Below are 288,358 nucleotides of genomic sequence, written 5' to 3'. Positions count from 1 at the left end.
ATGGCGAAACTGGTCTGGGGAGGCTGGGGTGCAATAGGCCCCCAAGCCAGGCGTCGGGTGCAGCCAGGGAGGGGTGCTGTCCGCCTTGCTCCTGAAGGAGCTCCGGCACTGGCGAGGAGACGACCCTCTGCCCTCGTCCAGCCGTGCAGCCGCCCTCTCGCGCTCCTGGTCAGAACCAGTGAGAAGCCATTGGCACAGGGTGGGTGTGCCTGAAGCACCAGAGCTTCGTGAGGGGCACAACGGCCAGACGGCGAGTATTTGGAGCTTTGCGAATCGTAAGGTCATAAGGTCACCGGAACGTGGAAAGGGAAAGCAGTGTGGACGACATGTAAATAAATGAGCGTGGCTCAGTTTCAGTAAAACTGTATTTACAAAACAGCAGGAAGGTGGGCTTGGCCTGAGCGCCGTCCTCTGCCAGCCCTTTGTCTAGCTCGTGCACGTAATAAAACCCTGGAGCTTCCGACGTGCTCACCAGAGTCATGGAGGTAAAGGTAAGTAATAAAGTCCTACTTCTCTTTCCAGTCACACAGATGGGCCCTGGGCTCAGAGACCGCAAGTGACACGCGACACCGCAGTGCCCCACGGAAATGGCCTGAAGTACAGGGACCTCCGAGTAGGCTGCTACAGACGCTGGATGGCCAGAAGCAGGTTTTTGCTCCCAAAGTTGGGTAAGAGCAGAAGCAGGGCTCCTCTTACCAGAAGTAACGTCCCTTTTCCTCAGCCTCAGCACCTTAGCAGTTGTGACAGCAGATCCAGCGTATTCCCAGGTCAGCTGTAAGCAGCAGGTCCCCCGTCCAATGCGCCCGGGTGACGGCCCACGGCCTCTCAGGAGCATAACACCCACCGGGGGAGGGAATCGGGGGCCACTGCTTTAGCGTTTGCTTTGTAGGGAGTTCGTACACAGCAAAACTACAATGAGAACAGCCCTTCGCCGATGCAGGGGACGCGGGTTCGTGCCCCGGTCCGGGAAGATCCCACATGCCACGGAGCGGCTGGACCCGTGAGACGTGGCTGCTGAGCCTGCGCGTCTGGAGCCTGTGCTCCGCAACGGGAGAGGCCACAGCAGTGAGAGGCCCGCGTACCGAAAAAAAAAAAAAGCCATGCAGTCCACAGGCGGAGGTCCCCAGAGGTCTGATGAGCAGACAGGCTGCGGGCAGGGGAGGTGTCACCGTGTGCAAGCAACCAGCTCACTCGGGGCGGTAAAAATGGTGCCGCTCTGTCATCAAGGAAACAGCTACTCGCAGAACTGATTGATGGTAGAAGTAACACCCTTCATAGGAAATTTAGCTTGTTCCCAACAACCATTCCCAGCCCAAGGGCGTTTCCTCCTCTGACACAGAAAACTTATTTCCTCATGAGTGGCCATGGAGCAACTCACTGGCCTTCAGAGTCTAGTTCAAGTTCCTTCTAACCTAGGAAGTGTCCTGTGGGCTGAATTGGCAGGAACTTCCACCAAAACCCCTCGCCCGTGAATTCTACCTTTAAAAATACACGTTTCTAGAAAACTTTCCTTAAGGCAGTCAGCACTGAAATTTCTTCTGGGGGTTCTTTCAGAGGCATAAGAGGGGCCTACCTGGGCTTAGGAATGCCTGTCATTAACGTTTCTCAGATGGGCACCCTGTGACAGGCATGAGTACAGGGCAATGCCAGGGAGGGTCCCCCATCACACAGGAAGTCCTGTGCACGGCAAGGACAAACAGCCACATCCCCTCACCTTACAGCCCGCTTCGCTCTGGGTCCAGGTCTGGGAGCATCGCTGACAGGGGCATGGGGGTTGCAGGTGTAGAGCAAGGACGACCATGACCATGATCGAACGTGCTGGGGGGAAGGAGACACCGCCCACTCCGGCCCTCTGCTCCGGTCACCATCTAGGCTTCCTGCTCGGCTGTGTAGCCGACCACACACTCTCATGTGGCTCCGAAACAGCAGTGGGGACAAACGAGGGTCTGGGGGGCTTGCAAAGAACTCTTCAAGCCACTACAAGCAGACAGCTGCTGCCTGTACCCCAACCTGGAGGTCACCCACCCCCTGGGAAGGGGGCAGACACAGGTCACAGGTAAAGAACGGCCACTTGGCTGAGCCGGGCAGTGTGGACGGCAGTGCTGGCGGGGCCAGTTCTGACTGTCTGAGGCCTCAGAACATTGGCTTCTTTGCCAGCCCAGACAATTTCTTATTCTAGAGTATTCTCTGTAACTGGGATTCATGTTTCTTTTTCTTTAAAAAGCCAGAGAGTAAACATTTTTGGCTTTGTGTCCATAAAGTTCTCCCACAACTTTTCAACTCTGCTGGCCACAGACAATGTGTGAACCAATGGGCATGACTGTTTTCCAAAAGGAACTTCCTTTACAAAAACAGGCAGTGGACGGATGAACAGATGAACAAGATGTGGCCACACCTGCAGTGGATTATTACTCAGCCTTGAAAAGGAAGGAAACTCTGACACGTGCGGCAACATGGGCAAACCTTGAGGGCACGATGCTCAGTGACATAAACCAGACACAAGAGGAGAAACACTGTGTGGTTCCACGTATGTGAGGTGCCTGGAGGAATCGGATTCACAGAGACAGAGAGCAGGAGGGTGGGTGCCAGGGGCTGGGGGAGGGGTTGGGGAGTCCGTGTTTAACGGGGACGGAGGTTCGGTTTGGGAGGATGGAGAGGTTCTGGGGATGACGGTGGGGGTGGTCACACACTGGGAATGTGCCTAATGCCACTGAGCCACGCACTTAGAAAGTGTTCCGGTGGTGAGTTTTATGTTCTGCGCATTTTATCACAAGTACACATGTAGACGGACATCCTCTCTGCTTCTGAAGAATAACGCGTTGCTGTGCAGAGAAGTGTCCACTCAGCACAAGCCCTGGTGCTTCCCCAGGACCGACCCCGTGGGGAGTGGTGGGGCCTGCGGGCATGGCCCACGTGTTCCCGGCTTCACTGGCAACCCGGGAGATGCGGTCGTGAAATCACTTAAATTTTCAAGAAGTTCAGAAGAGAAAATAAGAGAGAAAGAGGCCCTATTTGGGGGGAGCGGGGGTGGTTATTATTTTATTCTCGAGAATAACCCCGTGCACGTGAAGCCTGTTTGAACACATAAAGTTAATTGTTCTCATGGCCTAAAAGTATTCCCGAGGAGCTGTTGTAGCAGAAAACCAAATGTGGTCCCAGCGCTGCATCACGTTCGTCTACGAGCTGGCATGGGCAGCCGTGTGTGTGTGTGTGTGTGTGTGTGTGTGTGTGTGTGTGTGTGTATGTGAGAGAGAGAGAGAGAAATGCGTCCACACAGTCACGGCACGTGCACACACGTACGTGTCACCAAGTGGTACTGAACCCGTCAGTGTAGACATGCAGGGTGCAGAGAGGGAGGGAGGTCAAGGCCAGCCTCCTCCTTGGGGGTGAAACTAATTCAAGTAATCCTACCAACCCACACCCACCCACCCCACCCCACCCCCGCACGCCCGGAGTGAGAGGCTCTAACTCCGAGCAGGACTCTGTGGGTTCCGGAGAGAATGGAACAGGGCTTGACCCTGCAATCGTACCTTTTCTTGCCCTTCCAGGGTGTGGGCTGAAGTTTGCCTGGGGCATTAGCACCACCTGAAAGGGCAGGCGTTGGCTAAGTCAACACGCCCCACTTCCTTTCCTTCCACAAATGCGTTGCCGAAGCTCTGATTAGATTTGCTCACGATCTGGGCTTTTGTCCCTGCAGTTTCTGCTCCCCAGCAGGGCCTGCGTCCGCACAGCTCCCTTGTTTCTGCTCCCCAGCAGGGCTGCGTCCACACAGCTCCCTGGGGACGGTGGCGGGAGGTATCCTCGCTTTCCTCACTTAGGACTTTCTGAAAATTCTCCCCCACCAGCCCTTGGGTGGCTTTAAACCCAAGACCTCGAAGCAAAAGGCCTGGGAGCCTGCTGGCAGCTCCGCTTCACCACTCCGCCCCAAGCCCCTGGCCAGGCCACCTCCGTCCACTGTCCCCAACTCTTATTTCCTACCCTTTAGAAAGGCTTACGCGACATCCAGCCCCTAAGGTGAGTCTTTGAGCCATATTCCTACGACTGCAGTTCTTTTCCTCCCTAACACCTCTGCAGCGCTTACTCGACCTTGTTTGATGCTGCCATTGACTTTGAACTTGTCATTACTGCTACTGATTGAGAGAGCTTCATGCTGGATCGAGGCACAGTGACCATCCCCTGTGTGGGGAGGGCACAGTGGAGCCCTCAGAGCGAAATGGCACAGAACGGTTTTAATTAGACAAGACTCACGGCAGCTGCTCAGTCCTCAGGGTGATGTAGGCCCGGAGTTCAGAAATACCAAGGTCACATCACCTTGAAGGAAAAGATGACTGGTCCCCAGCAGAGCCTCCGAGCTGAGGCAGGCCCTCCTCGTCCAGTGCCCACTGCCCGCGATGCCCACTGCCCACGATGCCCTGGCAGAGGCCGAGCTCCCCACCCAGCTGCCCGCCTGCTGGCTTGACAGTCCTGCTCGTCTTGTCTGTCCTGAGTCCCCGCTCTGTCCCTGGCAGCCCAGGACCCGGCCCGCTAACTGAAGGGCCTGGTCCCCTGGAGGAAGCGTGCGGGGCTGGCAGAGGGCCGAGGCCACAGCCCCAGGGTGCCCACCAGTCCTGGGCCCAGCTTTTGGTCTAAGTAAGAGTAAGAGGGGAAAATCCTCTCCCACCGGTTGTGTTTGGTGACAAGGTGATTTTAGTTTTATATTTCTGTAATTTCTAAAATAAGCATTCCGAAATTCTCATTATAAGAAAAAGTAATCTTTAACAAAATCGTACCTATTCTTTAACATCTAGTTTGTATTCCAGCCTCTCCGTGAAATCTTAACAGCCGTGCACGTGCAAGAATTCGAAAACCACTTCTGTGCTCACAGATGTCGTTTCTCCAAAAACCACAGTCTGTCCAGGAGGAGAAAGAGGACACGATCGCTTCCCCCACTTTATTGATAGGACAGCGGGTCAGAGATGTGACAGCACAGGAGGAGATAGAACCACGTCTCTGACCTTTGATCTCTTGTCTGGCCAGGACAGATGACGCCTACCTTGACTTTATTTGGCAAAATAAATCCCTCTCCTCTGCCTACAGACAGTTCAAAAAGCAAACAAACAAGTAACAACAAGTAGGTAAAGGTATGTCTGCTAAGGCCACTTATTTAAGAAAGTCGTGTGTGTGACAAAAACAGCAAGACTCGCGAAGACAACCCTTCCCTGGGGGCCGAGGTCGGGGCCCGACTGCTCTGCTTGCCAGGTGACTTACCGGCCATCGGGCGAACCATGCAGGACTGGAATGAGAGACTGAGTGATGGAGGGGGACCTAAAAGTAAGTATGTTGGCCTAAAATAGGCGGACACGCCTGTGTTCTGGCCCTGGGTGTCTCACAGGCGCTCTCACCTTCTACAGGTTCTCTATGAGGATTTTTAACCCAGCACTTACCTTTTATAACCTGAAAGTTTACAGTAAGCAGAATGAGTGATCTCTTAGGGTGACCAAATTGTCCTGGCTCACCTGGGACTGTCCCTGTTTCAGCACCGGAAGCCCCTCACCCTTGCAAACCCCTCAGCCCCAGGCAAAGCAGCCACTCGTCCGTCACCTTGTCTAGTGAGGTCCTTGGGACAAGATAATGCTTTATGAACCCAGGCCAGGGTGTGTCGTGTTGAAGACCCTGTGATCACCTAAAGGGTGATCCTTTAGAGGCAGAATCCTTCCCAGCCCACGTCACCAGTTCATCGAAACAGGTCCCATTTTGACAATGTGTTGCACATGTGCTGGGGTGTGAGGTGGGCGGCTGGGGACCCCTCACCTCTGTCCTGGGCTCATCCAGGTGAGATGCGCCCCTGTCATCTCCACCCAGTCACCCCACCCCTGATATCACCCCCAGGATAGGACTGGGACAGCAAAGCCCTCTGCTCTGGGAGTAGAAGGGTTCCACCAGGAAAAGGGAGAAGTCCTTTCTTCAGACCCTTGTTAGTTTGGGTGAAAATATTTAAATCAGTGTCTCTTGTCCTACAAGCTTCTTAACTTGCATTTCTCTTTTCCTGGTGGAAAGTAAAACATTTTTGCTTTTGCAAAATTGTACCCTTGGTAGTTGAGACATTGCCTTCCTTTTCTGTCTCTCTCTTCTGGAGCCTGGAGTAGGGAGAGGCACAAAGGAAACAGAGAAAGAGAGACAGGATTTGCTTTATTTTTTTTATGTAGGTGTTTCTTTTTTTAAATTTTATTGGAGTATAGTTGATTTACAATGCTGTGTTAGTGTCAGGTGTACAGCAAAGGAATTTAGTTGTACATATACATATATTCATTCTTTTCCAGACTCTTTTCCCTTTTAGGTTATTACAGAGTATTGAGTAGAGGTCCCTGTGCTATACAGCAGGTCTTTGCTGATTATCTATTTTATATATAGTCGTGAGTGTGTGTTAATCCCAAGCTCCTAATTTATGTCCCCTTCAACGTTTCCCCTTTGGTAACCGTAAGTTTATTTTCGAAATCTGTGAGTCTGTGTCCGTTCTGTAGGGGTTTGCTGTGCAGAACATTCTTTCAGCAGGAGTTTCTGCCAAGCTTATCTCTTGCTTGTGGCTGCAGCTTACCGGCTCTGGCTCTGCACCTGTAGCGCCATCGATAGTGGTTTACAGGAGATAAAGCCGTACATAACCATTAGTGATTTTTCTACAGCAATAAGCTCGGAGCTGTAAATTCAGTTATAAACCTAAAACAAATTAGCAAGATCAGGCATCCTGCCCTGCGGCCGACCAGTTTATCTAGTTGAGTAAACTTTGCCTTGAACGTTTAGTTCAGCAGCGACGTGACCATCGCGGGCACATTCCTGCAGGTGAGAAGGGGTGGCAGGTGGCGCTGAGGCCTGCACTGCGGGTCAGACGGCTCTTTTCCAGTCCTCCAGCGGCCGTGGAGCCTTCGAGCAGAAGAATCTTGCTCTGCTGTAGGGAAGTTCACCGCATTTCTTTCTTTCTTTTTTTTTTTACATCTTTATTGGAGTATAATTGCTTTACAGTGGTGTGTTAGTTTCTGCTGTATAACAAAGTGAATCAGTTATACATATACATATGTTCCCATATCTCTTCCCTCTTGCGTCTCCCTCCCACCCTCCCTATCCCACCCCTCCAGGCGGTCACAAAGCACCGAGCTGATCTCCCTGTGCTATGCGGCTGCTTCCCACTAGCATTTGGTCGTGTATATATGTCCATGCCACTCTCTCACCCCGTCCCAGCTTACCCTTCCCCCTCCCCATGTCCTCAAGTCCGTCCTCTACGTCTGCATCTTTATTCCCGTCCTGCCCCACATTTCTTACTTTCCCGTCGTGTAACGATGACAATGAGGTCCTTCAGGAAAGAGGGCTTTCTCTGGAAACTGGGTAGCGACCTCAACAAGTCACATAAGGATGTGGGTGTCCTCATGGGGCGGGTTAGGACCATCAGTACACAAGCTCAGAGTGCCCAGCTGTGGGCCCAGGACCACCTGCAGCTGGCAAGTGCCCCCCACGGGTGTGTGGGATTAAATGATAGGAAGGGAGGGGCCGGGGAGGAGATGCAGGACGGACCAGCCTGTAGCTCGTGTCCAAGCCCACGTCACGTGGTGTGTGGAATGTGCTCTGAGCACTTTCCATTTTCCTTCAATTTTCAGACACTGACTACAGAGCAGCCTCTGAGGGGAGAAAGCTGCTCCCATTTCAGGAATTGTGCTCGACGGTAAGGAGAAGGGAGATGGATTTCCCCCTGAACTGCTATGTGTGAACCAATTAGAATTAAGCCGGAAGAAGCTTTGTGTTTAGAGCCCTGTTCTAGGGTCCTGGAATGGAGTCTCACTCACCCACTGTGACTTAGGACATCTGCCAGAGAAAAGGCCACCCTGAGTAGGGGACAGGGGCTGAGGGCCTGTGTAATTCTTCAAGGCTGGGCTGAGATGACATTGCAAAGAAGGTCTGGAAAGGAACGGGGTGGCAGAAAATGGGGTTTCTCCAAAGGGGAACTGTTTAGTCTAGAGAAGCGTCAGCCATGGTGAGAAAGGCCAGGCCCCAGGGCTTGGGACACGGCTGCATCCTCATCGGGAAGCTGGCCGAGTCCACCTGACCAGCTGGTCCCCACGAAGGGCAGCCCGTCCCTCTGTGGGCCGCGTGGGCTGGGAGGACAGGGGCAGAGGAGGGACTCAGGAAGCCCAGGACCCACTCGCCATCCGCACGGGGACAACCGCCACGTCCCGAAGTCCCTGCCCAGCCAGCTGGAGAGGACAACTCCCACCACGCCCTGAGCCCCAGGGCCAAGCCCCCTGCAGTCCCCAGACCATAGCTCGTGCCCCAAGCGCCCCCTTCCGCTCAGAGAGTTGGCGTCCTTGCCAACTTTGAAAAGACGACTGATACTTCGGTAGGTGTTTTCATCTTCTATGCTGTGATATTTTTAAGCAAATAGGGCTTTATCAGTTACAGGGGTTCTTTTTCCTCTCCTTGGGATGGCACATGGGCAGGAAAGCCTCAGCCCCAGGATTCCCCGCAGGACGGGCCCAGCACCCAAGGAGCTGGGGAGCTGGGGGGTGGTGGAGGGACTTCATCTGGAGAAGGAGAAAGGCTCCTCTGGAACAAAGACTTTGTGCAAATATCCTGCTTCCCACCCCGCGGAGAGGGTGGGGCCGAAGGGTCAGGAGAAAGAAAGAGCATCAAAGAAAGCCAACTGAAAGGCTAAGAAAGGGAGTCCCATCCCATTGTCTGCCCCAGCCCGTGTCATGAGAACCGGCTCCTCCGATGTCCCACTTCCTGCCCCTTTGCTCTTTTCTCATGAGAATCCAGCGTCAGACTGTGGGTCTGTGATGGCTTCCGACGGCCAGGGGCACCGGCTGTCCGCTGAGGACGAGGTGCAGGCACCAAATACTAACCAGTAAGACCAAGCTCCAGCCTTGCGTAAACTACCAGGCTGGCAAATACTCCGGAAGCATCCGGACCAGAGGAAGACTGTAAAACGTGAACCTCAGAAGTCAGTCCCATGAGGTCCTCGTCCCAGCCCCAGCTCGTCGCCACGAAAAATCTAACAGACAAAGCGTGCTGAATCTGACCCCCAGGAAACAGAAAGCTAGAGCCCCGGGGGAGACCCCTCCTCCAGGAAATCCTGAGGGCAGAACAAACTCATCTATCAGGGTAGTTGGTCTCATTTTCCTCAGAGAAGCTGGAGTCCGGGTGAACAGCCTCCCAGGACCCGTCATTCTTTCTCCCGTTTCAGATCCATCGAGGCTTGAGGAATAGGAGACCCTGGGCCACACGTCTCAGGCCCAGAGGCCTGTCAAAGGTCAAGGCAGGGGAATTTCACAGGACGTTTTCTCACTGAAATTGTGGGGTTGAGAGGGAGACATCTGTGCTTCTCTGGCTTCCTCTCAAATTTAGATAGATGATAGATAGATAGATAGATGATAGACGATAGATGATAGATAGATAGATAGATATAGAGAGATAGATGATGATAGATAGATAGACGATAGATGATAGATGACAGATAGATGATACATGATAGATAGATGATTGATAGATAGTTGATAGATATAGATAGGATAGATGGATAGAAAGAAAAATAGACTAGTGCAGCATATAAGAGAGGCAGGCAGGAGGAAATTTAGAAAAATGACCAAGTAGCCCATTTTGTTTTTTGGAGCTTTTCGTTTGCTGGTTGCTTTTTGTTTGCTTATATTTAAAATGGAGTAGAAGAGAGAGAGAAGCCTGTGGTTGACTGAAAAGCCCTCAATTTCTCTTCTAACTTGGCTGCTGTGAGATTCTTGTCAAGACACAGAAAGGGCGACATGACCAACCACGTCTCCATCTGATCACGTCTTCTCAATGGCGCGGGCTCACCTTCCCCATTCGAGGGCCCAGAGGAGTTGCTGGGCCTCCTGACGACGTCACTGACAGTGATGGGGACCACCTGCAGAGCCCAGGCCGGGCCGCCGTCCACACCCACCCGCGCCCTCAGCTGCTCCCAGAAATCCCCAGGTGGCCTTCCCTCCAGCTGCAGGCTCAGGACAGGGACTTAAGAAGACAAAAAACCTCTTCCTGCTTCACTGGTGCTGGACGCAGGTGGCCAAAGACACCCCAGCGGACGCTCTCAGTTCACGTCCAGTGTGACAGGGTGTCCCTGCTGGAGACGGGGAGCCTTCGGCAGGGCTGTGAGGAAGCGGCCCCCATGAGCCTATCCCTGTCCTCTCGGCAAAGGGGATCTGGTCTGGGGTGACCGCTTTGTCCCCCCCCAAGGGGCCCTGCTGCGCACGGCTCCGTCCAGGTATCAGGAGCTGCCCAGGGGCAGGCGCTGTCTGTCTCCCCAGGGGGTGGCTCCCGGTCTGGGGTGACCGCTTTGTCCCCCCCAAGGGGCCCTGCTGCGCACGGCTCCGTCCAGGTATCAGGAGCTGCCCGGGGCAGGCGCTGGCTGTCTCCCCAGGGGGTGGCTCCCGACTCCAAAGGAGCAGCTGCTGCTGACCCCTCGGCTGCCCTGGAAACGAAGGACACCTGCGGCTTCCCTGCACCAGCCCAGCTTCAGCCAGAGACCCCCATGCCCCAGCTCTGCCCAGGGCCCCAGGCAGCACGCCTGCCTCTCAACGGCCCTGGGAGAACAGAGTCCGGGGCCAGACGTCAGATGATCCACCGCCCCCAGCCTCTCCCAAGGATGGCTCCAGCCCTCAGCCTCAGGCAAAGCCTCTGGAAACCAGGGCACCTCCAGCTGTTCGCACAAAACCTCCAGCCCGCCGTCCCATTCTGCGCAGACCCTCTCTTGGGGATTATATTAAAAATGAAGTGAAGTTTTATTAGAGCAGGTACTCTAGGCCCATTTTCACAGCACGCCGTACAGGACCTAACTCAGCCCTGACCACATATGGTATGTTTGTTTTTTGAGTAATAATTTGAGAATCCAGCACTTGGTCCATATTCTAACCTCCATTATGACATAAATAATGTAAAATATTTATACATATAATATAAATTAGACTGGACTGACATCATTTCAACTTGCAGTGCCTTTCCCAGAAGCAAACCAGCCTGGTCCCAGGAACGTGGTCTTGACCTGCGGGCGAGGGGCAAGGGGTCCCAGAACGGGGGCTGCCCTTTCTCTGCTACTTTCTGGCCGAATTTCTTAGGAAAGGGTGTCCACTTCCTCTGTGCGAACTGTAGCTAATAATAATAATAGCCACCTCACCTGCTTTGTTTTATTGATCATCAGTGAAGATAAAAAGAGAAGCGATTTGTAATTGCTTTCCAAAAGTCAGCTGGGAAGACACACATCTGCTTGAAGCAACCAGTAACGGCCACATCCACACAAGATAATTTGCATTCTCTTAACTGTTACATTTTCCCCATTTCTAAGGGGAAAAAAATAGACCTTTCAGAGAAGTTAGTGAAAATAGATGGTACATAGTTTGCTCCGGCAGCTGTAGCAAGTACCACAGACAGGGGCGCGGCTCAGACACAGAAGTTCATCTTCTCACATCCTGGAGGCTGGAAGTCTGAGATCAAGGTGTCGGCAGGGTGGTCCCTCCCGAGGCCCCTCACCTGGGCGTGTAGCTGCTACCTGCTCCCTGTGTCCTCACGTGGCCATCCCTCCCTGTGTCCTCACGTGCCTGTGTCCTAATTTCCTCTTCTTATAAGGACCCAGGCAGGTTAAGTTAGGGCCCACCCCAGTGACCTCGTTTAACCTAATTGCCTCTTTAAAGACCCTCTCTCCAAATACATCACCTCACCTTATGCAGTCCTGGGGGGGTCAGGCTTCAACACGCGAGCTTCGAGGGGACACAATTGAGCCCATAACAGGTGGATAAGACAGAAGCTTCCCTTGTGAATTTGAACTTGCTCATTTCTCGTTTCACTGTTAATAACCAGATCCATCAAGAAAGACGATGATGTAGTGAATGTGGGAACTTTGGGCTGTGGCCTACTTCACTCTGCAGTTTGATCAATGTCCGCAGGTACCAATAAGCCTCGAAACCTTTGGTCTTGCCAAGGAGGAAAGAAGCATCACCCCAGCCAGTCCAGGCACTGCTGAGTCCCAGCGCCGGGGGCGGGCCTGTTTCTCCAGCTCTGCCAGGGAGCACTTGGCTGTCCAGAGCTGACGGGCTTTATGGTTTTCTTCTCCCTGAAAGGTTTTCAAAGTTTGCTTTACCTTATTCTTTGGTCAGTTCAGAAAAGGAAAGCTGACCTCCTGAGAGCTCCTTGCAAATAGTCTCCAAACAGCCCAGGGAGATTTCCTATGTGTTCACAGGGCCCTGGGCCCTCTCCAGGGTCAGACACAAAACAAAGATAACAGAGAAAAACTGTAACTTTACCAATAAAGGATACCGAAGCCACCGTTTCCTGTGTGATAACATGACAGAAATATTCTAACACACATGCTCATACGTTGCCATAAAGGATTTTTATGAAAGATCCTGCCAGTGAAGGTAGGTCTAATATTTAGTAGAAAGAGAGCTATCATTTTGTGTCTGTAATGCGATAAACATTTTGTTTTCAAATAACCATAATCTTTCACCTATAAGCTAAAAACTTAAAAAGTGCTTTCATGTTCAACATTACATTAAAGAAAATCTTACTATCGTCTCTCTAGAGAGAACTGGTATTCAAAAATGTTTATTTGTTCAAGATCAAGAAGTTGTGTCCTGAAGCACCAAAAGAGAAAATATGTAAATTAGACTTGATTAAAATTTAAAACTTTTATGGTTCAAAAGACACCCACAGAATAAAAGAAAATATTTGCAAAGCATTTATCTGATGAAGGGCTTGTATCTAGAATATATAAAGAACACTTGCAACTCAGCAATAAAAAGGTAAATAATCCGATTTATAAACGGGCAAAGCATGTGAACGGACACTTCTCCAAAGATTTACAGATGGCCAATAAACACACGAAAAGTTCCACATCATCAGTCATCAGGGAGATGCAAACCCAAAGCACCACGAGGTCCCCGCACACGCTGCCAGATGGCTGTGATCGCAGTGACGGGCAACAGCAGGTGCTGGTGAGGTGAGGATGCGGTGAAGCTAGAACGTTGTGCTTTGCTGGTGGGAATGTAAAATGGTGCATCTGCTTTGAAACATAGTCTAGAAGTTCCTCAAAAGGTTAAACATAGAATTACCATATGACCCAGCCATTCCCTTCCTAGGTATATACCCAAGAGAAATGAAAACCTGTGTCCACAAAACCTTGTAGACGAACATTCACAGCAGCATTATTCACAATAGACAGAGTGGAAGCAACCCAAATGTCCGTCAGCTGCTGAATGGATAAGTGTAATGTGGTCTGTCCAATAGAGTGAAATACTATTTGGCCGTAAAAAGGAATAAAGTACTGATAAATCTTGAAGATAGGATGCTCGGTGAAAGAAGCCAGTCCCACAAGATCTATTCATATGATTCCACTTACATGAAGTGTCCAGATCAGGCAAATCTATGGAGACAGAAAGCAGACCTGTGGTTGCCAAGGGCAGGAGTTGGGTGAGAGAAAATGAGAGTGGATGCCAGCGGCTTTGGGGTGATGAACACGTTCTAAAACCCACTGTGTTGACAGCTGCACGACTGTGAAAGTACTAAACGCATTGAATTGTACGCTTTAAATAGGTGAAGTGTAGGGCTTGTGAATTATGTCTCAACAAAGCTGTTATTCAAGAAAAGCTGTTCAAGAAAAAAGCTGTTCAACAAAGCTGTTCAAGAAAAGCTCAGCCCCGCCACACCTAGCATAAAGGCAATTTAACATGTCACTGTACCTATTCCCACAGGCTTTAAAAAACAATGACAATATATATTTTAGGCCTGCCCCTGAGAAAACATGACTGTTAATGCTTTTGTAAACTCAGTTGGAAATACGACACACCTGCAGGAAATCCACGGCAGGAGCCATGCAAGGAAAACGCTTAGAATATCAGGCGTAATCCGCGATCCACCCCATTCCTTAGGACTGATGGGTGTGGACACACCCAGTGAAAGGTCCGCGGTAAACACAGACAGAAACACTTAGGCCTGTTCCCTCGGCACCGCTGACCGTGGGGTCGGGTAGACTTTCCTCCCGGGGATGTGGTTACACTCTAAAAGGACGAGGTGTCCGTGCCCTGCCAGGGAGCGACCTCATCTGCGTTGCGCATGACTGTGTCTCCCGGCACCGCGGATGCTGGTAAGTGTCTGTTGAATGAATGAATGAGTGAACGTTACGTATCCTTCTCAGTCTCTCATCACCTGTCACTCACCCTGACATACGGGGCTCAGCCCTGTGGGAACGGTTCGCAGCCTGCCGCTTGGCCGGGTGATGGTGTTTCCCACTTGACTCCTCTGCACAACAGACATTTGAACTCAGAATAAGAGGCTGTTTATTACCAAGTACATGGTGGGCGTTAATCTCCGTTCAAAAACTGGTGTGTGTAAGAAGCCACTTTCTTGTTTTGAAAGTGAGCTGCCGTCATCGGCGGGCCCCCTTCCAGGGCGATGGGAACCCGCTGGACCAACTGAAGCGTCCCCAGAGCTGCACAGGAGGGGAGGGAGGTAGCCAAGGGCTGCCTGGCCTCGGGTCCGTCCGCGCTCAGTCCTGCCTTTCCGGTCCTCTCCTTTCCGGCCACTGGTCTAGGAAGGTCACTGCTGTCCCCAGATTATGACCTCCCGGCATCTGTCCTCTGGGCCACACCCACGCCATGTCCAGGTGCCCAGCAAACGTCTGCTCGCTCCAGACCAGAGCACCCCGTAGGGTTCTTCCTGTTCCCACTCGGTTCTGGGACCCCTGAGGTCCTTTACCAAGACTTTCTCTGTAACCGTCCATGCCACCACCAGCGGCCCCGCGAGCGAGGGCCAGAGCAGAGGCCCCTGAGAAGGGGCCCCCCGGTGCGGGGCCCACCTATCCTCACCATCGTGTCCCCAGGCTCGACAGCCAGCCAAGGCTCGTCCTTAGTCTTACGTCAGAGTCCAGGCCTTTGAAATTCAAGAGCCCGAGAATTCCCTTCGTTCGTCGTCTGTGTGTGACTTGTCTTCCCTTGTCTGCGGGAAGAAGGCGGAGTGGGTCAGGGGCCTCAAGAGGGCAACGTAGATGGAAAACCCTCTCCTGGCTCAGGTTCTGAGGATTCTACCGTCGAACTTTACAGAAGTGAGGCTGCCGGAAGCCGCGGGGCAGGTGCAGGGCCGGGGAGGCTGCAGCCTCAACCCCCAGCTGTGGGGCAGCCTGGGCTGAGCCACAGGTGAGATGGAGCGGGGCTGGGAAACAGCCGGGCTTCCTCAAAGCTGGAAGGCGAAATGATTTCAAGCCTCAGGTGCACTCACCATCCCGACTCTTCCTCAATGTCAGAGCTGTTGCCCAGATGGCAGAATTCGGTCCCGGGAAGTAAGGCAGGGGCCTCTGCTTTGCTCTTCGTGGGTCAGACTAGCTCCAGAGGCCTCCCCCGGGGCCCGCGGGGAAGAGGGTCTGAGAACCAGCTGAGGCACAAACAGCTGAGCACACCGGGCACGGCCAAGCTGGCGAGGGGGTGGTGTGGAAAGGCTGGGCCCACAGGCGAAGGATCCCAACATCAAAGGCTCGGAGAGTGGGGGGGCGGGGGGAGAAGCGGGGAGGCGGGGATTTATTCAAATAAGAAAGATCTGCAGAAAAACGGGGTCGACCCAGCACCTTCCTTCATGAGGGTGCAGAAGGAGGCTGGCTGGCGAGGCAGGAATAGCCTGGCACGTTTCTGCTTGAGGTGGAGTCGGGCCCAACGGCCCTGAGGTCACAGACGACTACGAAGAGTCAATGGCTTCAGTGTCAAGGTCAAGGTCGTCTGATGTCATTGATTTGGGAGCAAACGTAAAACAAGAGACCCAACCCAGCCATCTTCAAGAATAGACCCACAACCCTAAAGATTGGTTCTCTTTAGCAAAAAGTCATTTCATTTAATAGTCATAAGAGCAAATTTCAGTTCAAAGTCCATGAAACATGTTAATTAGCACATCACACATCAGCTCAGCCTCTGAATTTCTGGGTTCACTGCCCCGATGACAGCCGCTCAGATGTTATAGGCTGGTCTTAGCTCAGCCGGAGTGGTGGCCGACACAAGCAGTGTTTGCTGTTAGGGGTAGTTGTCTCAGCAAACATAAATTTGCCTAACACAGACAGATCTGCAAACTATCCATCTTCTGCGCGTATCACAGATTTTGAGATTATATTTAATTACCAAAAAACCTTCCTTAAGAGTCCTGTTGGCACTCTGCAGAGGCCAGTTTTCAAATCTATCAAAGGGAAGTGGAGAGAGAACACAGATCATCTCTAAGGAAACATTCAGTTCTGGAAGCTACGATTCTAACCCTGCTCCCTAGGACAGGGCTGGCTTTAAGGGTTATCAGCATCTCTGCCTGTTTTTCTTAAATTTAAATAAACAGTAACAGTCCACTGGCTAATTTGCTGGTGCAAGCTGGCCTATTTATCTGTAGTCTCCTAAGATAAGTAATCTAAAGTCTGAATTTAGACTTCACCTTTTCCCCTCCGTCCCTCCCTCATTACACTTCCTTCGGGCAACTTGCTTTTATTTCAGGCACCAGAGGAGAAAAAAAAAAAAAAATCACACATGCGCAGCTAAACCTGCCCTTTATTCCTTTTTAGGGAGGAGATCTGCCATATTTGATATTTCCAACATAGATGATTCTTTGGGAGAAAAACCATAGTAATTTCAGGAAGTAGCTGTCCCAACACAGACGACCTCCAGCTGAAAGGCCTCCAGCCTCCCTCACTTGCCCGGGGGTCTGCAGGATGCTGGCTGGGGTCGGGGAGGGGGCGGATCGGAGGGACCGAGGCCAGTCATTGCCTCTGGACAAGCCAAGAAAACCTCGGTCCCCTTCGGCTGCTGAAAGAAGCTAAAATGGAAGAATTCTTTTAAAAGGTAACTATAGCTTTCTTTCCTTTGGGTTTCACTTGATTCCGCTTAGGTTTTTTTCCTCCCTGGTCTTCTTTCTTGTCCTGGTAGATCTGGTCAGCCTCGTCCTGGCCCTCGGGGCTAGTGAACCCTTCTCTTAAGTAACTGTTTATATCACTGTTTATCCTTCCAAATGCTGGTATGGAAACAGGAGCTGATAAACGGGTCCATTCAATATTATCACCATTTTTCTGTCAAGAAAGGTGTGAATTTGTGAGGGAGTCACTATCTATTGTCTTTATTTGGGTAAGATAAAGGAATTATGGAATAGGGTGTACTGACTTAGAGTCAACACAAGAAACCCCACCAAGATTAGCCCTTGGAAACTGTGAATTAACTACAAAAACATCTCTGGAACTGTCGACCACACTTCCAGGAGACCTGCTGGCTCATGGGGCAGGGCAGGGGGAGGAGACGCCTCTGGGGAATGACCTGCTGTTCCTTCCTGGCCGCCCTCCGGCCCTTTCCCGACAACCTCGCAGGGGCCAAGGGTCACCGTGCAGGGGTGCTGGGTACTGGTCCAGGCATAGCCCCCACCAAGCCCCCAGGGACCCCCATCTAAGGGTCTCCACCTCACGTCCACTTACCCTCTGGGCCTCGGCTGGACACGGCACCTCCTCCAGGAAGTCCTGCTGGATGCAAAGGCCTCCGGGGGCCGGACACCTTGTCCTACTGAACGAAGACCCCTCAAGAGGCAGTAAGCATCTGGAGGAGTGGGACCCCTGCGCTTTCTGAGGCACCCGTGTCTCAGGGCCTGGCACAGGGCCTGGCTCACCGGAGAGGCCAGATGAGCAAGGCACAGGCCACTCCCTTCACGTCCCCAACGCTGTCATTGACCCGAAAGTTAGAGCAAAACACTGCTGTGCAGGGCGGGCCGACACGCCTTCCTAAGCATGTGGTTTAGATCTTTCCAAGGTTTCCTGGGGAAAACGTACAATGACCGCCCCAGACTCGCGCTGGTGCCAGGCCTGGATGCTGTACACCTTCCTGAAAACAGCAGCAAGAGAAGGCGAGTCAGGAAAGACAGTGAGGACACTCCCCACAAAGAAACTCAGAAACACGCAGGCCCTTCCTGCCTTTCCCCATACACGTGCTTTCCCTCAGAGAGCAAAAAATAAATACCTGTAGACCCTGGAATGACTTGGAAAATAAACTAAAAGGTAAGTTGTGGCACGTGGAATATAAACCCCTGCCGAAAGCTCAGACAGCCCAACGTGCCCTTGACAAGAACTTATCTTGACTTTCTAGGAAATAAAAGAAAGGCCAGGAAAACGTAGTAGTTAAGTAAACCACGTCTTAGAACTGCCAACGCTGACTCTGAATGAGGTCCTGGGCTGTTTCTAACACACCTGCACATCCTCTGAACTAACATTTTATGGACTTGTGCACAGTGACTGCTTTATCGATATGATTTCTAGAATTAAGTACGTTGATTCTAAAGATTCATAAGAGAAGGCAAGGAAAGGCAAGACGGAGCTGGAGAGGAGGAGATCCAACTTTGTGCGTAAAAGTAAACGCCTCCATTTTACCTGGAATAAGTTTTAATGCTCCACCAAAGAAAACCCCAAAAAACTGGAATTTGCGTCTTCCTAAAAATGGCATGAGATTATCACTTTTAACCAATCCCCTGCCATCTGGAAACCTCCACTGTAATAACCAATCATTGTAAAAATTAATAACTTCCTCATTTTTACTCTGTAAGTCATTCTATAACTTCATGCTCCCGAGCTTTGAATTTGAAAGCTCCCAGATTGTGAACTGTTTTTATACGTACAAGAAACTCTTACTAAATATTAGAAAAAACAAGACAAACAAACAAACAAAAAAACTGGCCTTTGGCTAATTCGGGTTATTTCCTTAAATAATCCCTCAACATGATTCACTCCTGCTGTTTTATTTCACTTCTCTCCAGTAACTAGAAATATCTGTGTATGTCTCGAAATACATACACAGATCACCTTTTTAAATTAGAAAGATAAAAGGTCAATTTTATAGTATTTAAATAAAATCTATTCCTATTTTATATTCTTTATATTTGAAATTTTAAATGAGATATACTTTGAAACCAATAATACAAATCACTGACCACTGGGTGTGGAAATGATGTGGAGGAATGATCCTAAAGTGGAAAAAGAAGCTGCTCAGGGCTTCCCTGGTGGCGCAGTGGTTGAGAGTCCACCTGCCGATGCGGGGGACATGGGTTTGTGCCCCGGTCCAGGAAGATCCCACATGCCGCGGAGCGGCTGGGCCCGTGAGCCATGGCCGCTGAGCCTGCGTGTCCAGAGCCTGTGCTCCGCAACGGGAGAGGCCACAACAGTGAGAGGCCCGCGTACAGCAAAAAAAAAAAAAGAAGCTGGTCAGGATGATTATTTCTCTCTTCAGACATGGCTCCACTAACTGAGGTCGGAAGAGACCAGGTGTACCCCACTTTTCTCCTGTGCTCTCATTGAAACAAACTACCCCAAAAGGCTCTTCCCCAAATTCCTCGCAGTTTTTAATATGACTTCACAACCACTGTCTTCTGACCCTCTGGCAAAATCCCATTTTAACATATCCCAGGGGACTGTCCAAATTATTTCACGGTTCTGGAATATTCCAACTCACATAAATGTTGTTTTGAAGAGGTGCACAGTCACCTGAAGAAAAGGCTCCTGCTAGTGCAAGAGTGTGACACCACGTTAGCTGTTCACGTAACAGGATGTGATCTGCAATCAGACCAGTTGATGGGGGCCACGGTGCCGCTTATCCCAGAAGCGGGCGGGTCAGTCCTCAGCCACAGCCACGTGCTGGACGGTCAGAGGCTCTGTGTCCAGGTCAGAACCAGTGCGCCACAGGGACGTGCTGCTCCCACATCGCTTCTTCCGGGTCCAGGAGGTGGTGTCCAGGATGCTGAGACTCTTGGTCACTGGTCAAGGCAGCCTCGGTCTCAGGAAGACAAGGCCGGCCCCGGCCGCTCAGAGATCCCGTCCTGGACCGCCGGCCAGAGGACGTGATGTGGCCGTGACGGTCCTGGGGGAGGTGCACGTGATGGAGAACCTGGGGAGTGGGACCAGATTCATGCAAGAGCAACCCCAGAGACACAGGCCACGTGGAGGCCAGGAGCTGGGCCGCGGGCAGGGGCTGAAGGAAAGCCTGCCAGTCCCAGAGGCCCACCAGGAGGAGGCGTGCCAGGGCTTCTGCTGGGTGCTCCCAGCCTAAGCCGCTCGTTACCCGTGCTGTGTCGTCCACGCCCCGTGGCATCCTTCTCAGGAACGTGGGGACACTGGGATCCCACAGGCTGCGTTAGGATGTGCTTGGCTCTGGTGACAGGACAGCTCATCCCCCTGGGCCCGTCCCTCCGGTCCTGCTGCCCCGTATCCCCAGATGGTGTTCCAGAGCACAGGCCACGAATGTGAATGTGCGATACACACACACACACACTCACACACACACACACCCCAGACCCTGTGGTTAAGTGTCTGGAAAACACCGTGTCTCCTGAGAGTTCAAGGCACGTCACTACCGAACCCCATCATGAGAAAGGGTTTCCTCCGAGCTCCCCTCCAGCGCAGCGCCCATGGAATCCCAGTGCCAGCATGGAGGCGGCCACTCTCCCATCTCCTCCCCAGAACTGCTTCTCCCTCCTCACAGGCAGAGCTCAATCACGTGGCTGTTTCCACAGCATCGGGGGTTTGAGTGTGTAGCCTTGTAGGTAGGCAGCCTCGTGTCCAATCCAAAATTCTGGCACAGACACGGAGAAAACAAGTGGACCTCTGACAGGACGGTTACGGAGGGGACCCAGAGGTAACGTGCCTGGAGAGACTGGAAACCCAGGCCGCCGCCTGCCCCCTCCCCCCACCGATCACGTGCTCTGGGAAGAGGAGGGTCCTGGCAGCTGGGTGTTCCTCATTTCCATGCCAGCGACGGCTCTTTTTGCAGTTTGGGGGATGCCATGACTTTTGTTGTTTAATTTCTTTAATAGTCCCACTTCCAAGAAAGAATAATTTCAAAAGATCAATCGGGCCTGTGATGAAAACTACTCTCCTGATGTGTGCTCCTAGAGGTGTCCTAACAGGTGGCCTGCTGGACACTGACCCCTTGGAGGAGGGCAGAGACCAAGCAACGCCTCCCCACACGGGAGAACGTTCCCATGTGCATCAGCCTCAACTACAAGAGGCTCTGAACAGAGGCCTATTTTATTCAGTTCTGCTACCTGAGTTCCTAAAACAGGGCCGGACACATAGCAGGTGTTGAGTAACTATTAGTCCATGGATGGACAGATGAATGGTTGGATGGATGGATGGATGGATAGATAGATGGATGGGTAGATGGATGGGTAGATGGATGGATCAATGGATGGATGGATAGATGGATGGGTGGATGGATTGATAGATGGATGGGTGGATGGATTGATAGATGGATGGGTGGATGGATTGATAGATGGATGGGTGGATGAATCAATGGATGGGCGGATTGGTGGATAGATGGATGGGTGGATGGATGGATGGATGGATGAATCAATGGATGGGCGGATTGGTGGATAGATGGATGGGTGGATGGATGGATGGATGGATGAATCAATGGATGGGCGGATTGGTGGATGGATGGATGGATGGATGGGTGGATGGATGGATGGCAGGGATGTGGATTTCCCACTGAGCTGGAGCTCTCATCAGCACACGTCACAATCTACATCGTCAGACCCCTCAGCTTATTGAATGTTGAGGTTTGAGCTTTGCTCGCAAACTAGAATATTTTAATTCCTCATTCTCATCTGAAGAAACCAACCTACAGAAAATTACAGGAATATTCCAGTAAGCCTGAATATCTGGCCACATTTTAATATGACTGAGGTAAGAAGGCTAGAACGCCCTCAGCAGGATGTGTGCACTCTGTTGCAATAGTATCATCTTTTCTATACGGCTCCAGTCGGCATTTTCACTCGTGTAAATACACAATCTTTTTCTAAATATGAGAGAAAAAAGGCTACAACTGGCTTTGTTTTTCCAGAAGACTAGGAAACTTCCAGTTTTCAACCCCGTGCTTTTCTGCAGCTGAAAGGTTTTTGGAGTATCTGACTCCAGGGGCCAGCTACATCTTCGGATTTCTGTCTTTAGTACTAATGTTTACTACAGCACTTACAGTTTTCCAAAGAGATTGGAAAAACAGACATCTGCTACTCGACAAGTGAGGCTGTGACCGAGCCTACCACACGTTGTCCACAGACACCCAGATGCCCGCGGGCCGTGTCATAAGTGAGCAGTACGCACCAAGGAAGGAGGCTCTCCTGCCAACTTCCACCACCAGCTGTCAGACTCCAGTGGCCTTGGGACTCGACTGAAAATGCTTGACTGTTGAGTCAGACTACTCGTGGAAAGAAAATAATATTTTTTCTGTTCTGGGAAGTATACTTAACTTGAACTCCATCCTGCAGAATTCTTTGGATTCAGGAACTGAAAGCCCCTGCCTTGGTTCCTCTTTGTAAAGAGCACAGGGTCTGGATTCCGAAGTCCCCACTTGTACCCACACCGGGGGTTCGTCTGCTGGGCGGTTTTCTCTATATCACTTATCTTCTCTGCGCCTCGCTTTCCTCATCCAGAAATGATGGTCAGCTGGCTTAGGGACGTGGTGTGTGTACCTCGCATGCAGACTCTTTGCAACTATAAACTCTGGACGGCAGAGGGGGCCATTTCGGAGAGAGGGACTGTTCTCAGATTGGGGGTCACACCTGCCGCTGTTGCTGGTGGGTCAGCAGACAATCTCATGGCCCTATTGAGAGATAATTTCAGTGGATGTGAGATACAAAATGTAAAATGTCGTGCAAATATTGTCACACTATGAAGTGAAAGCAACTTGACAGATGGTTTCACTTCAGATGCCTCTGTCGTGGTCAGGAGGGTTTTAACCTGCCCAAGAACACGACGTTTTCTGTTTTCCTCCTGGATGGTTTTAAGATGAAACACACTTTAAAACAGAGTAGGAAAGTTTGAGTTTACTTGACATTTTTAGATTAAATTGTCTCTACTCAAAAGAAAAAAGAAAAAGCCTCAAAAAAAATCAAGCATATTATTAAGGCTTTAATTCAAAGGAGCAAAATCTTTCTGTTCTGCATTACGGGATTATGCTCTTAGAAGGAAAATTGGCGTCAGCCTCTGGGTATCACTGCCGGCTCACGACAGCGGACAGCGCTCACGGGCATCTGCTCATCTTACAACCAAACCTCTCCACATACAATAGCGCCAACAACTGCTCGCAGGAAATAAGGAATCAGATCCAAAACGTTTGAAATGTGTTTATTTGGGTGGCGGTGAGGGGAGTGGTTGGATGGTGAGTGTGTGTGTACACACTAATGTGTTCTTTTGTAGATAGAGTTTAGTTTTAGTTTTAAAAAAATATATATCATCAGGAACCGTTTACACTTGGAAACCCCCACAACCCCATGCCTCGGGCTTTTCCAGGGGCTTGGGGTCTGGAGCGGCCGTGTGAAACATGCGGCAGCTCTCCCTCACACAGACCTCCCACACGCGGGGCTCTGATGACCTGGGGCGGATCCCTTTGCTGCCCCGTCCCGGAAAACGCACAAGACGCCTTTCAGATGATGGATCTACAGCAGTTGAAGCAGCGATTGTGCCTGGCAAGGAGCCCGTTAGCCACACATGATCTCCACGCGCCTCACCGTTCTCATCCTTCAAAGAGCAGCCCCTCGGGGATGCCTGCCCTGCTCGAGAGGAGCAGAGCAGGGCCCTGGTGTCCAGGAGGCTGCCAAGGGCGGGGCGAAGGCCGGCCTCGCTTCCACACGTCCCTCTGTCAGAACTGGGCTCTCCTGGTGGATACGGACCTTGTGCCCCCTGACTGCCCTGGTCTATAGCCTCCTTCCCGGCAGCGAACAACTTGCAAAGTCAGAGAGCAGCCTTGCTGAAGCATAAGCTGAGAGCCAAGCTGTGTCACTCAAACAGCCCACCTTCTTCCCTCTCCTCGCCGGACAGAAGGCAGCAATAGGGTTCTGAGGGAGGAAGGGCCACAGGCGAATCTCGGAAGTAACTTAAAGGGAAGAACGATGCGTGTCCTCTTGCAGCACCTTCACTGCAGGCCCAGGCAGGCCGTGGTGGGGGGGGGGTGCCCTGGCCTCAGGACAGAATGTTCTCGACTGGCAGTCACAGGACCTGCGTGGGGCCTCTCAGGTGGAGAGGCAGAGGGCAAGGCCTCTTTTATGCATTTTGGTCAAATTATGAGAAAAAATTCAAACTGAAGCAGTCGAAGCAGCGATCGTGCTGTTTTTTGAGCTTTACTGGTTCTCTTCTCACCTTCTGTGCCTTTCTGACCTGGGCTGTAAGGTTGGTGGGCAGTTACACACAATCACATTTAACAAAAACACAAATGGTGTAAACTGGTGAGCCTCAGCCTGGCTTTTGCCTGTTCCTCTGAATGAAATCAGACTCAGAAAGTACCAGCTAGTCTTCGTGCACAGCAATCCTCCAAAATCTGGTGGTTTTCATCCTGGGCGGGCTAAGGTGACCAGCCCAATGGCCTCATTTTAAATTAATCACCTCTTAAAGGTCTCATCTCCAAACACAGTCACATTCTGAGGTGCTGGAGGTTAGAACTTCAACATATGAATCTGGGGAGAACGCAATTCAGCTCACAGCACCACCGAAATCGAAAACAACCCAAGACAGTACAGTGGTGACGGGAGATAAGAAAGGAAGCAGTCCAGCACTACCCCGCCCACCTGCAGCTTGAACGCGGCGCTGTTCACCATCTGCCCGTGCCCCGCACCCTGCAGCCTCTTTGCCTGCCCGCCGCTGCAGCGTGCATCCTTTGAATTCATCCTGCTGGTCGTAATACGGTCTGCCTCTTCTGAAGACTGCCACTCGTTTAAGTAGAGTTCAAATCAGAGGACACTGGGGAATCTCCGACTGCTTTAACCCTGCTGTACCCTTAGGGAAACAGTAGAGCCCAGGTATAGCGTGAGTGTCCGCGATGCTCCAGGCAAACGCGAGGATGAAGTGGGGACCCAGGGAGCAAGGAGGTAGACCTTCCCAGCCTCCAGAGCACATCCGGACAGACGGAGATAAAACCACAACCTGATGGCTGAAATCAAAATGAACCAGCCCTGAGAATTCTTTCATTTTTCTGTTCAGAAGATATTTATCTCCGAGTGCCTTCCCTGAAGGCCTTGGGGTGCGTCCCCTGTCCTGGGTGCTCTGTTCAGATGCCCCTTCTCGGCAAGCGGCTCATGACAGGCACGGGCATGGAATCTGATACCTTCTTTCCCTTTATGTCTTTAAAGAACATCGGCTGCTCTAACAACTAAGCCTCCCAGTTGCCAAAGCAAAACACAGTCAGAGCAGGAGAGCGCGGTGTCTGTCTCAGATCTGCTCCTGCCCTGTTTCCAGCCCGTGATCAGCTGGGAGCTGCTGCTGGCTACCCTCACCTGTGCCTCCAGTAAGGCGGCCAAACGCCTAGAGGAGGGCCCTTGCTCATATGGACGAGAGAACCGTCCACACGTCACATAATAAAACATGTTGGATAAAACCAATGCTTCTTTTGTCTTAGCAGAACTATGTTTATATTTCAGCCTCTGACAATGAATGGCCAGAGACGTGAAGAAGCACAGATGCGTTTTCTTCCCCGTCTTGTCTTCCAGGGAGGCACAAGGGCATCAGGATGATAACAGGGGTCTGTCTGTGAGCAGTGAGCTCAGGGCCAAGGAACCTAACACAGATCCGTGCTGTGCTCCAGTGCTGAGAGAATTCAGAAATCCGGAGCGCACACTTCCAATGGCTGGATTCTGTCTGTGCTTAACTTTTCAAAGATGTTTTCCTTATTTATGAATTTTATATGCAAGGCCACCTTTTAACTATGAAAAAGGCATGTCCATCTAAAAGAGCTCAGTGTCAGACACTTTGTATCCATCGTTGGGGACCAAGTGTTAGGTTCATCGCTGCCTGAGGATGGGAATCTAATCTTCCACGCACAGGAGGAATCCCATATTTGCATGAAAATGGGTTTCAACATACTTGAGACTAATGTGACCTGTACATTCATATTTTCCATGCAGTGCCCTTTGATAAACTTACAATAAGGGAATGGATATATAATTCGAGTATTTTGTCAAGATGCAAACATAATAAAAGAAATTGAAGAAGGTCCACACAAATGGAAAGCTATCCATGTTCATGGATCAAAAGAATTAATACTGTTAAAATATCCATACTATCCAAATCCACCAAGATTCCAACTGCATTTTTTACACAAATAGAAAAACAATTCTAAAATGTTTATGGAATCACAGAAGACCCCAAACAGTCAAAGCAATCTTGAGAAAGGAGGACAAAGCTGGAGGCATCAGAGTTCCTGACTTCAAGCTACAGTCATCAGAATAGTGTGGTACTAGCAATACGACAAACACATAGACCAAAGGCACAGCACCAAGAGCCCAGACATGAACCTGTGCAAACAGAGTCAACTAATATTTGGCAAAGGAGCCAAGGATACTCAGTAGAGAAAGACAGGGTCCTCAGTAAACAGCGCTGGGAAAACTAGATATCCACATGCAGAAGAATGAAAGTAGACCCCTATCTTACACCATGCACACAAATTAATGCCGAATGGTTAAAGACTTAAACATAATACACGAAACCACAAAACTCTTAGAAGAAAACATAGGGGTAAAACTTCTTGACATTGGTCTCGGTGGTGATTTCCAGGATATGACACCTAAAGCACAAGCAACAAAATAAAAAAAAGCAAGTGAGACTACATCAAGCTAAAAAGCTTATTCATAGCAAATGACTGACAAAATGAAAAGGCAACCTATTGAATGGAATAAAATATATGCAAACCACACATCTGATAAGGGTTACTATCCAAATATATGAGGAACTCACACAACCTAATAACAACAACAACAACAAATTCAATTAAAAAATGGGCAACCCTAGAAGGGTGGGATAGAGAGGGAGGGAGGGAGACGCAAGAGGGAGGGGATATGGGGATATATGTATATGTATAGCTGATTCACTTTGTTATAAAGCAGAAATTAACACACCATTGGAAAGCAATTATACTCCAATAAAGATGTTAAAAATATAAATAAATAACCCCCCCCAAAAATGGGCAACGTATCCAAATAGACATTTTTCCAAAGAAGAAATACAAATGGCCAACAGATTTATGAAAAAATGTTCAACATCACTCATCACTGGAGAAATACAAATCAAAACCACAATGAGATATCACCTCACACCTGTCAGCATGACTATTTAAGAAAAAAAGATAAGAGACAAGTGTTGGTGAAGACGTGGAGAAAAGGGAACCCTTGTGCACTGTCGGTGGGAATGTAAATTGGTGCAGCCAATTACAACATGGAGATTTGTCAAAAAATTAAAAATAGAACCACCAAATGATCCAACAATTAAACTTCTGGGTATATATCCCCAAAGGAAATGAAATTACTATCCTGAAGAGATATCTGTAGCCCCATGTTCATTGCAGCATTATTTACAACATCCAAGATATGGAAACAACCTAATACATGAACAGATGAATGGATAAAGAAAATGTGATATATATATATATATATATATATAAAATGAAATATTTTATATATGATATATATAATGATATATATATAATGAAATATTATTCAGCCATAAAAAAGAAGGTAATTCTGCTATTTGTGACAACATGGATGGACCTTGAGGGTAATAGGCTAAGTGAAATAAGTCAGAGAAAAACAAGCATGATCTGACTCACATGTGGAATCTAAAAAAGCTGAGCTCATAGAAACAAAAAACAGATTGGTGGTTCCCAGAAGTGGGGGGCAGGCAAAATGGGCAAAGGGGGTCAAAAGGTACAAACTTCCAGCTGTAAACTAAGTAAGTCCTGGGGATGTGATGCACAGCGTGGCGACTACAGTTAATAACACTGTATGGTCTATTTGAAAGTTGCTAAGAGAGTATTTCTCAGAAGTTCTCATCACAGGAAAAATTGCAACTATGTGTGATGACGGATGCTAACTTGATTTATTGGGGTGGTCATTTCACAAAACATACATATATCAAATCATTATGTTGTATACCTTAAACTTGTGCAATGTTATATGTCAATTATCGCTCAATAAAACTGGAAAACAATAAAATAAAGAATAAAATGGGGAAATTTTTTAAATGAAACAGCAATAATTTGATGCATGCAAGTGTTTGTGTGGGTGTATGTTTTCAATCTCTTGGGCATCTATCTAAGACTGGAATTGCCGGGACTTCCCTGGTGGTGCGGCGGTTAAGAATCCACCTGCCAATGCAGGGGACACAGGTTCAAGCCCTGGTCCGGGAAGATCCCACATGCCACTGAGCAACTAAGCCCATGAGCCACAACTACTGAGCCTGCGTGCCACAACTACTGAAACCCGTGCGCCTAGAGCCCGTGCTCCACAACAAGAGAAGCCACCTTAATGAGAAGCCCTCATACCACAAGGAAGAGTAGCCCCCGCTCACCACAACTCGAGAAAGCCTGCATGCAGCAACAAAGACCCAACACAGCCAAAATTAAATAAATAAATTTATTTAAAAAAAAAAAAGACTGGAATTGCTGAGTCATTTGGTAATTTTATGTTTAGCTTTTTGAGAAATTCAAGCTGCTTTTCAAAGTGGCTGCACCGTTTCACGTTCCTACCAGCAGCGTATGAGGGTTCCACATCCTCACATCTCTACTCACACCCGCTCTTGTCCATCTTTGTTGCTATGGCCACCCTGGTGGTGGGAAGTGGTATCTCAACGTGGTTTTGATTTGTGCCCCCTAATGGCTCATCCTCTTTATCTTTTTATCGTGTGCTCATTGGCCCTTTGTGTACTGTTCTTGAAGAACTACACAGATCCTTCACCTACTTTTCGTTAGGTTGTCTTTTTTCATTGAGCTGTGTGATCTCTTTATATATTCTAGATACATGTCTCTTGTCAGATTATGATTTGCAAATATGTTGTCCCATTTTGTGGATTGTCTATTTATTTATTTATTTTTGATAGTGTCCTTTGCGAGCACAAAAGTTTATGGTTTTGATGAAGTCTAATTTATCTATTTTTCTTTTGTTGCTGGTGCTTTTTAAAAAGTAAACTTTTTTCTTAATTTTTCTTATCTTGAAATCTTTTTCTTTTTTTTCTTGAACCTCATGTGTGTCGTGAGTTGCTTACTGTTTCTGCCCATCTTAATCACCAGTTTCATGTGCCACTGGAGCTGTAGATTTTAATCAAACAATTAACTTCATCTTCAGTGAAAATAAACCATTAGAGCTATTTCCTTCTTTGACAAGAGTCAAAGTTCCCAAGCCATGAGCAACTCGGGTCCCTGCAGCCTGGAAGCTGCTTCTGTGAGAAACTATGTCCTCCGGTCAGTGGCGTTTTCGGGAGGAGGGGTGTGTTTCCTGTGAAGCTCTTGTCAAGTTTCAGTCCAAATAGATCTGAAAGAGTTTGCAGATTGGGAAGGCGGAGGGCAGAGAGCTTCGTGGGACTTGCTGGTGCATTTGTTTTTCCTAGTACTGGGCTTGCCAATCAAAGGAGTAAGTAAGCCCAGGCTCAACGCGGCATAGACTAAACAGCCAGGGGACGGGGTGGGAATTTGCTTACACAGGGATTTCCTGCATGGTTTGAAGGTCAGTGGCAGTGGAAAAACGTCAGTTGAGGGGCTTGACCTGTGACTCAACATGTGTTCTTGAACATAAAGCCCCACCTTTGCCTCTAAAACCCGTGAGCAGGACAAGGCAAAGGCTCTCCCTCAACTCCACCTGTAAGGGCAGCTCCCCTGCAGCAGAAGCCCCTGCTTGGGACACCTCACGCTGGTCTCCTGCAGAGCAATGAAACTAGGTCACGTTTTCCAAAACTGACTGATGTGCAGCAGAACGACTTAACTGGCATCATGAATATTGTCAGCGAACATTACCAGCGCTCCAAAATTCATGCCCCCAGCGCTAAAGTAAACTGCCACAGTAATAGTCCAAAATCACCAAAGTTTTCTCTATTTAAAGGATATAAAACATTGGAGCGGGGCGGGGGGGTGTGGACACTGAAAATTAAAGTTCTGACTTTGAAAGATCTGGAATAAATGGAAAGCTCCAGTTAGCAGGAGTGACTGCCAAGAGAAATTAATTATAATATAAAATCATACTTCAGTAATACTAGAATCAAGGACAGTGATGTTTAAATAATCCTGGGGATTTTTAAGTATTATGAAACCCATATGCCACCATAAGATAAACAGAAGCTTCCACAAGGGAAAAAAGAAGTTTGATTATGTGGCAATAATAATGAATCACAAAAGGAGTGAGAGAAAACCCACCATGTGGTAGGGAGCCGGCCAGCACCTCCCACCCTGCTCCCGGGTTCAAACTTTCCACCTGGTCAAACGACGTGTCTTTAAAACATCTTCTTCCAGAAATCCTCTCCCAACCCTTCCCTGCTGAGGGAGTTATTTCCTCTCTGACCTGGGAGCATCCCAGCATGCCCATGACCCGCCAGGCAGGGAGTGACGATGGGCATCACGCCTGCCACCCTGCAGGACACGGAGCTCCTGAAAGGTGGCGTCGGCGACTTGCTGGTCTCTATTCTAACCACCCAGCAAGGAACCTAGTAAACCATCGCTACTGAATGAATAAATAAATAAATGCACTTCACTGAAATACACAAATGCAGCTACCACCATGAATATTATCACATTGTCCCTTAACCAATCTAGAAAATCCAACACCGCATCACATGTGACTGAAATACAGTACATACAGGAAGCAATGTCTTTCATTGTAGAGGTTAGTAAAACCGTTCTATGTTGAACTAATCAGAAAGAAACAAATATAATAAAGTGAATGCATCATAGAATTTAATGTAAAAGGTTAAAGAATTCTTTTTAAAATCTAAACATTGTTATGATATATATGAGTACATAGCATTGCTTACCAAATACAAGTTCTGCAGGGTCTGTGCTGAGTGATTTGTATTTAAGTCCATTTGTATGGAAGAGCTGGGAAGAAATGCATGTTTTTTCCTACATCGCCTTGTGATACCAATCTGCTGAGTAAAGTTTTCTAGTGAGTAACTCAGAGGCAAATTTCAATCTGGTTCTTATAAAATTATCATGAATTAAGGTGGACTAAATTAACTATTTAATGCTATTTAGCAAATATTAGAAAGAGCGGTTTTGTAGGAAATAACTAGTGACAGGAAGTAATTTGATTGACAGATAGTTCTCTAGTATACTTTTGTGTGTTGATTTGTTTTATTTTTTTATTTTTGGTTTGTTTAATTTTGAAAAGAGACAAACACATACATTTAACTTACATCTTTTAACTTTTTAAACAATATATAACCTTCTTTGGAAAGAAAACTATTTTAACTTAGCTATCTCTAGACCCATAAATTTTCAATTCCAATGAATTCAACTTAGCTTGATTTGCTCTGAACAACTATTTTTAATCACTGCATTAAAAACTATGGACAGCTGACGTAGTGTAACTTTTTAAAAAAATGGAGTCCAGTAAAAAAATAAAAGTTAACTTCTGAAGCTCTGATATGTCACACTCGGATCTCATCATGTTTATGTCTATCATTCAGTCGATCATGTAAGGGAACCTAAAAGCTTTGGATTTGAGGCCAGGTCGTTCCCTTACTGGTGGTGTGCTTTGATGTAAGTTTTTCTCTTGGAGCGTTAGGTCCTAACCTGGAAAATGCCCAGTGTCATCCCCACCAGCATCACACATGCCTGGCATGCTGTCGCAAGAAGTATTGTTTCCAGTAATGCGCTAAGTACACTGTGTTCCCCTCACCAGCCTGACCATAAGAATCGCTTGGACACTTATTAAAAACATAACAAAGAGCCCACAGCTATCCCCCAACCCACTGAGTCAGGATTTCCAGGGACGAGCCCTCAAGTCTCTCTATTTAACAACCCCACCCCCACCCAACCCCGCCGCCGAGTGGTCCCTAGGGTGGGAGTTTGGGAAACTGTGCTCAAGGATCCAAAAGTGGATGTTTCTGCCCAAGGAGTTCCCCTGGATGCGGGGCAGCAGTGGTACAAGGTGGACCAGAGAGCCCGGGGACACCTGTGGTCTAAGTGGCACAATCGCCATCACCACAGAAGCCCCGACCCCAGGCAGCAGTGGGAGGAGGCCCAGCCGTCAAGACACGGCTCAGGCAGCATCTCATCACCTGGAATCTCTTGTCGTTTCAGCCTGACGTCATTTCACGCTCCAGGCTCTTCTCTTGGCCAGAAACACCCTTTCTTAGGCTCCTCCGTAGAAGCAACGTGACCTTCAAAATGCACCTCAAATGTCACCCACTCCAGCAGGCGTCCTGACCCTCCTGTTGGATGTAGATGCTGCCCCTCCGGCCCCTGCTCGTGGCCTGATCGTCTGCATCGTTAGGACCTTTTTTCTCCAGCCCCACTGCTCTCTGAGGGCTGGGACTGTCCTCTCCTCGATGACCGTGTCTCCCCAGAGGACCTGGCGCAAATAAGCAGGAGAGAGAGGAGAGAGCAGGTGCCGGGTGAGTTATCAACACCCTCGAGTCCAGGGGATGGTCACAACACTCCCCTGAATAAAAGGTCCATGAATGTGTCGAAATGCGATTTGTCTCCACACAAAATCTGCCCCTTCCCAGCAGGCCCGACCAACCCAGTTTGGGTCAGCTCATAGGCCGGAGTGAAGACACTTCCCCTCTGTGAAGGGGTGACTGGCTACATCTTTGCTGTGTGGGGAGAAACAGCTGGAAACATCCCCGAGGTTGTCGAATTCCCTCATGTTTCAGGGAACTGCCTAGAGTTTCGGCCTCTGTGCTTTTAACGACCAGCCCACGAAGCACATCCAAGGAGCTGGTGGAGACCTTAAGCCCAGACGGGATTCCCGAGCTACTTTACTATTTGAAAAGTGAAACTGGATGGTCACGGACCAGGTGGTTCAGGGCAGCCTGTGCCGGGATACAGGGCAGAAGCCCTCAAACCTAACTGTGTTCATTGCCCATGAAAACTGGGGCAAAACTGAAATGAAGTCTCAGGAGTATGAAAGAATGTGCATTAAATCAGCTAAAAACCCTATGGCTTTCTTGTTTGTTTCCACCCACCTGCAAGGGGGCTTTGAAATGAAGCTGGAATAGTCAAGCCTAATGTTGAGAAGAAAATTAAAATACCGCTATTTTAAGATTTATAAACCACTCAAATAAAAACTGAGATCAGAGCCTCAGATGCAGGGCACAGACTCTCGGCAATCAGAGCTCTCCAACTGCTCTGCGTCTGTCCAACAGCCTGAGTCACGGCCCTGGGCTCCTTGAATGCCAACCCACGTCCCGATCCTCTCGGCCTGCCCTGCGTGTACCTCTCTCCTTGTCTCCACAGTACTTCTGTTTCACCTCCCATCATTCCTCCTGAATCTTCTTGTGAAAATTAGAATTGCTTCTTTCGGTCTTTCTAGTAAAGTTTCTAAATGCCGCTATGCGTCTTATTTGGTGCAAACATCGGGCAGTGGCCTACATTGCTCAGTTTCTTTTTATCTGCACTTCCCACCTCTTTTTATGGATTGTATTTGTATTTAGATGCTACTTCATGTAGATTTGCTTTGTCCTTGCAACTTTACTTAGTGCTGATTAAACTTGGAGTAAATAACAGCTTTGGGGGCTGGTACAGACCCTCAAACACCCAGGCTGCATGCACACAGACCAACGTATAATCTACACGTAGATCTCCTCGGTTGGATCTAGATTAAAAAACAAGATGACATCCATAAGAAGTCATTTTCTTCTGAAGCCTTGCCTTAGCAGCGACTCACGTTCAAAAGTTTATCCATCAAAAGCTTTCCTCCATGTGAGGATTATCCTGGGATTTTGCAATGGATGAAAGATTTTGTAGGTTAGTAACATGCGTAACCAAAAGCAACCGTAAAAGCCTAGAATTAGGCAAGAATGTCCACTGGAACGCTGACCGTGTATATGCTTCCCCACAAATCCTTCAGATGAAACGTCATACCTGAAGACCTTAAGGCAATTAGTAAGGGAGATTATTTCTGCCTTACATGGTGCTGAGGGATAGAGCTTAGCCCCTTTGAGAAGGGTCTTATTCAGACCCCCAGAGCACAAATGTCTGTCAATAACAGACTCTCAGGAGGGATGGAAGCAGCGGGAAATACAGAATGAATTCCATGTAAATCCCGATTAAAACATCGTCTTGAAAATGAGTGAACTTTAAGGTAATTCATTTAAAAATAATGGGAACCATGGAGATCAATTTCTCTGGAATCCCATGAAAACCAAAGATCTTCAAATCTGTGCAGTGTCATTGCTTTTTATGCTGACAAGTATGAAAACAGGTGTGTTGTAGCTTCACTTTGCTCAAGGCCTCACTCGCAGTCTACTCCGTGTGGGAGAGAGGGAGAGAGGGAGGGAGGGAGGAAGGAAGGAGGGAAGGAAGGAAGGAAGGAAGGAGGGGAGAAAGGGAGGGAGGGAGGAAGAGAGGGAGGGAGGGAGGGAGGGAGGGAGGGATGGAGGGAGGAGGGGGAGAAGAAACAGAGAGAGAAAGAGGAAGGAAGGGAGGCAGGGAGGGAAAGAAGGTGGGGGAGAAGAAACAGAGAGAGGAAAAGGAAGGAAGGAAGAGTGGACTTTGGGTTGATACCACGTAGGACAGATTTCCAGCAATATGTAAAAAAAGGACAGCCCACATTCAAAGGACAATAAATTTTAAAATGCTATTCCAACTCTTCCGTTTATCTACCGATAGGTGTCCATCCAGAGAACCACTTTAAGGAATAACACTGACACCTGCTGAAAACTTACAAGACCCTGAATACGTCCATTAACATAAGCCTCACGACAACGTCTCGTGGTTGTGTTTCATTATTATGACCATTCTATAAATGAGATAACTGAAACTCCAAGATGCTCAGTAGCTTAGCCAAGGCACCCAGCTAGAAAGTAGCAAAACTTGAGTTACTCAGATGATATGGCTCTGGAGCCCATATTCTTAAACACTATACAACCATTTTGAGAAATTACATCGTGGGCTGAACAAAAGCGGGATGTACGAGCAGGCGGGAGGACCTCCCGGGCTCACCCCAGTCCAGTGTCTCTGGATGACAGGTTCCCACCCACAGGCAGGTTCATGTGACCAGTTCAGGCCGACGATGCAGAATTTTTCCATTTATGTGGGTCAAAGGGATCTAGTCTTCCCCCTTCACTTATGTAAATGTAGATATAGATACTGACCTGCAAGACTTTCGTTATCATTAACTTGTTTAAAATTAGTTAATTTCTGTTTGTATTTACACTTCTCCCTGAGTTGTTTAATAGGTTTTAACATTTTCATGTGGAAGGACATTTCTGCTTTGTTCTTGGTTAACTATATTTAGTTTTATTGCACTGTGACCAGAGAGTGCCATCTGAAATATTTCTTTTTTCTGACACTTATCTTTGTGACCTGATAGATGATCGATTTTTGTGAACAAAGCAAGAACCAGAACTCATTCACGCTTGGTGTGAGTGGCTTCCTGGGGACAAGTTTCATTCACAGGGCAAGTCATAGTTTCTAGACCTTCACAAGCCTCAGAAGATGTCTGGGTTACAAAATTACAGATAAAATACTTCCTGCATTCCAGGGACTCTTAGAGGAAGCCCAGGATTATTTCCACGGCCGATTGGTAAGGGCCACTTCTGCAGCCGGGCCCAGAAAGCACGGCGTACATTCTTTCTGGCTTCTGGAAAGAAGCTTGTCACATTTTAGTAAGAAAAAATGTGCACAGTTTTCCTAACAGAGATGATACATGGTTATATGATGGATGAGAGAGAAAGATTTTCAAAGAAAAACTGTCAACCTGCTTTATTGGGAGGACATGGTTTCTTGGGAGGAACAGCTACTAATGCCCCCCCACACGGGACGCGGTCCTACTGCATTGTCTTAAGGACCCACTTTCCCACCAGGAAACATTCTAGTCCTGGAGGAAAAGAGTTCTGGTAAAAGAATTAGAATAACAGGGGCTTCCCTGGTGGTGCAGTGGTTGAGAGTCCGCCTGCCGATGCAGGGCACACGGGTTCGTGCCCCGGTCCACGAAGATTCCACATGCCGCGGAGCGGCTGGGCCCGTGAGCCATGGCCGCTGAGCCTGCACGTCCGGAGCCTGTGCTCCGCAACGGGAGAGGCCGCAGCAGTGAAAGGCCCGCGTACCGCAAAAAAAAAAAAAAAAGGCAGCCATGACCGTGTATCACTGGTCTCACATATCACAGCCGTGGAACTTGAAAAATAAAGCCTAAAACAGTGAATAAAGAATGATTCGAAAATATCTGTACTTTAACTGATCAAACATACAAAGTTGGCTTGCGCTTGTGCAGACAAGGTGGTCAGACGCTTGGGACCACTAAGTCCTTCCTTTTGCCATTGTCTGTATGATGTCATCTATATTCTTCTCAGGTAATTCTATTCTCTTTAAAGCAAGATAAACACAAGCAACTTTTTTTTTTTTTTCGGTATGCGGGACTCTCACTGTTGGGGCCTCTCCCGTTGCGGCCTCTCCCGTTGCTCTGGACGCGCAGGCTCAGCGGCCATGGTTCACGGGCCCAGCCGCTCCGCGGCATGTGGGATCCTCCTGGACCGGGGCACGAACCCGTGTCCCCTGCATCGGCAGGCGGATTCTCAACCACTGCGCCACCAGGGAAGCCCGAAGCAACTTTTTTTATTGCTGACAGGCAACCCTATCCATTGACTCATCCACTCAGAAATATATATCAAGCCCCTGAAATTTTCAAAACTGGAAATGCATGTGAGACCCACGCGGGGTTGGCCTGCACAGCAAGATGAGCCACACCTTACACGATTTTCAGATACTACAGAAAACACCAGGCCTTGTAGCTTTACTCGTTTAAAAGTAAGGAGACTTAAAAAGTATATGAATTTAGCAGATTGATAATTATCTGAAAAATGTAACTTGTAAATTTACCTGCCATGTGATTTTTAGAAATAAACCAAGGTATCTGGACTCTGGGCCAAACAGCAATTGATCTTGAATCTACGAGCTTCACAGATTAGCATTACTTCCATGTCAGTGTTCATAAAACTTTTCCTCTTTTATAATAAAGTTCCTTTTGCCTGCTTTTAATTTTCTAGAAATCAGAGCTCTCCTAATGTCCTTCAAATCCATGATAATTTTCTATAGCAATTACTGTAAAATTTCAACAAGGAGGCTCCCACACTAGGTACCAGGAGGTGAAAACGCTGGCTCCTCTGCACTTCTCTTCTAACACATTACTACCGCCCTAAGTATCACAGCTGATGCTCTGAGCTATGTACCAGCATCATATGAGCCCTTCGGCACATCCCACTTGTACGGTTTCCGTTCCTTAGCTGAGCAGACGCTCCCCACTATGTGTAGAGGTGTCTCTGGGACCAGAAGCCTCTCTGGCCGGGGTCGTCACAGGACTGCAGACATTTTCGCTTTGAAAGTTGACACAAGTCACTACTTTTACAACCAAATGCCCTGTGCTTCGGGGTCTCAAGGCACAGCTTCAGTGAGATTTTGTCACCAGTGCTTACGGCACAGAAACCTTACAGTCTCTGGCTGCTGTGCGGGATGACCTCACAGAGGCGTTGATGGGGTTCTGTGGACCAGCAGGACAACGCATGGGACTGCAGAGTTCTGGGGACAAACTCACTTGTCGATTTATCATCAGTGAATCCCCCTCGACGGCATAGAAATGACAGAGCAGAGTCCCCACCTCAGCAAACTTCCTACGTCTCTCCCGACCTCAGTCCTAGGAGGCCGAAGCGGGGAGGCTCTGTGAGCCTCGAGTCGGGTGGTCACAGCACCCAGACCTCTCAGGCAACTGCCCTTTGATACAGCCAGGCCTGCGGGCGCCCAGCTATGACGTGCTCACATCACTTTGCTCAGCCTCTCAGGGTCCTAGGGCCGCTGCCCTCACTGGTCTGTGCAAGGAAGCTCTGTACCAATCAGACTGCAGGATCCAGAAGTGACCTGAGAGCGTCCGTCCCAACCTCCTCCACTGATCAGTGGCCAATCTGGCGCTGGCTCTGCCTTGGCGCCCCACAACCCCGCCTGGGGCCGCACAGCCTCCTCTGAGACACCCACCTTCTGCTTCCTTCTGATCCGGCTCAGCCTCTGCATCGCTGCATCATTTCCTGACCCTGCATGTTCCCAGGACGAGGCACAGATGTGGACGGCGCTTCCCTGCGATGTCCCTAGAACAGGTTCCCCATCACTGGGGAAATTTAGAAACCAGGCTCCTGCTACAACCCAGGCCTGGCGCGATGGTGCTGGGCTTCCGGCGGCAAGCCCAGGAGGAGGGCTCTGAGTGCCCTCCGGGCTGTGGCTCCCGGAACCAGGGTGTCCAGATGGCAGTCCTGCAACCTGGGGCATTCTGTCCTCATCCAGATTGAGGCCTGGTTGGAATCCCACTGAGTCTGAATTTCCAAACTTCTAGCGTGCTGGCCCTAAATGCACAAGCATCTCTTTTGGGCACGTGGATGAACAAAAATAAGACACGTTAACCACAGAGTGCACGAAAAAGGCAAACTCTAAGCCTGAAGACAGCGTGCGTGTGGGTTCTGCCTGAACTTTATCGTCACGTCTCTAATTCACATCTTAATCAAGTTTCAAGTACAAGCCTTTGCAGGTTCAGCTCATTCCTTCTTAAGTAGCTGATAATGAACCATCTGGGGCACCTGCCAACTTGAACTAAGTGGTCTGTGTCTGCACAAAGTCTGAGCGCCAAGTCCTGGAAAGACAAGGTTCTGGGAACTAAGTGATCCCAGGAAGGGAGGGGCCGTGGGGGGCGCTGGTTTCCAGTCCCTGGAACCCCAGCTCACACCGGGGTGTCAGCATAATCTCTACCACACTTTTCTTCTCGGCTGTGTAAACAGAGGTGATTGCATTAACCTTTTCAACACAAGAAGTAGAAATGCTCATTCCATATATAGAAGGGAAAATGGAGCAAAGAGAAAATGAGCAATTATCCTGAGGTCAAAGAAGAGATTTACCTCGGATTTTAGAAAAAGATTCTTCCTTTCAAGTGGCCAGCGATGCTGGTAGGAACAGAGGGAAGTCACAGGGCAGACACGGAGGATAAGAAAGTACCAAAACAGGGGCAAGTTTGAGGCAACAACGTAGAGTCTTGCTGACTAATATAGATGCCAAATACACGTTGCTCTTTTAATTGGAAACAACCCAGATGTCCTCTAATGGGGGTATAATAAACCAAATGGTGGTACATCCATACCATGGAACACTACTCAGAATAGAGAGGAACAAAGTATTGATACATTTAACTGTTCGGATGGATCTCAAAGGAAATATGTTCAGTGAGAAATAGTCTCAGAAGATCACATATTGTGTGATTCCATGTATATAACACCTTGAAATAACAAAATTACAGACATGGAGAGCAAGTCCGTGGTCGTAGGAGTCCAGGACGGGTGGCTGGGAGTTGGCTGCGTCTCTGAAGAGCAGTACAAAGGTCCTGGGGCAGAACCACTCTGCTCTGTGTCCTGATTGTGTCTCAGGACCCTGCACTCATGGTGGGGCTCAGTGCACACCCAGCACAGAGCAGGTAGAGCCGGTGACAGCGGGCGAGAACCGGGGTCGCACCAGAGTCCGTTTCCTGGCTGGGGTGTCGTGCTGTGGTCTTGTAGGGCGTCCCCCGCCCCATACCCAGGGGAACTGGGGGGAAAGTGCCTGGATCTCTCCGCATTATTTCTTACAACTGCATGTAAATCTACAATTATCTCAAAATAAAAAGTTTTAAAATACACTGGATTTATTTAAGGAGAAAACCTTAAACGCAGAAAGGAAGATGGCAGGACCCAAGACAGTGCCTGAAGCCCTGGCTCAGTCGGCCTCTCTGGGTGAGGCCAAGGTGGGGTACCCCCGGCCTGTGTCCCCCACGGAGAGTCCATCGCAGCCCTGGCTGGACACTGGGCTTGGGGCACAGCTTTTAGAAGTGCTCGTGCCCAGATCTCACCCACAGAAACGTCACTCATGGAGAGTGGGCCCGGGCACCCAGGTTTCTGAAGCCGCTCAGCAGTGCTGATGTGCCGCTGGGATGGGACCGGGTGCCGCCGGCCCTCACTTGCCCCTGCCCGACGGTTCTCAGACCGGTGAGTTCGAGGAGAAACTGACCAGCAGAGGAAGAGCTCGCTCCGCTGTCCCGCAGCCGTCAGATCCTCCTGTCGTGCGTCCAGCCGCCTGGGGTGAGCAGGTGGTCACCGTCCAGGCCGGCGCCTCTCCTGCGCTGTCAGCAGCACACTTGGAATTTTGATTTCCACCCAAGCATCTCCTGGGCCTTATCTCTCACTTGGTTCCAAACACAGAAGGGGGGAAAGTGCTATTCTTTGACCCTCCCCCAAACCTTAATAGTTATAGCCCAGTCGAGAAAAATACAGTCAGTACCTGACTCTTGGAGTCTGGCTTTACGAGACTGCATGGCTATAGCAAGGGTTACATTATCTTCTAATAGTTTGAAATAGAAATCCTGGACAGGTCCAACTGAAATAAATAAAAGTTCATTTTGGAACTTGCCAGCTCTCCACCGCTTGAAGTTAAGACGCCTGGAGTAACAAAGCTAACATCAAGCCCTTTTTACGTTTTTAAGTTCCTACAAGGATTGCCATTACACAAAATAGACTACGGTTTTTAAAGCTAAGTGAAGAAATAGTTATTACACCTGAAACCTGTTCCTTTAACCCTCAGACTGAGAGCCTTCAGCCCCGAGCTGAGTGCATGGCCATGGCCCCAGAGGCCCCAGAGGCCCCGGAGTGCATGGCTGTGTGTGGGCTCGCACACAGCCAGTGACCGGGGTCAGATACACCTCTTTCCAGACCCCCCTTTTCGACTCCTTTTCTAGGCTCCTTCACATGACCTTGGTAAAATTACTTCCTTTTCCAGTTTTTAGAGTCCTTGTCAATCCATCGGAAAACACCGTTCTCATCGCTACTGAGTAGAGCTCATGAAGAACCAAAGTTGCTGCATGAAATAGGCACTTGGCTTCTCGTCTCAAGGGTAGGCGCAGGAATAGACACCGGCTAAAATCAGCTCAGGTACACGACCGTTTGTTTTGTGGATACAAATCCCATAATATGAGGGGAACAAAACTGAAGTAACAGGTCAGGAGACCACCGAGACCTCAGCCCATGGAGTTAGGGGTTGGGGGCCACCAAACGCATCTGCTCTTAGTCAAGAATTCAACACACCCCCGGGTTCAGAACCAACGGAGAGAGATGCAGGCGTAAACGACTACTTTTATGTTGGTAGAAGCTGGACCAGAAACCATTGCTTGCATGAGGGGACAAACAGCCTTGTACACAACAATCATTAATTGTTAAAGCAGTTTACTTTTGCAGTTATAAACATGCATTTGTGCTTTACTGAGCCCTACAGTTTCAACCTATAAAGGATATTGTAAGGATATTGGTTTACTCCGAGTTACATCTTCGAATGGCACTTTTACCTGAGAGTGGATATTCAGACACTAACAATAAACATGAATGCCTCATAAGTATTACAGACCTTGTCAAGCCTCTAGGTGTGACGACCACCTGTATCACTGACCACACAGAAGGTCAGAAATGATACTAGATGTGCATTTTCTGTTTTGTCTTCTAAAGGCTGAGACTGAAGCCAAGGTTAAAGACAGATTTTCTCTGGATCTTGAGGCCTGCTCTGAGCTTCAGTGCCTCCCTAAATAAAGAGAGATAGAAGGTAGAAGATGGACGGTTGGATGGACAAATAGAAAGATAGTTTAGCATGTAGAGCCTCCTCTGGAGCCATCATTTCACCATGGGTTATAAACAGAAGGTATGCAGGGTCAAAGGAAAAATGTCAAGTCCATCAAATTCTGGTTCACTGATATTCAATAATTCTTGCAAAATATCGGAAAGCAAGATAATTATATAAAATCTAAAATTAGAGATTTTATGGTCAACTACGAACTTCAGTGATTCTTATTTCCCTTCACTGTAATTAAAAAAAAAATTGGTTGTATAAGTGCACACCTGGGTTTGGTTATAGATTTTAAATCTTCCCCACTTGGAAGCACTTCACAACAATCTTTTAAAAAATATAACTAATATGCTTCGCTCGAAACTCTTGGCGTTGTTTCCTGGAGAAAGATTCCACTATTTCGTCTCGCACGTTAAGAGGCGGCCACGCTGAGAGCGCCGCTGAGCAGCACCGAGGGCCGAGGCAGCGTGGGAAGCGCTGAGCAGCACCGAGGGCCGAGGCAGCGTGGGAAGCGCGGGCCGAGGCATCCGCTCTCCTCGCAGCGTTGGTCTTCATCCACGTTGCTACAGATTTGAAAGACAGAAGGGTCTCAATGCAGACAATTGTTTTGATTTGCTTTATTTCAAGTCACAAAAATGGGCGTTTTGAAATTCCTCCCCTCTAATTAAATGCTCTGTGCATTTTTTTTTTTTTTTTTTTTTTTTTTGCGGTACGCGGACCTCTCACTGCTGTGGTCTCTCCCGTTGCGGAGCACAGGCTCCGGACGCGCAGGCTCAGCAGCCATGGCTCACGGGCCCAGCCGCTCCGCGGCATGTGGGATCTTCCTGAACCGGGGCACGAACCCGTGTGCCCTGCATCGGCAGGCGGACTCCCAACCACTGCGCCACCAGGGAAGCCCGCTCTGTGCATTTTTAATGCATCTCACCCTCTGGCACCCCAACCCCTTCTCTATCAAGGGGCCTGAAACTTGACTCAGCCCCACGAGTCCCTCTGTCTTAACACCTAACAGACGATATCCCAATTCTCTGTTTTCTTGCCTGTTTCCACCATTTTATGCAGGCTTTTAACTAGTTTCTCGTGATTATCAAAGTAATACTTGTTCAGATAAATTTTGGAATATTTAGGAAAGCGTAAGTTTTGTACCCATAGTACTTACCAAATTACACTAGCATGAATTAATGAAGGAAGAAAGGAAGGAACTATTTAGTTCTAGAGTAGCGTGCTTGTAGAAGGTGTGGGTAATGGAGGCTAGGTTGGAATTGCAGGTGGGCTGATGTATAGAGAGCTTTCAGATCCATGGTAAGGTGTCTGCTCTTCCCTGTGTAGCAATGGAAATCATGCTTCAACCTGCATTTTAGAAGAATGTTGGTGACATAAAGACTATGGATTGGGAAAGGGGAGACTGAAGCTTGTGATCCTATCAGGTCCAGTAAAAATTCAGACTAAGGAAGCAATATTGTAGATTGAAGATAGGATATAAGGTGTATTTGCTGAATGGAGCTGATAAAGATCAAGAAACTGGATAGTCTGGGATTAGCAGATGCAAACTATTATATACAAGGTGAATAAACAACAAGTCCTACTGTAGAGCACAGGGAGCTACATTCAATATCCTGTGATAAACCATCATGAAAAGAACATATATATGTGTGTGTGTGCATATATATGTATATATATAACTGCATCGCTTTGCTGTACAGCAGAAATTAACACAACATATTGTAAATCAACTCGACTTCAATAAAATTTAAATAAATAAAGAGAAATTGGCTAGTTCTGCAAATGACAGGGAAGAGGTGAATATGATCAGAGGGTTTCTCCCCTCGCTGGTGGTGGCGTGAATCAAGCCCCGAGGGCGGGAGAGGAAGCTGTCCCTGAGAAAGACTAGATGCGGGGGACACACACACACACACACACACACACACACAGATTCCACAGGATTTAAGCTCAAACACCTCCTGGGGCTGCACGTGAAGCCCCGTGAGTCATCTGCAGAGAACAGACCAGTAGGAGGTGGAAGTGAATATTCCCCGAGAAGAAACTGCGTTACAAAAGGAGAATCCAAAGACACAGCCTGGGGATGCCGGTATTTCAGAACAGCTTACGAAGGGGCCCTGGCTGAAACACATACAAGGAGTGGCTGGAAACGGAGAAGAATCGAGAAAACGTGGTACCGCAGGACCCAGGGCAGAGAGAGCTCAAGAGGGGCGGCACCTTCAAACCCTGCAAGGAGAGAATGCGGACACAGACCCGGAGAGCTCTCTGACATACCTAAGTGCTAAAAGTAATGTCCATGATGATGAGATAAAGGATGAAAGTGGGCAAAAAGAAATTAATATTAACAAGGTTGTTTGCCCACAGAAGAGCTTGATGTTTTCACTGACCACATAACATACAGAAATCACGTGGTTCCTCCAGGGCCTCTGTTTACTGTCTGTAAAGTGAATTAATTCAGTCGAATAATCATTTGACTGTCATGTCTACCTCTCCATGCCTGTGTACATCCCATTAAACAAAGTTGTAAATAAATTTGCTCTCATGACTTTAAATGCAAATGTTCAAGATGTATAACTGTCTGCTCTGACTCCTTCATAACTTTATTCTGTAGCGCCGAGAAGATTTTTAGTCACTAATTTTCTTATGAACATTCCCAGGTCTCAAGCAACGGTCAAATCAAAGTCTAAAAAGCTTAAAAACCATAGTAAGATGCATGCGTGCTTTTAAAATTTGTGAGATGCTTACATGTGTCCTTTTAAAGCCTCATCCTTAAATCACAAAAGTATTTTTTCAAAGAAGGGTGTGGTGTGATATTTATTCACCATATTTAGGTATGGTTTCTTCCAACAAAGAGCAGAAATGTATCCTAAAGGCCCAATTATAGTAGGTAAATATTTCCATCAAGAACATCTGGCTTTTTGCAAAAACTTAGGTGGTTTCACGATCGTTCCTCTCTTCTCCTGCCGTGCTTCGTGCTTGGATGGTACAAATCTGCTCCACTCGGGCTGCAGAACGTTTTTTTCTTTCGCCTGAAAAACAACTCCTTTCGACTTGTTTTCTCTCATTACTATTCTGGTTCTGATCCAGGCTGAGTGGCAGGGCCAGACTCGAGGCTTAGCGCTTCATTTTCCCATCCTGTGTATTCATCTGTACATTTCCCTTATTCTCTAAGTTTTATTTTATGCGTGAATAGTTTGAGTGTAATATATCGATTAACATCGATTATTTCCCAGCCCTGGTTCTGTCTTGTGACTCCAGGTAGTTTGTGTCTGTGAGGCTTACTCTGGGGTTGAGATGGCAGATAAAGGGCAAATTGAAATCCCCCCGCTCCTCTCTGAACAGATGGAAATGCCGTGTAGAATATAAAGTATTGAGAGCCAATCTCTAAAGCATGGAATGAAGCATTAAAGGAAGCAGGAACACATAGCAGTAAGCAGGATTTGAGGCTGCAGTGCACAGGGGATCACAGGAGTTGGGGTTTTGACAATGGCTCAAGCAACAGGAGTCAAAATAGCAGGTCCCAGACCTAAACAAGAGGCAGACCTGGCTGTCCGCAAGAAACCAAAATCTCATGATGTGCTGCCTGTCTGTGACACAATTCTGAGTCTCTCTGTCCACCAGCCGTGGCTACTCAAGCTCCACCCAGGGCACTGGCGGCTCCTTGCTTCTGGTGCCAATTTAGTGAATTGAAATCACATTGCAAAATCTCCCCATTCTATACCTACAAAAAAATTCCCTACAACCTAAATGTCCATCAACAAATGAATGGATAAAGAGACTGTGGTAGATACATGAAATAGGAATATTACTCAGCCAATAAAAAGAAGGAAACCCTGCCATTTGCAATAACACGGATGAACTTTAAGGATATTATGCTCAGTGAAATAAGCCAGTTACAGAAGAACAAACATTGCATGATTCCACTTCAAGGAGGAATCTAAAATAGTCAAACCAAGAGAAGAAGAAAGTTGAAGAGTGGTTTCCAGGGGCTGCAGCAGGGGGAAATGGGGAATGGCCGTTCAACAGCAATTTGTATGACTGACAAAATTTCAGTCATACAAGGCGAACAATTTCTAGAGGCTGGCTGACCGCATTTCAGCTTATAGTTGGTAATAGTGTACACTTAAAAATCTGATAAGAGGGTACGTCTCATGTTCTCTGTTATTACCACAGCTTAAAAAACCGTTCACAGAACAATTTAATCCTATAAACTTCAAAATCTGGCAACCAATAAAAGAAACATACAACTGTGGAATAAAGCATCAAGGCTCAGCAACTAACCCTAACCTACCTCTTTCTCTCTCCTCGAAAGAAGCCAAATAGGTGAATCAAAAATTTATTTAGAATGTTCAATACCACCTCAGAATCAGAAGGTAAGTAAACTGTAGGGGAGTTTACTTCCTGTCCTTTCCCCGTCCAAACAAATACTAAAAATTGTGTGAACCTGACACTTCAGGGAGCTAGGAAAAATAAAAAAGAACAAACTAAGCCCAAAGTTAGTAGAAGGAAAAAGATAGCAGAAATAAATTAAATAGAAAATAGGAAAACAATAGAAAAAAATCAGTGAAACTGAGTTGGTTTTTTGAAAAGATAAACAAAATTGACAAACTCTTAGCTAGACTAAGAAAAAAAAAAGAGAGAAAACAAATAAATAAAACCAGAAATGAAAAAAGAGACATTGCAAATTATGTCACAGAAATACAAAGGGCCGTAGGAGACTCTCATAAACAATTATGCACCAACAAACTAGAAGAAATGGATAAATTTCTAGAAATATACAACCTTTCAAGACTGAATCATGAAGAAATACAAACTCTAAACAGATCTATAGCTAGTATGAAGATTGAATCAACAAACAAAAACCTCCCAGCAAAGGTAATCCCAGGACCAGATGGCTTTGGGTGAATTCTACCAAACATTTAAAGAATTTATGGCAATTCTTCTCAAACTCTCTTGAAACATTGAAAAGGCATGAATACTTCCAAACTCATTTTATGGGGCCAGCATTACCCTGATGCCAAAGTCAGACAAAAACATTACAAGAAAAGAAAATTACAGGCCAATATTCCTGATGAATACATGCAAAAATCCTCAACGGCATACTAGCAAGAGGTGCTGAATTCAATAGCACATTAAAGCGATCAAACACCATGACCAAGTGGGATCTATCCCTGGGATGCAAGGATGGTTCAGCACACAAAAATCAATTAATGTGCTATACCACATTAACAGAATAAAGGATACAAATCACACAATCTTTTCAATAAAAGAAAAAAAGGGATTTGATGAAATTCAACACCCTTTCATGAATAAAAACTCTCAAAAACTAGGAATAGAAGAAAAGTACCTTAACATAATGAAGACCATAAATGAGAAGCTCACAACTAACATCACACTCAACAGTGAAAAACCGTAAGCTTTTCCCCTATGATCAGGAATGAGGCAAGGATGCCGAATCTCAACACTTCTATTCAACAAAATACTGGTGGTTCCAGCCAGAGCAATTAGAAAAAGATATAAAAGGCATCCAAGTTGGAAAGGATGAAGTAAAACTGTCCCTCCTTGTAAATAACATTACCCAGTATACAGAAAACTTTAAAGACACCACTAAAAAATCTGTTAGTACTATTACATAAATTCTATAAAGTTGCAGGATATAAAATCAGTATTCAAAAATCAGTTCCATTTCAATATACTAAAAACAAACTTTCTGGAAAGGAAATTATAAAAGCAATCCCATTTATAATAGCACCAAAAAGAATAAAATACTTAGGTATACAGTAAACTGAGGAGGTGAAAGACTTGTATATTGAAAACTACAGAACATTGATGAAAAAAATTAAAGACACAAACAAATGGATATACATCTTGTGTTTGTGGACTGGAAAACAATATTGTCGAAATGGCCACACTATCCAAAGCTATCTACAGATTCAATTCAATCGCTGTCAAAATCCCAATGCATTTTTTACATAAATAAATTGTACAATTCATGTGGAACCAGAAAGGATCATGAATAGCCAAATCAATCCTAAGAAAGAAGAACAAAGCTGGGGGTATCACACTTCCTGATTTCAAAGATATAACAAAGCTACAGTAATCAAAACAGTTTGGTACTGGCAAAAAACAGATATATAGATTGATGGAACAGAATAGAGAGCCCAGAAATAAGTCCATACATATAAGGTCAACTGATCATCAACAAAGGTACCAAAAATACTCAAGGGAGAAAGGCCTGTCCCTAGTGCTGGGAAAACTAGATATCCACATGTGACAGAATCGAATTGTACTTTTATCTTACGACACACACAAAATCAACTCAAAATAGATTAAAAACTTAAACTTTAGACCTGAAACTGTGGAACTTCTAGAAGAAAACATAGAGAGAAGTCTTTATGACACTGGTCTTGGCAATGATTTCTTGGATATGACATAAAAGCAAAGGCAATAAAAACAAAAATACACAAATGAGACAATGTCAAACTACAAAGCTTCTACACAGTAAAGGAAAACAACAGAATGAAAAGGCAACCCCCAGAATGGGGGAAATATTTCCAAACCATATAACTGATAAGGGGTTAATATCCAGAATATATAAGGAACTCCTACAACTCAACAGCTAAAAAACAAATAACTGGTTTTAAAAATGGGCTAAGGCATAAAAGGAACGAAAATGGGTCATTTGTAGAGGCGTGGATGGATCTAGAGACTATCATACAGAGTGAAGTAAGTCAGAAAGAGAAAAACAAATATCGTATATTAACGCATATATGTGGAACCTAGAAAAAACCGGTTTGCAGGGCAGAAATAGAGACACAGATGTAGAGAACAAACGTATGGACACCAAGGGGGGAAAGTGGCAGGGGTGTGGGGTGGTGTGTGATGAATTGGGAGATTGGGATTGACTTGTATACACTGATGTGTATAAAATGGATGACTAATAAGAACCTGCTTATAAAACAATAAATAAAATTCAAAAATAAATACATAAATGGGCTAAGGACTTGAATAGACATGTCTTCAAAGAAAACATACAAATGGCCAACAGGTATACGAAAAATGCTCCATGTCACTAAACATCAAGGAAATGCAAAGGAGATACCAGATATCAGAACCACAAGGAGATACCATCTCTCACACCTTCAAGATGGTTATTATCAAAAAAACAAAAGCCAACAAGCTTTGGCGAGGATGTGGAGAGACTGAAACCCTGGTGCACTGTTGGTGGGAATGCAAAATGGTGCAGCCACTGTGGAATACAGTATGGAGGCTCCTCAATAACTAAGAGTAGAACAATCATATGGTCCAGCAGTCCCACTTCCAGGTATTTACCCAAAAGGGTTGGAATCAGGATCTTAAACAGATATCGGTACCCCATGTTCATTGAAGCACTTCACAATAGCCAAGATGTGGGAACAACCTAAGTGTCCATCAAGAGATGATGGATAAATAAAAGTGGTCCATACACACAATGAAATACTATTCATTAAAAGGAAGACAATCCTGACACAGTCTACAACACGGATGGACCTTGAGAGCGTCACACTCAATGAGAAAACCAGTCACAAAGACAAATATGCATGATTCCACTTATATGGTGTATCTAATATAGTCAAATTCATAGAATCAAATTACGGGATGGTGGTTTCCAGGACTGGGGAAAGGGAAACGGAGCACAGAGTTTCAGTTCAGCCAATGAATGAATTGTAGAGAGATGCCTACAGTCAACAACGTTGTGTGCACTCCAAACTCTGCTGAAAGGGCAGATCTCGTGTTAAGTGTTCTTACCACAATAAAATGTACTTTTAGTTGGGTAACGGTGATACCCCAGTGTGTACATTTACCGTGCCTCAGAAGAAGGACTAGGGCCTACATTTTCTGACAAAGACCACCCAGCTCTTCGGCAGAGCCCCCCCTCCTCCCAACCAACATTTCACTGCCAGGTCCTCACGAAGAGAAGTTAGAGTCGCCTTATGGAAGGAGAGTGGTGACAGTTACCTTCACACAGAAGAGTGACCAAAATGTCAGGACAGAGCTACCAAATGTCATGGCAACTATGTAACATATATCAGAAAAAGAGAATTTATTTTTAAAAAGAAAGACTTTACCAACCAAAAGATAAAAATTCCAAACACACACACAGACACACACGCACATGCCAAGTAAACAAGAAAATTATGCACAACTGCATTATATAAGGCAAAGTAATCGGGTGACTGACTCAATAAAACAATGTAAAAATTAGGAGATAAAATTGAATGAATCGCACCGTGCCTGGTACTTAGTAAATAAATAAATATTTGTTGAATAAATGTTTGCATTTCAGATCTAATGAAACATATTAAGAGCTAAAAGAAACCCTTGTATAATGAGAATATATACGAGAAACACCAGTGTGTAAATTAGACATCACTGAAAGCTGAATTACGTACATATAGAGGAAATGCTCAAAGCGATCCCAGTGAATGGGTACGACAATCACAAAGTGAGGCCTCACTTTCCCAGAAATGACTCCCTGTGTCATTTGTACTTTTCCATATTTTAATTAAATATACATGTCAAAGAAATTCATGAAGGAATACCATTGAATAAAAAGTAAGAAAAAATACTGAGTAGATATTGAAAAGAATCAGAAAGAATCTCTGCAGCTGGATTAGATAGTAGCCTATATGTAGCTGGAATTAGAAGATAAATCAGAGCGCCCGTTCCAGGATTTACTGTAGTTATGAGATGAGGAATACAAATTAGAAATTGAGAGGTATATGGAAAAAGAAACTCCTTTCCAGAAGGATTTCCATGGGGACAGAATAGAGAGAAGGGCAGAGAAGCAACACTCAGAGGTGATGGGTAAGAACGTGAAAGAATGAGGGAAGAAACCCTGTCCAGGACCGCAGAGATGATTTCCTTTAAATCCACGTACAGACACAACCCAGTGGAGCTGAAGACATCACGGTAAAGAGAAAATTCTTAGAGCTTCGAAGAGAAAAGACAGACAACACACAGAGGAGCCACAGCCGGATGGCAGCAGGCGCTTAGCGCCCAAGAGGCCAGAAAACCACGGACGGGAATCCTCAAATTTCCGGCAGGAACTACTACGGGTACAAAGTATCCAAACTCACCTATGAGCTGGGAGAAAGAACCCTCTTTCGGGTTACATGGCAAACACAGAAAACCCTCATTATAAAAAAAAGGGGAAAATACACGAAGCACTGTTTCTGATGTATGAATAAGCCGTGAAGAGAGTAAGGAAACTTCCTGTAGCCAGAAATGAAGTGGGAACGGGAATGGGAAGCACAGCTCTGGAGTTGCTGGCTCCTGGGGGGTCGGGGGGAGGGGATCCACCATTGCGGGTGGTCTTGACCTTGACGGGCTCGGCAGGAGGGAGGCGGGGACTCACGTTAAGAAACCAGCAGAAAGCCTGACTCCCCGGAGGCCGGCCCCGGGGGAGGAGCCCAGGCCCAGCAGAAGGCCAGCAGCTTCCTCAGCTCGTCCTGGGCTCCAGGGAGAGACAGGAGCCCCCCTGGGGGTTCAGGCCACAGACCGGCCCTTCCAGGCCTTGGCCTCCTGCAGTCAGAGCTCCAGAGAGAGCAGAAGTGGTAGAAGTTCATCGGAGAATACTCCTAACAAGCTTTGTCAATACATTTGAAACGTATTATACTTTTCCCAGGGGAAAAATGACAAAACTGACTTAGGAAGAAATTAAAACATTGATTTTCTGAGAATAATGAAATAAAATGGATCTGTAATTCAAAGTATTCCACATAGAAAACGTGAGAGCCGGGTGTTTTTATGGGTAGCGTCTGTCACCCGTCACAGTGAGGACGGCGTTACCAGGGTCACAGAAAGGAAGGGAACCACCGGAAAACCTTGACGTTGTAAATGTGCTAATGCAGCTACCGAAGGCTGGCAGCTGAAGGCGGGGCTCTGAGCAGCCCTGCTGGGCTCATTGTCTCCTGTTTCAAAGTGGCTCCCGGCTCCCAGTGAACAGGGTCCAGGAAGGAAAGAAAGGGGGACGGGGCAGTAAGTAGCCTGTGTGTATAACAGCACATGCGTGCATGTAAGAGAAAAAGCAAAGTGCCGGGCGAGAGGCAGAGCACAAGCCCATTGTTGTAAAAACAGAACTGGACTTTGCACGTGCCCAGAAATAAGGCTGCAAAGCTATACAACAAACTGTTCCAAACGGCCAGCAGACGCTGCTTCTGCAAGCTGAATTCGGCCAGAGACGGGAAGCTGGGATCGAACAGGACGCGGCACATCTGCCTCGGGCCCAGACGCCAAGCGGGCACGTGTGCTCTGCAGTTTCAGCTGAAGTTTCGGGGCACTGAGTGCCGTGAGCTCGGGATGCGTGGTCATCACTGACCAGCCCATTTCTCAAATGTCTCCTTCTGTCCAATAAAATGAAAACTTTCTCCAATGAATCACAACTTGAGAATGAGAACATGTTTCTCCTCCACGGGTTGCCCGTCTCCTGGCGGGGATGTGTCGGGCCGGCCACCCTCTGTCCCCAGGGCCCGTGATGCCCTGGGCCCTGGAACCACGGAGTCTTCTCGTCTAGAACCCATTTGAGGAGCTGCGTGCAGACTGGTCCCAATTTGTTCACGGGGTAAAAGCTCAGATACCAGACGGCCTAGTTTAAAACTGGACATCTGGCAACTCTAAAAACAAATTCAGTTGTCTTTCCTCAGAGAAAATTGTGCATATCATATAATTTCTGAAATTGGGTTAAATTACAGCAAATTGTAGCGTGTAGAATTGGTAAATAAATACAACAGACGACACCCCACCATCTGAGTGCAGCTGGGGGGGGAACATTAGGCATGATTAGATGTGGTTAAAAGTTATCATTGTTTTGTGATTTGCAACATAAACATACTGTGTAAATATCCTGTGAGAAAAGTTACTTCTGTAGTTCTAGTTCACGGATTGATTTTCGTGTTAACTTCAAAAGCGACTACAAATATTTACATAAAATTGTTTGCATAGTTAGATCACCTCTACTTCTCCAAGATACCCCTAGTCCCGACTCTAACGGGTCGGTAGGGGTGCCCGTCCTTCACCTGCTGAGTGCAGATTCTCTGTGACACCAGACGTGTCCCTGCCAGGGACGTCCAGGGGATCCCGAGAAATCTCAGCAGGTGAACCCGACGCCTCCACGACTTGGCTTTTCCTCGTCACTTTCAACATCACGCGCGTGGCTGACTTCATCTGCATCAGAACCCAGGAACTGTGCGTGGGGAAGGGGGGGCGTCTGTGTGTGCACGCGTGTGCGCGCGTGTGAGTGTGTGCGTGTCCCCCCACGTGCACACAGGCCTTCTCCTTCATTCATCACTCATAGATGCATTCAGTTCACGCTTTAGGCTCCGTCCCCTTCAAAGCATCTGGATGGCAGACTAGAAAGCGGAAGGGATGTGAGGCTTAATATCACGAGGATGAGCTTTACATCAATGTCTAATAATGCACAGCTCTGACCTTTTATTTTGCCATCTCTGCATCATTACAGCGTGATTCCAAGTCTTCTGATTGTATAAACTATCCTCGACCAGAGGACAGAACTCAAATCAAGCAGTATTCTCTGTTTTAACCACGGAGCAGCACCGAGCCTGTAACTGCTCAGGAAGCTCCTCGTGATTATGAAAAAGAAATGTTAAGTCAATTGTTCCTGACAAAAGTACACGGATGCATTTGTGGTCCTAATCCTAAAGTCAGAAGGCATATTCGGCAGCAGGGTTACTATCGTATATTACACTAGAATACAAATTATGTAAGTGGGGGCCACTGCTCAGGGAGCACAGGTTTGTACCTGGACGGCAAGGGTCCTCCTTGGTGACCTTACCTCGGGTCTAAGACGACACAGCCCGGCTCTGAGATGGTGACCCTCTTTCTGCTTTGGGGGGCAGTTCGATGGCCTGAGTGTGATAGACAGCCATGGACAAGTGGAGAGGCCCCCTGTGTGACAAGAAAGGTCACGCTGTGTCACCATGAGAGCCGTCCATTAGCCTAAGCAGGTAGAGGCCGCCTGTTCCCGGAAAAAATAAGACCACATCCTCCACACAGAATGAGTTTCATGAAAGCACTTGTCTTATGGGGTGGGAGATGGACCACACAGCCTCAGACCTCTCTGCCAGTTCTAAGATGCTAAGATTCTCCCCGTAAATGGGAGACGCTCTGCACATTCCGAGAGGTGACATGTTCAACACAGAGAAATAAGCCTCAAGACAGACGGGGCGGACATGGCCACCGCAGTCAGACTGTGAGGACTGGAGATCAGCAAAGACACACATGTAAACACGTCATCACGGAAGGCTGCTTCCGCCAGGCTCCTGCAGCTCTTCTACTTCAATACTTTGGGGGGTTTCAACCTTCTTTTTGCATATTTGGCTGCTGGCGGTGGGCAGTAAGATGAGAAAAGGAAAGGACTGGGGAGCTGGGTAAACCTGCAAAGTGAAAACTGTCAAGGAAAATGTCCCCGCTCGGTGGTTTGTGACCACCTAGAGGGGTGGGAGGGAGGGAGACGCAAGAGATATGGGGACATATGTATATGTATAACTGATTCACTTTGTTATAAAGCAGAAACTAACACACCATTGTAAAGCAATTATACCCCAATCAAGATGTAAAAAAAAAAAAAAAATGTCACCGCTTTGTCATCTCATCTCCAGGACGCCATGGGGGCTGGACATCTCTGTGAGACAGACCACCGTTTGGGAGAACCAGACGGGTGACTTTTTGTTTTGATGTCTTTAAAGTGTTTATCCTGAAGAAGAAAAGAAAACAAATAAGCTAGTACGTTCCAATTACTGGCTGTATAGAGATCCAGTGAAATGAAAGAATTCAAGAGTGAGCACAAAAGATCTTTCTTCATGGGCTTCCCTGGTGGCGCAATGGTTGCGAGTCCGCCTGCCGATGCAGGGGACGCGGGCTCGTGCCCCGGTCCGGGAAGATCCCACATGCCGCGGAGCGGCTGGGCTCGTGAGCCATGGCCGCTGAGCCTGCGCGTCCGAAGCCTGTGCTCCGCAAAGGGAGAGGCCACAAGAGTGAGAGGCCCGCGTACCGCAGGAAAAAAAAAAAAAAAAAAGATCTTTCTTCATAAAGAAAAGAGTACAGAGTATAAAGTTAATCAACTTGGAATTTTCCTTTCTGTGATTAAACCACATTTCTCCAGAAATGGTCCTATGTCTGAAAAATACATATCCCCACTTTGCTAAGTTTAAAAATGCTGAGTTAAAAAGTCAGGAGGTATATTTAGACATATATTTATTAAATATATATGAATCTGACTGCCTGCTCTATCATTTATTACACATAAAATCCCAATTTTGGAAATTCTTACAATTTTAATTAAATATTTTAAATAAAAAACTAATTTTATTAAAACTTTAAAATATAAGTAATGTTTTATTCAGACGTCCAAACCCGAGCAATTTAACAAAAGGTTCAAACATCTGCTTCCAAAGCGGGCTTAGCAAATGTTCAATAAAATCGTTCCTCCCCCCTCACTCAAATGTGCAAAGGTTGTACAGAAGTTGCTGGAAATGAACGGAAGGTCTTCTCAGTTTCCACTCAGTCACAAGTGAGCAGAGGCAAGAGGAAGTGCTGTGATGGCAGAGTTAAAACCACAGCTGAGGGGTAAAGGCCTCGGTCAGTCCACAGAGGGGAAAGGGGGGCCCCAGAGGGGAGCAGAGGACCACCAGGGAGCCCTGCCCGCAGACCTGCTCTCTCCCGGGGCTCCTGAGAAACTGCCTGGGTTCACCTGAAATGATATAAATGAATCTACATCTGCATGAAATGAAACTGCTGACAGAAATTTCAGTCACCAGGGCAATTATAATTTATTATCCAGAAACACATTAACACTCGTTAGAAATAAATTTGGAGATTTCCACATTAAGATTTCTAAAGTGCCATAAGTTTAAAGCAACAGTTTTGTCGAGATACAATTCTTACACCACATAATCCTTTCATTTACAGTGTACAATTCAACGGCTGTTAGTATTTCACAGAGTTCTGAACTTACCTCCACGACTTTAATTGGTGCCTCCGCCACAGAAACCCTCCTCCCCTCAGCATCCCCCAAACCTCCATCCCAGCCCCAGGCGACCACCTGCGTTGTCTGTAGATTTGCCCGTTGAGGACATTTCATGTAAATGGCACCAAACCATATGGAGTTTTTAAACTAATGAAAGCCATTTTTTAAAGTCCTAACAAAATTCACGATCAGAAACACTTCTTCAAATCTCTCCTCTTCTCTCTTTTTCAGTAATGCAGGAGACCTTCAAAGCAAGTTCAGCTTCGTTTTTCCGGCCGTGACCCGTGGTTTCGGTCTTACCCTCGGGTTTCTGCCGGCGGCTCTGCTCCCCACCGCCCCCTGCTGGCGCTGCCTCCGCACGTTCCCAAGTCACTCCTCGCCCTTCTAGGTCTTAAAATACTGAACAGAGCACAGGACTACTAACTCGTGTAAAACGTCAGTGTGGTCGCTCCGATGTAAGTATCCTATTCTTCTCCTAGAAATTTGAAAGCTTTGAGTCAGTCCTAAAACTCTTATCAAAACCTCGTCCAAAAATGTCGCCTTCTTAACACTTTTCATTTTTCACAAGGAAAATGCTGAACCTTAAAGAATTTTATTTCCATCCTAACAAAAACATAAACTTGGAAAGCTCTTTCTTTACTGTTTAAATGAATACAACTCATGAGAGATAAAGATTTTACTAAAACCACGTGTGAAGACTACTAATAAAAATGGAAGAAAGAAATATAAAAATTCGAAACATGCATAAATAACAGTATGTTCCTCTAAGGCTTAGAACCCTGTGAAAGTTATTTTTAGTTATTTAACGTATCTATTGCTCTTTGAGTATTTCTCAATTTTTAAGTGGTTTTAAAATAGAAACTTTACTATTTACTGAATATTTTTCCTAACCTTAAGAGTTGGGTTTTTTTTGAAATTTAAATAGACAGTAAAAGAAAATAAAATTTACAAACCACTTTCTATGGTCTTCGTAATGTAATAGGTTAGTGCTTCATCTTTGTATACAGTAAAATTATTTCTGATTTGTTACTAAAACTCCATAATCCTAGGACTAGTGCTTCAACATCTATGCTTAGCAGTCTCAGTAGGCACTTAGCCATTTTAAAAACATTATCTCCAACCTCGCAGAAAGTTTAAGAATTTTTCAGAAGTGAATGTTTGATTTAGCATGTTACTCTGAATTTCTCTCCTGGTTTTAAAACAAAGAAGAAGTAACATCAAAAATTCCTTTGGGGGCAGATGAATGAGTACATTTGTTAGACTTTCAGTTATTTTACTATTACTTGTGTGCCCCAGGTAAAAGTACTCCCCAGGGAGTACTTTATTCTATTTTACGGAGATTTTAAAACATATCCATGTACCACCTAAGGCAAAGAAATTTTTAATCAGTTTATGTGTAAATAAATAAACTTTTGAGTTGAAGGATGCAAATTGGGTTTACCATACTTTTTTTTTAAATAAAATGTTTAATGTATAAATAAGATATGGATAATAAATTATGTCCTTTGAAAAATAGAGTTTTTATGTATAGGTAAAGTACAATGAAGAGAGGAATTTTGCATTAAATCTGCATTTAGACAAAAAGCTTTGGTTTCTGAAGGTTGACAAACATGACGAGGCTCAGGAAACCCATCCCAGTGCTTTGAACACAGGGACCTCAGCATCCGTCACCGCAGAGGAGGACGTGTCATTTCAGGGTTACACGTCCTGTGTGTAAAGGAAAAGCTGGATGTGAAGAACGTGTTCACACTGATTATTATTATTATTATTATTTTTTTTTTTTTTTTTTGCGGTACGCGGGCCTCTCACTGTTGTGGCCTCTCCCGTTGCGGAGCACAGGCTCCGGACGCGCAGGCTCAGCGGCCATGGCTCATGCGCCCAGCTGCTCCACGGCACGTGGGATCTTCCTGGACCGGGGCACGAACCTGTGTCCCCTGCATTGGCAGGCGGACTCTCAACCACTGCGCCACCAGGGAAGCCCCACAATGATTATTTTTTACCGTATTTAAAGCATGTTTCTCTACTCACTACTGTTGGTTCCTCTTGAGCATGGCAAAACTCACACATTTTAATATAGAAAATAGTGCTGGATGGGTCCCCTTGCCTTCTTTATTATGTATCACTGCCCACAAGACTGATCCAACCCATCGCCTCTTAAATAAAGCAGCCTCCATTTCTCCTATATTTCAAGCCTACAAAGAATATTAGCTTCTCTCATTTCTTGTGGGTGTTTTAAAACAAATATCTCTGTGCTGTTGGGTCCTTTACTCAGCCCATCCCTCCTACGAAAAGAAAAGAACTAACAATTAGAGGATGCTTTCTTCTCTTGGCCGGTGATGCTAGGTGCTTGCTCTAGTCGTGAGGGGCTACCGAGGATGGGGGGCCTGTCTTGCAGGAACTACCTTTCCTTAGAAAACAACCGGTAACGCTTTGTGGTTCCGGCAGGCTTTGATACCCATCGGTGAGTCTGTCTCTGGCCTCAGATACACCGTTGTTTATGCCAGGGAGTAGCCCACATTTCAGTGCAGGGAAACACATGTTCTGCTGAAACCCGACCCTTCCCATCGGCTCCTGGGATGCAGAGGTTGAGGACAAAAGACAAAGACGGCTGGTGACAGAAGCAGCCAAGTTCGGAGCCGTCTCCAAGGACGTTTCTTAAAGCGAGGGAGAAGTTAGAAACCAGAAACCTGGCTGGAGGGTGTGGGTAAAGTGAGTCTCCAGGACACAGGCCTGGGTGGGGACACCTGGCCTCTTGTGGCCCCCGCCAAGCCCCTCAACATAATTCACTGCAGCAGGAAACCCGGTGCCGCCTCCCAATGACCCTGCCGAGGTCACGGGCACGCACGGCCAGACGTGGCCAGAGGCTCCTGTTTCTGTGCTGGGGTTTCCTGCTTGTAGCTCTCATCTCTTACCAGCCTGGATTTGTTCCTGCTTCTGTGTCTTGGGCAGGAATCCATCACTGGACGCGTCCAAGTGGGGACATTGAAACAGACGGCAGTGACAGGAGCGTCTCCAGCCTGGGGGCAGAGGCCCAGGGGAAACGGGGAGATTTCCGAGTGACCACAATCACAGCTCCTTCTATACGATAGACACTTGCATCTGCTTGTGAACCAGTGACGTGTGTGAACGTGATGTTCCCTGAAAACCTTCTGTGAATATTTTAAATGTGTCTTATATGTACATGGACACAAAGCCCTAGGTGCCATTATATCTATGAACCTATTTTTTAACTTCCCAACAACATGTAAAAGTATAACGTCAAAGCTTCACCCTCTTGCTCTTTGCTCTCTGCACCTGAGGACTGGGGCCTGACAAGATCCAGGGCTCCGGGACGGCGCTAACCCCTCCCTGCCCCTCAACAGATACATAAACGGGAAGGGAGCAGAAAGGGCTCAGCCTGGAGCGGCCGCTCCCGTTAAACCGACCTTCTCCAGCAGAGCCACGCACCGTCTCCCAAGAGTGGATGTCAAGGTCACCCGGGCTACCCCGAGCCCGGCCCGCCCCGCCCCGCAACAGAGCGGCCAAGTCAGGGAACAGGGGTGAAGCCACCATCACAGAAATCACGCGGGAACATCCAGCGTTAAGGAGGCACCTGACCACAGCGGCTGCTAATTTGTGGAAAAAGCCCAGTTACTGGATTTAAACTTGAAACTTACCACTGCACCCTGGGACACATTCCAGATCAGGGTGCACATCACAAACCCATGCTGATCTAGAACACATAAATGCTTCCTACAAATACAATAAAAAGTTACATGGATATATGTATTTATATACGCATATGAAAAAACAATATAATTAATTCCTTTGAACTTTGCTAAAAGTATGAAAAAGGTTTATAAGTACCATTTTTAAAAGAAAATCATTTTTCCTATGCAGAATATAGCTAGGGTCTAGGGTCTTGAAATACTCTACAGAAAACTCTGGTAAAAACACTGAATAACATTTCTATTAAAAATTTAAGTGTATGAATGAAAAGTAAAATATTTTAGTGACTATTACCCACAGAAGTCTTTCAAACTGCATTTTAATTCCTAGATTCTATGATCTAAGAAAATCTCATTTTCCGTGGTAGAGCTTACAAATGAAATACAAAAAACTGAGGTTAGAAAGAGATTGCATTAGTTACATTTAATGCCATTTAAAAAGCTGAGTCAGAATTGAATGTCAGAGAGCAGCGTTTATTGTACACGTGCTGGGGCCCGTTGATGGTGCTGGAAAATTGCAGTGTGAGGTCGGGGGGTCGGGGGAGCCGGTGATCACGGAGGGGCGGGATCACAAAGGCAGGTTTCCAGTGACCAGTGGACCTGACCCTCCACCACGTGGACTCCTGGACCGGGGGCGAGTCTCATGTGAAGATTTCCTCACAGCCCCATCTCGGCTATGCTGGTCTCGCATCGCAGGGTTTGCCCTTCCTCTCTCCTGGGGGGTGGGGGGCAGAGGTGTGTCTGCGGGGCAGGGAGGGCAGTTCTGGGGGCCCTCAGAGCTGGCCAGGGTGGAGGGCGGGCTGTGGCAGAAGGTGGACAGCATCTTGGCTTCTCCTGTTCTTCCCCAGCTTTATGGGGAGGGGGGTGTCTTTATTTGGTAAAAGGCAAAATTTCAGACAGAACTTCAGGCGCACGTTCACATGTACCTACAAAAGCAAAACCCAAAGCCAGATACACATAATTTTTGGATGGTCATTATTCTGGATTGCTTCTGTGATTTTTTTTCTTAGCTAAGAGATAAAGAGAGAAACTTGCTGCAGTGCATGAGAATGGGCAGATTTTCATATCATTTATTTTCCTCCAAGGAGATAAGAGGGCACATTGAACAAGCTGGCCACCCCGTCCTTCCTGAGATGAAGACACCCAACCTCCCCAAGCCAGTCTGGTACCAAGCCTCTGTGCAGAGTTTTGAGGATTCGTCTTATTTTTCCAGAAAGCCTGCCGGTTACACCTGTGTTTGAAGCCCCGCAGGATTTCCGGTCACCTCACGGGAGGCAGTGACTGACCCCAGCAAAGCCACCGGCCCGGAAGCTGCAGCATCAGCCCCACGTCCTCTCTGAGAAGCACCATTGGCAACGGTGCCGTTTCCATGGAGACAACTGCAGACCCAGAGGAGAATCTCGTCCCAGCAGCAGGTGCCATCAGTAGGACCCTTGAGCAGAAAATGCAGAATTAGGAGAAAGCAGTGCCCTTTTGTGGAGAATCAGGCCCAGATTTAGAGCCTAACCTGGGTCTCCTCCTGGCACACACTCACGCATCTTTCCACGAGGCCCACTTTGTGTTAATATTTGCATAACAACAACAACAGCTCCTGCTCTGATTTTCATGGTAATCAAGATGCCCTGTGCCCATTTTACAGATGAGAAGGTACAGAACAAACAGCTCACCCAGCTTGTAACTGTGCCAGTCGTGTCATATTCTGAGCCTGTCTACTGTAACCATGTCACATCACCAGGTGGTAGAATTGGAAGGGGTCCCCAGATTGATCACTGGCATAAACTATTTCCAAATCTATACCACAGAAACCAAAATTACAGAGGGTATAGGGTACGCACAGCTGTAACCCCATCGTGGGTGAGTGGGAGGCATTCTTAAGGAAGGAACTCTCTCTTGAGGCTGTTGTCTGTAAAATGCTTATAATCTGCGGAATAACACACACTTGGAGGCTCCCATACGATTAAATGGGCAGGTGAGCACACCTCTCCTCCCACAAGGACCAGGATTTAAGGCTACATTAATGATAAGCAAAGTTGATGAAAAACGCATGAAGACAACGCACAGGATTCTCTCAGAAGATCTACATAAAAGACCCCTCCATGGGCACAGAGACCTTCTAGAATTAGCAAACAGCACTAACTGTTCTTCTAGCATTGGGTATGCAGCCAATGCTATTTCATCCCCAGGAGAATTTTGAAGGCCGTCCACGACCTCTGGGAAGTTTGGACCTGTTAACCATTTAATCACGCGACACTTACTTGGAAAAAGAAGCCCTTTCTGCTGTTTCTTACAGCTTCTCCTTTTAGCACTCCAGCCCCATTAGGTAGTAGGCAGAATAATACATTTCTTCGGTTTCCCCTCCATTCTAAGCCCAGTATAAGAAATATGGTCCAGAAACCTACTGAATGTTAAAATTGCTGGCGCTGGTTCAGATCGATTAGGGAAGAGCTGACTTCATAGGAAGGCGCTGAGAAGGGGAGGATGGAGTCAGCCTCACACTGTCACCTTCACGGTGCGTCCCAAAGAGCTTGCTCTACCCCGGCCACAGTGTCCTCACCTGTGAAGTGGGGGAGGTTTAACCCAGGCATAACCCAGGCCCGATTTCCAAACCCCTGACTTCATGAGCAGCATTTCGAGCCCAGGGCTCTGAGCGCCTGGGCCTTTGCGGCTCCTGAACAAACCTGCCCGGGGCGAGTGAGCAACAAAGAGGCCTGGATCCAAAATACTTGCCCCAAAGTCTAAGCACCTCGGGCTTTTATGTCCCCGAGCCCTCACCCGTCCTTTTGGTTGTTATTGTCTTTTTTCCCAACAGCCTGCAAAGTTTAAGTGCAGGAGGTCTGAGTGAGAGCTTCGGATGGCACCGAATTCTGTGGAGCTGCCAGTGGCTCCGTTTGGAGAAGGAAAAGCCCACAGCAGGGGCTCCCTCTGTCCTTTTCTCCTCCAGCTATAACAGGTTAGTAGCAAAGCGACCCAGAGACTCTGCTTTTACCTACACAGTTTGTTTATCTTGTACAAAGATTGGACTGAAGCAAATATTTTAACACACAGCATTTGTTCATCTTGAAAGGTGAGAACCTGAGTTTTTGTCATATTATTTTCAGTATTTGTATGTTTTGTTTTTGCGATAGAAAAGGCAGCAAAAGATAATAAACACAAAATATTTAAACAAGAAATTTAAGATTTCCTGAGAGGTTTTTAACTTAGAAAATTTTAAATCAGATTTAAAATTTTTTATTTTAAATAAAAAATAAATAAAATAAAATAAAAATAAAAAATAAATTAAAAAATTTATTTTTCTATGCCTAAATTTGTTAATAACTTGAATATTTCCTCCCTGGAAAAAGGAAGAAAGAATTCAGAAATCACAAAGTAGTGTTTGCTACTTATTATTTTGGTTTTCTACATCAGCTATAATAGATACAAAATGTCCATAATTCCTCAAATTCTCTATTGCCAATCTCTTCACTGTCAAACCAACTACATCAAGATGAAAATCACATTAAGATAAATACAATTCAGTATATTTATGCTTTTGCATTAATGAGACAATTTCAGGTCACAGGGAAACTGATACTCAGATTATTGATTATTTGCTATAAACATCATGTTTACTTCACACAAAATGTATAAAATGCACCCCAATTTTGTAAGAAAATATTTTGAAAAAATGTAACTTGTATTGAGAACAATTTTAAAGTTCTGGGAATGCAACCCAATCCATTAACTCTGAAAGGAAAATATCACATCGCAACGCTAAAGAAACTGTGTCTCATGGTTAATACGGACATATACTAGGTAACAAACAGAGCATATTTGCTGGGAAATTGTCTCACACTGTCCACGGCCATCGCAAGGGCAAATAGCGTTACTGTATCTAGTGAATATTAGGAACTAAAAAGCCACGTTATAAAATAACTTTGACTGACGTTTAATAGAACACACGAGAGGCAAATATAGCAATAAAAATTTATTCAGAAATGCAGCAAAATAAAACTTTGAATGAATTCCTAAACAGGTAGTTAGAGTGTATGTAGACAAAATTTTTTGTTATGAAGAATACAGAAAAAAAAATTTTGGAGGAAATATAAGGTCATGCTGCACATGCCTGAAAGCAAATCCAGCCCCACTACTAACACAAATAGGAAGAGGAAATAAAAAATAACACATTTCAAGACAAACTGGTATTTCAGAATTAGCACTTGTAAATACGTCATGAGCAGAATAAGCATGAAAAAAGAGCATCAAAATTTCGACCTTCATCCTCAAAGACTAGAAAACTCTCATCTTCAAAAGCAGAGGCCCACCCTCGAGGAAACCCAGGTGAGCCTCTCATCATTGCCAGCTCTGGCTGTTGTTCGCCCAGCCATCACTGTTGTCAGGCAATAAATCACCCTCCACAGAGTGGAAGGCACCGCTAATGCCACGTGTTTAAGGGATTAGACCGCTGCCCCTTGATATTCAGCCTTGCATGAAGCCTCAACTCCCATGCTGGTCCCCGGGGCCACTTCCTTCCCCTCCAGGTCACTTCAGAAGCCCAGTCTTGCGCCCACCTGTTCCTCTCCTCCTTCCTGAGTCCTCCAAGTCACACACTGAGTTCCATCTGCAGCTCACAGCTGGCCGTAGCCCGTCCGGAATTACGGCTAAATCAGTGTGTCCTCCAGACACTTGGCACCAAGGAATTCAGCTGGGCTTTTGAAAGCCGACAGGACTGGCTGCCCACACCTCCCTTTGTCTGCGGACGGCTCCACGCCATCCTCATTCATCTGCCATTTTCATGGACACAAATATAAACTTCACTTGAGATGCTTTCTTCTGGTACAACGTTTCTTCTGGTAATTGACACATCGGGCACTCATGACATTGACAGCGTGCTCACACAGCTCTGTCTTCTCTCTCGTGTCGGAAAGTTATGACCCGTTAAAAGAGGAGTCCACCTTGTTTTTTTTCCTTTTGGGAAGCACAATAAATATCAAAAGACTTGGCCATACTTCTATCTATAAAAGGCAAAGATTAGCTTTCCTGCTAGCGTCCAAATTTACGTAAACTAATATGTAGCTGGCATATTTATGCTCGAAATAACTCAAGTTTCCTCGTTAATCTGAACACATAAGGATTGATCCATCTGTATATTGTTACCAGTTGTTGTTAGTACATTTTCATGTCAATGGTTACTAAACTCTTCAATTTTCCTTTATCTAATACTCAAGTTTCTCAAATGCTGTGATTGTGGCCACTGCGGAGGTCATTTTGTTTGTTCTTATTATGTTGATAGATCCACTAGCTTCTTGCTTCTCGTTCTGATTTCTAGAATCCTTATTAGTTATTCAGGTTTCAGTGGGCAAAATGCCCCTCAGAAAACTTTGTTCCTAATTTACTTTACTAAATCATTAATATGGAGTATCAACCTAATATTGTAGCAATGCCTCCATTAATTTTGAGCCATGGCTTATGATACCAATTAAATAAAAAACTAAAATGTGAAGGGAATAACTAAAATTCTACCTTAAAAAAAAAAAAAAAGCAGCAATTGGTTTGACACTGCAGTCTTGGCTAAGTTGCTGAGGTCACCCCACCACCAGGAGGCCCTAGAGGGGCCTTCTTCGCCAAGTTACTGAGGTCACCCCACCACCAGGAGGTCCTAGAGGGACCTTGGCCTGCGTCACCCTTTGCAAAGGCTCGAGACCCCCCCTCCCCACCCCTGGGACTCAGAGGGCCCCCAGGCAGACAACTGTCAGGCCTCCAGCACCCTGCCTTGGGGACAAAGGTCCCAGCCTTGGAAGGGACATACAACCTGAGGGCCCTGAAACCAAGCTTGGTTAGTGTCATGGCCTTGGAGTTGAGGGGAGAAGGGAAACAGTCGTGGGAAGAGAGGATCCACAAAGCTGTGTGTGTGGGGTGACCCCAGGGGCCTGGGTTCTCATGGAGACAATGTGAGTGGGATGAAGAGCCTGGTGGTCTGAGGCAAACCTGGAGGTAGAATTTGGCCATGCGGGCTGGAGGACCCTGAGTCCCACACCCCTTCACCCCACAGGGTGATATGGGGCCGGAAGAGGAGGGGTTTCAGCTACAGGGTGTTAGGGCTCCGTTCCAAACCCCAAAGCCCTGATCCCTATGGCCGAGGGAGGAGAGACGGCTGAGGAAGACGGTGGTCTTGCCCTGCAGCCCACGGAGCTCTTGGTCCTCACCATGGGTGCTGGGGATGGTCAAGAAGCCCGCCGGGTTCTGACAGAGAGAATCCAGAATGTTCCGCTGGGATGGGCGGTGGAGACGGTCTCAGATGGCTACAGGTGCGGTGAGGAGTCTGCGCTTGCCCTGCCTTTTGCGTTCAAGCTCCACCCGGGGATGGAACCAGCCAGGGGCCACGTGCTGGGACTAACCTGGGGCCAAGAGGTGAAGCTTAGAGCAAAGCCCTTTCTGATGGAGAATGAGGAAAATCGCTGACAGGGCAGGCAGAATGGACTGCACCCCTAGGTCGTGGGTTTCAACACTGAAAATATTTTAGCCAAGACTGTAGGGTCACTGGTAAGAAAAGATGTAGAGAGGATTTGTCCACAGAATAGGAGTTTGGAGGACAATCTCTAAGTTTCCTCACAATGATAATTTTAGAATTCTTCCAGCCTTCTATGAACTTCTATTACTTTTACAGTCTCTTCCTTTCCACACTGGTTTCAGGTAAGTTATCAGGCCTCTCCACCTGGAATTCAGGGGGTGGCTGCCACATTTCATTTTCCTTTTGTGTCCTCAGAATGTTGAGCACAAAACTGGAACCAAGTATTGACCGGCTGATTGATGGTTTGGTAGGTTTATGCTGTTAGTGGACTTTCCTAGTATGACATTACTGTACCCTCTTCTTTCCATAAGGCCACAATTTACAGTACTCCAACAATTAGGACAAAAATGTTAGGAAATGGTGAACCTGGTTTTAGGCTTATGGGAGTTGAATCGTACTGTTTCTGCTTCTTTTTTCAAAGTAGAAAAGTTTTAAAGACCTTAAAAGAGCTAGGTGAGTGCTGCGTGTTGGCCGCATTGGCTGCACTCGTCAAGGTGTTTCAAGAAAGAACTGGTCTCAGGAAAGGCTGGTACAGAACACAGCAAGCAGGTATGAAAGTGGATGGAGAAAGTCCAAAATGTGGAGCCTTAAGGAAAGGAAAAACCAAGCGATTCCAGATCCGAGCAGGAACAGAGGCAACCAGGAGAGCCTTCAAGAGCAAAAGGCGCAAACCCTGCCCATTTGGAAACATGACTAAGAGCGCGCGGAGGTGTGGCCTCCACGGTTATTTCCGGGATGAAACTGGCCGGGGGCGGGGCGGGGGGGTGGGGAGTGGAGGAAGCCCAGCTAGAATGGGGGGGAGGAGCCAGGGTCCCGAGGGCAGGAAAGCGGAGAAAGTAAGCAACTTTGAGAATTATTCTTGAAATATCCTCTGGGTGTGGCTAGTGGCATATGGAAGTGACCAGAAGCACGTAGGTCAGAAACCTACTAAGTTTTTAACAGCCTTACTGAGATATACTTCCCGGACGACAAGAGTCACCCATGTAGTGTATACAATTCAGTGGCTTTCAGTGCAGTCGCAGAGCGGCGCAGTCCTCGCCACAGTTGATTTTGGGCACTTTACTCACCGCAGAAAGAAACCCCGTGCCCACGGGGGGTTACGCCCACTTCCTCCCCTGCCCCCAGCCCTCTCCCAGGCCATCCCTGATCTATTTAACGTCTCTGTAGATCTGCCCGTTCTGGAAGCTTCACACGTGAGGAATCATATACAATATGGGGTCTTCTGCGTTTGGCTGCAATCATGTGGCACAACGTTTCCAAGTCTCATCCATGTTGTAATCTTCCTTTCTATGTAGTCTTCCTTTTTAAGGCTGAATAACTTTTCGTTGTACTGCTACACCACATCTTGTTAATCCGTTTATCAGGTCATAGCCATTTGGGTTTTTCCCACTTCTTGCCTTTTGTGTATAATGCTGCTATGAAGATCCATGTACACAAGTTTTTGTGTACACACGGGTTTTCAGTTTGGGGGGTATATACCTAGGAGTGGAATTGCGGGGTCACGTGGTAACTCAGCTTAGCTTTGAGCAGCTGCCAGACTGTTTTCTAAAGTGGCCGCACAGCCTTGCCCTCCCACCAGCACTGTATCAGGTTCCAACATCTCCCGCCCTCTGCAACACCTGCTATTGTTCACCTTTTCATCGTGGCCGTCCAAGTGGCTGTGAAGTGATATCTCATGGTACTTTTGACTTGCATTTGATGAGTATGTTGAGTATCTTTTCCTGTAAACCTTCTTTGCATCCCTTCTTTGAAAAAATGTCTATTCAAATCCTTTGCCCATTTTTAAAGTGGGTTGCCTTTTTATTGTTGAATTGTAAGAGCTCTTTATATATTATGGACATTAAAACCTTATCATATTGTGATTTACAAATATTTCTTCCATTCTGTGGTTTGTCTCTACACTTTCATGATAATGTCCTTTGAAACACAAAAGTTTTTAACTTTGGTCAAGTCCAATCTATCTGTTTATTTCTTTTGTTGCTAGTGCTTTTGGTGTCATATCTGAGAAAACAATGCCAGCCTATGAGAATATCCCACTCTAAACACCTCTAGCAGCTTTTAATAGCCATGAAGGGCTAGGTCTAGCCACATAAGAATTGTTGTGTTGTGTTTTAAAAAATCAGAGATACAGCACAAAACTTATTCTGAAGTGAGTGAAGCACTGAATCTGCAGATGAAAACAGCATATCTTTGTTCAGAAAAAAATAGAGGTCAGTCACTGAGACACATCCTGGTTAGGTTATTGAATTTCTATCAAATTGCAAGGATCATGAACATTTTTTCCCAACATACAAGCAGAAAAAGGAAGTCATCTACCAGGGGGAAAATTCCTCTTAGGCTCAGTTTTCCAACAAGCAATGCCAAAGACCAAGGGAAAAAAGGCCACAAAACTCAGTAGGAAAGGAAGTGTGACTGTGGACTAATACACACAGTCAGCTTGTGATTGGAGTTTAAAAACTAGCCTCTGAATGTCACCCACGTCACCAGAAAACCATCCAAGTCTGCGATTATTTCCATGTTAGTCTGTCCTGTTACTGATGTCCAATTGCTCTGCACGTTTCCCAGTATGGACTGCAAATCCCTGGAGGGCAAGCATGTTTCTCTTTTGCTCTTCGTAGACCTGGCTCATAGGAGGCACTCCACCCTGTGTGTAAGTATATGTGCCCCGTGACAGCTCTGCACCAGCCTCTCCCCGTCAGACTCTTGGAGTTGACGTTAGTGCAGGTCAGAACCCCCAGACGGCTCAGTGACACCGATTCCACAGGTCTGGGTGGGACGGCACCTCTGCAGTCCCAGGGGCTACTGCCGCTGGACCAAGGCCACACTTGGAGGGACACTGCTCTACATGGCAGTCCCAGCTCTGGCTGCACCTGGACATCACCTGGGGAGACTACTGCTGGTGCCTGGGGCTCCCCGAGACGTAATGATTCAATCCACTGGGGAGAGGGCTGAGCACTCACATGACTCCCTCAGGCACCCCGTGCCTGAGCTGGCCCTCCTGTCACACACCCTATGTATGGGCACGGGATACAGGTATCTTTATGGGAATAATGACAGGTGAAGGCAGAGATTTTGGAAGGTTTGTGGGCTACTTTCCTCCCCAGCATCTATCTCTCATAGTGACAATCATGAGTGACCAAAAGGTTGTTTGAATAAAGGAAGGAGTGAAAGGAAGAGTTGGGACAAGTCACAAAGAGGAATTAAAGTGCAGTCCTTAGTGGGAGCCCCCTTCCCTCGCATCCTCCCATAAAGCCCAGCTTTGCGTGGGCGACAGCATCTCCGTCCCCCGGAAGGACCCACCTGCCCCACATTACCTTCATCTGTGTCACCTCATCTCCTAGACGTCTCAGAGTTTGGACCCGGGGTTTGGGATGCTCTGTAATGGCCACGGCCCCCCTGGGCCGGAGGGCAGGAATTCGGACCAGAGATCCTGTCCCGGGGGTGGGGGGGACTTGGAGGTCACATCGGATTTTTTTCCTAAATTTGTCATCATTGCAAACAATGCACATGCCTATTTCTTGAATAACTGAACTCCTTTATGTAAAGCCTGTCGAATGGAATTGACAGAAGTCACTCCTGTCCAGCTCAGCAAGGGCCTCCTTCTTGCGGTTTGCTGGCTTCGCCTGACCCCGCTTCTCAGCAGCCTGGGCCCAGCGCCTCTAGCATGCTCTGTCTCCAGGTGGGGCCCACCTCCGCGCCGCCTTCCGCCTTCCCGGCTGCTGCCTTAGGCACCTGTGCCAGTTCAGCTCCACCTCCGAGGGCCGGAAGGTCCCGGGTTCTTTCCTGAAGCTGCTCCTCGCCTGTGATCTTACCCAGAGCTCTCGGGAGGACCTGGGGGAGAGCAGGGGAGGGAGAGAGGATGGGCAGTTCTCCCCATTACGTGGTGTGTGTGTGTAACACACAGCAGAGAATTCATAGCTAACAATCCTCGCTGTTGTAAGGACAACTTCTGAATCACCAACAACTTTATTTATTCAAAATACATGGAAACAAGGAAGACTTCTCTTTCAGAGTCTCCCAGAATTTCATGACAGATTCAGCTGGAAACGGGACAAGTGCATCACTCCTCGGAACTTCCATTTCACTCGGGGGAGCCTGCTCTAGGGGTGCTCTCTTTTTGGTCTTAACATCTACAGCTAATCAAAAGCCCGACTGGGTTAGGATGAAAGAGCCCTGTCCCACTGCATTCCCACATTCTTCCTTCTTCTTTCAGTGTCTTCCAAGATCTACTTTGAACTGGAGTGTTGTATACTGTTCAGGGGCCCTTTGACCTGTTCCCATTAAATCAAAAGGAAACTGGGTCTCAGCCTTCACCCAACAGCCAGCCCACTAAGGTCCGTGTCCAGCACCCTTGCCAAGGAGGTGGTCATTTCCAGGGGCTTCCCTGCCAGTCTGTCTACACAGCTGACTGCTAATCCAGTCCAGATTAGTGGGTAATTCTGGAATTAGCCTCTTTGAGGGAAAGTGTGTAAAGGATGGAAGTTTACAGGGAATTTTACCGACCTTGGAAGACAACACAGAAGTTCCCAGTGGGCGGGAGAGGAAAGGAGAGGAACTAGCACGGCCCCCGACCCCTGCACGCCCCACCCTGTGTGTGGGCAGCCCACGTGGCACCTTTTGACTTTTCCAAATATCGGGAGAAAAAGCAGCCACGGTTTTATGTGAGAACAAAAGCCCTGAAGCTCCAATTTCCGGTGGTTAAACAAAAGAGGACACACACCAAGAAAAGCCAGTCCAAATGCGTGTGAAAAGCTGGACAAAAGAGAATCTGCATGTAAACAGAGAAAAAAAAAGGAAAAAGAGAAATGATCCATTATTTGGATGTAGCATAACTGCCCGGTAGGTGTTTTCATAAATTCCTTGGGCATCCAGTGACGGGATAATGTTATAAGGTCCACATCCCTCGGAAAGAGAACTGGTCTGGCCCTGCATCTTCTCCGAGGGATATTCATCACGGGGCACAATTAGCACACAGGTAAAGCTGCTCTCACCACAAACACGGGTGTTGTGGGCCTGAGTTCAGCATTGCTGGGCCTGGAGCCCAGAGACACCCAGATTTCTCGGCGGGCGCACAGCCCCCCGGGAGCAGGGCCTGCGGCAGAGCAGGGCAAGTATTCCATAAAACTGCCCATCAAAGAAGTCAGTCAGAGTGGAGTCAGGGAAAAGCTGCAAATTGATTCCAGACCCTGCTTCTCTCAGGCCGTCCTGGAGAGAGTGGCTGAATTTATTGAAACCTTCCCGCCAGGGTGACTCCTCCAATCACTGCACCCTGGTCTCCTGGGAACAGGGTGGGGGGCCCGGGACCTCACCTGAGCCCCAGGGGCACCGGCGGGGCAGGTGAGATGCAGGGTGCAACCTGAGGGCCGCAATGGCCAGCCACCTCCTTCGTGTCCTGGAAATCCCTCCCCGGGCACGTTTTATTGCGCATCTGGATATAATCCTCTTCCGGAAATCTTAAATTGACCACGTTTAGTCACATCTGAGGAATCACGCTGAACAAAGAGAGGTGCGTGAATACTGGAGAACGACAAAAGCGCCAACTTTGTGTAAGAAAGAACTAGACGCATCTCAGGTTCTCAACTGGCACATGGGACTCAGATACAGAAGAACTCTAATGGAATAGTCAGTTTATTGATAGCTTGATTGCACTTGAAGAGGAATAAACCATGCATCCAACCACGTGAAGCGACTGAAGATTTGGTTATCACACGTGTCTATAATTGAGGGGCTCCCGTGACCCACGGGTGTGGACCGTCAGGTGACAGTGGCCTGGAGGAGAGCCTCGTAAGGCCGGGCTTGTGCAGATGGCTGACGTGCCAGGTGACGGAATCTACACCAGAACGATCTTCAGGCCTTGAGCGAGGAGCGAAAAACAAACAGATCAATTTATTAGAGATAAAAGTTGAAAAAATATAAAATTCTGATTTCAGAGGCTCACAAATAATTACACAGTTCCAGTGCAGATAGCAACCAGCTTGGGAGAAAGGCTTGAGGATGAGTTACAACTGCTTCAAAGAGATAAACAGAGGCAGCCGTGGCTAGAAGCACAGAGTCCCTGTCACGGGTCCCTAGAAGCCCTGGCCGCTCGGCACACGTGTCAGACAGGCCATCCCGCGCCCCGCCTGCCACCTTCCCCACGCCTGCTGCTTCCCCTCGTCCTTCCCCGCTGCCCAGACGCTGGCCATACCGACAAGCACTTCTTCCCCGTAACGAGGTCTCGCCCGCATTCCACCTTTAAGAACATGACAACCTACTCATTTCAAGGCCAAGTTCAAATCCCGCCTTCCCTGCCTGACTCTCCTCTTCTCACAAGGAGATGATCCTGCTGCCTCTGGCCATGGATCCCGCGGCTTGGGGTCCTGGTGACTCTCAGCTGCGTCGTCGGAGAGGGTCTTGTCTGAGACCCTTTATTACACTTTACGGCTTCTGAACAACTCTGTAGGCAGCTGAGGCTATAACTGTATTTTTACGTAGAGTTTCCATTTGTCATATAAGCCTATTCCTATTATGGGGAAGGGGGGAGGGAAGGAGGACCCAGTGGCCAGAATGGGGCCCCCAACTCCGCAACTCCCAGGAGGAGGGGTTTCAGACAGTCGGTCACATGTCACACAGTCCATGATGCTGGCATCAGTTATGAGATTATAAAGCTCTGCACCAACGTGACAGTTAATCCCACCCGCCTTGAGAGAGTCAGGCTTGGGCTTGTCGACTGACAGGTCTCAGTCTACACGGATGTGCCCCTTAAAATACCAAGCACCACTGTGGTCGTGGCCCCTCCACCCGCGTGTGAGGTGGGTGTCGGACACGCTGGCAAAGAAAATCTCTGCACCTAGTTTTCCTGGAAAACTTTTCACAGGAAAATCTCAATCCACAGGGCAGGAAAACTAGGTGCAGAGAAGAACATGTCTCTAAGCCCAGCAGTAATTTATTAAAAGGTCAGGGGGATATATAAGCATTTTCCCCCTGAGGCATATGTAGACAAAACTAGAGGAAAATGCAAGTATAAAATATATTACATTTCAAGCCAGTAAGCACTGGTTCAAAAAGATTTAAAGAGGTGTGGCTGCACAAGTGAGCTTGGGAGCGAGTCTGCCCAGCTCTGCCCCCGAAGCCGGGGAGGACTCGGGAAGGGTCAAGTCCGCGAGCAGGGTTTAGATTAACAAACCCAGTTTGTTTTGGAAGCAGATTTCTTCCAGAATGTCTTAATGGGTTATTACTATTCTACTGATTTTCTCTAATCCCTACTTTTTGCTGGGACTTCAAATTTGCCAACTGTGGCAGTTTTTGGGTCTGTGGTTGATGACCATGAACCCAGCGGGGGTAGCCCCGCTCGGTCTGGCTCCCTGGGACGGGTTTACACACAAAGACAAACTTTTATCCGAAGGGGCTCCTGGACACAGGTCTAGCCTGAGCCACCGTCGCTGTGCAGAGAGCGCGGCAGAGCTTCTCCCAGAATCCTTGAACTTGGACATAAATACATCAAAGGTTGGATGAGATCCTGATAAGCTGTGGGAACAAAACTGGGATTTGTTTACAACACCACCCAACCCAGGGATCTGAGGGGGTCTCCTGACCCACGCTGACGGTGAAATGTGCCCCAATCTGCAAACAAGACGGTTTCACTCAGTGAAGGGCATTGGCCTGTGAACACTGCATCAGTTTAAAACAATCTCATCTCACCCCGCTGCAGGCCCCACGCATGAAGTCCTCGTTAAAGTTTACAGAGCATGTGGAGCTCTATTGCAAAGACAGGTCGTTGATGGAGAATGCCAGGCGCTTCTCCCTATTTCCTACTTCAAATGTATTATTTTCTCCTTTTAAAATATTTTTTGCAGAGTGTAAAGTTTGGGTCAAGCCAAAACCTCAATCTTTATATTTTATTTCTGAACATATTATGAGTAGACAGTTGAAAATAAATGTCGAAGCACTTGGTCTCTTTTAACCAAACCAATAACAAAGAATTTAAAATAAACTTTCCGAGACGCTTATCAATTACACGATGTACAAAAATTCCACAAACACATGAAAATCTTACTTTTAAACATGTTATTTACATTATAAAAAAATCTTCAATATGTTTTTTTTCAACCTCCAGACAGCTTTTCAGATGAAGTACCTCTAAATTTAAAGCAATGATCCTATTGTTAATCTGAACAAAAGCGCAATAAGTACACTCCAAATATTCGGGAGACATGGGGAAAATAGTATATTTATTGTATTTTTTCAGGCTAACGATCAGATTTCTTGTTTTAAATTGAGTTACTTTACCTAAAAAGGTGTCTGGAGGTTGGGGGGAAACGCATTAAGTATATCCTTTGAAAACGTAACTAATAAACTATTGAAATAAGTTTATCCTCTGTTGCCAGCCTTTTCAGACAGGCTGCATGTTATCTAGGCCCAGCAGAGCATTTTACATACTAATGAAGTATATATGGGTCGCAAAATTACCGCCCAATAAAAGTTAAAGACATGAACGTACGTGTTGATCTACAGAAAGAGGCTGATTATGCCAGGGACAGGGCACAGAGTCTCTCTGAACCCTCAACAGAGAAAAGAAGCTTGAACAAAAGCTGGGATGTACACCCCCCACCCACCCAAGGAACAGAGGTTCTAGCAAGCACACATTTCCTGGAGGCCTGGTTTGCTCAGCGATCCATCACACAGGCCCTGACGGTCCACCAAGCCTGTGGTCCATCCATGGGCTGACTTATTCCACACATTTCCTGAGTCTCTACCCTGTGCCAGCATCACAACCCCTGGGAAGCTCTTTTTGGGGTTTAGGCACAAAGTTCCCAAAGGCACAAGACTTGACACAAGGTAGCTCAACTCACAGCACTGAGGCCCCTGCTCTGAATGCTCCAGGGACGTGTGCCCACCTGGGGCACCCGAAGGAGGAGACTCAGCTCCCAGGTCTTCAGAGGGCGCCTTCCAGGGCACTGCTCACTGCCCGGGACCGTCCCTAGGATGCAGGCAGAGGATGCTATTTTGATGCCTCTGGCCAAGAGGCGAGCCCTAAGCACAGCCGCCGCTCTTAAATTCTAATCTCACATTAGCGTAAGCATCACGAAGCCACTGAGAGTAAAGGCACATGCGATTTTCATCTCTGATGTGCTGTGTTACACAAATCTGGGCTATTTTATTCGATTAGATTATAAATGGGCAATATTACAATTTGTTAATTGCCAAATGTCAGCTTAATTCGTTTAAGATGATTGCTACTGCAGGGCCTACCAAGACACCCCGACCCCATCCATTTTCTCAGCCAGACGCCCCTCCTTCACAGACGTTCCCACGCACGCACAGACATATGTGGGCCCAGCGGGCTGAGGGTCCCGCCCCACTGGCTCTTCGCCTTCAGCATTTCCCAGGACGTGGTCTTCAGCGTCTTCTCTCCCTCAGGCCGTCTCCCGAGACCCTCTGTGAACCTCCTGTCCTCTCCTCTCCATCAGTCTCTCAGTCCTGACTCCCCTTCCGATATTTTAGGGACTCTTGTCACCATAATGTCAGTTTGCAAATATGCAAATTGAGGTCTAAAAGGAGTAACAATCGAAGATTTAAGCATCAGAACCATATGCAAAAGCTCAGCGTAACAGATACACCAGCCGCAGAATCAGGACTGCTGAGAAGCACGCGTGGCCCTCCTGCCTCCCTCCCTCCCAGGCTTGCTCTGAATATTCCTGCTGGGCTCACCGCCCTAACTTTTGAACACAGGTGTAGCCTGGCTGACGGGTGCTTGTGCTCCATAAGGTTTCCAGGCGCTCAGGGTCCCCCTGCCCTGATTCTCTGCTCTACCCAAAGTGCCACCTTCATCCGCCTGATGCTCCCCCACCAAGCGCACACTCCAGCCACGAGGGAGGAGGGGAGAGGAAGGGGGGAGCTGTCCAGCAGGGGCACAGGGCTTCCACGCCTTCCATTCACACCCCCCCCGACACACCTCCACCAGAACTTAGGCATCTGGCCACACCTGGCTGCCAGAGAGGCTGGGATGACGTCTGCACGTGTCCAGCCAGCTATGGACCCAGCTGAAAACCCTACTGCTCTGGGCGGTGAGAAGATGGATACTGGGAGACAAGCAGGAGGGTCTCCACACCCAAGCTCTTCTTCACGTGTCTCTGCTCAAATTTCACGCTGAATATCTGTGGTCCTGCAACACGGTCCATGATCGGCCAGCCGGGTGCCCTGCAGGCCCCCCCTGAGCAGGTGCACCTCAGTCAAACTTCCGCCACCAGCTCAGGCTTTCGGGAGCCCCTGAGAACCCCCCACCTCCCTCTCTGCGCCCTCCGTCCCCACCCTGTCCGTAAAGGTCCCCCTTGCCACATCCCATGACGCGCTCCCTCCTCTGAACTCCTGCACCTGTTGGGCACCCTTCACCCCATGCTCGGCCCTCAGCACCTGCCAAGCAGCCCCCGGCTCCCGCCCCGCCTGCTCGGGAAAGCTGGACCTCCAGGCCGGTGGTGCTCCCGAAGCAGCCATGGCGGGTGCGCTGCCCCGTCTCCCTCGCTCTGGGTGGACCAGCCTCAGGCTGCATCCCGTTGGAATCCCGGTGGAAGTAGCAGGCGCCCACCATGCAGCTGGTCTCATGTGTTCCACGTTTCTGCCCGTGCTTCCTGGGCTCACACTAAATACACCCGTGTCCTCGAATCCTCATGTCAGCGTCTGCTTCTGTGGCCCAAACGGAGACAAGCAGGCCCCGCCTTCCCGCTCTCCCTGGAGTGCCGGTGGCTCGCCCGCTTCCTTCGCATCATCGTGGTCCGGCACGCAGTAGGCACTTAACAGAGGCTGGGCTTTGTCAGAACTGACTGTATCTATCTTTTCCTTCTCTGTCCTAAAGCCAGTGTAGTAACTTGTCAGGTTAAGACCCAGGTTGCTAAGGAGCGGCTGCTGCACACTCAGAAGCCTGTGGTCCCGCCAGGTACCTACCTGTCCCTGCCCACGGGGATTCAGCCCAGAAGGGCGTTCCCCGGGCTTACAGGGCACAAAGCTATTCGTCTGGGCTTCATCAGCACCATTTCACTGAGCAGCACAAAGGGAGGCTCTACAACGAACCAGCTCTGCACTAAGCCTTGCTTACTTTCTGCAGAATGAACATGCTAATTCGCTGTCACAAAATCCACAGCTGACATGAAGATCTGTTGTCCACTATCTTCCAAACGTGAGCAACTAAAATGTGTAGCAGATGGCCCCGCAGGACTGAGATCAGCCAGGTCGGCGGTGCACGGGGCTGCTTCTCCCCCCCTCCCCGGCTCACTTGGTGCCCCTCACCCTCCGAGGAGGGGGTCCCAGGAGAGATAACCATTTCCATCCGGCGCGGCCGCCCACAAGCTGCTTGGATTTGCACCCATCACTTTTGCTACCTCCCCAGGTCGTCTTTGCGGTTGTGTTTGGGCGTATGTGTAGACATTTTTCAAGCATTTTGAATTCTGTAAAATCCAGAAGAAGCTGCCCAATCTATTCCCTTCTTGTGTTTTAAACCCATGTACATTTAAAGGGATATTCAATACTTTTGTTTTTGAACTGGTTACCCATATCCCATTAAAGCGTTGTCTTTTAAAAGCTATTTGCTATTCAAGGAGCCTTGGGAGCCCATTAAAAATCCTTTTTAAATCCTTTTTCTCTGAAACAGGAAGTTGCATTTTGCCAAGTAAACACTCTGGCCTGAGTGCGGGGTGCCGGCCCCGCGAGCGGCTGCCCACACTTCACGTGTGTGAATCCCCAGAGGAAATCTCGGTCGAGGCAATTAGCATTAGAAAGCAACAAAGTGAAAATCAGAAGCTTAAATACCAGCAAAGAACTTGTTGTTCTTCTGGGGCCAAACCCAGTGATGACCAGAGAAGACGTGTTTCTCGGAATCTCGGGAGTTCCCGGGATGAGGGTGCCGCGTTTCCTCCCCAGGCTGCTTTGGCTGCCCACATCAGCGCATGAGTCGGGCGGCGTGTGGCTACGATGGCCATCTGGACGGTCTCACCCTCAACACTTCACTTCACCTTTAACTGGCTCTGCTGGGGAACACGCGCCCCGGGCTAGAGAAAGCAAGGTGAGCCCCCTTCCTCCTACTGCTTCCTGTTGTGGACGTAAGGAAACGCATGACCACTCTGGGTTAGCTCCCTACAGCTGCCAGAACAAACCATCACACACTGGGTAACTTCAAACAGCAGCAATGTGTTCACTCTCTCTCCCGTGATTCTGGAAGCTGGACTCTCCATCTCTGCGGCCACCCGGTGTCCTCTCTGACACGAGACGTTTTGGACTTAGGGTCCACCCTACTCAAGTGTGACCACATCTTACCTTAACTACTGACACCTGCAGAGACCCTATTTCCAAATAGGATCACGCTCTGAGATCCCAGGTGGACATGACTTTTGGAGGGATGCCCTTCGACCCTGGAGAGGCCCCCTGCTGGCCCCGAAATGTACGTTCATCCCACGTGTAAATTACATTCACCCCATCCCAACTTCCCCAAAAGTCTTATCTCAGCATCATCTCTAAGTCCAAAATTTCGAATAAACGCCATCTGCTCGAAAAGTCCCAGTCTCACTGTCTAAACCAGATACGGATGAGGCCCTGGGTATGAGCCTTCCGGGGACAAAATACCCCTCCCTCTGGGGACCCGTGAAACTAGAAAACAAGTTAACTGCTTCCAAAATGCGAAGGTGGGACAGGCAGGGGATAGGCTTTCCTAGTCCTAGATGGGGGACAAAGGGGCCACTTGTCTCGAGCAAGTTCAGAACACAGCAGGGCAAATTCCGCCAGGTTTCAAGGCCTGGGAATAATCCCATGAGTCTCCACGCTTTGACCTCCAGGCCCACGGAGGCCCCAGGAAAAGTCCGATCAGCCCTGCTGTCTGGGCAATGCGTTCCCACCCGTGGAGCCCAGAAGCCTGACACGCTTCCCTCATCTCATCCTGTGTCTGTCCACTCCAGTCCAAGCTGGCAGTGTTCCTACTGGAATGACGTTCTCATAAATCCGGTTGGTCTTCCATGGATATCACAGGTTCCAATGTTGCCAGACACAAGGGTCCTCCGTGGGTTTTTCCTGGACCAACCGATCCCTGTCCCTTACTCCTGCTGCAATGGTTCAGGGACCCACAAGGGTTAAACCTAATCTCTCCACCAGAGCTTGTCCAGCCTCACCCTCAGCCCTTTCTCCAGAGCACACCTTGGCATCTTCGGCCATATGGACAGATTGAGAATTTTCCAAATCAGCAAATGCTTGTTCTTTTTGTTTTCCAGTCCCCTCTGCAGTTTATCTCCTTCCTCACGCATTTTACTGTAAACAGCAAGGAGCAACCGGGCCACTCCCTCCGTCACACCTTGCTTGGAAATCTCCCCAGCTAAATATCCAAGTTCATCACTTTCCACCCAACATAGAACTTAATTCAGCCAAATTCCCTACCATCATATAACAAGGTTCACCTCCAGTGTCCAATAACATTTTTCTCACTTCCTTCTCAAGTCTCACCGGAGGTACTTTTAAGGTTCACATCTCTAGCAACGGTTCTGATCATGACAATCTATATTCCCTAAGACAGCAGAAACTTCCACAGTTTTAGACGTTTGTTACAGTAGAACCCCTCTTCCCAGTACCAAAATCTGTATCAGTGAGGGTTCTCTAGAGAAATGGAAGCATTCAATAGGAGAGATAGATGGATGACAGATAGATGGGTAGATAGATAGATAGATACATAGATGATAGATAAGATACATAGATTAGATAGATAGATAGATGATAGATACATAGATTAGTTATAGATAGGTAGGTAGATAGGTAGATAGTAGGTAGATGATAGACAGACAGATAGAAAAGTAGGAGAGAAAGAGATTGACTGCTTTGAAGGAACTGGCTCCCACGGCTGTGGGACTTGGCTGGTCCAACATGTGTGCGGCTGGCAGGCAGGAGTTGGCGCCATAGTCTTGTGCGTAAATTCTCCGGGACATCTCAGTTTTGCTCTTAACAGCCTTTGCCTGATAGGGTGACGCCTACCTACGTTTTCCATTTTAATTTTTAAAGTAAACTGATGGTAGATGTTAACCACGTCTACAAAATCTCTTCATGGCATTTAATTAGGTAACTGGGTACGAGCCAAACCGACACATGAAATTAAACATTGCACATTCCCAATGTAATGAGACCCCAAGATTTAAAATCGTTTGTCCATATTTGAGTGGTCACTATTTCACTTATTTTAAGATTCAGTTGGCCTCAGATGAAATTATTATGTGACTTTTAGGGGCAACAGCATCATTTTTCCAATCAAAGTTCAGAGATAAAGGAAAACCAGCTGACTTGTCTCAGCTCTTACAGCTTAAAGGTGTAAATGGATTGAAAACGTGGGAGACAAAGGTATTCCTACCCAACGTGCAAATGTATAACGTTTGTACCGCATCAAAAAAAAGCATGTACATATATCATAGGAAAGCACACTTGATTTTTTTTTTTACTTTTAAAAAGAATCTTTATTTCTCCTGGTTACAAAAATAATACATGTTCACTCTAGGTAATTTGTAAAATGCAAAGAAGTAAAGAAAAGAAGAAAAATCATATAAAATTCCACTTCAGAGGTATCCTCTCAACATTTTAGCGTATTTCCTCAAACATGTTTTGCCATATACACCTACATACATTAACATACACATGTATAATCCAGAAATGTGTGTATACGCACACACACACACGCACACGGAGATACATATACACACATATATATACATATAAAATTCAAATCATCATGACACTTTATATTTTCACATTTCTGGTTTATAAGTCCCCTTTTCCTCCCCAGTAATTATCTCTATTAATTTGTGGTCAAATTAGACCCTTCAAAAACGTCCAGTGTGTATCAAAACTTACAGCCTAGAACAGATGTTTAGAGACTATGCAATGATAACCTACTTTCCACCCAAAGTGGCAGGATGTCACAGTCCGACCAGCAGATCTAGACACAACTGCAGCAGGTAGTAACCTGAGTATAATGTGGGCACATTTCCTGCACTTCCGACAGCACAAGTTTGATACCAGGATTAAAACACATGCAGGGGGGCTTCCCTAGTGGCGCAGTGGTTGAGAGTCCGCCTGCCAATGCAGGGGGACGCGGGTTCGTGCCCCGGTCCGGGAGGATCCCACATGCCGCGGAGCGGTTGGGCCCGTGAGCCATGGCCGCTGAGCCTGCGCGTGCGGAGCAATGGGAGAGGCCACAACAGTGAGAGGCCCGCGTACCGCAAAAAAAAAAGAAAGAAAGAATCTCTTGAGCATCCAAACCAAACGAAGGAGAGACACACATTAGGTGGATCATCTCTAAGAAGAAACTGTCAGGCCGGCCTCAGCTTCTCTCACAGTCACATGTGACATCAGGAGACAGGTGCCAGTACCTGTGATGGCCTCAGTGACGTAAGAGGAGGTCTGAGAATGTAACTGAAGGAGGTCAACTGAACTCTCACTCACATAAAAAGGCAACAGCAAAAGTTCACAATAGGCAAGAACTCAGCTCCCATGACCCTTTACTAAAGAAATCATTAAAGGATGGACTCTGGCCAAAAACTAGCAGTGACACTGGATCCATCAAACTGCAGGATTAGGGTTAAAGCAAAGATGGGCTGAATACAGTAAATTTTATAAATCTTGTCATTGTAGAAATAATACCACAAAAGGTGTGAGAAGAAAAAAAGATGAAGGTGCAAAAAAGAATAAATATGCTGATTTCATCCTTGTCTTTTATGCTGGATAGACAATTATGCCACTTGAAGCTGATGAATCAAGTAATAAAGGTATATTTAAAGATATAAAATAACACTAAGAAGAATAAAATAAAAAAAATTGCATGATGGAGGGGAACGAAAAAAAGATGAGAAAGGAAAGTATATTAATTATAATAGTGTTCACAGAAGGAAGTCAAAGGATATTGTCTAAAGAAATGTAAAGTAAACTTATAAAGTTAACCATCAGAACAAAACTTCAAACCACCCAAGTTATCAGAAGAAACAGTGAAAAAGGAATAAAGAAAATACAAACCATATTATGAAAAAAATTTAAATTTAAATCGAAGGTATAATGTTAAATATTGTGGCACATAGGAATTGGTATAAGGGTCAGGTCAGAAAATGCAAACGGGCAAAACATTCTTAATAACAGAAGCAGATTTAAAGGTTGTACCACATTATGCCATTTGTAATCTAAACATTAAAATAAATGATGGTAAAAGGATATTAGGCAAATACAAACCCCCCCAAAAGTTGTTGATTTAATATTATTTAAGACTGATTTAAGAGTAAAAGTTTTTTGTTTTTTGGGGTTTTTTTTGGCTGTGTTGGGTCTTTGTTTCTGTGCGTGGGCTTTCTCTCGTTGCCGCGAGCGGGGGCTACTCTTCGTTGTGGTGCGTGGGCTTCTCATTGCGGTGGCTTCTCTTGTTGTGGAGCACAGGCTCTAGGTGCGCAGGTTTCAGTAGTTGCAGCACGCAGGCTAAGTAGTTGTGGCATGTGGGCCCTAGAGCACGCGGGCTTCAGTACTTGCAGTGCGCGGGCTCTAGGGCGCACGCGCTTCAGTAGTTGTGGCTCGCAGGCTCTAGAGCGCAGTCTCAGTAGTTGTGGCGCACAGGCTTAGTTGCTCCACGGCATGTGGGATCTCCCTGGACCAGGGATCAAACCGTGTCCCCTACATTGGCAAGCGGATTCTTAACCACTGTGCCACTACGGAAGTCCCAGAGCAAAAGTATTAAGTCAAGTAAAGAAGGTAAATTTATTAAATTCTATAAACCAAATAATACAGTACCTACATTCATAAATCAAATTATATAATTAATATAAGAAGAAATATACAGAGGTACATTACTTTCAGGAAACTTTATTTCACATTGCGTCAACCCAGGACAGATCAAGTGATCAAAAAAGATCTAATTAATATAATGAGATACATATATATGGATGTACATTGAACTCTGTGCCCTAAAGAAAAATATATATCTTATTTTCACATAAACATGGAACATTCATAAAATTGACCATATAGTAGGTCATAAAAATCGCTCAATAAATTTTAAAAAGTATAACACAGGCTCCATTCTCAGAACAAAAGGAAATAAAACTATACATTAATAATAATACAGGAAACAAAAAATCCGTCACTTGAAAATTTTAGAACTCTCATTTAAACAAAGAATAGCTATAAACTTTTCATGAAACTATAGAAATTACTGTAAGTTTTCACGGAAACACTAAATATCAGACCTTATAAGATACAAGAAAGTACTGCTCAGAGGAAAATACATAGCCCTAGATATACATACCAGAATAAGAAGGATGAAAATCTATAAATTAAGCATCCAACTCAAATATTTAGAAAAAGAACATTATAATAAACTTAAGGAAAGCAAAGAAAAATTAAAATAAAGGCATTAATGAATAAATTATAAAATTTTCAAACGTTTTTATTTCTTGAAAAATAAATAAGTAAACTGACAGTGGTAAACACTTGGCATGGCTCGTTTAACCCTCTTTGACCCCCTTTCTGTTTGGACAGGATACAAAATAAAGAAAAACATTTCCCGTACTCCCCTGAACATGGGAATCTGGTGTATGTAGCAGGGTCCACCAATGAGACACATTTGCATGAGATTTAGAAAGTCTCAGAGGGAACCATAGGTGGAGCCCGTAGGGGGAAAATATCAGGAGTTCAATTTTAGACTGGTTGAGTTTCAATTGTCTTTTAAATGTCAACTGGATGCACTGAATAGGCAACTGGATTTACAAATGTGAATTTGGAAGGGTGCTCAGAGACAGAGGTATAAGTTTGGGAGCTGTCAGCACGTAGCTGGTCTTCAAAGTCGAGAGACTAGATGAGATCCCAAGGGAATACATGTGGATAAACAGAGGAAAGAACTGAAGTCTGAGCCCTGTGGTCTCCAACATTCATTCACTCAGTGATAATAGGTGGAACCAGCAAGGGAGATAGAAAAAGAGTGACCAGTGTGATAGAAGAAAAACTGAGTAAGAGCGACTTCTTGGAAGCCAAGTGTAAATGCACATCGTAGAGGAAGGAGGGATCACCAGCTGATGGATCAAAAAGATGAGGACTGGATTTAGCAAGTGCGGAGGCCATAGCTGACCCTGGAAGGAGTAGTTTCAGTTGAACAGAGACTAGCTAACTTTGCTGTCTGCTCATTACCCATAAAATAAGAATAATAATAGCATCTACTTCAAAGGTAGTGTTGTGAAGATTGCATGAATGAGTATGTGTGGAATGGTGCCTAGTACATAATGGCCAGACAACAGATGTTCTTGCCACATAGCATGATTCCATACATGAGAAGGAAAACCAAGCAATAACTCCAAACTGCCGAGTAGATATAAATATGTGTGCACAGAAAATTATGTGGAATAATATACATAAACCTACTAACATCACCTCTGAGAATATAAGTATGACTGGGAATGGAGACCAGGGATGACGAGAGAGTAAAATAAATGTTTTATCATATATGGTTCTTTACTAAGTTCTTTGCACTGAGAATGTGTTCATGTATATTATTTGTATGATATTTTCTAATTAAAAATTTATAGAGGGGAGCAGCCTCAACTTGATAAAGATCATCTATAAAAAAATCCACAGCTAGCATCATACATAATGATGAGAAACTAGATGCTTTGCTCCTAAGATTAGGAACAAGCAAGGATTTGCCCTTTTACCACTCTTGTTGAACATTGTATTAGAAGTCCTAGCTAATGCAATAAAATAAGAAAAGGAAATAAAAAGTTTACAAGTTTAGAAGGAAGAAATAAACTATCTTTTTTTGCAGATAATATCATTGTCTATGTAGACAATCCCAAAGAGTTGATAAAAAAAAAAAAAACAAAACCAAAACCTCTTGGCACTAATAAGCATGTATATTAAGGTTGCAGGATACAAGGCTAATACACAAAATTCAATTGCTTTCTCAGATATCAGCAGTAAATAACTGAAATTTGATATTAAAAACACATCATTTAACACCAAAGAATTAAAACTTAGGTATAAACCTAACAAAATATGTACAAAATCTATATAAGGAAAACAACAAAACTGATTAAAGAAATCAAAGATCTAAATAAATGGAGAGATTGTATCTTCATGGACAGGAAGACATAAAATTAAGATGTCAGTTCTTCCTAACTTGACCCATAGGTTCAACGCAATCCCAATCTAAATCTCAGCAAGTTGTTTTATGGATATTGACGATCTGATTCTAAAGTTTATATGGAGAGACAAAAGACCCAGAATAGTCAACAAAATACTGAAGAAGAACAAAGTTGGAGAAGTGGCATTACCCGATTCAAGACTTTCTACAAAGCTACAGTGATCAGGACAGTGTGGCACTAGTGGAAAAGTAAGACGCATAGATCCGTGGAGCAGCATGGCGAGCCCAGAGACAGACCAGCACAGATGCAGTGAACTGACCTTTGGCAAAGGGGTGAAGGCGACTCAATAAAGGAAGGGCAGTCTTTCTAAAACATGGTGCTGGAGAAACTGGGACCCACAGGCAAAACACTGAATCCAGACACAGACCTCACACCCTTCATAATAATTAACTGAAAATGGGTCACAGACCTGATGAAAATGCAAAACTATAAAGCTCCCAGTAGATAACATAGGAGAAAATCTAGGAGACTTTGGGTTTGGGTTTGGTGATAACTTTTTAGGTACAACACCAAAAGCAGGATCATGAAAGAAGAAGTTGGTAAGTGGATCTTCATTAAAACTAATAACTTCTGCTTAAGACGCTCAGGAGATCGAGAAGACAAAGCATAGACTGGGAGAAAACATTTGTAAAACTCATATCTGATAAAGGACTGGTATACAAAATATATAAATTTCTCTTAAAACTCAATAATAAGAAAACAGGGACTTCCTTCGTGGTCCAGTGGTAGAGAATCCACCTTCCAATACAGGGGACGCAGGTTCAATCCCTGGCCGGGGAACTAAGATCTCACTAGCCGCAGGGCAGCTAAGCCCGTGCACCATAACTCCTGAGCCCGTGCGCCTCAACTAGAGAGCCCAAGCACCACAAACTACAGAGCCCATGCATCCTGGAGCCTGTGCACCGCAACAAGAGATCCCGCATGCCTCTACGAAGATCCCGCGTGCCACAACTAAAACCTGACACAGCCAAACAAACAAACAAACAAACAAATAAATAAAAGGCTGTGGGTGGCAAGAAAAGAGATCACATTTTGTCTTGTCGGGGTGAGGTTTCAAAAGGTTGCTTTCTAAATAAACCTCAAAGTAGAAATAGAGATAGAAAATAAAAGATGCACTATTTAAAAAAAAAAAAAGAAGAAAACAAGCATCAAACTCATAGAAGCAGAGAGTAGAAGGTGGTTACCATGGGCTGGCTCGCAGGGTGGGCAGGGGGCAGACACTGGTCAAAGGGTACGAAGTTACAGTATGTAGAACAAGTCTAGAGACCTAGTGAGCGGCACGATGGCTAAATAATACTGCAGAGAATGCCGGAAATATGCTAGGAGAGTAGATGTTAGGTGCGCTCATCACACCAAAGACATGCGCCACGTGAGGAGGTAATATGTTACTAGCTGGGCTACAAGAATCACTTCACTCTGTGCATATGTTATCAGTCGTGTTGTGCGCCTTAAATATACACAGTCTTGTCAAAAACTATGTAAAGAAATGACAAAAGGAATAGGAAAAAAGGAAACAAACATCCCAATTACAAAATGGGGTCTGAACAGACACCTCACCAGACAAGATGTACAGATGGCAAATAAGCACATGAAAAGATACTCAGCCTCACAGGGATTAGGGAATCACACGTTAAAACAACAGTGAGATTCCTCCACACAACTGTGAGAGTGTCACACAATTAGAATAGTAACACAGAGATTTCTATCATCTACCTGCGGAATAAACATAGATTTGCACTTTGATTACGTTGTTGCCAGCCAGGGGAGTGAATCTTTTGTCTCTTATGATAGAATCCGAACCAAACTAGAAAACAGACAAACCAACCAGACCACTGACAAGAAGCCAAAGACCCGTGTGAGCACAGATCAGAGGAATAAAATACTTAACACCCAAAACTAACTTTAACTGTCATATTTCCTGTAAATATTATCAATGCCCCATCCCTCAACCAGCACTATCACAGTGAAAACATTGTACAAGTAGAGCTGTTTCCATCCCTTATAGATTTTTTTCTCTCTTCCCCCTCTCTCACTGAGAGAATTCAGCTATGGGTCTATTGAAGGCAGTGGTTCTCAACTTTGTGCATTCTCTCACCTGGGAGCTCTAAAAATGTCCAGGCCAATGAAATCAGAATCCTTGGACAATTCTGAGTTTAGTTTAAGAGGCAATTCTCTCTAACTGGAAGATGTGTTTCTCCTATTTCATATTTTTGACAAGTAGCCTTTGGCATAATAATAAAGCTTAACACTTGTACTGCTCTTACTGTGTAACAGAAGTTACAGTAAAACGTCAGCCTCTTCATCTGTAACTGTGTCCTCAGCTCCTTCGTGCAGAGCCACTTTCTCTTCTGTTTAAGAAAAGTCCACTCACTTGGTTAGACTTAAACTGGAGAGAAAATCAAAGCATCACATTTGTCCGCGCTCTACAAGAGGATGAATCTGCATGACTGTTTCTTTTGGTCCCTGTTCACGAAGCCTAAATTATGAAGAACTTAAATGCATGATGCAAATATTTTAAAAATCACCTTTCCTTCTGCCACAGTGATAGGACACATTTTGCAGCTAATCTGCAGGTTTCTGGTCAGATGTTCCTTCCTCGCTGACAAATTTGCCACCTGGGTGTAAGCAAGCCCCCGGGGTCAACCTCCCCGGAAACCCCGCATGCCAGCCCCTCTCCTCAGCTTCATGGCAGTCCAGCCAGACCCATGTGGCTGACACCGGGTTGTCCACTCAGGACCCGGGCACGTGGATGAAGCATCAAGCTGCACACACCCCAAAGGAGGTAAATAAAGTTCCCGTGAAGCAGCTTTGCTCTTTCCCTCAGTTCCCTTCCCTGAGGACGACCTCAGTTCTCGCCACCTCTTTCCCTAGAAGACCTGTGACAATTGCTTCCCCCAAATCCACACATGGTGCGCCTACCCTCACTTTGCAGAACCCACTCAGAGCCTCGTGGTGACAATCCACCCTTCCCCGAGGGATCTTGCCTCCCAGGGCAGGCAGCTGCCACAGCGTATCTCCGGAAATACAAGACCCAGGTTTGCTCTCTTAGAAGACCTTTTCCCATACAGTGTCTAAATTGTACTTTTTTCAAAAGGGTTTTTATAGAAATCATACAGCTAGCTACCCATTGCCACTCTGAATCTATAGTTCTGAAGATACAAAAATGAACTGAACTTACCTCCGCTCAGAGATGGAGAAGGCAGGGCAGTGGAAGAACAGGTGGCCTGTCCAGTTTCTCAAAGCTTATGGCAAACTGTGGAAGGTCACCCTATCCCCTTTGACTTATAGCCCAACTTTCTTACCACTAAAGAGCGCCTCCCAGTAAGGACAAACTTTCTGCTTGAAATGGGTCCTTCATCTTTATTTTCTCATCCATAAACTGAAGCTACCCCTTATCCTTGAAAATGCAAGTGGCTTCTGTGAGGACGCATATTATGAATGTGAACATACTGTGTGTTTCTTAGAAGAAAGAGACCTAATCAATACAAGGTGTTGCTCTAACCAAGATCAAGTTTTGACCTCGGTTACATGTCAGTGACTGATGTCATGCATTTCGAAGCAAAATGTAGCCCGATATTGTCTGGGTAAACCAGGCATGTAAATTAACTCAGCCGTAAAAACTTCCTAAAAATTTTAAAAGAGACGAGCTTTGTCAAGTCATTAAACTACAGAACAATATAAGTATTTCAGGATGTTGGTGCTACCCACTGCCATCCTGTCCGTTACTGCTGCGGCATTGGCAGCGTGGCACAGGCCACTGGCTCTTGTGAGAGGTAGATTTGTCCTAATCTGTTCATGAGATCGTTCACACTAACCCCTCTCACTGGGAAAAGAGGGCATGGGAGGTACCAGCTGAGGTGAGGCAGGTGATCCGGCGCCACTTCTGCCCACCCCGCTCCTGGGCGTGGCCTGTCTGGAGGATGCAGCAAATTGAAGGGATCGCCATTCACCCCTTTTCTGTACGACATGGCTGATTTTACTACCAAAGCCATGAAGGCATCGTAACCCATGGAGGGCACTTAGTAAACTGAATGGCATTAAATCATACCCAGAAATCTGAAATTGCTTTCTGTTTTGTTTTGGTTTTTAATACAGAAACACATTTGAAATGTATTTGTCTGGTAGGGATGAGATTGGCATAAAGGTAAACAGCTGGCAGGCTGTTCATAGCAATTAATTTGTGCAGTGGCTTTTCATTCCCAAGCTTCAGAAATTAGAGACTGACTGTTCACCAGATGTTGTTAAAAAAAAGATTTTTTTTTTTTTTTTTTACTAATTAACTACTAAATTACTAAAAGGTACACTCTTGTAAGTCCTCTTTTAGCTGAAAATGTCTGTGTCTTGTTAACTGTTTATTGAATTGAGTAATTATATTGCTTTTGCTGTTAAATGATATTGACATTTTTGAATGAAGGTTTTCTTTCGGTCAGGAGAAATGAACATGCCTTCTGGCAGTAACCTAACGTGTGCAGTTGAAACAAACAAACAAAAAGCTTGACTATTTGTGTTATTTCTCCCTTTTCCTTTTCCCCAAGTTCTCGGGGTGTGACTCATATCAGAATATACTTAAACATGAGGACTTTGTCACTTACCATTGAAACGTTCAAAGTAAATCCCTAGGGAGCTGCTGGAGTTGGGGTTGATTTAGCCCTGAAACAGCTGCTTCTCAAACCGTGGGGCAGCTGCTTGATTCATTTCAAATTATTGTGATAGAAAAAGGAAAAAAGGATTTTTAAAATAGACATAATACAATCATCATTCATTATAACATTGCCAGAAGCTTAATGTTTTGTAAAACATGTTTATTAGGACTCAAGACACCACAGCAAATGACAAAACTAATTTCCAGATGGAATTGTCAGTTTGCTGCAGACTTTTTTCTCTACGCAGAATGTTCTAGTGTAAAAATCTCTCAATTTTGTCTGTTATATGATTGGCCCTCCACAAAGCAGCTGTAATTAGGCCACAGGAAGAGGATCAGTGGCAAGGTCGGCCCGCTGTGTTCCGACACATTCCTTTCTTCTCTGTCCCGCTTCCCACTGTGTAACAGAGGGTGGCCTTAGAACTCCTTATTCATTTAAAGGCACCATTCTGATTTGTGTGGAAGAAAGAAGTTGAATATAGCCCTGAATGTTTCACAAAGAATCTCCAAGGCAGATTTTTTTTCTTTTAGGTCTCCCTGTCAAAAAATAGATTTAGACATCAGGGTAAGTCAGATATAATCAAATGCGAATGTCTAGCACCAGCTGTGTCCACACAGTAAGGCAGCAGATGGCAAACCGACTCCCTTAATCCAAGCCCAAGTCTGAAGGCATTTATTCATCTTAAGTATCCAGAATGGCTATCAGGGAAGTCTCCAGTTGGCCAGTTCCTCAGCATCCTGTTTGCTTTACTTTACTTTAAAGCACATTCCTGCACAGCCAAGGCATAACCATGTGACCAAAGATCTGGTCCCCACTCTTCTGCTCATCAGCAGGGCTGCTTCTATCAGGTGCTAGGATGGCCCGAACCAAACGGGGATCCCAATCCTTCAGTCCCAGAACAGGCTCTTGAGCGTCTTGAATATGGTAGGCCTGGAAATGTGAGGAGAATTGATAAAGGCATTTGAGTCCATCACAAGCAGAGGCGCTGAAAACCATAGGGCCTATCTGGTGAAAAGTGAGTGGGCTGAACTATTCAGAGTAGGAGGTTACTTTCAGTCTTGAAAGATGCGCAGGTGGATGGTGGTGGGTGGATGGTGAGAACATTAAAGAGAACAGGCAGGACAGTTAAATTAGTCCAGCAGGTGGAGTAGTTTCCAGAGGTCTGGCCAGCCGGAGCGTAAGTTCTGGGTGTGGGTGGGGACCGGTTTACACCAGCAGGAGTCAGGTAATCGAGTCCCCAGGCATGCTGAGGGCTTTGAATTTAATCCAAGAGGCATCGGTATTTTTGGTGAGTTTGTGTTTCAGAATGATCACCCCCATGACTTAGAGGGTGGGCTGGAGGGACAGTAATATAGGAAAGAAGACATGAAGTGGGAGGAGGAATTCTAAAAAGGTGGAGCAGGCAGGCCTCCTTGTTAGGTGGCACGAGAAAGGTGAGGAAGATGGCTTGGGTCACTGTCTCCATGAAGGTGCTCCTCTTAGATACGAGGGAGAAGTAGGAGTTTGGTATGAGACAGGGTAGTCTAGAGAGGTGCTTGTTAAACACTGAAGCTGAGGGAATTCCCTGGCAGTCCTGTGGTTAGGACTCTGCACTTTCACTGTGGAGGACCCGGGTTCAATCCCTGGTCGGGAACTAAGATCCTGGAAGCGGCTCACCGCTGCCAAAAACAAAAAACAAACACATTGTATAGGGCTTCCCTGGAGGCACAGTGGTTAAGAATCCACCTGCCAGTGCAGGGGACACAGGTTCGAGCCCTGGTCCGGGAAGATCCCACATGCCGTGGAGCAACTAAGCCTGTGCGCCACAACTACTGAGCCTGCGCTCTAGAGCCCGTGAGCCACAGCTACTGAATCCTGCACGCCTAGAGCCCGTGCTCCGCAACAAGAGAAGCCACCACAATGAGAAGCCCATGCACTGCAACTAGAGAAAGCCAGAATGCAGCAACGAAGACCCAACACAGACAAAAATAAATAAATAAAATAAATAAATTTATAAGACAAACAAAAAAACATTGTAGCTGAATCCCCAGTAGATGGGTATGGAATTCGGGAAGGATCACTGGAGCAAATATGTATATATGTGTGTGTATATATATATATATATATATATATATACACATATACACACAACAACTAAAATATATAAATATGTATTATATATAGAATTATTCTTCTGATTTAAAAGTAACAGAAGCTTATTTCAGAAAATTTAGGAAAATCAGCAAAGTGTAAAACATAAGATCTGAAATGGGGCTGGATATATAGACTCAATAGTTAAGCGTCCTGAATGATAATTGCCATCTAGTTCACACGTGAAGCATACATTTTCAAAGGTTTATCATATAATAAAATGCACTTAAAAGTAAAACTAAACTGTATACAGGATGTAGTTTGACTGTCATGAACAGAAAATGACCTTTAGAAACTGAGCTACCATGAGAAGGAAAAGCTCAGTGTTCACTGCACTGGAATCGAAATAACATTCATATCAACCAAATCCAGTCTTCAGGTCCACGGGAATATCTGCAGCTCGCCTGTCTCAGCAGGCCCATTAGAAAACAGTACCCGGAGCCTCAGAGCCTTGGGCTCATCCACTGTTAACACAACTACCTGTAAACACCTGCCCCTTTCATTTTCTGTTGCCTATGTATGGAATTCTACGATCTCAAGTAATAATCGCCCCATACGCGAGCAAATCCAAACTTCCTTTGAGAAGAAGTTGGCTCTGTCTTTGGTCAACTCTACAGCTAACTTCCGCAACAAGGTGGAACCTCTTTGAGGCAAGAATGAAAGTCAGCGTCTACCATTTCCACAGGCACCTCTCACCTACGTAGAACGTACGCACTCCAGGCTCTTTCCAAACCAGCCCGAATTTTTCTTTTGTGTAGAGGCGTGCCTCACATGAAGTGCACAACTAGACGACTTCTCACATGTTCCGTAATAGACCTACGTAATCACCACCAAGAACTCGATAGAGAACCTGTGCACTCAAATGCCCTTCGTTCCCTATTACTGAGGGCGGGGGAGGTAGGATAGGCCAGGAGGTGCTGGAGGGGGGCCAGGGGAACATGGTCTAAGAGACTGTGAGGCCGTGTCTGTGGGGCGACGTGCAGGTGACATCTGGGGCTTAGAAGGCTGAGAAATGGGGCTGAGTCTCAGCAGCAGGGAGTGAACCGGAGCAGGACTCTCAGGACCCTCTTGGGTGTAAGAGCCCCACCCTCATGTCTCTGTCTCATGAACTCAAAGGACTTGCATCAGGCCTCCCCTGAGTCTGAAAAGTCTGGATCAGAAGTTAATGATGAGGAAAATGTGAATGTGTAGAAACAAAGAAGAGCTGCTGGGCTGGAAACTGGTGACAATTTTAATGACAGATCAGCAGAGTCCTAGGACCCTTAGCTCCTCCCTGAAGCGCACAAATAACAATGTCTGATGCTCACCCCTAACTTGTTTTACAGAAACCAGACTCCCACCAGTTGGAAACTGCTGACCACAAGACAAGCCCGTAGGCCCCGGATGGGTTGGGATGAGAAGGTTGATGATGCTGACCTCTGAAATACCACCCTGTCGTCTCAGCACCAGCCAAGCAGAATAAGGTCCATGAGCTGGTCCCACTCCCCGAAACCCGCTCCCTCACCCTGTCTTTAAAATCCTTTCTCTGACAGCCCTCAGGAAGTTCTGGTCTTTTGAGCACAAGCTGCCCATTCTCCTTGCTGGCAACCCTGCAATTAATGCTGGCCTTGCCTTCTCCACAACCCCGTGTCTGTAGAGCAGCTTTGCCAGGTGAGAAGACCCAAGTTCAGTTCAGTAACAAGAGGTCAGGGAGGAAGACAAGTTGCCTAGCTGTCGGGAGGGTGCCCAGGGCGTCAGTTCTGACAGCGTGAACGTTGGAGAAGTGAACAACGCACATATGGAAGGAGAGATGCCAGGACAGTCCCCTGAAATGAAAACAGGAGAGATGTAGATAAAGAAAGAGCCTGGGAAAAGAGAAGGGCCAGCCCCCTTTGGGGAGGGTTTGCGGGGGAAGCACGGAGGGAAAGCCAGGCTTCAGATGAAGAGGTAGGAAAAACGTTGAAAAAGTGTTCAGGATATAGAGGAGTTCACTAAAAATTAAATGAGGAATTCACAAGAATAGTCCAACTTATATTTAGATAACTTATATTTAGATAATTAGAATTAATTAGTGAAAGCAAAAGCCCCATGAGCCGTGTTCCAGAAACCAAGCATTTCCCTGCTTCCACATACTCATGGCGGTTCCTACGCTTTTCTCCTCACCTGGTTTCTACATGCTGATGTGGGGTAAATACTTTGTTAGGTCATTTCTTTGCAAATTACAATTTTAAATCAAGAACTTAGCTTGACTGCCCTACATCTTGTCAAACGAATTCTAATTGAAGGCAGCATTAAATGCCCTTCCACCAGAACTTTGAACACAGTGATAGAATTATGTGAATTGACTCACTTTCCCAGGTCTAAGTCTCCTCCCATGTAAGAAGCATGTTCTCCAACAGCGAAGCTTTGTAAGCTGGTGACATATTTGAAAACTGCTAGAGTTCTAACATGAAGTGAGTACAGGACTTTCCCACTAGAAACTTTCCTAGACTCTCTAATTTGATGCATCAGGGAAACCAAATGATTAGGTATCTTGCTTTGATGCTGTCACTAAATCAGTCCTAGAAAGAAACGTATTACTTTTGAAATTATTTGACCTTAGTGGCACTGAAATTCTACTTGCTCTTATTCCCCTTGCCACATTCTAGGATTTTTCTTTACAAACCACTGTTTTCCCTTGTTACAGAACGTTCAGCTGATGTCAGTGCCCTGAAGCTTGCTTTTCCTCCATCATGAAATTATTGGAGTCACGTAATCCAAAAAGTGTACATCGAATAAAAAGAAGCCAAAGTTATTGCAAGATCGTCTTTTAGAACTAGTTATTATTCTTAAAGTGTAAGTCTAATATAAGACCCGGTCGACTGGATGTCTGCAGAAACCAGTCCTAAGGGAGCAGGCGGTATCATGGAAGTGGGAGGGTCTCGGGGGATGCACGCCTGCCTGCTTGGCAGAGGGCAGGGCCCCTTATCCGCGGACAGAGCAGGCTCTGAAGCCCGGGGGGCCTTTGGGTCTGCACTCAGTCTTGGTGCCTCGATTCTGGGTCTCAGTGGACTGTACCCTGGGGGAGAGAGAGAAAGCCAGGACCTGCACAGCTGGAAGTTTCGCTGAGAGACTAGAAGAGCGCTGGACGAGGGGGGTTGCTCTGGTCAGGAGGTTGGGGAGGAGAGAAACACAGGAACAGAGGAGACCCCACTGCATGTGGACACTTGACTCTTACCTTAGTGGTGGGTACCCAGGGACTCACTTTCTTTTTATTCCCCAAATTATACACGCATTCTTTCCATCAGGTTGTTTTAGTTTGACGTGAAATAACTTTGCTAAAGTCAAATCCATGTCAAAATATCAAGGGCAATTTCAATTTAGAAAATGACCTTTGTTGCCCACAAAAAGCACAGCTAATATGTTAAAATACCTGTGAATATACAGTCACCCCAGAGGACATGCTTTTATAACAGTTTTGCAATAACCCACGTCCTCTGCTTTATCCTGCATTTGGCGAATCAGAGGAATACCAAACCTTGGTTTGTCCAATTAGCTGAAGCTCAACTCTGTCACCAAACCCACTATACTCCTCAGTTTGCTGTCAGATTGTAACAGATGAGCCTCTGTAACCACCAGCATTGCTGAGAATGACTTGCAAGTTTTCAAAAATCAAATTCATACACCCAAAACAAAGAATGACCAAAAATAAGGTTTTATTTTAATTTTCCAATATTTGAAAACAGTCCTAAATAGGAAATGCAAAGCATTTTGAGGACTGGCCACTCACCAGAATATGTGTCCAGCTTCCCAAACAACAACCCTGAAGAGGCCAACATTCACTCAAAAGTCAAAAACTTTGTGTTATGTTTTTAAAGAATCAATTTCCTTAATTCATATTATACCCAAATAATGCTTTATTAATGGAGAGATGTTTCTGACAGCCCACAAACCACTTATAGAAAATACCAGCTGTTGAAATATTAAAGTTAATATTTTCTCTGTTTAGTACTTGAAGAAATCAGGAGACGTTGTGATTTGCAATTTTAATTAGATTCACTTGAAATGTGGCCCTAGGCTTCAGACCTAGCATCCTGAGGACAGCTGTAGGCCAAGAGTAAATGCCCCTCTCTCCCAGCACTGCCTTTAGAGGCAGGACTCCAGGCCGGTCACGTCAGCTGCCTGGTTACACCCCACAGGCACAGGGCATTCCTGCCTCAGCACCTCTGCACCTGCTGTTCCTTCCGCAGAAGCATCTGCAGCCAGAAGCCCACGTGGCTTCTGTTCAGGTCTCTGGGTCTTTCCTCAAATGTCATCTTTTTCTGTGAGTCCCCTCCCCCAGCATTCCCTGCCCCCATTCCTTCTTCCTCTTCCTTTTCTTCTTCTTAATTTCAGCTTTATGGACTCAGCTGACAAATAAAATTGTAAGACCTTTAAAGCACTCATCATAGTGATTTAATATATATACGTTGTGAATGGATTTGCCCCATTGAGTTAATTAACATGTCCATCACCTCACATACTTACACTCATCTTTTTTTCTTTTCTTCTCCTTCTCCTTCTTCTCCTTCTCCTTCTCCTTCTTCTTCTTTTTCTTGGTGAGACTATTTAGGTGCTACTCTCTCAGCAAATTTCAACTATACATTACGGTTTTGTCACCATGTTTTAACATGAGATCCTCAGACCTTCTCATCTTATGGCTGAAGGGCTGTGCCCTTGTACCCACCCCTCCCTAGCAGTCTCTCCTCAGGGCTGTTAACACTTGCTTTACCTACCTAGGTGCTGCTATGTTGGGTGCATGAATATTTACAAATGTTACATCCTCTTGTTGGATTGACCCTTTATTGTCATATAATAACTTTTTTGTCTCTTCTTAGTCTTTGGCTTAAAGTCCTCACCCCTTTATTCCTCCACAGTCTTTGTCACATCTATCGTCTTACACACTTTTTAAGTGTTTTTATTGTCTGCGTTCCCCGCTAGAGTGTAAGCCCTGTGGGTGCAGGGGTTTTTGTCCTTTTGTTCCTGCTGTGTCCCCAGCACCAGGGGGAGGGCTGAGTACTTAGCAGACGGGCAGGAAATATTCCTGAGTGAATGAATGGAAGGCAGCCACCCACATTCACTTGTTTCAAATAACGACGAGAGGAAGACTCCCACCTACGGACCTTTGGGAGAGGCCTGGTCTTCAGTCACCGAGGTCGGCAGAGTCTCCCGGGGCAGAAATCCTCTGGGCTCTGAGCCTCACGGCCAAATCAGGATTGCAGAGCAGGGCACACACACCAGAGATTTTTCTCTCTTTGCCCACTTTTCGAACCCAATGAACATTATAGAAACATCCTTTATTTCCAGAAGGTTTTGCCATAACTCTCCAAACAATGTTCCAACGCCAGCTCCCCCGGCAGGAGCGCCGTGTGGGGAATGAGCCCGCAGTCAGTCAGCCGCTGCCTTTCTCGGGGACTTTCCACGCCGTGTTTTTCTCCTCATTCTTAAACCTTCCAGATCTGCTCATTTCTCCTGGTGAGAGATTTAATTACTGGTATTTTCAGTGGTGCATGTTCACTACAGGAACGATGAAAGCGGCTAGGATCGGGGCTGAGAGGGCTGAGTCCTGCCACGGTGACCACGAGCCCTGAGTGACGGCGACAGACCCACCAGGGCCGGAGCCCCCACTCCGGGCAGCTCATGCTTGCAAAGCAGCTCAAAGTCCGACAGAGTCAGTCCTTTCCTCACACGCTCAATTGTAAAATCCTAGAGCAATGTCAGCGTAAGAACTAAATGGTAATTTGCATGGGTCTCCTCCATGTACTCCTTCTGGAGAAATAGAGCCGTGTGGGGTGTTTCAGGCTGAAAAGCCTTTCCCTGCGCTCTGGCTTCAGTCCACTTTCCATGGCTGGCTCAACAGGAAAATGAGTAGGAATAGGATAATCAGCACACTGGTTTCTAACTGGTTCCATCTATCTATTAATTCAGCACAATTGACCTAATTTGTAGAGTGAAGTCAGGTGGCATTTGTCCACAGCAGAAACAGAAATATGTCACCAAGTAGCCACTGCTCCGTCTTTAAGGCAGACGGAAATTTATTTATTCACCTGCCAGTCTTTTATCGTCACCTGTCCTGGGGAATTCTGAAGGGAGTATAACACGATTTCTCCACCGATTTAATAATGCTGATCAGTCACTCGAAGTCCAGATGCAAACCTGGCCTCTACAGAAATCTAGTCATCTACACAGGCAGGTGCAGGTCTTTAACTGGTGGGGATAATTTTATATATGAATCTTATTCATTACTTAGAGTTTACAGAAAATGGAAAAACCTCGTTTTTAGCTAATAATGTGGAATACAGCATACCCAGTGTTGTCCAAACTTTAGGCATTCTCATTCTGCTTTCAGAACTTTTGTCATCTCCAATGTACTTCATTTCTATGACACTCTTTAAATTTCCTGAATAATTTTCTTTACAAACCCACCTTTACCTTCATTCCAAGTAACAGTAGCTACCAAATCATTGGTTTGGTTCATGCTTTCATCTAACAAATATTTATTGAGCGTGTACCTTGTGACACATTTTTGGGAGCTGGAAATATAGCTGTGATGACGGGGGACCAAGACCCCCTCTCGGGGAGGTTACATTCTGAAGGAGGAGAGAGTCAGTAAACAAGTACTTACAGGGTGTTCCAGAAACACCATGTCAGCTGCGTGAGAAAAAGAAAACTAAAGGAAGGTGAGGGGAAAAGAGAAGTGGGGTGAGTGAGCCTCTGAAGGGGGGACATCTCAGCGGAGACCTGAGTGCGAGCCCAGGCGGCCTCCGAGTGGGAGACGAGGGAAGATGCTCCCAGGGGACAGCGGAGGTGGGGTCTGGGACAGAGTCGGGGGCAGAGCCCGGGGACCGGGATCGGGGGCCAGGCGGGGGGCCTCACAGGCCCCGGGGAGGAGCTCGGGTTTCCTTTGTGGGTAACTGGGGGGGTTCTGTCATCGTCATCACTGGGGCTCCTGCGGGAAGAACAGACCTTGGGGAGCAGTTCTGGGCACCACTCAGGGTTCCCACGGTGATGGGGGCGGGGAAGCGGATGGATGAGCCAGCTAGCTTTATTCTTCTCTCTGAGACACACCAAAATGAACACACGACTACTAGGGGAGGTTTGCGGTTCCTCCACGTTCTGTGTGGACGCATGTCGAAGGGTTCCTGGGTCCGGCCGTCGGGAGGCCCCACCACAGGCTGGGAAGGCGGGCTGCCTGGCGTCCAGCCCGCTGCCCGAGTTCCTGCCTGGCACATCTTTTGCAGGTTTCTCCTTCTTTGTCTGGATACCAAGGATGCCGAGAGCTGTCTCACGGGGTCCCCGGCGGTATCAGCGAGATGGGTATGGCCCTGCTCAGCGCATTCCTGCCGGATAATAAGCAAGGGCCGCTCCAGTGTCTGTGAGCAACACGGGACCCAGCCCTGCCCTTCCCACGGCGACGATAACCAGCCCCACGCGGACTGCACGCTCAGTTTTACTTGCTGCTCTTATTACCCTTAAGAAGAGCCACGTTTTGTTTTTAATTGGGCATTTAATAAACAGCAGTAATACTTTCCAAATATAGGGGGTGTTTTCCAAATAATTTCAGGGCTTCAAAGTCCCAGGAGGCTTTTGCTCCTGTGCTCCCGCAGGTGAAATCACAGCTGGGACGACCAGAATTCTCCTCCGCCTCCAAGAGTCTGAGTGCGGTGGGTAAAGCTGACCCAAGTGCCCCAGCCGCCCCCGAAGAATGAACAGAAGCACGTGTTCTGAAAGGGACGTAACCCTCAGTTCTCAGAACACACATCGGCTGACACCTGCCGGGCCACCTGGCTTCCCTTATCGCGTTTATTATTATTAACTATTTCAAAAGCACCTTGGAGATTTTCAAGAAAGGGATAGATTGTGATCTCTGCTTTGAGTGTGGTCCTGCCAAGAGACCCAATGACTCTTTAAAGGTCCCTTTACTGACACGGTATGTCTTAACTGATACTTTCCTTTTAAAAACAACAGTCCTTTTGGGGAGTGTGCAGAAAGGATATTGGGGATTATGTTTGAATAAAAACACTGGAACTTGCTTTCCTGTGCCCCCTTTTTTTCAGGGAAGAAATCCTCTTGGAATGTGGAAAAGAAATGAGTTTGAGCAACTAAATCCAAACATCCCCACGCTGATCTGCTCCTCCCAGGTCAGCACCAGAGCAGAAGCCCCACGATGTTCCCCTCCCTCCTGGAAGATGGGACCACGACGTGCTTGCCTGCTTGAGACGGGCAGGTGGTCTGCAGGATGATTCTCCTGTGAGAACAAAGGCCTGCACACACACACACACATGCTTAAAAGACCCCTTGAGGAGGCCTTCTGCGAATCTCTGTGCTGTCCCCAATTCTTCCAACTCAAATTGAAGAGCCCTCTGACTTTTCAAACTTTCCCTAAGTAACACCAAGTGCTGGGCTTCGCTGTGCTTTCCTAACTGGATATTTACTTGACCGGCCTAATCAACCCCCATCTGAGAATAACCTCCCAGCTTCATACTTGATTTTCTTCTAACCATAAACTGTGGCAGCCTCTCCTCACCAACCTCCAAAATGAGTGTGATTGGTTGAATCTCAGGACAGCCAAGCCCAGACTCACTGAAACACGGGAACGCGTGACCAACAACACTTTTCGGCTCAGCCCAAACTTACCTGAGTGCTCTTGCAAAGTGCTCACGTAGTTTGACAACCTGTCGACCTGCGGAGCCGGGCCACAGGCAACCTCAACTGTGGTAGAAAAATACACTAGGGAGTTACGAGGGGCAGCACCTTCCAACAATGCCTTCCCCCGAGTCTGTTAGCAATTCTCTTGGGAGTTGGTGGAAAGCCCATTTCTCTACCTGGGGTAAGTGTTTCTTCTTCTGGATTCCGTACTAACTGAATCATCCCACATATTAAAAAATGTAATTCGTGCCCCCACTTATGGAGAATTTTACAGCTAAAATGTAGAAATACCGTAGTCAGAATATTTTATGAAAGACCCAAAACACGTGGTAAATTAAGATTGATTTGCATGAAATTTCACAGATACCCAGATGATAATATAAAAAGGAAACAAACTCTGTTTGAACCGTGTAGCTGTTCTATTAGATTATCCCCTGTCTGTCCCAATTCCTGCTTCTGATCTAACACCTATAAATGGCCATGGAAATTGTGTATAAAACATGCATTTCATATTGCAAAGGTAGAAAGTTCAAGTTGTACGAGAGTCAGAATTTTATTAGAATCTCTTTGACTCGCGCCTTTTCCTAGCCTTGAAAATGTGGGCCATTCATTTCGATCACTCTTTGTAACTCGGAGAGTTAGGTAGCAGCCGACAAACTGGTCAGCGAGCTGGGAGACGTTGCTGGGCTGTGAAACATGGCGAAGAGGTGAACCAGATGAGTTTGAACTTAATAGTCTTCTAATCCACTTTTACATTAATTTCTTGAACAAATGGGAAAACTGGAGGAGCCCCCGGTGGCTCCACTGACCCTGACCCTGGATGAGGGCAGGAAGGCGGTCTGGCTCCTAAGCCCCCAGCTTGCATCACTCCATCACTTGCTTTCCTCTTTCCACAGGTGGGACCTGATCCACCGCTACAAGCCTCCCAAAGCGAAGGCATCAAGCTGAGAAACTCTTTCCGAGGCGCACTTCTGTGCCAGTCCTTCCAGAACATGGCCTCTGCTGGAGATTTCTAGCCAGAAAGCTGCGTTGTGCTTGTCCTTGCCAATGCTCCTATGTCTCTTCTAGCTTCTTGCCTGGCACCCCTCTCTCTCCATCTCTCTCTGTCTCTCTGTCTTTGTGTCTCTCTGTCTCTGACTCTCCATCTCCATCTCTCTTGATAGCCGAGGGCCAAAAGATTGGCGTCCAGTTCCCACGACGTACAGACTGTGTCCGGGAGGAATGTAAGGCAGCGCAAAGACCTCGCCGGGAGCCGCAGGCGGGAATGGGCTTCTGTCTGCCTGCTCCTTGGTCCTCGTGCCTCAGGCTCAATCACGCACGGAGCACTGCCTGAGAACCTCCCCGGCCAGACTCCTGGACACGCTGCTCTTGTTTTTATAAATGCAAGAAATTCCCCGTGATTTTAAATCAGGACCACAGTGAGAGAGCTTCTCCCAAGCACGTGTGCCCAGTAGACAGCAGACCCAGGACTCCCACCTCAGCTCCAAACTCTGGCTCCCGCCCCGGTCAATGTCCCTGGGCTGCATTAGCTCACAGCCGGTTACTTCACAGTAATGTCAAGGGCCATTGGAACTATTTTAGCAAAGTCCCTGTAGCAAAATTTTCAGTATCTGTTTTCCAGATAGACTGTGAATCTACTGCTGAACTAGAGCCAGACTCTAGACTTCCTGAAAAACTCCATTTGCCCACTTGCAGCGTCTTCATAAGCTCCCTTTGGTGTGAAAGCACTTAAACCTTCTGTTCTCCTGGGGCCCCTGGGCAGTGGGCAGGTGCACCCTAACTGCGACAGGCAGGTGGGAGTCAAAGACAAGGGACAGGGTGACACCAGATGGTTAAAGCTGTATAACTCTTCCTCCCCCATAAATGTGAACTTCCCATTCTTTCTTTCTTAATTAAAAAAATTATTCTTTATCTAAAGAGCAAAACTTAAAGTTTAACCATTATTTATAGATGAATTTTTTAAAAATCCCTCAAAGAAATGAAAGAGGAAATTCTAACCAATTGCTACCTTTCCCCCATTTTCTACCATATGAATCTACACCTTCAGTTTCAAAGCTCTTTCTTCCTGGCAGTCTGCGGCAACTTTTGGGCTGCCCAGTTCCACCGCTCAGGGCACTGGGCAAACGTTACTGTGGCTTCAGCTCTTGGCTGGGAAGCTCTCAGGTGCCTGGGCACTGACTTACATCCTCAGGAGATCCTGATGAAGGACCCTCCATCCCCAAGTAGAAAGTGGCCATTTTCACTCCTTTTGTTTTGAGTTTCCACCACCCAGTTAGTTACTTAGCTTCACTAATAGCCCTTATTTGCATATTATACTGTTTATTGTGCTTTATTTTTGGCAACAACCGGACTCACAAACTGCCTAACTAAGGAAAGTCTGAACAAAATGTGAACGACTCTTAGGACAGGTCCTCACACGAACTGGATCATTTCACATCCACTCACTGGAGCTGCCCCTGCGACCGTCACCAGAACCTGCAGGCTGGGCTCCGGTTAGTAGCACAGCAGAGCCAAGCGTAACTGCAGGACGAAAAATCCCAGTAGATCACAGAGATCCACTTATAAATTATAATTTTGCTCTGTGTGGAAGAAAATATTCAAGACCTGTATCATTCACATACTTAGAAATGAAAGCAACTTATTTTTGCCCTACTTTCTCGAATTGCTTGGGGGTGAAAAATGTTAAACGGATAATATCTTTCAACGCTGAATTGATTTCTCAGCTTAATTTAAGCATGGAAATTATGTGCCAGATGGCATAATCAACATGTTCTGTTGAAAGACTGCAATTTTATTCCTACAAGGAAAAATAAAAGAAGCGTTTTTCCGCGTGGTCTACTCAGTGGGAAGGAAAGTTTATACGCGCTCCCTCCAACAATGCCACCTTTGATGAGGAGAATGACAACAGCTTGAATGTATTGACTGAGCGCTTTGGAAAGCAGGAATAGTGCTTTGTTTCATTCTGCCATGCGGTTCACATGGGAAGAGAAAGAGTGAAAGGAATAATCATGAATACAGTAAAACTCATCTCAGCACCACTGGACATTTAAAGTCTTTCTGAAATGCATTTCATTTTCAATCATGTCATAACTATTTCATTAGATATCCTGAGCCTCATGCTATAAAATCGGAATATGCCCTTGGTTCTCTCCTCCCAGGAGGTTGTTCAGAGATTTGCGTGTCTTGGGAGAGATGGGAACTGCCTGTTTTCACAACCCAATCTGTTTTATGTGACATTCCCACTCCCTGCCTAACGCCCATAAAGCTCTTGGCCGAGGAACTCAGTTATGAGCTAAAGAGAAAAGCATGATGTTTATGAAGAGGGACGAGCACAGTTCACCGGCGCAAACATCTGAGCGTGAAGAAGAGGTGGGGGCGGAGGAGAGGAGAGCAGACGCAGGCAGGGTGACTGATGCGTGACCTTGTTTCTGTGCGATGAAGATGCCCTTCCTACGACAGATCAGTTATTGCTGGAGAAGACAGGATGTTTCTACTAACTTTGAACAAAAATTTAAAATGATTATTAAAACAGATCCTTGGAATAAGATATGTTCCAATAAAGCAATAACCTCTCAGTCTACACTTTTTGGGTTTCATCAGCACTTTTATGGTCATGGGGGCAAGTTCTTTTTTTCATCTCCGGGTTGAGACTCTTCCCTCTTATCTTTAAAACACTCGTATTTTGGTGCCTCGTCAACTCTAGGCATCCCTGGCCCGAAAATGACAGCCTGCTTGGCAGTATTATGCTAAAACACGTTTTTCAATCTTCTCACATAAAAATAACTCTATTGAAGATGCATTCGCTTATCATAGCAGATACATTTCAGAAGAACCACATTATGTTTATTCAGACATCTAAATCTTATTTCTTGAGTGTCAATTTTTTTCCATCATTATTCTCATGATTAAATACACGTCACCACAGTCTCTTACACAGGATGACATGATACAATCAGCTTCTATGAAGTTTACTAGGTGTCTAACAGATCACTATTTACACATAGTTCAAAGATGACAAATCACACCAGTTGACACGTTAATCACTCTGCACCTGGGCTGTTGCAAGTTCCGCATGTCTGGGGTCAAGTATGAGTTTTCACGTTGTTCCAACCCTATTTCTATCCCTATACCAATGAAAACAATATGAATCAAGGAAATTTATTTTTAAATGGTTTGCTTTTTAGTTTACATTCTAGAATAAACAGCCCAAATAAGTGGAACATGGGGTGGGGGGAGAGCAGCTTTTATTTACCAGACAAAGTGACAGAAAAGCCGTACTTGAGAAACGTGAGCAACACAAGGAAGAACGAGGTGCAGAGACCACAGAGTCTGTGTCCAGAACAGGGGGAGCGAGTTTCCAGAAGGAGACGGCGGCATCGCTGTCAAAGGCAGCGGCTCATCAGAAGTCACTCATTAGGAGCTTCGACTACGAGGTGGGTCTGAGGCAAAGTGCAGGGTTTGAGGTGTGAATGTGCAGCAGGAAAAGGGACAGCAGAGAATCTTCTGCAGAATTTAGAGCAACTGTTCTCCATTTTTTTCCCTGTGAAAGGAAAAGTGAATGCCTGCTACATCGTTACGGCTCCTCCCTCAATCTTTAAGTGCTATTGTGTACCCCAAGTTGTTGCGTCAATTTTGCACTCTACTTATCTTGCACTTGAGTGATGTTGAGTAGTCTGTGTTCTAGTTTTGAATCTTCCACAGTGCAGAGATTGAGAAAAGATTTGGGTGCAGCGAGAGAGCAGAGGGAGAGACAGGGAAGGAGGGAAGGTGGGCAGGGGTAGCTGAGCGGACTGCCCCTCTGGGGACGGAGCCATTTCCAGTGGGATCTGCCGAGGAACCACCGCAGACCCTCCTCTCCAAGACCTGGGGCCGGGGGAGTGTGCACTAGTGCCCCCAGCACACACACCGGGCGTTGCCCCCCGGGGCCTTACCCCTCCTGCACTTCCCGGGGTCCGACTGTGTTGGAGGGACCCGGGCAGAGGAGCCAGAGGAGAAGGGGCTCGGTGGGGAGGGAGTTTGGGGCGCCTGCCCCACCAGGGGAGTCAGACAGCCTCCTGGCTCCGCCAAGGGTCCTGCTCGGTCGGGGCGGCGCCATGCTTTCTCATCGCCCGGCCTGGGAGGGACCACTTACACCTGCTGGAGGAGCGTGGCCTTGGATGCTGTGAATCTAGGTGCCTTGAAACAAACGGATAAGCAGGTTGAAAGGACCCCAGGCCGTTAGTGGAGTCTGATACGGGGATGAGGGCCGAGCGGCCTCCACGCAGAGCCCAGGAGCCCGGGCTGCGGCCCAGACAGATGCGGGGTGATGCAGCCATTCTCCTGCCTCCTGTGTCGGCGGCTCCAAGGCCAGGGCCAAACCCGCCCCTCACAGAGATGGATCGGGAGGTCGAGCAAACACTTCTGTGTCAAAGAGCACAAGTAGCTAATAGCGCATGCAGTGGTAATAGCACAAGGGACCACCCAACTCCAGACTGACCGTCTGACGGCTCCATGCCCCCTTCCCACGCCTGACACGGGCCCTGACACACAGGTGGCTCTTGTCCTATCAGTGCGGGGCTCCACCCCAAGGTGTCACAGCAATGCCAGCGCTTTCAGGGGGAATGGAGGAACCCACAACGCGTGCATTTCTGCTTCCCCAAGGAGCTCACAATGTCCCAGACCCGCTGGGCTCCTACTGGGTTCCCCGGGCCCAGAGCATCCGCATCACCTAGAACAAGTTCTCCCCCGTGACCGTGACCGTGACGGAGACCGAGACGGAGACCGAGACTCTCTCCTGGACCAGCTTTGGCCTCCGAGCCCTCTTCTCAGCTGGGCCCTCATTTCGGCTCCTGTGTTATCCGCGCTGTCCAGTTCTAGCAAGAAGCCTGTCAGGTGGGCTTAGCCAGAGCCCTACCACCCACATCTGCTCACAGCCGCCATCTGATTGGTCTCCTCACCCCCGGAGCCCCCAGGCTGTCCGATCGCCCTCAGTGGCGATCCCGTGGGGTCAGTTCAGCCAGCACGCCCCGCCGCCCCGCCGCCCCGCCGCGAGGTTTCCTCCGAGTAACCCTCCTTCCCCAGCCCCCTGCTCCTTGGCTGTGAACCCGCACTCTCCTTGTGGCGCTCTGAGTGAGCCCCACCTCTCCTCCCAGCTACAGGGCCTATGGAAGTGCCCCCTTGAGTGACGTCTTCCTTACCGTCCTTAAGAAGCAGCAGAATCGCTATTTTCTCTAACAACCTCCCTAGGCCTAGTGAAGCGGAAACTCTGAGAGTGGGGCGCGGCACCCGGGTTTTATCCAGCCCTCGGTGGGTTCTGGGGTGATGACACACGTTTGAGACCCACTGCTCAGACGGAGACCCTACACAGGGCACTTTCCTGCTGCAAAGACGAGGCCCTGGGTGACCAGGTAGGTGCCGGAGTGCTCGGAGGAGGTGGAATCTTCATTCCCGTGGGTCTCCTGTCCGAGAGAGCTCCAGCTGGAGAGGGGCACCCACCAATGTGCAACAAAATTGAGAAAGGCTGACCCAGGCCCCCTGGAGGAATTGTGATTATTTCAGGCATCAGGTGGTAGTCATTTAAGATCGGGATTTAAGTATGGAGACAGTTGTGGCTCTAAAAACCCCACAGGACAGTGGCTAAAATTCTAATTGCCAGGATCAGTTCTGTGGTTCTGGACTGACCTGTGGTTTCACATGGGAAAGACCCACAGCTGAAGAGGAAACCACAAAGGTCTGGAAACGGCGGGCAGAGGTAAACAGAACCACAGTACATTCTGCAAGGGATAATAAGGAACCACAGAAAAGTATCAAAAGGGGAAAAAGTGCATTCCTTGGCTGAGACCTTATTGAATGTTTAAAGTCAGGGAACAGACTGCTAAGAAGGGGAAGGGGATCTCCTTGGCTTGAATTCCGCAAAGAAACAGCAGTTAAAGCCTATATTTTTACTTCTTATTAAGGCTGGTTAAGAACATAATACAACAGAGGAGTTATTTCAGAATATGTCATTGTTTCACTTCGTATTTTGGTTGCATTTTAAAATCTCTACAGACGTTAGGAATGTATATGTCTCTGCAAATGTTGAAAAATACAGAAACTTCTATAACAGACATGCTTTTACAAGAGGAATATTTAAATAAGGAGAAAACTTCACTTCTCCAACTTCAGCATTTGACCATTACTATCAAATCAGCGACCTAGGAGACAGGTGAGTGAGTGGTAACTGTTAGGGCAGAGATTTCTTCAGATTTCGCTCCACGTTTGTCCTGGAGGAGCCCTTAGACTCCCTCTGGTGGCAGCTCCTTTGGAGCTGGAGAGAACAGGCATCTCAGAACTCTGCAAAGTAGAATTTCATGTGAAATTTCAAATCCAAAAGCTGCCCCATTGCTAATGCCCACCTGCCTCCAAAACAAAAGTGCCTTTTCCTTAATTCACTAGAAATACCGGGAGAGGGTTTTACTTTGTGGCAAACTCTAGTGCAATATTTGAATAGTCATTAAATTCTTTAAATTATTCCTTAAAATTATAACATTGATGTTAATACTTATAAGTCATTTATATACGTCCCTATCAGAGACAGTGTTTAACACTCACGATGCAGAAAGACAAAAGCTATTTCTTTAATTATGAATTGTCTGTTCTACAAAAATTAATAAGACAGAAACTTTATATCTTTGTAAAGGTTTAAAACATTTAAAATTGGGAGAAAACTTCAATTCTCCGACGTCAGCTTCTTGGTCGCAAGTACTTATGCTCCAAGTCCCTCGAGGTCCAGCCCACTTGGGGCGAGCAAGCCCATCCTGCTCATCGCAAACGTCGTCTCCTGCACCCTATCCCCGCCACTGCCCTGCCCGCGTTCCCCTCTTCCTCCGTCCTCACCCTCCCCTGCTGTCTTTAACACACGCTAGTTTAGGGCAGCTTCCATCCCATGATCGGCCGGACCGGCACTGGTCAAACGCACCCACCGTTTTCCTCTGCCCACATCCAGTGGTCCCTCGGGTTTCCTTCCTACTTCCTGAGGGAAACTGGACTCCTCTGGCCTCCCAGCTCATGACCCTCCAGCGGCTGCCCGCTCCAATCAGAAGGAAATACAGCTCCCCCGCATGGCCAACAAGGTACTGCATCATCCAGTCTCGCCAGACCTCCACACCTGTGTCCCCACGCCTGCCCTTGTGCCCCTGCACCGTCTGCTCCCCCTGCATGCACGTGGTCCGCTGCATGCCTCTCCTCCTCTGACCACCCCGTCAAAGCAGCCCCCACCTCATCCATCACCTTTCTCAGCGTGCACGGCACCTTCCCTGTCTTGAATCGTCTCGTCGGTTCCTGTGTGTTGTGTCTCCACCACCAGAACGTAAGCACGGCCGAGTCAGGGATCTCCTCTTGTTCAGCCATCACTGGGTTTGCGCGCCAAGTACTCAGGATGCGGCCTACTTACTGAACAAATCAACGAACGCATCAGTGGTGCTGTGAGTTGCCCCTTCCCGGGCATGTCCCGGGCTGTGCTGGTTTCCTCCCTGCTAGACCACCTGGGCCTGGTGAGCATCCCCCTCCCACATCCTCCATGCCCCAACACCAGGAGAGCCTCAAAGGGAGACTCCTCAAAGGGAGACCTCAAAGGGAGACTATTCCTGGCTCTGGTCCCCGAGGCAGACGAAGGATGAGTGGATCACGGCAGACGTGAGACCAACACGGAGGCGATTTCAATGGTCCAGGAAAGAGATTAAGTGCCTGAACCAAGGCCCCCGCAGGGGCAGGTGCAGAGTGAATAAGCTCGAGAGATACTGTAGCAGTAGAATCGACTCTCTAGGTAAGTGGGTTGGGAGTGTTCTCGTCTGCTGGGGCTGCAACAAAACTCCACAGATGGGGCACAGCTTAAACAACCGACGTTTATGTCTCCCAGTTCTGCAGGCTGGAAGCCTGAGGCCAGGGTGTCAGCAGGGTTGCTTCCTTCTGAGGCCTCCCTCTCTCCTTGACTTGCTGGTGGCTATGTCCTTACGGTGCGGTGCGTGTGTCTCTCTTCCTATAAGGACACCAGTCCTAGGGGATTAAGGCCCCACCCTATGACCTCATTTAACCTTAATTACCTCCTTAAAGGCCCATCTCAAAATACAGTCACATTGGGAATTAAGCTCCAACATGTTAATTTGTGGGGAACAAGATTCAGTCCATAAGAAGGAGGCCTGTGGAGGTTAGGGAGCATCTAGAATGACTTCCAGAATTATATGAATTGCTTGGTTGTTCTTCGTTGCTATTACTTATGTCTTATTTATTTTCTATATTAAGCATATTATGATCATTTTAAAGGGCAGGAAAACCTTCTGTTGCTTGCAGAGCACAATCTATAGATTGGTTTTAGGACACAGGATCCCTCAACTTCCAAATTCCACCCAAAAATCCCTGAGCCAATTTCTGCATCATTTTGATGAGTGTGTCAGGGGGCTTCATTCGTCTTCAGCACCTGAACCATCACTGCTGCTTCTCAATTCTTCTTGAAAAGATTGGGAAGGAGCTGAGGACACTGTGGTCCCTACAGAAGTGCCCACTGAAGGCTGAGGGTTTGAAGAGTGAAGCTTGCATACCCCAGGTGGGAGGGCATGCAGGACAGAGCCAGGGTGCTGTCCCAGCTGGGCCACCTGCACCTCATCACCTCCTGCTCTGCACACACGCCACATGGGCTTCCGACCTTGCAGGAGCCCCTCTTGTCCCAGCGCCAGGACTGCCACGCACCACACTCCACGGTCAAGCCTCGAGCCCACTTCACCGACTGCTGAAGGAGAAGCAACACAGCTGAACATGCCTCTGGCTCAAAGCACCATTTCCCTCAGAAAATGTGTGATCTCCCTCCAGCACATGGGGCCCTCCTTCTGGCTCCTTCTCCCTTCCCCAGCCTCTCGATGCCCACGATCTCCTTTAGGACCCCTCCTTTAAAGATCACATCCATGTCTCTAGCTCTGCCCTTGCCCAGCTCGACCGTCTTCCACGCAACACCTCCGAAGCGGAATTCCCGATGTTTCCCTCCACCTTCTCATCGCAGCCACGGGCACCAAATCCACCGAGCTGCTGAACTCACTAATAATAATGAGAATAATACTTGCTAACACACGTGTGTCTACTGGAGGCCCAATTCTGTTCTCAGCAGGAAACCTGCCCATTTTTAAGGCTTCCCATTTTCTGCACTGAGCTTCCTTGGAAGGTTTCTTGGAAGGTTTCTTCTGTACACGGTAGGAGCACAGCCACAGGACAAGATCAGAGCTCCCCTCCCGCTGCAGCCCTCACCCACCCATGCTGGACCACGGATGCTGCAAGTCTGCACCTGAGCAACCCCGCCCCGCCCCCGGAACGCCGTGCTCCCCTTCCTAGGGAGGGTTAGCTGATGGTAACAACTACCATGCTCTTTTACACCCAGGGAACAGAGAGCTCACAGAAGACACTGCCTCTCGAAACTGCAGCAGGAGACACTATTAAAAACACAACCGCAGGGAAAAGCTTTAGCTGCAGGTCGAGACCCGCAGGCAAGCCCAGGGCAGCCGGGCTTTGCGGCCAGGCCACCCTCCCGGCTGTTCCTCCTCCTCGAGCCATGGAAAGGGACCACATCCGTGAGCCAGTGGGCACCAGGTGGTGGCTGGGGACACATGTGTCCCTGTGTCCCGGCCGCAGTGGCGTCTCCGTTGAAGGGCTCGGGCGAGCGGCTCAGCTTCACAGCCGTCAGGACTCCGGGTAAACACGCTTGACTGAGTAATGATAACAGCTCTAAAACCCCACAGACGTTTCCAGCACCCAGAAATGTTTATTTTTTATACTAAATTAAATTCATTTTCTCCCTCATTCCCTCTAAGGGAAACGGTGACAAATTTAAATTCAGAGTGGCCTTCTCTCTTGGAGGTGGCCCTGTGCCATGACCTCTAAACAGGCTCTGGTTTGGGTTTGTCTTTCAGCGGGGGCGGGGAGGGGGAGATTGAAGGGCAGGAAAAGAAAAAGTACTGGGTACAGTGCCCTGAGCCAACCGCCTCGCGCAAGAAGGAACTTGTTAAGTATTTTGTATTTACCAGGTTCACAGTAGGTGCTTACTTATGATGGAAAAAGAGAAGGAGACAAATCCTTAAGGAGCATCTGCTTTGTGCCAGACACCACGATGCTGGGAAACAGAAGACGTGGTCTCTGTGCAGCTCCTCAGAAAACTGAAGCTTGGAGGGGTTCCGTTGCCCAAAGCAGCACCAGGCAGAACCAGGGCTTCAGCTCAAGTCTCTTGCATTCCAAAGCCCATTTTCCATCTCGGTATGTTTATCCACACAGCCGTCAATGAGGAGAGCAGCAATAGACCCTGATTTCTGCAGTGCCTATTTTGTTTACATAAATCATTCTGGCCATTTTTATGCTAGTAAATTTGTTACCTCTTGAAAATCTGTATTAGACTACATAGTCTTTGTGCTTCTTTCCATGTTACCCTGGCAATTCCCACCAGCTGCGCACTGGCCAGCAGACAGATGTTCTCAGATGAGCAATCCCTCCAAGGACTAGCTTTCCCTGGATGCTAAGGCTCTACCTCTGGACTCAGGGATGTACACAGACCCTCTAGGAGCTGAGACAGGACGAGAAATTCAGATTGTTGAGAATATCGTTTTAAAACACTGAGCTGAAATAAAGCCATGGTTTGTCAGTCAGTGCCAAAGGACAATCAGACATTGCTTTTTCCAGTTTTGTTTTCCTTTTTAAATTTTAGTCACCGATGAATTTGTAAAGGCGCATGCAGTTACGTATAAAATAAGAAGATGTGCGGCTTAGCTGTGACCTTCAAGGAAAGAAGACACTTGACTTGCTGTTCAGGAAAAGTCATCATAAATGTTGGGAGAACGCTTGACGATGATTCTGATGTTTCTTCTACATGCTAAAGATGGGCCTGGATTTCCCTCACTTCATAAAGTGTAATGTAGAAGTGAGGGAGGCCAACAGCGTGGATTGGGTTGCGCTTCACTAAGGGCCTGTATCAAGAGCTGTACTCGGTTTCAGGGTCGCATCTCGGCCAGATGCTGCCCTGTGCTGATGCCCAGCGGTGGGTGGGACGCAGGAGTGAGAGCAAACAGCCGAGTGCAGGACTCGAGCCAAACTATCAGTGAAAAACACGCTGGGAGAGATCACGTTTCAGAACCTCCTCTCCCATTGAAACAAAAACGAAACAAGCGAACGCTTGCCCCGATGTAGTAACTACTAACTCTCTGAGTCAAAGATTCGTTCCGGAAGGTGCAACACACTTTATGAAGCTCTCCAGGCCTTCCTCCGTGGCTCCGCATCACAGAGGACTCATGGGGCCAGTGGCCATTTCCTGCTCTCTGAATGCTGAGCTCCTGCGCATTCCTCAAAGCCCAGCAGAAAAGCCGCCTCCTCCAAAAGGACCTTCTGGATATCCTGAGTACACTCTGTGGCCGGCTCTACTGCTGTCTTAGAAACAGATAATTCTCTAGCCCGCCATGGCGACTGTATCTGCCTTTGCCTGTGGGAACGCGTGGCCCAGGCAGAGGCCACCTGAAGTTACCAAAGAGAGAAAGCTCTCCTGTGAGACCGTCCTGTCATGGCAGCCCAGCTGATGCTTCGACATTTGGTCAAAGGAGAGCACCCCATGGTGCAGGGGGCCCCTGCTGCTGTTGGGTCCCTGTGGACCCGTCCACGGAGCCCTGGAGCCGAGCACATGGGTGTCTGCCTTCCACGAGCCCACTTTTTGAGCTTAGTGCAAAAAATCAGGACGATGATGTACAGAAGGGCCCCCGATCACGGTGAAGCTGTGCTGAAGGCGGGGAACCACGCTGCCTTCGTAGCAACACCACGTCGGCTGAGCTGTGCTTTGCTGTCAAAACAAACAACCCTGAACCCTCAGGAGTGACGACAACAGCACTTCTCTCTCACTCCGGTGACCCTGTCCTGGCCGCGGCTCTGCCCCACCCAGTCTTTCTCCCAGGACCTTGGCTGAAGAAGCAGACATGATGCAGACATTCTCCAGGAGGGAAAGAAGGTGACAGGTCCCATGACTGCTTTTCAGGCTTCCTCTGTTGCTGCTCCACCATGGAAAGAAGCCCGGGGCTGAGATGGGCCCCAGGGGGACGGGAAGCCTGTAGGAGGGGCAGGGACTGTCCTAAACAGTAATGTCACCCGCCACAACCTGTGAGAAAGATGTGCTATTGAAGCAATCCAGAAAGAACGCTAGACGAGCAGGTTCCTCCTGAGTTTTACTGGAAATACAGTCCCTCCAATTGTCTGGTTCTAGGCTTTAACATTTTCACCTATAGAATCAGAGGTTTGGTCCACGTGGTGTCAAGGTCTCTTCCAACTCTGCGTTGAGCCCGAAGCCTTGCCTCGCGGTTATCTGTTTTGCTATCTTATCCAAAGGACAAGCGCCAGTATCATTTCTCTCTTTCTCACCAAGTGCGGTGCGCGAGAACACTGGCTGAATAAATAAGTTAAACCTAATGAATAGCTTACGCTTTAGTGGGAATTCAATAGATGATTTCCTGGAAGCAGGTTCATGGCCCCCGCCTTGGTGGAGAAGGAGGAAAAGAAGGAGAAGAAACAAAAACGCAGCACAAGAGGGCCTGGGGGTGGGGGGGCAGGCCCGACAACGCAGCCTGGGGATTCCCGGCTCCTGGGACGTCCCCTTGAGGGCAGCTCCGTCACCACGGGACTCAGCCCTGGATCTCCCCATGGCTGAAAACTCCTTAACTTACTAAATCTAAAGGCATATGTATTTTGAAACTATTGCAAATGGAAAGAGGTTTCTTTCTTTTTTTCCCTGTTCCGTGTTTTGTGTAGGGAAAGTAGGTAAAGAGCACACTCCCAAATCATTAGAATTCAACTATAGGAAACGCTGCAGTATTATGCGAAAATGAAATTCCTGATTTTACTGTGAAAAGGAAATGATAGCCTTTCGAACCTAACAAAATAGCTGATTTGCCAAGAAAATGCTCTCAGCTAGAAGGAATCCGCCAGGAAGAAAAATAGTCAGTGCTTGGGTCCCATTTACTCTGTTTTTGTAAGGTGATGAATAATCATTTTTTGAAGCTCTCCTAAATTTATGACGAATACACAGCATTCTTATTTCAATAATTACAAAGCATGATTTGGGTTTCACATTTTATCTTCAGCTGGAGTGAGTGATGGGCACTGTCTTCCGCTCAGCCCTGCCGGTCCCGCCCTGAGGTGCAGCTTGGCAAGGTCACCTGCGAGCCTAACTCCTTGTTCTAAGGATTGTAGCCCACAGTAACTCCTCAGTCATTGCACTCCTTGGTTGTAAGAGTAAATCGGATGTGTAGATTCACTTTGCATCAAGCCTTTGTGTGGTTTGAAATTAAATACAAGTAGACCCACAACAAAGATAAAATCCATCAGAATAACAGGGGCTGTTTTGTAAGCTCAACCAACATCATGCAGCTGGAAAACCAACCCTTTTTCCTTTTTCCTTAACTAACTCCAACATGATGAGCTGTAAAACTCCACATGCTGTAGTGAAATCTGAGAAGTGAAACAGAAAGCAAGTGAAGGAACAACGCAGGAGTCGGGTACGAACGCACAAACCTTGAAGGGTCCTTTGTTTTCCAGCTTTCCTTTTGTGGCTTTCAAGTATTACCTTCAAATCAGTGATTTGAGCATTTCAGAGAAACACATTTAAGGAAAGGCACTTCTAGAGCATAACTTTTTTCCTCCCTCAGAAATCTGTACTCAGGAGACACTGGCCCTTGCTTTGGGGAGGGAAGGCACCCCGTCTCCCTACCTCATGACACACCCACTGGCTACAAGCCGTTCCACCAAGTGGGAGACAACCCACCCTTAAGCCTGACACTTCTAACTCATGAGCATTTTATACTTTTCACCAACTGTCTGGAGTATTTCTGCTTCCAGCGGCTAAAACTCTGTATGTGGGCGATACTGAGAACGTTCAGGAAGCTTAGGCTTTAAATATATAACGTTCGAAGAACTTTCAAGTGCTACTTTACCACTAAACCCCCGAATCACGGAGCCTGGCAGCTCCGCGGGCAGGACGTGATGCCCGCCGCCTGCCTCTGGCGTCACATCCCCCCGTTGGTCTGCAGTTTTCCTTGGAGACGGGCCATCTTCACACTGTGCCTGCATCCCCTTCCAGCCCTCCTGCCACTGCTCTGTGTGCACGACCCTGCCTGGGGCGCCTGGGACGGATCTCCTGCCATTTCCTGCACTCTGCACAAGCACTAATTGAAAATTTGGGTGGCCTTGCTTATTTATTTTCCTGGAATGCAGTGGGTTATATTTTCATGGCATTTTCTCAGCAGTGCAGCATTTCAATTTCAAACTAGGACAATGAGAAGAAAAGCCAGTTCCCATCAGCAAAAGACGACTGCACCCAGTTTGGATTTGCAGGATGGCGTGTATAAATTGTGACTAAATGTAAACCATCAGAAATGCCTGTTTTTTTCAGGAAACTAAAAAGACAAGTTGACTTTCTCCCTAAAAAGAAAAAAAACAACAACATGGTGATGGGCTCAGTTACCACAAAAAATGAAAGATAAATAGAAGGTACCATTCAAAACTATTTGGTAAAATTCAGCAATTCACTGTCCATGTCTAAATCTTCATAAGATGCACTGGCTCGAATTTTCTGTTGGATTCGTGCCTGTCAGAAAGCTTCACAGCAGCACTGGAGTCTTGTACAAATCACATCCTGGTTTGCATGGGCATTTCTCTTTAGCAATATGAAGGCTAACAGTGGAACTTTTAATTTTATCAAGATGTTATCCCATGTTATTCTAATAATCTACCACTGCTGTAAGTTTTGTACTGCTTAATATTTAAAGAGGAATCTATTTCAATGAAGTTGTGTAGAAACACAATTTTGGCAAAAATTGAATTTATACACATGGCTTAGAGAGTTTACACCTTAAAACTGCCTTTCGATTTCATCCTGAATGTGTGCATCTTTCATTTCTGAAATAACAGTATATATAGAGTGAATTTTTAATATCTGATACATTTTGCATGAAATATTTTAAAAGAAAACTTTAGAATGATTGAAAATATATGCACATGTTAAATAAACTTATTTACCAAAGACAATTACTTTAATAAAACTCCCTGAAAAAGTGCCAGTTGAGGGGCAAATACATTTCCAGTTTCGTGTCTTAAATAGGGCTGAGTCTAGGTCATTTTCTTAATCTTGAGAGCTACCTTCCCTTGGTCTGTATGCATTCCTGCCATTGGTGTAACTGACGGGCACACCAACTGTACATCAGTTCACCTCAGAATGGGACACTGACGAGACCTTTTCTTGGAGCAAAGTTGCCACGGCTATGATCTGAAAGTAAAATGTTCAAAAGCCTCTGAACTAGTTTGGGCAGATGATTTGGGAAATAAAGAAATTTCGTCTGTTCATTTTAATCAAACAATTAATACTATTAAGTTGCTATTCTGAGTTACTTTTTAAAAATTGGAAATAGTGCTAAATTGTCAAAGAATCAATGACACTGGCACATATCTTCCCATAAAAATAAGTACTAAAGGTATCTGGCTTCTCAGGTGAACAAACTTATTAAAGCTTCACTATAATTCATGAATAGGATTTCTCTTCCACACACATTTTGTCTTAAAATTAAGGGTGTTAAAGAGGAAAACAAAATCTGTTGGACTATGTAAATATTGCTGAAGTACTGATTTTGAATATACAGATGTGAGCTGAATAACATAATTATAGTTTTTCATGTGCTACTGATTATGTATTTGAAACTCACTCTATAAGAAATGCTGTGCATATAATAATGGTAACACTTCATGTTTACATAGGTCTTCATAAACTTCAAAAGTATTTTTCAACATATGTAATTGAGGTTCATAATAATTCTTTGAGGCTCACTTGCTTAAAAAGCACATTAAATTTTGTGTTTTAAGAAAAGGTATTAAAGGAAAGTAAGCGTATGTTTATTAAAAACATAGACATAGTAATAGAACCAAGCATGGAAAACACAAAAATTTTACAGTTTAAATAAAGAAGATACTTGGCCTTGGATGGCCGTGTCAGATGTTTGATCCAGTGCAGCTCTTCTGACCTTCTGAACAGCTTAGGAAACAAGCTAGCAGAACTTCACTAGCTTGGTAAATTCAAATATATTTTATGTAGTATTTTTCCTTTCATTTCACTGACTTTAATAAAACGATAAAAGGAAATATTGCATTATTCACATTCACATCATTTTTTCCAGTAGTGGGCCTCTTCTTATGTCTGTCTTGTTATGTTAAATTACACCTTAGGAAAATAAATGCCATCTGAGATACAGTCCATTAGGAGACTCGCCGTTTGTAGTTGAGTCAGAACAGATATGGGGAAAGATATACTTGCACAAAGTGTCAAAAATAAAAATTACATATTTCTAATATTTCCCAGTATCATTTCCACTTTGCTGGAATTAACAATACATTTTAGTATGGCTGATGATTTCTTCCCTAGATGTGAAATAGCAAAATATTTTTTAAAAGAAATGTACGTCACAGAACAAACAAGAACCAAACCACTTCTGGTGACCAGCCCTTCCCTGCGTCTGGCGGAGCTGCCGCTTCCTTAGGTAGGGATGTAGGATGACTCCAGAGTATATTTTACAACTTGTGCGTAGACATAATTCACAGCCGAATTTAGGAATTGCCCAACAGAAATTAATTCCTAAAATGTCGAAACTACTCCTAATAAAACCGCCAAGTCTGGGCTGGAGGATTATTTCCATGACAGGGGTGGGCCGTTACCTGCAGGGGAACAGGCTGCTGCGGGGACTGCACAGAACAGAAAACCGAAAGCCTGAGTACGAACATCTTCTCATCTGTGCTTTCTCTGGAAACTTAACGACTTGGACAGCAAATGAGGTACATGGACAGTGTTGGAGAACAGACTCGTTGGATCTATGTATCGGTTTTCTGCATCTGACATCCAACTGTATACAACTGACAACTTACCTGATTTGGATTAGTTTATCCAAAGCACAGGCAAAATAAACCAGGTCCTGATTTCTTTTTCTTGAGAAAATAAGCTGGTTCTTCTGCACACTTTCTTGTAATAGAGGCAAAAAGCGGTGCATAACTAAGAGAACAAGGCACCTAACAGACTTCCAGGCCAAGGATCTGCCAGTGTAGACCGTCCACTCCCTTCAAGTCGGGGAGTGGAGCCCAGACCCTCCCAAACATGATTCTCCAGTTACACGGCCTCAGACAATCTCAAGAGGCATTGAAAGCAAAGCACAGTTTACAACCTTCCTGTGATGAGGAGGCCAGCCGCAAAAGAGAAGTGTGTCAATCGGAGAATGTTTTAAACATTAGAATGTTGCTGTCAGCATTCCTTTCACAGAGAATTCTGCCGAAGGCCTCAATTTACAGAAAAGATGAAAGAGCTGCGAGGAAAACAAGTATTTGAACTGTGACTGAGGGACAGGATGAGGCAGGTGGGCTGAAGCGGGTTAGGACAAGCGGAGTCTGAACGTCAGAAGCCTGCAGCCCCCATGGTGGCCCCCCGGTCCTCACACCTGCCGCCCGTGGGACTGCGACCCCCAGGGGCCACCCCTCACCCCTGCAGCCCTTCCCAGCGGCTGATACCTCCAAACTCGGTTTAAGTTTTCATTCGTTTCTTAGAGGGTGTGGGTGCGTGTGCATGTGTGCGTGCACGTATGCGTGGGTGTGTGCGGCGGGCAGTGACCCACGATGCACACCGCCGGCCTAAGCTCAGCAAGCCCCTGGCCTACCTGCCAGGTGAGTCTTTGCCCGAAGACGAGGTGGGGCCCCTGCGCAGGGCACAGCCCTGCCCTTGGGTTGGCTGCCTTCACCCGCCACCTCCCGTGGCTTTTATAAGGTGAAAGCCGAAGCATCAGTAAGTCCGTGCAGTCACTTGCTACTCTGCCTTCCAATTCTCTCAGAAGCATTTGTTCTGTTGGGAAGTGGAAATGGAAGGAGGGAAGGGGCCCTGGTCTGTGCCCTCGCGTCCCCATCCCCTCCTACTCAGTTCTTCCCCAGGCACCATGACTTGTCAGCTGAGGGTCCTCGCCTGCCTGCGGCTGCCTCTTCTGGTTCTCTAACCATTTTTCTCTTCACTATGAAAGTGTGATTTTCAGTAATAAAAAGCCACAGGATATAATCAACCCCTGTGAATCTAAGACAAATTATTTATGCAAAAGGGATAAGAAGTTGACACCTGCTGCTACCTTCTCTGGCAGGTCCAAGTGCTTGCTTCAGTCTTCTGGACCAGTGGCCACCACCTCCTGCCCCCCAGGGTGCGGTGCCCCCTGGACTGGCCGTGAGTCTCTCTATACGATTATGTTCACGACGGCCTGAAAAGAACTCCAAAACTGGGTGGAGATGTTTACATCTCAGACTCCCACAGACTCTGTACATGAAAGAAGGTTTTTGTCTCTAAGTGTTTCTCAGCGATTGCAGACTACTATTAATTGTAAATATTGTTAGCAATATTAATTTTATTATAACTATTACAGATATGCTGAAAAGATAAGTCAGCCTAAATTCATATATCAGAGTTGCTAAAATTTTTAATTTTTTCATCTTTAAATAAGCTGCTTGCTTAGTCTTCTTAGAAGTGCAGTTCATTAAGTGCTTCTACAATGAGAACTATTCTGATTCCCTCTTTAAAAAATGTAAGGTCTCTCAAGTTTGTAAAAGTTAATTTGCTGTTGCTGTTTATATGCTAAGACAACATGAAATCTCATTGGATGAAGGAGAAAGCTTTGATTCCATAAAAGAGCTACCTGCATCCTCTAATTATATTTTATAAGCAAGGTCAGTATTCTAAGTTAGTTATTTAGGTTCATTAAATGTCATGAAATATATAACATTTATGGTAATTAAAAAATGTTTAACATGCAGTTATTAGATTCCTAATAAGGATGGGCATATAGTTTCAAAGTACATTTGATTTGTTATTGTCCTTTTACAAAGAAAAAGGTGGTGATAATGTGTATTTAATTGTATTCTCGTATGAAGCTTACAAATGGCCCATATTTCTGTATCTCCGAGATCACAATAATGTGAATGTGTGTGCATATAATGTGAATTATAACATACAGACTTCTTCCTACACGAATAAGTTCACATTAAAAAATTCAAAGATTAATAGTGTACAGGTCGCTCACTTTTAAAGCAGTGTTTATCTGGGCTAGCATTGTAACAAGATTAGTTGTGTCCATAGCCTTGTGCCTGGGATTATTTCCACCCCTAACTCTGCTTACATAATTGTGTTAACTCAAACCTAACCAATACCCAAGTCCTTTACATGGTTCTGCTCAAAACTTGCTGGTTTAAATATGTTAGAGCGGGGCTTCCCTGGTGGTGCAGTGGTTGAGAGTCTGCCTGCCGATGCAGGGGACACGGGTTCGTGCCCCGGTCCGGGAAGATCTCACGTGCCGCGGAGCGGCTGGGCCCGTGAGCCACGGCCGCTGAGCCTGTGCGTCCGGAGCCTGTGCTCCGCAACGGGAGAGGCCACGACAATGAGAGGCCCGCGTACAGCAAAAATAAATAAATAAATAAATATGTTAGAGTATGCTTGAAAAACAAGCAGGAAAGGCAGATTCTTCAGAATTCTAGCTCTTATTTTCTTATTTGTTAAAATCTTCCCCCCAAAGATTCTCTCAGACAATGAATTTGCTTCAGCCCTAATTGTAAATATTTATGAAACAAGACCTGTATGCAAAAAATAAAAAGACAAAACAGGATGTTTTATTTATCATCATAACCTTCCACAATCCAAAATATGTTGTTCTTATTTTACTTTTGGAAAATAAATATTGCGAACAAATAATTAGAATGTCTTTAATGGCAGTTAAGCTTAATTTATAGAAACAAAGAGAGGACGTGTAGGGAAAGAGCAATGCCCAGACTGTGAGGCACTGTGTCTATACTTGTTGATCTGCAAAGCAAGCTCGGATTGCTGCAAAATGCATGTACAGAGGACCTCTCTGAATTAGTGGCTAGATGATTAGTTTTGTGCAGAAAACAAACCTTTTTTTGAAAGTGCTTGTTAGAATTCAACTGCCTATAGCACCAGTTAAACAGATATCTTAGACATTAAAAAATTACTACCAGCTCTATTGAGGTAGACTTGAATATAAAAATTGCACACATTTAATGTATACAATTTGGTGAGTTTGGAAGTTACACATCTTGAAAGGAAAGAATTACGGTGTGTAAATCAAGAAAGGAAAGCAATGTGAAAATTCTGTAAGTATAGGAAATCAACTAAAAATGCAAAAAGCTTGCCTCTCTGATGTGGGAAGCTGCCTGGTCTTGTTCAGGAAGAACATTCTCAATTCTTTGAGAATTAATTTAACTCTTATTTCTCTTAAAGCATGCCAAAACCCATGGGTCGGAGGCGGCCAGGGCTGTACAGCAATGCATTGCTTCTCCTTTATTTGGACGATGCTCTACTTTACACTACAGTTTCTGGTCTGAAATTATATTTACTAGAAAAATTGCTGCCAAATTTAGAGTCAGTAGTTAGCAGCATGCTTATGCAAAAACTATTAAACTGGATGGTGTTTAATTTTTTTCCTGGTTATTAACCCATGTTGTGTCTTGTCACACCATGGCTGGTCGCTCTTCCATTAGACAGTGGAAGAGAACTGGCGCTTCAGAGCAAGCCAGCACTGTAACCAAGGAAAATATGGTCTGTAAATTCTGGTTCAAAACTGATTTTCATAAAGAATGAAAACCTCCTTCTAAATGTGTCCTGACAAATACAAGCTTACAAAGAGAAGGCCAGTTAACAGCAGTGACAATGACATTTAAACACATCTGAAACACAAATGGCACGAAAGGGCTAACAGCAGTCACTGAAGTTTTCTTCCACAATTTGGAATCAGCAAGCAGAGCATATAAATTTCTAGGATAAAATTATAATTACAGCATTAGAGAGACAGTCCCCACTAGTTCTCAAACAAAGCTTTGTTAGGGAGCCTCAAAAGTCTACAGTTTGAAAAGCTGTTGTTTATTGGAAAGAAAGCATATGCACAGGCGAAAATCTGTCATTCATATCTGTGCATTCGAGTGTCTCTGTTAGCGGGATGGATATGCAGCATGATAAATATATGTAAGGCATAATAATGCAAATCAACACAGCCTCACACATCTGGGCTCTGAAAAAATGTGGCCAAGCTTGGAAGGAATTACTTTATGGAAAAGTAGGAATTCAATAAAAACATAACGTTGAAAATCAACCCACATGTTTACATTGTATTGTTTTCCTCTTCATTGCTTTACTTCACAGCTAACCTCCTACAGTTTGACTTTCCACTCCAGCTGCACTCCAGTGCCACCGCCAGGGACAAAGAGGCAAAGATACTAGTTCACGGCGGCTGGGGGCTGTGGAGGTGTGGACGCGATTCAGGACAGGGGTCAAAAGTTACAGAAACAGAAAAGGATCAACAATCTGCTTCAAGTTCGGAGAAGGCAACCAAGAAGTTCTGTTTTAAAATGGATTGCATTATAGGTGACAAATTCAAAGAACAAAAAGATCCCTTTAATTGAATACCAAGAAAAATTAGTGTGACCTGCTACCACTGGCATATAGTTATTCCGAAAATCCCCACTAACAGCCCCACCTGTCTTCCCCTATGCACAGAGGAAGGCCCAAATTCACTGCAGAACAGTCACTTGCTGGAAAACAGAGCCATGAGTTCAGGGCTTACAGGGGCTTTACGGTGGCTCCTACCCACCACCTTATTTCAAAAATGAGATCACCGGACCTCTCAAGGGGTCAAAGAATGCACCTGATCAGGGTCCATATAAGGCTGGCCCAGAATGTGGGTTTCTGGACTCTAATCTCTCTCTATATCTATCTATCTATCTATCTACCTACCTAGCCATCCATCCATCCATCTATCCATCTATCAATCTATTTACCTATCACCTATCTATCTATCTATGTGTATTTAAACCAACAGCAGTATAGTCAACTCTTGATTTTTCAGGGACCATTGATATTTGTTTATTTTTAGTATGTCACTGCTCAAACTCCACCAGGAGCACAAAAATAAGTTCTTACTCAAATCAATTGGCTATACTTTGTTATCACTTCTTTTTTTTTCAAATTTAGGTACTTATTTAATTCAGGTACTTATTCAGGACCTGCATAGGTTTAAAAAAAAAAAACCACATACAGTAAACAAATCATAAATGAAAAACTGGATGCACTGTCACAAAGTGAACACACCTGTATTATCACACAGGTTAAAAAGTAAATTCAATTATTGCCAGCACCCCAAAGTCTCCTTTTTGTCCAGTCCCAGTCTCATCTCCACCCCTACATTACTGTTTGCCCATATAATTGAAATCATACAGTATTTATTCTTTTGTGTCTGTCTTCTTTTGTGCAGCATTATCTGTGAGTAGACTTTCATTGCTCTGCTGTACTTCATGACATAAATATGCCACTATTTATGTGTTTATTTTCACTGTGGACAGGCATTTCACATACACCGATGTGAATGTCCTCTTACACATCTTTTGTGCCAATATAGACACAGTTCTCTTTGGTAGATGGCTGGGGACAGAACTGTATGTTATCACTTTTGTTATAAGGGTCCAGTCAGAAAGGAAAAAGGTTCAGACTGTTGTCTAAAGTGTGGGCTGGATGTTTTCCTTGGCTTTTAATTTTCTGTGTACTCCTCGTCCCTCTGTACCACGCAAAGTGTGTAGGGAGCTCTGCCTTCCTGGGGGATGGCCCAGGATACTGGGCGGTGGGAGAGCACCAGCAGCTGCTTGCAGTGGAGCTCACAGGGCGCGGGGGGCAGGACCAGCCTCCGGGATGCACAGGCCTGAGAGCCGGGACACGGGTGTGGTGAGCAGGTCCTGCACACTGACGCTTGCTGTTGCTGTCGGGAACACATTCACTACTCCAAGCGGGGTATAGCTTAGCTCACAATGTAGGCGAAATCTACTGAAAACAGAGGGTGAGAAAACTGCCTTCAGGGAGTTTAAAATCTTTTATCAGCTTGGTGGGAAACCAAGGAGTTAGCCAAGCAATGAAAGGACTCATAAATATCGTGTCACATTAGAATAAAAAAGAATGAGATTTGAGGCCAGGCAGATTACACGTATTCAAGGCATTCCTAAAACTCCTGGGAAGCGGGAAGCCTTCATAAAGAAGTGTCCAGAGGACTGAAATCCTACGCAACAGCCGAGAGGCCGACAACATGTCTCCCTGCCTAAGTGGAGCCGGAACTGGCGACATCTGCCTTTACAGCAGGGCACAAAGAGCAGCAGGCCAAGGCAGCCGGCTGCTCCGAGCCCCCGTGCGTTAGGACAAGCATCACGTCAGTGGAATAAACTGGGAACGTGGTACCATTTTTACGGCTACTGATAAATGCAAAGCACATAGGACCTTAAAGTGGAAAGCCGGAAAAGACAAAACACACACACTCAGAAACCCAAGACAAACAAAAAAGCTCCCAACCCCCTAATGCTGCCTAGCAATTTAAAACAAATTAATGCTACCTTTCATTCAGTGATAAGTCCTTCATTTAGAACATAAAGAGGCCTAAATTCCTAGTCACAGAACCTCAGCAGCAGCAGGGCCTAGCAGGGCAGGGAGGCCTCACTCCAACCCTGTTCCCTCTCTCCAGGTGCCACACCTCTCATGTCTCTCTGGCAGCCAGTGACTGTCCTCAATCTCTGTCCTCTTCCAGACCACCTACAGACAGCCGGGAGAGACCCCGGAATAAACACAGCTGCGTCTTTGTGCTGGTGGCAGCAACGGGGTAACGCTGTTGAAACACGGTATCCTTGCGCAGACCCAGCTTTATTTATAGGGTGCTTAACAAAACATGCAAAGAGAAGGTAAGCAGAAAAACACAAGGGCTCTGCTTTGCTGTAGAATTGGAGACATTTATTCTGAGGCCTTTGCAGATACAGCGCTTTGAAGCTGACAAGAAACACAGATGCTGAAGTCCACACAAAGGCATCTGCTAGGAGTACAGGGTAGCCAGATTCCTTAACGAACAGGCCCAATCTGAGAATTGCTAAAACAACGTCATAACTGTTACAACCTTGGAGGATTTCAAATTGTCCTTGTGATCTTAAATCATAAAAGACTCCAGCAAAGAATGACAAAGCTGGGTGGTATTCGATGGAACCTCTCAGCAATTCATACATTGTCAAGATGGACACAGTAAACTGGGCTCATGTTTGCCTCTAAGTGACCATAAAGCACGTTCTGAAATAGACTGCTAGAAACAGGCATCTCCCCCAACTCTGCCACTATCATGATGTTTTGTTATGATTGTTACTTTTCGTTTTCCACTCAACACTTACTTAGGTTGTGGTTAGTGCTATTACTGAGTGGCTGGCCTGATGTATTGAATACCTGCTGTGTAAGGCCCTGTGGTATCTACAATGGAGACAGGAATTTGCCATCAAGGGGCTTTGTTAAGCTGTGCGTTAACACATCAAACCATTGTCAGTCTTTGGTAAAAAGGATCACTAGATATGGCAAAATATAGTTGTTTTGAGGATTAGAATCTGTACTAACTATGGTCCATTACAGACTGATATACCATGTAGCATGAAACACTTCAGGTGTTCACTTAATGTAAAAAAAAAATCTACAGAATGGGGAACTGTGCCATCATAGTGTTTGCTAAGACTGAAACCAAAGGAATTCCACGTTTCAAAGTTATTTTTTCCTCTCTAGGACAAACGAAATCTGATGCAGAATTGTAAACACAAGCTACAGTGATATTTAATTGCCTCAGCAGCTACTCCAGAATTTCGGGTTTAATGATTTAATTTCCGGCCGGCTTCTGCACGTATTGCACTAACACTTGCCAGGGGCTTCAGAATGTGGACCAGAAGTTTAAGAAAAAAGAAACACTACCAGTAATTTTTATATTAGCAAAAGACTCTTTCTTCTTCTAGTGTTTCTGTCTCAGGGATACAGTATCATTTATCATTTTTTTGATCCAGGAAAGAGCTGTGAGTCCTCAAGAGTCATTCATACCAGCTTAATGGCAGGATCGCCTGACTTGGGAAACGATGCATCACCGAGAGCAAAGGAGAGACGAGAAACAGGTTCAGTTTCACTGTGAGGCAGGGTACCACTGCCGACCTGTGCTTCAGGCCGCTGACTCGTGCTTCCTGTGTTTAAAGTGAATGATCCTGGGAAAGCTGAGTTACTGCACACGGAAGCACTCCTTCCGAGGTAAAGGGGAGAAAAACGAAGTCACGCCAAGTCCCACAACTGAGAACGTTTGTCCAAAATGTTACCTTCTTTTTCTCAGGATGTATTTCTCTAATATAGGTGTGCAATTCAACATGTAAAGGTATTCAAATTGTAATAAAAATAGGCTGCTTGTTTTTCTGTGATAACGCCTGTCTTGGCTGGACTCCCCCGGAAGCTGACCCTGCGATACGGTTTCCTCGAATTTAACTTGGGAGGTGATACCAGGAAACACCAGGAGGGGATGGGGAAGCCAGGTGGGAAAGGGGAGGAAGCAAGTGGAGGTGTGGGTGAAGGTGGTCCTGAGGGCACTGGGGCCCAGCCTCGAGGGCAGCTCTGGACACGCTGGATACCGTGCCTCCCAGCCGCCCCGGGGGCTCCACACCAACTCCTCGCCTGTCTTTGGCTGAAGCCTGCTTCCGGGCCAGGAAACTCTCCAGTGCTTCCAGCCTACCACGTGTCTAGGAAGAAAGACCCAAGGCACAGCGGCAGGTGCCAGAGAGCAGAGGGGCAGCAGAGGGGGTACGGGTGGGCTCTGGTGGGCACTGCTACACCCTGTTGTGTTCACCTGGTCCTGTCACTGGTGCCTCACGGAGTTACACCCGCACCAGGAGTGCTGATAGACTGAGCTGTGGGCTCCTGCTGCAGTTAGTCCTGGGGCCACAGAGGTTCTCAGCATCTTCCTCCTTTATCACTCGTTCCGGATGTCCCTCACTCTCCACCAGCACTTCTGCTGGCCTAGGTTGCCTGCTTGATGATGTTGCTTGTTTCGTCCCTGTGGGGCCTGAGCCCCTGGTTGCCATACCCCTGTCAGGCCAGGGGTGCTGCGTTATCCATTTGCTGCTATCACCAGGCACGGAAAAGATGCTCAGTGAGTGCCCTGAGTCCAGAAGTAATCCTCCCTGCCCCTGTTTCCTACTGATCATAAAGGTCATTTTTTTTTTTTTTGTCGCCTGTATGAGGAGCCCAGGGGAGGAGAGGTCCTTAGATTGAGTGGAACCTTGTGTCCCCTGGCAGAGCATCCTTCCCTGCCGCAGGAGCCAGGGCTCTACTGGGGACGCAGCACCGTACGCTGGTACGAGGTTCACAATACACCTTGCATCCCATAGCACAGCATCCCACCCCCGCGAAAAGGTTATTCCCGGCCAGAGCTACAGTTGTGCCCCTGAGGCCGTTCTAATGTTCTACCAGGGTGGCACCTTCTGGGTGTGTGAAGTAGGGCAGACCCAGTGCATCTTGCGGTACTGGCCCCTCTGTCATACCTCTTTCACTCTCAAACGGGTCCCTGTCCCAGGTGATATCACGGGAAGCCCCCCTGATGATATATCAGACACAGTGAGCAACTGCACAGTGATGACTGCCAGAGCCCTGCAGGCAGGGAAGACTAACCCGAACCCGGATCTGCATCTGGGTCTGAGAAAATCCGCTTGCCACCCAGTGGCTGCCTGGCCTCCGGGAGGGAAGGCCCCGTTCCCCGGCTGGACCTCGGCCTCCGCGTCCGGAAGGGCGGACGCAGCGCGCAGCTCCATAGCCGCCACCACGGATTCACACTCCCAGGCCCCGGAGCAAACAGGCCGGCCCGTCGGCTGGAGTAACCCGCACAGGCGAGCGGAGAGGAGGAGCGGGGAAGCAGAGGCGCAGCCAGCCTTCATCCCTGGTACACACAACGCGCGACTCCCTCCGCACTAAACCGAGTGGCCGGAAGAGCGCGTTCTCTTCCGTCCCGCAGCGCTCGGGGCTGCGCGTCACTTCCGGCCGGCCCGCGGCGGCCGCTCCCTGTCAGGCAGCCGGTTCCTCCTGGCCGGGCCCGGGTGGGCAGCCTTTCTATGTCGGAGGCCGGCTCCCGGCAGCGCCCGCCCACCGAACCCGAGCACAGTCCACGCGCAGGGGTCCCGGCCGCGAGCACCATGGCATTCCGGCCTGCGCGTCGCCTGCCGCCCAGACGCGGAGGTTCAGCCTGAGGCTCCTGAGGAACCGGGGTCGCGGACGGGTACTCCGCTCCCATCCGTCTCCCAACTCCCGCCCCCACCCCGCCCCTGGGGCTCGGCCGTCGGGCGCTCGACGCTCGACTGCGCGGCGGATCGACGCCCTCGGCGCTCCGGTGGCGGAAGTGAGGACGTTGGCGGCGGGGCGGCAGCGGCCAGGGAGCCCTTGGTCGAGCGCGGGGTCCTGTCCGTGCGGGCCTGCAGGTAGGTGTGGTGGGGGTGAGGCCTTGGCTGAGGCCGGCTGGGGCCGCCGTCAGCCCCGCGTCGCCCTGCAGCCGCGACCGTGCGGAGGGGCCCTGCGCGGGTCCCGGAGCCCCGCCCCCTCCCCGCCGTCCGGGGCCCCTGCTGGGGACTCGGAGCCCCGCCCCGGCTCCCGGCGTGCGCCTTCGGAGCGCCGAGCCTCGGGGGCGGTTGGCCGTTGGCCTCAACTGCTCCCTGGAGCGCCTGCTTACCTGTCCCAGCGTAGGGTTGCGGGGTTCACTGGCGGGGAGCGAAGTCAAGAGGCCGGTGTTGCTTGTTCTCTTCGGTCGCGTCACTGGAGAGCTGCGCCGAGCGTTTACTAGGCGCCCGTCGCCTTGCCTCCGGATCGATTGCGTTATCCCCACTTGACGGACGGCTAGACGGAGCTCATCGTGGCGGCGCGCCTAGCCGTCAGTCTCAGCGCGGGCTGCCGTTGCGGCCGCGCCCGGACGCCGGTGCTGCCCCAGTGAAGCCGGGGCGTGCTCAGGCGGGCGGGAAACCGCGCGCAGGCGCTTCTCTCGGAGGGGAAATAGGCGACCGCTCCTACTAGCGAGTCTGAGAAACGTGTGCCTTTCTTTTCACCTTTTTTCTTTTTTTAAATGAATCTGAGTAAACTTGCAAGGAAAGCTTTAACACAGTGTTTTAGACCGCTTAAGTAAGTCACCTGGATGCGGTGTATTGAAAAGCTCCTTCTCGCTGAGGGTGTGCGCACCGCTCCTCGAATGCCTGACGGTGCTCTGCTTACATTCTGGGCAGGCTTGGTGTAACGACAGGAACTGACAGCCGGAAGCTTCCCAGGGAGCCTGTGTGTCCAACGTGGTGGATCCACAGAGGGTGATGGAAAGAGGGCGATGCGTGCTTGGTAATTAGATGCTCTCTTCTGTCTGGTTCAGTAGAAGTCTAGTAGTTTTAAACAGAGGGCCCCCCAGCGCAACTTGGAACAATTCTTGGAAGTTTCAGAAAATGATTTTTTCTTCTTGTCAGGCATTTAATTTCCCGAGCTGAATATCGTGTTGAAAGTTACCTCTCTAAAAGACGGTTTACCAGCATGCTAAGTCGAATTTTCATTCATCCCACAAATATTGGAGAGCCCGTGCTGTGTGACTCTAATGGGAAGGGGAACTAGTACTTAAAATTTTTGCACAGGCAGCCTTTTAATAAAGGACTTCGGCCAGTTCAGTGCTGGGCCCGGCAACCTGAGGCCATGTAGGAAATGCTGGTTGTACAGTTAGCCTCTCCATTACTGTTCACCCGTTCTCCACCTTACTCCTGTCATCTCGCCAGGGTTCCTAGTTCAGCGCCTGCCACAGAGTAGAGCTTACATGTTTTCCGAGTGTGTGGGTTTTAGGCCCGTGTTGGGTAGAGAGGATTGTAAATTGACTGGGGTGGGAAGTAACGCCCGTCACTCTGCTGAGCAGCATGCTAGGGCCTTGATTGTTCTCAGACGCTGGGGAAGGTGTTCCTGGATCCCCGGGAGTGCCTGGTGAGACGGCAAGGTGGAAGCGTTTGTTACACTCACATGAGTCTGTGCATGTTTATGCCGATTGGAAAGAATTGTTGATACAAACACAAGCTTACAGCAATTGTAGAGAAATGATGCATCTCTGTGGACACACCTGTGGTATCCTTAGACCTCAGTTTGAAAATTATGGAGTCGAAGCACCATTTACTGGTCCGTGTGCTACCACCACCTGCTTTGTAGCATGGGCTGAGCTACTTAGCAGCCTTTTTGGGCTTCAGTTTCCTTGTACCTGAGGATATATAAAACTAGATTATCTCAGAGTTCTTCCTGCTTTGAAATTTTCCAACTCAGTGAATCCTATAACCACTTAGCGCTTGTCCTGTCCTGTGGTATCTTAGGGGTTGTAGCTATTGTTGGTATTTACACGTCTGTCAACAGACTAAGCTCTTGCCAGACAGGGATTAGCCTTAGTCATTTTTGTATCCCAATTTTAGCATATGCCTGACACATGTTAGAAATAAAATTAGTCTGTATTCAGAAAGGGGATATTTTTGCCCTCTCCATTAAACAGCCAAGAACGAAGCTGCAGTATTCAGTGTAAGTACAGCAGGAATTCAGAGGGGGGAAGGATCTTTTGGGGTTGGAGCAATTGGGAAGGCTTCATGGAGATCAGACCTTGATGGGGGATGATGTGGCCCTTCCGAGAGAAGGCATGTGAACGTCTGGGTGGCTTATGAGAGACAGAGGCCCATAGGCTGGGAAGTGAGTGCATTTTGGATTATGGAGTTCCTTGAACTTCAGGCAGAGGAGTTTGGAACTGACTTACGAGGCTTTTTTTTCCTGGAAAATTGTATTAGGTTTGCTCAAAAGCTTCATTAACATCCTTTAATACTGTTGGTAGCAGTTAAGACTGGGGTGGACTATACAGTTTGCTTAATTTTCGGTTTGGGTTTGAGTAATTGCTTCTACTTGCTAGTTCCCACTTACAGTCAGTCTTGGTGCCAGTATGGAAAGAGCAGTGGACACTGGGACTTAGGAAGCCTGGATCTGAGTTAGAATGTAAGCTGCGCAAGGAGGATCCTCGCCACGACCTGAGGTGCTGTCTGGCACCAGTTCGCTTTCAGAAGTCCTTGTGCAGCGCTGACTGAGCTCTGCCTCTGCTGCTTGCTAGCTGTGCCACTTTTGACAGGGTCGACCTTTAGTTTCATCTGTAAGCTTTGGTGCATTTTTTACGGCCATATCCGCTTGTAAAGTGCGGGGTGGATGATTTTAACTTTTGTTGTATTATAATTTTACTGAAAGACAAAACAAGGTAAAAAGCAAGGAGTATTTGGTTTTAGTTTAATTTTAATGAAAGCCCCATGTGATTGACATATCTGGGTAAGTCAGGGTGTCAGGAATCAGAATTCATGCCAGATGGTTCAAATAATGAGATTTAAATAAGGAAACTACTTGCAGAGGTGTGGGCAGAGTGAGGGAACAAACGGGATAGTGAGGCCCCAAGGGCAACTAAACAGCTGGAGGGGACAAAGGAGAAAGCAGAGCTGCCCCAGCTGGAGCCTCGGCGGAGGGGTGGCTGCTGCCAGAGGTGTGGTGCTGGGGGCTGGGGGAGCAGGACAGAGGTGCCCCAACCTGAGACTGGTTCACCTCTGAAATCCGGAGCTCAGACCACCCACTCTTTGCTGGCAGTCTCTTGTCTTTCTGACCCTCACTCAGTTACCTCCCTCTGCTCCTTTACCGGATATTCCGTCACCCTTCCACCAGGATGCTCAGTTGTGTCCTCCCTCATCTTTCTGTGGCATCTGGCCGACAGATTATCAGTCCTGGACCATCTCAACTCTTTGCCTTTTTTAAATGCTTGAACTGAGGTTCTGAGACCAGAAGGGGAAAATCATAGCGCCTAGATTTGTACCCCTATAAATCTGTGGTCACCACTTGCAAGTGGCCATCAAAGAGTTTCTTAGAGTTTTCTTTGTTAGCCACTTGCTGCTTCTCTGCAGAATCTATTTTAAGCATTTTCTACTCTTCTCAAACCTCTCATCCTTACACATAATCAGTCTCTACAAAGCTGATAATCTTGCCACCTGAGAACTATGAGAGCCCTCAGAGGAGAACCCTGGGCTCTCTTCCAGAACCTTTCCTCCTCCCAGTTACATTGAAAGTGGTTGCCTTTACCCCAGGATGGATCCCTGTACCCCTGCACTCCTGCCTTTGGGAGCACTGCACTCAGTGTTCCTCTCTTGCTAAAGGCTCCTTCCAGTCAGCCTTTAAACGTACTTAGACAGCAGCAAAGCAAAATAGAAAAACAACAATAAAAAGGTAGCATCCTCCTTTGATTTCACATTCACCTGTTAAAGCTTCTCTCTCTCCTTCCCTTCCAGCCAGATTTCTTAAATAGTTGTTTATAGGCTGCATCAGTCACCCCACTGCTGTCTGGTTAGGTGCCCACCACTCTGCTGAAGGCCAAGGTCACCTGGGACCCCCTTGTCACTAGGCCTTGTTCCTGTCATTTCCCTAGTGTAGTGCCAGAGACCCAACCAATGCTTAATAGATACTTGTTTTGACTGAACAATCTGAGGGTACTCCCTTGTTTCAGATCCCGGTTTATCTGCATCTTTTTTGTTTTTCTCTTTCTTTTTTATTGAAGATTTTTTTGATGTGGACCATTTTTAAAGTCTTTATCGAATTTGTTACAGATATTGCTCCTGTTTTTGTATTTTGTTTTGGCGCGAGGCATGTGGGATCTTAGCTCCCCCACCAGGGATAGAACCCGCACCCCCTACATTGGAAGGCGAAGTCTTAACCACTGGATCGCCAGGGAAGTCCCCTCTTTGTTTTTCTTAGGGATGGGAATCTGACCCTGTCATCTTTTGAGGTGCTGGGTAACTAGTCTCTATATATATCTCAAATCTTCTGGGTCCACTAAACAAATAGAAATCTGTTTTATTTGATAATGACCTTTTCAGTATTGTCCAGGTGACCTGTCTTTCCAGGGGAACCTGGACATTTTTTTCCCTAAAAAATTACATTTCCTAAAATATCAAGAAGTTATGTTGTGTCCACCCCATGTGGATATAGTAAAGAGGAAGTGGTAGGGACATGGGGACAGCTGGCAATAGACTTGATGAACGAATAATGCCGTGCTTTGACATGAAGCACTCTCCTTCTTCCTTCCAATAAGTAGTGTATCTTCTTGGAGGTTTTTGCTCTTACGTTTCTTTTTTGAAGGGTGGTGGTAGAGGGGATGGATTTGCACTGTTCTGTTTCATTTTTGATATGTCATCAGTGTCCAGTGGCATGAGTTAGAGGACCAGTCACCTTTGGGACCACAGCTTTTCGCTTTGAAATGTAGTGAAGGTAATTGTCCCCTAGGAGGAGACTTAGCCTGCTGAGGCAGAGAGTTTATAGTTTCTGGGAAATAAAGGAGCGTTTTAATAAACTCTTCTAATTAAGATGGAATCCAGTGCTTGTTTTAAGGGAGTAGCTGGGTAATCAAGTATTTATGTGACAGATGAGGTGTGTGGGAGCTCTGGAGAGTGGAATTGTCAGGCTTTCCCTGTGGACTGTCTGGCTTCCAGCATTCCCTGCTAGTCGCCTTGTGTACCTTCTCTCCCTTTAATACCGTACCTCCAAACATTATTATTATTATTATTATTATTATTGGCACGCGGGCCTCCCACTGCTGTGGCCTCTCCCGTTGTGGAGCACAGGCTCCGGACGCACAGGCTCAGTGGCCATGGCTCACGGTCCCAGCCACTCCGCGGCATGTGGGATCTTCCTGGACTGGGGCACGAACCCGTGTCCCCTGCATCGGCAGGTGGACTCTCAACCACTGCGCCAGCAGGGAAGCCCTATCAGTTATATTTTTTAAATCATTGGATTTTTTCTCCCCAAATGAGTTGAAACTTATACATTCATTAAAAAACCCAGTATACCTCAGTTATACTTTCTTTATGGGAGTAATAAGGGAAAGAGGTATAAGGAGAGAGCTGGGAAAGCAAGGATGCTTTATCTCTTGTCTGTCCAGCTCTTCTGCTGACATCCCTTCTGAGACCTCAGGAGCCTTCTTAGTACATTTGGTACCCCACGGATTCTTTCAGATTTGTGCATGACTCTGTTTTTGTTAACCATGATTTTGAGACGGAGCAGGAGGGAGATGATTAACTTAGGACACTGGACAGGAGTTCAGGACCTTGTGTCTGAGACTTGTCCCGCCCTGAGCTTGAGATGGTGGAGGGTGTGGCAGTGTGATAGAACTTGACCTTGCTCAGGAACAGTAGAGTTTACAGAGGACAGAAGGAGGTAAATCACCATTCTCAGAGACTTTTCCCCAGGTCTCTGGGAGATCCCTCTGGGGCCAGCTGCCCCTGCCGTGCCTTGCCGTGGAGGGCAGGTCTATCCTAGGATAGGTTGAAGTGGCACCAGGAAGATGTGAATTCTGCAGTTTGGGTCTGTTGGTGGGTGGCCCAAGAGTCTAGCTGAGTATGATTTTATTTTTCAGACTCATTAGGCAGCTCTGCAACCAGATTTTTCTGGGGGTCCTTTGGATCCAGGGCGGCTCTGGGCAGGATAGGTCTACCGAGTGCTTCTCAGACACTCCTGTGCACAGAATGGCTTAGATGTGTATTAGTGGGTCGGGCTGGGCTGCTGAGAGTCCCCCTTCCTGATTTGCTCCCTGGTGATGCTCATTTGAGTAGCATGGGGGTGGAGGCGGGGGGTGGGGTGGGGTGGGGGTGGGGTGGCGGCGGGGGGAGTTTGGGAGTTTATTATTACTATGATTTGGTGGTTTGGGGGGAAACTCACTTTTCTACGGCCTGACCTCAGAAAACAGTGCTTCAGCATCAGGAGGCTTTCCTTGGCCTATTTGCTGAAGGTTCTCCAAGTCTTCAGTGAGTCAGAACTTCTGTTTTTCCAACTCCTGGCCTAATCCCTTTAGCTGAGCTGGGCCTCTGGGTACCTGACAGTGAAAGAACACCTGATCACTCGTTTTGTTCAGATTTCTTGTCTGCTATTCCAATCAAAATTCTTCCTTACTAAATAGTAAAAAATTTTGGTTTAATCCTTTTAAAGCTACTTTGGTGGTTACGTTTTCTGTTTTTTCCCCCCAAATGCTGCTACTTGTTTTTTTTTTCTATGTACATTTAGCCTGAAATTATGTAAAAAATAATTTACTGTGTCTTTTTTGTATCAATAAGTCTTTTGGAAAATTAAAGATTGTGCCACAGTGAAATATGAGAAAATTATAAAATTAAAATTTTCTGACCTCTGTTGCAGAAACACTTGATATTCATGCTATGCGCTTCATTAGAGGAAAAGAGGCAGGCGGGTTAAAACCAACGTAATATAAATCTAAAAGAAAATGCATTATTTAAGTATATATTATAGACTATAAGAAAATACGTTTGTCTTTATTTTAATGAAATGCTTTTATAATGGTAATTTTCTCTTTTGACCTGTGATGGATAGGAGGTTAATTGATGTTAAATGGATGCTTTGTTAATCCTTCATCAGCTACTAAATTGGTTGGGGGAGTACAGGTCAAGGCCACACAAGGCCGAGACTGGCTTGTTTTCTCAGGGAAACCACTCTTCGCTGTCCTGACTCTCTCCCTTTCCGGCTCTCCATCCCCTCCTCCCCCCCCCCCCGCTCCCCCCTCCCCCCTCCCCCCCCCGCTCCCCCCTCCCCCCTCCCCCCCCCCCCGCTCCCCCCCTCCCATCTCTCTCCTCTCCCCTCCCCTCTCCTTCCCTCCCCGCTTCCCCCTCCGCTCCGGGCCCCGAGTGACAGCTGTTGGACGTTGCGTGCGAGTTGAGCCGGCGCTGTGTGGTCCGAGTGTGTGGTCTCCCTCAGCCAAGAGGCTGCTAACAGGGTGGATGGGAGAGAGCACGACTGTTTACTTTACTTTCTTTCGGATGCAGGGATTGTGCCCAGAGTTTCTCCTAAGCACGAGCAGCTTCGATCCCTCCCAGCTGGGCTGCAGCCTCCGCCTGCGCTGTCTCCCTGTTTGATCCCCGAGGCTCATGGCACTGCTGAGTGCTGGGGTGATTTTGCTTTCGCTGTGCCAAGATATGTGGCCTTGGAGAAGTTTCTTTTGAGATAGAGCTAGGGAAGTAAAGCAGAAATTTCAAGATAAGTGACAAAGTTGATGCATTTTTAGAAATCGGGAAAGCTATTATACAAAATTTGGGTCAAATTAATCCAGCTCTGCTTATGTAAAGGAATCTGGGAGTTAAGTGACATTCTGTCATGTATAACAATTTTAATAAAAGTAACCAATTTAAGCTGACAGTTGATTCCTTGACCTTTTGTGAAAATCTACATTGATTTTGGCATGCCTGTTTACTGTAGTTATTATATTGTCAGCAGTCATATTGGCTTATTTCATGGTAAAGATTTGACAAGTCAAGACTATTAAAAAAAGAGACAACAGGCCCCAAATGGAAGCACTTGTGCTAAAACCCATGTCACCGAACTGAGACTTTAATACCTAATTTAATTGCAGTTTCAGGCTTTCTCAGGAAGATAGTCTTAACCAGTCAGTCTGAAATTGCCTGGTCAGGACAGTGAGGTAATCCCTGCTGTTCCCCGGAGGAAGGTGACCTTGCCTGAAACAGCTCTATGCTGGTAACTTCTTTATCCAGCCCCTTCTGCCTGCAGAAGTCTTACACTGGGTACAGCTCAGAGGAGGACCGCCTTTCTATTTGCTAGATGGGGTGTTGCCCAATTCATGAATTGCTGAATAAAGCCAATTGGATCTTTAAATTTACTCAGTTAATTTTTTAAAAATGAGACAAATGAAACTTTGTTTTCATGCAATAATACATATTTAGGATAATATCTTTTTTTCCTAATTCTTTTTTTTTTTTTTTTTTTTTTTTTTTTTTGCTGTACGCGGGCCTCTCACTGTTGTGGCCTCTCCCGTTGCGGAGCACAGGCTCCGGACGCGCAGGCTCAGCAGCCATGGCTCACGGACCTAGGCACTCCGCGGCATGTGGGATCTTCCCGGACCGGGGCACGAACCCGTGTCCCCTGCATCGGCAGGTGGACTCTCAACCACTGCACCACCAGGGAAGCCCCTTTTTTTCCTAATTCTTTCATTATAATTAGCTTAGTTTCTTGATTTTATTCCTCTCTCATTCCTGAACATTCTCATAGAGATGGTTAAATATCTTGTGACTTAAGTGAGCACATGTGGACTGTTGATGTCATTGGGATTTTCCATTGTTTACTTCTTCCTCTCCCTGTCTTCCCAACAGTCTTGCTGAAATGGAGTTGGTGTTGCTGATGCCTGTTCAGGACTGGAAAGGCTAGGCTGCTGACGCTTTCCACAGGGGCTAATGTAGGTGGCTTATTGTTGTTCCACTGCTTTTCCCGCTGATTTTAACCCTGGGTTTCAGTAAATGAGCTGGGAGGGTAAAGCCTTCCTCCTCTCCCTTGCTCCCTTTCAGTCCTGGCCTTGGCCTTCCTTAATCTCATTTGATCTTGTATCAGAAGATTTTAGAACTTAGTAGTGTCAAATGCTTTAAAAAAAAAAAAAACTGCCATCCTGTATTTCCTCTTGTGTCCATTTTTGGGAGGTTCTGTGTTTGTGGTGATAATGATAATCTAATGCTCCTAGGAATTCTGAAGCAAAATTAGTATAGTCACAAAATCGTGTACACATCACCACAATCGAATTCTTTAACATTTTCATCACTCCACTATCAGTCCTTTCCCGTTCCCCTCCTCTAGCCACCACTAATCTACTTACTGTCTCTCAGGGTTTACTTGTTTGAATTTTCATATAAATGGAATCATAAAATATGCAACCTTGTGTGTTGATTATGGCAAAATGTGTGTAGTGTTAGTAATTTCATTATGTCTTTTACGTAGCAAATGAAAATTATGTAGAGAGAGAACACTGATAAATAGATGCTACAGTCAAGTAATCATTAAAAATAAAATTGAACTTATGTTTTGGAAACAAATATTTAACAGGAGCTGTGAAATGTTCTAGGCTTATCTTTGATAGAAGTGCTACTTGTGTACTGCCTGTCACCCAGCCCTCTGCCGCAGCAGCCCTGCAGGGTCCTGAGTTGCACAGTGTCATTGCTAACCGGTTGTTTGAACTCTCAGTGGATAAATCCTGATTGGACTGAGTCCCTCCATTTCTTGCTTCGAATTTACTGGGCTGAGTCCTCCAGGAATGAGCCCTGAGCAGGGAAGCAGGAAAAGGGGCCACTGGAGTGGAAACTGCCCTCAAGAGCAGCGAGTCCTTTGCAGGGCAGAGGAAAGCATCTGTAGAGCCACAATATCGTGGCAGCGTTTTTAAAAATAGCATCTCCAAATGCTTCTCTGTTGGAGACAAATTCGTCGTTAAGTCTAAGGGAAAAATTACTGTCTTTGTTTGGACTTTACATTATTTAGACCTGAAGAGTTGGAATCTTTTGTGGGGTTTTTTTGGAATTCTTTTTATATTCTCAGTACTGCTCCTTTTTTTATGTGTGGAGTTTTTAAACTGAAAAATCAAACTTAAATCAGTTTTGGCTTGGTTTTTGTAGAAATAAAATATGGTGAAAAATAAATATTTTTCTAATCAGAGATTTATGAGGGGTAAAACTCATTTTGGTTTAAACATTTTAAGTACTTTTGGGGAAAAGGGGACTCAGTATTAAAGATCTGACCGTACACATTAGATTTCTGATCTTCAGGTAATTCTTTGTGGAAGTGGTAATAGAATAGGAAACTTTTCACTTCTTGGGCATTACAATTGGAGACCACCCCTCCCAGAGGCAGCCCAAGAAGAGGAGTTGTTCTGAGCGGGTCTTGGTAGTTAATTTGAATTCACCTCTGATTCCTTCCTGTGGTGTGAACTATAACCTGCCTGTAAAGTGAGCGCCTCTGGGCTGGGTGGCCAGAGGAGCTGTCATAGGGTGATGGAGTAAACTTTTAGGATACAGTTAGAGGACTCAGTTTCTATAGTAGTTTTTGGTGATTGCTATTGTGGCACAGATTTATTGGTTTAAAAAAACAATGGGAGGGCTTCCCTGGTGGCGCAGTGGTTGAGAGTCCACCTGCCGATGCAGGGGACATGGGTTCGTGCCCTGGTCCGGGAAGATCCCACATGCCGCGGAGCGGCTGGGCCCGTGAGCCATGGCCGCTGAGCCTGCGCGTCCGGAGCCTGTGCTCCGCAACGGGAGAGGCCACAACAGTGAGAGGCCTGCGTACCGCAAAAAAACCAAAAAAAACAATGGGATACAGCACAGAATCAAGGAATGGCATCTGTCCTGCAGTGGGACAAATCAGGTCGACATCCCTCTCAAAGGCCACCTCTTGGTGGTGTCTTATAGCTGGAATCTCACATGGCCTGAGGTTTGCTGCTGTCCTTGAAGAGCCAGAAGAAGAGAGCACCAGTGAGCCCATGTGTTCCCTGGTCTCTTTTCCCAGCCACCATCTGCCAAGTGTCCACGTTCTGGCCCTGGGCTGGGTGCTGGGAGTACAGAAAAGAATACAATGCAGTCCTAACCAAACCCATTGAGGACTGTTCTTTATCAGGGACCTTGGTACAATAATTCTTTTTTTCTCCTTTTTTTTTTTTTTTAAATGTAGGGGATGCTATTGTTATCCCTTTCCTATGCAAATGGATTTGCAGGAGTAGTGAGCAGGTCCAGAACTACCAAGAGGAAACATCCTGTGGTCACTGTTCCTAAGGAAGTGGTAGACTGCCTGGGTCCCTGTCCATGAGGGCTGCTCTGTACTGTGCTCCGGAATTGGCCTTTCTGCACCGCCCAAGGCTGACTGCACCTCAGAAGTTTACATATGTGCTCACTGCCACAGGGAAGGCATGTAAAAATGTATTAAAAGCATGATTTCTCTGACCCTCTACCCTCTCCCAAGAATGTTAACCTCTGGAATCTGTCCTCAGCCTTTGTCCATATTCATCAAATAGATGTACAAAGGTAGCATTGGTTTTGGTTTTTTTCCCTCCCTCCTTCCCTTTCTTAGGAGCATTGGTTGGATCCCCATTCTACCACATCCACTGTAACAAATAATTTTTTAAAATATTTATTTATTTTTATATGGTTGCACCAGGTCTTAGTTGTGGCAGGCGGGCTCCTTAGTTGCAGCATGTGGGCTCCTTAGTTGCGGCAGGTGGGCTCTTTAATTGCGGCTCGTGGGCTCCTTAGTTGTGGCACACGGGCTCCTTAGCTGTGGCATGTGCACTCTTAGTTGTGGCATGCATGTGGGATCTAGTTTCCTGACCAGGGATTGAACCCGGGCCCCCTGCATTGGGAGTACAGAGTCTCATCTATTGCACCACCGGGGAAGGCCCTGTCACAAATAATTTTTGAGGCAATATAGAACAGTTGGACTTGGGCTGAGTACAAAGTCCTTTATAGAGACACAAACTGAAATATTTATGGATGACATGGTATGATATCTGGGATTTGCTTTAAAATACTCCCTCAAAAACAACATAGAAGTGTGTTGAGGAGGAGATGTAGTTGAAAAAGAGACAAAATGGGAACATGGAGGTTCATTATGCTGGTCTCTCTTCTTTTATGTGTGTTTAAAATTTCCATAATAAAAAGTAAAAAAAAAAAGAAAAGAAAAACCACATGGAGAATCAGAATAACATGGCTCTGAGGACTGGTTTTGAATCCCAACTCTGCCACTCACTAGCTGTGACTTTGGACAAGCTGTTTAATCTCTGATAATCTTACCATTATTAATAAAACTACTTAGCATTTTAGAAAACTAAACTTTTTCTATACATTCTAAAATCATAATATATATAAAAATTATATAGTAACACAGTTGTAAATATATAGATTATATAATTAGTATTTTTTTTTTTTTTTTTTTTTTGCAGTATGTGGGCCTCTTACTGTTGTGGCCTCTCCCGTTGCGGAGCACAGGCTCTGGACGCGCAGGCTCAGCGGTCATGGCTCACGGGCCCAGCCGCTCCGCGGCATGTGGGATCTTCCCGGACCGGGGCATGAACTCGTGTCCCCTTCGTCAGCAGGCAGACTTTCAACCACTGCGCCACCAGGGAAGCCCATAATTATTAATTTTTTAAAGAAAGAAATTATATTTTTTTATTGGCAAAAATTGAAAATGCTCATATAAATTACTAGCCCAGAGCTTGAATTTCCATTGGATCCATCGCAGGAAACAAGAGTCTGTCATTTCTTGCCAGGTTTGGGGGCCCTTTCTAGGCCTTGAGGGTGTTTTTGAGGAAGCTCATACTCTTCAAGCACAGCTGGCCGAGGTGGTCGACCTGTTTCCCTGCATCTGGACCTGCAGGCTGTCCTTGGCTCTGGGGGCAGGAGGGACAGTGGTGTTGGCCTGGCGTCGCTGCTGGAGGATGGCAGCCCCCCAGTGTGGCCCAGATTGTAGGCCTCCAAGGTCAGAACCAGGCTTACCTGTTTACTAGAAGCTTTCTGTGCTAGGCTTGTGTCAGTTGGTAGGTTTTCCTCTCTCTTCACAATAGGGTCTTGTCCAGGAAATGTCACTTGATATGCAGGCTGTAGCTCTTCTAAACATCTGGTCAGGAAACTGTCCCATGGAAGCTTTATATATTGTGTTATATATGTATTTGTGTGTGTATGTGTGTGTTATATGTACATATTTATACATAACTTATATAAATATGCATAATATGTATACATATACAAATGTATATATAAAAATGATTTTAAATTTATAGAAAAAGTTCCTGGCAGTAAGTATTCTAAAATGGCAAATAGTTAGCTTAATATATATATGTGTGTATATATATGCCCCCACGTGTCATTATTTTTAACCAATTTGTTTAAGTGTTCTCTTGGTCTTGCATACTTTTCAGAACATTTTTTTAGAGGATCATCCTGCCAGTTAAGCCGTGGCATCACTTTGAGACCAATCATTTAGAGCTTGAAGAAAAAGGAGTTGAATGGTTTTAAGTGTAGACATTATGAGCTTCTTAAAGGCAAAAATTACTGCAGCTTTTCATACTAGAAATAAAAAAGCCACTGAAGCATCCTGTAGGTTTTAATTTCTAATAAAGTAACTATTAATTGCTGTCACTTATATAAACAAAAAGCCCTTTGGGGTCCCCCCTCTCCTTTTTCTTTTTCTTTTTCTTTTTTTTTTTTTTGCGTAACGCGGGCCTCTCACTGTTGTGGCCTCTCCCGTTGCGGAGCACAGGCTCCGGACGCACAGGCTCAGCGGCCATGGCTCACGGGCCCAGCCGCTCCGCGGCATGTGGGATCTTCCCGGACCGGGGCACAAACCTGTGTCCCCTGCATCGGCAGGTGGACTCTCAACCACTGCGCCACCAGGGAAGCCGCCCCCTCTTTTTTTTTAAAAAAAGTAAAGCGTTCTTGTGACCAAAAAGTGAGAAAATCACTGCGGATTATCTCCAGCCACTATTGGCTCATTTCTTGCTTAAGGAACCACCGTTAGGAAGCTCCAGGCTCCTGTGTGAGGGTCTTGGATCTTTTACCTAGGGAGCTGACGCTTGGTGAGAGGGACTTGGACCACAGGTGGCTTCTTTCCTTTTTGTGATTTTTTTCTCTTTATTTTCTCTATAAAATTTCTTTTTTCTTTTTTCTTATTCAGTGTACAGTTTAGGGGGAAGGTGGAGGACAGGGTGGGGGGATGATCATGGGGTGTCAGGGGGGACTCTGGGGGACAGGGTGGGTGAGTCTCCATTTGCCCCCTCTCTGTGCAAATGATGTGAAGCAGTAATGACTGAGAATTTTCCAATGTTAATACTAGACAACAAACGGCAGATGCAGGAAGCTCGGAGAATATCAAGTAGGATCAGTACTAGAAAATCTGCCTCTAATCGTATTATATTCAAACTGCAGAAAATCAAAAAGAGGAAATCTTGAAGTAAGCTAGAGGAAAAAAGCCTTACCCTTGCGGGGTACCAAGAGTAAGAATTATATTGGATTAGAACAAATGAACTAAGTGTTCAGTCCAGACAGATAGAAAAAGAAAAGCAAAATAAAATGCAAGGAAGAGGAATTAATACATGTTGAAGCTGTCAGTAATGAATTAGTAACAGTGCTCCTGAAAAAGAAGGTAGAATTTATAGCTTACATCAAGGACTGTTATTATAAAAGGTCATTAAAACAAAATATTGACCAGTCTAACCATGAAAAAGATATTTACAGATACTCAAGACAATGAAAAAAGTAATAAAATGATAGCTGTGGAAGAAAATAGTATATTAAACTTGAAAATCAGAGCAAAATACCTGACTTTCTGAAAAATATAATAAAATTGTCTGAAGATTTATAAAATACATACCCATAATCATTAAGCAAATTCCCAAATAATCATACCCAGCGTGGTACTAGAATGAGATAGTTTTATAGGCCAGTAATAGGAAACCTACAAGGAAAAATATTCCTGTACTATTTATAAGATGACAAGTATCGAAAACTTCAGATTCTTTCTGTAAGGTAGCAATAGCACTCTGGATACAGTAAATGCTTAATAATATTTGTAAACTGCTGAGTGCTTCCTGCTACTACAGCAAACAGGCAATGGAGTAAAAGAGAAGATAATTTCTGACTAATTGTAAATAAGATTAAAGACGTAGAACTCCTAAATAAAGTATTAGCAAATCAAATCCAGGAATACCTAAAGGACTAGTAAAATGGAACCAAGTAATGTTTATTCCTAGAATGCCCACTAATTCATTAATAGGAAAATTATTTCAATTCACTGTATTAATAAGTAAAAAAAATTATCTTGAAAGATGCTGAAAAATATTTGATAAAATTAAAACTTCATTTCTGATTTAAAAAATAGACTTCCAGTAAATAAGAATAAAGATATTTTCTGTAAGATAACTACATAATATCAATAGCAGACATCTTAGTGGTGAAATGCTAGAGCATGTATTCTCAACAGGAGCAATAACTGAAAATTAGCTCTTGAGGGGACAGAAACATCTTAACCTTTATGTATTAAGTGCAGATAGACATACAGTACCTAATACAGGTTTTACATTATGATATTGAAACTTCTTGGGAGTGACTGAGAAAAAGACCTAAATAGAAATGCTTCTCCTGGGGCAGGAAGGCAAACAGGTGGAGAAGCGTTGCTCTAGAGGCTTGCCTGCTACGGTCACACCTGTGCTTGCGAATACCACAGTTCGCACTGGTTGGGATGTTACAGCAAATGCAATAAGGCAACTGAAATAAGTGACACAAATATTGAAGAGTAAGAGCCAAGGCTGTTACAGTATTTGAAGGTGATGAAATTTTCTGCAGAGAAAACATAGAAGGTCTTTTGGGAAATTATTTCAGTTGAGAGAGGCTCAATAAGTTGGTTTCAGATAAATTACATGAACTCTCCCTGTGAACAGAGCTGAATACTTTATTGACAGTCATAAAAAATGAGTAAGTGGGAAGATTCAATGTTGTAGCTATTTTAAATGTCCTGAAATTATCCAGAAATTCTGTGTAATTTATACATTCGTTCATTTAACAAATATGTGTTAAGCATCAGTTGTATGACATACTGTTCTAAACTCTGGGTGTACAGCAGTGTGTGGACAGACAAAAACCCCTTCCCTACTGGAATTTATACTCTAGTCAGTAGAGATAGACAAAAAAGTATAGAGTATGTCAGGGTGGTGATAATTCCCATCAGAATTCTAGTAGGATTAGTTTTAGAATCAAATAAAGTATTTTAGAGTTCATCTGGACCAATATCTCTGAGAGATGGCTAAGAGAACTTGTTAAAGATTAATTGTCCTGGGCTTCCCTGGTGGCAGCACAGTGGTTGAGAGTCCGCCTGCTGATGCAGGGGACACGGGTTCGTGCCCCGGTCCGGGAAGATCCCACATGCCGCGGAGCAGCTGGGCCCATGAGCCATGGCAGCTGAGCCTGTGCGTCCGGAGCCTGCGCTCCGCAACGGGAGAGGCCGCGGCGGTGAAAGGCCCGTGTACCGCAAAAAAAAAAAAAAAAAAAAAAAGATTAATTGTCCTATCAGATAATTGATTATAATATAAAATTGAGTTACGCCATAGGTGCAAAATAAATCAGTGGGGTGAAATACAGAGGGTCCAGAAACAGACTCAAAATGAGAATTTTTGTCAGAGATAAAAGTGGCATTTCAGATCAGTGGAGAAAATAGTGGGTTATTCAGTGAGATGGTATTGTGGTCGACCAGCTATTCTCAGTACTCCAAAATAGATTCCAAAGGAGGTAAATTCCAAAATAGATTCCAGAGGAGGTAAATAATCATAAAGATTAAACCAGCATTAAAGTACCAGGAACATGACTTTGAATGCGTGACTCTAGAGTGGCGAAGAAAAGGTCAATGGGTTTGATGTTAAAAGACTCAAAATTTCCCGAGGCCCAAGAGCACCGTAACCAATGTGAAAAGACAGTGATAACTGGGAAGATTTGGACAGTGGGGACAGTGGACACAGGGTGAACATTCCCATTAGAGATCTTACAGTTAAGGAAATTAAGCCTAATAAAAAGATGCAAAGGTGATGAAAATGGAATTTACACACAGTGCAAGTTGAAACCATTTATTTTGTTTTGCCTGTCAGATCACTGCAGATTAAAGAGGTTCTGACACCCACTGTTGCTTGTGGGAGATGTGCTGATAGCACTGCAGGCCAGTTTGGTTTTCACGTTAGGCTCTTAAATGTACATCCTTTGGCCAGCGATCCCTCTTTGAATGTAATGAAAGGAAATAATTGGGTAAATGTGCAAAAATCTTTTGCAGTCAAGTGTCCATTGTCATGGTCCAATAGGAAAAAATTGGAAGCCATCTCAATGCCACTTTAATTATACATCCATACAGTGGAATACTAAGGAGCCTGAAACTGGTGTAGATTTGTATTTACAAACACAGTAAGGTGTCCCATGTGTCATTTACGTGTTAGATGACACTGCGGAGCACATGGCACCTGTGACACCTGTAGACGAGGCTGCAGAGCACACAGCTAGGCGCCCTGGTACACGGAGGACCTGTGGCCTCAGCACCACGGGCATCCTGACTGAGGCGGCTATGTGTGGACGCCTGCTCTTAAAGGTGAAGGTGGCTCCTTGCCCTGAGGGATGGTTTTTAATCCCTTCGTGTAGTTGGACTGTTCACGGGTTTCTGCGATGGACGTGCCTGTCCTTTTCTCAATCCAGGCGGGAACCCTGAAGCCCCTCTCAAGGGAGGAGGAGGAGCAGGAAAGGTGAGGATTGAGGCCGAGGGGTCCAAGTTGTCTCAGAGCTGGTGGTGCCCTGCTGCTGGGCACGAACAAGGCCCAGGAGGTGCTGGGGCTAGTGCCAGCTCACTGGTGGGCAGAGCCAGGTTCCTGAGTGTCTTCTGCAGGGTCCTGGGGGGTCCTTGAGCTGATGTCCCCTCAGCAGTGGGTGGGACCAGTTACTGACATGGCTAGCTGCAGGGTCCAGGGTATTCCAAAGTTGGTGTTGGCCTGCAGTGGGCAGGGCTGGCGCCCAGGGGGTTCTGGGGCTGGTGCTGGCCTGCTAGTGGGTGGGCTGGGTCCTGACATGGCAGGCTGGGTCCTGACATGGCAGGCTGGTGGTCCTGGAGCTTGTGTCCTCTCCCTAGTGGCTGGAGTTGGGGCCCACGGGGTCCCAGGGCTGGTGCCCGTCCACTGGTGGGTCAGGCTGGGTCCTGGACTCTGGTGAACAGGGCTGGGTCCTGGGATGGCTGGGGGGTCAGGGGGTATTAAGGCAGCAGGCCTGCTGCTGGGCGGGATTGTGTCCCTGCTCAGCTAGTTGCTTGGCCTGAGGCCACACCGTACTGGTGCCCATAGGCTGGTGGGCGGTGCCAGGTCCACACTAATGAGCTAGAGGACGGGTTCCAAAATGGCCCTTGCCAGCACCAGTGTCCTCCTGACAGAACGAGCTCCCCAACGTGGCTGCCGCCCATGTCTGTGGCCCCAGGGTCTATGGCCCCAGGCTCTGTGGTCCCAGGGTGAGCTCCAGCTGCCTCCTCTCTCTCTGGGAGTTTCTCCAAGATCAGCAGGCAGGTCTGATCCAGGGTTCTTGTGAGATGCTGTGTGCGCCCTTTGAGAGTGGAGTCTATTTCCCACAGCCCTCTGGCACTCCCAAAAGTAACCCCCATGATCATAAAGCCAAACGACCTGGGGGCTATGGCGTCTTCCTGGTGTAGCACCGCCAGCCTGGGAGCCCGACCTGGGGCTTGGACCACACTCTCCTTGGGGAGAACCTCTGAAGTTGTGATTACCCTCCTGTTTGTGAGTCGCCCACCTGGGGACCCCATTTTGTGGGTCTTAACTGCACCACATCTGCACTCCTCCTACCTGTCTTGTGTGGTTCCTTCTTTATGTTTTTGGTTACAGAAGATCTTCTCTGTAGGCTTCCGGTTTTCTCATCAATAGTTTCTCTGTATGTAGTTGCAGTTTCTTGCGCCCTTTGGAGGTGAGGTCAGGGTCTTCCTACTCTGCCATCTTGGCCTGGTTTTGTTTTTCATAAAGCTTACGGGCTTTTCAAAACGGACACAGACCCTGAGCTAATTGGGTTGAAAGTCTGGACCCTTACTGTCTTATACAGGTGTACCTTTTGTTGAGCCTCTTCCTTTGTAAAGCTTTCATGAAAAATCATTGGTGAAGAGAGTTGGATAGTTGATTCTTATGTTCACTGTCAGTTTTTCCTTGCTTTTTAAGGTGCCAACAAGAAAAAGCTTTTCTAACTCAACTCTGTTTTTTTTTGGGGGGGGGGGACGGATTGTAACAAAATAAAAATAATTTTGAATCCTGAAACAATTTGGTCAGTATTTTATTATAAAATGCTCCTGTGTAAAATGGGAACTTCTCTTTTTTAAAAAAGAAATATAAACATTTTCTGAGGGATTTTTCTTAATTTAGAGAGCTCAATATGATACCTGAAACATAGAAGATGTTTAGCATTTCGTGTGTTACATAGTCCTTGTCAAGCTGTGTGTGTTTCATCAAAGTATGTTAGTGTATACTCATGGGTTTAGATTTATCATCTACAAAGTTTGAATTGGTTATTCGTGAAGTTTGATAATAATGCTTCTTATTCACACAAGGATTCGAAGAAATAGTCAAGTTGATGTGGATCAAGATAACTTATATAAACCAAGTTTCCTTTTTTTTTTTTTTTTTTTTTTTTTGCGGTATGCAGGCCTCTCACTGTTGTGTCCTCTCCCTTTGCGGAGCACAGGCTCTGGACGCGCAGGCTCAGCAGCCATGGCTCATGGGCCTAGCCGCTCCGCCGCATGTGAGATCTTCCCGGACCGGGGCACGAACCGTGTCCCCTGCATCGGCAGGCAGACTCTCAACCACTGCGCCACCAGGGAAGCCCCAAGTTTCCATTTTTTTCCCCGTAGTATTCCAGTATTCCATTTAGAAAATAATTCTTACTGCTTCATTATTTTGAGAAGAGGAAGAAGGGGTTTTTAAAGGGCTACTACAGTGAGTTAAAGTCTCATGAAGAAGGGACGTTCATATTCTTTCACGTTGAATTTTCGTTCTTTAATGGCTCATGCAATAAGATAAACCACTAACTTGGCAGCCTTTATTTTTGCCAACTCAGTAAATTCCCATGACTGTACTTCCATCAGTAATGAATAATTTCCTACTAGATTTGGTGATAAAAATACTTTGTTAATTTATTTTGTTTTGCTGATTTCTGAATTCCATTCATGGTGTTGTGGAAAGAACACAGAAACAAAAGACCTAGGCAAGTCACAGGAACTCGTCTGCAGTCTCTTTCGGTTTTGAATAGATTGTGATTCAGTAGTACTCTAAGGGTTATAATACGGACAGTTAAACAGTTGTTTTCAGAAGTATTTCAAAAATAGTGTCTTAAAATTAATAATACATAACCATTTCAGAGTTATAGTTTAAGCTTTGTGAAGCTGTTTACTTTCTGACTTCTGAGTTATACAAAAGTGCTTGGTGAATATTTTCAAAGCTGTTTGTGAAGATTTTTACAAAAAACTGCTTTTAACATTTTAAAATCCTTGACCTCATGGGCATTTTTGTAGACTTTAAATGCAAGATAAAAATGCAAAACAATTTATTACGATTGTATTTTTCTCCATATACAAACCCTACTTATGACATAATGCCTTGTAATGTAAGGTTAGTAGATAGTCAATAAATTTTTATTGTTTAAAAAAAAGAAAATAAATGCAAAACAAATCTTTAACACAGAAACTTGTAAGATATGCAGATTTTTTTTAGTTGTGCCGTCACACAGAAATGACTTACCAGGCTTGTTTCTAGTATCTTTTCCATATTTTTCTTTGGTTTATTTAATGAGAATTTCTAAGCCATAGTAAAAGTCTCTCTTTTTACCTAAATGTTGCATTCCCTCTCCCCTCCTTCCTTCCCTCAGTCTGTCTGTTCATCTCTCTCTTTCTCTGTTTCTCCTTTAATAAAATGGGGGAAATGAAAAAAACCTGTGGTTTGCTTTTTACAATAAATAATTGTGTATTTTAATCTGGTAACTATAATGGTTTACTTTTAATAATTTATTTTTAAAAAGTATCTGTAAAAGCTTTGTAGCCTAGTCTTTGCAATATAACTTTTGAAAATGAAAGGGATAATTAGGCTATCTAATACCCTAATATTCAAATATAAGATTTTAAAAATTCAGATTCTTCTAATGATATATCAAAAATATTTTATAATAAATACAAGAATTTTTAAATGAATAACAACATGCTTTTATCATAGTTTAGTTTAATTGTGAAAAGCTAGGGAGGCCAGTTTCTATAGTCTTAACATTGGTAACTGAATTTAAAAGCTTTGTCCTATAAGACTCTCATAGAATAGAGAACTAAAAAGCGGCCTTAGGAATAATCTCATCCAGCCACCTTATATACAGATGAGAAAACTGTTTCAGAGCGCATAAGAGTAACCAAGGGCTTTTAGTTGTTAATGCCAGAGCCCAGCTTAGAACCTAGATCTCCAGACTATTCACAGATGTTAAGTTTTTGAGGTTGTTCTATCAAGGCTTCATTCAGCGACTTACAGCTTGGATATACTTCTGTTTATTAAAATATATCTAGATTACCATGTGAAACTATTACTTATCTAAAAAGATAAAATTCAAATGAAATTCTGAAACCTTTTTGAAGGGAATTGTTGTCCTTGAGTGAAGATGTCCTTTGTTCGTATAGATAGGAAGGAATGTATTTGCCACAAAATGATAATTCCATGGTAAAGCAAAACCTCACATTAAAAAAATCAACGCATCAAGTTGAGAAATTATTTCAGCTTCTTCCAGTTCTTTCTTTTAGAGAAACACTGCTGAGAAGCAAGAAAACACTTATGCTTTTATTTTCATTGTGTCTACAGAATATAAATCATTGACAAAATGTAGTATTAAAGTGCTTCCTTATTGAGGTACTAAGCAAGTGAAGCTCCAGCCAGAACATTAGCCTTGCTTATTAGTACCTCAGTGAAACAAAACAAAATATCTCACCTGGTCCTATTTCCACGAGTACAGACGCTCTAGGAGGTAGCACAAAATCAGGTCAAGAGTGGGCACGTTGGAGTCAGGCAGTGTATCCAGCTCCGCCCCTCACGTGCTGTCTGAGCTCGAACAAGTCTGTTTACTTCCCTGAGCCTCGGCTTCCTCTTGGAGGCAGGAGAGCTGATAAGACTTACCTTGTCTGGCTGCTTAAAGGACGATGCGGAATGTGGTACCTGGACGTCAGGCAATGGGGTATGACTGAGTCATTCAACTGGTATTATTGTGTCCTTTAAAATTTAACATTAAATATTGCACTGGTAGATATGTGTCATTATACCTTTGTGAAAACCTACAGAATGTACAACACCAAGAATGAACCCTAATGTAAACCATGGACTTTGGGTGACACTGATGTGTAATGTAGGTTCATGAATTGTGGTAGATATACCAGTGTGTATACCAGTGATAGATGTACCACTGGAGTAGGGTGTCCATCATAAGGGAGGTTGTGTGTGTGTGGTGTGGGGGAGGGTTGTGCAGTGGGAATCTGGGGACTCTGTACTCTTGGCTTAATTTTGCTGTGAACCTAAGGCTGCTTTAAAAATAAAGCTTATTAATTTAAAAAATAACATGAATAAATGTTAGTTGGATCACCTGTCCATCACACATTGGGTAGAGAGCCCAGCATCCCTCCAGATATCTGGCAAGTTTTGGAGAATTCTCTTAGACTTGGGCTCTTCTAGCTTTAACTTCAGGTTCTGCTGCATTGCCAACCTCAGCTCTGCCTTCTCCAGCTACCTGCTCTGTTCCTTATTAAAAGGCACTGGCCTATATATGTGCTGTATGAGCAGGAGAATATATTAAAAGTTTGGGAGTATGAGTGGGAGAGGGAAAAAAAGCACAGCCAATGAAAAGTGTTAGTGCTCCCATTCTAAAAGTCCCTGGGTTGTACCTGCCATTGGGACAGTTCATTGGTCCCTTCACATAAAGCTTTATTCTCTTGTCATGATTTACTGACCCTTGCACTTACCACTCTGTTCTCCCTCTCTCTTTCTCTTTTTTTTCAGTCTACCTGGAGAAACTGAAAAAACTTACTTTCTTAATGCAGATCCATTTTCTTTCCTTGGTTCTGTTAAGAATTATTATTTTTTTAAGGGTAAAATCACGACTGTATAAATAAATTTTAAAAGTAACACATTGAAAAGAAAAAGTGCTTCCTTAAATCCAGAAATGTTTCAGTGTAGTTTTTATTGTCCCACTAAATATAATTTGCTATAAACTAGACCTGCAATTCATATGATAACGGTGATATATTTTTATTCCGTTAACTAAAAAAGAAAAAAAAATCACTCTTACGTGTATGTTTATTCACTGTAACTATATCAACACCATACCAACATCAAAAGAAATCAGACAAGTGTCTATTACCTGGTTAATTCCTAAAAGGGTCCTCTTAGTCCCGTTTATTCCCATTCAGGTCCAGGTAGTTGAAATGTTCTTGACACATTAACATGAGTCTGGAGACATGTCAGAATTATGATTGCTTTTTAAATTTTTTTTTATTTTTTAGGTTAAAGTATAATTGTCTTACAGTATTATTTTTAGGTGTACAACATATTGATTCGATATTTATAGATTGTACTCCATGTAAAATTATAAAATACTCCTATATTTTCTGTTCTGTACATTACATCCTTGTGACTTATTTCTTTTATACCTAGTAGTTTGTACCTCTTAATCCCCATCCCCTGTTTGGCCCTTCCCCTCCCCCGCTCCCTGCTGGTAACCACTGGTTTGTTCTCTGTATCTGTGAATCTGTTTCTGTTTTATTTGTTCATTTGCTTTGTTAGATCCCACATATAAGTGAAAACATACAGTATTTGTCTTTCTTTGTCTGACTGTTTTCACTAAGCATAATACCCTTCGGGTCCATCCATATTGTTGCAAATGGCAAAATTTTATTCTTTTTAATGGATGAGTGGTATTCCATTGTATATATGTACCACATCTTGTTTATCTGTTCATCTGTTGATGTACACTTGGGTTGCTTCCATATCTTGGCTATCGTAAATAAAGTTCCATGAACATTGGGGTGCATGTATCTTTTTGAATTACCGTTTTTGTTTCCTTCAGATATATACCCAGGGGTGGAATTGCTAGACCATATGGTAGTTCTATTTTGAAATTTTTTGAGGAACCTCTATACTGTTTTCCATAGGGTCTGCACCAATTTACATTCCCACCAGCCGTGCACGAGGGTTCCCTTTTCTCCACATCCTTGCCAACACTTACTTCTTGTCTTTCTGAGGATCGGCATTTTGACAGGTGTGAGGTGATGTCCATTGTGGTTTTGATTTGCATTTCTCCAGTGATTAGTGATGTTGAGCATCTTTTCATGTGCCTGTTGGCCATCTGCATGTTTTCTTTGGGAAGATGCCTATTCAGGTCCTCTGCCCAGTTTTTATTCAGGTTGTTTGTTTGATATTGAGTTGTATGAATATATTTTGGATATTAATCCCTTAGTAGACATATTATTTGCAAATGTCTTTTCCTATTCAGTAGATTATCTTTTCGTTTTGATGATGGTTTCCTTTGCTGTGCAAGAGCTTCTCAGTTTCATGTAGTCCATTTGTTTATTTTTGCTTTTGTTTCCCTTGCCTGAGAAGACAGATCCAAAAAAATATTGCTAAGACCAATGTGAAAGAGTGCACTTCCTATGTTTTTGTACATTTAGGTCTTTAATCCATTTTGAGTTTTTGTTTATGGTGTGAGAAAATGTTGTAATTTTGTTCATTTGCACGTAGCTGTCCAGTTTTCCCAACACCATTTATTGAAGAGGCTGTCTTTCCCCCATCTTATAGTCTTGCCTCCTTTATCATAAATAACCGTGGGTATATTTCTGCGCTCTCTATTCTGTTCCATTGATATGTGTGTCTGTTTTTATGCCAGTACCATGCTATTTTGATTACTGTAGCTTTGTAGTATAGTTTCAAGTCAGGCAGCATGATTCCTCCATCTCTGGTCTTCTTTCTTAAGATTGTTTTGGCTGTTCGGGGTCTTTTGTGGTTCCATACAAATTTTAGGATTGTTTGATCTAGTTCTGTGAAAAATGTCATGGATAATTTGATAGGAAGGGCATTAAAGCTGTAGATTGCTGTGGGTAGTACAGACATTTTAACAATATTAATTCTTTCTGAACATATCCATGAACACGGGATATCTTTCCATTTCTTTGTATCATGTTCAGTTTCCTTCATGAATGCTTTATAGTTTTCAGAGTATTGGTCTTTCACCTCCTTGGTTAAGTTTCTTCCTAGGTATTTTATTCTTTCGGATGTGGTTTTTAAATGGGACTGTTCTTTCTTTCTCTTATAGTTCATTATTAGTGTTTAGCAACACAACAGATTTCTGTATGATTCCTTTTTAGCAAATCTATAACCCTGTTTGGTACCTAACAGGTTTTAAGCATGGAGTATGTTCTTAGGCTAAGAGCCAGTGTGTAACAATTCGCAGCTCATCTAAGTGTACCTATGTATATATGTAAAATTCCCAATACAGTACTCTGCTGCTGTCAGCCTTTATCATTTGTCCATTTGTATAATTTAATCCTTTATTATTAGTGTGCTTGGGCGAGGATATTGCCTTTAAAAATGGCTTATTCTGTGTCTGCAACAATTTTCCTTACATGAGTAAGTAATAGCCACTTTACCTCCTGTCTCTGTCATTCCACTTTCAAAAGATAAAATTAGCTTGTGGTGTGTAATTTTAGGGTAGGTTCTTTCACTTTTTATTCCTTACCTCTTTCATTATCTTATATGGCTGTATAATATAAATGCTGGATATTGTTTTAATTAAAAAATGAGGCTTATGACAGGAAAGTCAGACTTTTGTTAACCTCTGTTCAGTGTATTTATATAAGAAAGATCTTATGACAGAATTTCAAAGACTGTTGCGTTATTGCATTTGGAAAATGCTTGTGAGGAAAATGTATAGGCACTTAATGACAACTCTAGATGAAAGTTTTCCTTTAAAAATATCCTTGTTGATTCGGCATGAGTTGTGAAACTGAACATGTTCAGAAACTAAATTCTCTTTTCTTAAGGCTTAGACTTTTTCCTGAGAGTGATGATAATGTATTTCATTTATTTGTGATTTTAAATGTAAGAACGTTACCTATAATGCAGAATGTTTCTAAGTAGAGGTGGGTTGAGAAGAGACATCTCTTTCCAGAATTCATTCCACAGATAATTATTGAGTGCATATTTTGTGGGTAGGTACTGTTGTGTGTGTTGTGGACATTGTAGTGTAAAAAGTACATATTCTTATATTTGTAAGTTACATGGCTCACTGATCTTCCTGAGATAAGGGTTTGTCCATGCTTGGGGATGTGTAGGTGATGCTTCATGGTAAGGAAATGCCATTTAATTTTTGTATATGAACCAACATAATGAACACTGGATTTTCAGCTGCCTTTGATGTGTATATCTGGAACAGAGCTGTACTTTTCAATCATAAATAAGAAAATAGATCATAGTTTTTGATTCGTGACTCTCCATAGTGGCCCAGACATTACCTGTTATTACCAGACACTACTTTGTTTTACGTGGACAAACTTTGAGGATAACATAGGTAAGATTTATGATCCTCTGTAAACACCTCCAAAATGGATTTGGGAAATTGGGAGTAAGTTGAAAGTGTCTTGTCCTAATTGTGTGTGTGTGTGTGTGTGTGTATGTGTGCGTGCGTGCCCTTTTATTTTTTTTGAGACCAGAGGTATTCTAATTTCAACTCTATTTCGCAGCAGGATGACCCAGTGCCCCCAGTCATGTAAGAAACAACTAAGGTTCCTAGAATGTGACTATCATACACAGATGACCTAGTAAGATGCAGGATGCTCTAAAGGAAAGAGCGGTATCAGACTCCTGTGAGTCAGGAGACCAAGGGTCTGGTCTGTTTTACAACGAATTGGGTGTGTGACCATGAAAATGGTCTAACCCTAACTCTGGGTAGTATTGCCATCTTAACAATATTAAGTCTTCCTGTCCACATCTTTCAATTTATTTAGGTCTTTAATTTCTTTCAACATTTTAAAATAATTTTCAAAGTACAAGTTTTGCACTTTTGTAAAATTCATTCCTATTTTATTCTTTTTGATGCTATTGTATACAAGTATCTTTTAAACTTTTTTTTGTTTTTTCATGTGTATACCTAATACCTCTCCCCATCCCTATTCTCTACCCCTTGTACCTCTTCATCCTATTTTAATTCCAGTATTCCACTGATACCATGAACATTCAGAAAACATTTATTCAACTTCTGTCAGCAGTCATCTGGCATGTTTATTTTGTGTCAGGTACTGTATGACAGGTATTAGAAAAGTAGAGTTGATTGAATATTATGTGTTTTCAATGAGGAGATACGGACTTGGTATCTAAGATGTAACACTTATGTAACAGAAGTGTTATAGAAGGAGGAGGGATCAGGGAGACTTTTTAGAGAAGGTAACATTTAAGCTTGACTTTGAAATATTGGTAAGGATTTAACAAACTTGGAAAGTCTTTCTATTTAGTCGAAATAAGGTAAATGAAATCAGGAAGGCATAAAAAGTACCTGGTGGTTCTTAAGAGGTGAGTGGGCTTGTGTGGTTAGTGTCAGATGGGTGAGGGAAATGACTGAGGATGACCTAGGGGTGTAGAAGAGTCTGATGGTGACAGGTTTTAATAAGATGCTAAGGATGTCATGGGGACTGGAGACCACTGAGCAGTGGGGGAGATGTTTTTTTGAATCAGGAATGATGATTAGATCTGTAGTTTGGAGAATTGACTCCAGTGTTTGCTGAGGGGGGATTGCAGCGAAGGGATAACAGGGGCAGAGTGACCAGTTAGGAGCTGGCTGGCTTCAGTATCCAGGGAGAGAAGCAGTGGACCTTGGACTCTGCCAGGGGATTCTGTTTGATTCAGGGAGTGTGATGGGGAGGGAGGGGAGTTCAAGATAATTTTGGGTTGCCTCATTTGGCTTATTAGGTGAATGGTAACCTCCTGTGGTTCTTCGCTTTTTGCTGCTGTTGTTTTGCTGTCTTAATTGCGTTAAAGGAGTTTACATAGGCATGATTGAACTCAGTCTCCAGCCCCCTCCCCTTTCTCAGAGGAGGCCAAGCTGATGGCACCTGGCTCAGAACCCCAGCCCTCAAATCACAGGGTTGCTGTCTCTGGTTTGGCAGTCCTGGTACTGGGCTGCCATGAGCACTACGTACGAGCGGTACTGAGGGTTCATGAAGAGCCAAGACACTCCTTGGATTTTGAGCCTCTCTCCCAGAAACCAGGGACAAAGGTCTGTCACCTCTGTATTATCCAGCACAGCCCAGACTTGTTTAGCTCACTCTGCCAGCACCCGCTTCCATGTTTCCAGATTCTGTGGCTAATCTGCCAATATCTGGATAGTCACTTCTGGATAAAATTTAAAACTCCCTCCCCCTCTTCCCAGATACACATCTGCCTATTTGCAGCCTTATTACCACTTCTGTTAAACCAACGGTCAGTTCTTACATTAACAGGACAATATAAATCTTTCTTCTTTTGCCTCCTTTGAAAGTTTCCAGAGCTGTTATTCTTGGGTTGGTTCCTTTTCACGGCATCCTGTTCTTTTAGGCATAAAAGTTTTCTCCTTCTGCAGATATTTATTTGGGGATCAAAGTTTACAGTACTTTTGAAGTGTGTGTGTGTGTGTGTGTGTGTGTGTGTCCTGTTATCCACTGTGTTAATTTGCTGGGGCTGCCATAACAAAGTACCATAGGCTGAAACAACAGACATGTGTTTTCTCATGATCTGGGGGCTAGAAGTCCAATCTAGGTGTTGGCAGGGCTGGTTTCTCCCGAGGCCTCCCTACTTGGCTTGGAGATGCCACCTTCTCCCTGTGTCCTCACGTGGTTGTCCCTCTGTGTGTGTCTGTGTCCTCATCTCCTCTCCGTATAAGGACACTGGTCCTGTGGGATCAGCGCCCATCCTAGTGACCTCATTTTACCTTAACCACCTCTTTAAAGTCCCGATCTCTAAATACAGTCACATTCTGAGGTCGTGGATTAGTACTTCAATGTAATTTGCAGGGAAGCACTGTAGCCCATAGCCTTATCTCTGTTTCCTCTGGATCTTTTTTAAATTTTTTTTAAAATTTATTTGTTATTTTATTTTTGGCTGTGTTGGGTCTTCGTTGCTGTGTGTGGGGCTTTCTCTAGTTGTGAGCGGGGGCTACTCTTCGTTGTGGTGTGTGGGCTTCTCATTGTCGTGGCTTCTCTTGTTGCAGAGCACAGGCTCTAGGCGTGCGGGCTTCAGTAGTTGTGGCGCGTGGGCTCAGTAGCTGTGGCTCGCGGGCTCTAGAGCTCAGGCTCAGTAGTTGTGGCGCGCGGGCTTAGTTGCTCCACGGCATGTGGGATCTTCCCGGGCCAGGGCTTGAACCCGTGTCCCTTGCATTGGCAGGCAGATTCTTAGCCACTGCGCCACCAGGGAAGCCCTGGATCTTTTTTTTTAATCTGACTGTCATCTCTCGCTCACGTATTTTCCTTGACCACCTTACAGTCTTTGTCCTTGTGCCTTTTAGGATGAGGCTGTGACAGCTGCTTGTTTAGTCTATGCATGGGCAGAGTTGGTCTGTATATGCTTTTCCTTGGCTGATGTGGCTACAAGTAGTCCTTTCTGGGAGGACCCTTCCATGTTAGAGTCTTCGGTTCTGTCTTTCCAGGGCTCCTTAGTTTCTCCAGAGTGATTCTTGTTACCCAGACAGAGCGGAGTTGGGTGAGAGGGTTGGCGCCCTCCTCTCTGTGCCTGGTGTCTGTCCCTCAGTCCTGGTCCCTTCTGTTTGGTTTCGTGAGAGATTGAACTGATCTGGCTAACGGTGGGGTGAAGGCAGGGGCCACTGTCTAACTTCGCTCTGTGAAAAGATAGACAACCAGCAGCTGTTTTTCTCTGAACCCACCCTTCCCTTGTCTTCTGGAGCATCTGAAGCCTCGAGCACTTGAGGAGTTCTGTGGGTTTATTAGTGAGGTTTTCTCATTTCCTGGTTGCCTGCTGTGCAGTAGGTGCTCTGCCCTGCTGGGATTATGTACCTGATCTTTGTTGTAGCCTTATGGAAGGTTCTATTACTGGCCGCAGTGTCCGTATATGAAAACAGAGGTTTGGAGCGGAATTAGAGTGCCAGGACTAGAGCTCAGGGCATCTGAACTCAGAAGCTGCACTTCTGCCGGCTCCGCACTGGGACAGTTAGCAAGTCTCTGCTCCTGTCTCAGTGTCGAAGATGTCAGTGTATTGATTTGAGCACATTTAAAAGAGTTGCTACACTAAGTCTAACACAAAAATAAAATGAAATTCAGTATACCTATGAGAATGGAGATGTTCTTTAATTTTATGAATCTGATTAGTTCAGAATGTGCTCCTTCAGGAGCTTCCAGCATATACTTTGGGTGCAGCAGGTGGTGGCATGGAGCTCAGGGGGACCTTAGGTTCTGTCTGTCCTTGCATCAGAAGTTTATGTTCTTGATGTCTCCCTCCCAGTACTAGCTAGTGTCCTTAGTCACCTTCATGTGCAGGAATTGTTGGCAGACAGGCTAACTGACAGCTAAAAAACCTGGCACTGTATGTTTGCAGAATACTGCTGTGTTTTGGTACTGAATGTCTAGTTCTGGCGTTCCTAGTTGCTGCTCATCTCAGTTGGCATTAACCCTTTTTTCCTTTCTCTTCTACAGATTACTTCCGTAGCTTGACCTCTACTTTCCTCAACAAGCAGAATGTCTCGAACACGACAACCCCCCCTTGTGACAGGCATCTCTCCAAATGAAGGAATCCCATGGACAAAGGTCACGATTAGGGGAGAAAACCTGGGGACTGGGCCAGCTGACCTCATAGGTAAGGGCAGGGACGATGCTGTGTGTTCATGGTGAATGCATTTTTATGTTGGGCAACTGAGGCAAGATATACTATTTTGAAATAGTGAAGGTGATAGAAAAACACCCCTGAGGTCTGTACAGGATGATCTGAATAGAAATGAAAGAATTATTTGGTTTTCTGATTTTTCTGTTAAAATCATTATTTTGTCAGATCTTGCCTGTATTGTCTTTCGCCTGGTCATTGAGAAAGTCCCCCACAGCTGAGGTTTGCCTCCTTTCCTCGGGGTCGGCCTCTCCTGCCAAGACTGCCAAAACAGCCGCCCAGCTCTTCTGGCCTCCCCTCATACAGCTCTCTGTTCTTCTCAGGTGCCGGGTGAGCTTGGCCTCTTCTGTTCCTTACTGCTCTCGGAACCAAATCTAGACTCCCTCCACCCAGAGGAGCCTGTGCGCTCTGCCGGGCCGCACCCTGGGACCTGTGGGCATTTGTCTGCACCCGATGCCCATTGGGGTGGGAGCACTGAGCCTCCAAACTTAACAGCCACAGGCTCTCTGCAAACTCATGCCCGCCCATGGTTTGCATTAGGCTCCCCTAATGTTTACATATTTAGAGCAAGCTACGTTTTAGTTTTTAGGATCAGTTTATGCTGTTTATAAGCCCAAGGACGCGAGCATAGAACACTCTGCATCCACTTGGCACTGCGCGAGTGTTTTTTTGATTTTGGTTTGCAGTGTGCCCCCTTCTTCTGGGGGAGACCCTTTCCCGCTGGTTATTTCATTATTCTGGTCTGTCAGTGGTTCTCACCTGGCTTGTCTTCATCTTCTCTAGAACTTAAAAAAATGCTCTTGCCTTAGCTGCAAAGTCTCAGTCTCTAAAGATGGAGCCTTATCATTGCTTTTTTTAAAACACAGATGAGTGTAAAGCACTGCCAGGATAGAGAGCAAACCATAAATATCAGTGTGTGGTCAGTTTGGGTTATTTTCATGTGAACTCTGCATGAGGGTGTGCAGATACATTCCGAATAAGAGAGCGGGGAGGCAACTCAGTATGTGCTGCTGGATGTGTATTCTGATTTCCCACACGTTAATTTATTTGGATTCAGACGTTCATTTGACTCATTTCTTAATTCATGAAGGACCCATTGGTAAATACTAGAGATTATGAGTTGGAGCTTGTTTTTCTTGCATTATAGCTGCTGGTTGACACATTGTTTTTTGGCCATCCAGAAATCCCTTGGAAAAGAGAAGGTTGATTAGAGCTGGGCACCATGTTTAATTACTGAGTCTTGCCCTCCCCAGCTCGTTCTTTTCACTAGTGTTACTTAACTATGTCTCATTTTATACTGTTTTCTCTAGCCACAGTTTTTGATTCTTCAGTAAATAAAACTTAAGCTTATTATCCTTATGAAGGTAGTCTTTCTTACCCTATGTCTTGGTTCTTGACAAAGCTCATTCCAGGTTGTTCTTTATCCAAAGTGGAAAAATCCCTAGAATTCATGGAAATAGACCATCTAGACGGAGGTTCAGTTTAACTGGCAGTCACTGAGCCCTCACACGTGACTGCTGCCCATCTGTGTGGATGCTGATCTCTCTTTAGCTTCAGGCAGTGCGATTCCTGTTTGACTGAGTGCGCACGACTTTTATAAACCCGCTAGTTCAGCTTTCAGCCTGCCCATGTATTGCCAAGAAACCACTTTTTAAAAAAGCCAACTTAACCTACTAAATAATTTAAGCGTTTTTATAACTCCGGTGACATCTACACTAGCCAAGTAAAATACTACAAAAACACTTTATTTGGAATTCTACAAGTTACTGAAAAAAAAAAAAGATGTTATATTTCATGAAGCAGATTTCTTGGCAAAACATGTTTAAGAAATAGATCGTATGATATTATTTAATTTCCATGCATTTAAAATGATCTGTTTAAATCTGTGTTTTAAATTATATGGTGATTATTAACTTTTTTAGTTAAAATGCAGAACAGATATTAAATCTGAGGAACCTCGATAGCAGCTACAATGAGATGAATAAACTGTTATTCCAGGTGCTTTTTCCCAAAGTTCCATCATCATGGATATCATACATATTTGCTCATCTGAACATGTTTTTAAGACTTTATGTCTGTATATCTGAAATCTCCCATTTCTCAGTTTTAATCGTAAGATAGCTCCGCAGCAGGGGACTTATATTAGGAACTTTAATACATTAAGTCCTGACATTGGGTTGCGTTATTTCCTTTCTAAAGTTAGTATTTAAATCACAAAAATCTTTCTGATATTGTAAAATTTAAAAATATCAAGTTATGTATTGACCTGGAGTGATATTGAAATATATACCATCTATAACTAAACAGTTCATAAATTAAAACATTTCCCATTTATATAAAAAAATACATAGACTGATTTATGTGTACATAAAAATTATTTGAGCACTGTATGTATTGAAGTGTTTCACAGGCTTACCTTGGAGATGGAGAGGAGTTTCAGGGGGTGCTTTCAACCTCTTAAAAGGCTTAAATTTTTCATAATAAAAGTTGAGTATCAAGAAAACTAACAAACACTCCCATTTTGAAAAATAATTTTGAATTATGAATGCATTTAAAAATGTGTAAATGTCATTACACATTTAAAAAGCCAATGGAAAACTTAGTCCTAAAGGAACTTTGAAGTGCTGTCATTAGAAAAACTGAATTCCTTACATGAGTAAATAGTAATAGATGTCTTAGGGAAATCTCTGAAATTAATTATTTCAATAAACATCTTTAAAATGGAGTTGTTTTTATTCCTTTATGGTTAGTATAACATTCTTACTAAATAGTGCTTTCAGTTGTAACAAAAGATGACTTGAATCCCTCCCTACATTTTTTCAACCGAATTTGGCATAAGTTGAGGTGTTCCTGGTATCTGATTAAAAAAACAAAACAAAACAAAAAGCTTGCATTTGCTAAACTTGACTGCCGAGCAGTATCAAAAGTTAAATGATGAGAAAAGAAAGTGCGAGTGTCTGGGGTGTTTGCTGAATACACTTCGGTCTGTTTTCTCCATGAATGTTTATTACATTGGTCTCTGTTTTGCAGAAATGCACGTGGTGGGATGGTGGTCCTCTGCCTGGGGCCACGTCTTCCCTGTCTGCATCACAGTTTACGTGGGTCTGGGCAGAGATGCCAGGCGTGGGCTGAGATTTTGGGAGCAGAGTGTAGTACAGCGACAGGACCATGAGGGAAACATTTAGGCAGCGTGGACTGCCGTTGCAGGAGTGATGTAGAGACATGAAAAATGCACTAGTAATCCAGCAATGCCTGAGAACATTTACTGATTTAACAGACTTCAGGCTGTGCTTAACATAAACTACAAACTTTAGTTCATTCTGTAGAATCATGTATAATTGAACACTAGGAAAAGTATGTGCGGATTATTTTCAGGAAGATGATAAATATTTTTTTTAGGGAATGATGTACACATTTATTAATACGCTTTAGAGCTTTATAGCACGAACTTGGACTTCTAAAAATAACAATAATTTCCTTTCTAATACCTATGAAAGCAATCTAAGATTCTCATGGTTAAGTAATCTGGAGTGCCTAGACATTATGGTTATTATTTTCTAATTCCAATGATGTTTGAAGACACTTAAATATAATCTAAAAGAAGTATTAAATATTAGAGAAAAAACAGACAAATTCAGTAGAGACAGTCGTTTGTTTGCAAATAATATTGGGTATATTCAAGAATAGAAATAACTAACTGATGAACCAGGAAATGCTATTTCTAGTTCTGTTTTTCAATTCAGGAAAAAGGCCTGGCGATACTGACAGAAGAATTGTCTTTTCATGAAATAGCTGTTCTTTGGACTTTGTTATGTGCATGCATGCTTTTACTTTCAGGTCTGACAATTTGTGGGCATAATTGCCTTCTGACAGCAGAGTGGATGTCTCCGAGTAAAATTGTGTGTCGCGTGGGACAGGCCAAGAACGACAAAGGAGACATTATTGTCACAACCAAGTCAGGTGGCAAAGGAACCTCCACAGTCTCCTTCAAGCTGCTCAGACCTGAGAAAATAGGTATCATCTCCCATGACTTTACTCTAAAGAAGAAAATAAAAGTGGGTTTTGTCTTTTAAAATTGACAACTGGTAAATTAGTATAAAATTTACTTACTCTCATATGTCATTAACTTAGATTCAGTTTATGTTTATTTTTTCAGGAATGGGATATTGGTTAAAGTCTGCATTACTTTCGAAAAGGCAGTTAGCTGAGCTGACGGTAAACCCTAAGGATGCTGACTAATCATTAGAACTGCTGTTCTGTCCTGTATAAAAGCTGTTCATGTAACACGTCGAAATGCCGATTTTAGTTTCTTGATCTTGAATACAATAATTGCATTTCCTGCTGTGATACAGATAAGATTTGAGGTGAAATACATACCTGGTTTGGCCAGATTAGCCAGTAATGCCTAAATAACGTTCCGTGTTCCTTCACTTTCTGCGTCCTTTGAGGCCCCGACAAGATGTTGCCCACCTAGGTGTGCCTCTGGCCTCCAAACTAGAAATCACACTCTTCTTGTGCCCTAGAGCCCCTCCTGTGTTCCCTTTGTGCCCTTAACCCGTGCTTCCTCACCTTGGGGCACAGAGCTTGGTCTGAGAAGCTGGGACTCTGATCACACGAGCAGCCAGCTGTGGGTAGAGTGGAGTCACAGAATCACCTACCTCAGAGGATTGAATGAATTAGAACATTGGAGAAAGTGCTAGCATAGGTCCTCACACAAACTAAGGGCTCCATAAATTAGTGTTTTTAATTATTCGTCTTCTAGCTCTTTATGTATATGGCATCTCCTCTGCTAAAGTAAGAATACTGTTAGATTCATCTTTGTGGTCCTGTAATGACTTGCACATGGTCAGTACTTAATAAATATTTGTGTAATGTAGGACTATCCAGGCATAATTAAACCCAGGCCTTCTCTCATATAGAAAAGCAAAGAGTTTTGCAAATTTTGTTTTCTGTCTTAGAGCATAAAGCCTTTCTTCAGCATTATATCTTTAAATTCCTTGATTCTTTTTAATAAAAATTTGAGGAACTTAAGGGAAAACCAAAAATGGAGTTTACATTTATGTACGTGTGTGTATGTAAACGTACGTACATATATATACATACAATATTTTTGTTTTTGTTTACTCACTTTTATTTAATGTCTTTGAAAACCGAACTGTGAAATTAAAGCAGGAACTTGTTTCCAGTTTTCTGGAGGAACTTAAAAACATTTTGACAGAATCCAGCATCATCTTGTATCATGTTTGTACAGCAGGTGAAGAAAACTTATTTGAAAGTATTGATTTTATGCTAAAACGCTCTGCCCAGGACTTAGCACAGCACAGGCTCAGGAAAGGCCTATAGACCTGAACCTGGAAGTGTCTGGGCCTGAGCTTACCCTCTGACAGAGCTTCCTTGTGTCATCCTGGTAGACCTGTGGGTGCCCATAGAGTTAGAAGGCTCACAAGGAGCCCTCTGGTCCCCCGGCCCTGTGCTCTACTCTGTTCCCTCGCACACTGCCCAGCCTCTGTTTCAGCCCAGTCCGAGCCACAGGAAAGAGGGTACTGTTTTCAGAGATTATATTTTGTTTTTCCTGAATATCCTAGTCATTTCCATCACACAAGCCATGCATTCCGTGGAAGGTGTTTGATTTCTTTATATTGATATAAGGATTGTTGGGTGTTTTGTTGATGTACCAAATTAATTGTACTGCTTATTATTTGTAAAATACATTTGTTTTAGAGAACTTTTTCTCAGAGGCTTAACTTGTCTTCTGTATTGAATAATGTACAGTGCAATCAAGAGGTGATATTTTTGCCTTTCTATAGATTTTTAGTGGTTTTAATTAAGCTACCAGCCGTTACAAAAAAAAAAAAAAAAACCTGGAGCTTTTGTGCCTTCAAATCTTTAAAAAATTACTGTAGCATGCATTCTGTATTAGGTCTTTCAACAGTAAAGCAGTATGGTAAGACTTAGTGCCTGGGGAGTGTGTATCTTATTAAGGCTGTGCTCCTCATTTGGTAGGTATTTTGGATCAGTCTGCTGTGTGGGTTGATGAGATGAATTACTATGACATGCGCACTGACAGGAATAAAGGGATTCCTCCCTTGTCCCTGCGTCCTGCTAATCCACTCGGCATCGAGATTGAAAAGTGAGTACCGCCTTGCCTCCGTTGTCTTTATTTCTAGCTGCTGAAAAGTTCTGTGCACTCAGTGAAGAGAGTCAGGCTCCAGGAACATCCAGGGAAGCACAGTTGAAGACACCTCTGTTGTTGGGAGTCGGGCATCATCTCTAGGAGCTTGGTCAGCTTTGCTAGAGCGAACCTTCCAGTTGGTTAGAACTGTTGGCAAAAACTACTTACCTCTTCAGTTTTTGAGTTTACATTTTGTGAGGAGGAAAAGTATCTTGAAATTTTGAATAACTAATACTTTTAATGATATGAGGAATTAACGGGTTGTCTGGAGTTGGTAAGTTTAAATATTTAGATGGTACTTGAGATTAAAACAGAATTTTCCATGTGCTTGACTTTTCAGGATATATTTGGCAGTAAGTAGAACTGAGGTAGTCTTGTCATTTTGTTTATAACCCCTACCTGTAATTCATACTTAATTCAGACTTACTTTACCAGAATTGTGGCAGATAAATCTTTCAAGATGTCTTGGACCAAATCTAGAATTCCCTGTTCTTATTCCCTAGTACAGTGTTTTTGTAGATTTTATAATCAGTGCCTTTATCCTTGCAGCTTCCTTAGTCAGTTCACCTAACACGTTAGTTGTTTCTGACTTGTCTCTCGGCCTTAGTGACTCTGCTGGTGAAGTTACTACTGAGCGTTTCTCCATAAGCATTTCTGCAGGCGACAGATTAGTTTTGCTAATGCTTTAGCCATAGTTTATTTTAGGTTTTTCTAGGAATGGAGAAAGTTGTCCACTGATCTTTATATATTTAACCTTCAAGCCTACACTTGAAGACCATTAGTAAATCAAAAGTAAGCTTCTTTTTCACCTGCTGGGGTTTGCCCTGGCTGAGAGGGAGGGAGCACATGTTTGTCTTGGGAAGTTGTCTTGTGTTGAAAAAGGCCTGGGGTTTGGCAGCTTTTAGTGAGCGGGGACTGTCCTGGGTCACAGCTGGGAAGCTCTTTGGCCAGCGTGGGTCATTCTGGAGCTGTTTTAAGGGTTTCAGTGCCCGATAAATTAAGAGTTTAAGGATCAAGAAGGTCCAGGAAAGGAAAGTAATTGCTCGGTCTTTATTTGAGCATAGTTTCCTGCATGAATGGACTTTGTGGTTGAGAGTAAACCTCTCAGTGGCCTGCTTCAGTGGCCTGGATTCGGCTTCTTTCCAAGGCCCACCACAAAGGAAGTGTGGAGCAGAAGGGTTCTTTGGATTGTTCTTTTGTAAGGAAGATACAGTTTTGCACCTTTGTACCAGGATTATAGGAATATGGTGTGACTTTTGTCTGAGCCTTAGATGGAACTATCAAAGTTAGGATTAAATTGGTTATTTACTATCATAAAATGGATTTCCTTAATTTTTAGTTTAGCATGTAACTCACCCCTCGTTTGATCTCTTTACCTTTTCATGCCCTCTTACTTTTTGATTGTCTTGATTGTTCCTGTTACTGCCGCTACTCACACAGGGGTTCGGCTTGAACTCTCTCTTACAGCTCTTTTTCTTAAAACATTTCGGGATAATCCCGAGGTAACGTTGGTAACCAGCCAGAAGCACTAAAAGTGCCTGGCTCTTTAGAAGTTGTTTTTCTTCTTCTCTGAGGCAGTCTAGTTGGGTCTGAGCCCCTCTCTCTGTTTAACTCTTGGCCCTCCCGTTACTTGCAGGGTGACTTGGAGTCTGCTCAGCTTCCTCAAGGTGCAGACCTGGGTCACCAAGGGCGGCCTGGGTCACGCGGCGTGTGCGTTTCAGCGGTGGGGACGCTTACTCGCAGTGGGCGCTGGTTGGATGTTCATCGTCGTCACCGTGATTCTTCTTACATGTGCGCTACTCAGTGCTGTGCCCCCAGGGAAAGAATCTTCTTACAACTTAAGATTTCAGGGTGATGAATTGTATTCAAATCTTAAAATAGTATTATGTACATTCAAGAAGTGCTTAAATGGTGATAAAATTTACAGTAATATTTCTTTCAAGTTGTTACTTGAAAGTTTCAGAAATAATCTGCTTAGCCATGGAATAACTAAAGGATAGTTTTTGAAAAGGTAAACGCTTGACTCTCATACAAATACAAAATGCGCACATGTCCAAGCTTTTATTTAATTCATTAATTAATGGGAAAACCAGTGAAATGTTAAAACCAGTTCAGGGGGAATTCCAGAGGACAGAGATAATGGGCAGTGAGGAATGCTGAAAGGTGCAACACCGGCCACTTCTCCTCAGTAACCAGTTGCATCTTCACCTGACAGGTATTTCTGTGCCAGGCATCCCTGGTCACCATCAACCCTCCACTTCTGCTTCTGTAACAGAGCTGCAGAGCAGAGACAAGGCATGGATGGGGGAAGATCAGGGGACCCTGGGCAGGCCCTTCAGACAGTGAAAGGATGGCCAGGAATCTTTTTGCCCATTTAAAGTCTTTCACAAGTTTTCTGGTCAAAAGGAAGAGTGGATAGATGGCTTCCCTGGTGGCGCAGTGGTTAAGAATCCGCCTGCCAGTGCAGGGGACACGGGTTCGAGCCCTGGTCTGCGAAGATCCCCCATGCCACAGAGCAACTAAGCCCGTGCGCCACGACTACTGAGCCTGCGTGCTAGAGCCTGTGAGCCACAACAAGAGAAGCCACCACGATGAGAAGCACGCGCACCGCAATGAACAGTAGCCCCCGCTCGCCGCAACTAGAGAAAAGCCTGTGCGCAGCAATGAAGACCCAGTGCAGCCAAAAATAAAATAAATAAATTTAAAAAACAACAATAGCATTCACTTAAAAAAAAAAAAAAAGAGTGGATAGAGATACTAGGAAGCAAGAAAATGGAAGGTGAAGGTAGGAAAAGGTATAGAAACCAAGAAGAAGAGTATATAATTTGGCCAGAAAAATGCTTTTCCAGGTTCCTTTTCACCTTTTAAAGATACTGTCAGGAAAACTGCATTTGTTTTATTGAAGTCTGACTTCAGATAGAGAAGCCTTATTTTAGAAAAAGAGATTAGGAAAGGAAAAGCAGATGTTAAAATATTGGTGTGGGTTTTATTTCCCTGACTCTCTTAATATCTTTTAGATAAAAGCTTTGGTCCCTGTAGAGAATGGTGTTAACATTGAGGTTAGAATCCCTGAGAGCATTTCCTTTTACTATGTCTTTTATTTCTGTTTCTTAATGTCATTTGGGGTTTCTTTTATAATTAAAAGATGGGAGAGGACCTATTTTAAATTTTTAAAAAAATGTCATCAGAGAAGGAATAACAGGATTTAATTACTTGCTTGTTGAAATATACTAATTGAGAAGGTTTGAAGAATTATGACTGCTTGTTATAAAGTACCATGGTCCTGATGAATTACCAGACTAAAGTAGTGAGGTCGCCTTTGGAAGAGGAATCAGCTCCTGGTAATTACAATGCTGAGTGTTGATGGCAATTCTCAGCCCACAGTCAAATGCACAAGGTGGAGCCAGGAGGAGCCTTGCAGTGTTGTGGCCACTTCATGTGACCATGAGTAGCAAGCGCGAGTAGCCGAATACAGTGTTGTTCTTTGGTGTGAGGCAGAGTTTAATAAATGTTTTATTGGTGTGCTCGGCGTGCACGCTGCCGTCTTTCAGCCCACAGGCTTAACAGCTGGCGTTTATGGGCCTCCTTCGGCTGCTGAAGTCCTGCATATCCCTAGAGTTTTAACTGATGTTCTGTACACATGGTGCCTTGATACTTATAAAAATGTTACTAATTGCTCAGAAAAAAATAACTTTACTTTGAACTGAGACTAGGATTTGCTTGTAAAAAGTCTGTATTTCTGATTTACTATACTGTCACAAATATGCATTCTTTGCACTGCTTAAAATTATGATGGAGACAAACTTAACTGAAAAAGAAGGTAAAAACAGGTTCATATTAATAAGTAAAAGCCTTCACTCTGTTTTATTTCTTAAAAGTACTCTTTGCCTACTAGGAGAATATCTATAAGTAATGTTTTTGGAGACAGTACATACATGGGAGTTAGGGCCTTAAAATGGAGGTTTGCCCCTCCTGTTTTTATGGGATCTGCAACCTTTTTGTGAAATTACTACCTGGGAAGAGCTGTCTAGAGTAGTCAGTTGATGCACCACTAGTATCTTTATTTCCACAGAGGCTTCATGAACAACGCAGGTCTGACTTGCTCCTCATCAGTTTGCTTTCCAGTACAAAGAAAAGGCGGCCAGTTTTCCTGCTCCATTTAGAGGACAAGGAAAGGTGACAGAATAATTCTTAGTATGAGTGTGGAAGGGAAAAAAGCCTTGGGTAAATTTTCAGAAATGTTATGAAAACAGATTTGTGGGCTGTGATGTAGTGCCTAGGTCCATAAACTGGACCAAAAAAGGAAAAAAAACACACAACGTAAAACAAGCTCATAATATTTAAGGTGCAGAGTAACACTGGTGCTGGAGTGAAAGCTATGAGAATTGAGTGTGACACACACTTGGAAGAGCCCCCTTTCCTCCTGTCTTTCTACCTGCAGGTCAGGAGAGCGTGTTCCCCTTGGTGTGAGCACAGTGATGCAGCCGTACCCAGGCTCCTCTGCGCGGGTAGTTAGACTTTCTCTCAGAAGGGTTTTTGTTGTTTTGCTGGCTCGCGGGTCATCACTGCCAGTCGTTCTCGTACTTGAAAGTGAATGCTGCTGTGTTGAGAACATTCCTGTTTTGCATCTGACCACTGGGTCGGTCAGGTCCGTGTACCTGGGGCTTCATGGCTAATCCTTTTTGGAAGGTGTAATCTGAGCTCACACTGCCATCTAATGGGGAGCTTGCGCTGTAGGGGCATGAAGCTTGTCAGCTACTGAAACTGTTGGTTCCTTAATGAAAACACTTCCCGTGTTTACGTGGTAGACTCTGTGTTGCTTTCATTCTCCAGTTAGTGGGTTTAGTTTGAATCACTCAGAATATACCTTGCTGTTACTGACTTGCTAAGCCATCACTTCACTTGGAGGGTCAGAGCCTAAGATCCAGTTATTGTGGACAGAGGTTTAAGTTTTAACTCTCCAGACTTCGTGCTGCATTGACACAGTGTTTCTGCCCTTCCTCATGCTGTTACCAAGACCATTAGCAATTTTCTGCATTCTGAATCACTGTCTCCCTCAGTTTCTATCTTTCTGGATTTGTAGTTGTGGGATTTTTTTCATGCCTGAGATTCTCTGGTTCTTTAATTGGCAATAGAAGTATGGGGTCCTGCTCTTGACTGTTTACATGCAACCTCTCCGGGGCTGTTTCCTGACTGTAAAATGGGAATGCATAACTCATGTTGTTACGAGAATCAAACAAAATGGTTCTTACGAAGAGTCTGTTAAATATAGAGAACCAAGTGGAGAGAATAAAAATAACAGCAAGTAACATTTTTGAGCATTTATCACATGTCAGAAACTGCTAAGCCTTCCACACTGCATTACCTACTTTAATCCTCAAAATATTCCTAAGAGGAAGATACTATGATCCCATTATCCTCATGAATAAATGGAACCTTAGAGAGGTTAAATATCTTCCTCAAGGTTATTCCAACAACGCTAGCCAACTTGTAACTACTGCCGTGGGCCGTCTCTGCTTTTGTGGGTACACTCCCCACAGAGTATCATTGCTTCCCGTGTTGTCGTTCGTTGTCTCTTTTTTCTGGATCTTCTGTTTCACATTCATTTTGAGGTGTTTGCAAAGAAGATCTTATTTTGGGATAGACTCTTGACTCAGGATGCCTTCAGCTGTGAGTAGCAGAAACAAAAATTCATTCTGGTTTAAGCAAAAAAGATATTTATTTTCTCATAATATACAAAGTCCGGAGATGGTGGACTCCACGATTGGCTGAGTCTGTGGCTCAGAAGTGTCACTGAGATGTAAGGAGCCTGGGTTTGCTGTTCTGCTGCTCTTTGAGTCGCACTGATCTCCTTCATAACTGTAGAGCGGCGTTAGAGGTTTCTAGTGTCGCGACGACAGTAATACACAGGAAATAACAGTGTTAAAATAAAGATCCATTATTGCTGAAACTGTAATAATACACAGGAGATAACAGTGTTAAAATAAAGATCCAGTATTGCAGAAACTGTAATAATACACAGGAGCTAAAGAAGCTCGGTAAAGTCTGAGGGCAGAAAGACACCGTCTCTTCTTAGTTCTCCTTAGAAGTGTGGAGGCCTTTCCCAGAAATGCTCCAGCAGCTCTTTCCTCAGACATTGTGGTCAAAATCCAATCACTCGATCAATAGCACGGGGAGCGCGATAAGCACAGCTGCTGAGGATTATCGGTGTTCGTACTCAGTGAGGCGTGGACACCCCACTCTCTCTGCAGGTGGTTCTGTCCGCGAAAGGGGAGGCGACGTCGGGTCTCGGGCTGACGGCGGGCCACTTGTGTAGTTTGGATCGAACTGTCTGACTCTGTGACAGAGTGTTGTCATCTTTAGTGTAACTTGTCTTATTCTTGTACGGCTGATTCCTAATCACTCTTTTTCCAATTTAAATGTATAGTAAGATTGGTAAGAGTTGAATGTCTTCAGGAAGAAATCACTCTAAAATAAACTCATTCTTAGGGGTGATTATGAGGGTTTGAGAACTAGGACTTAGTGTTCTGACCAAGAGATCCAGTACCTTTCAAAGTCTTGACCCGTTCAGGTGCGTGAAGGAGCTGTGTGTACAAGCAGTGCAGTGGGTGGGGTGGATTAATGCTTCAGATCTCAGTGGACGGCTGTCACGTGGCCCCTTCCAAATGTCGCCACTCACACTAATGCCAGCACTCAGGGTCAGCCCCTGCCCCCCCGGCTGTGCTTGAAGGGACGCACAGGGGTGCAGAGCCCATGGAGTCCTGCGGAGGACGGTGTGGGGAGGGGCTCCCGGGGCAGCAGAGTCCTCTCGTAGAGCCCGCACTAGACTTCAGGCCTTTATCCTGTGATGAAGCAGACCCTGTACGTGTGTAAAAACAACAACATAGGGCATTACAGGTGAGGTGTTACTAAGGTTTAGGGATCAGATCAGTTTTAAGTATGGGAAGTTCTAGATGGTTGGGATTTGTTATCTTTCAATACCACCAGTTTAAGCATCCTAACAGTATAGGATATAACCTTTTGTTTTTTAACTTTTTTTTTATAGCTTTATTGAGAAATAATTGACAAATTTGTAAGATGTTTAAAGTGTACGTCTTAGTGATTTGATTTACGTATATATTGTAAAAGGAGTCCCACCATCTAGGTAACTAACACATTCATCACCTCACATATTTACTTTTTTTGGTGGGAACATATAAGTTCTATTCTCTCTATGGTGTTATCACCTATAGTCACATATTACACATTAGATCCTCAGACCTTATTCATCTCATGAGTGAAAGTTTCTACCTCTCCCTATTCCCCCATCTCCAGGCAACCGCTTTCCTACTCTATTTCTACAGTTTGACTTTTTAAAAAATATTTCACATATTTTGCACATCTGATAAGGGGCTTATATTTGCACATCTGACAAGTGGTTAATATCCAAAATATATAAAGAAGCCTACAACTCAATAGCAAAAAAAAAAAAGCCAATCTGATGAAAAAATGGGCAGAGGATCCAGACGTTCTTCCGAAGAAGACACACGAATGCCAACACGTACATGAAAAGGTGCTGAGCATCACTAACCATCAGGGAGATGCAAAGCAAAGCCACAGTGAAATCCCCTCACACCTGGCAGAATGGCTCTCTTGTTATTTGAATGGCTCACAACAAATAACAAGTGTTGGAAAAGGTGTGGAGGAAAGGGAACCCTCCTGCGCTGTTGGTGGGAACGTAAATTGGTGCAGCCACTGTGCAGAACAGCAGGGAGGGCCTCAAAAAGTTAAAAATAGAGCTACCATATGACCCAGCAGTCCCACTTCTGGGTATTTATCCAAAGAAAATGAAAACAGGATCTCAAAGTTATCTGCACCCCGTGTTCACTTGCAGCATTATTTACAGTTGCCAAGATATGGGAACAACCTTTATTCACAATAGCCAAGATATGGAAACAACCTAAGCGTGCATCCACGGACAAGGGGTTAAAGGAGTTGTACGTGTGGGTGCCCAGGCTTGCATTGTTACTCAGGAACACGGGAACGTTACTCAGCCGTGAGAAGGAGGACAGTCCTGTCATCTGCAACAACGTGGGTGGACCTTGATCTCAGTATGCTAGACAGGAAGACAAAGTTTTTTTCTTTTTTAAAACTAAACCCGTTGAGTAGTACTTGCTGTCAGACCTGTGGGAACTGCGTGGCCTTAGCCATCTCACTGTGGCATACAACTTCTGTATTTTTTAGTTTCGTGTCTGCGTTTGGTGCCTCTTTGCTTTATTTGCTGTCATTGTCTCAGAGCCTTTTTTGTCCTGTCATACTTAACTCCAGCTACTCTTCTCACGTTGTGCTTTGATGATGGGTAGGAACCACCCAACGAGAGTAAAGCTGCAGGGCCCGAGTGAGGGAGAGAAGCTCAGTTTGGCTCCCAGAGGCCCTTTCTGCTGCTCTTTTGTCAGTTGTGTCTTCAGTGTCTTGAGTGTGGACCTGACCCTTGTTAGGTGAGAGTTTCATGGAGTTGAATAATTTATAAAGACTGTTAATAGCAGGGATTTAGTTGGTATCAGATGATTCTGTGGTACTTTTGATTCTGTTAAGACTATTTAACTTCAGGACTACGTAGAGCGCCACGTTGACGAAAAAGCAGTAGGTGGGCCGCCATGCCCTTCTTCGCACTAATGAGGCCCCACTGGTGCACCAGGCTGTCCTTTCCAGCTTAGACAGCTCCCTGGGCAGATACCTCCTGCCGGTGAAGGTAGAACTGTGGCTCGTGACCCTTGCCTTTCAGAGCGAGTGGAAGGCTCCTGGGTGCCTCCCTGGGGCTCAGCTAAGTCTCCGCTCAGCCATATATTCCCCCAGAGTTCCAACGTGGAGGCATGAAGTATAAATAAATAAAATGATAAAAACTTCCAAAGGTGACAGGGTTTTATTATAAAGTATCAAACCAGCATGAAGAATCTAAACCAAAATAAACTTCAAAAAATGCAGTTCTCCAACTCCCTCTCAAAGACTCTGGTGACAGTGACCAGCGTGCCTATGGAGCACACACTCAGAGGCACACCTGCTCACACACATCCCCCAAGAAGATTTAGGCTACAGTTATTCTTCACTGCTGAAGCCAGTGAGGAAAGATTAAGGTTGACTTGGTCTCCAAGTTACTAAGACTCAGGTGATGCCAGCTTGGTATCCACGGCTCCCTTAGTCTCATCTCACCTTGTCTGTTACTCCCATGTTAAACCTTTTCTTCCCCTAATTAAGGAAAACTCCGTGGTGAGAGAGGTTAAGTGTAACAGGAGGGAACATGGGACCTCCTGGCCGAGGTGCCAGCCTCCGTGTCCAGATGCAGAGTTTCCAGGGGAGATCGTGGAGAGCTGTGTTTCGGACTTGTGTCCCTTGCCCTCTGGGGTAGAATGGGGACAAAGGAGCCAGTAGAGAAGAGGAGGGTGGGCGAGAGCTGCTGGAGGGTGTGACGGGCTTCCCGGCCACCCGGTCAGGGCCCCCGAGCCCAGGTGAGCACCTCCCTCTCCCTGGAGAGAGTGGGCTCCAGGCCTTTGCCAGTTGTGCCCAAGGGGACTGGTCACCTGCAAGGTGAAGGGCTCCAGCGGGCAGTGCTCGTGGGTGGAGGTGGGATGTTGTCCTTGGACAAGGCTGCCTAACTTCTTAAATGAGGCTGTGTCTGTGATAATGTGGCATTGGGACTCTCAGAGGAGTCATCAGACCTGCACACCTTTTCTTCCAGGCTGGGGATAATTTCTCCCACTGAATAAATTTTAGAGACAAAATAATTGTGTGTCCCATATGGGGGTGGGGAACAATTTTAGTCAGAGGGGAACGAGGTAAAAACGACCAGGATGTTTGCAGGAAACTGTGATCCCTTTGAAGTTGCTGGAGCTTCAGCTTCGAGGGTTAGGGTAGCAGAAATGAGTCCTGAGAGAGAAGCAGGTTTGGGAAGTGGAGGGACTTGACCGCAGAGCTTGGACTTCATTCTGCAGGCAGAGCGTGGGCACTGTAAGGGCTGCTCGCTCACAAGCCCTCAGTGGGCCGGGCCCTGCCCAGTTCAGTTTGCTCTCAGACACAACTTGCTCACCTCCAGTGTGGAGCCTGACACCTCTGGTAGGTACTTAATTCGTGTTTGAATGAATAGATAAATGAACTGATCGGGAAGTTGACCTTAAAAATGTGGGCAAGAAAGTGAGCTACAGATAAGGGAGTGTCAGGTAGTGTAAGCTTTTCTTGAAATTGATCTAGACATGGGCATAGAAACATGGATACTATATAGATCTGATTTTATCAGTAGGGGTCATCAGGCATCAGTGTGTCTTAAAGCAACTTTCATATAGGTCTTTAACAAAAACCACTGTAACAAGTTGATTTACTGTTTTTAATTTCAGTGTACCCAAAATTTGATTTTTATCTACTGAGTAGGAAATGATTTCATGTTTGGATAGATTTCATGAAGCATCAACTCAGCCTCTTTAAATCTTATATTCTTTTTTTGATGTAATTTCTGTATTTTAACTAATTTCCTATCTTACATATACAGTCAAAGGTTATATGACTCCAAAGCTGAGGTGTAGGAAGTATATTTTTTTACACACGCAAACGTAGGCTCCATGATGTATCATGTATCATTGTAATGGTTTGTATTCATGTTTATTACTGTTGGTTACATCTTTGTAGTAATAGCACTCAAAATATATCTTAAACCTTTTCCTCCCTCAGAGGTAAATTTCCGCAGAAGGACTTAGAAATGCTGTTCCCTGGAATGAGTGCTGATTTTACAAGTGAGAACTTTTCGGCTGCCTGGTACCTCATAGAGAACCACTCCAACACCAGGTTAGTGTGTGCTGGGCTGTGTTGTGTGGTTTCACGGGGTGCAGCTCATCAGACTTCAGGTAACGCGGGTTTCCCTCTGGCTTTGCTGCTTAGCAGCCCTTTGACCTCGGGTGAGCTTGTGAACATCTCAGAGTATCTGTTTCCTTACTTATAAAATGGGATCATTAATCAAGAGGACCCCTATTTCCTACTATCATGTTCTGTCTATATGTTTCGTTATTTATGCCACCCATTAAAACTTTGGAGTCTCAGCTGTGTCCTGTGTCTGAATGTGATCCCCCTCCCTACTCAAGTAACAGAATTCTCGAGTGCTGCTTTAAAACGAGGAACACGCCTCCTTCCCTGACCAGAGAGCAAAGGAAGATGAGTTATTTATCATTTTGCAAAGACTTGGCTTAAAATTAGCCAAAAAATAAACAAGGGTCATATATCCAATTAAAGTCCTCCTTTGTATCTGCTACGTATAGTTTACCCACCCTCTGTACAAGAGCAGATCTGTAACTTTTTCGCAAGACTGGCTTAAAACAGTTATATTTAGTAAAAATGTTTTAATAAATCAGTGGCTTATTGTTTAAAATTTGTGTTCTTGAAAAGCCAACTTGTTAAAATATACCTTAGGCGAAATCCTTCCCTCACCTATTGGGATGAAAACCATTATAGAAAACAGGAAAAGTTGGTATATACCTAGAGTAAATTTGGCCTGATAAATTTTTAGAGCAAATGCCTGTCACTTTCTTTGTGGAAGATGGTTCTGAGTTCACATTATAGATGTGCTTTTCTGTCACCATGTCAGGATTGATCTCTGTTCTCTGTGTAGGGCCATCTTGGCATTCAAGAATATAGTTAACATTTTATATAGCCAGATTTTCTTAGCTCAGGTGGAAATAAAACTTCTAAAATACAGAGAGCTGACTATTTTTTCTCTGCCTGAGATATAAAGATGAAATAGTGTGATCTGTTTAGTTATTTAAATTTTGAGTTGACCCCCAGGTTTTCTGTAATTTCACTGTTAATGGCGGGGCCTGGTCATGATGGGCTGAAGAGGACAGCGTGCGCAGCTTGTGTCCAGAGCATAGCAGTGGACGTCCAGGGGGTCCTTCTTAGTCCTGTCACCCAGCACTGCATGGTCCAGGTCTCCACATCTGGGAGACGCTCTTCAAAACTCCTTACCTGGCAAATCCTGTGTGTGATTTGGGTCGATTATAAGAATGTCTCCATGTGTATTTACTTCCCAGGGTTCTGACATATGAGGGCTACATATCTCCTTGTATAGCTGCTGTAACTTTGGTGTTCATAACATGTAAAGGTTTAGATCTAGGTAAGCATTTGAAGCTTGGTTTCATCTGATTACATATTGTGTCAGGCTGTGTCTTTCCAGGGTAGGCTCAGTATTTCACACTTGATGCATCATCTTCTTGTGGTTTCTTCATTTCACTTCAGTTTTGAACAGCTCAAAATGGCCGTCACCCACCTGAAGAGACAGGCTAACAAGAAGAGCGAGGGCAGCCTGGCATGCGTGAAAGGGGGACTCAGTACTTTCTTTGAGGCACAGGACGCCCTCTCAGGTAAGGTGACCCCCAGCCATCTGCTGGGGCTTCCCCGCGGACACCAGGCCCTGCACGTATGGAGTGTTTGCAGGCTGTGATGCTGAGGCTGTGTCCCTGGGAGCGGAGCTCTGCAGTGGCCACCAGTCAGTCTTTGCGGCCGGGCTGGAATCTCTTTGAAGGCTTGGTACCTTAAGTATTTGTCCCTGAGGCTTTGCTCACCCATCAGACACGTGTGAAGTAGGAGACCACTTTGCCTCCCCGCAGTGTCTGGTGTCCAGGGACAATAAGGAGTTAAATCCCAAGGGTAGAATTCTAGAATTTTAAAAATCCTTGTACAGCCATCAGTATCTTGCACATGGGACTAATTCTGTAGATGTGACCCATTGTGTGTTTGGTCTGGGAAGAACTGGTGATAACGTGTCCTTTCTTTGTAGCCATCGCCCCACCAGCCCCGCACGGTAGCTAACTCCCCCACCCACATACTCATCCTTACATGTGAAGGAAATGGTATTCAATAGAAATGGTGTGGCTTTAGACATTTCAAGGGAAGATGTTGGATAGGTTATTTTATTTTTTTTCTTTTTAACTACCTTTAATTAATAAAAATCAAATTGTTTATCTAGTAAAAAGTAAGATATATTAAAAAAAAAAGTTAGCCTAATTCTTTTTAAAAACAAAGACACCTGTAACTAAGTACCTGTATAGCTAAATACCTATAACCCAAACTGTAGACTAAGAGGCCACACCTTCTTCAATTCAGAAAGACTTAGTTTTTAAAATTAATTTGTATTGTTAAAGTTCGGACGTCCTATTATCTTTTTTAAAACCCTTCTCCTCCTGGGCCAGACACGCTTGGTTGCCTTTTGACCAGTTAAATGTGCATCTGGTACAGCTCTCTGCACGTAGAAGTTAGGTCTTTGAAGGAGTGAGCTGTGAATGCCTGGGAGGGAGCTGAGAAGTCAGGTAAACTTGGATAAAGTCTCTGTGCCCTGCGTTTTTTGATGGTGTGCTGTGCTGCTTTCTTTGTGCTTATTGATATTCTAAGTTGTCAGTGGTGCTATGTCAGCAGCAGAAACGTGAGCATAAATGAACGGAGTTTAGTGTTCTCGAGTTGAACGAAGTTATCGATATGCCTGGTAGCTGTGCACATGATAATTTGCCATATGTGATTAGCAATTCTCATAACTATTGTAATTACAATATTTCCTTAGCAAAAACATGCTTGACTTTTCTCTCCACCCTTTCTTTTTTTTTTGCCGTACGCGGGCCTCTCACTGTTGTGGCCTCTCCCATTGCGGAGCACAGGCTCCGGACGCGCAGGCTCAGCGGCCATGGCTCACGGGCCCAGCCGCTCCGCGGCATGTGGGATCTTCCCGGACCGGGGCACGAACCCGAGTCCCCTGCATCGGCAGGCGGACTCTCAACCACTAGTGCCACCAGGGAAGCCCTCCACCCTTTTTTTTTAACATATGTATTTGTAAACACATGTATACTTGTATTCATTTATTTATGGTTTTACTTATGTAAATGGCTTCACTCCTGGCAGATTTCGAGAGATTTTATTTGGTGCATTAAATTTAGTCTCACTTATTAGACATTTGTCCTAGAAGTATACTGGTAATTTAAAGTTTAGCAAAGATGATAATGCTGACCAACTACTAATAAGCGAGTGACTCTGTGGCATATAGAAAATGATTTTAATGGTAAATTAGAAAATTTTAAACATACATATATCTAGCTTTTCTATTTTTTGATGTAAATGTACGTTACAAAAAATATTAAACAGACAAATAATCAAGAATGACTTACAACCCTACTGTAGGGATAATCACAGTAACATTTTGACGTATTTCCTTTTGGTCTTTTTTCCCCTCAGCTTATATGAGTGCCTATTAAAAAATTGGAATTATATTGTGTATATAGTTGTGTGTGCTAGAAATCTTTTATACTTTAGGTGGCTCCTCTGAGTAATTATTTTACTATAGCATTTGATTTGTTTTATTAGTAGCTCTTTAAAAATTTTTTCAACTGTAGTCTTAATTGAAATTGAACTGTAGTTTTAAAAAATGCTTTTTCGGTCAGGTTTTGGTGTTACTGTTATACAGAATCATGTGGATCTGTACGAGTATATGTTCGTACTGTGAAGTGGGTTATGTAGATTAGGAATTATTTGAAATTTGAGAGCATTGATACATTGAAAGAGCTAATAAACTGCTCAGGTAATTAGCTTTACTTTCTTATTATGAAAAATTTCAAGCATGCTAAGAGTAGAGAGAATAGTACCATCACTTCCGTATATACCTGTCACCTAGATTTAACGGGTCATATTTTTCCATATTTGCCTCATCGCAGGTTTTGAGGTTGGTTGGTTTGTGTTTTGCTGATCTCAGGCAGCATGACCTTTCTCTCCTGTGCACTTCAGTGTGAGTCCCCTGATAAGGACGTTACGTACTCGACCACAGCCCCGTGACCACAGCTCAGAAAGTTCCAGTAATCCTTCAGTATCATTCAAGGCCCCAAATTCAAATTTCCCCAGTTACACTTACTTGGTTTGTCCAAACCAAGATCCACATAAGACCCAGACAGTTCATTTGTTTTTTTTTTTTCCAGTCTGTTAAGCCTCTTTTAAACTAGAACAGTCCTTTCACCTTTGCTACCCATCTTCGTTTTTTTCATGCTATTGATTTGTTGAAGACATGAGGTTGTTTGTCCTGTAGGATATCCCATATTCTGGATTTGACTCATTACTTCCTCATGGTGCCATTAGCTTATTTTACTCTCCATTGTATTGCTGGGACTTATCTGATTGGATACCAGTTAGGATTCAGTTTTGACCCTTGTGGCTACATGTGGTAGTGTGTGCTTCCGATCTTATCCCATCAGGAGACGTTAGTGTCTATTCCTCCTGGAGAGAGACCCTGGGGTGTATATATAGACACTGGCAGTGTGTATATAGATACACTTTTGAAATCTCTGCTTTTTGTGTTTTGTGGATTTTGGTTTGGCTTTCTCCTGAAGTTCTCTATTTCATTAAGATTTTCATGCCTTTTAGAATTGCATTATAATTGAAAAGTCATTAAAAATTCATTGTAATAGGCCCTTGTCGCCGGTTTCATTCACGCGTGTGTCCTACTTCTTTGTTTACGTTGATTCTTTAGTTATGCCTTTTCTGTGTTTTTAAAATTTGAAGTTTTCCTCTTTGATCTAGTAGTTTGTAGTGTATTTTTGTTTTTTAAAGTTAGTTTCTAGTCTAACTATAATTATGAAAAGAAAATGTGTTTCTTGATAGATACCAGTTTTCTGCAACTGCCTGTTCTCTTCAGGGCACACTGATTGGTGTATTATTATCAGTGCCTGATTAATTACTTATGTTATTTAGGTCTAGGTTATTTATAATAAACATGCCAGACAAATCTCCCTCTTTAATTTTGATTCTGTCAGTTTTTCTTTGTATGTAAAACATGTTTCCTTTGTAACTTTTGATGCTTGGATTCTCTTGATACTAATATTACACTGTAAGGTAATAATAATAGCTGCAAAACTGGGGCACTTCCCAGGACTACCGCAGGTTTGGTGATCAGCGGGAAGAACTCACAGTTGTGTACTCACAGTTGTGGTTTATTATAGCGAAGGGAGACAACTTAGCTCAGCCTGGGGAAGGGCATCTGGGGTGGGGCCAGGCGGTCCCACCCACAGGGAGCCCTGGTTGTCCTCTCAGGTGGAGTCATGTGGCACCGACCCTCCTGGTAGTGATGTGAGATGGTGGCGTGGAGTGTTGCACCCAAGCCTGGGTCTGGAGTTTTTATCGGGACTCTGTCACATAGACACGAGCTGACTCCCAACAGCTGACCTCCATCTCCAGTCCCTCTGCAGATCGAGCCAATGCCAAGTGACCAAAGCCCTTACCATAAACCACGTTGTCAGACTGTGCGGTGCAGCCCCATCACAGAAGATGCTTGAGGAGCTTAGAGGTGACCTTCCAGCAGCCGAGGGCAAAGGCCAACCCCCTCTTCGGGCAAGATTAAATTCTTTACTGTACAGGATTAACATTCCATACCCTTCTTTTTGTATGCATTTGCTTGATGATATTATGCATTAAGTTCCTTTTAACCTTGAGAAATTTTGATTTTGTTTCTCTCTTATAAGCAAGAAATGGTAGGATTTATATTCTTTTATGCCGTTCTGAGAGGTTCTGCCTTTTCATAGAAGAATTTAAGCCATGTACATTTATCATAAGTGAAACTTCTGTCCTTTTGTTCTGTAATTTTTTTTTTCATTTTTACCCCTGCTATATGGACCATATTGTTCGCAGATTTGGAAGAAATGGTCTTACATTTTGTTACAGGTTGTCTCTGACACCTGATGTGCATGACAACAGTTTGGCACATCTGCATTCCTCATGTGCTTTCCTTTTTTCTGGTCTTAATTTAATCTGAAGTCATAGACCCAGCTGCTTTTTTTTTACCTTTTCTATTTTATGATTCTGTTTCTAGATTTATTCTTGTCTTTTGCATTTAATTTCATATTTACCACAGTCACTTAAAATTTACCATTTATACACATACATTTCATTGGCTTTACTGTTTGTTGCCAGTTGTGTATGTGTCATCTTTCCTCTTCGGATTTTTTGTTTTGTAACTCTTGTGCGTTATCTGTTGAATTCCTGCATGCAGAAGTGTCTCTTGTTTTCATACAAGAGAATGACTCTTAAAACATTGATTCAGGGTCTTTTAGTGTCACAGAGAGGAAATCCTGAGCCAGAGTAATTCTTTATTACTTGTAGGTGACTTGTTTATTTTTCTCTCTGCCTAAATGCTTAAGATATATTTGTTTAGCCTTAAATTATTTAAAAAAAAAAACCAAAACAAAAAAAACACCTTTTCAGGGTATATTGGAATGTAGGTCTTGTTTTTATTCATTTTACCCAACACTTGATGAGCTTTTAGAGCCTGTAGACTCACACCTGCAGGCTTTGACACTTTTCTTTCACTCGGTCAGCTGTCACTCCCTGGGGTGTCTCTGAGAGGCTTCTTCCCCTGCTGCTTCCCTGCACGGTGCCCAGGGGAGGAGCCCTCTGCTAATTTCCCTCCCTCTCCTGCGTGCTGGGTGCTGGGAAATGGTGTTCTTAAACAGTCCTTTCCTTAAAGGGGTGTTGGAGGTGAGAACAGTAGGGGAGACTCTGTAGTCTTGAAGACTTGGGAAAAAGTCTGCAGGTGTGTCATGTCTGGGCCACCCTGTGTTACAGAGTTAGCTGGATAAATACCTTTCTCTGCCCTTTTGATATCAGCTGTGTTCTTCTCTTGACTGAGTGGACTTTTTTCATACACAGTCCAAGGATTTTTTTCAGTCCATCCCAGTCAGGTGTACAGTTTGCAGCAATTACCTTCTTGTATGGCTTTTATTTATCTTTAAGGTTTTATGCTGTTTTCTTTATTCCTTTGTGTACCATGAGTATTTTAATTAGAATTTGGCAAGAAGTGTGTCTGGCATAACTAATCTGCTAATGTTAACCTCGGTGTGTTCATTATTATAGTTTTTTCTTTACCATATCCTGCAAAAATATTCCCAGCACCGTACTTCCCTTTCCCGTGGCTGTCGCCCTGCTGTTCCCTTCCAGGCCTCAAAGCCTTGAAGCCCAGGTTCTCCCCCGTTGCGGTGGTGCCTGTGGGGCCTCCTTACAGGAAAGGCCAGCTGTTCCTCAGTCCCTCTGACCCTCACCTGGCCAATCATTTGTTTTAGTGGCAGGTCCAGCCCCATCAACTGCTCCTTGTGAGAACAGCTGTGGGCCTGGCCTTCTTTACCATATATGCTAGGTGAGGGGTCACCGAGGGAGGAGGCCCAGGCAGAGTGGCAGTGCGTACTGCTCAGAACACGCGTGGCCCTCCCTCCGTCCGTGCGTTGCTGCTGCTCCAGGAGCGGGTGCCACTCTGTTGAGGGGTGCAGATAACCTTGGCATGCGCTTATCCAGGACCCACTTTTCTAAGTGGGCTCCTTTGTACCTGCTAGTCTTCGAAGGAGCAGTGGGAATTATGTTGTTATTGTTTTCAGTATAACTGAGGAAGGAAAGAATTCATAGAGCACCCAACCAATTTAGATGTAATTTATGTATGATTTAGCCACTCTGATAAAAATTTGGTAGAGTAAGAAGTAGAGAACTAAATGTTTGAAAAGTTCTATATAAATCTGAGTTATTAATCTCACCCTAACCCTGCCTAGTGTCCTATCTTAGTATTATCCTCAGAGGTCGGCAACTCGACCAAGTTGGGCCACACCTGTCTTTGTACACGTCAGGAGATGAACATGCCTGTTTTTCAAGAGTTGTTTAAGAAAACAAGGGAGAAGAATGTGTGCTAGAGGCTCCCTGTGGCCCCCAAAGCCCTCAATATTTACAGTGTGTTTCTTACAAAAGTAGTTTGCCAGTCTCTGGTGTAGCCTGAAATGCCTGCAGCACCCAGGCCGGTCGCAGCATTCAGTGGTTAGAGCCTGCAGCTAGCTTGTGGATGGCCGTGTGCCTGACACTCCTGAGGGACTCCACCTGCACTCATGCCTTTCCTTAGTGCTCACCTAATAATGGCGTTATATAAATGCTTACATAAATATTATGAATTCTTAAATTGAAATTAGAAAATTCGATGTCCACATTCTTCTGTCAGAGTTCAGTAAAACAAATCATTTCTTTGAATCAGTAGGCAGTCTTTCTGTAACTGATTTTTCTTTGAGTAGAACTTGCACATACATACTTTTTTGTTTCCCAAATATAGATTTATGGTGTTCAACTGCTTCACATATTTAACTTTTAATACATGAGAAACTGTAACAAGCCTGTGACTGTGGACTGAGTTTTTTTTTTTTTTTGAGGTTTTCCTGCTTATCAAGGTCACAGTTTTTTGAAATTAATTACTTTATTTTTGGCTGTGTTGGGTCTTTGTCGCGGAGTGCGGGCTTTCTCGTTGTGGTGAGCGGGAGCTACTCTTCTTTGCGGTGCACGGGCATTTCATCGCGGTGGCGTCTCTTGTTGCGGAGCACAGGCTCTAGGCACGCGGGCTTCAGTAGTTGTGGCGTGAGGGCTCAGTAGTTGTGGCTCGCGGGCTCTAGAACGCAGGCTCAGTAGTTGTGGCGCAAGGGCTTAGTTGCTCCGCGGCATGTGGGATCTTCCCGGACCAGGGCTCGAACCCGTGTCCCCTGCATTGGCAGGTGGATTCTTAAGCACTGCGCCACCAGGGAAGCCCCCAAGTTGCTTATTGAGTTATACTATTTAAAAATGTTTTCAGAGAAAATAAAAGGTCAAGTGACCCAGACCTTGGGTTATTTGCATTCGTTTTCTGGAAAATAGGATTGCCTTTATCAGATCCTAGTGTCTCTGGGTCCTCATGCTGGCTGACAGCCTGACGGGTCTGCTGTGTGGAGATGGGCCCAGGAAGCCGCTTTGTGGCAGAACAGGGCTGTGAGCCATGCAGCAGCCTGGACCTGTGGAGTGGCAAGGGGCCTGTCAGTAGCAGAGAATGTGGCTGGGGACTCATTTAGTGCAGACTCTGACTTAGAAGCAGCATTCGAGCAGAAGCTCTCAGGTGTAACCTCTTAACTGCCACCGATGGACCGGGAGCGGTGACCACCTAATAACATGCCACGTGGCCACTGGCTCCCTTCCAGGCAGGACTGTCAGAAACACAGCAGCCTTTGCTCAGGAGCAGTGCGAACAGATGTGCTTGTTTGGAACATAGGCGTCCTTCTAGTTTCGCTTTTTAATATTTGGGCTTTTTTATCTCCGTTCCTTAAAGATAGGAAAGTTCTTTTCCATTTAACTTAATCAGTTCAAGGTATGTGGAAATGTTTTATGTCATCACATAATCCAAATTTAAAATATTAGGTGAATAACTTTCTTTTCATTCCTGAATCAACCAAGACAATTAAAAATACAGTAGTTGGTTTTTCCCCCAAATATATATATTTTTCTTCCTATGAATGTGTTTTTTTCAACAGAGAAGCAATATATTTTTAGAGTTCATGCAAAATTTGAGGTTGTTTTACAAAAAAGTATAAAAAAGGACAAGATTAAGAGTAGAAACTAATTAAAAGAAGTTGTCGATGTTCAAAGCTCATTTGACCCAGAATTCCCTAACCAGTGAGTCAAGGGAAACCAACTAAATTGTAATTGATTAAAGAAACACACATCAGTTTTGCTTAGACAGACTTTTTTTCCCTGTAAATCTGCCACTCCTGACTGGTGGGTCGAGGCAGAACCTGTCAGTTCCTTCTAAGGAGGAGTTTGAATGTTAGAGAAGAGCTCATGTCCTGGAGTGCTGCTGCCCTGGAGTCCTGCCGGGATGCTGGGGCGTGAGCTGTCCTGCAGCGGAGTGTGTGCTGGAGCATGTCCGGGGAAGGCACAGAATCCTGGCTGTCTCAGCAGCTGGTATTTTGGAAAGAAGTCTTGTATTTGCAACTGAATGCAGTTCCCCACTGACATGGTAGTTCTGTTGTTCCCAGTTTACAGATGTGGAAACAAAGGCTGAGGGGGTTTGGGTCACCTGTCCATGCAGTGTGGGCAGGATGTGGTGAAGCTTCTTGTCCTGGGATCACACCGCTTGAGCTCAAATTTGGGGTTTGGCTTTGTGACCTTGGTCAGCTTATTTAATTTTACTGAGCTGTGGTTTTCCCATCTATGAAACAGAAATAACATTAGAAGCTCATCATTGGCTTCTTACCAGATATGCATCGTGCGTTAGAAACTTATCATGGTGCTCTGCTTATGGTCATGTCTCGATAATATTTGCCTTGCTATTTTTATTACTTTTACTGTGTCACAGTTTTGCATTTGCAATTGTATTTGGAGATTTGTTTTGAAATTTTTCTTAATGAGTCACCTGAGCAAGCCTGATCTGCTGTTTAAAGCCTCCTCTCTTCAGTAGGTAAAAGTTTTTAAATATAAATTAACGCTTTCCTAATACTCTTTATCAGAGTCATTCAGATGTGCGTCGGTGTGAGCAAACAACTCCAGTGTAATTCGTACATCCACAAATTGACGTATTGGTAGATGTTACTAGATATTTCTTGAGAACCTCCAGGGAAATAATTACAGACTAAATAGAATATGTATAATATGTATTTTGCCATGTTAAATCCCAAGGCTGAAATTAAATATTTTGAGGTTGATAGATATCAAATAGTAGTATTTCTATTTTGTAGTTGGTGAAACTGAGAAATAGAATGACTTTCTTATGGCCAGATATCAAAGGTTATTTAAGCCTCACTTTTCGTTTTTAATTCAACCGTCTTTACCACTCAGCCTTGGTGATCAGATGACTAAGTACGTGTATTATGTACTATTTTAATAGCATTAAACTACCATGACTTAATACTGGTGTCTGCTGGTTACTTTGCAGAGTTTGTGCAGAGTTTTTGTGTGTTTGTGCTTCTTTCTAGCACTGAAAATATGACCATTTTTTATGCTGTTTAAAAATGTCATTTTGACGTAATGTTTTCCCACCCATTAAAATAGCCTATATTTTAACTAGATCCTTTTTTCTAGCCATCCATCAGAAACTAGAAGCGGATGGAACGGAAAAAGTTGAAGGATCCATGACGCAGAAACTGGAGAATGTTCTGCACAGTAAGTTTTGTCCTACTACCCAAAACTATTTATGGACTTCATAACAAGCTTTGATACAGCTCTTGGACCTGGTTTCACAGAACAAGGCAGTAAGTTGTATTTTAGTATTTATTTCTAAATAGTAGTGATTTAATGAACATAAAGGGAAATAAAAACATTGAAAATGAATGTTCTCTTTCTGTTTGCATTTATTTATGAGAACTAATCATTTGAAAGCAAGCCAGTGTACTTCTTAAAAAGTAAAATTTGTTACCATAAAGGAGGCCAGGATATAAATAGCATCATCAAAGATAGAAAAATGCTGCAGCAATAGCCAAGATTGTCATTGACCAAAACCTGAAAAAGCATCTTCAAGTACGTGCCATCGTCAATGCAAATAACATCAGCTACTAGAGTGACAGATACCGAGCTGCTGTCTATTTATTTGTGCCTTACCTTTTTCCAAAACAACTTTAAGGCAGCTGCATACTTGAGTGTTTCCAACTCTGAGACATTTTGCAGGAATTGTAGGCCAAGAGAAACGGATACATGCAATTTGAGGCCCTGTCCACCTCCCCTTCTTTTTTCTGACATCTGTACTTCCAGGTACTTATCCTACTGATTTAGAAGAAACTCATCAGATAAATCAATCCCTATGATAATATTAGTGGCTTAAAAGTAAATTATTCTCTTCCACGTATGTAGTAAAAACATTTGACAAGGAGCAGTAACGCCCAGGGGACTCTCCTAGTCTTTAAGTATAAGCATATATAGCATATGATTTCTCCAGGAAGTAGAGTAGGCTCGAGAATAACGGAAACATTTAAGAACCCCGGCATCGGCTCTTTAGTGATTCTATAAATGCAGGACTGTGGTAGCAAGTCAGTTTTGCACGTCTAGCTTAATTTAGTCCCATCAGCAAAAGTTTCTGAGCTTTTTTGTAAATATCTATTTGTCATTGACCAAAACCTGAAAAAGGTTTTGGTCAACGACAAATATCTAAACCTGGGGATAGCTCTAATAATAAAAGTGTTTCCTAGAAAGAAGCTTTAATTTGATATAGGCTTTCCTTGGTAGTAGAATTTGAGCACTTGGATTTCATCCCAAAATTTATGAGTTTAACAGCACTTTAAATGTTTTGGTCTCTGGTTGTTGGTATTGTTATCATCATCATCACCATTTTGCCTTGAGATTTTACCTCGTTCCTCTTCTCATCTGAGAACCAAGTCACCAGCTTTGTTCAAATGGCTATATTCTGAATTCAGCCCAAGTAAGCATTTACTAAAGCTATTTCTGTATTAACATAGACATTTTAAGGTCTTGGATGGATATTTTCTGTTTAGGGATGTTATTTTCCCTGGAGAAGTTCCCATCAAACCATGATATCTGTTTAAAAAAAAGATTATGTCAGTAACTTTTAAAAGGTGGCTTGTGAGAACAATCTGGCTTAGTAAGTATCTCATTGTATCAGTAGAAGAAAATGGATATTTGCTCAGGTTTGGAAAAAATCACGATCTGTTTCATGGGTGAGCCCTGGCGTAGTATGTTAATGTAATTTTTTTCTTTTCAGTAGTTTAGGTAATTCTCCTTTGGGACTTGTGGTATAAAATTTGTAAGGGAAATGATTTTACTTCTGTTCCTTTATAAGCACAAACTTTTTCTAGAAATGTGTCCTTTTACCTTTCTACTGAAATTTGCTTTTTTTTGGGTAAAGTTGGCTTAACGTGAATGTCACTCAGGACTTTCTGGGATAAAAATTTCCTGTAGATTATATTCCTTTGTAACAATCCATTTTTCCTAGAAACATTTTTGTGTCAACTGGGTGTTGATGTTTGCTATCTTAGGGTAAGTCGTGTTAGTTTAGGTCAGCTTGGCGAACATTTGTAAGACTGGTTGTGTCAAGTGCCGTGCTGGGTCCAGCGTCGAGTATGGAGCTGTGAGGGATGTGGCTGCCGCCCAACAAGCAGGTCCCCTGCCCTGACGGCGTGCCCAGGTCACCGATTCACCGATCTTCAGGAGCTGTACCGCTGGGGAACTGAAACAAATTTTGCAGGAGTGCAAATGTAGTCCGGTTTGCTTAAATTATATATTTTTTCTTTTTTTTGAATTTCTATTTCTCCATTTATTTATTTATTTATTTATTAGCATCTTTATTGGAGTATAATTGCTTTACAGTGGTGTGTTAGTTTCTGCTGTATAACAAAGTGAATCAGCTATACGTACACATATATCCCCATATCTCCTCCCTCTTGCATCTCCCTCCCACCCTCCCTATCCCACCCCTCTAGGTGGTCACAGAGCACCGAGCTGATCTCCCTGTGCTATGCGGCTGCTTCCCACTAGCATTTGGTCGTGTATATATGTCCATGCCACTCTCTCACTTCGTCCCAGCTTCCCCTTCCCCCTCCCCGTGTCCTCAAGTCCATTCTCTACATCTGCTTAGATTATATTAATGCTTTAATCTTGTGTATAATTACATACTAACTTATGTGCATTTTCCCTGAGTTATTTTAAATGAAAGTTTTTTAAATTTGGGCACCTTTTCCACTTTGTTTCTAAAGGGTGATGTTGACTAAGAAATTCAGTCCCTTTTGTTCAGAATTTATCAACGTTGAAGCCTTTCATTGAAATTCTTTTTTGTTTTCACTGATACATGTTTCTCATATTTGCCTTGGTATTTAATAATTCCTTCTTGATTTCAAGCCAGTGATGAAGTGATGGCTGTTAATTTCTATCAAATCCACATATCTCACTCTGTGTTGTTACCTGTTCCAAGAGCATAGAACAGCGCCGTCCAACAGAACTTCTGCCATGATGGAAATGTAGCTCTTGAGCACTTAAAATGGAACTAGTATTGCTGAGGAATTTAATTTTTATTCAATCTTAATAATTTGGCTTTAAGTCGAAGTAGCCCCGTGTGCCTGGCGTGGCTGGGCTAGGCAGGCAGGTGCGGGGAGGGACCCTGTGGTCTAGGTGTGTGTCGCCAGAGCTGGGACAGCTAGACCTCTGTGCCCCTCACTGGTGTCAGGGCTTGCTCCCACAGTCCACAGATGCTCAGCCCCCGCGGTAACCCCGGGAGGCTTATGCTGTAACCCGCATTTTTATTGACGAAAAACTGAGGCTCAGAAGGATTGAACGCGTTACCTAAAGTCACATCAGCAGTAAGTGGCAGAGCTGGGATCTGTGTCTGTGCATCTGGCTCTGAGACTGCGCTTTAAACTACAGACTGCCTTGCTGGTTTGGGATGCGTGGGTTTCAGTGACCAGTGTTCTTGCCACGTTGCATCAAGCACACACCTGGTTGCTAGCTCTGCGGTCCACTGAACGTTCAGCAGTAACATGCCCAGCTGCTCTTCCTGCAGAGTCGGGGGACCCACTGCAGACGCTTTGCCAGGCCCTGCTCAGACAGCAGAGTGTGCCCGTGGGCAGCCTCCTTGTCTCCCAGAGAGAAGCTTGCAGACATTTCACAGACATGGAGACTCAGAAGGGGAAGTTGGCCCACAGAGATGAAAGTGCATCAGAAAAGGGAAAGTGATGACAGTGTGAGTGGAATTCAAATCCAGCGCGACTTGGGTTGTAGAAGTGGCTGTGGTGGGGTGTGGATACTGGGAGGCCCGAGGAGCTCAGTGAGGGTGGACTTCCCCACCGAAGCCAGGAAGGTGTGACGAGGAGGTAAGGCTGTCCCAGAGGGAGTGAGGCCAACGGAGCGCTCAGAGCTGACCCGTGAAGCTGGAATTACAGCAGACAGACGTGGAAACGAGCGTCATTGTTTGTCAGAGCGCAGAAAAGATGCTTGATACGTGCTGTAAACTTTATGACAAGAAGAGGCGGGCTATCTTGATGATATATTTTACAAAGAAATTAAACACTTGAATTTTCAGTTCCTAACGTTTTTTATTATAGTGTGCTAAATAAAAATTAGTTTTACTGTTTTTTCATTTTCTTATTGATCTATAACCAACAGTAAGCAAGTTTTCAATGTTTCAGCAAAAATTTTCTAAGTCACAGAACAAGCGTCGTTTTCACGTTGATTATTAGGATTGCTTGCTCTGCTCGGTTCAGCTGCCCGATCACTGACGTGGTCCTGCACATGGGCCCTGTGCTGTCCCTCCCTCAGGGGACAGAGTCCTGGGCACTGGTTCTGAGGCTGGTTTCTGGCACTTGCCCTGTAAGCGTTTATTGAGCGCTCTTATTCCTCTTCAGGGACAGGAGGATGAAACTTGTGCTTTGCTTCCGAGAGTTTATAATCCAGTGAAAAAGTAGGACCAGATAGGCAGGGGATTAAATTGTGGTGTGACAGTGCTCTGCTGGTAGGGGTCCCGGAGCCCCGATGGAGAGAGGACGGGGGAGGGCTGCGAGCCTCAGGAGAGGAGGGGGACAGGCCAGGCAGGCTGACATTGGCCGGTGGGCACTAAGTGGGCCCAGGTGCATCCCGGGCGGGGCAGGCCACATGAGGAAGAAGGCGCTGACCTCAGGGGAGATGGCTGTGGGCCATGAAGCAGGACCGAGTACCCTGGGGTGCAGACGTGAGGGCTGAGGCTGCCGGGTCGAGGGGTCTGCTCATGACAAGCTCTCTGTGCGGCGTTGTGGAGTTTGTCTTTATCTTGAGACTACTGGTGAGCCGTGGGAGGATTTTACATAAGGAATTCACATGGTGAACTTTTAAAAAAACATTCTGTCATCTGTCCAGAGAATGCACTGGAGGGAGCTGGATAGAGACCAGAAGAGAAACCGGTAGAAGTGTGCACTGGTGACGTGACAGCGGTTTGTAGGACCCCAGCGTCAGGCCTGGCTGGGAACAAGCACTAGGTGACTCAGGTAGTGACCTTGTTCATGTAATGTCGCCCTGTAATGTCAGATAGCTGCCTGTCTGGCCGTTTTCTGGAGTCTGTTAAGAGAAACGAGACACACAGCAGGTTGTTCAGTCTCTTTGTGTCCTGGTTTTGCTATGAATTTAAGTATACGTTGAAAAGTTACCTTAAATTTCATTCAGCTTTATTGCTTTATTGTGTCGTGGGTGTGTAGGGGGAAGCCTCCTCCCATCCCCCCCCCCAGCTCCCATCAAGCAGAGACGCAGGTTATACATCACCCGTACTGTCCTCTGTGCTGGGTGCCAGTGCCATGAAAAGGGGCCAGAGAGAGCTTCGTGTTTACTTTAATAAACATGCTTGAAATGACCAGGCGCCATCAGAAGTACATGACTAGCTTTTGTGGATGACGGGTTCCTGGCACAGTTACAGTGTTTTTCCATCTTTGAGGGCAGGTATGAGTTTGATTGGTCAGTGGGCAGTACTGCAGTGACTTGTCATCCCATCTTATTCTCCAGCTCTGCTGAGATAATAGTTGACACAGGACATTGTGCAAGTTTAAGGTGCGCGGTGTGATGGTTAGATACCTGTCTGTGATGCCGCGTGTTCACCTCACCCCCACCCCCGCCAGCGCTGTCACCACACGTAATTCCATTTGTTTGTGATGAGAATGTTTGAGATTTCCTCTTGAAGCCACTTTCAGGCTACAGTACAGCATTGTTAGCTCTGTTTCCGATGCTGTGCATCACATCCTCAGAGCGCATCCATCTCCCCGAGGCCCCAGCCCGGCCTGCTTACAAGAGCTCGGCTTTTCAGGCTCCACGTGTAAGTGGAGCCACTCAGGGTCTGTCTTCCTGTGACTGCACGTGGCGTGGAGCCCTCCAGGTCCATCCGCATCTCCCTGTCTCATGCTGAGGAAAATATCACTGCCCTGCCAGCCCAGCTGAGGCCAGTGTCATTGCTGTCAGTGCAGGGGGGGCATCCATCCCCCAGACCATGATGCAGTGTCCCTGCGGGGGGAAGGGGACAGCCTTCAGCCTGCACGTGCCCAGGGCTGCTCGTGGGCTGGCGCAAGTGGCCTTCAGGGCGGCCCTGCCTCCGCTCGTGGGGCCAGCGCGCCCTTCTCTCAGCTGCCCTCAGGTGTGGCTGGTGAGCTGCTGCTGCTTTTTTATCCACTTGCACAAATCTCGGTTTCCCTGCTTTCATGTTTCGTTTCTTACTGCCTATAATCATCCAGTTATCAGACCTATGAACTCCCAGAATTTTATTGTGAATGCAGTAAAGTTTGCAACAGAATAATTTATGGACAGAAATTATCTATAAATTAAAATCATAATTTCATGACTTAAAATTTGTACGTAACTTAGAATTCTCTATATGTATACATTTTTGTGTAACTAAATTAAATTTTAATTTTATAGTTTATAATTTCTGCCTATAAGTTTTTCTGTATTAAATATTTATATTTTATTTAATTTTAAGCAGATTTTCTACCTGTGCTTGTTATAACTTTTAAGGGAGTTTCAAATTATTAGTTTGTATTTTTTTATTGTCTTTAAAATAAGATGAAAAAAAATCTAGTTTTGATATTTTGTACTCCTTCATTGTAGAGAAAGTGCTTGGGGATTTAACATCCGCAGTGCACACATAAGTAATCAACCTTTAAAAATATTCAGTCCCCATTCACGTATCTAATTCATTCATGAAGCCTCAATTTGTGAAGTTTATTTCTAAATGATAAACAAATGCTTAATATTAATTTTCTTCCAAGAAAAATACTTTTAACCGTAATCACATTTCCAGTATTCATTTAGTCATCATTATATGGTTTGGTGGCAAGAAGGGAATATATTTTTTTCTCAGAGTAGAAATTTAGTATTCTACATTAAATAGCAGGTGGTGAAAATAGCTGTCCTGACAAAACAAAGTTTTTATACCAGGCCTTTAAAATTTCAACAGAATTTAAACATTATTTAGATAAAACAATTATGTTACAAAGATGACTTTTAACACACTCAGGCCACCCACAGTGTGGACCAGAGAATGCGGCATGCCAGCCACCCAGCGAGACTGAGGTCGTTTTTTTTCATCTTTGCTTAAAGTATAGTCACTAGACCAGATAATGTAGAAACTTTTTATGAGCAGTGGTCAAACAGCCAAAAAAAGTTTATCCTTTTTCTTCCCTTTCCTTGTGACTAATTAAAAATAATTCACAAGTTGAAAAAGCTTAACTATTTTTGTACGCGGTAAATTTTGTCTTTAGATAAAGAAACTCCTTCATACAGTGATTCATAGAGTTTGAGGTCTTTAAGGTAAAAAAAATACATATATATAGAATGTCCAGTCTGTGTATCATTTTAAGAAATATTAAGCTGATTTAAGAAATATTCATTAATAGTGGTGTGTTAAAGTTTGACATTTTAAATTGCTTATATCATTTTTTGTGCCTGCTACATAATTAGATAATTTTATGTAGAAGTAGGATTAGGTCTAAAATATTTCTTTTGAACAACTTTTCTGAAAAATTTTTTCCGTTTTTTTTTTATTACTATGGATCTGTAAATATTGAATCCAGAGAATTTAACTAGTGTACTTGTGTGTGCACGTGTGTATGTGTTTGGGTTTTAACCTGTTGTCTGAATTAATGAAATAACCTAAGGTTCCATAATGCTGTAAAACTTAAAAGAAGCTAAAATAAACGTAGATTGACATTAGACAATTTATTTGGGCCCGGTAAGTATGGTTATTCTTAATTGGATACCATTAACTGGTATACACATATGAAAAGACTTCAGAGGCAAAAAGGAAATTGTATTTTAGCAAATCGTAAAAAAAAAACTCCAATATAGCTGACTTTTAGAAAAGTCTACTGAGTTTTAATATTACGTGTAATAGCAGTCTAACATTTTATTTCTTTTGTCCAGTGACACATTTTCTGATTAAAATTAGTTTTTATCTAAGTTTCTTTTTGTCCTTTTAAAATAGGAGCAAGTAACACTGCGGACACATTGTTTCAAGAAGTCTTGGGTCGTAAGGACAAGGCGGATTCCACTAGAAATGCGCTCAATGTGCTGCAGCGATTTAAGTTTCTCTTCAACCTTCCTCTAAGTATTGAAAGGAATATCCAAAAGGTAGAGTGCATATTTATGTACCTATGGTCATAGATGTCATAAATTTTAAAGAGTTGTTAAGATGTTTTTTATCTTAACCAAATGTCTTCATTAAACTTTACTGACAGTCTCCAAAATGTTTCTTTATTTTAAAGGGTGATTATGATGTGGTTATTAATGATTATGAAAAGGCCAAGTCACTTTTTGGGAAAACGGAGGTGCAAGTTTTCAAGAAATGTAAGATTTGTTTATTACTTTTAGATTTTCTACTTTGCTTTTACAGGAAGAATGTGGAATGTAGTCTGCAAAGAATGTTACATTCGTTTTAGTTTTTGTTTATATGGTGCCCTTTCTCAGGTGTAAGACAGTTACTTCAGAAGTAACAGGATGGCTTTTCTTACTAAGATGGAGTGAAAACTGTAGGATAGGTTAGTCTTGAACATTCTTTGCTGCTTGTTAATCATGTTGCTATTTAAAGTCTTTTCTTCTGGAAAGAATCAATTATAGATATTTTACAGAAACATAAATCTACATTTTAATCTTCCCTCTTCAGAAAGACCAATATATTTATGAATTCTAACCCTACTTTAAAGTAAACTAAACAACTTTTGAAATTATCTCTAAGGCTAGAGTTACAGAAAGTAAGAAAAGCCTAAAATGCTTTATGGTCATGCCTTATTAACTGGGAGAAATATCACAAGGCTTGATTAAATTTGTAAATAATTTTATTTTTATTGTGGTAAATTTACATGCAGTGATATGCACAGGCTTACATGTTGCAGCTCAGTGAGTTTGACAAATACCCACGCCCATGGAACCCACACCCTGGAGAGATCGTTTTCATCACTCCGGAAATTTCCCTCTTGCCTCTTCTCAGTCGCCCCTCTACCCCAAGGCAGCCACTGTTCTGCTTTCCGTAATTGGATTTTAAATTTTCATTCTGTAAGTCGTGTAATTCTTTCCTTTTTAAACAGATTATGCTGAAGTAGAAACACGGATTGAAGCTTTAAGAGAATTACTTCTGGATAAGTTGCTTGAGACACCATCGACCTTACATGACCAAAAACGTTATATAAGGTAAACCTTCTGCAAGAATTTTGACAAATCACATGTGTCTGGATAGTGCTGCATACATCATGTAACTCTTAAAGCTGATTTGGGGGAAATTGGGAGACTGATGAAACGGTAAAAGGGAAGACAAGTAGCAGAAATTTAGGGATACCTAGTGTAGGACACCAAAATTCTTTTGTGTACTCAAAAATTTGGGAGCTCTCACTCTTTAAAGGCAAGGAAATCCTGCCGGTTTGGAGAAAGGAAAAGTAGCCTCATTGCACCCCTCCTCCCGTCCCCAGCATCTTCCCCAGCCTGGGGTTGTGGGGCGCTCCCCGTGGGCCCCCGCAGGTGGGGACTCCCTGACTGGCTTCGAGGGTGGCACTGTCCCACAGGCGGGAGGGTGTCTGGTGCCCCGAGAGTGGCCGGGGCTCAGCAGCAGAGAAAATTCTGAAAGCAGTCTTGAAAAGGAAGTGGGAGGGCTTACGTGAAAAAGACAGCAGTAACAGCAAAAGCCATGGACACCACAGCATAGAGGGAACCATGTTGCCCGAGAGGGAGGGGCTTCAGCAGGCGCAGGGGCGCTGGAACTGCTGACTGCCCCCCCCCAAACAAGCCTGTGCAGCTGTGTCTGAGCCTCACAGCCACCATGCGGTGTCTGCATCACACCTGGCGCGCAGGTGAGGACCTGGGACTCAGAGCGGTCGCTGCTCAGCACGCACCGCCACAGGCCTCCCTGTCTGTCTGGCTTCACAGCCTGTCTTTGCTTTTCTCTAAGTGCCCCCAGAGGAAAGAATGCATTTCGGAGATTTTTCTGGCCTGTAGAATCATAGAAATCTAATGCTGCGAATAAACTGCACGTTAGTTATCCAACCGCCTTTTTTTTTTTTTTTTAACATGTAAAGTAACAGAGTTACAGGAAGGTTAATCTCTCATGTAGGAAACATAGCTGGTTAGCATCTTGTCTGTGTTCTGCTGTGTTGCTTCACTAATCGGGCTTTGTGTCTATTTACCTGTTTACACTTATTCTTTTTCATTTGCTGATAGTCACACGCTAAACCTTATTGAGTGCAGGATTTCTTTGTGTAGCGAATTACCATTTATGTAGATTACTCATGTCCAGTTCCTGTGACTGGTTAACCTACTGGATACCATTTAAAAGATGGTGGGTGTTAAAAAAGATTCTTTAAAATGGCCTATTTTCCCTGTCATTTTAAAGGGAAAAGAACAAGAATGTCACTGAGAATGTCAAGTCATTTACTTATTTTTTAATCATTATGTTATTTTTGATACTTTGAGAAGATACTGAGCAATTTTATCATCCTTCTTAAATTATGGGTTTCATTATTAATGAATAGGAAAAACAACATCGCAACCAGGCCAAATACCTGTTGGACTTTGGAATCTATGGTGCACAGTCCTTTGAGCACCAAGTGGGGGTGAGACTCTCAACTTTATCATCAGCAACACTCCATCTTTTAGCTCTCACGTAACCAGGTTGCACAGGGAATGAGCGAGTCAGATTGCCCCTGTGTTGTTGTGCTGTGGTTCACTGCTGTATCTACCTAAAGACATCCTGATTCTTTTCACTCTCCTTACTCTGGTGAGGCTAGTAGCTCAAGTAAGAAGCAAAGTACCACATACTTCTTCCATGCCAGTGTGATTCTTTCTGTCCTTGGTAATTGTTAAAAATCATGTTCGAGTATGGCTAAAGACTTTAATTCTTAAATTTTAAAATTTTGAGCCTATGCTCATCATAATTAACATTTCTTACCTTCTGCCCTCTAAAAATGTTTTTTAAAAAGTGTTCTCGGATAACACGTATTTAAAAGAAATAACAATAACCTGTATCATATGCTAAGCCAAGATGTTTGAAATGAAACTACATACTAAAAGAAAAGAAGACGCTCATTGGATTAAGTCATTTAACCAAGGAAGAGCCTAGCACAAGTTGTGCTTTTGAACTGAGACACTGCAGAGTTTCTGAGACAAGAAATTTATCTTTCTTTATAAAACTCTTTTATGTAATACCCATTAGCAAGATGATAGAAAGAGGATTATTATTAAATTTTGGGAGGACCTAGTCAGCATTCTAAAAAGACATAATCTGAGAAGATGCTGAGCAGAAAGGCATGTTGATCTTGCTGTGCTGCTCGAGAGCGAGCCCTGTGACGGCCCCTCTGTGTGCTGCTGGTGGTGTGTGCACACAGAGGGAGGGAAGCCGCCCTCCGACAGGGACGGTGCCGTATTTACTGCTGCTGCCGATCTGAGGTTGCTGTTGAGTGCCAGCGTCAGGAGGTGCAGCAGGACCTGTCTGAGGGCACCTCCGGCAGACAGTCCCTCCCTGGCAGGAAGGGTGGAAGCTCACGTTTTGGGGAAAGAAATGACACAATGTACTATTTGTCATATTTACATTCCAGAGGATAGAAGAGGAAAGCCTGTGTGAGGGGAAGACTCAGATTAGGTTTTGAAGGCTTTGCTGAACGTCACCTGTTAGATCCTCCTGGGGATGCTGGTAATTGATTTGCCAGACTCTCAGCACAGCCAGCCTCCTGGCCCCTATAAATAAAGGGTCATGGCTCGGGTAGGAGAGGAGCCCGCACCGGACACCCCGCTGTCTTCGGAAACCATTCTTCCCTGTTAGCCCGTGGAGGTCAGGGGAGGTGGGTCGTTCCCGAATGTGATGTCAGGTTTCTTCTCAGTGTTTTATTTGCCACTAACTTGTTTCTCCTCTAATTAGCCGCTAAGTAAGGAAATACTCAGTATTGCAGAAGCTGGGGAGAGAAGCCCAGGTGTGTCGCTGCGTGTTTAGAGGTCACAGCTTGTCACCATTAATTAAAATTTATTCTTGAACAAAACTTTTAACCCCAAGACAACAGACAGCTTAGGGTTTAAGAGTTATTTTAAGACAATAAGTCCAGCTTTTGAGGTTGATTTAATTGGATTTAACTTGTTACATTTATATATTTCATGAGGGCCAAGTTTTTAATGATATTTGGCAGAAATTTTTCAAGTTGTCTATCTGGGTTTGGAATTTTTACAGAGAAAGAAGACTTTAAATATTTTAAGAACTATTTAAAAACTAAGAAAAATGCCCATCTATACTGTATTTTCTAGAGAAATATCTTCTCATGAATTAGAGTTTAGACTTAGAAGTCAGTGCTTGCTGTCACCAAATCTCTTTGTGTAATAGTGTTGCCCTGTTTGGATCCTGCAGAAAAAAGGGTCACACTGCCACCTCGTGGCCGTATTTCAGACCAGAACGGAATGAAGAAATATTCACACTGAGGCCTCTGCTGGCTCTCACCTGTTTTCTGTGTGACTGAGAACTAAGTAGAAACACTCTGTGAACAAAATGTAACCATAAAGATACGCTCTCACTGGGCGTTATAGGGGCATTGCAAGTTGTCTTTGTCTCCTTGGTTGTATTTTTATAAAGTCCTAACTTCTTAAAGTGTAGGTTTATTGTTTGTTAATTGCCTGAAAAGAAATCTGAATATATTTCATTTAGAACTGAATATTAAAGACTAGTATTGACGAATGCTTTACTAATTGACAAAGTTTTAGGTTTTCTTAAAAGTGATGACTTTAAGATATGCTAGCTTTCCTCTTGTCCTCATTATGGCTGTGCAGCAGAAGCTGACTGGGTCAGCCTTGGCCTTGCTGTTTCAGGTACCTGTCTGACCTCCACGCGCCAGGCGACCCTGCGTGGCAGTGCATCGGAGCCCAGCACCGATGGATCCTCCAGCTCATGCACAGCTGCCAGGAGGGCTGCGTGCGGGACCTCAAAGGCAAGACCCTTTCTCCCTGCATGAGTCCTCCCCCTCGTCACTCGACACACTCTGGGAATGCTCTATATTGAGGGATGAGTCGTTCCCTTTGTAACTATACCTGCCCCCCACCCCGGTTAGCATCCTCCCTGGGCGAGTAAGAGAGCAGGGGAGGGGGAAAGCCCTCTCAGCATGCCTGTCTCATGGCTGACTGGCAGTGTTGACAGAAGTTCGGCTTACAGAACAGTTACCTCTTGTGGAAGCGACATGATGTTGTAGAAATGATACTAGTCTTGATCAACAGGAACAGTACACTCACTATTCCATCAAGTGCATGTTGAGCCCTGCTGCGCACCAGGCACCATGCCAAGTCCAGGTGCACGGACGCAGTCCCAGCCCTCATGGAGCTCAACTAACCAAGTACCAGGTTGTGACTGGTAGATGGCAGGTTTGGGGACGTGCCTTAGACAGGACTCTGTGTTAGCAGAGAACCTAGAGGATGAGGAATGCCTGCCGGGCCGCCTCCAGCACAGGCCCTGAGGAGAGTGGAGGAAGAGTCACAGCTGGTTCACAACCAGCACAGTGGCAGGACTTGAGGCCGGGTGAGGAGGCCCCGGGCCTGGATGGACTTCGTCCAGGGGTTCGAAGCCTGGGAAAGACCCGATGAGACGGGGACAGTGGAGCCGGTTAGGAGGCTGCTGTGGTGATTCAGGCATCTCGCCGGCACGGGGGCCGTGGGTGTGGAGGAGGAGGGGGTTCGAGAGCTGTCCGGAACCTGCGATCGACAGGACCTGGTGATGGAAGGAGGGGTAAGAGGGGCTCGGTGATGCCCAGAGGTCTGACCTTGGCAGCTGGTGGGGATGGGGCACCGTGGGGTTGGGGCGAGGAGGAGAAGACGGTCTTCCCTTTTCTTTGGACCGGTTGGTGTGCGGCTGTCTGACGAACAAGTGGAGGCGTCCAGTAGGTAACTGAATTTAAAGAGCGAGAGGTTTGGGTGTGCTCTGCACGTAGATGGTCCCTGGGAGTTGACATATTCACCCAAGAAGGAGAAAAAGGAAGGAAATGTAGGAATGTAGGACAGAGTCCTAGGGAGTGCTCTTTACAGCACTGGTGGAGGAGAAACCTGCAGGGTGGCCAGGGAGCCGGGAGGGAAAGGAGGGTCAGCAAGGGTTTTAAGGTGAAGAGTCCGATAAAGGGGTGTCCTTTAGATTTTGTGCTGAGGCTGTTGGTGACCTTGGCAAATGCAGTTTCAGTGGCCTGAGACACCAAATAGATTGTATAAATAAGGCACAGCGATTCCTACAAGGTTTCCGGACGAGAAAGTAAAGTAACATGAGAGCAGTCCTGGCACAGAAGGAGGTGCCACAGAGAGGCCATGATTATTTATATATAGTTTAGTTTTGTCGTGAATTAGGTGGCTTGGAGTTGAGTATTTTCCGGCTATGAGTCTGTTCTTTTCTATTGTTGATGTTTAGGAAAACCCAAATATCTCTTCACTGATGCCATATCTAAATTTCTAGTATGTCATTAGTTATTTTACAGTTTTAGCAAGTGAAAATGACATCAAACAACATATGCACAGTCTGAGGTCGTTGGGGGATATTTAGAGGTCCTCAGGTTCTCGTGTACTGAGTCTGCTCTGTTGGGCAGGACTCTTGACGTGGCTGCCCGTCACAACCCACTGGGTTTTTTTAAAGACTGTCACTTCCCAGCATCCTCCCCATTCCTGACCATTATATTAGACTCTCTAGCAGTGGAGTCCACGCAGCAGTATTTTTTAAAGCTCCCAGGAGACTGTGGTGCAGCCGGGGCTGGTAATCAGTGTGGTGGATGTGCTCTCGGGACTGAAGAGCCGTGATGAGCAAGACCCACATGGTCTCTGGCCTCTTGGAGCTTGTAGTCTAGTGAGAGAGACCTATGTCTTTAAACAATTCACATGTTGTTTATTACGTAAGTGTACTTGTGAAAGGTATTGCGAAGTGGGGAGTGCAGAACTCTGCCTCAGTCTCGTTAGCGGGAGGCCCAAGGAAGTTTCCTAGAGGAGGTGTTGTTGCCACTGAACCTAAATGAGGGATGTGAGTTTTCCAGGGAAAGAGCCACAGAGAAGTAGTCCAGAGACCCAGTAGGTGCTCAGTAAGTGCCACCCTTCCCCTCTCCAGTGAAGAGGCTGTAAATACAGTGATACAAACAGGATCACGGTCTGACAAACGTTTTCCCTACTCAGGCTTATAAGAAACAATCCAACTGTATGATTTAGTTCTGAAAATATTTGAATTTCTGGAAAGCATGTGTCATTTATGAAGACAGCATATAGACCATTTGAAATTGGAGAAGTGCCAGGAAAATTCATATGCCTTATTGTCACACCCATACCTGAAGGATCTAATAACCGATATTCCATCACTAAAGGTCTGAATCTTTCTTGAAGATAAATAGAGACACACCCTTACCTAATGGATTCCTGCCCTGCCATCTTGGTGTTATGTATTGCTATATGTATTTATCCAAAACTGCTGAAAATCAGCATTTCTGGAAGAAAAAAAAAAGACACTAGCTTCTGTGTAACTGGAGACCTGCCTTTTTATTCACTCTGACCAAGCCTGTTGTAGAAGTTGCCGCTCGCATATGAAGTACTTGGAGGAATGTGCATTACATGGATCCTTTTGTTAGTGATGAGGTTTACCTAAAGTTATTTTCATAAGTTGGTCTTTAAAATTAGGAAGTGAAACATAACAGTTTACGACTCTTTGAACTTACTCCACAGATTTTGTGACAATACAATGTAAATTTCCTAAATTCATTAGTCAGATGTTTATAGGTTAGGATTTAATCGTCCTTGACATTCAGAGGAACATCCTGAGCCGTGCCCACCTGTTGTCGGCAAACACGACTAATATGAACAGTATAGACAGTCCCAACAGATAACTGTCTTTCAGTTGGAAAGTTGGTGTGTTCTTTTGAGCTCACCATCAGAAGGAGTTCTTATTATTTTATTTTGGAGAATTCCAAACATACTTAAGAGCACCAAAGGTGATACCACAACCTCCCGTGTACCTGCCTAGTTTTGACAGTTATCCCCTCACAGCCAGTCTCGTTTTATCTACACCGCCTCCCTCACCCTGAATTATTTTGGAAGCAGGTCACATTATTTCATCCATAATTATTTCAGTATGTAATTTTCAAAGGTAAAGATGCTTTGTGAAAACTGTAACTAAAATACTATTATCATTACCTGAAATGTGGTTTCTTAATATCAAGTATTCAGTTAATTGTCAAATTCAAAAGCAGTTTAATACCTCCAGTATCTTTTTAAGTACACGGATACTATGTACTTAATGTGGCTTTTTAATCGATAGCCAGTGCAAAGGCAGATGATACGAGAAGTGACACAGATGGAGACAGAACTTGTGTTTCCTAGAAGAATTAGCCGTGGTGACATAGTGTCCACTTTGGCCACTTGGCACCTAGATGCCTTCCTGGTTGTTGTCATCAGAGTGTGCGTATGTCAGTGGACACGCCAGCTCTTTACTGTGCACCTGCCTACCCGTGTACAGGTAATGTCATTATATAGCATAGGCATGTGCATGTGTGGGTGTGTTTATGTAAGATATTGGCCTTAATTATACGTTTGCTGGGAATAAGTACAATTTTTCTTTCATGTAATCTACACCCGATTGTTCCCGATAGACTCCTAATTGATATTTATGAGCGTCCTAGTTAGGTGTAATAGAAATGCAGTCAGTATGAGGGCAAGTCTCCTAAACATCATTTGGACTTTCTGTTGGCCATCCTCTCGTAATCACAACATTTTGGGTCTGGAAGAAACCTGGGAAGTTGTCTGGTTTGGTACATGACTTGGATCTGTTTTGCACGTGAGGAAGCTGCCTCAGAGAAGCCAGGTGACGGACAGCCCAGCTTCTCCGTGTCCTGCATGGTGGTTCCACAGACCTCTCTGTGTTCTGTGGTTGAAGATAATATTTCATGAAGTGTGTTTCTGAACATGGTGACAGATGGCACGATGATGGCAGTGCCTTTTTGTGAAGCTGCATTGCTTTCATTCAGGTCTTCTCCAGAACCTATTTTCAAAATGAAAGCTTGTTGCATTCTAAATCTAAAGAATGAATTGTAAGTTCTTCTATTTGTTAACACCTGTACTTGGACTTTTAACACCAGAGAAATGCTTGTAACTGATTGATAACCCAGTCTTGTGAGGTGAAATACGATTTTAAAAAGATAGACTGTAAATATTTTAGACAGGAAAAGACTTCTTTGTGTCTTTGTAAGTAAAGCTGGTTTTTATGCATGAATTTAAGAAACCTAATTAACATACAAGTTTTTTTTTTTTTTTTAAGTCTTTACATGGTGCTTTGGGTTAAAATGTTAATTGTATTTAGTCTTGTGGTCTTCAAGAAAAGTTCATGAGCCAAGATGGTGATAGATTTTCAGAGACAGCAGTCCTACATAAAAAAGCCACATTTGTCCAGGTTACATTCTTCTGTATATGAAGCATTCATTGGTCAGCAGCATTCATTGGGTCATAGGGTTGATATTTTTATAAACACTGCATTAGAGCCTTCTCTGGATTCCAATTTTTATAATAATAACGCATACGAACCTGGTAGATGGTGCCCCTAGATGTTGCACACCAGGACACAGACAGGAGATGAGCATTACGCCTCAACACACCCTGCCAAGTATCCGGGAGTTCCTCACTCCGCTTCCGCGGCCTCCTCTGTAGCCCAAATGTGATCTTTCTGTTTTTCTAAGGGGAGACAAATAGGAGGAAAAAAACAAGAATAAAGATCAACATTAAAAAAAAAATTCATCTTGAAAGCATAAACACCTATGGAAGGGTCTGTTTTCTTCCAGCTTGAGCTAGTCAACTCTACAGCTTCTCTTCCAAAACTTTTACTGCCTTATAAGAAGTGTCATTTGTCTCTTAAAATTTCTGTGAAATAGGGCCAAAATTAGACTAAATCTTCAGGTTTCCTGTCAGGAAAAGCCTTTGGTTTAACCCCCTACGGACATTCTCAAACAGGATTTTGAAAGGTAGCCTTCAAAGGTGTGTTTTTTCCTTTGTTCTGAAAATGAGTTTAACTCTAAACTCATTTAAAATATGTGCTGACTACATGGGGTGACTCCAGGGAGAAGCATCTAGAGCAGTTATCTCTGCTTTCTGCTGTCTGCACCGCTAGGGCTTCCCAGAGGACATATTAGAGCAGAGGCAAGTGACGCATTTAGAATGGAAGCCATAGAGTCACACAGCAGAAGGGAACACATTTCCATGTGGCTCAGGTTCTCTTTGAAAACTTAGAGATACGTCACACCTGAAAGGTTTATTCTGAACCATCACAGTACGGATCTATTATAGAGGAAAAATGTTAAGAATAGAGGCTAATTATCTACTCTTTTAATTATTTCAAACAGAGCAGATTATTAATGACTTGCTGAAATAAAAAGGCTGTATTTTCAATTCAAGCTCATCAAATACATGCATAAAGTACATTTTAAATTTTTGTACAGTTTCATCAATTTAGTATAACTAAACTGTATTTTTTCTTGATATTTAAAAAATAAAGATGTGGCCTTTATGTAGATAATCACTGGGGTTAAAAAAATATAATTCTAGTATTTCCACAATTTGGCATCAGGTAGCTCCTGGGCACCAGATTAGGTTGCAAGCCTCCATTAGGAAATTGGCAGCAGATTCGTCAGATCGTCTACGTAACTACAAAAATGTTTCTATGTTTAAAAATTTAGACAGTAAACGTTTATACATAGATTTCTAATAAAATTTCTAATTTTTTATTTTAAAGTTGTTAGCATGAGGTTGTACATTAGGAAGCTTCTTTTATGAAGTTTCTTTTTTGGAGATTTAAAAAGTAGTTTCTCTCCTGAATGTTTATTATACCAACGTGAAACCAGAATGATAGACGTTGATTTAAAAAGAAGAAAAGGCACAGCTCCTGCAAGTACAGGTAGGCGACACTGGTTTGGTCTCCACCTTCCCGTCCCTGTGACTGAGTCCTCCCGATGTGAATTGTGCTTTACCTGCTCACTGTTGCTTCAGTTGGCCTTAGAAGAGGCAGTGCTTCTAAATACTTGTAGTGGGATTTTATTCACTTACTTTGAGATTCGTAAGCCATAAAGGATATACAGAAGAAGGTAGATTCAGGAGAGAGGAACAGAAGAAAAGTACCAGTTTATGACTGTAATAGCAAAAATCTTCTCTCCAGCAAAGTGGTGGTCTGGTTTTCCTTTCCCTTTTGTCCTTTTTCTCAGAAAGAGAAGAAACCTAGGTGATACTCAGTGTGCCATGAATTAGATTCACAGTGCATCCTGTTAGAAATTGTCGCTGTTGTTTGTAAACAGTATAAGTTTACATAAGCAGTTTTAATTACCTGACAGCTTAGCAGGATTTTACGTGATTGTAAATTTGTTTTTTAATCTAATTTGAAAAGACAAATTTAGCTTCCAAATTAAAATGAGGACTAGTAATTAATACTAGTAATTTAAACAGTTTTTTAGAAGTCGGTAAACTAGCACTTGAGCATTTGATTTACTGTTCAAATAGCACAGCGTTCATTCACAGGTCCTGTCAGTGCTTCCCCAGCTGTTGGGTATGGTTGGAGGAGTGAGACTTGCCTCGTTTTGTGCTCGGTTCTGGTCACCTGGTGGCAGCGTCTGTCTGTGTCAGGTCAGACAGGGCAGCAGGGCTTCCGTCAGGAGGACCTCTCCGCGTGACGTCCCAGCGCTGGGTCTTTTCTGCTTGGCTCACTGTCTGTCTGCGGGGAGACACACCTCCAGCCTTCAGAGAAAACGGCTTTGACAGTAAATGCCCCGCACACCTTGAATTGCTAGCATTGCCTGGTAATTTTAGAATATTCAGGGGTACAGATATTTTATGTCTCCTGTTGTCATTTTTGTAATAATTCTATTGCTTATACAGTCTAAGTAGGTGCTCTCTACTTAAATCTGTATATAACTGCAGAAAAGGGTCGTACTTAAATAAAAGCATAAATAATTTGGTTTTGGTTATTCACCTAACCAGCTTGTTACGATGTATGGTTCTTGCTTATATAGCCAATGTTAGCTGAGAAGTGCTTCTTCAAGGTTCACACCTGTAGTCTTGCTTTTAAAATACGTCTCTTCCTTTCAGCTTTTTTCCGAACGATGTTGGAATACAGTTCAGAATTTGGCCCGCAGCCCTAAGAAGTGGAGTGAGGTTATGCGGCCTGTTAAATACGCCTTCCTTGGTTTAATTTGGATTAAACGATCCCCTTTAAATTGAGGAAGTACCCCATAGGAACTTTAAATGTATGTATAGAAGCATCAGATCAAAAAGAACATTCTTATCTGTGGACACAGTCTCATTCTTGGAGGTTGGTAGCTGCCTTGCTGCACCCACCCCATCCCAGTCACCGACCTTTGTGTGTGCTGTGCTTGACAGGAGTCCAGCCGGCCTGTGTCTGCAGAGGCTCCTGGCCCCGAGCACGGTCAACAAGTGGCAGGGGGTGGTCCGGCTGCTGCTCAGGACAGGGGCCTGCTGTGCGCAGGAAAGTGTGTTTGGAGGTGTTTCGGGCTGAGGAAGTGGGCCACCTGGAGAGTTGGCTGTAGACCAGGGCTCCCCGTACCACGTGGGCTGGGAGAAAGCTGGGCGGGAGGCCGGGGGCCGAGTACACATGGCGGATGTATCACCTGGCTCACATCTGCAGGCCTCCCCCTCCGCAGAAAAGCCTCTCCTGCCCTTTGTGTCTCAGGGAGTCTGGTAAACACATACTGACCACTGCATTTAAAGAAGGGAGAGCGCACCCAGATAGCTGGAGTTGAAAGGATTTGGCTGATGTGTGATATGGAATCCTTGGTATAACAAGCATTTCTTACAAATCTTCCTAAAGCCATTATCAGTTTTTTGTCGGACTCAGAGTTTTAAGGTAAACCCTTAAGTTTTTGAGCTTTGCAGAAAATCTTGCCATATCTCTTAAGTTCGCATAAAGCTGAAGACTTTTTATCTGGTAAAAATCTCATAGTTGGAAAAAAAATAGCAAATCTTTCAACTCGTTCATAGCAAATTGTGAAAGATAAATAGTTTTTCTTTTAGAAAAGTAATACGCTTTAAACTTGGTTTCTGTGCTGCCACTTTCACTCTTGGTGAAGCAGCTGGGATTGTTAGTGTTCTGAGGAAAGTTACTTCTGCAACTTCTGAAGACAGATTTTCTGTTTTTCTCTTATTAAAAGTAAATTTCTGTTTTGTTTATATAGTATTCCAAAGGTGATTTTTCTAATTTTATATTTATTTGTAATCTGTTAAATTTCTCCTGCATACTCACAATTAGAAAAATAGTTCCCTTTGAGAATGCTGGTAGCATGTTTTAGAAGCTTTATTTAAACCGGAGAAAAAGAATGTTGACTCAAGTGTGTCAACGAAAATAAACGATCTGTAATGGGAAAAGAATTTTATTTGATAGAAAAGAGTTTTATTTGAGCCAAACTGAGGACTGTAGCCCAGAAGACAGCCTCTCAGATAACTCTGAGGAACTGTTCCAGAGAAGCATGGTTTTCAGCACAGTTTTATATCTTGTCAGAAGAAAGAACATCAAACACGTCAGGGATACAGACCAGCATGTACACGGCGAGTCAGTGTGGCCTTGGCACCTGGGAAGGGAATCTCACCATTCAAGAAGGACCAGCATTGGTGGCCCAGGGAGACAGGCATTTTATCTTTACTTTTAGCGTGGACATTCTTTACTTCTGGCCACTGTGCCCTTTTCTGTAATAATTAAAGCAGACGTACAATGTATGTTTGATTGAACAGCCACAAACAGGCTGTTCCAGTTAGTATAAAATGCAAGTTAACGCGTGTATAAGCCAGAATGTCTTCCCCAGACCTCAACATGTGAACGTTTCTTCTATCAAGTGTCAGTAATTAAGAAGTTTAGTCATTTTTAAAAAAATTTTAAGTGTTTAAAAGAGTTTTTCTTCCAAGATGCTTCTTCCAAGCATATGTAGATAAGATATATATGTTTTCTTTGATGTATTGGTAAAAACTCAAATATTAGTTCATGGAATTTAGAAGATACAGCTATACCCTAGGATTATTTAGTTCTAGAATTTTTTTAGTATCCTTTTTTTTTTTTTTTTTCCCCCTACAAACACCATATAGAATTTTAGGACTGGAAATACTGTACTGATGGAAGTGTTGCTGTGTGAAGTTTTGTCAGGAGAGCAATCTTTCCCCATAGTTATTCCTCAGATAACTTGGACAGATTGCAGCCAAGTAATCTTGATCTTATCAGCACACTGTCATTTGAGGGTATTTATTGGTTACTCTGCTTGGTGCCTCTAAAATAGCCAAGCTGTAAGGTCCACAATAACAAGTATGAAATCCTAGTGACGTTTTCCCTGTTACTGTTTTTGTCGCCTTTAATATTTTCTTGATGAAATTTCCTTTTACGACTTAACGCTCACGTGTGCTCTCTGTGTAGAGGCAGAGACTGTTTATACATTTAAACAGCACTGCTAATCATCACCCTCAGTTGTCTCAAACTATTCCAGGGAGCGGAATAAGCGGTGGTTCAAAGTTTCAAATTCAGATTTTGTATCATAGAATCAGAATTTTAGAGCTAAAAAAGACACTAAGGCTTGTGTAGTTCAAGCCCTGATTTTTACAGGTGAAGAAGCATATGCCGCCTGTGACTCCTTCTGCCACAGAGTGGGGGCCCCTGGGATAGGGAGCAGTTGTCAGCGTGAGCACAGATGAGGGAAAGCTGGGCTGTGATCCTATTTGAGAAAAACTTTCGTCAGGGATAAAATCGTAGGAGCAGTTCATTTCTAGAGAAAATCTACTCTCAAGAAAACAAATGACCTCCCATAACTCATTAATGCAGTTTTAGGTTAGAAAAAGACAAAGTCAAACACAATTTTACAAAAACTTTAGGCTGTGTCACCTGCAGAACATCTTAGTGCAAACTGAGCTTCTAATGAAAAACCCAAGTCCTGTGTATATATGTATTGAACACCATCCTTAGGTGGATATCAGGGCAGATAATTTAGTGTTTTCAGGGAAAATATACGAAGTAACATAATTTTCATTTGTGTATGGTCTGCACATAAATAAGAGCATGATATTATGAAACTTCCTAGTTACTCTCATTTATAACAGTATATTTTATATAACATTTCTCTTAAACATATCAAGAGATACTGCTATCGTATTGTGAGGTAAAACAGTCAAGAGCAAATGAACGGATTTCTTATATTTTAAAACCTTTTGCTGATTTTATGTTACAGAAACTTTTTTTCATCTTTTTCTTTCTTTTATAATAATGTTTGTTTATCATCAGAAGCACTTCATATTTGTAATAATTTTGTGGGGTATAAATATCGTCATGTAATTTAAGTTTAAAAGGAGTGTCAGAATCCTCAAGTTTTTTTTTTTTTCTTGACACTTGATAGTAAATAATTTCTGACAACTGAGATTTTAAATGTTTTCATTAATTTTCTCCTCAAAGGACAATCCTCCTAATTCCCCATAAGATTACTCATTGCAAGACTTTCTCTGACCAGAGAAAGGAGCAGTCTGTTAGAGGAGAGCGAGTTCTGGGCTCAGGCCCGGGCTCCCACTGCAGGGCTGGTCCCCGGGCTGTGCAGGGCACCACCTGCCGGACCCTCGGCCCAGCACGCCCACAGACGCGTCTGTCCCCAGGGTCTGGGGGCCGTCCTCTCCCTGCTACTGTGCTGTCCTTGCTGCCATTCGACAGACACTTCCAAATAAGAAATTAGTTCTTGGTAAGCTTTCTTTTCCTGATATCGTAGAAAATGATGATATGGTTTCTAATAGAAGGAACGCATGTTCTTAATAGTTTCTGCCATTAAAGGGAAAAATAAATCAGTCTTTTAACAGTTTCAAAATTCAAGTTTATTTAAATTAAACTATACAGGACTTAATATCATGCATTTAAATTAATGCTGTAAACACACCAGTTACGGGGAAAAACTTTTTCTGAGGATCTACTTAATGATCATTGTATATTTTTGTAGGAATGGTATACAGTGTGTATTCAGGAAACTAGGAGGTTTTCCTTCTAATCAAAAATTTATAGTCCTGAAACCTTCAAGGGTAGTAACTTATAACGTTTTGAATTAAAGCATTCTCTTCTTGCACCTTTCAATATACATGTTTACATAAATTACACATTTTATACAAATACTTAATATGGTGCCAAGTTTGGGCTTTTTTACATTTCCTTTTTTATATAAATTGATCTATTTTTTTTTGGCTGCGTTGGGTCTTTGTCGCTGTGCGCGGGCTTTCTCTAGTTGTGGCGAGTGGGGGCTCTTCTTCATTGCGGTGCGCGGGCTTCTCTTGTGGAGCGCTGGCTCTAGGTGCATGGGCTTCAGTAGTTGTGGCATGCGGGCTCAGTAGCTGTGGCCACAGGCTTAGTTGCTCCGTGGCATGTGGGATCCTCCCAGACCAGGGCTGGAACTTGTGTCCCCTGCATTGGCAGGCAGATTCCCAACCACTGCGCTACCAGGGAAGTCCCTACATTTCCTTTTAAAATATGTCAGAAAATTGATATTTTGATATTAATTTCTTGAATGCTACAATTAATAGCAGTGGTGACTCTGTAAACTTCAGAGGAAAATGTCATAAATCTTCAAAGCTTGCACACAAATCCCTCTTTGAGATGGGGAAAAAATCAATTATAAAAAACATTATTTCTCCATCTTTGTGTTTTCTTACTCTCATTTTTCTTGCTATTTTAAAATATTGAATTCTACAAGTCTTATCCTAGATTTAATGTGTTCCAAAGTAGAAGTGCATGTAAATAAAGCATTTAGCATAGTAGGTGAAACATCATGGGTATTTAATAAAATGCCGTTCCACTGAAAATATCTGTTCAAATGACTTGGTTTCTATTTCTGTAAAACCTGCCTGGTAGAATCTGTGAGGAGGCGGGGAGATAGCTCATACCGTATCATGCTGAGTGGCTCATGATGGGAGGAGCCATGAAAGCAGACTCTTTGCTTATATTGTATTCACTTATGTCTTGATTTTCTGCCTCCACTGCCAGGATGTAAACACCTTGAGGACAGGCCTTTACCTGTTAACCCACCGCCATATCCCAGGGGCCTGCAATTCCTGGCACATGGGAGGGCTCAGTAAAGACTTGTTTGATGCTACTGAATAACTGACACTATCATTGGCATAAAATCATTATTTTATAAATGGGTTTCATCTTTTGCCCTTGGAAACAAATCTATACGCTTTTCATATTCTGTTAAGTTATAAAACAAAGGAAGAGCATTCTTATTGAATAATTTAGTATCAGTCACTCAGTGTATATTGAAGGAATTATATGCAGAAGATCCAGCTGTGGACAGAGACTTAATATTGATCCTTATCCCCGAGAAGTTCTGATTGGAACTGTTAATGAACAGCAGAAGGCAGAATGTTGAGTCAATGAGACGGTGTTCATTCGGAGGGCAGGGAAAGTAGGCAGCACTTTGAGCTGGGACAGCAGGAGGCGACTTGTGTTTATTAACAGGATGGGGAGGATGATGAAAAGGGTAGGAAGTGAGGCAGGAAAATGAAAGATGCATTTTCATAGTGTCCTCTGCACCGTAAGCACCCTGTAAATGTTTATTGAATTCAGCTTGTTTTGGAGGTCTTTGAATGCTCAGCCGCAGAGCTCAGAGTGCTGGTTATAGCAACTCTGCAGGCTGACAAGGCGAATTCTACCCATAATGCCAGCCTCTCACTAACAGGATTAGCAACACGGGATTCCATTCCTGGTGACTCTGGAGAACCATCTTAGAAAAAGTGTTTCCTGGTTCTTAGATAATTTGGGTTGGAATTCTGAGGGTTTTCTGGAAGACTTCTGAGAAGAGAATCAAGATAGCAGTATTTTGGTGGTATTAATCCAGGACAATAAAGAGAATGTCTTGACATTCTCTAGTGAAGTGTTAGGCTTCTAGAATATTAAGTGTGGGGTGAAAAGGGTCCCAACTAGGTGGCTGGCAGTGGGAATAGAAATAAGAAATCACATCCCACATTGCAAAGAAAGAAGTTGTGGTATTTGGAGATTTAAATTTTAAGGGGGAAGTCAAAGATTTATGCTGTTAAGTCTGCTCCATTAAACCCTGTACCCTCCTTTCCAAGTGCCAAGTTGCTTTTCAAAAAAGAATTTTTCATCCTGATTTTTATGTTTATGGAACCCCCTCCCCTCCGTTTTGCTGAACATTCATTCTGAAATGATATGTAAGTTACATGTCTGTATTAAGCCAGAGTAATAGATTTAATCCTCCAAATCTGTATGGTGGGAGTGACTTTTAAAAGCTATTTAGAGAAAATATTTCTGGTTTTACTTTAGTAGATGTCTTCTTTAAAAAAAAGAATGGAACGGTTGAGCAAGAAATCTCTCAGAGAAGAGGTCCATTAAATCACTTAGTAAGCTCTGTGAGTCCATGGAAACGCTGCTTCTCTCTTCCAGGGCCACCGGGCCTTCACAGCGCCACGCTGGACCTGGACGGCGACGTGCGTGCCTCCTTGCCGGGTCATCTAGGCCAGACGGCGTCTCTGAAGAGGGGTAGCAGCTTTCAGCCTGGTCGAGATGATGGTGAGTGTCTCCCTCCCACTTGTATCTTTTAAATTTGTACTCGTGTAATAGCCAGCATTTTTCTCTTGGAAAATTCCATAATTACCTGTGTTACTGCTGCTGGGTATTACCAGCCATCATCCCTTCTACTTAAGCAACTACCCAGTAATTAAATTTAGATAATTAAAATGAATTTTACATTGTACATTAAAGAAATGCCATTTGATTTTTTAGTAAGTCATTTCATTGGGCACAGGTCAGTGTTATTCAACACATTTCTGTGGTTGAATTTTTAAAGATACGCCACAGAAAAAATTATTTGAGAACGTCTTTAGGATGAAGGTTGCAACGAAAGTGAATCTCTGTAGTCAGTACAGAAAAATAGTAGACACCTTTTTAATGAATTTTAAAATTTGGTTTGAAAAGAGTTGTTTGTTTATTACCCATAAATTAGTTGCTAATCATTTTTTCTACGCTAAGGCATCTCACATTGTAACTGTGTTACATTTCTTCCTGAGGTTGACATTTATCTTTTGTTTGTTTACCTATATGAGATACAAAACATGTTGGTTATAATGCATTTGTGTACCAATTAGATGCTGTTAGTCACTGGTTACTTACAACCTCAATAATAGATAAAAGAAATGCAAATAAGGTAATAGAAATACCTTACTTCTTATTAAGTTCAAATACCTCTAAAGATTATTTCAAAGTATTTCATATTATTCTTCTAAGTACTGGAGTAGAGATATTTTTTCTGTAGTTCTATTAATAATATGAATGAATGTCCATCATAAGCACTAAAATCAAATGATACATTTGCACTAAATGAAGGGATTCCATAACTGTCAGTGTGGCTGCTTCTTGTCCTGTTCCATTCTCCACCCAGCCCACCAAACTCTAGAATAAACACCGGAAAGAGCAGAACTGTTTGATTCTGTACATTGTGGTACCGTGTAGCCCTCTAAGCAGATATAGCCAGGGCCTGACCCTGAAGTGCAACCCACCTGAGTTTCAACAAAATACTTCCTTTCTTTAATGAGTAGGATGACACATGATCTGTGAAAACCCTTTCCACACCCCTTCCTTGCCCTTATGTGATTCACTACCACTCGTTGACATGCTAACAGGCTTAAAACAGTTAGAAATTATACTTGAGACTGACTGTAATGAATTACATCATCTTGAACATTTCAAATTTATCCTGCCTGGGGTTTGTCAAGCTTCTTGCATCAATTTTATCAAATTCTGGAAATTTCCATCAAATTTGCAAAATTTTTGGCTATCATTTTGTCAGATATCTTTCTGCTCTGCTTCCTTTTCTGGAATCCCAACTGCATGTATGTTAAGCCAGTGGATTATCCTGTAGATCACTGAGGACCTGTTCCCCACCCCAGTTTCTCCACTCTGTGCTCCACTGTAGAGTTAATTGTTATGCCTTCAACTTCTCTGATCTTTTATCTTCAGCGTCTAAGCCAAAAGTTTCATGTACGTTTTCATCTCTAGAAGTTCCATTTGGTTCTTTTAAATATCTTCCCTTTCTTTCTTCATTATTTCACGTTTTCCTTTACTTGAACATTGTCCTTATAGGTTAATTCTCTCTCTGTCATTTGTGGCTCTGTTACTCTTGACTAGTTTTCTCCCTGGTTTCTGGTTCTGATTCTCCTTCCCCTTTTAGCCTGGTTAATCGTGTTTCATTGTTTCTCAGACACTGGGAATGTTCAGTGTTGAGTGTCTGGGTTTTGTTCTCTTCCTTTAAAGAGTGTGCGACTTTGTTTTACCTGTTACTTGCAAATAAGTTTGATTCATCCAAGGCCTGTGGTTAGTTGCTGGAGCAGTAGCCTGCCTTCTAGGGAGACTTGAGGCCACTCCTGAATGGCCTGGGGTCACTCAGGAGGACTGCTCCCCCACCCCCCACCCCGTGTGATTCCTGGGAACCCTTGGCCTTACTACTCCCTGGCTGCTCTTTGCCTGGCTGTGAAGTTCACTGGACATGAGCATGACTTAGGAAGACTCTTATGTGGATTCTGGGAGCTTTTTTCCCACGTAGTTCCTCCCTCCTTTCCAGAACTCTTCCATGTATCATCCACTCACCCCCGCTGCCCTGAACTTCATCTTTCCAACTCCGAAAGCCCACTGAGCTTTGCTTCAGTTCCTCCTCCCTTGACCTCTCTTGTCTAGAAATGGCAGGCAGAAATCCAGAGCAGTTGTGGGCTCCCCACCTGTTCCCTTCCCCTTCCCTTAGGGATCACAGTCTTGTGCTGCCTATGAAATGCTTGTTTAGATATTCCCCCACCCCCACCCCCACCCCCGCCCCACAGTTTTCTAGTTGTTCACGACCAGAGGTTAAATCCAGCCCTTGTTACTCCAGCATGGCTAGAAGTGAAAGCAAAGTAAGTCAGCTTTAATTTCTCCAGAGTTATTACTTGGAATTGGAACATTATGAGGGATTGCTTGCAGTAAACAATAGCTGTGAATAAAGTTGAGGAAGCTCATTCTTGATCTTGTGATCAAAAAAAGCCTACGTTATGACTTCTGTTGAGACAAATTAGATACTCCTGCCATATTCCCTTAGTTCTTTTCATCAGTCTTAGAAGATAACTCTTAAAGTTATTCTTTCGGTGATAGAGCATGTGGGAATTTTATCAATAAGAAAAGAAAATCCAAAATCATTTTTTAGTTATAACGATCAGAATTTGGATGTAGTAGGCTTAGAAGGAACAAGGGGAAAGGGCTCTCAGTACACACATACACACGTGGGTGTAAAGAATCTGCTGGTGATAAAAAGATCAAAAACACATGACCCTCAGAATTGTTCCCTGTCACCGGGCAGGAGGCTGCAGGAGCCCGTGTGCTTTCCGAGAGCCCTGGTGCCTGAGTGCCAGCCCCTCGGTAACACGGCCCTGCAGCCAGTGTGCGCCTCTGGCGGGGACGCTCCATCCCAAGGGGAATTCAGACAAAATCATTTTATCAGTTTATCTGCTATAGAAAGATTCAGCCAATGGAATCCAGAATCTTTTTGGAAGCCTTTTGGAATTGGTTTGTTTTTATTTATACTTGTCCAGATACTTGTCCCATCATAAAATCGTTTCACATAGAATACTTGTTAATTTTTTTTCTTTTTTTATATACATTTATTTATTTGTTTTTGTCTGCCTTGGGTCTTCATTGCTGCACGCCAGCTTTCTCTAGTTGTGGCGAGCGGGGGCTACTCTTTGTTGCGGTGCACGGGCTTCTCATTGCAGTGGCTTCTCTTGTTGCGGAGCATGGGTTCTAGGCTCATGGGCTTCAGTAGCTGTGGCTCGCGGGCTCAGCAGTTGTGGCTCACAGGCTCTAGAGCGCAGGGTCAGTAGCTGTGGTGCACGGGCTTAGTTGCTCCGCGGCATGTGGGATCTTCCCAGACCAGGGCTCAAACCTGTGTGCCCTGCACTGGCAGGCAGATTCTTAACCACTGCGCCACCAGGGAAGCCCAGAATACTTACTAATTAGTGGATTCAACAAGAGAGAAGCTGAGTTTACTTCCTATTTGTTTATTTTGTGGTTTTTAAAAAGATTTCTTTTTAAGTGGTGAGAAGGCAGTGTTCCCTCTTTCCCTTGGGGTGGAGGCATCCTCTGTGCCGACTGCTCTTGGGAGCAGGTGGTGTGTGTGCAGGACGTGTGCGCACACAGAGCCACCTGGCTGTCTCAACTTCAGACCAAGGGGCACTCGTCAGCTTGGGTCACTTTCACGTGTTCCCCGCAGACCTGGCCGAGGATCTGTGAGCTCGGGAGCCCGATGAGCTCTCCCACCAGGGAATGCAAACCGGAGATCAGTTCGGCTGCAGGAGCATGGATCTTTTGAAACTAATTTTCAAAAAATTAGTCTTTCGAAATTAATTTTGGGGACTATCCCGTGTAAGAGTCTGCTTGCACCCTTATGAGGTGGGTCTTCTAAAGCTTCAGGTTTTAGATCTTGTCCTGTCTCCTGCCTTGTCCTTGGCCTGTGATACCGGAGCTGTGGCCACGCCAGGTCTGCTACTGCCACCGTTGGAAAGCAGCTCGTGTCAGTCCATGTTGAGTTGGTCTGTAGGTGATAAAGGGTGGGGGGATTGGGAAATGGTTGGTGCTCGCAGACCTAATACTTTCACCTTTATTCCCTCGAACTTATTCTTCCCACAAGAAATCTGTCAGACCTTGTTTCCCACTTTCTACAATAGCTGCGTTAAATGATGTGTTATCCAAGAGGCTTCAGTGTTTTTACTTTCTGTTAAATGTATTTGTTATGGGAGGAGTTTTTAATTACATGACTGTGCTTGAATATGTCCCTTTATGATAATTTGATTCCTTACTGAGTTTCCACCACTGAGTTACAACCTGAAGACAACAGGGTTGGAAAGCCGAAGCCCCTCCTCTGTGAAGGTCTCCTGTCCTGCCTCCGCTCCCCACTTGCCCCGCCAGACCCGCTGAGCAAGCAGGCCCCTCTGCTCACTGTGCCGCCACAGGCGTTGGTAGTTGGTGGGAAAAGGAAATACGGGTCTATCAGCAGATTAAAGCTCTGCAGCCCAAGTGGGACAGCATGGGGCACGCTTTTAGGTGGGGGAGCAGCAGTATGTTCAAACGCATTTTTAGTCTTGATTCCAAAGGATATTAATAGTATTTTATTCTTTTCCTCTTTAGCATGGAGATACCAAACTCCCCACCGGGTGGCATTTGTTGAAAAATTGACCAAGCTTGTTTTAAGTCAGCTGCCCAACTTCTGGAAACTCTGGATTTCATATGTTAACGGAAGCCTTTTCAGTGAGGTATGTGTACAGATTTGACTATAGTTGTAGCTAAGTCGTGGATTTCTAGTCTTAAAAATTTTAGATTTTGAAGTGACTTTTTTAAAGCCTCAGAAGCCCAAAGCCTCTAAGTATTGTCAGATGTTTTAAGATTAGTAGAAAATGCTGTAAAGCCCTAACACTTAATAGCTGTATGGCCTTGAACAAGTTACTCAACTCTTCCGGGAGTCACTGTCCTTGATTGTAAAGGAGAATAGTGAGGGTGTCTCTCAGAAGGCAGGGGTGAGTGCTCAGGGAAACAGTGGCTTAAAGAATAAAAGAATCTGAATTGAGTATAATGCCAGTCAGGCCATGTGGTGGATGAAACTGTCGTGCAATTGATGATGGACAGGTGATACAACAAGGATCAAATGTTTGCATCTTGCACATGGGTCTCAAGTGAGAGGGAACTTCCTAGTTGGAAAGAACTTAAAGATCCTGTTTTCTGGCCCCTATGTGATCAGCCTGGAGAAGTTGTTTAAGGCTTTACACTCTCACAAGTTGCACGTGTACTTAGTGTCCTAATCATGTATAATTGGAGCACAGAAATTACGGGCGTAAAGTAACGACTCTTGACTTTTGTGCGTAGCACACAGATTCGGACTTGTCACTCAGTTGTCTCACGTCAAGTGCCCATGACAGGCCTCCAGGTCCCAGAATATAGACTCTGAGGCCCTTTGCCTGGAGCTCTGGTGGCTCAGGAGAAGACAGCTCTGGTTTCGTATCTCCAGGGAGACTCTTCACAGCCCTGGGGAAGCTGGGAGAGGCGGGGTCTTCCTGGGGCTAGTGCACTTGCCAGCACAAAACCGCTTTTGCTCTTTTACACCAAGGACACCCCTGCAGTTTGACAGAAGGTGGTGGGTGTCTTGGTTCTCCAGGATCCATCCAGTCTCCTTTGACCATGGATGCATGCTCATGCTGCTATTAAAGAAGTTTGCCACTATCTCTTTTCCTTTTAACGTGGTAGATCCCTAGATGTTTGTTTAAATGAAAGGTTAGTTATCTAAACCATAAAATTTACTTAGTACATGAAAAACAGAAAAACAATAGTGCATGCAAAAAAACAGACTCCTTCATGCAGAAAAACCTATCTCTTAAGCATGAGTTATCCCTGTATTTTTTTCTTAAACGTTAATTTCAGCAGTGTATCAGTTACTGACACATTCAAATATTATAGCAATAAATAACATACCTCACAACTCTTTCATGTCCATTTTGTATTACCTGGTTATTATACAAAAGCTCTGTTGAAAAGTTCACTGTACAGAGAAAGTCAGTCTTCCATAAAATATGTGTAGAGTTTGGCTGGCCTTCATTGCTGCCTGAAGAAGAGAGTGCCTTTAGGTGTCCTGAAAAGAGTTTTCTCAGCGTTGTGCTTTCAGACGTGCCCGATCAGCCCGCATTTTTGTTCATGGCAGCTGGATGAGAGTGGCGGCCTCTGGTGGGGAAGGTTTGGGTTTCTTGCCTTTTGCTGCAGTGGGGGACAGCCACCCCCTCCTGCCGTGTTGTACCCTCCTCCTCTTACCTGCTCCCTCTAAAGCAGAGCTCTTGTGAGACTGGAAAGGGGAGGTGCTTCCACGCCAGTGCCTGGACAGCTGTGTTCACAGCGTCTCTTGCAGAGCGCCAGGGTTAGAGTAGAACACCCAGTGTGTGTCGCTTACTGGCTGTGACCTTGGGCAGATACCGTTACTTCTCAGCCTACTTCCAGGGGGATGGTTTGGGAATTAGATGAGTTAATATTAAGTGAAGTGCTTATAACAGTGTCGGGGAGATAAAAAAGAATTTGCTCTTATTATTTGGAGTAAATATTTATTCCAGTATTTGAAGTGTCATTGGCCTGGCACACAGTAGGTGTTTCATGAACAAAGCTTAGTAGTGGTGAGAAGTGTGGGACTGATGTAGAACAGAGACGTGCTGAATGTTGCCAAGGCGGGTTCTCACATGTGAGGGAGCAGAACCCAGGAAACGTCTGGAAACCTAGTTTTGTTTCCAGCCGAGTGTTTTCCTTCCAACTGGAGCGGTGTCTGGAGGTGGCCCCCATGCATGGACAGTAGTTGCCTCATCTTGCATCTTTTTAGGGTGTTTTGATCTGAGATGATTTAGTGAAAAGGGACGGTATTCTCCTTCTCACAGGTTACGCCTAGTTGTGTAAACGTCTGAATGAGGTGTTTGGTTGCAGATGAGGAGTAAATGAGCTCAGGAGTCACAGCGCTGGAAAACCACTGTGATCAGTTGTGCTGAGTTGGGTGTGCCTGTGGAATTTCCAACAGTTTATACTCATAAACTTTTCTTAAAAGTTTATGGTAATAATTATTAAGTGTAATTCACTGTACAGATTTGGGCATGTTTTTAAACTAAGTGACCCTCTATTGAAAAGCCAGAAAGACACCAGAGGACAGTGGAAGGAATGGAGGAGTTAGGAAAGGGTGCCAATCATGTCATGAGTGAGATCCAGAGACTTAATTAAATTAATATTGGGAAGAGTTCCAGGGTTTCAATCTCATACAAGAAAGCTCTCTAATATTTAAACACAATTTACTTGGAATTTCTTATTTTTTCTTGTTGTAAAACTGTTTTGTTTTATTTCAAGTTCATCTGTTAAAAGATTTAGATGGAGTTTCCAACAGTTTAACAAATAGTTCTTCAGACCAGTCAAGACCATGTGAGGTAACATATGTGAATCAAAACAGTGCGATCTAGCCGTTGGTCTTACCACAAAGTAGTTTTGGTCTGTGTGTGCAGGAAAGAGTTAAGGTTTTTAGCTAGCAAAATGGTTAATAGTAGGTTAAGATTTTACCTTTAGATATATTTTAAATGTAGTGTATTTTGAGGTGAAAACTTTTAAAGTATCCAAATAATTTTTAAACTTTAGGAATCAGCATTTTAAAAAATTGCATAACTCATAGTATGTAAATTAAAATGTCCTTTCTGTTCCAAAATTAAATTTTCTTTTAAAAGTAGGGCAAAGTGTACATAATTCAGCATGTTGGAGATGTTCAACTCTTCATCAGATTAAAACAATAAGTAACGATTTTTTTAACAATTGCAAGAGGTATGCCTTACAGGTAGTTCCCCTACCCTCTCCACTTCCTTTGTGTTTGGAGACAGGCCCTTGATGTTTAAATAGTTATTCTGTCCAGTAGGTGTCATCACGCGTGCATTAGCACCTGTTTGGTGGGCAGAATTGTTCTGGCAAAGTTTAACCTAAATTTTGGTATGATGTTTTTCAAACAATTGATTTTCACTCTTTTGATTCAAAAATATTTCACAGAACAAAGAAAGGACTGTGAAATAATCTTCCCATTGAGCAAGCCTATTGTATAAAAAATTCAGCGTTAGGTGCTATGGCAGATAAAACCAGAAAAGACCCCATCTGACGGGACACTTGCAGGTTTGTGTGGGCTTGACCCTTCCCGGGGACAGATGACACCTTCTTCCAGAGGCCCTTCCCATCCGTCCTCCACAGCACAGTGAGCCAGGGCTCAGAAAAACAACCAATAGGGTGTTGGCTCTGTTTCCAACCGTGTATATAAAGAGAATGAGCTTTACTCTAAGGAGTTGGCTCGTGTGACTGTGGAGGGTAGCAAGCCCCAAAGTCCGCAATCAGCACTCTGGAGACCCTGCAGTTCCCAGCTGGAGGCCAGCAAACTCCAGACCCAGAAGCACCACCGTTTCACCTTGTTCTGCCCAGGCCTTCTGCGGACACCAAGTAGGCAACCTGAAATTCAAATTTGGACCTCAGAGGAAAGATTTGGGCTGGAGATGTAAATTTGGAACGGTGATCTTGAGATTGATAATAAGAAATATATATTTGATCTTGCTCACCCTTGATATTGTGACTTCCTAAGTGAGGAGTGGTAAAAGATGCCTTTTGTTGTGATAATGAGTGTCTCCCACCTGAGGATGGGGGCTAGTTGTCTGGAGGACCAACCCTGTGTTTAGAGGGTAGGAGCTTTCAGTCCCACCCCCAGACCTCTGGGAGAAGGGCTGGAGGCTGAGTTCAGTGACCAGTGGCCAGTGATCTGATCAATCGTGTCTACTTAATGAAGCCTCCATAAAACCCCCAAAGGACACGTGGAGGTTGGGGAGAGTGTCCCACCTGCAGAGGGCAGGGGACTCCACCCCTTTCCCCACACCTCGCCCTGTGTCTCTTGTCTTTGTAGCTGGTCAAACTCCGACATGAGCCCCTCTGGTCACGCCTCACTGCAGCTCTAAAACGCTTCAGTTACTTCTCATTTGTCCTAAAAAGAATCAATTTCTGTAAATCCTGATATACAAAGAATTTTGATGGTTGTTGGCCAATGAACTTAGAAATTTGCTTATTGAATTATTATTGTGAATTTGGGGTTTAGTTTTTTTAAAAACTAAACTTAAATTCTTTTAAAAGCGCATCTCTACAAAGAAAAAAATGATAAAAGCTGCACGATAAGTGTAAATTAGCTCCGGAAGAGGTGTGTGTGTCTGTGTGTGCTGGCCTCTTCTGTCAGGGTGTCTGATACTTTGTTGAAGACGTCAGCAATCCTTATCCTTGTCTTACTCCTTCCCGTCAATGGTGTTGATCCTGTAGACCAACTCTCCACACTGTTTCTCTAGCTTATACCTTAAATAGAAATAGCATACCTTGAAGTATTTTAAAATTACCTTGGCATCAATATCATAATTATTTATAATGCAGTTGTTCCTAAGTAAAAAGTTCTCTAACCAAATACACCAGTATTTTACCTTTAAAGGGTAACTTTTACATTATGTTGGTGAAGTATCTGAATTTTCTTTTACATTGTACCATTTTGTGATTACTTCTTCCTTTGGAAAGTTCCCTAAGTTTGCCCTGCTCGGACATTCTGTATAATAATATTTAGTTGTTAGAAAATTTGGTAATAAAAAGTTAACTGAAATCCAGTGGAACAGATTTCTCATTTAATCAGTGTAAAGTGGTCTTCTACACATTAAAGAGAAAGAAATCAGAGGAAAACATGGCTATCAGTGAACAGATAACAACCAATTCTAGAATACATTCCCTCCTAAATGAGACCGTGAGGCCCCTGGAAGAAGAGCAGTGATGTGTAAGTTTTTAAAAATAAATGTCAGTGCTAATGCTCATGTTCACGAAAACTATCGGGAGGAGCGGAGCGGGGTGTCCAAAGGCGTCCGGACACTTGTCCAGAGCTTCTGCTCCTCTCGTTTCTGCACCCACTGCCCGGGAAGTGGTGCTGGAGCGGCATCGTGGACTGAATGCCCATAGGCTTAACTGTAGAAAACTGTGGATGAAAACAGCATGTGAAATTCACCTACAGGAAGTTTCAGTTTAATACTTAGGTTTATTTATGAGAATTGTACTTAAAGGTTTTAGGAAGATGAATAGCTTCTTGTTGGAATAAGAAGGGTTTTCTAATTAGTCATCCTTTAATCAGAAACTTAGATTACTTCTTATACATTCCTTTTAATCAAGTTATAACTATATTTCATGCTTTCTTTATATACAACTGCTAAAGCATTTCTTTTTTTTTATAGATTATTTCTAAAGACAACTAATTTTTTTTTTTTTTAATTTTTAAGACTGCTGAGAAGTCAGGCCACATTGAAAGATCAAAGAATGTAAGGCAAAGACAAAATGATTTTAAGGTGAGTTAAGGATAGGTATGTAGACTCTTTCTTGGGGTAGGGTTTTCTCAAGCAAAGTGACTAGAGACCTTGATGTACATTGAAGACATTTGTCTTGTGCAGGCCGACTCTTCCAGTTGATTTAATCAAGTTGATGCCTTTTAATGTAGTTTTGCTTGTTCATCATTGTCTAGAAAATGATCCAGGAAGTAATGCACTGTCTGGTGAAGCTGCTCCGGGGGGCCCTGCTCCCGCTCAGCGTCACGGAGGGCGGAGGGCGGCAGTGCAGAGGCTGGGAAGTGAAGGCCGAGCTCTCTGGGCAGGGGCTCGCTCACGCCATCCAGACTCTGAGGTAAATGTGGGCGCGTTCTCCAGAAAAGGGGGAAACACCACACACTCAGTGTGGGATATGATTTTTAATACACTCAACACAGAATTTTACTGTCTCCTTTTGTGCCCACTGTTCCCCGTGTGTCACCTGATAACTAAGCTCTTAAACCTTGCTTGTGCTTTTGTCTGATGAGAATGTCACCTTTTTCATTGTTTAGTTCAGTGTCACTGTGATATTATCCCTGTGAATGGGCTTACTTTCCCCATGTTTTCAACATAACGCTGTAGCTTATAAGCACCATTGTGAATCGTTGTGGGATGGCCAAAATGATGTCTGGAATTGCTTCCAGATCCTGCTCTGCTGACATTTGTTTTGCTGTGTTTGTTCTACAGGCTTACTTATGAATCCTTGACTGCCCTTGAGATTCCTAATGACCTGTTACAGACGATCCAGGACCTCGTCTTGGACCTTCGAGTGCGTTGTGTGGTGGTCACACTGCAGCACACAGCGGAAGGTATGTTGAGAAAAACTGATGACATCGGCTAGACAACAGTTATTTGCACATGCCACCTCTTTCCAGCTTCCAAATCCTTAAAAACATGAAAGATGCTCTTATAGAAATCTGAGTATTTCAGACTGTCTTTAGCTGCTCAATATAACTTTTTTCCTTTTTTGAAACTTTTCAAATCTATTTACTTTGAGATGCCAGACCATATATAAATTAAGATGGGTATACTTGAAAAATATTTAAGGATATAAGAACATCCTTATGGAAAATGCTAAGTGGAAAAAGTCGAATATAAAATGTGTATAAAAGTATGATCCCAATTTTGAAAATATATATATGTATATTTAAAATTTTTAATTTAGAAATGTCAGCATAAAATCAGAAGAAAGACTGTTAACAGTTTCTCTTTGCCGCAGAAGTTATAGGTGTTCATTTTCTTTATACTTTTATAGAGTTTTCAGGATTTCTGCATATAGTCATAAACAATGAAGGTTATCTTTACAAAGCAGCCTTTTGGGTTATTAAACATTTTCAAAAACAATCAAGAATATTGTTGTGAAAGGCACAAGCCGTTGGTATCTGTCCCAAGGACTTTGTTGTAGGAAGGCTGTGTCTGCACAGAACCAGCCCCTGGCCCAGGTCGGGGCTGAGCCCTCAGGTGTGCACTGGTCGTGTTCTTCCCTCCGTGGGTATCACATTATCATCATCGGGAGCATACAGGACTGAGAGAGAGTCCACTTTGGTCATCAGAAATCTTAGGGGGAAATGCCGTGTGTCTTGTATTGTACCTGTTTAATATTATCAGGAGTGCTGAATAACTACTAAGTTGTTGTCTGAAGCTGTCACTGAACCTAGCCCAGCATTCTCCAGATTGGGCTACACAGTAGACAATTTTATTTACATTAATGTTGTATTAGAAAAATCCAGTGAGTGATACACATTTAAATCCTTGAGTCTACCAGAATTATATTCTCTCCCTACTTTCACTGATTTTTTACAAACTTATATAAAACAATTAAAAACCATAACCTTTATGCATTTTTATCTCTCTGAAGTTCAGTGAGATAATTATAATAAGACGCGCTCGTGTACTTGTGTTCCCTGTAGAAGTAAAGAGATTGGCTGAAAAGGAAGACTGGGTTGTCGACAGTGAAGGCCTGACGTCCCTAGTAAGTTTAAATTCTTTTTGGTGATTAATCATTAGTGTCTGTTATATTCAAAATAATTGATTTATTTTGATAATGAGCATATGCTCTCTATTGCAACTCTAAAACGTTTCTGGAAATGCAGAAGCAAACTTCTTAAAGTTTTCTTTCTCAGAGTCATTTTTGCTTAACACTAACCACAGGTATTTAAAAATGAGTAAAAACAGTGGATCCCCCTTTAGAGTGATCTTTCTTCATCCTGTGACTCTTAACTATTTTTTGTTGTGTTACATTTTTTAATGTAATTCTAAGTTACCCAGCAATTTGAATTTTTCAGAAAAGCACGATAGGAAACCAGTGCTGTTGCTCGGCCCTAAGGCAAAACAGGCAACAGCGAACTTCTCCAGACACATGCAGGGGTCAGGTGGGCAGTTAAAACCATGGTCTGTTTGCTCTGGAATAATCATCTTTTCAGATGGGGCTTTGAGATTTTCAGAATCCCCTTGAAAATTGTGTTAGTGTTAGAGTTTGTGAGTTCTCGTGTTTTTGAGTCTGTCCCATGGATCCCACAGCAACCTGTATGTGGGTGTCAGGCAAGGTTAAAACATTCAGTGGCTTAAAGAAGAGGGCATTTCCTTTTTCTCCCCCACTAAAGAGGTTGGGACTGGTGTGGCAGCTTTGTCATGTAGTACGGGCAGTGTCCAGGGCTCCTCCGACTCCTGCTTTGTGACCCTTAGTGTGGCTCCTCTCTCAGGATGGCCTCATGACACGGGATGGCCACTGCAGTTCCAGCCACCACAGCCTTATTCCTGTCAGCAGGGAAGTCCAGCATTTTCCCAGGAGCCACAACTGACAACTCTGCTTACATCTAATTGGCCATAATTTATCCACGTGCCTACCCCTGTCTGCAGCGGAGGCTGGAAAAAATGTAGTTTTTCAGCAGAGCACAATCCTGGCCCCAACAGTTCTGTCTTACCTTAGTAGACAGGTACAGTGGAATAAAACGGTCTGACTTGCTCACATTTACAAAGTAGTGGGGCTCAGGTTGTTGAGGAGCAACCACCCCCTGTAACATTTCTTCATGTCCTTGAATTTGTGTGCTTGTCCACAGCCTTCCTCTGACAGTTGGGGATTTTTTTGAATTTTATTTATTTTTTCATACAGCAGGTTCTTATTAGTTATCCATTTTATACATATTAGTGTATATATGTCAGTCCCAGTCTCAGTTGGGGAATTTTTGACAAGTTGAAACTCTTCTTTTCCTCGAAAGTTCAAAGTTCTTTCTTAAGTTAATACAAAGCTATACAAGTGTGTGTTTGGAACAGCAGTGCTTACTTCCAAATTTTTGTAAATTAAATCATGCTTGAAATTAGGGGAATTTATTTTTAATAAGTCTTATAATTATATATGTATATTTTTAAATCTTATTATTATTTTTGGCTGCGTTGGGTCTTCAGTGCTGCACATGGGCTTTCTCTAGTTGTGGCGAGCAGGGGCTGCTCTTCATTGTGGTGCGAATACTTCTCATTGTGGTGGCTTCTCTTGCTGCAGAGCACGGGCTCTAGGGGTGCGGGCTTCAGTAGTTGCAGCACATGGGCTCAGTAGTTGTGGCTCGCAGGCTCTAGAGCGCAGGCTCAGTAGTTGTGGCACACAGGCTTAGTTGCTCTGCGGCATGTGGGATCTTCCCGGACCAGGGCTTGAACCCATGTCCTCTGCATTGGCAGTTGGATTCTTAACCACTGCACCACCAGGGAGGTCCCTGTAATTATATTTTAAAGGATTTAATTTTAATAAAAATTTGTTTTGATTTATTTGGCTTATTTTTCAGAAGTATTTATGTTTAAATACAAACTGTCCTATAGCTAAATATTGGGTTGGCCATAAGGTTCGTTCGGTTTTTTCCGTAAGATGCTCTAGTAGCACTTAGTTGTGTTTAACTTCATTTGAAACAATTTTGTTAGATTGTATGTGACACCTGTCATATCAGCGTGCATTTAAAAAAAAGACTTATCTAAATTGGTGAATTTTTGTGTAACCATTTTAATATTGAAGATGGAAGAAGAAAAGCAACATTTTCAGCATATTATGCTTTATTATTTCAAGAAAGATAAAAACACAACCAAAATGCAAAAAAAGATTTGTGCAGCGTATGGAGAAGGTGCTGTGACTGATAGAACATGTCTAAAGTGGTTTGCGAAGTTTCGTGCTGGAGATTTCTCCCTGGACAGTGCTCCACAGTTGGGTAGACCAGTTGAAGTTGATAGTGATCAAATGGAGACATTAATTGAGAACAATCAGTGTTACACCACGCAGGAGATAGCCGACATACTCAAAATATCCAAATCAAAATATCCAAATCAAGTGTTGGAAAATCATTTGCACCAGCTCGGTTATGTGGATTGCTTTGATGTCTGGGTTCCACATAAGTTAAGCGAAAAAACCTTCTTGACCGCATTTCTGCATGCGAGTCTCTACTTAAACGTAATGAAAACGTTCAGTTTTTAAAACAAATTGTGATGGGCGATGAAAAGTGGATACTGTACAATAATGTGGAACGGAAGAAATCATGGGGCAAGTGAAATGAAGCACCACCTACCACACCAAAGGCCGGTCTTCATCCAAAGAAGGTAATGTGTGTGTAGTGGGATTGGAAGGGAGTCCTCTATTATGAGCTCCTTCCAGAAAACCAAACGATTAATTCCAACAAGTACTGCTCCCGGTTAGACCAACTGGAAGCAGCACTCCATGAAAAGCATCCAGAATTAGTCAGCAGAAAACGCATAACCTTCTATCAGGATGATGCGAGACCACGTGTTTCTTTGATGACCAGGCAAAAACTGTTACAGCTCGGCTGGGAAGTTCTGATTCATCTGCCATATTCACCAGACATTGCACCTTCAGATTTTCATTTATCAGTCTTTACATAATTCTCTTAATGGAAAAAATTTCAATTCCCTGGAAGACTGTGAAAGGCACCTGGAACAGTTCTTTGCTCAAAAAGATAAAAAGTTTTGGGAAGATGGAATTATGAAGTTGCCTGAAAATGGCAGAAGGTAGTGGAACAAAAGGGCGAATACGTTGTTAAGTAAAGTTCTTGGTGAAAATGAAAAATGTGTCTTTTATTTTTACTTAAAAATCAAAGGCACTTTTTGGCCCCCCCCCAATATTTAGAGGAAGGAGGTGTGGAGCAGATGGTACCATCCAGCACAGCAGCCACTTGGCACAGCTTCAGACTCCAAAGAAAGAAGCAAGTACAGAAAGAAAGAAGATCTCAACTTTCTGTATTGACTACATGTTGAAATAATTTTTGATATATTACACGTTATAAACTAAAATTTAGGTTTTTCTTTGACTTTTCTTATTGTGGTTCCTGGAAAATCTAAGATTACGTACATGACGTGTGTTTGTGGCTCACACTGCACTTGTGTTGGGCGGCACTGGTGTGGAGGGAAGGCCCTGTGCTGCTTCAGTGTCTGGTCTGGTTACGTCCTCAGTTCTGTCTCAGTAGCTGTGCCATCTTCAGAAGCCACTTAACCTCTCTGCCTCTAGTTAAAGAAGCAGAATGCTTGTTCACAGTGGTGTTGGTTACGATTAAATGAGATGCTGTAGAAAAAAGCTGTAATACAAAGCTTTATACACATACAGAGAATTTTAATTTATTAAACTAATACTTGTAATACTGGGACCACTATGATAAAAATACCGTAAATGTACATAAAGCCTTACTATTATCAAAGCTCTATCCTATGCCCCTGTCATCCCTAATTATCACAGCAGGCCTGGATGGCAGGCCAGAGACATTGCTGGACCAGCACTGCTGAATTACTGCCCCAAATGAAACAAGCCAGGCAGAGCAGACAGCACAGCCCTGACCCTGGGTTCTTAGTACCAGCTTCAGGTCATCTTGTGCAAAGAAGAAGATGTGTGTTCAATTTGAGAAAACGAAGCATCTGTTTTCAAGGATTTATGTTCATTTAAAAAAAAAAAAAGGACAAAATATGAACAACTTAGTCATAAAATAGGTATTGGCTTCAGGTTAGTGGTTTTTGTACACAGAGTCTAGTGTGCGTGTGTGATGGCTGCAAATCTGGGTCCCCAGTGTGTGTGCGTGAGATAACAGCCACATCTAAGGTTGGTTGGTTGTTTGTAGTAGATAAGCCCCCATGAAAGTCCTTCGAAGTGGTTACTGTAGAGGCTTGTTTCTAATAAATTTAAAGTTTATAACATGGTAAGATACTGTATCCATAGCATAGCTGGTCTCGTGTTTGGTGACACACAAGCCAGAGATCTAAAGCCACTTACTGGTGATTTGGTGCCAGCCAGTGTGTCTTATTGGACGTTGTTGAAGAAATGTGCTAATAATCCCATAGGCCTCTGGGAGCTGAGCCTGCTGTCAGCTGTGGGCACAGACTTCCCGTGAGAGGGAAGGTACATCCAGGCTTAGAGCAATGTCCAGGGTCCAGCTTTGAGTGTTTACCTAACATCTGAAATTCTCAGGTTTTGAACAGAGAGTCAGTTGTCTCAAAGGCTATTACATACACTACTTTACATTTTCTTAGCATTTCCATAGTACTGATCCCATTTGTTTGAAATAAGGATGTTTTTCTTTCCCTGTGAGTCCTTATCAAGTTAAAGAAATGCACATGAGCTTTGCCCCCATGACTGTGCTTTCAGCTGAGTGTCTGAAACAGCTCGTTGGAGAGCATCCTGTTTTCTACTCTTGTTGAAAATGTTTTCTGCCTTTTTTCAGTTTGGATAATTCTGAGAATTTTCTCCTTTCAGAATAACTGGAATGATATGTGATGTTATAATCAGCAGCTTGGGTGATTCACTGACAAAATGCAGAGATAGTGCCTGTTCTTTCTTTTCAGAAAAAAAGAAATCGCAGCTGTGTAGACTCATGTGCTCCCTTTCCCACTGGCAGTGCTCTCCGGGCTCTCTGTTCACATTCTAAGGCAAGACAGTTAGGAAACAGCACAGGAACACTGAACTGCCTGCCATTGGATTTGGGGTTGAATTCCCAGTGTTATTATTGTAACATCTTAGATTTTCCTACCTTCTGGGGCAGGTAGGTGGGTTCGTAAGGCCGGTGTCTACCAGGACTTTACTTTCTGTAGGCGGTATTTTCTGTCACATCCATCCCTGCCCCTGCCCCCGCCCCCAACCTTCTTTCTCTGCACTTAAAGACTTTTGCATGTTCTTTATGGTGCCCTCTGGTGGCTCCAAAGTGCAGTATTAAAATGACATTAAGTTGAGGTGCTATTAGTTTTCCTTAAGCCTGGATTCCTTTTTGTGAGAGAGTAAACTTGTCTTTCTTTGGTTTGTATACAGGTGTGTCTTTTTTTCTGTTCGATTTTTCCCTGAGTTCTTTTAGTAATTGAAGCAGATTTTGCCCAGAGCTGGTTCAGCTGAACTGAGCCTTGTCCTGCCCCGTGCAGGCTCTACCAGGCTCTGGCCCGTGGTGGTGACTCGGCGCCTCCAGGCCCCTCCTGTCTCTGTCCGGGGGCGGCCCCTCTTGCCCTTGGTCTCAGCTTGGATGTTGTCACTGGCTCAGGGGCTTCTCCTGCTTAGGGCAGAACCCCTCCATCAGTTTTCCTCTGAGTGCCCGCTTGTTCTCTTCATGGCCCTTACCCTACTTTGCAGTCCACTTATTTTATTTCTGTACTTTTTTTTTTGTAGAAGTGACAGTTTTGTCGACTCCATCCCAGAATGTACACATAACGAGAACACATGTCACCGTCCCCTGGAGTGGGCCTGGCACGAGGAGGTGTAGTTAGGGCTCATTCAGACTCATCCTGAAGCCCATTTGTTGGACATGTTTTCAGGTTTCATTTCTGACTTGATGGGCATAGAATCTGGTGACCGTAGAGATGGTTGGAATGAAAGGTCGGCCTTCCTCTGGGTCATCGTACTAACGTCCCCTGGGAGATGAGGAAGGCCCGGGGAGATGGAGCTCGTCCCAGAGTATGTTACGTCTGCGCTTCATCCCGGCATCTGCCTCTCAGGAGAGTAGAATTTTGAAGAAAAATTCTCATTCTACCCAACTTCTATTCTAATTGAATTAGATGCGCTTCCAACTGTCAGGGTTCATGGTCTTTAAATATCAAGTGCAGAACATGCCAGGTCTAGGTCCGGGTGGCGGGGAGGCTGTGTGTGTCTCCATCCCTTTCCTCACGTCTGGAAATCTGGGCATCAGGGCCGAGTTTGCTTCTGCTCGGGGTCTGCATGCCCAGGTCCTGTTGCTTTTGTCTTCTGCAGCCATGCCACTTTGAGCTCTGCGTGGTGCACTCCCTGCAGTCGCTGCGAGAAGTCCTGGAGTGCAAGCCCGGAGAAGCCAGCGTGAGTGTCTGAGAGCAGCCGTCTGCGGTGGGGGCCGGGCAGCCGGGGACTCCCCTTGCAGGTTTGGGTCATTGCGATGCCAGAGCTGCTGCCCTGTCACTCAGGCCACAGTCACTCGGCCCGAGGCCAGCTCTCCATTCCTGTCCCCTTTCAGAGTCAGGTGACCCACACTGGACACACTTTCCCACGTGTTAACTTCTTATATCGAACTTCATAAACAAAAAGTTTTCTTAGCCAAGTACAACAATTCTCATTCTTCCTTACAGGTCTTTCAACAACCGAAAACCCAGGAAGAGGTTTGCCAACTAAGCATCAACATCATGCAGGTACTTTGTAAAAGCGCTGATGCCCTGAAGCCTGAAATAATGCGAATTATTAGTCTTCCCTCCTACTCATAATCAGCGTATAGCAGATATTAAATATGTATTCTTTTTTCCTTCTTGTCTGAGAACATAATAGTTTATGGTAAATAAGTTCAAGGTAAGATTAGTTCCACCTTGCTTAGCAGTACCCCAATAACTCATTTTTATTATGCTCCCCTTTTTTGTGTTCTCACAGTACTTTGTGTGTATATATCTGTTAGAGCACAGATTAAATGACATGACAGTTGTTTACATTGTACCTAGAGCACCAAGTTCTTTGGGACCAGTGCCTTGTGGGCACATAAACCCAGTTGAATGCATGAGTGAATGAGTGAGAGGAAGGAAATAAAATACATTCAAGAACTTAACAATGGGATCAGAACATAGGTGCTTTAAATTTTTTTATCACTTAGCATTATACGTTGGGATGTGTGTTCCCAGTGCTTACATACTTTTATGTGTATGTGAATATATACTCTATATATGGGACATACAGTCTATCCACTTACAGAAGGTATATATGCATACATACCACTTAATAGAGATACACTGTATTTCTGGTTATTTATGTAAAATTTATCTTTAAGGTCCGAATAGATTAGTATCTAAGCGTTCATACCACTGAAACGTCTTATTTTTGACTTAGGTTTTTATATGCTGTCTGGAACAGTTGAGCACCAAGCCTGATGCCGATGTAGATACTGCACAGTAAGTAGAGCTGAGAGTAGCCTCACCGATGCATTTACCAGGATTGAAAATACAGGCTTTTGTTCTGTATTTGGTCTTATACCCTGGGACTTCCAATAAGAGAGAGCAAGTAGTCATATGAATTATATTTTTATATATTTGGCCTGTATTCTTTCCACAATTTCTTCATCTTCTGAACTTGTCTCACCTTTACTAGAGGCACATTGAACAAACTGAGCACACGATTAGCTTACTGATTATCCGGAGGAACAGGGTTTATAAATAATAAAATAGGGAGTTAAAATGCGTGACTCCTCGTTGATAGCTGTTGTGGTTCTGGTGCAGGGGGTTACCCTGGCACTCCTGTTAAAGGGACACTGTCTGAGCCATTCTTGGTTAGTTGAACTCCAGAGGACACATCTCTATTCCTGATATTTCCAGATCCATGTGATAATTCTTTTATAATGCTGCTCTCTGGGATTTTTTTTAAACCTAGTTTTTCTGACTGTTTGGCATGTGTAACTTCTGTGTACCTAAGGCTTATGCGCTCTGACACAGATGATAGTGAAATAAATGCCTCTTAAATCTATAACTGACAACTGGAATTTTTTCCATGTTTGTCTGTTTCCATGTTTACATGGTTTTTGCCTCTCAGTATATAAGACACTTATCCCTCTGAGACCTAATAAATATTTAGTTAGTTATTCTAGTTTTTCTTTGATTTTTATATGTTTATTAGCACATTAATTTACCAGGAATTTGTATTGTTAATCAGTTTACTGATGTTTTGAATTAAATAAGTTTTGTCTTCTTGTTTTGTTACAATTTCTGTGCCTTACATCATTGAATTCTAATATGTAGTGAAGGTATTTCTGAACTTTATCTTCGGTTCTATTCATTCACAAATGTTTCCTATCAGTGTTTGTTGTTTTAATTATCAGTAGTTTTGTTTTTTTGTTTTTGTTTTTTTTGAGAGGGCCACTCACTGCTGTGGCCTCTCCCATTGCAGAGCAGGGCTCTGGACAGCGGCCATGGCTCACGGGCCTAGCCGCTCCGCGGCATGTGGGATCTTCCCGGACTGGGGCACGGACCCGCGTCCCCTGCATTGGCAGGCGGACTCTCAACCACTGCGCCACCAGGGAAGCCCAGTAGTTTTTCTTTTTTAATGTTTTTCAGATTGTTATCCTTTTATTGCTTCTTTATGTTAAACTTATTTTATATTTTTATCTATTTAGTCTTCCATATGAATTCTAAAATCAGTTGGTTAGATTTAAAGAAAAGGAATCCTGCTAAGGTGTTACTTGTGATTCTGCTGTACTTATAAATTAATCAGTGGGTCTTTGGTGTTTCCTCCCCTGCAGCTTTCTGTGTCTGGTCACTTGTTAGGAAATTAACTAATTTCCTAACTCAGCTCACCTCAAGTCATTTACTATGAACGTGAGCTTGAAAAAATCCCCTCTAGATTCTGATGGGCAAAAACATTTCAGTTATGAGAGTCTATACCTAGAAATTAAATTATTGGGAAGACCCCAAAAGCACATTTTATGTGGCCCATGTTAATAGATAGTCCACAGTGTCTACTTTGAGCTGTTAGGTGTTAAATATTAAAAAACAGAAAGTTATATGATTTTTGACCAAGAGGTTTTAAAGTCAAATTTACATAGGTTTCATTGCATTTTTTATTGAGGTATAATTGACATATAACATTATGTTACCATTTTTAATTTTAGTGCTTTAACTTGTTCTCTTACTTCTCTATTCAGTCTCTCCGTTGATGTTTCTTCTCCTGATTTGTTTGGAAGTATCCATGAAGACTTTAGTTTGACTTCTGTAAGTAAGATCATAAATAATTAAGATGATAAATAGAAAGTAAAATGTCATTTGTTATAAAGCATGTCATTATGACTGTTTCATAACTCAGTCTAAATTATTAATACTTTGTTACCACATTACTGATGTAGCATGCTACTGTTACTTTGGAGCTGTGTTTTATTTTGTGAAAGTTTTAGTAAAAATATAATTTTGTAAATATTCCGCACTTAAAAATCTTTTAGCTGAAGTTGCAGCTTAAGTAGCTCCGTCTCCTCTCTGCATTGTGTGGAGATCCTGAGTGTGGTACCCTGGTGCTTGAAAGCGGTGAGAGGAGGCAAAGGACAGGCACCATTTCTCCCCATTTTCCCTCTTTAAACAGAGAAGCTCTGCTTTTCTCTATTTTTTTTTTTTGTTGTTGTTGTTGTTGTTAAGTTCCCTAATAGCATTTTATTTGAACACAACACAAAATTCCATGGCAAAACCAAAACCAAATCACCTTTTCTATAAACACACATATATTTTAAACATATGCATGTGTTTAGCAATGATTCACACATACACTTTATCCTGTATGTGAATTTAGCTGTTGAAATTCAAACTCCAGCTATCCTAAAAAACAAACAAACAAAAAAAACAACCCTCTCTGGTTTGTCATTAGCTTGAATGATGTGTGTGTATGTGTATGTACCTGTCAAGAAAGAAAACATGTGAACTAAATTTCCTGCCATATATAATTTCTACAGTTATTATAAGTATGAATTCCTAAATAAGGATTTGTTATATTAGGAAAAATAGAGTTTAATCAAAGTAATTTTTTTTTAAAAGCTATTGTAGGTTTAATTACTTGGGTGACTAGGTAGATAACAGTACTGTTCATGAAGAGAATTCAGGAAGGAAATAGTTTCTAAAGAAAGATTAAAAATTCAGTTTGGGACCAGATGTGTTGAATGAGGGATGTTCAGGTGGGATGTCTAGTGGGTGATTGGACCCCAGGAGAGAGATCTAGGTACAGATTTGTGAGTCAGCAGTGTAAGGCCTGGGAGTGGATGAGAATACTAGGGAAAACGGTAGGAGGAGAGGAGGGCCAAATATATAAAAATAATATTGAGGGTGCCAGTATTTAAGGGAAGGCCTGAGGCAGAGAGCCTGGAAGTTCCCTGAGAAGGAAGAATCAGGGAAGGAAATCCAGGGACAGGTGGGAGAGCGCGTTTAAGCAAAGGAATATTTAACGGTATCGCAGACTGACAGAGCATCAGGCCAGGTCAGACAGAAGCCAGGCCTCGTGGGAGGGCGTGTGGATGGCCGAGGGGCAGCTGCCTGCGCTGGGTCAGGGATGAGTGGCAGCTGAGGAGGGCTATGTGGTGAGTTCAAACCGTTCTCCCGCTGTGAATGGGAGAGAAGGACATGCGAGGAAGGATCCTTCTCAGTGGAGAAAGGCCTTGCTGCCTGTCTGGCCAACCACGTTTCTTCTGGGTCTTTTGGGACAAGCCTAATTTCTAGGTGACTATCTTCCCAGTATTTGGAGCAGCTGCCATGTGCTCACAAGTTCCCTTCTTGAGCTAACACGGCTTGCTCTGAGCCCAGGACTCCCCCAGAACCATGCCTTCGCCTCCTCTCCTCTGTCACCCAGAGCCCTGCATGCTTCGCACTTGCTTCTGCTGGTCACTGGACCTTCTCTGTCCCATTTCACTCTCCTGAAATTGTTCCAGATTTGGAACCAAATTCAGTTCCTGTGTTTTTCCCCATTGGATGATACCGTGTTAGATTTGGTCCAGGTAATTGAGATCTTCTTAGGGTCTTGTCCTGTTATCCAGCAGAGAGGCACCTTGTGGGAAGAAAGGGCTAGGTTTCTGGTTCGCTTGCTGGTCTGCTGCTTACTGACAGAAGAACCTCGGGCATGCCACGGAGGGTGGCCTGATGGCCGCATCACAGAGATGCTGTGGGGTAGCCAGAACAGTACACAAGGCCGTGCAGTCCTCAGTCTGCAGGTACTGCCATGGATAGGTTGAGTTGTTATTTTCAAGCATGTGTATTCATCTGAGTTGTTTGTCAGCTTTTGATGAGTCATTCAATTTTAAGAATTTGATTATTTGTCAGGTTTTCTTCCCACTTTTGTTTCCTGTGATTGGTTATATTTGAGGAAAAAATACACTTACTAAGAGTAAGACTTCAAATCACTCAAATAGTTTTTCCATTCTGGGGGAAGAACCATTCAGATTACAAGGGTAAAAATCAACCAGAGTTAATTAATGAAGAGGGCAGAGAAGGTGTGGCGGGCTGGGGTGGGCAGCTGGGAGGCGGTGCCTGGAGGGTAATTAAGGATTGATCGTGGGGCTGAGAGACCAGTTGAGATATTTGGGATGCCACTGCTCAGCGTGGCTGATGAAGTGTCACGGTGACTTTATGTCACACGCTTTACAAGGGCCACATAACAGTGACAGCTAGCTGTGGGCAGGGGTCTGGGCCTCCCCCAGCCTCACGTGTCACCTCCTGGTGCCCACCTCACGCGGTTTGAACACAGAACGTGGACGAGGAGTAGACGCACAGCACATTTGTTTTAGGCTTTTTTTTGCCGCCACTTCCTGTCCATAGAGTCATTCAGGCCACTGACAAACTTTCATTGCTTTGAAAGCACTGTAATACTTCCTGGGCCTTTTAATTATATTTGTTGATGACCACAAAAGGCAGCAAATCGGCCACACTCTGCCAGAACTAAACAGTAAAATTTTAAATAAAGACATGGAAAGTTTTACACATTTTGAGGGAGCTGAATGGAATTCTTGGGTGATCCAGGCTCAGTGAGCCTAGCCCTGTGGTCTGTGCACCTGCCAGGGCCTGGTTATTCCCACCTGCCTTCCTGACATTAACCTAAGCTACCCTGATTAGTACACAGCAGCGATCAAAGTATGGGTGAGAGCTTCTCCTAGGAAGGAGTTCTGCCTTAGTTTTTAGTCAAGGATCTAAACCAAGGCCCTAAGTTAGTCACAGTGGTTCCAGAGAAGCCCTCACGCCTGAGGGAGCAGGGACAGTGCTCAGACAGCCCCAAGAACAGTGACAGTGCCATTCCTAGAACTGTATTTAGAAAGCCAGTTCTTCTGAACTCTGAGAGGATGATTGATTCATCAGCCTGGGGGGTCTGGTAATTTTGATACAAGTCACCTTAAACAGCGGGAAGCCTGGGGAGTGTAGACCGGCACCCTGCATGGCTGACCGGGGGAGAGTCCCCGTAAGAGGGAGACTCTTCTACATAAGAAATTCTGTGAAGGCCTGGTGTTTGAAGGAGCCCATCTATGGATGGCATTACAATTCTCTTCCAAGTTATAAGAAATTTAGAAATTATTTTCTGAGAGTTTCTCCATTTTTTGGTAGTTCTTTTTAAATACCCATTTTTATAGCTTTTTTGGGGTGCAAAACGTATGAAGTGGAATAACCAATAAAGTAGAATCCCTTTCCTAAGAAAGCAGCTATCCTGTTTTTCTAGTTTACTGTGTTGCATCAGTCTGTTTTTCCATACAGCTGATAAATTTCAAAAGGAATTTGAGTCAAACATTGTTTGGCTCTATAGTGTGTTATGTCATAGTGAGCAATTAGTAGAATTATAGAACTGTATTGTGTTTCTCCCTCTTACTGGAAAGAAGGAACCAAGAAAAACAAAGTATTGAATATTGATATTAAACACCAAGAGATTATAATTAAATTTAACAAGTGATAAATGTTATCTGTTAGACTTTCAATTTGTTACTCTAAATATTTTTCTAAAAATTTGTATTGGTTTTAGGAACAGAGACTTTTAATAGTCCTGAGTAATTGCTGCTACCTTGAACGTCACACCTTCCGAAATATCGCAGAACATTTTGAAAAGCACAACTTCCAGGGAATAGAAAAAATAACACAGGTAAATGGATCGCGTTAAATGGACAAGTGGTGGTGTCATCTGCTTCGTTCCCAGCTGTTTCCTCAGCCCCCCACCCCCGCTCCTCCCCGTGCCCGGTCCCTCCTTCTCACAGCTCACCGGAGTCACTGAGGTAATGCTCTCCTCTTTCTCTAGAGCAAAGCCCTCTCAAGGTTAGAGCTTTTCAAAACTGAGGGAGGAAAAGGAAAGAAAGGCTTCAAACCCAGATCTTGAGGAGTCATCTCTGATTTGGCTTCTTTTAGGTTAAAGCTTTTACTTCTAGCCGACAGCAAACCCTGAGCTTGCAGAGCCACCTCTTCTTCCTCCCTCCCGCTCCAGGGCGCCACAGCATTGCTTCTGCTTGCCTGCCAGAGCACACGCACACACGCGTGCGTGCACACACACTCGTGCACGCGGGCACAGCTCTAGGTTGCTTTGTCTTACCTGAAAAGTACATACCCTCCACTCTCCAGTCCTGCCTGTAGAAAGGTGGACAAAAATGAGCCCTGTATAAATCAATGGAGTAGTTTTTTTTAGTGTTACACTTTGTTGATTCTATTTTTCAAGTAAGCAGAAAAGGAAAAAGTGAAGTAATCATGTTATTATTAAAGGCTGCTTGGTTCCTGGACAAAAGTTTATCAGATTTCTAAGTAAAACTAAGCTAGAACCACTTTTCTAATGTCAGTACAGTTTTCTCAGTGCAAAGAATAAGAAAGATAGTGATCTTGTTAATCTTATAATCAGAAAGTGCTCTTGATGGATTGCATACTTTTTACAAATGATGGTTCCAGTTCATGAACTAGATTGGGATTTTTTTTTCAAAGATTGAAAATGTCAGAGTGGGTGGCTGTGTCTTGTTTTCTTGCCTTTTCGTAAAGATTAATCATCCTGATGAGAAATGTTGTGACTTAAGACTTTAGGGCCAAATGTCGAGTTTATTTCCAGAAATTTTTGTGTTGAGAACTGCAAGGTGCTCTCTTGCAGTAGAAAGTTAGTATTTGTAGAAAGTGGGCATTTTATTTTTATGCAGTAACAATAATGACACTAACATTATTATTGAAGAAATCTTTTATCATTTTAAAAATATATGAAGTGATTAGGAACTGCATATAACAAGCAGGGAGATTTTTAGGTTTTTACAAAGTTATGAGTGGGAATTATCTGTTAGGTTCAGTTTGTATCATTAGGAAGAAGAATGAAATTGACATGCAGATGGGCTTTGATGTCCTTCCCAGCCTTTGTCCAGATTGTTCTGAGACAAGGTGATATGCAGGATCTGGGGGTGGGCTATTTTGGGCACTCAGAATTTGGAATTGAATATTTTGAAATCATTCAGTTGAGTATTAAAGCAATAGACAGTAAACTAGATTTATAGTGTTTGTGCCGATTCTGTTTTTTATGAGTGAATTCATTAATTTCATGATGACGATCAAGTAAAATATATTTCTTGAATTAAGGTATAAAAGTTGCCAACTGCCACTGTTTTTCACGGTTCCTTTCTCAAATGACAGGTAGCTCGGGAGGCCCAGATCCTAGAACAATCCCAGGGCACGTGGGTCCCATGAACATTGGTTATCTGTTCTCAGGCTCTGCTCTGCTCTCGGAGGGAAGTGCTCACCGAGGGCTTCTGCCTGGTGTGCTTCTACCAGATGGGCCCCACCTCTCTCAGGTCTCCTTCAGGCTGCGGGTGGGGACTTTGCCAAGGGTCCTCCAGGCATAGTTCCTTCTGCTTTCTTGCTCCGCCAGGAGCTCTACCAGGAGCGGCACAGAGATGGCCAGCCTCTTCAGTCCCCTTTGTCTCGGTCTCCATCTTCAAGAGTAGAATTAATTTTTACATAGGAACAGTACGTGCATAATCACGCTTGTTAGGCGTTTATTAAAATTTAATCATCACTCATCCTTTAAAGCTAGAATGATTTTATATACACAGTTTTATTTGATGAAAATAGCTCTGTGAAGTAATCAAGGAAAGTATTATTAACTCCATTTTTTTCATGCAGAAAAATGCTCGGAGAGGTTAATGCCTTGACCCGTAAACAGCAGAGCAGAGCAGGACTCAAAATTAAGTTTTCTCATGCTAAATCCAGAATGCTTTCTGGCCAAGCACCATACATATATTAAGATAAAGAACAAAATTGTTTCCATGAAAGCACACCAAAGGAATAGGACATGAAGCCGGTTGATAAATGTATATCATTTCGGACTTGATGAAACAACATTAAATAATAAACATTAAATTTATCAGATCAGAGTATCAAACTCCTCTTTCCCTACAAGTTACGTCCTTTAAAATAGGCCCCATTGCAGGCCTTCAGTGGATGTGCTGTTTGGAGCCCGTACAGCAGGTGCCAGCCCTTGAGTACTCTGTGCGTTTCCACGTGCAGGGCCAGCGCCTTTGAGTTTTCCTCAAGTCTTGGAAGTGTTTTTCCAGTCACGCATTTTTTTCTTTATTATAAAAGTAAGACCTAGTTATCATTTTTTAAAAAGAGAAATACTGAAAATCTAAAAAAATTTTTAAATCATCTATAATGCGCCAAAGATGAACACTGTCTTATTTTAGTATATATAATTAGTGTCTTATATATACCATATACCTGTGTGTATATATGTTATAAAAAATATATGAAACATTTTCCGCAATTCTGTTTACCTTGAATGTATCTTTTTCTATCAGCTCTTCTGTTGTGAGCGCTTTTCCATTTTTATTAACTATTTTTGTAAAGATGAGTTTTATGGCTTTATATTTGTTAGTGCAGATGTACCATTTTCTAATTTTTATTATTTTAACTTTTTTCCTGCTGGTTATTTTCGTTGTTGTTACTGAGAGGGGAAGATAGTCTTTGGTCACATTTCTTACTTCCTCACAGTGGATTCTTACAACTCGGAGTACAACTCCAAAGACTCCTGGTGGGGTTTGCCAGATTGCTTTCCAGAAGCCGGTCTCACCACATTTGGCCATCATCGCTGATTATAGTTTCTAATTTGATAGGTAAACATACTCTTTCATGGTATTTTCATCTGCATGCCTTTCTCTGCTTGGTAGGTTAACACTTTTTCATATGCTCATTGACTGTTTACAGAGTTTTGCGTTCTAAGTGTGCACCCCAGGTTAACCACAAATCCTTAATTCTTTGAGACCTTTGAGAAAGGAAAACCAGAGCTATATGCTTAATAAACCTTAGCTTGTAATTTTATTGCGGTAGCTGTAATTACATAATTCCAAGGAATTTTTTTTTACATATATTTTAACCTGTGCCAGTCTTTTAAAAGGAATTATCTAATTTAGAGTTTGGATAATTGCAGATTTTTGACCGACTCAGGAAGGTAGTCATAATGGCCATTAAAGTCTGGCATGAAATGCTTGATTGAGGTTTTATTTGAAGCCCCTAAATCTCTTCCAGGTATTCCAACATGGAGGTGGAGAAAGGACAGGTGTTTTGTTTTTGTTCTTTTTAAATATGTCCAGGGAGGGTCCTTTACAGCAATCAGTTTTAAAGGTTTTTGAGTCACTTGAACCATGGGTACCATATTTTACATATTTGATTATTTTTAGCTTAATTGTATATAATTGTCTTTTTTTGCTGCTGTTTTTATTTATTCTAGTTAAAACTTTGTTTTTTAATACAACTTTTAAAAGTCAAACTCCATTTACAGTTATTACAAAATATTGGCTCTATTCCCCATGTTGTACAGTATTATACTTGAGGCTATCTTACACCCAGTAGTTTGTACCTCCCCTCCACCACTGGTAACCACTAGTTTGTTCTCTATATCTTGGAGTCTGTTTCTTTTTTGCTTCAGTCACTAGTTTGTTGTCTTTTTTTAGATTCCACATATAAGTGATATCATCCGATATTTGTCTGACTTATTTCACTAAGCATAATGCCCTCCAGGTCCATCTGTGTTGCTGCAAATGGCAGAATTTCATTCTTTTTATGGCTGAGTAGTATTCCATTGTATACAGAGACCACATCTTTCTCCATTCACCTTTCAGTGGGCACTTGGATGCTTTCAAGTCTTGGCCGTTATACGTAGTGCTGCTGTTTTTTCACATAGATGTTGTTTCAGAGATGAGAGAGAAGCTAAAAGTCTGTTTGGAAAGTTGGGGATGTGCAGGGCATAAGTGAGTAAAACCATTGATTCACCACTTGGGCGCAGGATGTGGGTTCTGAAGTCAAAACCTTGAACCCTGGCAGATAAAATTCAACCACTGGAGTTGTCTTTCACCCCACTCCTCTTCCCATTTCTGTCCTCATGCGGGCGCTCTGGGCCCTCCTCAGTCTCTTCTCATCTACTCCCTCCGTCCCTTTGTCAGTGGTGCCCGTGATCTTTAACCTGCAGGCCGTTCCTAGGCTTCGGATCTGTTTCCTACGAGACGTCTTCGCTGGAAGTTCCCCTGGGATATCAGGTCATTGTGTCCAAACCAAAATGGCCCTCCTCCTTCATGCCAGCCCCTTTCTGTGCGTCCTTGTCTCAGGCGGCCAGCTGGGCCCTGGGGGTGTTCTGGCCTCCATCTCTCGTGAGGGCTGATGAGCGTCCTCTGAACCTGTCTCTACCTGGTTGGCTCTTCCTGCTCAGGCCCGGCCCTTCATCAGCCGACCACTGTGCTTTCGCAGGAGCCTCGCTCCCTGACGCTCTGTGCCCTAAGTCCCTTCGCTCTGCACCATCCTTCAACTCCCGTCTCAGATGCAGGTGTCTCGTCCCACAGAGAGCCTCCTGTGGCATGGCCCTGTCCTGTTCCCCCAAAGCGTGCACGGGCGAGGCCCTCTGCTCTTCTTGTGGTGCTTCCTTCAGATGCTGGAGTCGCATTTGACACCTCACATTGTGACTACTTTAATGTTGGTTTGCTTCTTTACTCGACTAAGTTCTTTTCAAATATTTCTGTATGAAATGTTTTATCCCTACAGAGGAATAGCTCTTGTGTAGATGTGAATTAGAAGAAATTGCAGCTGAAGAAATGCAGTGTTGTGATCAGGACCCTCGGTGCACATTTGCATCACCTCCCTCCCCTGGTAGAGTCACTTCTGCGTTTTGTGGTTCCTGATTAACACGTTGTTTACTGTTACCTGTTTCTGAGTTTTAAATAGCATCAGTGGGATCACAGGCGTGCATTTTTCTGTGACTCCTCTTTCTACTCAGTACTGTTTTTGAGGTTTATCCATGTTGCTGCATGTAGGTTATGCTAATTTGTAAAATAAGTTAGAGTGTCTCCTTTTTTCTTCTTCTGAGAGTTTATATAGAGTTGGAATTACAGTATTCGTTATCTGAATACTTAGAAGAATTCTGGTAAAACTTTCTGGGGCTGTATTTTCTTTGTGAGACAGTTTTTAATGACTGGTTCATTTTCTTTAATGGTTAAAGAACCATTCAGGCTTTCCGTTTCCTCTTGTTAATTTGGGTCATCTGTGTTTTTCTTGGACTTTGTCCATTTTGCCTAAATTTTCAAATGTATTGGCATAAAATCGTTTTATAATAGTTCCATATTCTTGCAATCTCAACTGCATCTACAGTTATGACCCCCTTTTATACTTAATGTTGCATGCTTAATATTTTAGTCTTTTTTTCGATCAGCTTTGCCAGAACCTTTTCAAGAGCCAACCTCTGTCTTCACTGATCTCTCTTCGCATCCTTGTTTTCTGAGGCAGTAACTTGGGTGCTGAGCTTAATTGTTTTGTCTACACAGCTCACTGATTCCAAACCTTTCTCCTTTTTCATATGAACATTTAAGGCTATGAATTTCCCTCTCTCTAGTGGTGTGCCGCATGCTAACACATGGTGTTCTGATTGTTCAGTTTGTATTTCCCAATTTTAATTGTGTGTTTTCCTTTGACACATCAGTATGTAGAGGTGTGATTTTAAATTTCCAAGTTGAGGGAGCAGCTAGTTTCCATATTGGGAGTTCGTTTTTTCTTTGTTAGAGATTTCTGACTTAAGTGTTCTGATGTCAGAATATCATGTTTTTAACTTTGTGGAAACTTGCTCTGCAGATATACATGGTGAGCTTTCTTAAATACTCTACCTTGCTTGAAAAGATTGTCCTTCAGTTTTGAATACCAGGTTCCGTTTGCGTCTGTTAGACCCAAAGTGTGAATTGTTCATATCTGTTCCTTTTGTTTGTTTGTGTGGTCTTTAATCTGTCCATTACTGAGAAAGACGTAGTACAGTCTCTCTTTGGCTACTTTTACTTTTTAGATATTTTCTTCACCTCTAGCATTCTGTAGTTCAACTATGATGTGTCTCTTGGTATGATTTTTTTTTTTTTTTTTTTTTTGCCTTTTTGCCTTTTTGCCTTGACTCTGATTGATACTTTTAAGCAGTCCTGGAAAATTCTCAGCCATTACCTCGTCAAAAATTCTCCCCCTGGGCTTCCCTGGTGGCGCAGTGGTTGAGAGTCCGCCTGCCGATGCAGGGGACATGGGTTCGTGCCCCGGTCCGGGAAGATCCCACGTGGCGTGGAGTGGCTGGGCTGAGCCTGCACGTCTGGAGCCTGTGCTCCGCAATGGGAGAGACCACAACAGTCAGAGGCCTGCAAAAAAAAAAAAAAATTCTCCCCTGTTCACTCTTTTCTCCCTTCAAGAATTCCTGTTGGATCATATCAGACCTTATATTCTCCATGTCTCTTACCTTCTTCTTTCATGTTTTTTCCCTCATCTTTAAATACTCTGTAATGGTTAGGAATATTTCTTCAGATCTCTCTTCTCATCCACTGCTGCTTCTGTTATGTCTAATCTTGCTGAAATTTGCTGTCTGTTGACATTTTATTAAAGTTGTTTTTCATTCCCAGAAACTATTTTTGGTTTTTGTTACTAAGTCAGGGAAAAGTATTAACTTACTCTGGAATAGTACACTTTGAAACATTATACCAGTGTAGGAGATGGTGGTGGTAAAGTGCTTTCCAGTGGCCCTCAGATGGTTCTGCGTAGGTGGCCAAGTCAGCTGCAGGCTATAGTCAAGTAAATGGAGAGGGATTTTTGCAGTCAGGTGAAGCCTGATTAATGGGATGTGAGCTGGCTGACTTGATTATAAAAAATTCACAGAAAACGAACAGTTGGGGAATATATAGATCATAATCAGTCACAGGTTAGAACCACGGCAGAAGGAAGATGAGGGGAAGTGGCTCCCGACAGCAAGTCCTAGGTGGTCCTTCTGTGTCAGAGTGACAGGATGTCCTGCTTTATCACAGCTTGCTCTTTTGTTTTAATAGTGCCACCTCTACTAGGGATTAAAGGTTTATTTTTTAAAATTAACTATTTACTTGGCATTTATTTGGTCCACATTTGACAAGTTATGGTTCAGTAACATGAAGGAATGTCAGTTCACTGTCCAGCCATCTGTTTGTAAAGAATTAAAAATATATTAATTTGACTGAAACTAGTAATCCAGATTCAGTTGCATAGAGATTCTGATTATAGTTTGATGAGTTTATTTCTGTAGAGCTGGCTCAGTTAAATGCACTCTTTCTGCCATCTTTGAAATGAAAATAACAGGGCTTTTTTCCTGCTGTTTTTTTCTTTCTCAGAAACTTATTTTTTTTAGAAGTATTCCTTCCAAAAAGTTTTTAAAATAGTAAACCAGAAAATTTAAGTTGGAAACATTAAATCACAACAATGAGATGATTTTACATTTCGTTAACTATTTTGAGTGAGCTACAGACCCTTGTGTAGACACCAGGGAAGCAGGGCATCCGCCATCTGCGTTTTGTTCCTGGACGTGCCCCCCGTGACCACGTGTGACATCGGAGCACCTTGACCTGCACGTTGCTGCCAAAGAGAGAGCTGGTAGATCATCACAAGCCTCTAAAATGCTGCCTCCTAACACGCTCTGTATTTCTCCATGTTATTACTGGTTGTTGAACTACAGTTGACCTTGAACTACTTATGCACTGGGGTTAGGGTGCTGACCCTCCACCCAGTCGTGTAACTTAGAGTCAGCCCTCTGTATCCACCCTCCCTGTCTGCGGGTTCGTACAGTACGGTAGTATTTACTACCGAGAAAAATCCACATATCCGTGGACCTGCACAGCTCAAACCTGTGTGAGAACACCTATTTCTAATTACATAACTGTTGAATTAGCACCCTTTTTTCCCCTTTTCCATTAGAGACGGCTGGCCTGGAAGCCGTCCGGCCCCACCTTCCCTGAGAAGCTTTTCAGCCCCTTAGCAGTGCCCTGGTCACTCTTGCTCCCTCTGCTTCCTTATCAGCCACATTCCGTGAACATTGGCTTTTGTATGTTTTCTTGTCTGTCTGCCCTACTGGACTGTGGTTTCCTTCCTAACAGAGTTTTTTTTCATGTAACTTTCATCCATCACTCTCAGGTGGTGGGTTCGTGATAGACAGACCCCATCCTTGCATAATAGGGTCAGGTGAACTCAGCTGACATCTGTGCTTCTCAGGTGGTATGAACAGGGCATTTGAAAAATGATAATCATAGCTGCTAGCATTTATTATGTATCTTAGATGTGCTACACAAGGCTCATAAATTATCATTTCTAATCCTCACAAAAAAATTTATGAGGTGAGTATCGTTGATTCTCATTGTTTCATTTGTCTGGTACCTATCTGTGCATACATTCATTTTCAACCTTTTTTCTTAAATTGAGATATACCTTATATACAGTAAAACATATAAATCTTAAGTGTATTAGATTGGTGACTTTTTGCACAGTACCCGCCACCCAGATCAAAATATAAAATGTTCTCCTTGTGCCAAGTCCCATGCAGTGGGACACCTGCATGGCACCCCTCTCACCACTGTCTGACTTCTGTCTGCACAGGTTAGTTTCACCTTTTCTTGAACTTCATGTAAAGTGGAGCCATACAATTTGTAGTCTCCTGTGTCTGGCTGCTTTTGCTCAGACCTAATCATTTCTGAGATTCAGCCAAATTGCGTGTCTATTACTGATCTATTTCTTTTATTGCAGAGTTTAGGTAACATATTTTGCTTACTCATTCTTGGTAATGGGCTTTGGGTTGTTTCCAGTTTTAGGTCTTTATGAATAAAGTTGCCGTGGGCACTGCTGTAAAAGTCTTTCTGTGGACATTTGTACTCTCTTATCTTACATATATTCCTAGAAGTGGAATTGCTGGTCATGGAATAAGTTGATAGAACCTCTGAGTATTCCCAAGTGGGGATATCCTTTACACTCAGCCAGCAACGTGTGAGTGTCCGGGTGCCCCACTTGCTCACTACCACTTCACATTCTGTTTTACTTTAGCCCGTCTCCTGGCTTTTGTTGGCGTTCCCTGATAAACAGTGATGTTAAGCATCTTTCTTATGCATTTAGCTGTTCATATTCAGGTACCGTCTTTAGAAGTGACTGTTCATTTCATTTGTTCATTTTTTAATTGGGTTGTTTACCTTTCTATTAGTGATGTTAGAAATCTGTGTATATCTTTGTCAGATATATATTCTTTGAGTAGAAATTTTAAATATTGATGAGGTTTATCTACTTTTACAAATGTTTAGTGTCTTTCATATCCTGTCAAAATCTTTACCTGCTCCAGTGTCCTGAATTTCTTTTTCCCAGAGGCTTTGTAGTTTTAACTGTTATCTTCAGGGAGATGATCTATCTCTTACTGAGTATTACATTGTGTTCATTATTACTATAATTATACGTATACTATGATAGCTTTATAGTATGCATTGAAAGGACAGTTGTGCTCTTTTTTCCTGGTATCTTTTCATGCTGTATTGTATGGTCTACAACCTCTAGTACAGTCTAGTGCCAGCCCCGACCCTGCACTCCCCAGATTCTCACTCCTCCCATGTTGAGGGCTCGGCCCACCCCCTCTGCAAGTCCTTGGCCCCTGGGTGCTGGTGAGACCAGGCATGGACGCACGGGGCTGACACTGACCCGCTCTTCCATCAAGAACTAGTTCATGTGGGCTGACCTTGTGAAGACGGCCCCTGGTCTATACAGAGGACTAATTCTTATCTTGTTACACAGCTGCACTAGAGTGGTCTTTATTACTGAAAGTAAAATAAAAATCTTGCCTTTTTGTAAGAAGTTGGTAAAAACTGTTAAAATCTACTGAAGTATTTATTTACATTGTTTTACTTTGTTCTTCACCCTCAAGCAGACAGCTCATAATTACTCTTCTTTGTGTTTATAGGTTAGCATGGCCTCACTGAAAGAGTTGGACCAAAGACTCTTTGAAAACTACATTGAATTGAAGGCAGACCCCATCGTTGGCTCCTTAGAACCTGGAATTTACGCAGGCTACTTCGACTGGAAGGACTGCCTGCCCCCGACAGGTGGGTGGTTTGAAGTTACTGAAGTCTCCAGATGCATCCAGAGGGGTGAATATGGATTTCCTTTTCTCAGTACAGGCTGAAGATGCTTTTCTGTTTATTCCCTTTTTTTTTTCATGTTTACTGAGGGGTTGATTTAAATTTTTATTAGCTTACCCACTTTTTGGTAGCTTGGGGTTATTAGTACTTAAAATGGTTAAAGATATTCTTAAATTCCAGAGAATAATTAATTACACCTCATAATGTGTGATCATCTCAGTAACGTACACTTGCTTCCTATGATATTTCTTTACTGCATAGAAATAATAGACTGTGAGTGACAGTTTTATGCAATGACCTTGCAACCTTCATCAAAAATTTTGCTTAAGCCGTTTGGTCACTTCTATGGAAGACCCAATTACTGATGCCAAAAAGGTGAAAGATACAAGGAAAACGTATGGGAGTAAGATTATTATAATAATTTAGCAAAGAACATTAAACTGGAGAAGGATGACTGACAGTTCCAGTATTATCATTTTGACATCAAATGAAAGTCACTTAAATCACTTCATAATATATATTTTAGAACTAACTATTGCTTGTTGAATGAAATAAACTTTTTGATTGATCAAATAGTTGTTTCTTTGTATGAAGTACTGTAGAATACATAAAGCCAAGCAACCTACTAACATCGTTATGTCGATGTAGCGTGATGTGGAAATGGTTCTGTTCATATTAGACATCGGTTCTTTGAGGCGAGTGTGGCTGTACCAGTGACCTGCTTGCAGGTTGTTACCTTCGTTCTTTCAACGAATTGTTGTGATCACCTGTCATTTCTGTTGTGTGATGCTTTTATTAGATGGTGATAACATTGTTTACTCTTTAATACCTTTGGTTTTTATTGTTATTTTTCATATTAGGGGTAACGATACAGTGATGCCAAAATTCTAAGCTAAGAGCCAGAATCATTAAATCAGTAATATTTTATGTGACTGCAGGTATTTAATTCCTGAAATCACCATCATTATAGACATATGAGCCTTCTGCTTACAGCTGACCATAATTGATCTTTTTCCTGTAATGCCAGGACTCTTGTGTACCCATGTTTTTCTGTGTCCAAACTGGAGTACAGTTCACATCCCAAATATATCCTTTTACAGTTTAAGTCAGAGCCTGTCAGTAACTTGCTTAAAATTTTTGCGGCATCTTCCTGCTCACTCGCGGTAAAATCCACAGAGCAGGCAGCACTGAGTCCGGCACCCGCCCCCTGCGGCCCCTCCGGCTGCCTCCAGCACACTGGGCCTCTTGTGGCCCAGACTTCCCACATCCTCCCCCAGGTCCTTCCCTTTGCTTAGACGGTAATCCTCCCTCATGCGTACTTTTGTCCTCAGGCCTCTACTTAAATATCAGGACACCAGCCGTCCACCCTGCAGAGGTGACACGGCCAGTGGAGAGTAGGCATGGCGTTTTAAATTAAACCTGTGGGAATTACGTGTATTTTATGTGTAAGATAATTATCTACAAGGGAGAAGGCTGTACATGTGGTTCCAGCACCTGCCTTTATGCTGGTTGAGCTTCTTAAAGCCAAATCCGTGAGGTTGTGGGTAGTGGTCAGTTATCCAAGGTGGGTGATGAAATGCACCTTCTGTGTAAGCTGGGTTCCTGACTCCACGTGAACAGACCTCTGGAACTTTTGAACTCAATAGCCTCTGGAACTTTTGATCTACCATCCTTTTCAAAACTCTTGGGCTAGATGACTGGGAGTTTCAGTATCTTTGGACTTTAGGAAGGTAACAGTGCACATACCACATATTATGTTATATCCCCGGTAGAGATCCCTGCAGAGAAATAGGTGAATATTAGATTAGGAGTGATAACAAGATCCTTATCAGTTCAGGTGAGACATGCCACCACAAAAGTTTATCACGAATTTGCAAATTCACAAACAGAGGCTCTTGCCTCCCGGGTTCTATGTCTCCCTTGTCTAGACTCCAGCATGGTGCGTGGCGCCTGCTCGTGAAGATTTGTTCAGTAACTGGGGTCCCCTTGCAGCTCCCACGGAGCCATGCCCGTGTCCTCGCTGCGCCCCCCCCCCCCCCCCGCCTCACTCCCGGCGGGTCCGCGCCTGCTCCACTCGGGGCCCCCTCCCACTCAAGTGCTTTCCCAGGAAGTTCCCCTGTGTGAGCAAGGTTGTTTTCGGGTCCTTTTAATCTCTGTTGTAACTCTTCAGTACATGAACGTAATAGATGTATTTCTGTATCTGTTTTTTATTTCCCTGTTTTGGAGAAATTTTTAAACAAAGATGTGAGGAGATTCCTTTCACATTCCCAGACTTCTCATCATTTAAGTTTTTTATAGAGCAGTGACTGAAAGGTTCAGAATTCCAAGGGTCAGATCGCAGAATGTTTTTCAATAAAATCTCTCCATTTTCTCCTCAAGGGAACAATACCCAGTAATCAGCTGTGCTCTGTGCTTGGCCCCTAGCCTCTGCAGACCAGCCTGGCTGTTGCTTCCCCTTGGGGGCCTCTCTCCTTCCCCCGAGACGTGTATGAATTACCTCACATGGGCCCTGCTGCACCAAGCTCTTGTGCAGTTAACCAATCCCCAGTTCACAAATGAAGGAGTCGTTATACAGCAGGCCCTGCACACGTGCACACACGTGTGCACACACTTGCACATTCGTATGTACATATGCACACACATGCACATCCTAAATGTTTTAACTCCTTGCAAACAGTTTCAGTCATTTGCGTGCCTATAACACCTGTGCCTCGCCTATGATTATCACTTAATACTTACTACCATCTTCTAAATTTCAACTATCCTAAGACACAAATTACTTACGACCTCCTGAGGGTCGGGGAGGGGTGGCTAGGACATCAGGCACTGAACCCTAAGCTCTGGTCCCCCTAACTGTACTCACAGCCCCGTCACACTCCTCTTTACAGCCCAGCTTCAGAAAGTCGGCTGGGTGGTTCCTCAGAGATTCCATGTGAGGCTCCGTGTCCTCTCGTGTCCTCCCGACATCTCCGGCACCCCTGCGACTCCACCTCTGTGCCATGACTGGGTCCGTGGACATGCTCGCTCTTGTGCTCCGTGACCAGAGTGCTCCCGGGCTGCTCCCTCTCCCTGGGAGAGATGGCCCTCCTGCGGGCTCTGCGGTCCCACTGCTGGTGGCCGGCCCTCAGTCTCCTTCCCCTGCCTAGCCTTGCACCCTGGCATCCCCGGGACGCTGGCTTCCTCTGGGCTTGCTAGTCTTTCCTCGGACTCTGCCCTTCCCACGCCTCCTCCGGGGGCTTCCCTGCCCCCCCGCTCCCTGGCCTGCTCTTGAGTCCTGCACGTGGGCAGTCACTGTGCCCCCGGCTCCTGTGCTGCGAGCTGAGGGTGGGAGTTCACAGGTTACAGCCTCAGTGACGTGCAGGTCATGCCTCAGTTTATCTTCTGAGTACTTGCTCTGTGGTTCACAGTGATTTTTCTCAGTTGTTTTTCCGATAGGAAAGTAAATCGTGATGTTCTCGTTTCCATTAATCTTCTTGTTCACTTTTTAATAAATACAACACGGTGGGTGTTCATATTTGTTTAACCGAAGTGAGCGTGTTAGCACTTGCTTCCTGTGGAAGCTTTGTGCATCCCTAGATCTTGAGCAATTGCATTTGAATTAAAACATGCATGTCAGGGATACCTGACACATGAGCAGTTCTGTGCAGCATCGCTGTGCTCTTCAGGGACAGTTGAGGTGTGTCTGGCTCAATCCTTGTGAGGATGAGGGTGTGGGAAGGGCAGTGCCAGGCTCTTAGGGTCTTGGGTCCCACTGCCTCCAGGTGGGTGACTGACTCAGACTGTCCAGATCCTGCCTTGAAGGGACCTGGGGTCCTTTCTCTGCCACTTCCCATCTTCCCAGCCCTCGCGTGAGTGACGATGGATACAAAATGATGTCATCATTATCGGGGCCACTTTTTATACAAAATTAAGCTTCTGCTGGCCTTGTGGCATTGAGGCCTGTGGCTCTGTCTTTCAGATAAACTTCCAGAGCAGACGCACACACCACTGCTTTGTCAGCCATTCATTTACCATTTCTCTGGTTCCGAAGCCTCTTAGAAATTGTTGGTTTTGGTTTCACTTTTATAAACTGTATTTAGTTCTGTTCTTGGTGTAGCTTTGACTTCGTGATCCCCAACTGAACTTCAGTCTCGCATAGTCATATAGTGATTTTTAGTTTCTTTAAAGATGACTGAAGTTTTGAGACCTCGTGTAAGGTGAACAGCCAAAATAGTTTGACTTCAGTCTTCCAAAATAATTTCAATTAACAACTTTAGTATTATCTTTAGAATTTTCATCTCCAAAATTTCATCCAAAACTGAATTTTACAAATCATGTAGGTAACCGATTGTTTATTGCAGTAGTTAGCAATAAATTTAGTTTCTGATACTGTTTGTGGTGATTTTTTTAAAAAATTCAGTTGATTAATTTCACGATTCAAGAAGAGATATTCGTTAAAGCTTTTTATTTATTTATTTTTTTAGCGGTACGCGGGCCTCTCACCGCTGTGGCCTCTCCCGTTGCGGAGCACAGGCTCCGGATGCGCAGGCTCAGCGGCCATGGCTCACGGGCCCAGCTGCTCCGTGGCATGTGGGATCTTCCCGGACCGGGGCACGAACCCATGTCCCCTGCATCGGCTGGCGGACTCCCAACCACTGCGCCACCAGGGAAGCCCCATAGCTATGCTTTTTTTTAACCTGACAGTTGGATATTTAAATTCTCACCTCTTTATTTGTATATGTGTCAGGAAAGATTATTCTGGTTAGTTCTGAGTCACTTAACTGACTGTGTCGTTATTCTTATCTGCAGTTATTAAGAGCTCTGAGTATTTGCATTTGATAGGTTTTAGCTAAATTGAGAATGGTCTTAGTCTTCATTTATGAATACACATGGAAGTTCATATCTTTAAAACATATTGAATAAGAAAAATAATCTTTCTTAAAATTTTCTCTTAAATATTGGTGTTCTGTCTAAAAGGCATTCAAGTTTACATACATTCCTAAAGATACTTAATAAATGAATTTAAAATTAACCATTTTTATAAAGGTAAAGTACTTAACTGATTTTTAACTCAAAAGGCCTTTTTATTAATTGTAGTCATTGACATTATCGGGAGGAGGGGAGACATTTATGTCATCGGTGATGTGAGTGAGTGGAGTGCCGGATGTTAGCGTGGTCAGCCGACTACTTGTGTGGGATGCGTGGAACCCGTGTCAGATCCAGTATTTGGAATACTGAGACTACTCAAAGTCTGTACGAAAATATTCCTCTCATGGACAGATAGAGAATTTGCTTTTCATTCACAAATTCAGCCAGTATTATCAAGTCTGTTAACATCCGAGGCACTCTACACATTTCCCGAGTTGTTCCTGCTTCCAAGGTTAGAAGGTGGTAGAGAAGCTGAGGGTGGTGCTGCGTGTGAGGTGAGATGGTGGCTCTGACCCGGGGGAGTTGGGATGCACCCGTGTCCCCCCTCAAGTCATGTGGCCTGCTCCCAGTGGCACCAAGGAGAGCAGGGCGGGACTCAGGAGGGACCAGCGCTGCTCCCCGCCCTGTGGGGGAGCCCTGGCACCAGCACCCCCAGGGCAGCTCCCGAGACCACGTCATAACCTTGGCGTCTGTACCGGTGGTGCGTGCTTCTGTGTTTGTTATGGGGCGGTTGGCGGTATGTGTGAGGGCAGGTGTTTTGGTGAAAAAGATCACACAGCATGAGGTGGCAAAAAAACTAAAATAGATCCGTTGTTCTCTTGTGATTTTTATATCCATTTATTTTTTTAAATTATATCATCTTGGAGCCCTTGAGGTATTTTTTTTATCCTTTAAAGTTAAAATCCAGTGCATTATTGGGGGAGGAGGGAATGTGAAAAATAGCTTCTGTGCTGTTCATTGACCGTCTAATCATCTCATTTTTTTTAAGTTATCATCGTTTCTGCAGTTACCTAAAGAAAATATATTTCCACTGCCATGCGAAGAGTATCTTGATTGGTTATTGTATGTTTTCTTCCCCCAACACTTTTCTCCTAATACTCTTGGGATTTTAATTGGATCCTTGTATTTCAGTGAGCTAATTGCACTTACCTCTAACTAATCGCACTTAGTTAGCATGAAGAACTCTGAGGTAGTGGCCAGGCTGCCTGCCATTTATCTCATCAAATCAGCACCTCCATTTAAACATTCATCTCAATAGTTGTTAAACTGTAACCACGCGTAGGGAAAATCTTTTTCTGAAAGTTCTCGGGGAGTTTACTAAATGCTGGAACAGGGCTGTTGCGATCCTGCTTTCTGGATCCTCCTGATAGATGAGTCATCGTGTCCAGTATCAGGGAGGAGGGGAAAGAAGGGACTCTGGCCCCATCGCTACCTCCGCCTGCACAGAGGGAAAGAAAGAAAAACACCGTCTGAATCTTGGGGCCTGGGGAATCCCGATGAATAACAGTCTTCTTCTCCAAATTTCGAACCGACTGAAGAATAAGACGCAAGAGCCAGTAGGTGAGAAGGCCGGTGCCGGAGGGTCAGAGTGAGAGCCCAGACCCCTCGCCCAGCCCCTCCGAGAAGCAGCCCTTCTGCCTGCTCGCCACCTCCCACAGGCAGGGGTAGCAAAGAAGCAGGGGACAAACCCCCATGCACTGCTGACCCTGCCAGAGGTGGACGAAGGCTGTCCCTCCCTCTGGGAAGCCCCACTCAAACCAGAAGGGCAGGGAGACGCCGTTCTCCTTTAAAGCACCAGACGTGAACTTCCAGCAAGAGGTGGCTGGCTCTGGGTGTGCGGACAAGAGGTAGGAGCTGATTTCAGCAAACAAAAAACTTGTTTTGTCCCATTAGTAAACAAGGAAGCAGAATTACTTCAGAATCTAAATATTAATTCCTATTGCAAATAAAATACCGCAGCCAGCAGTTCAAGGGTCAGTTACAGAGACGGTCTGTAGAAAAGGAGGGGACTCAAAGACGTCTTTCCCTCTGCAGCCCACAGCCTGCCTCGGGTTTCGGGAGGGGGCGGGGCAGCCCTCAGGCCCTCGCTCCCTCCCATGCTCCCCTTCAGCCCCACCCCACTGTCTCCAGGCCCCCAGGCCACCCCCCCTCCATGCCTGCAGCCCTTGGTGGTACCCAGCACAGGGAGATCCTTCCCTGACAGACTTGGTCCATCAGTTGGTTGGTGAATGAGAAACACCTCGGCAGAAATTACTCAAGCAAGTAAAATACTAATTTACAGTTTAGTTTTTACCCTGGTAGGTATTTTCAACAGAATGTCGCATTGAATTGTCTCTTAATTCAGCTAATGTTAAAGAAGAGAACTTTGGTTGAGTACATAAGAAAACGGTTACCAAAAATAACGTGTGGACTACCCATTCAGAAATAATTAGAATATTGTAAAATTTTATATCTATGTGTAAAATGAAAAAATCCTAACACCAAAGGTCTCTGAATGTCATTTCACCTTTCCAGAATTATTCTGAAGACTGAGGCTTGCAGAATTCTGAGGGCGCCTTTATGAGCATCACATTCTTGGTGCTGTTTGTTGGACACTCTAGAAATCTCTTCTCTTCTCGAATGTGGAACACAGGTGGTAACACCCAGTGACACGGCTGTCCTCTCGTGCCTGTCTTCCACAGGTTTCCTGCGCCCTGGTCATGGGGTACTTTGGCAAACTATCGCATCTGCTTCTGATCGAAACAGATGCCGGTCGCGTGAACTCCACCTTTGAAGAGAGACATCCAAGTCAGTAGTCTTTCCCGGTACTGAACTTCTCAGAAGGAGTAGTTTTATCAATTCCTTGGACTGTTTTTCTTAATTTCATTTAAAATATACTGTCAGGTAGATATTAATAAACTTATATTTCATCTATTTATGAGAGAAAAGCAATGTTACATTTTTCAAAGGAGGATGGTCCTAGTCAGTCATCTTTTTTTAAACACACTTTCATCATTTAACTTCACTTTTTTTCCCAGCCATTTTCTCCTTTTTTATAAGCAGTTTCATGCATCAGTGTCAGTGCTGTGAAACCATTTATACAATGCTTCGGACATTTGGTTACAGTTTGTCTGCCAAGCATTTTTCAGTAAAGCTAAATGTTGGCTCTGATGGTATTCAGTGTGAAATGTATTCACCTTGAGAGGACCTGTGGCCCTACATACTTTCTTCATTGCATGTTTTATCTGTTGAAGTATTTATTTTATTGTGTCTGAAACTGATAGCTGTTTGGCACCAGGGTAAACTAACGTGCTGTTTTGCAAAGGCCATTGTTTAAACTTATTTTGGACATTCCTAGACATTTATCACAATAGAGCAGGGAAGCGCAGCTCCTGACCTCGTGGCAGCTTCAGCAGGGCCAGTCTTCTGCCCCCTCCTCCAGATGAAGGGTCATTTCATCTACACACAGATCAGATAAGGACTGATTTCTTTAAAAACATAACCTCAGTACCATTATCAGATCTGGAAACAAATAATAATTCATTAATTTTAGCAAATATCCAGTCAGTGTCCAGAATTCTCAGAAGAGCTTTATTTTAGATCGTTTGCTCGGATCAGGATTCTGTCAAGGTCTATGTGTTGCTTTTACTTGCTGTGTCTCTTAAGTTTTTTTCTTTTTTCTTTCTCTAGGGCCCCCTCTTCAGCTTATTTGTTGACTAAATCAGGTGGTTCTTATAGATATTCTCACTTTCTGGATTTTTCTTATTGTTTCCTCATGGTGTCATTTCACATGTTCCTCTGTCCCTTGTGTTTCCTATGAACTTGTGGTTAATAAAGAAGCTTTATCAGTTTCAGGTTCAATTTTGTTTTAATTTGTTTTCTGCCACCAGCAGGTCCATCACGTTTGATTGTCTCCATGTTTGTGATATTAAGATTGAAAACTGGATTCAAGTGTTACCAGCTTGCTCCACCCTTTAAAATTTTGTCATAAACTTGTCATCTAATGGTTTTAGCGCCATGGGTAATTGTTGCCATGATCTGTTGTTTCCTTAGAGATTGCAAACTAATGATTGGTAGCTGGAGCACGAAATTAAAAAGTAAAAAATTTCATCAACTATTTAGTTACTTTGAAGTACAGTTCATGTAGGAAAGGCAGGATAAATGTTTGATTTTTCTCTTTATTTAGAGTTTTCAGAGTAAGTTGGTTCCCTTGTGTTTTTTTTTTATTAAAGGTGATGAACAAGGTGTTTTTTTAATTATCTTCATTAATTCATACCTTGAGCATATTTCATGAGTTTCAATTCATTGTCATAGTCACTGTTTTTTAATAATCAAGCTGTTCCCTCTCTGGCTGGGAATGCCCCCCACCATGGGCCCCGGGTCTTCCCTGCTTTCTGTGGTCCAGTTGTCCCACCCAGTGTGTGCCTTCTCCTCCCAGATGTGGAACCAGCCATTGGATGGGAATGAAATGATATGAAATATGGAAAAACTTCCTCTCTCTTAACTTTCTTCTGCTCTTTCCACACTATGTCTCTGTCCTTCCTAGGGGCCCCCTGGCTTTTTTGTCATCCCTCTCACTCTCGTTAAGTCGCACCCAAAAGTCCGTTGCTTGTCCATGATTAGACAAGCACCACATTACCTGGTGGTCCTGTGTCCTGGTGGCCCTGTGTCCTGGTGGCCCTGTGTCCCAGTGGTGCCGCCGCTTCCCTTCAGGTCGCACCAGCTGGCCTGTTGCTTAACATCATGTTCCTGCCCATCGGCTCGTGGCGGGCTGTGTCCCCTCTGGCTAGTGAGGCCTTAGGAAGGCTGCGTGGATGTTCTGTAATTACGAGTATATGTCCTATGGACAGTGTTAGGGATTTTTTTTCCTCACTTCACCTGATTTTGTCTAATTATGACCTAAGAGTCTTCTTCTAAAACTCGTTTACACACTTCACAACTGTGTGTGCTGTGGGAAACAGCAAAGTAATGGATACTCATATGTATCCTACCATTTTGGCATTGCTTTCTTCATCCCAGCTATTTTATTCCCTGTGACCTTGGCTACCTTTGAGGTTAATGCTCACTCTGAACTTACAAGTGTTTGTCTTCAGACAGTTCTGTGTGAGGAGTTTTAAAGGGCGCTGGAGGGTCTGCCTTTGTTCTGGTCTCCGACTCGGGGCACGACCTGAGAGCCAGTGGAGGCCCGGTGCCCTGGCACAGTGAGCTGACAGCTGTGCCGGCCCCTCCGTTTGGCCACAGCCCAGCCAGCAAGCACACCGGCCCCACGCTGGGGACACTGACAGCTCGACCGACAGGGCATTGGGCCGTCATTTTTGTGAGTTTAGCCTAGATGTTGTAGCTACGTTAGTCTCCACCCTGATTCCTCCTCAGAACCAAAGACATGGCTCATATTCCCCTAGTTCTAGTACAGAAGATGGCTGCAGAACACTGATTAACTTGAATGCCTCTGCTCTCGGCGTTAGCTGCGGGTTTTAGTGTTTGGATAGATGGGGTGCATTGGTAGCATAGTGAGCAGACAACTCCAAATTGTTGCTTTAACCTGAAAATGGTGGCAAGTGTTCACTTTCCCAGTTACTTAAAACATTATTTATCACAATAGAAAGCTGAGGTTCATATGATTCCAAATGTTGTATTTCGACTTCTTAACAAAAAAGTGCTTTGATATATTAGTCAGTGGTTAACAGAATCTAAGGGATTCCTCCGCCAGACAGACCCTTACGGCCTGGCCCAGGCCCTGTGTGCCGGGGAGCGTCACGGCCTGACCGTACCGCGCACCCAGAACCTGCCAGGCTTGCTCTCGTCCAAGAGAGGAGGATGCACACCTTTTGGGCTCCGTGAGAAAACTAAACCATAGAGCAGCCTCGGGACGCTTCACTTCCTCTAGCCTGTCCAGCCGGGGCTAGAAATGACGTCCCTGTCTGTGTCTCTCCCAACACCAGGCAAAAACGTCCGTAACCATCTTCCCTTGATAACAAGCAGCAAAGGCCAACCACCCCTAACCACTTGGAGTGCAGCTTAACAACAGCCACTTTGATGGCTGTTATTCTGCACATTCCGGTGCGAAACTTGTGAGTGTGTGTTTTTAAAACAATAATGTCTCAAATGTTTCCTGGGAGTCCACAGTAGAAAGGAGACCCACAGGCCTGGAGGGGCTCAGAGACCTGCTTCCCTCCCCTGAAGCCGAGGACGCTTGGTTGACAAAACTGGGACTTGTCTCTCTGTCTTGTTTATCAGTGAGGGGATTAATCGGGCAAACCCCCCATCTCTCCACCGTGTAAACAGGCCAATGGTGGGACGGTTTGAGGCTAGGTGTTAGGTGACGGGAGGAAGACATCAGCAAAGCAGTTCCTGTCCCTAGGAGCAAATGAAAGGTGATGCGAATAAAATCTTCACGTTGTGCAGGAAGTTTACTTGGGATGTGAGTTTTCTTTTGGATCAGTTTACTTCAATTTTCTGTTAATATCTCATACTAATAATCAAACTGTTTGAGTGACAACCAAGGTAGATTCATGAACATGACATATTTGAAAACGCGTTTTTCATTTTTGCAGTTGCTGTCATTTCTGATTGCAGATGGTGTGATGGCCTCTGATTACGGTAGTAAGGACTTCAGGATGACACGTGGAACGCGTGTCGGTCTGAGCAGGTCTGTGTACTGAAGGAGTGTGATGATAGGCCTTACGAAGTCACAAAGACACCTTCAGAGGCTTCAGATGTGACGGAAGTCAAAGGAGTGAACACGCCTGCGCTGCACGCTCGGGTTGTATTAATGAAGGAGAAATTGGTGTACATTCTTGGACTTTTCTCTCTTTTTTTCCTTTGTGCTGTGGCTTTTTCATCTTATGCTAAGGAAAATAGGCGTGGAAACCCTTTCTTTAAACTAGAGCACGTGCTGCTTTGGGATACGTGGGCCACTGTCCAGCAAGACGGCACGTAAACTGCTGTGGACGGCGGGGTGTGTGGTGGCGCTCAGGGCCCTGCTCTCCTCTCCGCACGAGAAGACTGGCGGGAAGACTGGCGGAGCCGCGGGGGCAACCAGGCCCCTTGGCAGGGACCCAGCCCCACCCCAGGGCGCTGTGGTGGGTGTTTCTGCAGACAGCAGCCTCCACTGCAGCTCTGCCTGAGGTAGCCGAAGGCTGGAAGCGGCTCCAGAGCCTGCCCGCCGGCCCGCCAGCCAGTGGGGTGGGTGCATGAGCTTGATGTCCTCGTCCAGTCAAGGTCTGTGTGGCAGGGAGACCCTCCCACACAAAACCAGGCCATAACCTTGAGGGGAGCCGCAAACTGTGCTCCTCCTGTGGAAGTTCATCCCTCTGCCTGTGTGAAAGCCAGCACCTTGCCCAGGGGAAGTGGAGGTCAGGTAGTGGCGAGCTGCCGGGTATGGGCGCGACAGGGGCGGAGCGCAGGAGGGCCTGCTGCATCTCCCTCGGGATGCTGGTTACCTGTGTGTGCGGGGCACGCGCAGCATCACATCGTACACAGGAGTTACATGCTTCCCTACGTGTGAGTTCTACTTACTTTGAAAAGAGAGAACTCCCGTTGGCAGACTTAAAAACCTCGACAGCAGAACGTCATGATTAGCAAGTATGGCCACTTGACACCTCTTCCAAACTCACATCTTTGTGCGGCGCTTTGTACTTTCTCAGCTCTGAAAGCCAGCTCAGACTCAGACCTTTAACTCGTTGATTTCAATTCAGAAATGCTTTTTGTGTGGTTAAATGTAAAGCTTAAAAAAATTGACTGTGATGCACTGTTCATCAGAGTCCCCTTTTCCTCACCAGGAGGGGTGGTCCTGCACTGCCCGCGGAGGACAGGCATGCCCTGTGGAGGCCGGGGCCCGAGGGCCGCGTGGTTTCTGCTCTCTCTGCCCTGTGCTGAGGGGGGCCTCTGAGAGCTGAGACACCTGAGTGACCCACCTCCCCACAACCCCATTGGCCTAAGACAGTATTTTCCCTATTGGGCAGATTTTTTAAACTTGGAGAGTAAGAAAAGTCTGTGGCTTGTTCAGAGCAGTACAGCTGTGTCTTCAGCCCAGTTCTGTCTCCAGAGTCTAACTTTGTCTTCTGACTGGAGAGGTGCGGGGGGTGAGGAAATGGGTCAGACCAGAGGGGCAACAGTACCGTGTAACTTTGTATGTCCTACCGTTTGTAAATAGTTAGATTAGAAAGCGCTTTCCGCCTTCCTCTGTCTGAGGTGCGTCTTCCTCTCTCCCAAGCACGGCCCACCCACCCCAGCCTCCCAGGCTCCCCGGCTGCAGAGACCGGCAGAGGCTGGCAGGAGGCCGGGGCATGTCCGGCCTGCCTTTCCCTGGACCAGCAGTGGCTGATTCGGGATCATCTCAAAGCATGGCAGACTTGTGAGATTTATAGTCATGAATGATAAAGATACTGGGAAGAATAAAGGGTTGCATTCATTTTAGGATAAGGAATCTGCACAAACCTGTTACCGGGCCCTAAGCAACGAATCCAGTAGAGTGATAACAGCAGCTTTGGCAGTGAAGATGGAAGAGCAGCTAAGTAATTGTCAGTAAAATTTTCAAGAGAAAAAATTATGTGGATCTGAGATGTTGGAGTGAAGATTTTGCTCTGGGGTCAGAGAAGCAACATCCTGTCAATGAAGGGAGCCCCCTGTGGCTTTGCAGGCATCCCTGCGGGAGTCTGGGAGCCGGGCTCGCCCAGGGGTGGAAGCTGACGTCTCCTGACGTCTCCGGCCTCCCGGTGCAGGTGCAGACCAGGCCTGTGGGTCCCTCCCTCACAATTAGGCTTCTCCAAATGCTGACTTAAAAGACCCATTATTGTGTAAATGAAGACTAAAATCCAAGTTAACTCTTGGCTTTCATGTTTTTTTCTGCCTTCCACTTTATTCCAACTCCACTGTTTTTGACTCCAAGGTCTTTTCTTTGGTTCAATGGCAGAAACTTACCCTAATTGGATTTCACTTCTCACACTGTGGGTGGAGCCCTGTACTGAGACCAGGACTCGGTGCTCTGCTCCACCTTGATGGCTCCAGCGTCAGAGGCGGGGCCGCTCGGGCCGAGCCACCTGCAGTGGCCACGCGCCTGTGCATCCACGGCCACGGGCCAAGTAGTGGGGCCGCAATCCTGAACCAAGCTGTCGGGCTCCTGAGCCACGTTCTTCGGCCTGGCTTCTCTCATAAGCATTTATTAAGTTTGATTCCACTGAAGTCATTCTTGGGGGAAAAAAAATACTCCTAGAGATTTTGAAATTTGAAGCTATCAGTACCACAGACCTTTATGAAGTATTATATACAACTGTAACACCTCACAGTGTGAAACACATTTGCATACGTAGAATGAGTTCTACTTTCTTGTCACTTTCACTTTTCTAACTGAAGTTGCCTTCTAATGAAAACAATTTTTCTCTGCCAAAAGAAGAAATTGAAACAAAGGAATTTGATTTATGTTAAATCAAATTTTTATACCTTTAAGTCTAAAATTCAGTGTATCAGTGTTGAAACTGATATTTCATGCTAAATGTATAAAGTGTTCTGTAATATTTTAGGTTAGTATAATTCATAGACTACATAATTCATGTAGTTTTACACATCAGACTTTAACTTTGAAGTGGGAGAGGTTGTGATTCCCTTACCCATATTGGACCCTTCAAAGCTCCTTGTCTCTGAAATTTATGAAGGCTAAACTCTTACGAGTATAAATCCTTTCTTACAAATGGAAAAAATAAGCTATGAAATAATTTTACTGTTATTTTCACTGCTGGTGATATTTTGTTTTGTCTTCATAGGGAAAAGTTTTCTTATTCATATTTAAAAGCTAGGAGATAATTAAAGCAAAAAAATAAAAGGATTCTGAGAAAGAAAACAGAAAACTGTACAGGCCATGTCATTCGTTCATATACTACACGTGAAGGGTGTCCTTTCCACCCCAGGTATTCATTTAAAAATCCTCTACATTTCAGAAGACATTTATCAATTTAGAAAAGGTCATTAATTTAAGAAAGCGCGAACTAAAACATAAAGACTTGGACCTAAAAGCCCGTTCTCTGTTCCAACAAAAGCTGATTTTGTTGCAGAATGTTCAGGCCTTTTTAATCTGTCCAACAGTATTGATACCATTCTGGTTGCCTTTTTTTTTAATAGGCAGTAATTTCAATAATGTATTTTCACACTGTAATTGAATAGATATTTACTTGAAAAAAAAAATACCCCAAAGTTCTTTCATGTAGTGTTTCAGTTTGACCAAAAAAATAGTACACTGTGGGATATTTATAGTATTTTGCAATCTATTTTTATCTGTAGACTAGGACTGGTAGCTGATTTAGGGCATAAGGGTTAAAAACAGGAAATGTGGTTTATAAAGTAGGTAGTATCTCCAGAGTTTCCAGAGTTAGATTGCTTTTATTACTGACTATCGTGTTTCAAAACAACATGAGGCAGGGCACCTAGAGACCAGTCTGTGTTTGGAGGATGTGACAGGAAATGCTTCAGAGGAAAGCTTGTGTTCCTGGTACAGGTCAGGGGGGTACCGGTGTTTTCTGTACATGCACTGTCTTTCTGTCCAGCTCTTTCTCAGATACTCTTTATACAGTCAGATTGAGTATAAGTCTTGTGCAACACAGTAAATTTCCTTTGACCTTTGCATTTCGCTTGAATTTTTCTTCTAGTGTTTTAATGGAAAGTTTTGTCATCATCAGAGTTGAGGAGCATGTATTATGGTTATTATTAATTATAGTAATTAGAGAATCCAAGTTAAGAAAGTAAAAAGGCATGAAGATGCAGGAGTTTAATCTTGAATAGCCTTTTCAATGACAGGTTGACAGAACCAGTCAAAACCCAAAACCTTTGACTCAGCAGTTCCACTTCTACAAGGTGTCTTAAGTCAGTTATTCTACGAGAATACAAGGTCTGATATGGTTGTGTCGTTATTTATGACGGTCAATACTGAAAGGCAACAGGACTGTCGAGTAGTAGGAGAGTAAGTTATGAATAAATAAAGTGAAAAATAAAACAAATAAATCAGATAAATAAGAAGATAAATACCTTATGGCAGATCTGTGCTGTAGAATACCAGGCAGCCATTGAAAACTGTAAGGTCAGTGTGTGCACACTGGCATGGAAGAGTGTGTGTGGTACATCATGGAAGGAAGCAAGTAAGTTTCAAGAAAAGAATGTGTACGGTAATCTCATTTTTTAGGGAAAAAATTTATATTCGTTGGAAAACATCTGGAAGAATACACACCAAACTAGGGAGAAGGATAAAGGGAAAGCTTATTGGACTTGTATTTGTTATTAGGAAACTTACGCTTCTGTATCTTAATTCCTTACAATGAGCAATTAATTTTTTCAAATTAAATTAAGAATGTAGGCTTGATCAATTCAAAATTGTTCACTGTTCTGTTCTTTAATGTGGCCATTCTCTAGAGAGGTCTGCCTAGTGGTTTGCCAAACTTATAAGAAGACTCAAATCTGCCTGTGTAACACTTTTTAATTGAATGAGCATTTTCCCATACTTCAAGGAAAACCTGAAGTTTCAGTGAATTAACTGGTTTTCCAGCCAGGGTTTAAATCCACGTCATTCCGTGCCCCCCTGTGCATCACCTGTTACAGGCTGTAGCTGGGACTGGCACATAGGAGCGCTGCTTCCTTTCCACCTGTCGGGGAGCATTTCTCCACAAACAGTGCTGAGGGTTCTCATCAGACAGAAGCCCTCTGTTCTGTTGCTGCCAAACAGTTTTGTTTCAGGCACTTGCTTTCTGGGGGCTATTTCAGAGATGAAGTGAGGCTCTCTCCTGTGGAAGGTGGCCACGTTTTCCAATCTGGGTGTGTCCCCAGTGGTGTGTAAGCCCTGTGAGGAGGGGGCCTTTGTGTTTTGTGGGTTTGTTCTTGAGGTCACTCCGTGTCCCCAGCACATGGAATAGAGTCTGGCATGTAATATTAATAGGCACTCAATAAAAATTTTACTAGTTATTCCAAAATTAAGTGTCCTCTCTATTTGATTAAAACAAGTAACTGACAAATAGAGTTTTATGAAAAACAAGACCATTGCTGGCAAAGATGTTCTGAGGTCCAGGCCCCCTTACGAGAAGCCCACCCTGCGAGGGGCCCAGAGGCTCTTGCCCAGAAGGTCTGGGCTCTGCCTTCTCCGTGGAGAATTCCCACCTGGGCCACTGGGTGAACTGCTCAGTGACGGCCTGGACTGATGCTATGTGGTTAGGGGCACTTTTTGGTCAAATATCATGACACATTCTAATTTCACGTTCAGAGCGTCAAGGAGATAATATTGTAAATACTTAGAAGCTGCTCTCATTCTGTGTCTAAATAACATGGGAAGCTGTGCGGGAGGAACCTTTCTACAAACACTTAACTACTGCATCACAGTAAAGTAGCTCTTGTCCGTTTGCTTTATTCTTCCTGTGCACATGCTCACGTTGCCAGCTAGTCCCGTCAAGTCAGCATTTATGACCTGCTGCTGTTGAAGCCGAAGCTGAAGCCAGCACATTTGCCGAGTGTTCATACGTTCTAATAAGCCAAGCGTCTTCCTAGGTATCTGGCACAGTGAGCGTTTAGTAAGTGTTGAGTGTTGTATTATTTGGAGCAAGCTTTTTGCTTTAGGATGCAGCTAGAAAAATCGTATTTTAAAAACAAATGTATTGAGCCTCAGCAATATTCTGTCCTGCTATACCTTCTTTATTTAAGTTGTATTTTTCAAATGGATCCTGAAAAATTGTTTCAGAAAGACTGTCTTTGTTTTCTTCAAGGCGAGACCAGATGCATTGTCCAGATTCTGCACCGTGTGTTTCAGAAAGAGAAATCAGTGTATATTTTCTAGTGGTCATGGCTTCTAGCTGACTTTTTGTTTATGTCGTAAGAAATGGTACCTGAAATAGGCAGCCTTCTCTGGAGTCCTGACCCCAGGGTGCGTGCGTGCGTGCTCTTCAGTGGGGAGGGAGGGTCTCGCCTGTTCGGCTCACGGGGGTGCACCCCACTGGCCGTGCCCAGCAGATGTTTGAAGGAGAAGGGAATAAACACACATCACATTTTCATCACAGATTTGTTAGCAAAGCAGATGTTGTCATTTCTACCTTGTGCAAAGTAGGCAGTTGTCTAGAGGGTGAACTGACTTTTATCTTACGGCCGCATCATTTGTATGTAGGTGAGCCAGAACTTAGACCCCGAGTCTTCTGACTTTACACTGAGTGTCCCTTCTGTCACCTTGATGAACTTGAAAGTCGTCATTAACCATTAATGTTCATAATAGTAAAAGCATACAGATAAATGCAGTGGGGAGAGAGCATGTATCACTGAAGTTCACTAAGGATGGTCCCTTCGTCAGTGTCGTGGAGCCTTTGAAAACTGTAACCAAAATCCTCTCCTGATCCCACTCCGGGCGTCTGACCACAGCCCCTGCGGACGCATCCCCAGCTTCCCCGGCTGCCCCCTGAGGCCTCAGCCATGCGGATGACAAAACGTGCCTGCAGCTCTTCTTGGAGCTTCCCCCAAGCGGGGGTGCCCTCTGGTGCCTCCACTGTGCCAGGCCTCTTGTGCTGCAGGTTTGAAAGAGCCTACATCCTCCTACAGTTGGATTTGGAGTAACATTTCAAAGCAGGAAACTCAACAGGCAGTTAAACCCAAGGAGCAAATCTGCATTCAGGCTTTAGAAACACACCCGAAAGTGTCAGTGTGGTCCCTGCGAGGTTCAGAGCAGGGCCTGGGAAGCAGGGCCACGAGCAGGGCGACTTGGCCTTGTGTCTCTCCTCAGAGGGAGGAATTGAGATTCCAACCTCAGAAGACCTCAGTGGTCTCATCTGTTGCATGCTTGTGGCCTTCAGACCTCAGTCCCCGGACACGAGGCGTCTAGGCCCCAGCCCAGTGCCCCGATGGCCTCCACCTCCCCACCCCCGCACACCACCCCTCACCTTTCAGGACCGTCACAGAACAGGGACAGCAAGGAAATGGTTCACGGGTTAGCGTCTGTCGGAGAACAGCGATCGTTTCTACAGCACACAACCCTTCCATGTGGGCACCTGGCATTACTTCTCCCTGCCCCTTGGACACAAATATGAGCACCCAGCACCTTGGGGTGAAACTCGGGAACTAGCACTTTGGGGATTTACGCACATTCTGCCTGGAGGACCCAGTGCCCAAGCACCTCCGACGCGTGCCTGGCATGTAGTCGAACCAGCAGATTCACGCTGGGTGAATGAATCCATTCCCTTAGCGCTAACCAGTTTCAGCACAACGATTAGCTGTTTGGAGGGAGGCTGTCAATGATTGATTTTTGTGTTTTTAAGTTTTTATTGTTACCACACCAGCACGTGTGTTGCTCCGGAGTTTGTGATCATGTCTCGCGAGCTCCCTGGGGCCGCCTGCTCTTTCAGATCTGCCGCTGCCCCCTGCCCCCTCCTCATGGGACTGTGGGCCCCCTGCCCCCCCTCCTGATGTGACGTGTGATGGTTCAGGAGCAGCTGTATGTCCTCTCATCCCAGGACCACAGCTTTTCCCTTCTCTGTTTCCAACATTACCCCCCCTTTTCTTTTCCTAATATTTATTTAGTTGCACCGGGTCTTAGTTGCGGCAGGCGGGCTCCTTAGTTGTGGCTTGCAGGTTCCTTAGTTGTGGCATGCATGTGGGATCTAGTTCCCTGACCAGGGATCGAACGCGGGACTCCTGCATTGGGAGCACAGAGTCTTAACCACTGCACCACCAGGGAAGTCCCTCCAGTGTTACTCCTTGAAAGAGTTGTTTGGGAGGAGGGTAATTATTTCATTCTTTCTATTCATCAAAGGAAAGTCTCCAGGAAAGATAAAGTGTTCTTACTTGTGCAAGGCTGAGGCGCTATGCTCCTCCCAGCGTGTTACCCTGTAGCCACATAAAACGGGAAGCTCGATTGCTTTTTCAAATTTTCTATCAACGCAAACATGGTCCTGACTCTTAGAAGCACCTGCACTCTTATTCTTACCTCCACAGCTGTGTGTTCGGGGTTGGATTAGTGAGTTAGATTTACCTCTTCCTGGGGGGGCTTAATGGCTGCGCCTAGACCCGTGCTCTTGCCAGGAGCCGCCTTCTCTGGGGCAGCGTGGGCATCGAGCCCAGGGCGAGCGGTCGCCCACACGTGACCTCAGCTTGCTTCGTCCTAAGTTCGATTTTCTGCTTCTCAGGCAGCTCTCTGGCCCCACTCGTCTCTGTTCCCTTGAAGAACCTGAGGAGCTCACAGCTGCCCTCATGTTCCAGGCACGTGGCTGGGCCCAACTCCTGGTGCTGGTCCCAGCAACACTGACAGGACCCCGGTTTCATGGAGACAGAGGCCGTGGGAGCCCCTCCTCTGGCTTAGACCCTCACTGGCCCAGTGTCGGGCCGAACTTCTAGTAACTGCGTTTTCTCTCTGTACATGCGTGAGCCAGCCCTCCACACTGTTGCAGTTTAAAGACTCGAGACCTGAGTTCAGTGGTCACGGAGTTCACCCGAGCATGGCGGCTGAGGCCTATGGGCCCCGTGCTTGTGGCCTGCCTCATGCCCAGCCTGGGGCCCTGGGGGACAGCCCTCCTCTTGCGGGCAGAAAGCTTTCCTGGTCGTCGGCACAAGTCATGTGTTCCGCCTTCGCTGATATGAAGACTTGTTACTCTGCAGCTGTCCTTTCTCTCAGGAAGAATCGACCTGTTTCTGGATTGTATTTCATTATTCTTCAACCAGTTTTCTCAGTTACTCCGTCAGCAAAATAGAATTAAAAACGCCTGCACCTCCATATCCCCAAGAAATATTTATGAGGTTGGCTCCTCAGAAGAAAAGCCGTGTGCCTCCTTACACACCAGGGTACATGGCAGAACCAGAAGCTGGCTGTGTATTGAGAATCTGCAAATGCCACGTCAACAAGGTGATTGCAGTTCAACTTCCCTGAATAATCAGTAGCTTGGACGACATTATGGGAGAAGATCCTCCTCAACATCATCATGATTTTGCAATACAGTAGGATTTTCTGTTTTGTAGGGAAGGAATTGTCAGTTTGTGCAATTAATTCTAGAAGGAATCCTGAGATATTAATTCCACTCCAAGTGAAAGCTATTGTTTTGGAGTTACAATAAAGCAGCATTTTGTTTTTATATTTTTTTTCTTGCAAAATAGCGAAGGAGCTCTTAAGGAGCCCTGTGAACGCCAGGACCCCCTCACTGCAGCCCCACACGGGTGCGTTCTCACACTCTTGTCGATAGAAGGCGAAGCTGGGTCCCTGTCTTCCTGCCACAGGTCACTGCTTGTAGAGAGGAGGCTGGACTGAACCCATGCCCGCTGCCTGCAGACTGCGCTCTGCCCTCTCGTGTGCGTCCGCCCTGGAGGGCAGCCGTGCCATCCTGAAGTCGTGGGTTTGTCCAGTCTCTAACTTGCTTTACAGAATCAGGTTGGAGTGTGTCTTTTTCAGAAGTTTCACCCAGAACTAATTTTTTTAAGATCAAAATAGTCATTCTGCATAATAATTCGACTTTTATTTGGAAGTAAGATGCTATAGTAGATGTTTAGCATATGTTTCATAAACTTTGGTAAATATCCTCCTTCTGTCCTCTGGGTTTTGTCTGGCGGGGGTGGGGTGTGTGTGTGTGCGTGTGTGTGTGTGTGTGTACATATGAAGAATATGTGTATGAAGAAACTGAAGGGCAGTTTTAAATTTCACTTTTGACAGACTGATCAGCAATTACAGAGAACAGAACAATGACAGAAATGGAAAAACAATGAAAGAAAACTCCTAATTAATTTAACCTTTTTTTAAAATAACTTGACCAAACGTAGCCCTCGGGCCATTTGGCTCTCAGGCGCCCTGGGCCAGTGCTGCCCCTCCGTCTCTCCTGGAAGGTGTGGGGCAGGGGCAGCCACAGCAGCGCCCACACTCGTGTCTCCACTAAATGCCTTTCCCTCCCCCATCTGATTTCAGGTGTCAGAAACTACTTAAAAGAAGCATTGGTGAATATAATTGCTGTGCATGCAGAGGTAAGCCGTCCTTAGCTATTCCTAAGGGATGTGGGTAACTGGAGAAAAGAAGAGGCCAGTTCGATGGGTTTTATGGAGGTCTTTTTCCCTTCAGAATGTGTTTTTGGTGTAAATAAAATACACCTCTGGCTTCAGCGCACGCATATGTGTGTTTTAACTGTCAGAGAGTCTTTTTCTGAAATTGGGTATGTTTTTTTCTCATAATTAAAACTAAACTCATGAATATTTGAAAGGTAAAGAGAAGAGAAATTGAAAGGATGTCTTTCCCTAACTTGGAAAATTCCTTGCCCTGTTTTTAACCAGTGTACAAATGAGCGCTGACATCTTACTCTCGCAGCTGTGGGGCGTGTTGGAAAGAAGTTAGGTGGTGGCCTCCCCTCAGCATCTCACAGAGGTGCCCCTGGACGTTGGTGCTGTTGCTCACACCCAGCCTGCCCTCCCATGGCACTTTCTGCTTAGTGTCCCACCGTTGTCCCTGCTGTGACTGCCTTCGTAATTCCGCAGTCGTGGACTTCCAGGTTGGCTGTGGCCAGTGAACCGTTGTCCACCAGATGAAATGGGCCCAGCAAAGAAGTTCTCAGTAGAAGATTTCAGGCGCAGTTGACTGCTGCTCGAGAACCTTCTGAGTATCTGCATCTGGTGCAGGTGCATCGGGGGGTGTCAGGTTTACGTCACCCTCCACATGCACACGTGCTGCCTGGGTTACCAAGGTGAACTGGAGAAATGTGGATCATTAAGGCTGAAACAGAAGAGCGAGCAAAGGACACAGATTGCAGCCTCCACCTGGCTCTGAGTCTGAAGCAGCCAGAGCAGAAAGCGGAGTGGGGTGTCTTGTAATTTTCATTTCCTAGTGAGGCAGAGCATACATGTTTCTCCATGAAGTAAAGTTTTTATGTGATCTGACTCAGGCAGGAATTTGCCATGTACATCTTTTTATGAAGAGTGATATACTTTCAACCCTGATTTTATCAAAGACATATAAAAGCGCTTTTTTGTTAGGTTAGCTTCCGATAAAGTTAGAGTGTAACATTAAATCATCAGGCAGTGGAGACATTTCAGTCGTAGGTGGGCAGGTGGTAATCAGAGGAGCTGCAGAATATGTGGGCATTTTAGTAATGATGGTGATTCCCACTGAGGCAACTTTGATTAACGTCCACTGTCGGTCGATAACCATGACGTTGTTTGTATTAGGCTTTTCAAGGCCCTTTTTAATATATCCCAGTGGCTGAAGACAGAATTTTGTACTTAACATTTACTATTTACTATTCCCACATGATCTTAACTTGCCGCAAATTTTCTTCAGTACTCAGGTTATGTTTGGGTTGACCCAAAGGTTTAATACTAGTGATTGAATCTGAAAAAAGGAAAAGCTAAAAAGAAAATACGATTTAGTCTAACTTAGAAATCAGGATAGTAATATGTTTCTCCAAATGTCCAAACTGTTAGTTTGCAAATATCAAAATTCAAAGCTTGAAAACAATGTTTTTGTCAAATGAAAGGAAATATATATTTAATTCAGCAAAGAGTAAAATCGGGAACTCTGTTGGCCAATACAGAATAACGTATCCAGTATGATGTAGCATTTGTTTTGACCCAAGGAGAGTCTGACCCAGTATGTTTTTATTTCTATAATTTCCTCTTTAGAAATCGTATTTCTTCTTGTGAAAAGGGTAGAGGAGGCAGAAACCTTTAAAACTATTTCAGTTTGTCCCCATCAACAATACCTTTCAAAACTACATTTGCCAATATTTTTTAAGAGGAATGTTTTTTGTCACGAATCAGTGAATACAGCTTGTGTGCAAGTCCGTGTCTGCCTTTCCTTCGTTAATTCTGATCCTGCAGAAATACAGCTTAGGAGACCTGGGAGTTGTTTTGCTACGTGCATCCCTTTGTTTTTAACAAGTTCTGGTCAAGGCAAGCCCTCATAATGCATCATTTCTTCTTACTTTCAACGTCCTGTCAGGTGTTCACTATTTCCAAAGGCCTGGTGCCTCGGGTGCTGTCTAGGCTGGTGGAAGCAGTTTCTGAAGAGCTGAGTAGGCTGATGCAGTGCGTCTCATCCTTCAGCAAAAACGGAGCATTGCAGGTACCACAGCCGCGCAGTTCTGTGTTTAACTTAGTTGTTTGAAAACAGATGTGTTTTCAGTCATCAGTCTCAGGAGGTCCAGACAGGCTTCGTATTTTTCTGTGGATCTGCTGGTTGGAGAGCTACATGGTCTCCTGTGTGAGCCATATCCATGGCGTCGACAGTTCCAGAGTTCCTGTCCCTTTAGAGTACAGTGACTCTTGTGAAACTATCTGAATGCAGATTCCTTCTGAAGTTCTGTGATGTTTTCTGTTTTACAGTTGTCTTCACCACGTTCAATTTAACAGGAAATTTTTAGAAACTTCTTGTAAATAGTCTTTCCAGAGCATTCAAATGCATTTTGCATAGAAACAGCAAATAACTGTTTTTTCTACTCATATTCCATTGGTTTATGTTGTATTTACTTAAACTACGTAATTACAATAGCAAAGGTAACTTCTGTAAGTCAGATGAGCCTTGGTTTGCCTGTAGCCAGATCAGTAGGAACCAGGGTGTGCAGGCCTGTGGGGGCGTGAGCCCCCCTGTAGGCCCTCATGCCCAAGGGCATTGTGAGGGTATCTTCTTAAAGTACCAGAAGTTTTGCTTCTGGTAATGCCTGAGGACCTCCTATCAGGCCAACCCCCTAGAGATAACAACTCTAATCCTGAATAATGTATAAAAATAAAAAATGTAAAAACAAAAACCTGAAGACTCTAGAGAGTGAACATGAGTGGCTGATTCTGGAAGAAATGGCACTTGGGTGAATTCCTCACTTTTTATGGATTTTGGCCTGAATGCAGGCCCAGGGGAAACTAAAACTACATAAAACCTGTTGTCTTTTCAGTTTAGAAGAATAGGCTTCAGGGCAGCCACAACTACAGGAAAGCAAGGGAGGTATCCCAGGGAGCAGAAAGCAGGAGCCGTAAGTTCTGTGTATACACTGCCTGGGTCTCCAGTTGGCCCCTAAACCACACGCCTGGTCAAACTCCACTCCAGCCCACATAAGGCAAGAACCGAAGTAAGAACTGAAAAGCTGCCCCAGAGCCGAGAGTTTTCAGTTTGAGTCCAGATACATTTATTGCTTGTTAAAATAAACAAAAATCAGCTCTTCAGAAGCATATTATAGAACCCAGAGTCTTCTCAAGATAACATTCACAATGTCCAGGATACAATCCAAATTTAGTTGAAATGCACAAGCAAAACAAAACAGGAAAACATGACCCATTCTCAATAGAAAAGACAATCAGCTGAGACCAGCCCTGAGATGACCCAGTTGTTAGAAATCAGACAAGGATTTTAAAGCAGCTGTGTTCAGTGATGTAAAGGAGACTGTGCTCCTAATGAATGAACAGACAGGGAATCTCAGCAGAAAAATAGGAGCCCTAAAATAGGAACTAAGTAGAAATTCTGGAGTAGAAAAGTATAATACATTAATATTTTAAAATATACTTGATGGTAATAACAGCAGGATAGAGAGGACAAAAGAAAAAAATCAGTGAATGTATAGACCAAACATCAGTTATCCAATATGAAGAAGAGAGAGAAGAAGAATTGAGAAAAAATAAACAGAGCTCTAGGGACCCTGGGACATGTGATTCCATGTCCAATCAGCAGGTGAAGGATGGTCCACATCATTAGTTATTTGAGACGTGAAAACTGACACAACAGTGAGTTCCCATCCAGCAGGAAGAAGAAAATTAAAGACTGAAAACACCCAGTTTTGGCAAGACTGTAGAGAAGCGAGTTCTCACGCGTTGGCAGGAGTGTGAAATAGTACCGCTGCTTCGGGAAAAGTTCTTGCAGTTTCTTTCAAAACTAAGTATACAGTTACCCATCCAAACACTGGAAACAGCCCAGGTGTCCATCAGTAGGGTAAACAAACAAATGGTGGATCCATAAAACAATTACCGTTCAGCGTCAGGGAAGCCACGTGAAGGGGGCCTTGTACTGGATGGATATCATTTTCGTGGAGAAAACCCCAGGACGACGCTGTCCCCTGGGTGGTTGACACCAGTCGGGGAGCTGAGGGGGCTCTGCAGGCGGTGGTCCTACACCTCGGGATGGTTCCCGCACACAGCGTGTGCAGCAGCCCGAACTCACCAGATGTGCACTCAAAGATTTGTCCATTGTGCAGTGTGTAAGTTTTAACTCAAAGAATCGAAAAAGTTGCAACAGCCTACTCCAGGCAGTGACGCCTGTGGCAGATGCGTGTGCTGTGGAGAACATTGGCGGCGGAGTCTGTGCTGCACAGGTGCTCGCTGTAAAGTTCTCCCAGAGTCTCTGCACTTGAAAAAGTTCACACAGAAACGCAGGGTGAAAGGGATTGAGCATGTGTATTGACCTGGCAAGCTGGCGAGGGGAAAATCCATCACAGAAACTTCATAATATTTCCATGATCATGGCTGTTCTAAATAGTTGTGCAGGAGGAGATCAGTAACAGGAATTGTGTATGTGAAGATGAATTGAAAGGAAGTTTCAGTAGCTGCTTTGGGCCTAGGCGGTCCTGGAATTACAACAAAAAGCTCCCCTCCCTGCAGATTTTTTCTGCAGCCCATTTAGCTGATGACTGAGTTCCTCTCGCAGGAGGGTCAGCAGGAAGGGGCAGAAAGAGACATCGGAACCGGCTGGCAGCCCGGCCTCCTGAGCTCTGTGCCTCCTGGAGACTGGCGTCAGTTGTGTTGTGAAACGTTGGCCACTGCCGTTCGGGATACCTGTGTGTGACCTCCTCCTGATCAGATGGCTCTGCGAGGCCCGCGTGAAGGGTTGGCCCGGCCATCAGCCTCAGACCTTCCCGAGAGCCGCCGGCAGGGGCGTTTTCTGGCAAACGGTCCATGTATTTTGTATAAATAATCACAGCTTTTACAAGTGGCATAATTCATAGGTTAATTCCTTATCACTTTGTTTGAATAAAATTTCTAGCAGATACTAGTTTTACAGTGATTTAATCCTTCTCCTAAAACATTCAGCCGAAAGTTCTACCTTGTTTTTTCTCTTTGATGTTTTCCTTGTAGGTTCGTTTTTATATACACTAGAATGTAAACAAGAGAGACAAATTGTCATGTCTACGCTTTCTCATTACAAACTGTTTCAGGCTTCTAAACCCCTGAAAAACGAAACCAAACAATTGCTTTCCAAACTGAACATTTCACTGAACGTACTGTATCTTATGTAAGTCAGCTTTTATCTTGATTGGTTAATTTAAAAACTAGCCATGTCTTTCATTGTTGTTTGTGTTTTGTGCACACCTAGAGGTGAGGGCTGTGTCTTTAAAACAGTCTCCTGGGCAGCACGCACACTGCGGTACCTGAGGTGAAGGAGGGTGTCCTCGCTGAAGGCCCTAGGGCTCTGAGGGCAGCAAGCTGTATGCAGAGCACACCCTCTCCACCCTTGCCAAGAGGTAGAAGCGTTAGGTTAGCTTGTTTTTTCTTAAAACTCTTACGCAGATGAAATTCATATGCTGTACAGTGCGTCTGCAAGATAAAAAGAATACAGTTCAGTGGATTTTCTTCTGCTGTGTTCACAGAGTGGTGCAGTCCGTCACCACAATCCACTGTGGAGCGCTGCATCACCCCAGAGAGAAACCCCAGCCCCGTTAGCCGTCACCGTCCACGTCCCTCCCAGCCCCCACCCCAGCCACTGACAAGCACCTGTCTGCTTTCTGTCTCTGGTTTGCCTCTTCTGAAAATTTCATATAAGTGGGATCATAGAATATGGCTTTTTGTGATGGGCTTCTTTCACTGAGCGTAATGCTTGCAAGGTTCGTCCCTATTGCAGCCTGTGTCATGCCTTGTTGTGGCTGAATAACGTCCCATTGTATAGATATGCCGCATTTTATTTGTTCACTCATCGTTTGATGGACATTTGGGTTTGCACTTTTTGGCTGATACAAAGAAAGTTTCTGTGAACAATTGTGTACAAGTTTTCTGTGGACACATGTTCTCATTTCTCTTGGGGATACCCCCAGGACTGGAATCACTAGGTTATGTGGCTACTCTGTGTTTAGTCTTCTGATGAGCTGCCAGACTGTTTTCCAAGTAGCTATACCATGTGCTTTCCTACCAGCAGTGTATGAGGTTTCCAAATTCTCCACATCCTCGTCGGCACCTGTGACTGTCTGGTTGGTCGTAGCCGGCCCCGTGTGTGTGAAACAGTATGTCATTCTGTGGGGTCGTCACTTTTGTGATGGTGTCCTTTGTAGCACAGAATGTTTTGATTTTGATGAAGCCCAAATTATCTAATTTTTCTTTTGTCACTTGTACTTCTATTGTCATTCCTAAGAAGGCAGGCCTAGCCTAATGTCACAGAGGTTTACTCCTGTTTTCTTCTAAGGGTTTTATAGTTTTTTCACTTACATTTAGGTCTGTGATCCATTCTGAGTCAGTTTTTAAGGAAGGGACCCACCTTCTGTCCTTTTGAGTGTGGACGTTCAGTTGTCTAGCTGTCCCTAGCACCATGTGTTGGAGAGGCCATCTCTCCCACCAAATGGTCTTGGCACTTTGTTGAAAGTCAGCTGATCGTAAATGTAAGGGTTTGTTTCTGGGCATGCAGCCATGTTCCTGTTGATCTACATGTCTGTCCGTGTGCCAGTGCCACACTGTTTGGATTATGGTAGCTTTGCAGTAAGTTTTGAAATGAGAAGGTCTGAGTTTCTCCAACTGTGCTATTCCATTTCCATATTGTTGTGTCTAGGATCAACTTGTCAAGTTTTGTTTTTAAAAAGAAAAAAGAAAAGAAAGAGAAAAGCCAGCTGTGACTTTCATAGCGCTGCACTGAGTCTGCAGAGCTTAGCTCTGAGGTTAGAGTCGTGGAGCCTGGAAGGGCAGGGCAGGAGGCAGTGTGGCAGCCCGCGTCCTTCCACCTCCTGTCAGTCTCGGGACAGGACAGTCCTGGTCTCCCCAGGGAGATCAGGGGAGGCACTGGTTGGAGGGTGACGTCTGGTGGCTGGACGGCCCTGGCACAGTCCCTACCCTTCAGAGCAGGACACCTGCCTCCACACAGTCAGACTTGACTCTCAGACAGTTTTCAGTGAAAGGGAACTTTGTTGTGGCCGGTTTCTTTGGGCTGATTTAGAAGGTCTGCTCACTCGTAACGAGCTGCCACTGTGGCCATGGGGGTCTGCCCTGCATGGAGCAGGCTGGGGGCCGACCCTCGCGTTGTTTCTGTTTGACAGGCAACATAGTTCCCATGGTCACCTATCCCTTTCTCACCTCCAGGCAAGGCTTGAAATCTGCACCCTGAGGGACACCGTGGCTGCTCACCTGACGCCAGAGAGCAGGTGAGATGCTCCGTGGCCGTGCTGTGAGTGCTCCGAAAGCCCCTGTAGTAAAGCTCGTCGTACAGGCGTTAGGTCCCAGGTGAAGGTGACTGATCACAGCGAGCGCTTGTGACTGTGGTCTCATAGTTCATGTGTGATCAGTTGTTTTGTTAAAAGCACAAACCTACAGTAAGCCAAGGACTCCAGAGACTGCTTCTTTGTAGCACAGAAGGAAAAGAGGTTTAATGTAATTTCATGTTTCTCATTCACTGAGGTAAGTCTTAGTCTCATAAGCGGTGTAGCAGAGCATTGCATACTTCTTTTGAAAAGGAGAAAATAAGAATTGAGTCAGTCTATTCATCACAGACTCTGAAGGACAGTTCAAGCCTCGTGAGTATCAGCATAAGAGGAAGGCCTTGTGGTTTCTCTGCAAAATTTTGTAGTGGAAATTTGGTGATAATTCTTAGCTGTTTTGAATGAAAGTCAGGATTTCCTATCATTGAAACATCAGTAGGTGAACCAAAACAGCACTACCTACAGAAGATTGTTTACCCCATTGGCAGTATTGCCTGGGAAGTGTTGGGTCCACAGGGGAACTGCTTAAACACGATGTGCGATGTACTTAACCGTTCGTTTCCAGCTTTAGACGGTGTGCTCGTGCCGTCATCCTGACTGTCATTGCTACAGCTGAAAACTTTTCCATGTTTTCCTAACACATGAGGTTATTAGCCTCTTACTTCTGTTCTGGCGGCTGACCAGGAGCCTTTCTGGTTCGTTCCCACCACTGCTGCTCTGCACAAGTGCTGAGTGATAGACACCAGAAAGCGCCCGCCCAGGACCCATGGGTGAGGTGCTGTGCATGAGGACGGACCTGTGTGTTCTTTCCCACTGACTTGACCTTTCGTAGCCCAGCTTCCTCATCTGTGACAGGAAGATAATAATACTTTCTAGGCAAAGTTTTGGGGGAATTAAATGAGAAACTATGTCAAACCACCCAGTAAACTCTTGGTGGGGCCACCTTCATCCTCTTCTTCTTGGTCGTGATGTAAAAATAGAGAGCAGTGGCCTCACATTGCTCTTCATCGAATGAGAAGAGGTTTACAGGAAGCCAGGTGACAGTGGAGGCGGCGGTAGAGACTTCTTTCCACGTCAGGGAAGAGGACTAAGTGCCCACAAGCTGTGACCTGTCCCCACCCCCCCATACCTGACCCACCAGGAACAGCTGGGCACCCTGCCAATTTCTGGGGCCCTGTTGGTACTTTGCTGTCTCTCTGTGTGTTGCTCTGATACCTGCCCCTAGTTTGAGAAACATTGCTCAGAAGTTTATTTCCTGGTCCACTGATGCAGACGTTTTTACAAAAAGAAAAAAATCAAAGGCCACTTTGAAGTCAAAATAATTACATTTATTTCTTTACTTTAGTCAATAGTCATAAAACAAAAAGAGATGAGAACTGTTCCTTAGTGAACAATACAAGTTATTACCAAATAATCTCCCCTAAAATGCTTTTCATTTGATTTAGTAACTTTTCTGGTATTTTCTACTTTAAAAAGTTAAACATACCAAATTGGTGGTTTTTAAATCCACTCCCTTTTCCGTATTTCAAGAAATGAAATGATGTTGAATTACACATACACACACACACACACCCCCCTCTCCATTATCGTACAAATTTTAAATATGATAACAGCTAAATCCTCTTAAGACATGTTCAGTTATTATAAGAGGTTGGCTGGAAATCAGGCCCTGCACAGGTCAATTCTAGAAATACCCCCTTTGTATACTGTTGCACAAGATCATCCCTGTTTCTACTTAGCCCTCTTCCTCCCTTACCAGCTGTTTCATCTGTGTACTTCAGCTTTGTTTTGAAAGTAAAGACCTCCTTAAATTTAATGACTCCACACGAAGCTCTCACCTAGCACGGTGAGTAGCACCCTTGTGTAAAAATCAGCTTCTCCTTTGCTTTTCACGTTGTGTTTTATTTGCTGGTTGAATTCTTCTGGCCCAGCTCCTACAAACCCTCTTTCACTTTCACTTTTCCCCCTGCTTCTACTAGCCTGTATGTTTCTCTTCTACTGGCCTGTATGTTCTCTGATGAGCTTTTTCTGACGTTCCTCTTCCCGGTGGGGCCGGCGTGTCCCTGCCTGGGATGTTGTCTGTGTTCCAGATCCAGTTTCAAGCAGGCTCTGGAAGCCCTACCGCAGCTCTCGAGTGGAGCGGACAGAAAGTAAGTCTGGGTGCTGGTCTCAGGGACCTAAACTCCTCCTCTTCAGGTGGAGACTTGGCCTTGAGGAAGGCGGTACTCGGTGGCCCTCAGGTATGTGTTGTTAGCTTGTCTCCCACGCGGCAGAAGGAGGTAAAACCTGGGTTTCATGACGATTCAGAAATTGGTTCTTTTACTGTTTTAAGTGACCGTACCAGTCCCTTAAACTTTCATAAGAAAGTTTATTTTGACTCACTCAGTAAACTATATTCTTATCTGAAATATTTAAGAAAATACTTCGAGAAATGTAAAAGAGAGGACAGCATAGTAAAATGCAGGACTCAATGATTTTTTCCTTCCAGTAGGTCAGCAGTGTACATTTTGTGCTCTATAATATGAAGTGTTAAGACTAAATTTGTAGACATGACATAATAAAGTTATATACGTTTCGATATTGTATTAATGGTCTCAGCCTGACCTCAAACTTTGCTACTCACGTAACAGGAAATTCTGACCCGAGACAAAGTCTAGGCCAGGCAAAGGTCATGAGTGCCCGGGCTCCCCTCACCTGAGACAACGGAAACACCGCCGGCCTGGGCCCTTTCCCCAGCCCGGCCGAGGTCCGCCCACCCTTGCAGCTGGCTGACAAGGCAGACAGTTACGGAACCCTGACTGCGTGACACCCTCGGTGTGGCCTGGGACAGCACAGAGGTTGCTGTGGACACTCAGAGGGCAGAGGGAGCCTGTAGGGTGTGGACGGGGCTGGGAGGACGGGCGGCAGAGACCTTCCTAGTCTCCTGCTCCTCTCGCTGACTGCGTGGTTCAAATGCTGTCCATTCCTCTAGCGTGAACATCATGAAAGATTGAAGCAGCCACGTATCGTTAACATGTGCAGCTAGTGCTCTCTAGGCTCAAAAGTCCAGTGCTTTTGAGGGAGTCAGGAGCAGCAGACATCACAGTGAAGGCCAGGACGGGGGCTGTTTCAGATCTGCGGGGAGCGCCGTGAAACCAGGAAGTAGTCTCTTGACCCCAGTAAGCTCATTTCTTGGCTGCTTCCTCTGAGCCAGACGAGCTGTAAGGTCCCTTGTGGCCCCAGAATGATGCGGCTCTGTCTGGCCAGCACAGGGACCGGGCAGGTTATTGCTGGGGTTGGGACTGACCCTGGGTGTTCCTGTGCTTAATTCACCCCTTCAGTCCCCTTCTCCAGTGTTTGCTAAAGGCAGAAATGCAAAATAAGAGCAACAGAAAAGAGACCAATAGTTGCCAAGGGGTGGGGTGAGGGCAAAGGTGACGACGGAAGGGCAGCACAGGAGGATTTGGAGGTGACGGGACTGCTCTGTCCTGACGGCGGGGGTCTTGAGGCTGCTGCGGTGCGTTTAGCAACGGGCACAGAGCTGATGCCAAAAAGAGTACATTTCAGTGTATGTGAAGTGTTTAAAATTAGAGGCTCAAATACCCAAACATCAGTCTGTTTGGGGGAGCATCTAACTAATCTAGGGGAAGGGGACAGAAGGACGATTTTATGTATAAGGTGAAGACGTCTGCACGTGTATGTCCTTGCAGCTAGCTTCTTTGGTCGGCTTATTTCTGTCATTGAGTCCAGAATCCACAGATGAGTGACTTTCCTGGCCCAGGGAGGCACCGTGGGGCAGGGCATGTGGGGGACCGGACCGGACCGGACCGGGCGAGCGTGTCTGGGTCCCGCCCGCCGCCCGCCCGTGGCTGTCAGCGCCTCTCCCCACAGGCTGCTGGAGTTGCTGCTGAGCCGGGTCAGGAGCGGCGTGCACCTGCAGCTCGCCTGCTTCCAGGCCGCCCCTCCGCCTGCCGTGAAGACGCAGGTGCCTTCCAGATGACACGCTCCCCCGAACGCCCACAGGTATATCTGGGCGGAAAGCACCGGTTAGGCTTGCGATCTCTCTCTCTTCCCATTCCCTTGAATTGGTAGCTTAGGAAGATGTTGGTATGTGTTATATTTCAACCAAAATGACCTGATGTAAAACGTCCAAGCAGCATTTGCTTTGTCGCTTTTATTACGTTAGGCCCCGTATGACTTTAAAATGCCTTTTTAAAACACAGAGTTTTCTCTCGTAGCTGCATGCTGCATGGTGAAGGCTGCGGAAGACTGGGCGGCTCAGGCCTACACCGAAGCATCTTCCGGGGCCTCCTGCAGCTTCCAGGGCACCTGGGGCGGCGACGAGAGATTCATCAGGAAGTTACATGCGAGCATCTGGAGCTTCAGCTGTCCTAAATTGTGCAGCTGTGCTTAAAACCTTTATTTCATACAGATGGCTCCCGATTCAAGTAGACTTTTAGAAAAACGTGTGGTCTGAATTAAAAGGTGTGACATTTGGGCTGTGCTTTCTGTGGTCCTCCATCCGTGAGTTAACTGCTGCCACTTTCTATGTTCACAGCGCTCGTGACATCGGGCCTCTTTTGTGTGACTCGCCCTGAACCTGACGTGGGCCTTGCGGCATCGTGCCTCCTGCCCCAGGACCCCCTTGCACGCGTGGGGAACGGCGGGCCCAGGCGCCTTGTGCACGCTGTCCCTCTGGCACCTTCCGCGCCACTTCTGGCCCCTTGAGTGGCCTGCTTGGTGGCCACGGGGGGTCTGCTCTGGTGGCATCTGTGTCACCAGGCGTGGGAGCTGCCGCTGACACCGTTACCAGAGCATGTCAGGCTGCCGCGACCTCCTTCAGAGTCAGCTTCCCTGACCTGACTTTGTCACACCGTTTGCTTCAGAAAACTGAGTCAGGGTTTTAGATTTTTCCAGGGATGTCACAGAATCCCCTTTTCAACACTGGCATTAAGGTCTGTATTAATACGGGGAACTCTGCGGTCCATCATGGCCATGTGCAGTGTCCATCGTTTGAAGTGAGTCCCTGTTGTGTTTGTGCATTTGTTGGTGTTGGGGGATGGGGCGTGGCAACTAGAAGGGAACGTTTCACCTTGTACAGATGTGCTGGATGAAGCTTATTAAGAAATATACGGACTGTCGTCTGTCCTAAGCATGTTAACCATTGTATCTGCCACGGCTGAGAACTAAATTACAAAACTGCAATCCTGAGTGTTTGTGTTATTTTAAATATCTGATGCAGAGCCTTCAGCCAATAGTGTGTCTTTAATACGAGATGTAAGTTAGTTGGCGTTTTTTCCCTAAGCATCTTTATTTCAACATTTTCATTAGCTGTGTAACTTTTTATATGTCTAGTTATAACCCTCACAATAAATATTGGGTTGGCCAAAAAGTTTGTTCGGAACTTTTGGGCCAACCCAGTGCTTAAATCCCGGTTTACCTTGTGTTTGTCTGATCGTTGTTGGAAAGCATTACCAGGGGTCCCGCTGATTCGCCTCTTGTTGGGGGCCCCGCCCTGTCAGGCCCATAGGAGCCAAGACGAGGACTTCATGGCTCAGGGAAGCACAATAACACTTAAGCAGAAGAGGACCAGGGAAGCACTTCTGTGGCTCGGAATGGAGCGTCGGAGCATGAGAACCTCAAACCCAAAGGAGGGGGTTCACGGAGGACTTGCTGGAAGAACAGCTGCCTGGGCTACAGAAGACGGTTTAGTGGTTAAGAGGAGATTGCTGGCTGTAGTGAAGTTAGAAGAAAGCCGAGAGGCGAAAACAGGCGCCGAGAAGACACGAGGCGCCCAGAGGCCCTTGGGTCCAGCACAGCCACGTCGGCCTGGCCTTCAGCACCAGGAAAGTACTGGCAGTGGTCTGGGCTTGCCGAGACTCCTCTGTCTGTGTCCCATGAAAGTGCATGTTCCAGAAATGATTCCCTCGTCACAGACAAGCATCCCTGCGGTGGGCGCGGCACCCAAGTCACTGTCTTGTCCCCGTCCTTCATCCAGTTTTCTTGAAGGAGGAGAACTAAAGAGCTTGCACTTGCAACTCTGATTTGGTTCAAGACGGTGCTGGGTCTCTGTCCTGATCATGTGCTGTCAGGTGTGCAGCTGGTGGTTGTATGAGGGCCACAGGATGTTTGAACCAGCTTTTACATCAAGATGAGGGTTCTAAAGTAAGAGTCAACTAGGTTTTATTTAATACATGGTTAAAGTAATTGTCATAAAACTACCTACCAGTACTGTCGTGAAGGTAAATACGCTCTGAAATCTAAAACATGGATTGAATGTCTGATATGCATAACACAGAACATCAATTTCAAGGACTTTAGCTTTGCTTTAAATGCACGTTGCATATTTGTTATATATGAGATTCATCGTGCTCTTTGTGCACTGATGTCACCTCAGTTTCTGTTCACCCACACTTTTCATTCAGTTTCAGTGTATGTATCACTGGAAAGGCTTTTTGTGCCTGGCCAGGTGATAAATACGTAACGAAAATGTTTTCCAAACAGGAGCTGGGTCTGCGGGTGTGCCTGTTGGTGAAAGCCAGGAGCGCCCCTCGACCGGCTGGCCCTGGAGCTGGCCGCACTGTCCTCCTTATCGTGGGACCATGACTGTCCCGGCTTGTGACTGTGGCCACTGTTGACCATTGTGCTGGTTTTCATTGTTTCTGTCACGTTTTTCTCGAATTTCCCTTCCCTCCCTCCCTGCCTACAGACCTCCAGCTGGGCACAAACAGCCCCTGAGAGCAGAGACCACTGCCAACTCTGATTGCCCGAGAGGCCCGGGGACTTGAGTGGGGCTGAGCCACAGCGGTCACGGAGCGACGGGATCATGGGAAGAGCAGAGGCCGTCGGCAGGCGGGGCGGGGGTCCGGGGGGTGAGTGCGGAGAGGTGGTGGCTGGGCTTGGCAGCTTCCTGATTTCCTGAGTGACCAGAGAGCAACAGGGAAGGAGTCGGAGGAACTGGAGACTTGGCACCGACTGCCCACCGGCTGCTGGGTCAGCCTGCAGGCCCCTCCTGGGCTCCGGGTGTCCGGTCAGTTCCGTCGGGTCGCCGCTCCTGGGCCCTCAGCCAGGGACGTGCTGAGAGCCTTTGCTGCTGCCCTTGCTGCGTTTTCTACGCAGTCTTCCCTCACCCCAGAGCCCCTCCACCCCAGCTCCACGGAGGGCCTTGCAGACGGGCTCAGGTTCGCCTGGAGTAAGTAAGGTCGCCAAGCCTGTCCCCTCAGGTCCCCGCCTCGGCCCGCTGCTGGAGCAGCCACAGCTCCATCCCTCCTTGGTCTGGCAGCTCCTTGAGAAGGGTGGGCGGAGGTGAGTGTCTGAGACCTTGAGTAGCCGCGTGAGGATTCTGGCTTGGAGGCCTCCTTCCCAGCTGTCGAGCCTTTGCACCGTCGACCTCAGTGCCCGGCTCCGTCGCTCTCTGCTTGAAGGATTATCTCCTTTTCCCAGTTCTCAGTTCCTGACGTTGCTCTGGGTTGTGATGCCTTTTGGTTCCTAGTGCTGAATCGAATGTCTTTAGATTCTGGGAAGTTGTCTTGAATCATTTCTTTGAATCTCCTCTGCCCCTGGTGTGTGTGGTTTTGTTGTTTTTTTCTCTTTGTTTTTAGTATTAGGATCTCCTATCCTGGATCTTCTTAAAATTTTAAAAATCTTTTCCCTCTTGTTTTCTCTTTGCCTTTATCCTACTTCCTGGGAAACTTTTACGTTTACTGTCCAGCCTTCCTGTCGGGTTTTCCATTTCTGCTACGTTGTTTTTAATGTATGAGTTTTTTGTCCCCTGAATATTCTTTTTTATAGAGTCCTGTTTATTTCTTATTTCTCCGGGAATAATACTACACTTCTAGCAGTTTTTTTCTTTTTTCATAGTCTCCAGTTTGCTGTATTCTTCTGTCTTATGCACTAGAATAAACATCGTAAGCGTCCTTCAGATTTCTAGCAAAAGCTTGGGTAGCTACCTATGTTTAGCGGTAGAGCACCATAAAGCTGAACTGGACTGGGAGCTCCCTGCGGTGGAAGGGGCTTATCAACTACGGGCTTCAACCAGGGTGGTCTGGATGGGCCTTTTCATTGGGGAATCCCCTAAATTGATATATTTAGGTCACTTCTCTGGGGCTGATAAGATTTCCCAGAGGGGGTTCTTCTGATCTCATGCCAAGTGGGTATGAGGTGCCTTCAGCGTCTGGAAGCAAGAGCAGGAAGAAGGCTGGGAGGTCACGTTTTCAGGGCAGCACCCCTGCTCTCGCCTGGACCTGGTATCGCACAAGCTCCTGTATTTACCATCGTGGAGAAGGAAGCCCTGGCTCTGCTGAGGGGGACAGGTGAGGAGCCCTGGGAACATCTGCCTCTTTCTTATCAGCCTTTGAGCCGACCATTCAGTTTTAGCCCAACTTTATCCCCACTTTCAGGAGTTGCCACACCACAAGTTCTTGAGCCTTTGGGGCTCAGTTTTGCCATGTAAACTGGGCTGCATCCTTGCTTTTTATACTGCCAGTTTAGGATCTGACTTTTTTAGGTCAGCTACATCAGTTTCCACTCACTCATATCCTTGGCAGCTTTTAAACTCCTGTGGCTATTTCGTCTCCTGTTCTCCTTTTTCTTTGCAGATATACATGTGTATTTATTTAATTATTAACTATCTCTGTATAACTACATCTGTACTGTTGTGTGCAGTAGATGGACTATGTGCATGTACTGGGTATGGATGCTGTATGTACACACGTACACACACACACACACACACACAAATGCACTGTCATTTTCGTAGGGTTTTGGTTAGAGCTAAGGTTAATGTGTGGTTTTAGTCTGCCATCTGTAACTGAAAGTTCAGGTTAACTTTTTGTTTTTTTGTTTTGTTTGATCATAACACCAAACTCCTTACATGTGCGTGGTCTTCAGGTTTGTTGCTCACAAGACATGATCATTTACTGCAACTTTCAAAAATTGAAAGGCATATTAGGGGAGAGGAGCCATGGCCTCCCGTTGATGACACCACTCCCCACCCCCAGGGGTGACAGTACCAAATCAGACTTAGTGTGCAGAACACATCTTTTATCCCACAATTAGAAATAAGTCTCACAATACAACAACGACGACGTCTTACCAGAAAGTCAAACTTCAACACCTAGATCTACCTACTTAATCCATAGGAAGCACAGGGGCTAGAAGAGCATATCCATGGACAGCCAGCAGAATCACTGCAGGCAGGCCGCGGGGACATTACGGGCTCAGTTTCAGACACTGCAGTAAAAGGGAGAGTCATACAGATTGTT

The 288,358-nt window shown here is 44.8% G+C and overlaps 2 protein-coding genes across 11 annotated transcripts; one reads left to right on the top strand and one right to left on the bottom strand.

Annotated features, from left to right (window-relative positions):
* Positions 1 to 107,364: 107,364 nt before the first annotated feature.
* LOC149748106 (uncharacterized) lies at positions 107,365 to 147,563 on the bottom strand. Its single transcript, XM_089918171.1, has 5 exons — positions 147,077 to 147,563; positions 146,701 to 146,987; positions 110,014 to 129,270; positions 108,707 to 108,868; positions 107,365 to 107,770 (listed from the first exon to the last, which is right to left on the bottom strand). Exons 1-3 carry the CDS (start codon positions 147,561 to 147,563, stop codon positions 128,290 to 128,292), a joined length of 1,755 nt encoding a protein of 584 aa, XP_089774297.1. The 3' UTR covers positions 107,365 to 107,770; positions 108,707 to 108,868; positions 110,014 to 128,289.
* Positions 128,608 to 284,531, top strand: EXOC2 (exocyst complex component 2). 10 transcript variants are annotated; one of them, XM_030760200.2, is made up of 29 exons: positions 128,608 to 128,830; positions 137,582 to 137,664; positions 159,483 to 159,642; positions 163,504 to 163,680; positions 165,670 to 165,796; positions 176,537 to 176,650; positions 178,091 to 178,215; positions 187,724 to 187,804; positions 195,576 to 195,721; positions 195,856 to 195,937; positions 196,675 to 196,777; positions 200,423 to 200,541; positions 214,014 to 214,139; positions 218,775 to 218,899; positions 224,474 to 224,539; positions 224,713 to 224,870; positions 225,242 to 225,363; positions 226,465 to 226,526; positions 232,761 to 232,841; positions 233,108 to 233,167; positions 233,850 to 233,911; positions 235,654 to 235,720; positions 239,481 to 239,597; positions 249,708 to 249,849; positions 271,667 to 271,722; positions 273,686 to 273,808; positions 279,001 to 279,062; positions 281,207 to 281,266; positions 283,334 to 284,531. In XM_030760200.2, exons 3-29 carry the CDS (start codon positions 159,525 to 159,527, stop codon positions 283,488 to 283,490), a joined length of 2,838 nt encoding a protein of 945 aa, XP_030616060.2. In that variant the 5' UTR covers positions 128,608 to 128,830; positions 137,582 to 137,664; positions 159,483 to 159,524; the 3' UTR covers positions 283,491 to 284,531. The 10 variants fall into 10 exon arrangements, with proteins under 10 accessions (XP_030616060.2, XP_030616059.2, XP_089774307.1 ...); XM_089918180.1 differs by lacking the exon at positions 128,608 to 128,830 and adding an exon at positions 282,987 to 283,118 and having other exon boundaries at positions 136,084 to 137,664; positions 283,334 to 283,447; XM_030760199.2 differs by lacking the exon at positions 137,582 to 137,664.
* Positions 284,532 to 288,358: the final 3,827 nt, after the last annotated feature.

Source organism: Delphinapterus leucas, chromosome 10 (assembly GCF_059928025.1).
Source record: "Delphinapterus leucas isolate spDelLeu-1000000601 "Yukka" chromosome 10, BTC_Dleu_Yukka2, whole genome shotgun sequence".
Taxonomy (NCBI): Eukaryota; Metazoa; Chordata; class Mammalia; order Artiodactyla; family Monodontidae; genus Delphinapterus; species Delphinapterus leucas.
The sequence above is the reverse complement of the archived record's forward strand: the minus strand, read 5'-3'. Positions and strand labels throughout refer to the sequence as shown.

Bases quoted from the DNA above. Each gene is read 5' to 3' on its own strand.
- EXOC2 (XM_030760199.2), top strand. From the start codon at position 159,525: ATGTCTCGAACACGACAACCCCCCCTTGTGACAGGCATCTCTCCAAAT. The intron at 178,216-187,723 runs GTAAGGTGACCC...CCTTTTTTCTAG, and splicing joins GGCACAGGACGCCCTCTCAG to CCATCCATCAGAAACTAGAA. The intron at 224,540-224,712 runs GTGAGTTAAGGA...ATCATTGTCTAG, and splicing joins AAAGACAAAATGATTTTAAG to AAAATGATCCAGGAAGTAAT.
- LOC149748106 (XM_089918171.1), bottom strand. From the start codon at position 147,563: ATGGGGTCCCCAGGTGGGCGACTCACAAACAGGAGGGTAATCACAACT. The intron at 146,988-147,076 runs GTGTGGCCTCAG...CTGACCCCCCAG, and splicing joins AGCCTATGGGCACCAGTACG to CCATCCCAGGACCCAGCCCT. The intron at 129,271-146,700 runs GTAACTGGTCCC...ACTGACGGCTAG, and splicing joins CCCTGCAGCTAGCCATGTCA to GCGCGCCGCCACGATGAGCT.